Source organism: Pongo pygmaeus, chromosome 9, assembly GCF_028885625.2.
Source record: "Pongo pygmaeus isolate AG05252 chromosome 9, NHGRI_mPonPyg2-v2.0_pri, whole genome shotgun sequence".
Lineage (NCBI taxonomy): Eukaryota > Metazoa > Chordata > Mammalia > Primates > Hominidae > Pongo > Pongo pygmaeus.
In genome coordinates, this window is record NC_072382.2 from 108,965,848 (window position 1) to 109,244,544 (window position 278,697).

Below are 278,697 nucleotides of genomic sequence, written 5' to 3' on the forward strand. Positions count from 1 at the left end.
GAAGTCTTTTGGTTTTTCTAAATATAAGATTATATCATCTGCAAAGAGTGACAATATGACTTTCTTTTTTCCAATTTGGATGTCTTTTACTTCTTTCTCTTGCCTGATTACTCTGGCTAGGACTTCTATTACTTTGTTGAAGAGGAGTGGTGAAAGTAGGCATCCTGTCTTATTCCAGTTCTTAGATAAAAGGCTTTCAACTGTTCCCCATTCAGTATGATGCTAGCTGTGGGTTTGTCAGGTATGGCCTTTGTTTGTTCAAATTTTTAATGAGAATTTTTTCAAGTAGCTAAGACCTTCAAAATTCGAGTTTTTAATGGCTGTATAACATTTCAAATTATGAATGTACCCCAATTAATTTAATCAATTTCTTATTGTTACAAAATTTTTAGGTGTTTTCAACACTAAACATTAATGCATAATGAATATTCTTATATACAATTTTTTTTAACTATATCTGATTAAGATTTTACTTCGCTAGACCCTAAGAAGTCGAAATAGAGAAGCAAAGATTATAAATAATTTTAAGAATTTTGATACCTTATGTCAAAAATGCTTTACAAAAGGTTGTACCAAGTTACACTCCCACCAGAAGCTTGTGTATCATGCACTTTCACAAGCAAGACTGTAATTTTAAAATCTTAAATAAGACAAAAAAGGGATGTCATTGTTTGATGTGTATTTCATAAAATTGTTTTGATGATAATTACACAGAATTAATTTTATATGTATTAGTCATTTTTACTTCTACTGTGAAGTATCTGCCTATTCTTTTTTTTTTTTTTTGAGATGGAGTCTCACTCTGTCACCCAGGCTGGAATGCAGTGGCACGATCTTGGCCCACTGCAAGCTCTACCTCCCAGGTTCACGCCTTTCTTCTGCCTCAGCCTCCCGAGTAGCTGGGACTACAGGCACCCACCACCACGCCTGGCTAATTTTTTTGTATTTTTTAGTAGAGATGGGGTTTCACCGTGCTAGCCAGGATGGTCTCGATCTCCTGAGCTCATGATCCGCCTGCCTTGGCCTCCCAAAGTGCTGGGATTAGAGGCATGAGTCACTGTGCCCGGCCTTTATACATTTTAATGTATGTGTATATGCATATTTATAGATAAATGCATATATGTGAAATTGTGTGTGCATGTATATGAGTTAAAACCACTGTCCTTCCATCACTGTTATATACGGAGGGGGTCTAGGAAAGCCTATCTAGATATAATGTTTTAAATTCAATTGCAATTTATTAGAGTATACAAATGAATATTCAATAATGTGCAAAAAAAAATTTTTTTTAAAGCTTATTTGTACACAGAGCAAGGGTAATTGCATTTGGGAACTTGAATAATTTCTCCAAAGAATTTTTTTTTGTAGGTAAGCAATTAAAAAACATATACATAAAAGATATAACAAGATGCCCGAACAGGAACAGCTCTGGTCTGCAGCTCCCAGCGGGACTGACACAGAAGATGGGTGATTTCTGCATTTCCAACCGAAGTACCTGGTTCATCTCTCTGGGACTGGCTGGACAGTGGGTGCAGCCCAAGGAGGGCAAATTGAAGGAGGGCGGGGTGTTGCCTCACCCGGGAAGTGCAAGGGGTAGGGGGAATTCCCTTTCCTACCCAAGGGAAGCTGTGACAGACTGTACCTGGAAAAACGGGACACTCCAACCCAAATATTGCACTTTTCCCAAGGTCTTAGCAACAGGCAGACAAAGAGATTCTCTCCCGTGCCTGGCTCGGCGGGTCCCATGCCCATGGAGCCTTGCTCACTGCTAGCGCAGCAGTGTGAGATGAACTGTAAAGTGGCAGCCTGGCTGGGGGAGGGGCGTCCGACATTGCTGAGGCTTGAGTAGGTAAACAAAGCAGCCAGTAAGCTCAACTAGGCGGAGCCCACTGCAGCTCAGCAAGGCCTACTGCCTCTAGACTCCACCTCTGTGGGCAGGGCTTAGCTGAACACAAGGCAGCAGACAACTTCTGCAGACTTAAACGTCCCTGGCTGACAGCTCTGAAGAGAGCAGTGGTTCTCCCAACATGGCATCTGAGCTCTAAGAACAGACAGACTGCCTGCTCAAGTGGGTCCCTGACCCCTGTGTAGCCTAACTGGGAGACACCTCCCAGTAGGGGCCAACAGACACCTCATATAGGTGGGTGCCCCTCTGGGACAAAGATTCCAGAGGAAGGATCAAGCAGCAATATGTGCTATTCTGCAATATTTGCTGTTCTGCAGCCTCCGCTGATGATACCCAGGCAAAGAGGGTCTCCAGCAAACTCCAACAGACCTGCAGCTGAGGGACCTGACTGTTCGAAGGAAAACTAACAAACAGAAAGGAATAGCATCAACATCAACAAAAAGGACATCTACACAAAACCCCAACTGTAGGTCACCAACATCAAAGACCACAGGTAGATAAAACCACAAAGATGGGGAGAAACCAGAGCAGAAAAGCTGAAAATTCTAAAAATCAGAATGCCTCTTCTCCTCCAAAGGATCGCAGTTCCTCGCCAGCAACAGAACAAAGCCGGATGGAGAATGACTTTGCTGAGTTGACAGAAGTAGGCTTCAGAAGGTCGGTAATAACAAACTTCTCCAAGCTAAAGGGAATATGTTTGAACCCATCACAAGGATGCTAAAAACCTTGAAAAAATGTTAGACAAATGTCTAACTAGAATAAACAGTGTAGAGAAGAACTTAAATGACCTGATGGAGCTGAAAACCGTGGCATGAGAACTTCGCCCCGCATGCACAAGCTTCAATAGCCAATTCCATCAAGTGGAAAAAGGGTATCAGTGATTGACGATAAAATTAATGAAATAAAGTGAGAAGGCAAGGTTAGAGAAAAAAAGAGTAAAAAGAAATGAACAAAGCCTCCAAGAAACATGGGACTATGTGAAAACACCAAATCTATGTTTGAGTGGCATACCTGAAAGTGATGGGGAGAATGGAACCAAGTTGGAAAACAACTCTTCAGGATATTATCCAGGAGAACTTTCCCAACCTAACAAGGCAGGCCAAAATTCAAACTCAGGAAATATGGAGAACACCACAAAGATACTCCTCGAGAAGAGCAACCCCAAGACACATAATTGTCAGATTCACCACGGTTGAAATGAAGGAAAAAATGTTAAGTGCAGCCAGAAAGAAAGGTCAGGTTACCCACAAAGGGAAGCCCATCAGACTAACAGCAGATCTCTTGTCAGAAACACTACAAACCAGAAGAGAGGGGGGGCCAATATTCAACATTCTTAAAGAAAAGAACTTTCAACCCAGAATTTCATATCCAGCCAAACTAAGCTTCATAGTGAAGGAGAAATAAAATCACTTACAGACAAGCAAATGCTGAGAGATTTTGTCACCACCAGGCCTGCCTTACAAGAGCTCCTGAAGGAAGCACTAAACATGGAAAGAAACAACCAGTACCAGCCACTGCAAAAACACGTCAAATTGTAAACACCATCGATGCTATGAAGAAACTGCATCAATTAATGGGCAAAATAACCAGCTAACATCAAAATGACAAGATTAAATTCACACATGACAATATTAACCTTAAATGTAAATGTGTTAAATACCCCAATTAAAAGACACAGACTGGCAAATTGGATAGAGTCAAGACCCATCAGTGTGCTGTATTCAGGAGACCCATCTCACATGCAGAGACACACATAGGCTCAAAATAAAGGGATGGAGGAAGATCTACCAAGCAAATGCAAAGCAAAAAAAAGCAGGGGTTATAATCCTAGTCTCTGATAAAACAGACTTTAAACCAAGAAAGATCAAAAGAGACAAAGAAGGTCATTACATAATGGTAAAAGGATCAATTCAACAAGAAGAGCTAACTACCATAAATATATATGCACCCAATACAGGAGCACCCAGATTCATAAAGCAAGTCCTTAGAGACCTACAAAGAGACTTAGACTCCCACACAATAATAATGGGAGACTTTAACACCCCACTGTCAATATTAGACAGATCAATGAGACAGAAGGTTAACAAGGATATCTAAGACTTGAACTCAGCTCTGCACCAAGGAGATCTAATAGACATCTACAGAACTCTCCACTCCAAACCAACAGAATATACATTCTTCTCAGCACCACATTGCACTTATTCTAAAATTGACCACATATTTCGAAGTAAAGCACTCCTCAGCAAATATAAAAGAACACAAATCACAACAAACTCTCAGACCACAGTGCAATCAAACTACAACTGAGGATTAAGAAACTCATTCAGGATTGCACAACTACATGGAAACTGAACAACGTGGTCCTGAATGGCTACTGGGTAAATAACGAAATGAAGGCAGAAATAAAGATGTTCTTTGAAACCAATGAGAACAAAGACACAACGTACCAGAATCTCTGCGACACAGCTAAAGCAGTGCTTTGAGGGAAATTTATAGCAATAAATGCCCCTAAGAGAAAGCAGGAAAGATAAAAAATCGACACCCTAATGTCATAATTAAAAGAACTAGAGAAGCAAGAGCAAACATTCAAAAGCTAGCAGAAGGCAGGAAATAACTAAGATCAGAGCAGAACTGAAGGAGATAGAGACAAAAACGGCCCTTCAAAAAATCAATGAATCCAGGAGCTGGTTTTCTGAAAAGCTCAACAAAATTGAAAGACTGCTAGCAAGACTAATAAAGAAGAAAAGAGAGAAGAATCAAATAGACGCAATAAAAAATGATAAACGGGATATCACCACCAATCCCACAGAAATACAAACTACCATCAGAGAATACTATAAATACCTCTACTCAAATAAACTAGAATATCTAGAAGAAATAGATACATTTCTGGACACATACACCCTTCCAAGACTAAACCAGGAAGAAGTTGAATCTCTGAATAGACCAATAACAGGTTCTGAAATTGAGGCAATAATTAACAGCCTACCAACCAAAAGAAGTCCAGGACAGACGGATTCACAGCCAAATTCTACCAGAGGTACAAAGAGGAGCTGGTACCATTCATTCTGAAATTATTCCAACCAATAGAAAAAGAGGAATCCTCCCTAACTCATTTTATGAGGCCAACATCATCCTGATACCAAAGCCTGGCAGAGAAACAAGAAAAAAAGAGAATTTTACACCAATATCCCTAAGAATATCGATGTGAAAATCCTCAATAAAATCCTGGCAAACCAAATCCAGCAGCACATCAAAAAGCTTATCCACCACAATTAGGTCAGGTTCATCCTTGGGATGTAAGGCTGGTTCAACATATGCAAATCAATAAACACAATCCATCAAATAAACAGAACCAACAAAAAAAAACACATGATTATTTCAATAGATGCAGAAAAGACCTTCGACAAAATTCTACAGCCCTTCATGCTAAAAACTCTCAATAAACTAGGTATTGATGAACCGTATCTCAAAATAATAAGAGCTATTTATGACAAACCCACAGCCAATATCATACTGAATGGGCAAAAACTGGAAGCATTCTCTTTGAAAACCAGCACAAGACAAGGATGCCCTCTCTCACCACTCCCATTCAACATAGTATTGGAAGTTCTGGCCAGGGCAATCAGGCAAGAGAAAGAAATATATGTTATTCAGTTAGGAAAAAGAGGAAGTCAAATTGTCTCTGTTTGCAGATGACAGGATTGTATATTTAGAAAATCCCATCATCTCAGCCCCAAATCTCCTTAAGCTGATAAGCAACTTCAGCAAAGTCTCAGGATACAAAATCAATGTGCAAAAATCACAAGCATTCCTATACACCAATAACAGACAAACAGAGTCAAATCATGCGTGAACTCACATTCACAATTAATACAAAGAGAATAATATACCTAGGAATACAACTTACAAGGATGTGAAGGACCTCTTCAAGGAGAACTATGAACAACTGCTCAACAAAATAAAAGAGGACACATTGCATGCTCAAAAAAAAAGAGAAACATTGCATGCTCATAGACAGGAAGGATCAACATCGTGAAAATGGCCATACTGCCCAAGGTAATTTATAGATTCAATGCCATCCCCATCAAGCTACCAATGACTTTCTTCACAGAATTGGAAAAAACTACTTTCAAGTTCATATGGAACCAAAAAAGGGCCCGCATTGCCAAGTCAATCCTAAGTAAAAAAAAAGAAGCTGGAGGCATCATATTACCTGACTTCAAACTATACTACAAGGCTACAGTAACCAAAACAGCATGGTACTGGTACCAAAACAGAGATATAGACCAATGGAACAGAACAGAGACCTCAGAATAATACCACACATCTACAACCATTGGATCTTTGACAAACCTGACAAAAACAAGAAATGGGGAAGGGACTCCCTATTTAATAAATGGTGCTGGGAAAACTGGCTAGCCATATGTAGAAAGCTGAAACTGGATCCCTTCCTTACACCTTACACAAAAATTAATGCAAGATGGATTAAAGACTTAAATGTTAGACCTAAAACCATAAAAACCCTAGAAGAAAACCTTGGCAATACCATTCAGGACATAGGCATGGGCAAGGACTTCATGACTAAAACACCAAAAGCAATAGCAACAAAAGCCAAAATTGACAAATGGGATCTAATTAAACTAAAGAGCTTCTACAAGGCAAAAGAAACTACCAACAGACTGAACAGGCAACCTACAGAATGGGAGAAAATTTTTGCAATCTACCCATGTGACAAAGGGCTAATATCCAGAATCTATGAAGAACTCAAACAAATTTACAAGAAAAAAACAACCCCATCAAAAAGTGGGCAGAGGATATGAACAGACACTTCTCAAAAGAAGGCATCTACGCAGCCAAGAGACACATGAAAAAATGCTCATCATCACTGGTCATTAGAGAAATGCAAATCAAAACCACAATGATATACCATCTCACACCAGTTTGAATGGCGATCATTAAAAAGTCAGGAAACAACAGGTGCTGGAGAGGATGTGGAGAAATAAGAATGCTTTTACACTGTTGGTGGGAGTGTAAATTAGTTCAACCGTTGTGGAAGACAGTGTGGCGATCCCTCAAGGATCTAGAACTAGAAATACCATTTGACCCAGCAATCCCATTACTGGGTATATACCTGAAAGATTATAAATCATGCTACTATAAAGAAACATGCACACGTATGTTTACTGTGGCACTATTCACAATAGCAAAGATTTGGAACCAACCTAAATGTCCATCAATGATAGACTGAACTAAGAAAATATGGCACATATACACCAAGGAATACTATGCAGCCATAAAAAGGATGAATCCATGTCCTTTGCAGGGACATGGATGAAACTGGAAGCTACCATTCTGAGCAAACTATCACAAGCACAGAAAACCAAACACCACATGTTCTCACTCATAGGTGGGAATTGAACAATGAGATCACTTGGACACAGGGCGGGGAACATCACACACCGGGGCCTGTTGGGAGGTGGGGGCTGGGAGAAGGGTAGCATTAGGAGAAATATCTAGTGTAAATGATGAATTGATGGGTGCAGCAAACCAACATGGCACATGTATACCTAGGTATCAAACTTGCGTGTTGTGCACATGTACCCTAAAACTTCAAGTATAATTTTAAAAAAAGAAAAAAGAGATATAACAAAATCAGAGATGGTAGTACCTTCATATTGCATTTTTGTGACACCAGCTTCAATAATGATCAATATACAGCCAATCTTGTTTCATGGAACACCATCTTACTTTCTGAACCTCAGATGATTTTGCAACAAATTCTGGACATCAAATTATTTTATCTGTCAAAGCTTAGTATATATCTCTGAAAGGTAAGGGGTATTTTTTAAAACATAGCCACAAAACCATTATCATGGCTTTAAAAACAACAATTGTAATTTAATATCTTTAAATATAGCATCAGTGTTTGCATTTCCTCCACTGTCTTAATTTTGGAAAAATTTTCTTGAATCAGGACCCAGATAATATTCATATGTTGTGATTAGTTAACAAATGTCAAGTTATTATTTGTATATTCCCTATATAGGTTTTTCTTTCTTTTTTTTTTTTTTTGGCTCCTGTATTGAATAAACTAGGTCATTTGCTCTGTAGAATCTACTCATTACAGATTTTTGATCACATCTCCATGGGACTGGTTGGCAAGTTCCTCCATCTCTTGTTATTTCCTGTAAATTAGTAGTTAGGACTACTGATTGATCAGATTCAGGGTTTCCTTTTGTTTTTGCAAGACTACCTCATAGGTGATGTTTATTTTAATCAGGAACTGTTTACCCTTTGCTTGATCCTATTTTTTATGCTTTCAATCAATGATATTTGTTGAAATCTATCAATTCATCAGGAGTTACAAAATGTCGATATTCTATCATTCCTTGTTTATTTATTAGCTGAAATTCTTCTGTAAATAAAAACTTAAGCTTCATCAACTATTTGACTACTTTGAGATATAATTCACATGAGAACCACTTACTTTTATTTATTTACCAGTTTTCAAAATAATGATTCCATTATTTAGCATCCTCCAAAGGTGATGATAAAGTTATTGTTGGATATTTTTATACCTGTATGAACTCATGGACTTAAACATTCAGTTATGTGTCACTTAATAATGTTCTAAGAAATGTGTCACTAGACAATTTCATCATCATGAGAACTTCATAGAGTGTATTCACACAAACGTAGATGCTATATAGCCTTCTATATATCTACATTATATGGTATGGCCTATTTCTCCTTGGCTACAAATCTGGACAGCATGTTACTGTACTGAATACATTAGTCAACTGTAACACAATGGCAAGTATTTGTGTATCTAATATAGAGAAGGTACAGTAAAAATATGACATAAAACATTAAAAATGGTACACCTGTATAGGGCACTTACCATGAAAGGAGCTTGCAGGACTGGAAGTTGTTCTGGCTGAGTCAATGAGTGAATGGTGAGGGAATGTAAAGGCCTAGGACATTACTGTACACTATGTAGATTTTAACTAGTACATTATATACTTAGGCTATACTAAGTTTATTTAAGAATATTTTTGGCCGGGCATGGTGGCTCACGCCTGTAATCCCAGCACTTTGGGAGGCCAAGGCGGGTGGGTCACAAGGTTGGGAGTTTGAGACAAGCCTGGCCAACATGGTGAAAACCTATCTCTACTAAAAATACAAAAATTAGCCGGGCATGGTAGCACACGCCTGTAATACCAGCTACTGGGGAGACTGAGGCAGAAGAATCACTTGAACCCGGGAGGCAGAGATTGCAATGAGCCGAGATCACACCACTGCACTCCAGCCTGGGCAACAAAGCAAGACTCCATCTCAAAAAAAAAAAAAAAATTCTTCAATAATAAATTAACCAAAACTGACTGTAACTTTTTTACTTTATAAACTTTTTAATCTTTTTAACTTTTTGACTCTTTTATAATAACAGCTTAAAATACAAATGCATTGTACAGCTGTACAAAAATATTTTCTTCCTTTACATCCTTATAAGCTTTTTCTATTTTTAATTTTTTAACTTTTAAGTTTTTACACATTTTTTCTCAAAAAACAAAGACACACACACATTAGTCTAGGCCTACAAAGGATAGGGACTATCAATATCACTGTCTTCCACTTCTACATCTTATCTCACTAGAAGGCCTTAGAGGCGTCATCTTCTACAATAACAATGCCTTCTTCTAGAATACTTCCTGAAGGACCTGCCTGAGGCTGTTTACAGTTAACTTTTTAATATATAAGCAGAAGGAATACACTTTAAAATAACAAATAGAGAAAGAAATAAAGGCTATTCAATTAGGAAAAGAGGAAGTCAAATTGTCCCTGTTTGCAGATGACATGATTGTATATTTAGAAAACCCCATCGTCTCAGCTCCAGATCTCCTTAAGCTGATAAGCAACTTCAGCAAAGTCTCAGGATACAAAATCAATGTACAAAAATCACAAGCATTCTTATACACCAATAACAGACAAACACAGAGCCAAATCATGAGTGAACTCCCATTCACAATTGCTTCAAAGAGAATAAAATACCTAGGAATCCAACTTACAAGGGATGTGAAGGACCTCTTCAAGGAGAACTACAAACCACTGCTCAATGAAATAAAAGAGGATACAAAGAAATGGAAGAACATTCCATGCTCATGGGTAGGAAGAATCAATATCATGAAAATGGCCATACTGCCCAAGGTAATTTATAGATTCAATGCCATCCCCATCAAGCTACCAATGACTTTCTTCACAGAATTGGAAAAAACTACTTTCAAGTTCATATGGAACCAAAAAAGGGCCCGCATTGCCAAGTCAATCCTAAGCCAAAAGAACAAAGCTGGAGGCATCATGCTACCTGACTTCAAACTATACTACAAGGCTACAGTAACCAAAACAGCATGGTACTGGTACCAAAACAGAGATATAGACCAATGGAACAGAACAGAGGCCTCAGAAATAATACCACACATCTACAACCATCTGATCTTTGACAAACCTGACAAAAACAAGAAATGGGGAAAGGATTCCCTATTTAATAAATGATGCTGGGAAAACTGGCTAGCCATATGTAGAAAGCTGAAACTGGATCCCTTCCTTACACCTTACACAAAAATTAATTCAAGATGGATTAAAGACCTAAATGTTAGACCTAAAACCGTAAAAACCCTAGAAGAAAACCTAGGCAATACCATTCAGGACATAGGCATGGGCAAGGACTTCATGTCTAAAACACCAAAAGCAATGGCAACAAAAGCCAAAATTGACAAATGGGATCTAATTAAACTAAAGAGCTTCTGCACAGCAAAAGAAACTACCATCAGAGTGAACAGGCAACCTACAGAATGGGAGAAAATTTTTGCAATCTACTCATCTGACAAAGGGCTAATATCCAGAATCTACAATGAACTCCAACAAATTTACAAGAAAAAAACAACCCCATTAAAAAGTGGGCGAAGGATATGAACAGACACTTCTCAAAAGAAGACATTTATGCAGCCAAAAGACACATGAAAAAATGCTCATCATCACTGGCCATCAGAGAAATGCAAATCAAAACCACAATGAGATATCATCTCACACCAGTTAGAATGGCCAGCATTAAAAAGTCAGGAAACAACAGATGCTGGAGAGGATGTGGAAAAATAGGAACATTTTTACACTGTTGGTGGGACTGTAAACTAGTTCAACCATTGTGGAAGACAGTGTGGTGATTCCTCAAGGATCTAGAACTAGAAATACCATTTGACCCAGCCATCTCATTACTGGGTATATACCCAAAGGATTATAAACCATGCTGCTATAAAGACACATGCACAGGTATGTTTATTGTGGCACTATTCACAATAGCAAAGACTTGGAACCAACCCAAATGTCCATCAATGATAGACTGGATTAAGAAAATGTGGCACATATACACCATGGAATACTATGCAGCCATAAAAAAGGATGAGTTCATGTCCTTTGCAGGGACATGGATGAAGCTGGAAACCATCATTCTCAGCAAACTATCGCAAGGACAAAAAACCAAACACCGCATGTTCTCACTCATAGGTGAGAATTGAACAATGAGATCACTTGGACACAGGAAGAGGAACATCACACACTCTGGGGCCTGTCATGGGGTGGGGGGAGTGGGGAGGGATAACATTAGGAGATATACCTAATGTAAATGACGAGTTAATGGGTGCAGCACACCAACATGGCACATGTATACATATGTAAAAAACCTGTATGTTGTGCACATATACCCTAGAACTTAAAGTATAATAAAAATAAAATTAAAAAAAGAAAATCAAAAAAATAAATAAAATAACAAATAAATGTATAGCATAGTAAATACTAGGCAATAAAAATTTTCAGCTCCATTATAATCTTATGAAACCACCAACCAGTCGTTATGCAGTGCACGATTATATTTGAAGTACTTAACTCCATAGTTGTTATTATTGCTGAAGTTCAAATTGTCCCAGGTTTGTTTAGTTGGAACTTAATCAGGTCAGAGTCTGTGTTCTTTTGATACAACTCTAAGTTTTTAATAGCACCCCTCCTTTCTGATAGGACAAACTGTTTTGGGCTCATCTTGTACATCTCCTGTCCTATGTCTTGCACTGGGTATTTATCCAAAAAGCCATATTATGACTAAATCTAGAATTTAGTCATAATATGGCAAGAGGGCTCATTACTCCTAGGTAGCCATTTTTCTATATCTTTTCAGTGGACAGACTAGGAAGTATATGTATATACATGTACATATTTACTTAATTTGTTATTTCCTGTAAATTAGTAGTAGAGTATTGCTTGATCAGATTCAGGGTTTTGTTTTGTTATTGCAAAACTCCTCACAGATGATTTTTTTACCAGTAACTACATATATACAGTTCCTGTATTTCCTATATACTGTTGATTCTAATTATTTACAGTAGACATGTTCTATAAAGTTACAGAGTACAAATGAATTAGAGAATACTGAAACATTGCTCCTAGGAGAAATGCAGACTTAGGTACCTGTAAGCCTCTGGTTATAATATTTTTTGTCAACCAATCATTATATAACCTGTTGTATGTGTGTTTCTGTATGAAAATACTTTAATACATACTGTTGATTCATTAACATTGAACTTACAGGTAACAATATGACTCACGCTTGAATCAAGCACCGACTGCAGAAAGGACACTTGCTTAAAGTATGAGAGCTTGCTTGGTGCAGTAGCTCACACCTGTAGTCCCAGCACTTTGGGAGGTCAAGGTGGGCAGATCACTTGAGGCCAGGAGTTCGAGACCAGCCTGGACAAGATGGCAAAAACCGTCTCTACTAAAAATACAAAAATTAGCTGGGTGTGGTGGCATGTGCCTGTAGTTCCAGCTACTTGAGAGGCTAAGATTGGAGGATCATTTGAGCCCAGGAGGTTGACGCTGCAGTAAGCAGTGATCACACCACTGTACTCCAACTTGGGTGATGGAATGAAACCCTGTCTCAATCAATCAATATGAGAGCTGGAACAAAAAAGGAAAATGTTGCTTTATCGACCTCAAACTGGGAACCTATGTGTCTGGTGACTCAAATATTTTGCCACTCTGAATACATCCATGGATGACCACAGAAGTGTCATGAATATTGATTTTTTTGAATTACAAATAAATTTTAGCAAGTAAGAGAATTCACAAATACAAATCATAAAGAGAATCAACTGTATATGTATGTAAATATATGTACATATATAGTGATAGTTATAGTGATATAGCTATCATTTTGTATTTTTAAGATAAAAAGCATCAGAAGTTATATTTTAAATTCAGGACAATGGAGTTTTTACTAAATCTTCTGAGTCTTATATCTGCATCTCCTTTCTCCCATGCTGAAAATCTTGGTTCTTAATGACACTAACATAATTCCAAGCCAGGATCCACGACAAACAAAAAACCAATTTGAAACCACAACAGGATCTGAATTATTGACTCTTCCTTTTGCCTCAGGCTCCAATATGACACAGCATGGTACTGCCACTGCTCCTGCCTTTATCTAAAATTTTTATTTTTTTGCATTTTTATTTTTTAAAAAATATTGCATTTTATATATATATATATATATATATATGTATATTTGAGACAGAGTTATACAAGTGAATTAGAGAATACTGAAACATTGCTCCTAGGAGAAATGCATCACATATTAAATAAAGTATCTTTATACAGAAACACATATACAACAGGTTATATAATGATTGGTTGACAAAAAATATAACCAGAGGCTTGCAGGAATCTAATTCTGCATTTCTCCTAGGAGCAATGTTTCAGTATTCTCTAATTCAGTCGTATAACCCTGTCTCAAACATATATATATATTCTTTAATTCACTATATATATATATTTGAGACAAGGTCTCACTCTGTTGCCCAGGTGGGAGTGCAGTGATGCAATCACAGCTCATTATTGTATTTGTTTTGAGTCCCTTATATTTCGTGCCTGAGGCAAATGCCTTCTTCCTTCACTCTAGTCCTGGCCCTGAATAATTCCTCACTTAATTTATTCAGGAAGAACATTCACCAGTCTCAGAAAACAAAAACAAAAAATTCCACAGCTATCAGTGATTATAGGAAACAGTTTAAGGTCTTGTTGTGGTTACTTTTATCTTTTGTATATATCACACCAAGATATACAAATTATTGGGTTTAAAAATAACTTAAAACACCCTGCTTAGCTCAGCGGGGATGGGGGCACTCCTCAGGGCACGTACGGTCTCAGAGCCACTTCTCTCAGGCTTTAGGCCTGACGTTCAATGTGAAAAGCAATGAAAAAGAAAAAAGACAAATAAATAAATAAATAGCTCTGAATGGTTTCTGAATACAGCAGTTAGGTTCATTTTTCATTTTATTCCAATTTTTAGGAAATTCATTTTAAAACTCAAAAGCAAAATAAACAAAGAGAACCGAAATAGTAAATAAGAACATCGATATAACACACTATAAATATATACACTTCGTCTCTCTTTTCCTAGCTTTTTTAAAAGATGTTAATATTATATAAAATAATTATAACAATATTCTGTTGTATTTGTAACATATAGATGTAATATGTGTAACAATAATAGCACAAAAATGGAAAGCAAAAATACAGCCACATAGAATAACATTTCTATATCTCACTAAACATAAGAATAATTCTGAAGTAGACTGTGATACATTAGTATGTGTTTGGGAAGTCCTAGAGCAACCACTAGTAGCATAAATGTTTATAATACAGTGAAAAAGATTACAGAAATTTAAAAATCATACTAGAAATTATTCATTTGTATAAAAGACAGCTGAAAAGAAAGAACAAAAGAAAAATGCATAAGAAATACAGAAAACAGATGAGAAATGGTAGACATAAGTCCAACTATAATAATAGCATTAAATATGAATAAATTAAACAATCCAATCAAAAAGCAGACTGTCAGGCTGGATTTAAAAAATAAATGCCAGCTATGTTCTGTCTGCAGGAGATAAACTTTAGATTCAGATACAATTAGATTGAAAGTAAAAGAGTGACAAAAGATACATCATGCAGAAAAGCAACTATGAGAAAGCTAAAGTGGCTATAGTAATATCAGACAAAGTAGACTTTACAACAAAAATGTTACTAGAGAGTAAGAAATATTTTATAATGATAAAAGGAATAATCCATCAGGAAGATATAACATTTATAAAGATATATGAACTTAATAACTGAGCCACAAAATACATCAAATAAAAACTAATAGAAATGAAAAAGGAAATAGACAACTGGACAATAATAATTGGAGACTCCAATACCACACTTTCAATAATGACCCCATTACCCTACTTTCAGTAAAAAAAACAACACTAGGCAGAATATCAACAAATAAATAGAAGACTTGAACAATGGTATAAATCACCTAGATCTAACAGAAATCTATAGAACACTCTACCCTACAGTAGAAGAATACTCATTTTTCTCAAGTGCTCATGGAACACACTCTAGGATAGAGTATATGCTAGGCCACAAAACAAGCCTTAATAAATACATAGGTATTGAAATTATATAAATTTTGTTTTCCAACCACAATGGAATAAAACTTTAGATCAAAAACAGAAATAAATTTGGAAAGTTCACAAATATGTGGAAGTTAACCATACTCCTAAATTACTAAAGGGTAAAATCACAAGGGAAATTTAAAAATATTTTGAGATGAATGAATGAAGAATAATATACCAAAACTTATGAGATACAGATACAGCAGTGCTTAGAGGGAAATTTATAGTTATAAATACCTATATTAAAAAAGAAGAAAGACTGCAAATCAATAACCTAACCTTCCACCTTAAGACAATGGAAGAGGAGCAAACTAAACCTAAAGCAAGCAGGGGAAGAAATAATAGAAATGAAAGTGGAGATAAATAATATAGAGAATTGAAAAGCAATAAGAAAAACAAAATCGGCCAGGTGCGGTGGTTCACGCCTGTAATCCCAGCACTTTGGGAGGCTGAGGCGGGCAGATCATGAGGTCAGGAGATCGAGACCATCCTGGCTAACATGGTGAAACCCCATCTCTACTAAAAGTACAAAAAAATTAGCCGGGCGTGGTGGTGGGCGCCTGTGGTCCCAGCTACTCGGGAGGCCGAGGCAGGAGAATGGTGTGAACCTGGGAGGCGGAGCTTGCAGCGAGCAGAGATCACGCCACTGCACTCCAGCCTGGGCAACAGAGCGAGACTCCGTCTCAAAATAAATAAATAAATAAATAGAAAAGAAAAAAAAATCAAAAATTGCTTCTTCGAAAAGATATAAAAGTTGATAAGCTTTTAATTAGTCTAACCAAGAAAAAAGAGAGAAGACTCAAATAACCAGGATCAGAAATGAAAGAAGATATGCGAGATAAATGTGAATTGTGGGGAGCTAGGGGGCAGACTGTAGTGGTTGAATAGTACCCCGAATACCCCCAAAAGAAGTCTGTGCCCTAATCCTCAGAACTGTGGATGGCACCTTATTTGGAAGAAAGATCTTTGCAGATGTAATTAAGTGAAGAATCTTGAAATGAGATCAATCTGGAATATTCAGGTATTCCTTAAATCCAGTGGCAAGTGTCCTTAAACAGAAGAGGGGCAGACACAGACAGAGAGAATACGGCTATGTGAAGATGGAGGCAGAGATTAGACTATGTTATCACAAGCCAAGGAAGCCAAGGAATTCTGATAGCAACCACAGGATGGAAGAGGCAAGGAAGAATTCTTCCCTAGACCCTCCAGATGGAGTGTGGCCCTGCTAATTCCTTGATTTAGACCTCTGGCCCCCAGAAATGAGACAATAATGTACTGTTTTATGCCATCAAATTTATAGCATTTTGTTATAGCATCCCTGGGAAATTAATAGAGAAGGAATGTTCCTCAACCTGATAAAAGGTATTTATGAAAACCATAGCTAACATCATACTTAATGGTGAGACACAATGTTTCTCTCTTACAATCAAGAAAAACAGTGTCCAATTTTTCAGTTTCTAGTCAACATTGTACTGTGGGTTCTAGAAAAGGAATTAGGTAAGAAAATTAAATAAAAACAAGTCCATATGGAAAAAGTAAAACAGTCTCTCTTCACAAATGACATGATTGTGTATATGCATCCCCCTAAGGAATCCACAAAATCAAATAATCAAGACTGTGTGGTACTGATATAAGGACAGACATACCACCAATGAAATACAACTGAGAGTCCAGAAACCCATCCTTATACTTACGGTCAATTGATTTTTGGTAAGTTTGCCAAACAAATTCAATGAAAGAAAACAACAGTCTTATCAAAAAATTGTGCCGGGACAACTGGATATCTACAAACAAAAGAAAATAATTGAACCTCTTTCTCATGCCATACACAACAATTAACTCAAAATGGATGACAAACCTAAATGTAGAAATGAAAATTATACAATTCTTAAAATATGGATTAAATCTTCATGACTATGGGGTAGGCAAAGCCTTCCAAGATGTGATATGAAAAGCACAAAGAAGAAACGAAAACATAGATAAACCAGATTTTATCAAAATTAATTAACTTTTATGCTTCAAAGGATGCCATACAGATTTTTTTTAAACCCATAGGATAGGAGAACATGTTTGCAAATCATATATCTGATAAGCAACTTGTATGGAGAATATATAAAGAACTCACAAATCTGTTAAGGATTGAATATTTGTGTACCCTCAAATTCATATATTGAATCTGTAGGCCCCATTGTAATGGTATTTGGTGATGGGACTTTTGGGAGGCAATGAGGGTTACATGAGGTCATGAGAGTATGGCACTCATGATGGGATTAGTGCCCTTATTAGAAGAGACACAAGAGATCTTGCGCTTTCTCTCCCCTCACCATGTGAGGACACAAGGAGAAGGTGGCCATCTACAAGAGGGAAGAGAGACTTCACCAGCAACTGACCATGCTGGTTCCTTGACGAGACTTCTAGCCTCCAGAACAGTGATAACATAAATTTATGTTGTTTAAGCCACCCAGTCTATGGTATTTTGTTAAGGCAGCCTAAGCTAAAGCACAATTCAATAACAAAGACACAGTAATCCAAATTTTTAAGTAGACAAACAAGTTGAATACACATTTCTCCAGAGAAGATATACAAACACCCAATAAGTACAGGAAGCAATGTTCAATATCATTAGCCATTAGGTAAATGCAAATCAAAACCAGAACCAGATACCACTTCACACCCAGAGGATGACTAAAATCAAAAGGATAGATAATAACACGTGTTGGTGAGGATGTAGAGAAATTAGAGGCTTCATAAGTTGATGGTGGGAATGCAAAATGCTCCAGTCATTCGGGAGTCTGGCAGTTCTTCAAATGTTTAAATGTAATGTTACCACACAACCATACCTTTTTATATACCCCAAAGAAATAAAAACATATTTCCAAACAAATATGTATATACAAATGTCAGCATCATGTATAATGCCATAATTATTCATAATAGCCAAAAATTAGGAACAATCTAAAACATCTACCAATTACGAATGGATAAGTAAAATATAGTTCATATATACAATTAAATACTATTCAGCAATAAGAAGTAATGAAATATTGATTCTACAACATGGAGGAACCTTGAAAACATTATGCTGTCAAAGAAGCCAATCATGAAAGGCCCCATACTGTATGAGTCCACTTATTTAAAATGTCCAGAATAGGTAAATCTATAAAAATTGGAGGTAAATTAGTGGCTTCCTACAACTGGAGAAATTGGGGGAAAATGAGAAGTGACTAGTAATGGTTATGGGGTTTCTTTTGGGGTGATGACAATGTTCTAAAATTTTATAATTATGATTATGGTAATAGTTGTACAACCTTGTGAATATATAAAACTCACTGAACTGTACACTGTAAGTTTGTGAAATGTATGGTATGTAAATTATATCTTAATAAAGCTGTTTAAAAAAAAAAAAAAAGAAGGCTGGGTGTGGTGTCTCAAACGCCTGTAATCCCAGCACTTTGGGAAGCCGAGGCAGGCAGATCACAAGGTCAGGAATTCGAGATCAGTCTGGCCAACATAGTGAAACCCATCTCTACTAAAACTACAAAAAATTAGCTGGGTATGGTGGTGTGCACCTGTAGTCCCAGCTACTCGGGAGGCTGAGGCAGGAGAATCGCATGAACCTGGGAGGCAGAGGCTGCAGTGAGTCAAGATTGCGCCACTGCACTCCAGCCTGGGCTACAGTGCGAAACTCTGTCTAAAAAAAAAAGAGTAGTAGAAAACCAGTGAGCATTCTTGCCTTACTCCTGACTTTGGCTGAAAAGCATCTAGTATTTCCCAATAAATGAGATAAAAGTTTTTGGCCTGAAATATATCTACTTTTTAATGTTAATGAGGATATATTCATCAATTCCTCTCCCACTGAACATTCTTTAACATGAATGTGTGCCAAGTTTTGCCATATGCCTTTTCAGGATTTATGGAATGTAATCATATGAGTTTCCCTATTTGTTTCACTGATATGATCAATTACATAGTTTAATTTTCTAATATTGAATCATTCAATATTCCTGGAATACATAAGGAATATATAAGTGTTTGCTATTATTAATCTGTAAGTTCTGGATTGATATTTTAAAAGGTATTGATATGTAGTTTTCTTTTTTGGTGCAATCCTTGTCAAGTTTAAGGATTATAGCACCATCATTTCATAAAACAATTTTGGAAGTTCTCCTTCTTCTTTTACACACTGAAATAATTTAAATGGCACTATGATCATTGGATATTTAAAGGTTTGATAAAATTTTCCCGTGAGATTATATGGACCTAGTAATTTTTGTTCTGTTCATTGTTTTGGTTTTCTTCTTCAAAGTTTAAAAAAAATTATACAATATCTATCTTCCATATCTCTCCCTTTCTCTTGACTCTCTTAAATCTCTTTCATATCTTTTTTATTAAAAAGATTCTTTATATCTTATTATACTTGTATTAAGTGATTGGTATGGTTTGGATATTTCACCCCTCCAAATCTCATGTTGAAATCTGATCCAAATCTCAAGTTGGGGGTGGGGCTTAATGGGAGGTGTCTGGGTCATGGAAACAGATCCCTCATGAATGGATTAATGTCCTCCCTAGGGTGGAGTACGGGGGCACTGAGTGAGATCTGGCTCTATTATGAGTTGGCTGTTAAAAAGAACCTGGCACCTCCCCACTCACCTCTTGCTTCCTTTCTGGTTATGTGCTATCTGTACAGAGCCAGTTTGGCTCCCCTTCACCTTCTTCCATGAACCTCCCTTCTTTAACTTGAAGCCATCACCTGATGCAGATGCTGGCACCATTCTTCTTGTACAGTCTGCAAAACTGTGAGTAAAATAAAACTTTTCTTTATAAACTACCCAGCTTCAGGTATTCCTTTTCAGCAAATAAATGGACTAAGACAGTCATTATCTATTGTGTTTGCATTTTTTTCTAGTTCATTTCTGAAATATTTCTCTCTAAATGTTTCCTGAGTATTGGAAGTTTTTGTTTAAAGTCTTCCTTTTCTTCTCTCACATCATTTATTATTTTTTTCAAGTTCTGATTTACGTTGCTTTTTCCCTCATACCTTCTGTCCTTTTCTTAAATTTCAAAGCTCATTTTAGAATACTGAGTTACAATTTTTATCTGTTTGAGGCCATGTCTGTGAAATCTTATTGTCTGTAGAAACATTTGGCTCCTATTCTGTCTTGTCATATAATAATTTTGTATGGGATTTAATTGATAATGTTCTGTAACGTATTCACTTAAATGAAGCAAGCTTGCCTCTACTTTTAAAGGGAGAGACAGGCCAGAGTAGCTTTTCTTTACTTCAGTCATCAGATACTATCATATCATGATTCTATTACACTCACCCAACATTGGGATTCTGTTTCCAATTTCTGTTCCTCTTCTCACACTACCCCATAATGCTTTACAGTAAGCACCTTTGGCAATTTGAGGGTTCTTCTGTACTCAATGACATCAAAGCCCACTTGTTTCCCTCTACTTTCTTTAGTCAAATGCTGATATCACACAGATCTATAGACGTTGGTGGTTTGTTCCTGCATGCTCGTAACTGGGGGCTGTAGGGTATTGAAGATGTTATCTGTGTGTTTTTGGTTTCACTATTCTGGTTGATCTATTGCTATTTATAGGAGAAATTAGTGAGGTTCAAAAACTATCACTATCACTATCATCATCCCCACACTATTTGCGAACTGTCATTCAGCTATTAAGATCCTAAGAAAAATATGAGGGTAATGAATAGATGAAATTAACTAGCTGACATAAGTATACTGCTTGTATTTAAATTATTGATTATGTTGTAACTTCCAGGAAAGATCTGAGGCTTCTTTGGAAAACAAATGCTTTTATTACACTTAGAAAAGTGCTCCAGAAATATCTTTTTAACCAAATTCAATCAATGGGATGTTATCCCAGTAATGACTAATTTCATACTCTTCATTGTACATTATGTTAATTTTTCAGGAAAAATAGCATAACTTATGAGACCAAAATAAATACAGACAAAAATACAAAAAGGGATTCTGAAAGGTTCTGCCTTAAAAGTAAAACAAAAATTAGCAAAGAAGCACCATTAAGTCAAAAGGACTTCACATGGCTGAGCACGTGGTTTGCACCTGTAATCCCAGCACTTTGGGAGGCTGAGGAGGGCAGATCACTTGAGGCCTGGAGTTCAAGACCAGCCTGGCTAACATGGCAAAACCCCACCTCTATTAAAAATACAAAAATTAGCCGGGAGTGGTGGTACACGCCTGTAGTCCAAGCTACTTGGGAGGCTGAGGCATGAAAATCGCTTGAATCTGGGAGGTGGAGGTTGCAGTGAGCTGAGATCATGCCACTGCACTCTTGCCTGAGTGACAAAGCGAGACTCTACCTCCAAAAAAAAGAAACAAACAAACAAACAAAAAGACTTCACAGAACAAAAACAAGTTTCCAGTGTGTGCAGTGTGTGAAAAAATGGGTATAATTCCTCTTTTACTGTCTTTCTAAACTGAAACATGTTCCAGCAAAATACTACATAATATGGAGCAGCAGCCTAGTGACCTAGTGTTCTAGCTAACATAAGGTAATGTTATTCTAACTTTTCACTTCTCCTTCATACATATCTACATCTATATATAGATATATATATATATCTTTAATGATTTTTTTAAAGTCACCGATAATCCCACTTGAAAAAAGTTCTCTCTCTTTCCATCCACACTGACCTTTATATAATTCATTTTTAAAATTTATTTTTATTTTTATATATTTACTTTTTGGAGACAGGGTCTTGCTTTGGTGCCCAGGCTGGGGTGCAGTGGCACCATCATAGTTCACTGCAGCCTCGAACTCCTGGGCTCAAGCAATCCTCCCGCCTTACTGTCCAGAGTAGCTGGGACTGATGGTGTGTGCCGCCACGTCCAGCTAATTTATTTTTTTTATTTTTTGTAGAGACAGGTCTCATTATACGGCCCAGGCTGGTCTCTAAGTCCTGGCCTCAATCAATCCTTCTGCCTCGGCCTCCCAAAATAATGGGATTACAGACATAAGCCACTGCACCTAGCCTATATAATTTTTCACACAAAACTCAGTGTTCTCTTTTTAAACTTAACACTATGATAACATGCAAAAAACTGTTTTCACAGTTGTCATTTTAATGACAGCATTTATTTTATTAAATTCCTTTAAGGAACAGTAAGTAGTTGTAACAATTGGCAACTCAATGGCCAAATATGAATTCTCAAAGCTATACTATACAAATGAATGAACTGGTATCAAATATGATCTCTACATATCTTACAAATAAAGATAATTCATGTTCAAAGCAGAGAATATAAGCAAATTCAGAAGCAGAGCTCTGTTTACCTTTACATTACAAGGGCTATCCATAGGTTAATCAAGGACCCTGGCTATTAAAAACAAATGGCTGCACTTGAAAGCACAGATTGCTCCTCCTCTGTGTTATGAAGTGTGACGATATGAAACTTAAGCTTACCTGTAAAAACTAAAATACATCTTTATTATAATGGAACTAACTTTAACTTAATTTTTCTATCCAACCACAAAGCCAATGCCACACACCTTAAAGGTTTTTTTAGTTCAGAAACCTCCACTTTTCAAGGTACCAATTTCTATACAGGTTCAGGTGACATCAACTGCAATGAAAATAAAAACAAAAATGTATAATGGCTCTAAAAGTAGAGTATTTTATTTATTGCTCTGATAAAGTCCAAAATATGTTACTGATGGATTGGCAATATTCCTCCACCTGGTGATTCAGGAACCTAGGCTCTTTTCATCTTGCGGCTCTACCATCGTCAAATGTGGCTTCCAAATTCACCATGCATGTTTGCACCATGCCACAGAAGGGGAAAGGGCACGCAGAATTGTGTGCCTTTTCTGAGGTGACAGTCTTCCACTCACATTCCACTAGCTAGAACCCAGTCACTTGGCCATTAAAAGGAAGGCTTAAAATGTCGTAGAACCATCTGTCCTGGAAGAAGAGGAAATTCTAGCCAGTCTAGTCAGTCTTTGCTACACTTTTTCAGCAACTGTTTTTGTTTAATAAACTCTTTAATTCTCTTATTATTCAAATAAGAGAATTTTATTCTTTTAATTGGTCTAGAAAAAATTACATTTTTTCACTAATTAAAGTTGGTCTTTGATCAATACACATGAATGTAAATTTGGTAATGTTCCATTAAAATGCCAGGAACATTATTTTTAATCTTTGCAAACAAGAGAACAAAAAAGCAAAGGAGCTAAAAGGAGCAAGAATGTAAATAATGTGAGATCTAATGCCTTTCAAGCTATAATCCGTTTTTAATTACTTGTACTAATATGTATGGCAAGTTTTACTTCTCAATTTTTTTGTATATAACCAAGAGTTGATGGCAAGTTTTACTTCTCAATTGTGTTTTACATATATGACCAAGAGTTGATTTTATATACTTAAACTCTATACTTACCATGAAACTTCTCAAACTAATCAATCCACACAATACTCCTGAGTTTAGACAATGCACTTAAAATTCTTTGAGACAAAATGGACAAGAAAATAAGGGTTTTATTCAAAGCCACAAAGGGAAGCAGCATGTGATGCCCAGTACTATACTCACAACAAATTTTCCCTCTAGAAAGGAACCAATTGAATTCTTTGTGTTTTATATTGGTAGAAATGCAGTAGAAAATGGAAATTAAATGAAGGAAATATACACAATGTCTTAAAATTAGTATACAAACTTATAAAACTGGAACAGAATCAGTTTTAGGCATGCATGATTTTCTTTCAAACAGTAATATTTTCATGTAAAATTACTGAATAATAAAGTATTCATGTGTGAACAGTCGTTTTCATTTTCTAGTATCCTGCACAAGTATAACTATACATTTTAAAAATCTACATTGAAGTGAACAATCTAGGATGTTTACTAATACAAAGGTGTTAAACTCACATCATAAAATGTCATGTAATAAAACATGTAATAAAACATTCTTCACAGTATTTGTTCTAAAAAGTGGTTACAGCCCATGTCCAAATACCTATAGAGTTAACTGAGTTAACTTTAGAAAACAAAGAGCAGAAATATAAATATACTATGTGTTTTATAATTAATATTAAACTTGATGCTGTTTCATATTTTGATAAGAATACCAGTATGCTAAAGTACATAAGAGAATGAACAATTTTTACTTTAAAAAAATTAAGGTATCCATCTCAATCACACTTGCTTCAAAGGTACAAGAATACCAGCAGAAGTTTCTTTAAGATCATGTGAATGGTTCTCAGGACATTTCTGTGTCCTCTGGCACCTGAAGACATTGCCTGAATTTTATCAAATGTTTCTTGATTTGAGTTTTCCTTTGGTAATTCATCTCTTAGTTCCAATATAACTTCTTTGACTACTTGTTTGTGTTTCTAGATGCAGAATTATTTTGTCAGGGAAAAGTTGATGTGTAACCTGCAGAAACTTCCAGAAGACTCTGATCAATAATACTATTTGAAGTTCTTCCTGATGATGCCAACGGTAGAGTCCTGAATCAGGAGGCAAAAGCAAGCCTTGGAAAGCTATCTTATACTTCAAAATGTCAGTAATGTAAGCCTAGCATATTTCAGGTACCAGTCCTACAAACTTACATGAGGGGAGACATGTAACCAAATTTTAAAACGTGTAATAGGTGCTACATTAGAATGCTGTGCCTAGTACAACTGATGAACAAGGAAGCATCTGACCAATTCTATCCGTCGTGTCAATAATGATTCCATAAAGAAGGTTAACATCAGGGCTGAACAGGGTCTTCAAAATTAGTAGGTATCCCCCAAGTGTATGTTGTGGAATGGAGTGGTCTGAGTAAAAACAGCATGAACAAAGGTAAAGAGGCTTAACTAGCACAACATCTTAGTGGAATTAAAGTAGTTTAGTATGATTTTCATTGAATGGGGGGCTGAGATGGGCATGATATGAAAGAAACAATAGAAAGGCAGGATAAAGTCGTTATGAAAAACATTTCTCTCATGCTATGGAGTTTGGATTTCTTCCTATAGGCAATGAAGAACCACTGAGAAGGAGTGATTGACATGATCTTCCAGAGAAATAATTCTGACAGTCATATGGAAGAAAGAGCAAAACTGAAGGTGATACAATTGTTAGGCTGTTATAGTGGTCCAGAAGAGAGCTAAGGAGGCAGTCTGAAGAGAGGACATACCAAAGAGGATAGCGAGGATGGCAGAGATGTTAAGAAAGTATATGGCTCATATAGATTCTATGGTTTTAGGAATTCATCCATTTCTTCTAGGTTATCCAATTTGTTAGCATGTTCATAGCAATCTCTTATGATCCTTGGTATATCTGTAGTATCATTTGTAATGTCTCTGCTTTATTTTCTAATTTTATTTTAGCCTTCTCTCATTTCTTAGTTTAGATCAAGGTTTGTTGATTTTATCTTAAAAACCAACTGTTAGTTTTGTTGTTCTTTTCTGTTGTTTTTCTAGTTTGTGTTTCACTTATTTCTGCTCTGATCTTATTTCCTTCCTCCTACTAACTTTGGCCTTAATTTATTCTTCTCTTTCTAGTTCCCTAAGATATAAAGTTAGATTGTTCACAGTCTTTCTTTTTTGATATAGGTGTTTATTGCTATTAACCTCCTCTTGGGACTGCTTTGGCTGCTACTCGTAAGTTTTGGCATGTGGTGTTTCCATTTTCATTTGTCTCAAGACAATTTTTAATTTCCCTTTTACTTTCTTCTTTGACCCACTAGTTGTACAGGAGAATTTGGTTTAATTCTACATATTGTGAATTTTCTGACATTTTTCCTATTATTAATTCCTAATTTCATACCACTGTGGTTGAAAAAGATACTGGATATGACTTTAATCTGCTTAAATTTGTTAAGTTTTGTTTTGTGGCTTAACGTATGATCTATTCTGGAGAAAGTTCCGTGTGGGCTTGAAAATAATGTGTATTCTGTTGCTATTGGATGAAATGTTCCGTATATATATCTGTTAGATCCATTTGTCTAAAGTGTGGCTCAATTCCAACATTTCCATATTGATTTTCTGTCTGCATGATCTGTACATTGTTGAAAATGGGTATTGAAGTCCCCTACCATTATTGTATTGCAGTTTATCTCTTCAGATCTTTATATCTTCGCTTTGTATATTTAGGTGCTCTGATGCTGAGTGCATATATAATTGTTATATCCTCTTGAATTGATCCCTTTATCATTATACAATGACCTTTGTCTTCTTGTATACATTACTTAAAATCTATTTTACCTAAGTATAGCTATCCCAGTTCTTTTGGTTTCCATTTGCATGGAATACATTTTCCATTCCTTTACCTCCAATCCATGTCTTTTTTTTTTGAGATGGAGTCTCACTGTTGCCAGGCTGGAGTGCAGTGGCATGATCTCAGCTCACTGCAACCTCCACCTCCCTGCCTCAGCCTCCTGAGTAGCTGGGACTACAGGCACGTGCCACCACACCCAGCTATTTTTTGTATTTTTAGTAGAGACGAGGTTTCACCATGTTGGCCAGGATGGGCTCAATCTCTTGACCTCGTGATCCACCCGCCTCGGCCTTCCAAAGTGCTGAGATTACAGGCATGAGCCACCACACCCGGCCCAATCTATGTCTCTTTAATGAAATGAGCGTCTTGTATTCAGCCTAAAATCAGGTCCTTAAAAAATCCATTCAGTCCTTCAAAAGAATGGTAATGTCTTTAGTTTGGAGAATTTAATCCAATGATATTCAAGGTGATTACTGATAGGTAAGAATTTACTACTGCCATTTTGTTGTTTACCAGTTGTTTTGATAAATCCTTTGTTCCTTTCTCATCTCTTGCTGTTCTCCTTTGTGATTAGATGATTTTTTTTGAGTGACATGCTTTGACTCCTTTTTTTTTTTAATCATTTGTGTATCTACTATAGGTTTTTGCTTTGTGGTTATCATGGGACTTACATAAAATAACAGCAATGACAGGCTATAGTTTAAGCTAATAACTAAACTTAATCCTAAAGAAACACTACCATTTTTGTAGTTTTATGTTTTTGATGTCACAATTTAAATCTCTTTATATTGTATATTACTTAGAAAGTATTGTGGCATTATAAAAGTTTTGTCTTTTAATCTTCTTACTAAAGAGATGTGATTTATACACCACCATTACAATATCTGAGTATTCTGTATTTATCTATGTACTTGCTTTTACCAGTGAGTTTTATACTTTCATATGTTTTCATGTTACTAATTAGTGTTCTTTACTTTCAGCTTGAATAATTCCCTTTAGCATTTATTAGTTTCAGGCAGGTCTAGTGGTAATGAACTCCCTCAGCTTTTGTTTATCTGAGAAAATCTTTCTCTGTCTTTGATTTCTGAAGGACAGCTTTGCCAGGTGAAACATTCTTGGTTGGCAGTGTTTTTTTCCAGCACATTGAATATATCATCCTGCTCTTTCCTTGCCTGTAAGGTCTGTCCTGGGAAATCTGCTGATAGTCTTATTGATATTGTTCTTAATGTAATGTGCTTCTTTGCTCTTGCTGTTTTCAGAATCCTGTCTTTAAGTTTGATTATGTGTCTTCATATAATCTTATTTAGATTGAATCTTATTGGAGACCTCTGACCTTCTCGTAATAGTATTTATATCTTTCCCCAGATTTGGGAGGCCTTCAGCTATTATTTTTTTCAAATCAGGTTTTGAAAAACCCTCATCCTTATTTCTATGATACATTTGTTAGCTCTTCTGATGATGTCTCATAAATCCTGTAGTCTTTCTTCATTCCTTTTCATTCTTTTTTCTCCTTTGACCATATATTTTGAAATAATCTATTGAGTTCACACATATTTTTTTCTCCTGCTTGATTAGTTCTGCTATTCTCTTTTTTGCATTTTTCATTTCATTCATTGTATTCTTTAGCCCCAAAATTTGTTTGGTTCTTTTAATGATTTCAACCTGTTAAATTTATCATTTTGTTGATTGTTTCCCTGATTTCATAGAATTGATTCTCTGTATTTTCCTGAAGTTCACTGAGATTCCTTAAAACAATTACTTTAAATTATCTGTAAGACAGTTTATAGTCTCTATTTGCAGCTTCCAGGAAATTATTGTTCTTTTGGTGGTAATATGTCTCCTTGATTTTTCATGTTTCTTGCTGCCTTGTTGATGTCTGTGCATTTGGTGGGGGTAGTCATCTCTTTCAGATTTTATGCACTGGTTTCAGTGGGGAAAGGCTTTCCCCTGTGGGAGGGTGCTAGGCCCCTGGCTGGGTGAGGTGCAGTGGTTCTGGTTCCAGACAGGACACAGAAGTATAGTCTCCATGGAGTTCTGTCAGCTGAGGTCAGCGTGACAGACTGCAGGGATCCTCAGCAGCCAGTACTGTGAATGTCCACAGCAGTGGTGAGGGCTATTGGGATTGTCAGTGGCAATGGCTGCTAGGTTCTCCCAATCTCTTATTTTCTCACCAATGAATCTTTCGACAATGGGATCTCTTTTGGCACAAGGTCTGGCTTGTGGGCCTGCTCACAGTGGCAGTGGTACAGGTGTCTGATGAGTGGCATGTAAAGCAGCCACGGAGCCAAGTCTTGAAGTATGAGCATGCACAGAGGGACTATGGCTCTGGGATCCAAGGCATTAATGGCATTGGTGCTGGGATGAAGGCTCCCCCACTTCCATGTTGGTGCTTATGAAGTAATGGGTAAGCCAGGGAACCTGGGAAAGGACTACAGGCATGAATAGAGCTACAGTGGCTAAAGGGTTAGGGATGCCAGCTAGCTCTCCATGGCAGCTAAGTTTGTACCCACAGCACAGGCATGCACAGAAAGACCTTGGCTCTGGGACCCACACATGATCTAGCTTGCTATGGTTCTGGTGTATGAGACGTGGGTACACACAGCAAACCCTTCAGAGAAGGGGTCAGGAATGTGGGCACTTGTGGAACAGCCACAGCTCAGAGGTTGGGGGCATGCACAGGGATGGGAAATGTGGCAGCTCCAGTCCCAGAACAGCACAAGAGCAACTGATTCTTAGGGGTTATGGGAGTGTGCATCCACATCTCCCTCTATGGGGTTCCTGGACAGGAATGGCTGTTGGTTACCTCTGTTGCAAAAGATGCCACTGTCCTCTGCAAAGCAGGCTCCTGGGAACCACAGCAGTTCACCTGTACAGCTGATACCAATATCCTCTGCATTTCTTCGTTCCTAACCATCTCCTGGTGCCTCAAGTATGCCAATTTCAACAGCAATCCTTTCTGTGGATATTCTTTTTTTTCCTCCAGTGTGTTGCTGCAGATTCTTAAATAGATCCTTGAGCACTCTCAGGGCTATTCTGGTTTGTGAATGGCTATCTATATTTTTTTATGGGGAAATTAAGGCTTATAGATCTACTACTCTGCCATATTGGTGACATCACTCCCAGGACTTCCTTAAAATGACAGTGAATAGATTCTTAAGGTGGCCTCCATTATGTTCTAACCTTGGTTTTCACATCCTTGTATGATTCCATCCCCTTAAGTGTGAGGAGGACCTGTGACTTGCTTCTAAGCAATGCAACAGTGCCCTCTTATGTGTGGGGGATATGTTCCAAGACCCCTAGTGGATCCCTGAAACCACAGACAGTACTGAACCCAATTGCCTTAATTGGAACACATTTCTGTTCATGTCTTCCACCACAAATTTAATGCTTTTCCTGTCTTAACCAAGCACTTATGCACTGTGACTGTAACTTTTACAGTTTGAGGTGTGACAGCAAAACTAGCACAAATTTATTTTTCCTTCTTCACAATTTCACAGACGATTTGTTCTTATAGATCTCAGCAATCTTGGCATATAATTTATTTTATTTCCTTACTAAGCCAAGAACTTTCACCTTTTCACTTAAAAGGGGCATTTTATAACTTCTCTTTGGCATATCTAAATTGCCAGCTCTTGAGCTTTGGGGCCATTATTAAAATAAGGGTTACTTAAACACAAGCACTGAAATACCACCACAATCAATCTGATAATGAAGACGACTACTGAGTGACTAATGGGCACACAGTGTAGACTACTGGATATATCTTTATTCCTATATATGTTTTTTAGCTTTGTTCTGGAATTCAGTTAAGTGACTTGGAAACGGTTTGATCCTTTTGTCTCTTATATTTAAGATTTGTTTGTCAAGACTACCAGATCAACACTCAGTCTCTGAAAAATGATTCTATATTACTGAGACAATTATTTTGTACTACACACCACCACTATGTGTACTCTATCCAATTCCCAGTCAATCATGACATTTTCCATTCTAGCTTGTGGAAAATGTCACCTCCAACTCTTTTGGCGTAGGTCAATCTTGGCCTAGCCTCAAGTGGTTTCCTCAAGGCATGCACTAATCAGTGCACAGATGCTCAAAGGTGACCCTCTGAATACCTCTAGTGTTTTCTCTCTGTACAGCAATCCTTCCTCTAGTAATCTGTTTTTCTGACTTGGTCTATCTAGGCTCACAGCTCCATTTCCTCAACTTGGATAGTCAACAAGCTGTTTCCCAATCCTGGACTACAGCTTGGAAACTCACTCAAAGTATTAAGAGAGGACAATTGTAGGACTCATCTCATTTGTTTCCCATCTCACAGGGATCACTGTACCTTGTTGTATGATGTCCCATGTCTTGAAATCATTGTTTCATATATAGTTTGTGTGTTGGTTGTTTCAGGCAGCAAGGTAATCGGGCCACTGTCTTGTCTGGAAGCGTAATACTTGAGCTACTTCTTATGAAAAAGAAAGGCTGACTCAGGGTTAAAACAAGAGCACAGAGGACAGAGCAAAGAGCCACAGAATCTTCTCATGAAGCAGGACAGATCACCTAATCAAGAAACTGGCAATATATGCTTAATTTTAAAATTTCTAGTGAACAGTGACTGCTATATTCCTCCTATTTTCTTACTTTTCCATCAATGTGCCTACTGCAGTTAATGTATGTTTCTCTTACAATTGTGTTTGGTGAGTGTTTGTGTGGAGGGGGTACAGATCTTATGTTCACAAATCTTCAGAGTGAGTGGAAGCACACCTGAGTAGTTTCATCTCCATCTGGGTCTGATTCAGATGAGACCTAAACCTCAAGCCTAAGCCTAATGACTGACTGGGATGAAACTTTGAGAGGATCTGAATATATTTTCATGTGGGAGAAATATAAATTTGTGGCCAGAGGGTAAATTGGTGTTCATACTCCTTCTATCAAGAGGTAGAATTATGACCCCACTTCTTGAATATACGTGGGCTCTGTGACAACTATGACATACAGAAAATAATGATGCTGTGCCACTATCTGGGCCCAGGCACCTTCTACCTCTTAGGCCTTGGAACTGCCCTTTGGAATGGTTGTTCTGGGAGAAGCCAGAGCCATACAGCAAGTCCAACTACCATGAAATTGCTATATATGGAGAAAGTCATACTAGCCAGTCTCTAGCTGCTCCAGTCCTTCTAGCCCAGGCACCAGACATGCGAGTGAAGGAACCACATTGAATATTCTAAACCAGCATATACCATATGGAGAACAGAGGACCTAGACATATAGCTTCAGTCATCTCCAGATGGGTTTAAACCACTCTAGCTGAGGCCCCAGACATCATAAAACACAGGCAAATCATCCAGCTGAGCCCTTATCAAATGCCTCACCTATAAAACACTATAATATAGTGTTTTATATTAATATAAATATATTAATATATTTATATATTACATTTATTATATTTACAATATAATAAAATGGCTATTACTATAAGCCACTAAGGCAGAGTTTTTATTCACTAATGTATCCCTTACATGCAGAACAGTGACTGGCATATTAAAGACACTGAAGTATTTGTTCTGAGCCAACTTAAAAATGGTATTTCTAGATCACGTAGCAAGTGAGGGCAGTGGATAAAAAATAAGGTTTGAAAGTAGGCATTTCAACATTTAGAGGTTGAGGAGATGAAGAAGAACCAGCAAAGGAGACTGAGAGAATACAACTAGTAATAAAGAAGAATAAATAAGAAACAGTGTTCTAGAATCAAAGTAAAGAAAGTGTTTCATAAAGGGGAAATGACCAAGTATGTCATGGATATGCTGATAGATAAAGATGAGCACTGAGCTTTAATTCTGGATTTGCTAGTGTGGAAAGTCACCAATGACCTTGACCTGAAGAGTTTAGTAGAATGATGAGGGTGAAGTTGAACTTCATCCTCAATGCACTGAGAACAGAATTAGAATGGAGGAAGAGAAAACAGACTTTAAAAAAATGAGTTTCCTGTCAACTGGAGAAAGGGCTAGAGGGGAGATGCAATGCCAAGATTTGCTGTTGATATATTATACAAATATTTTTGTATGCTAATTAGAATAATCCTGTAAAGAAGAGAAAAAAATAATAATATAGAGAGAAGAGGCAATTTAGTAGTTGAGAAGGGATAAAATCCAGTACATAAATGAGTGGATTGGCCCTAGATAAGAAAAACAAAAAAATTTATCTGAAATTAGGAAGAGAAAAAGTAGAGTTCACAGGTATACATGCAGGTATACTGACAAGATGTGCTACAAATTTCCTTCTATTTGCTTCAAAATCAGTAAAATAGGAAGCACAGTCATAATCTGGGAATGAAGAGAGGGCAGATGTGAAATAGTCCTTTAGCACTGTACTCAAATATACTTGGCACATATCTCACTTGAGAACTTGTCACCTTGTGCTGTAATTATTTATGTACATATCTTTTTCCACTAAATTATAAAATAATTTAAGGTAGAGGAAATACTTTTCATTTTTGCATTGCCAGCACATAACACAGTGCTCTACAAACAAATGTTTGTTAATTTGCTGATTGAATAAATTAGTGTTATTGATTCCTTTAAGATTTGGAAGCAAAGCCAAGAGTTTTAAAATAGCAATCAATAAAATACTGTCAAACATCTACTTGATATATATGCCTAAGTGTATGCTGCAAATATTCAAAAACTGAAAACATTAAACTTCAACTTATTTATGAAATTTAAAAAAAACTACAGACAGAACACATACATTTTGCTTTTTAACATATTAAGGAAGCAATGAGATGCTAACATAAAACATAGAGACATGGATGAAGCTGGAAACCATCACTCTCAGCAAACTATCACAAGAATAATCCAGCGAACTATCACAAGAATAGAAAACCAAACACTGCATGTTCTCACTCATAAGTGGGAGTTGAACAATGAGAACACATGGACACAGGGAGGGGAACATCACACACCGGGGCCTGTCAGGGGGTGGGGGGCCTAGGGGAGGGATAACATTAGGAGAAATACCTAATGTGGATGACGAGTTGATGGGTGCAGCAAACCACCATGTCACGTGCATACCTATATAACAAAACTGCACATTCTGCACATGTACCCCAGAACTTAAAATATAATTTAAAAAAGAGAAAAAACAATATGTAGAGTTATAAGTTACAGTGGAGTACACCTCACACTGAATCTAGGTATCCAACACTTCATACAAAAAGGTTCAGCTTCCAAAAAGCCAATAGCTGAAAAAAAAGTTACTACAACAATAATTTCCATTAAAAAAAAAAGTAGGAGCACTCAAAACATAAAACCCCTACACTTACAAAATATGACTATGGTGTGAGTTGAGAACAAATAAAAATTACGTTCCTTGGATCAAGTAAGGGACAACAGAATGTCCCATACTGTCATCCAGGCATGGTGGCTCACACCTGCAATCCCAGCACTTTGGGAAGCTGAAACAGGAGGATAGCTTGAGACCAGGAGTTCAAGGCTACAGTGAACTATGATTGGGCCACTGCACTCCAGCCTGGGTGACAAAGCCAGACTCTGTCTTAATAAATAAAAACAAAACAAAAAGATAAATAAATAAAAACTCTCATTACTTAAGATTTTATGACAATCAGTACAACTCAAAACCAATGATTTGGCTATAAATTTTAACTTTCATGCAAACCCCAAATAACCCTAAAATACATTATTTGGAAGAATGACTTTTAGAACCACCAAAATCCAAAGATACTATTTAAAAATCCAGAAATAAAAACAAATTTGAATCATACAAATTTTCAGTATCATTTAATTCTTTAATACTTTGGGGACATTTCCTTTTCCTTTAACAAAAAGAATAGAAGTGATACTATATACTGCTAGTAGAAAATTAAGAGCTTTTCTATAAAATCCTATGAAATTAAAATTAAATCAAGTCTTATTTTTAAAAATGCAAAAGAAGCCAGACAATAGACTTAACAACCATGAAGCAGACCCACTTCCCTCTGAACCAAGGATTTCCTACGCTTTCTAGATATCCCTTCAGAAAAGGCCTTCTCTAAATTAACTGAACAATTCGGAATACCAAGAAGTAGGTAGAGAGCAGGAATGTGAGCAGATCATCGAGTATAGGTTTTTACTCCATGGTGACTAAAATGAAGTCCATAGATAGGAGCAGGTGAAGAAGAAAACAACACAATCTCCTGATGTACAGTTGTCACTGACCCAGAGCAGTCTGCTGCTGTGACTCTCTCTGCCTGTGACCTGAGGGTCAGTTGCTTCATTAGATGCAATGGAAATAAAACTGAACGGGATCTGAAGAGAAATTTTAAAATGGAAGGTACACCTCAACAGTTTTTACTTTTGGTGAAGTCATATGGTTTCCACCACTGAGCAAACTGCAGTGCTTTTTTCCTCTGATCCTCAAAGCTTTCTCGGATGCCTTTCCTCCAAAGTCTTGGTTCTATATCCAGCATCCCACCTATGATTTCCTTTTAAAGAAAGAGAAAAGCACAAACACAAGCATGTATAAATAATGAAAACAGAAATGAAACTATTTCTGTTTATTCTGCTATAAAATATAACAAGTAGTTCTCCATGACAATGTTCAAGCATAAATACTCGTTGAAGTTAAAAAAATGTTTTCAATTAATTCTAACTAGGCAAACCGTGTGATTCTAAGAGTCCAAGTTAGCTGCATCTCCTATCAAGCAATTTGTCCATTTTGTTGCTTATTAGCACGTCTACTAGATAGTAAGAAAGGGGAGGGAAAACAAGTGAAATTTAATTAATTTGATCTCTATTAGAGGTTCCGGTAAACAATTCTGCAAAAATGTTAATCAACTTCTAGCAATTATTAACTTTATTGCTCAATTGCAGTTGAATCCCAAGCTAATGTTCTCTCTCTGCTACCAAGTATATTTATAAATTAGTTTCTTCCACTATTAGCAGAAATCTTTTTTCAGGAAACAAAATCCTATTGTAATACTAGTTTAAGTAAACCTATTGATAGAATTAAAAATTATATATCACTTTCATTTAAAAAATCACATTCTCAAGTCCCATAATAAATGGCTTTTTGGTTATCTGCTTATTATTCTTGATTTCCTTCATGATCCTCTTCCTATGCTGTTAGCTACAGAAATAAATCAAATTTAGGCATGTGAGTATCCATGTACAGAAAGACATGGGGGAGCCTCCTAACGCTTAAATGCTGAGAGGGAGGGCAGTATGGTAACAAAGCAAAAAACAAAAAACAAAACAACAACAAAAAACAGACTAAGGATCAAATTCTGCATAGTCGGTCTAGCTCCACTGGACTGTGTGGTGAGATCCTGCACAAACCACATAATCTTTCAGATGCAGGTTCTTCATCTTACTTAGGGACCTACTACGCAGAAGCAAATGCCGTATGTTGTAGGGGATACAGAGATTGTGAAGTGAAGACACACAGTTGTCTTCAGACAGAATAGAATCTGGAGCTGTGGTGGGAGGAATAATAACCCAGCTATGCAGCACACTGTCTCAAAAAGTAGAAGGTAAGTGCCAAAGCAGACCATTTGTGGAGACTCAAAAAAAAAAAAAATCTATTTGTTGGACAGACCAGGAGATGCTTCATGGAAAAGGGAATCTCCTGTCATCAGGGAAGGGAAATAAAGGGGTCAACAGAGATAGGAGAAAAGAGAAATGGGGCAAATTGAGATTTAGTTCAAGAGTTTCTCAGCATTGGTCCAAATAAGCAATGTAGTTTAAAAAACCCTAGCTTATAAAAGTTTACCTAAAACTGTCTATAAAATACCAAGTTTTGTCTTAATCTACCATATAAGCTTGACTCTTGTTCTGTTATCAAAGCAGCTGTTAATGGAAAGACTATCCCCATAATCTCTTCTTGCTCTCTGAACAACTGCTTCAGCAGCAGACTGCAGGGAGGTCTTGAGTCCACAGGCTATTTCTTAAAAAGCAAATTTTGAGGAAAATGGCTCAGTGACACAATGCTGACAGAGAAAATTTACTTTTAACTCCAAAACTGTATCATATAAACCAGAATGCATGAATAATACGTGAAGAGAGGGCAATCTCCCAGTTTAATATATACAACTTTTAAAAAATGGATATTTTACTTCCTTTTTTCTACAACCAAGTTTTTGTTTTGTTTTGTTTTCCTGTTTTTGTTTTTAATAAATCCAGCCATAGAGCTTTTGGTTATAAAGCTCTACTGTATAACAACAGGATTTTTCAGAACAGTGAAAAAACATTTCTTTCTAGTTAAAAAAAATTCTTAACACTTCTCAAACTTGTTTCTGTAATATGTTATAATAGTTCAAAGATGCATGTTACTTTGTTACGCTGGTTAACCCACTAAGGACAAGAGCATTAAAAAGTTTTGAATCCAACCTCTGGAGTTGAGATTCCTCTTGAGATACTTCTACTCATTGCAGAAGACGGTCCTCTGCAGGAGATGAAAGTGGGGAGCAGGGTGGAGAACAGGGAATCCCAAGCAGAGTTCACCAAGGCCCCTCTTTTTTAGAGGGCCTGGCTACATAGGGATAAATATGAATGGAAAGGCCTGATCTACACTAGATTAAAGGCTCACTTCTAGAGCAATCATTGCCCAGACTACTTTTGACTGTTTCAGTTGCTGCATTAACTTTATTCCAGTTCCTGACACTATTCTGTAGACTTTAATTTAAAGATTATACCCCACAGAATATAGGAAGGCAATCTGTGGTAGTGAATCAAAAGATCTGTATCCTAATATTTGCCCAGAAACTATCAGCGTAAAATGAGTCATGTGTTCTTCTTGGACTATGCCTTGCTTAATTATAAATGAAGATGAGAAAATTTGTTCTCTAGTTCAACCATGACTATATATACTCCTAGTCCTGTCACTTATTAGCGCATTACCCTGGGCAAGTTACCTAATCTCTCTGTACCTCAGTTTCTTCATCTGTAAAGTGAAATTTATAATAATATCCACACAATAGGATTATTGTGAGCATTAAATGAATGCTTAGAACAGTAGCTGGCACACTGTAAGCCCTTAATAAGTTTTAACAATTATCATCATTCTCAACACAAGCCTGGCTTCCTCCAAAAACAACCATTATAGCAATTGTTGACACTGTCAAGAAATGTTTGGTTCCAAAGTAACATTCCTGGCTCTGTTATATACATTCCAGGATATTTTTATTAATAGTTGCTAGGTATTCTCTCTCTAAAAACTGGGTGGAGCAGTACTCACCAATTTCTTTGTATACTGTGCCCAAAGTTTTTATTTCCTTTCAAAAGAAAAATGTTACCAAATTGCTAACTCTCGGATTTTATCAAATTTGTGAGCCTACCTTTCCAAAGTAATGAGGGAATCTGTGCTGATCTTCAATGACATGGGCAAACCCTCCGTGAAGGCCAAAATCCACAGAGAAGTAAGGTAACCCTCTGGGTATCTAAATAAACAGACAAATCACAAATGGAATACAGTATGAAACCAGAAAGTTAAGTTTAATCCCTCCCCTCTTCTCTGGAAGGACAGTAATCTTAAGCATTCCTCAAGACAAATGTACAAAATGAATTTCCAATTCTAGAGATATTTAAACAATGACCTAACTTTCTGAGTAAAATATCTCATTTTGGTAGCCTTTCAGCCAGATAGTTCATCATTATCTATGAATTATAATCAAAACCAACTATTTTGCTGTCCTTGGGGAAAACCAAGGGGGAAAATTATACTTTTTAAAAATACAAATGCAGAATAATTTCCCTTAGACTATACAAATAGAGAATAAGTATATGCCTTCTTGTTTTCTACTCACAATGCAGAACGGCAAGAGGGACCTGGCCACATACTTAGAGTTCTCCTTGAATCTTTACAGTTATATATTTATCAAAGATAAATTATATAAAAACAATCATAATTTTTTATGAGCTGGTGAAGTGGATACAGCAACACTTAGTTTACCAGCCTTATTTCAAAATATCTCCAGGATTAAATCCCTACTGTCTTTTTCTCTCCCTTCCTTATTCCTTCCTTCCCTCCCTCTGTCTCTCTACACACACACACACACACACACACACACACACACACACTTTAAACTATTTCATGACTAGGAAAAGCCATAAATTCTTGTTTTCTCTATCAATTAAGTAGATTTTGTGTACTTGCAAGTTTTGCTTCAAAGCCCAAACTTTGCCACTAGAAATTATCCAAGTGGGTCAATTTATAGCAACATTTCTCCTCTCTAATTCCCTCATATAGTCTGTACTTACTTATTTGGGCACTGAATCACATGGTCCTACTTAACTATACAAATTGTGTATTGTGTAAAGGCACAATGTGGAAGGGCACAGTATGGTATAGTGGAGAGTGGTCACCTTGAAATATTACAAGGCAACTAAAATTAGGGCTTATAAAAAGTTTTTCATGTTATTTAAAAAGCACACGTAAAAATCTGTTCACAAAATAGTATATAACATTAAATACAGAGAAATGGGTTACCATTTGTGGCTTTAATTTTTCTATATTTCCACATTTTTAAATATAATAATCATGTTATCACCTTGACTATTAGGAAAAAACAAAGTAAAAGAGACAGACAAGGCTCCAATTGCAACTCTGATTCTTATAAGTGTGTTACCTCAGACAAGTTAATTAACATCTCTGAGTCTCATGAGAAACATGAAGAAATGCCCTAGTCCTCAATTTGCCATGAATATACTGGCTTAGGTGACAAAAGGGACTTTGCAGATATTATTAAGGATCTTGAGATGAGGGGATTTTCCTGGGTTATCCAGATAGGCCCAATGTAATCATAAGGACACTAATAAGAGAGATAGGAAGGTCAGAGTCAGAGAAGGTGGAAGATACTACACTCTTGGCTTTGAAGACGAAGGAAGGGGCCATAAGCCATGAATGCAGGTGGCTTCTAACAGCCAGAAAAGGCAAAGGAATGGATTCTTTCTAGGGCCTCCAGAAGGAATGCAGGCCTGCTGACATCTTGATTTTAGCCAAAAGAAACCCACTTTGTACTTGTGATCACCAGATTTTTAAGATAAATCTATGGTGTTTTAGGCCAATATGTTTGTGGTAATTCTTACAGCAGCAATACGAAACCAATATGTTTGTGGTAATTCTTACAGCAGCAATACGAAACCAATATACATGCCAAGGCTCAACAACCTATGGCATATTTGCCAAGATGGCACAATGAACACACTACTACTTTCACACAAAGGCAACTGCTGTCACAAGCTTCTCTACTCCCTGCAGGCTGCAAAAGGTGCAACCTGCTGCTTGCTAGAAGAGTTGTTAGCAGGCGTTGCAAAGGCTCTAGTACCAAAGTGTATGTACATTTAGCACTTTCTTTTTTGTGCACTGGCCAGTCAGAGGAAATGCATTTGGAACTCTGGCACCACTCTTTAAAGGCACTGACAGAATTAAAGCAAAACTTTTTAATTATGGTAGAAAAATAGAAGTATTTGGATTTTTCACTTTTATTCCAGATGTTACTCCTGACTTCTTATAAGTATCCTTGAGTTTGAAGGCCTCTGGTAAACCCACATTTTCGTGAGAAGTGCTTTCCTTAGTTTACAACATCAATTTCTAAATGTTGTATGTTTTTTCAATTGCTATAGTTATCACAAAATTAAACTTAAAATACCATTTTTTAAAGTTCAGAAAGAATTCTCATGCAATCTCACTAAAACAGCCTTGTGAAAAATGACTGCTTTTCTCGACAGTTACTTATTATCATGCAATTCCTCTGCATTGAACACTCAGATCTGTTTTTCCTGTTTATTTCCATGTACCTCACATTACACTGAAAAGAAAGCAAATGGGCCAAAGAAAATGAACAAAATGGGCAGATAAAGAGAAGCTTACCTTCATACAGCAAAGAAAAACATAAATTTGTAAAAATCAGAACGGATTACATATATGTGAATCTCTATTATAAGCCAAGAATTTACACAGTGAAAAAAAACCACCCCACCCTCAAGGATGCAGGCAAAATATTTCATGAAATTATTAAGGAAGGACATAAAGTTTTTAAAAGAAGTATAATAAGGTTCTTTCAGAAGTAATAATAATGTTAAAATAACTCAGTATTGTTCACTTCATGTTCAAAAATACTTTTATTAATTTTTGAAAAGATAATGGAAAGTTTATTAACCAAAAAGTGACCTCCTTTGGAATTATTCTTATACTTATGTACTCTTCTCATTCTCACTTCCATCCACATAATTATAAAATCTTAAAGCTAAAAGGGGCTGGGTGCAGTGGCTCACACGTGTATTCCCAGCACTTTGGGAGGCGGAGGCAGGCAGATCACGAGGTCACGAATTCGAGACCAGCCTGACCAACATGGTGAAACCCCGTCTCCACAAAATACAGAAATTAGCCAGGCGTGGTGGCGCGCTCCTGTACTCCCAGCTACTCAGGAGGCAGAGGCAGGAGAAACGCTTGAACCTTGGAGGTGGAGTGATCATCACTGGGTGACAGAGCTAGACTCTGTCTAAAAAAAAAGGTAAAAGGGATCTCAAGAGGTCATCTGGCTCATCCTTCATTGACTGTAACCCTCAGCTAGTCTCAGATACAATACTATGTGATGCCTTAATAAAGGCAATTGCTGCTATCTTTGAAATGCTTTAAAATTGAATATACAACTGCCATTTTTACAGTATCTGTGTTTCTTATGTTTCATAATGTTAAGTTAAAATATTAAGACCTCCTGGCTACTTAATTCAGGCACTCATTGAGCTTTTAAAAAAGAAACACATAATAAGGTACTAGATAGTTCACCAGTAAGAAAACGTATACACAGTATAGAAAACGGGGACTAATATATCAAATTTTTTTTCTCCTTTGAAATATTTTCAACTGTCATTAAAATTGTGTTGTGAAAGAATACTTAACAGCATGAGAAATTATAACATGAGAAGTGAAAAACGTAGCATAAAAGATGTATGTACATTAAATGCCTTTTTCTATAGGCACATAAAGGAGAGAAGTAAACAGTACATTTAGAGTTTCTGTTTTGTTCTACTTTGTTTTTTAATATGCTGTCTGGCCCAATTCACCAGCAGACAAGAGAAAATGATTGTAGATAATGTTTTACCTCTAAAATAAAACTATGTATCTTGAATAATGTAATAAAATGGAATCTTTTGACTGGAATATAATAAGTGTAATAAAGAATCCTATTAGTTACGTGACATGTAACAGGAGTCTGGCTTTCCAAAAGAAGAAATGGGAGAGAAGTATTCCAATGACACCTACTAGAATAGGGACTGGCAAACTTTTTCTGAAAAGGACCACATAATAAAATATTTTAGGCTTTGCAGGTCATATGTTCTCTGTAGGGACTACTCAAATCTGCCCTTGTACCATGAAAGCAGCCATAAGCAATACCTAAGCAAATGAGTGCAGCTGTGTTCCAATAAAAGTGCATTTACACAAACAGGCAGAAGACTGGGTTTAGTGTGCAGGGCTTGAGTTGCCAACTCCAGCACTAGACTATAAGCTCCATCAAGTCTGGAATCTTTGTTTTGTTCCACTGTGTACCAAAAGCATCTTGAACAATGCCTGGTAAATATCAGGCACACAATAAATATTTGTAGAATAAACTACTTTTTGAATAGAAAAACAAAAAGGAACCACACTTCTATTAAGTCTCTATTCCATTCCATTTAATTTGTATTTCTAGAAAAGAGAAAAAATCATTACCAGACGTGCTCAACTTACGTGTAACTTGTATGTAAAAGGTGATCTACAAATAAAGATTAAACTATGAGGTATGATTAGGCAAGTCTCCAAAAGAACCCACAATCTAACTCAGCTACTATTTTATAGTTTTATAGGAACGTAATAGTGAACCTTTGTATAAGAAAAAGAAAATGAGTTCCAAATTCAAAATGGAACATCTAGGAAAATTTTTCTCTCAGTGTAATTGCAGAACAATATATTTCAAGAAGGCCCTTCTCACCATTTGTCCCACAGGGGCTGAGAAGCTCGCCACAGCAGTTCTCACAGCAGATTCTAATAGCTGCCATAGCCAATTATAGGGACTACAGTGGCAGAAGGCCAAAGGTCAGGAAGAAACATTCATGTGAACAAATAAAAACCCTCTACAAACAAATAAACATTTTCTAGACCAGGTAGGATAAAAATAACTTCATTTGTGGAACTAGTAACTTCGCCTTCAGTCACTCAACCAAATGGTCCCTTTGTCAACTAAGACATGGAAATTAATAAAGATCCTGAGCACTAGGGTAATTTCTTTTACCAGGAAAAAATTGATACTTACAGACTTTCTGGTATCTTTTGAAGAGAGATCTATCAACTTCTTGTTCATGGACCACTCTTCATCAGATTCCATTATGGCTTTCTAAGAAATATCCATTTGTTAAGTGAAAAAAGAATATGTAAGTAAATAAAAAGAGACAGCTTATAACAAGTAATATAACAAATTAATTATGGGGTATATTATACATAGTAGGCCATTATTCTGAACTGATTAAGGCTTTAATTTTAGCTATTTAAAATATGAACTTCTTAAATTTTTGAAATCCTACCATTAGCCAAAGATAATATTCTTTTACTCATTCTTAACTGTTGTACTAACTTGAGCCCAACTTTACATGGCAATCCTTAATAAGACCAATCAATTTAATATGAAACGTAATTTGTGATCATAAAGTTCCATTTATAGCACTGCATTCATAGAGATTACTAAATAAATTCATTTAGCTTTACTGCTCTTTTTCCAAAAGGCAACAGAGTAATTTACATGCTTTCTGGCAACCCAGGACTTGAACTATTTCTGCTCATATAATGAAGAAGTAAAAATACAGGAAAAAAAATGTGCTCTAGAAAATAAAGCCTGTTTTTTAAAAGTGCAGGAAGCATAAGTCTATTTCAAGCAGATAGTAACTTAACTTTGATTGCATGCAACTCAATGCTTTTATTTACCCCTCACATATTTTATGCTTTTGATCTCAGAATTTATATAACTAAAATTTGTCAATTTGTAATTTAAAAAATAAGAATTTTTTAAAATGCAGGGAGAAAATACATAGAAATGGAGTAAGACTTCCTATGCTAAGCAATGTTACTACTATTTATAGTAAAGAAATATTTAAAAGAAAGAAAAGCCAGAGTGATAAATATAAAATAACCTCATGTTTTTACAGTATTGTTATTAATGAAGCAAATTTTAAAGATAAAATAACATTCAAATAAGTTCTATTTAAATAGAACAGATACAGTGCTGTTACCTATTTAAAAGGTACCAGTTGCTTGGCTTGACACTGTAATATAGCACATTCAATATAAAAGCATCTTCAATGATCACATAAAAGCTTTAGTGTAGGCCAGGTGCAGTGGCTCATGCCTATAATTCCAGCACTTTGGGAGGCTGAGGCGGGCAGATCACGAGGTCAAGAGATCGAGACCATCCTAGCCAACATGGTGAAACCCCATCTCTACTAAAAATACAAAAATTAGCTGGGTGTAGTGGTGCATGCCTGTAGTCCCAACTACTCAGGAGGCTGAGGCAGGAGAATTGCTTGAACACAGGAGGCAGGAGTTGCAGTGAGCCAAGATCAGGCTCTGTCGCCCAGGCTGGAGTGCAGTGGTGCCATCACAGCTTACTGCAACCTCTGCCTCCTGGGTTGAAGTGATTCTCCTGCCTCAGCCTCCTGAGTAGCTGGGACTACAGGCACCCACCACCATGCCCAGTTAATTTTTGTATTTTTAGTGAAGATGGGGTTTTAGCATGTTGGCCAGGCTGGTCTTGAACTCCTGACCTCAGGTGATCTCCCCACCTTGGCCTTCCAAGTGAGGCACTGTGCCCGGCCTATTTCATTTCTTTATATAAATTTTGATATAAGTATATAGGAGAAAAATACGTTAATAAAGACAACAATATTTGTAAAATAGCACTATAGCAAAAAATAAGTGTATATGCAAAGACTACTTATAAATACCTTAAAATAGATGGGAGCCATGTCACCCACTTCCTTGGGAAGAGGAATACATTCATAAACCATGTGATACTGTTTCTTCATGCTCATATTAGTTTCCAAAAAAATGCAGTCTAATCCTTTATCTTCAAACATCTTTACCAGTGATTTTCTGAACATCTAAAAAAAAAAGAACTAGGTAAAGAAAACACTTAAAGGAGACTCAAAATCAGCATTTTCAAGATATTTGAAATATGAAAACTTTAATAAAAAAGTATAAATCCCTTTAAAATGAAAAATAAAATAAATAGTAATATCTGAACTCTGCAATGTTATAGTTACTTTACTTTCTAAATCTACTATATAATTTCATATATTTAAGCAAGACTTCTAAAAACACTGAAACCCACTATGTATATATTAGAAATAGTTTCAGTAAAATGAGAGAAAGAAGTGATAAAAATCAAATGTAGGTGGTAAAATATGCAGAACTGACAGAACAATCATAGGAAAATATCCATAAGCCAAAAGAGATACTCTGAGCAGATGGGCATCCTTAAACTCAGAAGTACATGAGAATTCACTTCCAGTTGTTTTCCTATGCTCATAGCATCTGCATTTGTTGGTTCCCTATGTCTGCTGACCCATCACTAATAACCTTGTATATTCAGGTAGAACTCTATTTTCACATATAATGCAGTCCTATAAAGTATATGAAAGCCAAATACGCTAAAGTTGAAAAGTAATAGGGTTTTCTCTTCCCAAGGAACTAAGTATTATTATACAACTATATACAACTATACACACACATATAATCAGTTGTGGAGGTGTGTGTTTTGTGTGTGTGTGTGTGTGTATTTCACACTCCTAGGCCTAAGGGGCAGCTGTTTGTAGAGGGTGACTGAATGGAGCTGAGTGGTCCAGGATGTCTGCATGCATTCACATGACACCCCCTGTAGTACAGGATGGAGCTAGGGATTGAAAGAAAGGGGAGCAGGCTGAAGGCTGGATGCCAGAGCCCAGCTCTGTCCACATCACCTGTCTTACTGTGAACCCCTCAAGCTGTCCAAGAATTCTGGATGAGCGCGGTGGCTCATGCCTGTAATCCCAGCACTTTGGGAGGCCGAGGTGGGTAGGTCACCTGAGATCAGGAGTTCAAGATCAAGGTGTCTAAGAATTTTAAACTAAAGTTGGCCTTGTAAGAGGTTATGAAAGTATATTTAAGTAGGAAGATAAAATGTATTTTATTTAGATTTGTCAGCTTGATTCATAACTTTTTAATATTTTATTTAAACATTTTGTTGTGAGGTAATTACAGATCACATGTAGTTATAAGAAATAATACAGAGAGATCCATGTACGCTTTACTCAGTTTCCCCAAGGTAACATCTTATAAAACTATACTATAATATCACAACCAGGATATTGACAATGATATAGTCAACATTGAGAGCAATTCCAACACCGTCCATAAAGATCTTTTGTTACCCTTTTACTTTCTCTTCTTTTATTTTTAGAGATGTGGTTATGCTATGTTGCCCAGGCCGAAGTACCAGTGGCTATTCACAGGTGCAATCATAGCACACTACAACCTCGTACTCAGGTTCAAGCAGTCCTCCCTCATTAGCCACCTGAGTAGCTGGGACTAAAAGCGCACACCACCATGGCCAGCTCCTGTTACCCTTTTGCAGTCACAGTCCTTCCACACCCTACCCAGTCCTCATTCCCCTTTCTTCTACCTTCACCCTTATTGTGTTCCTGATTTAATTCTTACATTTCAAGAATGTTACATAAATAGAACCACGTAATCTTTTGAGGTAGGCTTTTTTCTTTGTTTTTCTTCAACTGTTACTTTAAGTTCTAGGATACATGTGCAAGATGTGCATGTTTGTTACATAGGTAAACGTGTGCCATGGTGGTTTGCTGCACAGATCATCCCATTACCTAGGTATTAAGCCTAGCAACCATCAGCTATTCTCCCTGATGCTCTCCCTCCTCCCACCTCCCACCACCGACAGGCTCCAGTGTGTGTTGTTGCCCACCACCATGTGTCCAGGTGTTCTCATCATTTAGCTCCCATTTATAAGAAAGAACATGTGGTGTGTGGTTTTCTGTTCTGGCATTAGCTTGCTGAGGATAATGGCTTCCAACTCCATCCATGTCCCTGCAAAGGACATGATCTCATTCCTTTTTATGGCTGCACAGTATTCCATGGTGTATACGTACCACATTTTTTTATCCAGTCTATCATTGATGGGCATTTCGGTTGATTCTATGTGTTTGCTATTGTGAATAGTGCTGCAATGAACATATGTGTGCATGTATCTTTATAACAGAATGAATTATATTCCTTTGGGTATATACCCAGTAATGCAATTGCTGGGTCAAATGGTATGCCTCTAGGTCTTTGAGGAATTGCCACACTGTTTTCCACAATGGTTAAACAAATTTACACTCCCACAGTGTATAAGCGTTCCTTTTTCTCTACAACCTCACAAGCATCTGTTGTTTTCTGACTTTTTAATAGTAGCCATTAGGCTTTTTTCAATCAGCATATTCTCTGGAGATCCACCCAGGTTGTTTCATGTATCAACAATTCATTCTTTTTCACTGCTGAGAGTATTCCTGATATGGATGTACCCAGTATGTTTAACCATTCACCTTTACAGAATATCTGGGGTGTTTCTAGTTTTCAGTTATTACAAATAAAGCTGCTATGAACATTCGTGCACAGGTTTTTGGGGAAATATAACTCCATTTCTCCGGAATAAATGCCAAGAAGTGCAAGAGTTGAGTCCTATGATCGTTGCATATTTCATATTTTTAAAAACTGCCAAACTGTTTTCCAAAGTGGTCATACTATTTTACATTTCTACCAATAACAGAAGAGCAATTCTGTTTCTCTATATCCTGGCCAGCATCTGGGGTTGTCAATGTGTTTTATTTGACATTTTGATAGGTCTAATTTATCATTGTGATTTTAATTTGCATTTTCCTAACGGCCAATATATTAAACATCATTTTTATATCCTTACTTGCCATCTATTAATATAGATCCTCTTCAGCAAAATGTTTCTTCATGTCGTTTATCCTTTTTTTTTTTTTTTTTTTTTTTTTGAGATGGAGTCTCGCTCTGTCACCCAGGCTGGAGTGCAGTGGTGTGATCTCAACTCACTGCAGACTCTGCCTCCCAGGTTCAGGTGATTCTCCCGCCTTGGCCCCCCCAATAGCTGGGATTACAGATGTGCACTACCACACCCGGCTAATTTTTGTATTTTTAGTAGAGTCGAGGTTTTGCCATGTTGGTCAGGCTGGTCTCAAACTGCTGACCTGAGGTGATCCAACCACCTCAGCCTCCCAAAGTCCTGGGATTACAGGCGTGAGGCACCACGCTCAGCCAATTTTCTAATTGGATTGTTTGTTTTTACTGTTTTGACATTCTAGATATAAAAATATTCTTTATATATTCTAGATACAACAAATCCATTGCCAGGTATGTGGTTTGCAAATATTTTCTCCTAGTCTATAATTTGTCTTTTCATCTTTGTATCAGAGTCTTTTGCAGAACAAAAGTTTTTAATTTGACAAAGCTCAATTTATCAATTTTTGTTTCCATGGATTATACTTTTGGTGTCAAGTCAAAGAACTCTGTGTACCCAAGATCTTGACAATTTTATCTTTTCTCCCAAAAGTTTTATAGTTTTGCACCTTACATTGGAGTGCTGTGCTCCACTTTACAATGGAGGGCTGTGTTCCGTTTTGAGTTAATATTTATATAAGGTATGAGGTTTAAGCTGATACTCAGTTTTTTGCTATGCATGTCCAATTGCTCCAGCACCATTCACTGAAAAAGCTATCCCTTTTCCACCAAATTGCTTTTGCACCTTTGTCAAATTCAGTTGAGAATATTTGGTTGTGTCTATTTCTGGGTTGTCTATTTGGTTTAATTAATCTATATGTCTATCCCTCCACCAATATCACATAGTCTTGATTACTGTAGATACGTAATAATCTTGCTTGTTTTACATCTCCAGTAATCAGGTAAGGCTGATTCTTGCAACTTTATTCTTCTTGTTCAAAATTATTTTCACTATTTTGGTTCCTTTGCCTTTCCATATAAAGTTTAGAATCATTCTATCTATACCTACAAAAAAATCTTGCTGGGATTTTGATAAAAATTGTGTTAAACTAGTATATTAATTTGAGGAAGACTGTCATCTTTACTATGTTGACTCTCCTAATCCATAAACATGGTATATCTACATTTATTTTATTTTTGAAATTTCTCTTATCAGTGTTTTGTAGTTTTTAGCATACAAAATATGGACACGTTTTGTTAGATTTGTACCTTAGTCCATCCTCAGTATTTGTGGATTCCATATTTACAAATTTGTCTTCCAAATCAATTCTCATGGCATTTTTGAGATCTTTCACAGACAACTGCAGAGTGGTGAAAAAGTTGAGTCATCTGACATACACCTTCCCAATCAAAGTTGAACAAAGCAATGGTCTGCCCTGTTTCAGTTCTCAATGTAAACAAGTGTGCTTTTCAGGGTCTATTTAGTGCCACATTTCCACATATTTGTGCTTTTTGTTTTTGATTTCCCTGTTCAAACTGGACTCTAAGCACATTACTGAAGTGCCATCTGGTGTTCCTTAGCACAACACTGTGATGTGATGTGCCTTATGGAGAGAATAAGCTTTAGATAAGCTTCCTTCAGGCAGTCTTTAATCTTTGATTCTGAGAGTTTTTATCATAAATGAGTAGGAATTTCATCAAATGCTTTTTCTTCATTGATTGATATGAACATGGTGGATTATAATGATTTATTATCTAATATTGAACCAGTCTTGCATACTTGGTATAAGCCCCACTTGGACATAGTGTGTTATTGTTTTTATATATTGCCAAACTCTATTTGCTAATATTTTGTTAATAATTTTTACACCTCTATTCACAAAGGATATTGAGTTGTAGTTATTTTATTTAACTGTCTTGTGGTATGAGGATAACACTAACTTATGGTATCAGGATAATACAAACTCCCAATATGAATAACTGGAAAGTGTTCTTTCCTCAAGAGATTATATAAAATTGGTGTCAATTCTTTAAAAGTTTCATAAAATTCTCCAATGAAACCATCTGGTTTTGGAGTTTTAATTTTTTAGAAGTTTTACATTATGAAGTCTACTTCCTTATTAGTTAAAAGATTGTTCAAATTGTCTATTTCATATTGAGTGTGTTGTAACAGTTTGCATTTCAAGGAACTGGTCCATTACATCCATAGTTGTTCATATTATTCCCTTATTATCTTTTTGATGACTGCAAAATCTATATTAATACTGTTTTATTTCTGATATTGGTAACTTGTTTTTTCTCATTTTTTTCCTTTGTTGGTCTTGCTAGAAGTTTATTAATTTATCTTTTTTAAAACCCCAACTCTTGTTTCACTGATTTTCTCTATGATTTTTCTATTTTCAATTTCATTGATTTCTGCTCTTATCTTTATTATTTCTGTCCTTTTGCTTGCTTTGGATGTACTTTGCTCTTCTTTTCCTAGGTTCTTGAGGTGAAGGTTTTTCCTCTTTTCTATTAAGTATTTAGTGCTATAAATTTCTCTCTCGGCACTCCCTTAGCTGTGCCTCATAAATCTTAACATGTAATTTCATTGTAATTCAATTAGATTATTATTTCTTAAATTTCTCCTGAAACTTCTTTTTAAGCTCTATTGAAGTGTATTATTTAATTTCCAAGTATTTGGGAATTTTTCTATTATCTTTCTGTTATTAATTTCTAGTTTGATTCCACTGTAGTCAGAGAATGTACTCTGTATGATTTCAGTTGTTTTAAATTTGTTGAGGTTAGTTTTGTGGCAAGATAGAGCCTATGCTCTGAAAAAAAATGTTTTCTAATATTGTTAAGTGGAGTGTTATACAAATATTGATTAAATCCTGCTGACTGATGGTTATAGTAGGCTGACTAATGGCCCCCAAGATATCCAGGTCCTATTCCCAAGAACCTAACAACATTACCATATACGGCATAAGAGACTTTTCAGATATAATTAAGAATCTTGAGACAGGAAGATTATCCTGGATTGCCTGGGTATATCTTAAATGTAATTAAAAGTTTCCTTATAACAACAGGTGCTGGAGAGGATGTGGAGAAATAGGAACACTTTTACATTGTTGGTGGGACTGTAAACTAGTTCAACCATTGTGGAAGTCAGTGTGGTGATTCCTCAGGGATCTAGAACTAGAAATACCATTTCACCCAGCCATCCCATTACTGGGTATATACCCAAAGGACTATAAATCATGCTGCTATAAAGACACATGCACACGTATGTTTACTGCGGCACTATTCACAATAGCAAAGACTTGGAACCAACCCAAATGTCCAACAACGACAGACTGGATTAAGAAAATGTGGCACATATACACCATGGAATACTATGCAGCCATCAAAAATGATGAGTTCATGTCCTTTGTAGGGACATGGATGAAACTGGAAATCATCATTCTCAGCAAACTATCGCAAGGACAAAAAACCAAACAATGCATGTTCTCACTCATAAGTGGGAATTGAACAACGAGAACACATGGACACAGGAAGGGGAACATCACACTCCGGGGACTGTTGTGGGGTTGGGGGAGGGGGGAGGGATAGCATTAGGAGATATACCTAATGCTAAATGACGAGTTAATGGGTGCAGTACACCAACATGGCACATGTATACATATGTAACTAACCTGCACATTGTGCACATGTACCCTAAAACTTAAAGTATAAAGATAATAAAATAAAAAAAAATAGGTTACAAAACTAACAAAAAAAAAAAAGAAGGCTAACTTGTTAGTTTGCAAATAGAATAAAATCTCAGACCCTTTGCAGTACTGATATTCATATAATTCAAATATGCCTATTCAGGTAGAAATAAAGGGCTTCTTGGTTATTTTATGTTTTACAAAAATAGATGACATTATATTTATCTTTCTCCTCTTGCTTTTCTTCCTCAAAAATGCCTTATAGAAAAGCATCTAAGTCAACTTGCATTAATACAGTTTATTTTTGGTGGCTATATTTTATTCTTTGATGTACATATAATGGAATGTATTTAATCTTCCCTGTATGCCACCATGAGCACTATCACAATAAAATTCATGTACATGTAAAAAAAAAATAAAAAAAGAAAGCATATTGATTTCTGTATTTTAATTTTTATCCTGCTATCTTAACAAATGCTTATTTTTATAATTGGCTTTATCATAGATTCAGTCATATTTATAGAATATAATGTTATGTCATTGGCAAATAAAGATGTTATTATTCTTTTCCAAAAAAAAAGTGTCCTTATAAGAGAGAGGCAGAGCAAGTTGTGACTAAAGAAGAGGAGAAGGCAATATGATGACAGAAGCAGAGACTGAAATGATGTAGCCACAAGCCAAGACATGCTGGCAGCCCCTAGAAACTAGAAGAGGTAAGGAATAGATTCTCTTCCAGAGTCTCCAGAAGGAACTAGTCCAGTAGATACCTTGATTTTAGCCCCATAAGACTCATTTGGAATCTGACCTCCAGAACCATAAGAAAATACACTTCCATAGTTCTAAGGCACCAACTCTGTGGCAATTTGTTACAGCAACAACAGGAAACTAGTGCAATGGTGTTTTTAAGTTCTTTTTATCCTTGATGACTTTCAGTCTGGTTGTTCCACCAGTTGTTAAAATGAGGTGCTGAAGTCTCTAACCATAATCATGAATTTGTCTACTTCTCCTTTCAGTTCATTCAGTTTTTGTTTTACACATTTTGTGCCTCAGTGTTGGTGTACACACATTTAGGACTGCTATGTCTTCTCGGTGGATTGACCCTTTCATCATTATGTAATGTCCCTCTCTTCTTTGGTAATTTCCTCTGCTCTAACGTCTACTTTATCTGGCATAAATGCTTTCTTTTCATTAATGGCTGCATAATATATATTTTTCCATCCTTTTATATTATTCTACTTGTGGTATTATTACATTTGAAGAGTTCTTGCAGACAGCATATAGTTATGAAATCTCCTTTACCAAACTATCTTTTAACTGATATACTGTTTATTGATATAGTAGAGATATTCTATTTTTATTTTTTTTGTTTTCTGTTTGTTCTTTCTATTGTTTTTCTGGATCCTTTCTCTTGCCTTTCGATGGTTACTTGAACATTTTTAGAATTCCATTTTGATTTATTTAGTGTTTTTCAGTCTGTCAATTTGTATAGTTTTTAAAGTGGTTTTAAGAGTTGCTTTAAGGCATTACATATACATACATATATATTTAATCACAGTCTACTAGGGCCATTTTACCAATGCAAATAAAATATAGACACCTTACTTCCCTTTATGTCTCTTTACTCTCCCTCAGTTAGAACATAATTGTCTTAAATACTTTCTCTACATACATTTGGAAACACATCAGACACCAGGTGTGGTGGCTCACGCTTGTAATCCCAGCACTTTGGGAGGCCGAGGCAGGCATATCACCTGAGGTCAGGAGTTCAAGACTAGCCTGGCCAACATGGTGAAACCCCATCTCTACTAAAAATACAAAAATTAGCTGGGTGTGGTGGTGCCTGCTTGTAGTGCCAGCTACTCAGGAAGCTGAGGCACAAGAATCGCTTGAACCCAGGAGGTAGAGGTTGCAGTGAGCCAAAATCATGCCACTGCACTCCAGCCTGGGTGGCAGAGTAAGACTCAATCTCAAAAAAAGTTTCTGGGGCTGCCAGCATTTCTTGGCTAGTGGATGCATCATTTCAGTCTCTGCTTCTGTCATCATATTGGCTTCTCCTCTTCTTTAGTCAAAACTTATTTGCTCCTTCCTGATTTTCCAGGATTTTTTCTTTTATCATTTCCTTTCTGTTTAAAGAACTTCCTTTAGCTATTCTTTTAGGATAGCTCTGCTGATGACAATTTCTCTTTGTTTTCCATTACCTAACAATGTCTTGATTTTCTCCCATATTCCTGAAGGATATTTTCACTAGAAACAGAATTCTTGCTTGACAGTTATTTTCTTTCAGCACTTGAGAAATGTGCTACTTCCTTCTGGTCTCCATGGTTTCTAGTGAGAAATGCGCTGTCATTCAAATTGTACTTTCCTTATAGCACTTGTTGTATTTTCCTAATTGCTTGTTGAAGCATTTTTATGAGGGCTGCTTTAAAATCTTTGTCAGATAATTAGAACATCCATCTTGGTGTTGGTGTCTATTGATTACCTTTTTCAACCTAGTTGAGATTGTCTTTATAATAAATTATTTTCAATTGAAATCTGGATATTTTGAGAATTAAGAGACTGGATCTTGTTTAAATTTTCTGTTTTATATGGCTTTTCCTAATACTGCTCCATCAGAAGAAAGAGAGAGACTACCTCATTACTGCTATATGGGGATAGAAGTTCAGGTTCTCAACTTGGCCTCTGTTGACACTCAAAAATGGGAGAGACTACTCATTACTGCTGGGTAGCAGATGGGAGTTCTAGGTTCCCATTAGGCTTCCACTGATACTATCCTGACTGGAAGGAGGAGGCATGCCTCGTGCCTCCTCCCCACATGGTTTCCACTCATCACTACCTTCACATGCCTAGTGTTACTTGCACAAAAAAAACTAAAAAACAGAATCAAATAGGAAAATACACAAATTTGCTATTATGACAGCTTTTCAGATTGTCTCTATTTTGTTACTTGTTACTATGCTTATAAACTTTTATTTATTAAAAAAACTTTATTGTTACTTACTTCAATATCTAGTCCTACAGTGAGAAGATAACCTTATATACTAGAAAAAAGAAAATCGTTAACAGAGTGGAACTATGTATTTGTAACCCAAACTTTTTCAAAGAAGAAAAGATGTACATAAAAAGCAACAGCAATAACAATAATAAAAGTTTAAATAATCTGAAAATTACCTCACAAACATCCTTACTTCATGTTTGTTCATACTCCCTTTCTGGCTTAATTATTGGATGACTGTTCTAGATTTTATCTGGAGAATAGTGAAGAAGGCAGACTCACAATGTCATGAATTATAAACAAAAACTGAAAAAATACTAAATTAGTGTTGCAAGAATGGTTCTGTATTATAAAATATATAAACCTCATACTAATAGCTCCAAGGAGGATACACACACATTTAAGTACTTCTCCTCTCTCTTTCTCTCTCTCTCTATACACACACATATATATAGAATATTTTAATTTACAAATATGATTTTAATGGAATAATTTGAGTTTGATCAACATCAAGCATGATGTTCTCCATACTCAATAACAAATACGCTATACAAAAATATTCATTTTTTAAAAAGTTATGTAACAACTAAACAATGGGGAAAGTTTTTGTAGTTCCGTATCATAAGATAAACCAAAACTTTTACATTTAAGAGAGATACAGAGTTCCCATGTTATGGAGATGACATGAAATTCCCATATTCCTAGTAAAAAAACACTTCATTCTTTGGGTAACCACTACTTTCCACATTTCTAACCTATCATTATTCATCTAATTGCCCATTCCTCATTTAGTCAATGCATCCAGACTACAATTTCTTATAATCAGTTTAAGGAAACTATACTGCAGAATGTTGCAGGTCCTTTTGTATCAACACAGTATAAAAAAATCAAGTACATATGAATACATAATTTTGACATTAAAATTAAAGTACTCCTTAAAACTATTAACGCTATATAGGACTGATTTTGGAATATTAATGCTATGATTTAGTCATTTTTAAAATATAACATGTTTAAATATAAAGTTATCAAGTTATCCCAAGGTAAATGTTATGCAACAGAACACATTTATCTCTACTCTCTCCAAACACCTCAAAAATGAATTTAAACAATTGTTTAAAAGGCAGAAGCTACTTGAACAAAGGAAATGAGAGAAAACACAATAACAAATCAGATCACTCCGTAAGATCTGACTTAAATGCTAGAAAGCTGGCTCATACCTTGGGGAGGAGAAAGAAGGTTAACAGGGATAGCAAAGAAGAAACCCATGCTACACGGCAGAACCTTCAAAAGGCTCAGGAGTTGGCAGCACCAAGTACTTATGGAAGTGGAGGTGAAGGTGTGGCTAAAAACAGATGACTTAGAGGAAAGCCTATTAAAAAAGCAATCAACATGCCAGATCCCCTCCTCATCATCAGAACACTCCAGGATTATCCTCTGGAAAAGGTAAAACAAGGTAGCTGGGCTAGAAAACCAGACACAGTTAAGAGTTTACAGTCTGAAAACAGGGGTGTTATCAGAAAGGTTACTTAATGTCCGTACGTGTTCAACACTGCCACCTCTAGCCTTCTTCCACCATTCAGCGCCCAGAACACTGGCAAGTGGGCTTAAATTATAGGAGGTTGAAAGAGTCTTTTCTGAAGGTCTGGCTAGCCCCAAGAAAAAGACCTAAAGGTACTAACATTGGTTATTTCCTAAAGAAATGGCCCCACATATCACTCCACATTGAAGTTCACTGTATGTAAGCATCAGTGACCCTCCTTTTTCCCCACCTACAAACTTGGGATATTTTTTAAATGGGCTTACAGTGTTTGCCTACAGCATATGTTCAAGAAAATTTGTAAAAATGATAACAATAAATTTAGAGGGAACCAAGTTTCACTATATATTAAACAAAACCAGCAATTTGGATCTTATTTGAAATCTGTGATTACTCAAGTATGCTATGCTAAAACATCTTTGCATTTTCTATTAAATAGGAAGTCTAAAATTACATTTAAATATTACTAGATACTGGTGATTTTTAAAACCACTTGAAAGAAGTGGCTCCTGCATTGCAACATTTGGCAACAACATTTTGTGCCAAGTCAAATCTTTTTTTAATATATCCAATAAAAGAGTTGAATAATCAAAGATATTCACTAGGGTAGAATTAATTTGGGTTGTACATATTTGAAAGTAAAATAACAACAACAACAGCAACAGCAAACTACTTCTTCAAGCTAGGATTCAAATATTTCATTAGTTCACTAGCCTACAATAATTGATAACTTCTAACAATTATTTTCCTTTCTCACACAAAAGGAGCTGAAACACCATTATTTGCATAAAACAATTTGGCTTTTCCTGTCTTTCGCAGTTTTCCACAATACATTTGGCTTCCAAAATCTGCTAAACTATAATGTAAACTATACTAAAAATACACCATATATTTTGGCAGAATTAATGAATTATTTGATCTCTTCATTTCTTACAGCACCTAAAATATTATATTTGTGTACTCAATATCTGTTAAATTGAATAAAAATCTTCATCCACTTAAACTGTTTTCATTAAGCAGCTTGATTTCTTATAGAAATATAAAACATATACACATTGTATTCCTATAATTACTTAAAATATTTTTGGCACTGCATTTTGCTCTAAATTAAATCAGTTTTATATGTATAAATTTTTAAAAGGCATCCTGGAAATGTTCTAAAATAATTCTAAGAACTGAATTTCCACACTTTCCACATTAAATTACCTACTGGCACTGGCATCCACTACTAGGAAAATCCAAACTTTCACATCAAAAAGACTTATATTCTTACTTTTGCTTGGGTGCAGATGCAATAAAACAATCTACCCTTTGACAGCAAAAACTTTAAAATTACAAGGTATACAAGACTAAATTTCATTAAATGCCATCAAAACATCTCTTCTTTTGACATACTTATCATCATGCTGCAAAGACTAGTCGTCTCTTGTGCAGTGCTAACTTACAATTTTCACGTTTTCTAATTAAGGCTCCCTGTAGCCCCTATTCAGTTCAGTTGTCTGGCATTAGAAAAAAAAAGAGTTTTCTTCCTTTCTTTCCTGGTCATTATTAGGTCTTGAAATGATTCAGCAACAATTTCACCCATGTTGTGCCTTTCACTCTCTTAAAGCATCAGCCACAAAAACAAATCCCTGAATCCAAAAGCTGGGCCAGATTATGAAGGAAAAAGAGCAGAAATTAAAGCTAGTAACAAAATCACCACAAAAACACAGCAGCAGAGAAGGCCAATTCTATCACAGGAAAATACGGCAACGGCTAAATATAAAACCTCTGACTCCTCAAATTTCTTTTCATTATCTGAAAATGTCTTTCCTTTTAGCTGCAATGTATTGGCTTACTGTGGTAAGAATGATTCTTTCATGCTACAAAAGAAGTGTTGAAATCTTAGACTGATTTTTTTAAGTAAAAATAATTATTACTTTGTCACAGTTTATTTTGTAGATAAAAGGTCTCAAAATCTGGAGTACACAAGGAAAATAAAATGATGGAAACATCATGATCCACAGATATATACAACTATGAAAACACATGTGTTTAAGTTTAGAAGCTAAAATCATTAAATGAAGGTATAAAACCTATTGGAATTTACCACAATAATTTACAAAAATTGCTCATGAGTTTTAAAATGATAATGAACATTTATCATGCTGACCTGGATCTCCTCCCAGATGTCTTCATCCAATAAAGTAGCTGCTCTATGGTGCTGCAAAGGGACTATCAGGCAGTGCCCCTCAGTAAGAGACCGTACGTTGGGTAAACATAAATAAACCTATAGGGGAGAAATACAAAAGGTGAAATGTTGTTGCTATTTATATATTTATATGTTAATGCTATTTATTCTCAGTTGTAACAGATGAGCCCCTAGTAGAAAAAAATGATGAATATTTAATGAAGAATACTTACTTAAGAATTGCTTTTATAAATGTTAATATTTTTAAAGATATTTAATATTTTTAAAGGCATCAGGATGGCTTTTAATAAACTGAAAATTTAGAGCACAGATCTCAATTTCCACTATTTTACATCAGACAAGGATTAAGATTAGGCAAAGAAGAGCAGAATGAATGACACAATATCCTTAATCCGAAGGAGCTAGATACTTTGACAACTCTTGAAACAACACAATTTTCACAAAAACAAAAAGACACATGGCCTGGTAATGGTAGTCTAACTGATGCCTGTTTATCAGGCCTTCCATCTCTGATTAGCTGAGAAAAGAGAGTTAACTCAGCTAAGAGGAAGAGGAAATGACCTCGGAATGGCTTTACCGCTCTGTTTATTTACATACATGTATTACCTAAAAACTGGTGCTAATTTTCCATTATATACAAACTGTCTTAAAAAAAAAAAAAAAGGTTAATCGGTATGTATACAGAAAACAAAAGCATTACAAAGGGCTTGATCTTATTCTTATTTCTGTTATATTTTGCTGGGTTTTAGCTAGAAATATTTTGCATGGCAGACATTATTTATTTAATAGAATAACTCAAACGTTTAAAACTTTGCTGACAAACAACAAAGTAGGAGTGGACATGGATATCTACCTAAAATTACAGTAAAATCACAAACATGTTCATGAAAAAAAGAAATAAAGATTAAGGGTCATGGGTATGTCTATAGACAACTTACAAGATTTAGAAAATGAAATATTTAAAGAAACCACTGAATTTTCTACATAATCACTGAGATAAAGAGCCAGGTCCAAGTGTCTATGATAGGTCAAATAAGTTGTAATAAAATTCATTTTTAAAAGCATTATAAACATAAAAATCACCTAAAATTGGTATCAAAATCAGTTTTTCCAAATAGATACATAAAAGAGAAAAGAAAATTCATAAATTAATACCTAAATAAATTAGAACACACAAAAAAGCAATACTTTTTTTATTTGACAGAGAAATCAGAGCTACTGATTAGCTGATCAATAATTACTGAGGGCCAATTACATGCTGGGCAGTGTTCTACATGCTAGGGAATCAACAATGTGCAGGGACACAAATCCCTACCCATAAGGAGCTTATGGGGTGCTACAGATTGAATGTCTGTGTGCCTCCAAAATATACACATTAAATCTTAACGCCCAAGATGATAATATTTGGAGGTAGGGGACTTCAGAAGGTGATTAGATCATGAGGACAGAGCCCTCATGAATGGGATTAATTATCTTATAAAAGAGGCCCCAGGGAATGTTCTTGCCACTTCCACCATGTAAGGACACACCAATAAGATGGCTGTCTGTGAACCAGGATGTGGGACCTCACACTGAATCTGCTGGCACCTTGATCTTGGACTTCCCAGCCTCCAGAACTGGCTTCAATAAATTTCTGTTGCTGATAAGCCACCCAGTCTATGGTATTTTTTATAGTAGCCCGAACTAAGACATCAAAGAAGAAATACAAATAAACAATGTAAATGTAAAGTAAAATGTACAATATATCAGATGATGATAAGGGGTACTAAAAAAATAAAGCAGAAAAAGGTATAGATAGTGTCTAGGGAGAAGTTAGGAAGCCTCCCTTTAAAGTTACCTTCTAGGATAACATTTGAGAAGATATGTGAAGGAAGGAAAGGTAGACACAGGAAGAAACTCCCAGGCAAGGGAAAAGCATGTGAGCAGGATGCATACCAAGTGTGTTCTCCAGATTGTCAGACAGCCAGTATGGCTAAGCTGAGATGATGAGAGGAAGGCTGACAGACAGTGAGGTGACAGGAAGAATTGGGCCTGTAGGCCTCATAGGCGACAATAAGGATTCCAGCTTTGGTCTGAAAGCCAGATCTGACTAATGTTGACTTAAAGTCAAAAAGATCACTTCCTCCTGTATAGAGAAAGGGCAAAGGAAAGAGGCAGAAAGACCCATTAGGAAACGATTACAGGAGTCCAGTAATAAACGATGATGACTTGAGCCAGGGAGGTAGAAATAAAGATTATGAATGTGGTCAGAACAGGAATATACTCTGAAATACAGCCAACAGAATTCAGACATGGACAGTAAGGAGTGAGGGAAAGTAAAGGACTCAGTATGACTTCAAGGTCTAATGCAAGCAACTGGAGGATGAAAGTGACATTTACTAAAAAGAGGAAGACTATGGGAGGGTTCATGTTAGCTAAAGGTAAAGGTGGAGACGGGTATTAGACCTTCACCTAAGTTTCAGATGTTCACTGGGTATCCAAGTGGAAAAGTATGTTGGATACATGAACCTAGAATTCTAGGAGATATTTGGGTTAAAATGTAAATTTGCTAGTGGTCTAAAAACAGTAGTCATGAAATGAACAGAACATTTCAGAGAAAGATATCTCTATTACAGCATTTTAAGAGAGTGTAAGCAAAAATTCTGAAAGTCTTCTGTAGTAGATTGCATAAATGCATCCAGTTATTTACTACTCCATATACTGAAACCCTTCACAATGTTACTCTGCAGCTCCTCCAATCAAGAGGTGGGGTGCAAACTGGCCTTATGACTCATAAGGGCCACAGAATATGGTAGAAATGATGATGGTCAGTTCCAAGACTATGCCTCAAGAGGCCTTGTGTACTTCTGCTAATTCTGTTGGAACAAGCCTAGCTCCCATGTGAAGAAGCCTGTGCTAGCCTATTGGAAGATAACAGATCATACAAAACAGAATGACTTAAATGTTGTCTTAAGCCACTAAATTTTGGTGTAGTTTGTTTATGTATGAATGCTAGTATATCTCCTCTTCCCCCACCTAAAGGCATAAATGGAAGACTAGATAATTCTCAGGTCTGATGTATAAAGTCTTTACACTCCTGAGGTCTGAGATCCAGTAAGGGTAGTACCCACTTAAGACAGCTTGTAGTTCCCAGAATGAACCATGTGGTTGTAAACCTCAGTGTCTTTGCTTGTATTGTCCTGTATTTCCTAAATACTGAAATGTATCCTATTCCACCATTTAAATGTAGCACAAGACATACTTCTTCCAGAAAGCCTTCCTTGATAATTCCACGGGAACTTAAATATTCCGCCTTCGTGTTCCCACAACACTCTTACATTTATATCACTGCATTAAAATTGATCTGGTTATGTTTGCCTGTTCGCCATAAAGCTGTAAGCAACTTGAGGAGGTTTTAGGCATATTTATATTTCTAGTACCTAGTACTAGAGGCTGACAAACACTAGATACTCAGTAAATACCTGGTAAATGAATGAATTACCAAGCAGTTTTTTGTTTCTTTTTCTAAATCAAATTAAAAGTAGATGACTAGAATCAGGCAAAAATATTAAAGAATGAACATAACTCTTATTTAAGTTATAATCATGTTGTTTACATGAAAGTTGGGAAAGGAACGTAGAAAAATAAATATAAGTAATTAGTTAAGATGGATTTTTAAAAATTATTTAATTTTGAATGGGATTTTGACATTTATCTTTTTGTTAAGTATAAAGGAAAAGAGAAGAAAAACAAGATAAGAAAATAAATCAAAAGAAGCCAGAATGGACACTGATGTAACCACCTCAACAACCTAAAGATATCAAAGACTAGGGGTATGTGTATGTATACAATAAACAACATAAATATGTAAGTTTCCCAAACTATTCGTTCCTGAAACTAGCATTCATTCATTCATTCATTCAACTTCTACTTTTCTCACTGACTCCACTCCTGCCTTCTTTCTGCTCCATCAATTCCAAGCTCATTTCCTCCTCAGGGCTTTTCACTGATGGTCCTTCCTGAAACATTATTCATTCCTATCTTCATGTTACTTGTCCTTCCCATTTTATGCATCTTTACTAAAGTTTCTCAGAGAAGCCTTCCAGACTACCTTGTGAAAAAAATACCCCATCACTTTCTCCCATTTCCTCACTTTACTTGCTTTATGACAATTAATTCTTTCAAATCAGGGCAATTATTACTTTATTTACTGCCTTATTTCACTAGGCATAAGGTCTAAAAGTCTATCTGATTCTCAACTTTTCCCCAGTGACTAATTAGGGTATGGCATATATTAGGTATACAAAAATTATTTACTTAAGAATTAAATCAATCAGTATTTATTGAAATGAATTACTATTATGTACTACAACAAGGGCTAGATGCTTTGTATACAATGGAGAGCAAACGTTATCTCTGTCTTCACGGAGCTTAAAAATTATTAGGGGAAAGACCCAATAAACAAGTAAAACAAACAAAATAATAAACTTCTTCAAGTTATTCTATGAAGAAAAAAAAAAGTTCTGTGAGAATGTAAGCAAAGGATAATAAATACTTCTTACCTTAACACCTATTGCAACAATAAGATGCTTGGGAAATTGAGAGCTGTCAAAACAATATAGACATTTTTCCATTTGTGCAGCAAGACTCCGATGCTCAGCAATAGCTTTTTTCCGTTGGTTCTCTTCCTCTTCACCAAGACGTTCTCTCTCAGCTGCTTTGGAGACAAACATGTCATCCAGGGTGTAATAGTCTCCATCTGTTTTTCCCATAAACTGAAAAACCAAAATAACAGTAATAGAGAGTAGAAGGTAGTGATTAAGATTTTACAGTACTGTGGTATCCTAAATCTGTATCTGTAAGTTCTATGATAAAACCAATACATTTAAAAGAAAAGAAAAAACATGATTAATATTTGTTTGATCTTCTAGAGTCAATCTACCATCATCATCACCACAGCTAAAGTTTACTGAATATTTACTATATACAATTCTATATGACTTGTTCATGTTTTATACTCCTAATCAACTAATAGATGAGGAAACTGAATCACAGAGAGGTTAAAACTGTAACTTTAAAAATTCACATATACACTACATAGAACGTGAAACTTTTTTTTTTTTTTTAACCACATCTCCAGGTACCTTCTCCATATCTCTCCCAACATGAACTATGGACAGATTGACGCTTTCAAAATACAAAAACACAAATTTTATTATTTTATGTACCTCCTTAGGTACTTAAAGAGTTCTATACTGTGTACAGAATGAAGTTCAAAGTCCTGAAGTTGAAAGCCAACTAAATCATACATACATAAAGTCATAATGGTTTAAAGCTTAGATTCCACAGTCAAAACGACCATGGTAAAGTACTATCTCCTGTATGTATAACCTTGAACATATGATTTAATTTCTCTGTGCTCTCTCTATGCCTTATTTCCTCATTTTACAATGGTTATAACAATACTGCCTGAGTATCCCTTATCCAAATGCTTGGGACCAGAAGAGTTTTAGATTTCCAATTTTTTCTGATTTTGGAATACTTGCATATATATAATAAGATATCATGGGGATGGGATGCAAGTCTAAAATGAAGTTTATTTATGTTTCCTACGTACCTTAAATGCATAGCCCTAAGGTAACTGTATATAATATTTTTAATAATTTTGTGCATGAAACAAAGTTTATGTATACTGAACTATCAGAAGGCAAAGATGTCATTATCTCAACCACCCATAAAGAATTACAGCACATTTACACTTATTTATACCTGCTGCATTGGCACATGACTGCACAGTTATTCTGTCCTTGGCATCCTTATTTCCTGACAGGCTGTCTCATCAGTTGTAGTAAGTGTCTTCCTGGGTCAACCCATGAAGTTTAATTCTACTCATTTTTCAATACTATGGTAAGAATTAGCTGTCATTTCCATCAAAGAAACTTCCTCCATCTTGCAAGCCCCTCCAATGTGTACTTGTACTGCTGTCAGTCTGAGGATGACTACACTGTATCACACTCATTAACCTGTCTTTTTTTTTTTCCATTACACTGCATTCTACTAAGTGTAATAGAAGTACTAAAGTACTAAGTGTAATGTAAATTACTTAGTGTAATGGAAGTATTAAAGTACTAAGTATTAAAAACAAAACAGGCCAGGCGCGGTGGCTCATGCCTGTAATCCCAGCACTTTGGGCAGCCAAGGCGGGCGGATCACGAGGTCCAGGAGTTCGAGACCAGCCTGACCAACATGGTGAAACCCCGTCTTTACTAAAAATACAAAATTAGCCGGGCGTGGTGGTCCATGCCTATAATCCCAGCTACTCAAGAGGCTAAGACAGGAGAATCGCTTGAACAAGGGAGGTGGAGGTTGCAGTGAGCCAAGATAGCACCACTGCACTCTAGACTGGGCGACAAGAGCGAAAAACTCCGTCTCAAAAAAAAAACAAACAAAAACAACAACAACAGCAAAAAAACAAAACTACATGTTATCATCAAACACAAAGCAATAAAAAGATGCTTGGATGTTAGCATTTTAAATGATTTGAAGATGGAGCAGTTCTATTCATGTCAGACAAAGCAGATTTCATAGCATACAGTATTATGAATGATAAAAGGTCACCTAAAGGAATCATAACATCAAGAGGACACAACATTCTGTAGATTATGTAAGTTGAAGAGAAAAATTTTAAGAGGACATAACAATCCTAAAGTTTATATACCTAATAACAGAGTTTCAAAATGTATAACAAAAAACTTGACAGAACAGCCAAAGAAACAGATAAATCCCAACTGTAATCACAGATTTTAAATACCTCACTCTCTATAATTGGTAGCACAAACAGAAAAGCAATAGCTACGTAGAAGACTTGAACACACTATCAACCAATTTGACTTAATTGACATTAATAGAAATTCCACCCAACAGCGCAAAATATATGTTCTTCTCAAGTGTACATGGAACATCAACCAAGACAGATGACATTCTGGGTCATAACACAAGTCTCAGTAAATTTAAAAGGATTCTAGTAACTTAAAGTATGTTCTCTGAACACAATGGAATTAAAAATCAGTAACAGAAATATTTTTGGAAAACTGCCATGTACTTGGTATTGTGCACTTCTAAATGACCCATGAATCAACAACAACAAAAAAAGACAATGAGAAATGATTTTAAACAGCAATAAAACAAAAATACAACATATCAGAATTTGTGGTATGCTGCTAAAGCATAATTTAGAGGGAAAATTATAGCATTAAACATCTGTATTAAAAGACAAGAAAGGTCTCAAATCGATGCTGCCACCTTAAGAAACTAGAAAAGAAAAAATAAAATCCAATGTAAATAGAAGAAAATTTATTTCACACCATTATTGATAGAATCAGGTAAAAAGATTATTACCAAGGCATTTCTTAGAGCACACTGACTTCCTTGTTTCTACTAGCAATTTATTTTTTTCTTCCACAATATTCTACATATTAGTCCTTGTATACTTCTGACTTTTCCAGGTTTGTCTATTTATGTAAACTGTATTGCCTTACAAATCATTATTTTAAATTTATTTTAACTTTATATCTTCACCTAAACCATAATTCATTAAATTCTAAAAAACATCAGAACTGGTCACTAATCATTTTCATGAAATAGTATCCAACTACATGCTAGATATTAATTCTAATCCAAATATTTCTGCAACACAGAAATTTTTATTTTCACTTGACAGATTAAAAACTGAGGCTAGGCCAGGCGCAGTGGCTCACGCTTGTAATCCCAGCATTTTGGGAGGCGGAGGTGGGCGGATCACCTGAGGCTTTGGGAGTTTGAGACCAACCTGACCAACATGGAGAAACCCTGTCTGTACTAAAAATACAAAAATTAGCCGGGCGTGGTGGCATATGCCTGTAATCCCAGCTACTCGGGAGGCTGAGGCAGGAGAATCACTTGAACCCAGGAGGCAGAGGTTGCTGTGGGCCGAGATCATGCCATTGTATTCCAGCCGGGGCAACAAGAGCGAAAACTGCGTCTCAAACAACAAAACAAAAATAAAAACAAAAAAACGAGGCTAACAGAAACTAAGTAACTTAACCAAAATCACACAGCTATTAAAGGACAGAACCAGGAATCAAAACCGGTTGGTCTGACTACAAAACTGCAGTGTCTGGCATAAGTGAGGCTTTTTCCCTTAAGAAATCAATGTTTGAAACACAGAAAGGGTATACTGTGAATATAGTCTATGAAGCAGAATAAAGAGCTAGAAGAAAACTTATTTCATCTAGAATAAACATACCAAATCAAGTTAAGGTACTTACCAGTGGGAATGCAGATATCTAGTCGGTATTTATCTTATCCAAAATATATTAACAGGAGCACAATACACATTTATACATACATAATTGTGCCTTCATATGATATAGCCCATTGTGTTTTTGGAAAGTTCATAAATGATCACAGAAAATATTCAATTCAAATCAAATGTTTTATATGTGGAAGATGGTATTTCTACTCTTAAATCTAGTTTTCATGGATGTTGCCAAACCTCTGATTTATTTATAGTGTTTGAATTGAAAATGATACAGTCTTGCCAATTAAGTCTGACTGATTCTTCAATACAACTGAAATATGGTCCCTACTGATCCAGGAACAATTAATTGCCTCCTCCTACAGCCTCGAATTATTTGCATTTTTACTCATTATCTTTTCTTTAGGCTTTGATACAAAATATTTTTAATTTATCAATCACATATACCTCTTCTATGACCTCCAGCCTACCGTATTCTCGTTATTTGAGAGTAACAATCAACATTTTTTAACAGACTGGTAGAAGATAGTGGAGAATGTACTACGTGTAAGACGGAAAAAGTGAACAAAACTGCTGGATGAAAGGAGATAAAGAAAAGAGGAGCATGAAAATATGCCTCTTCATCATTTAGACAGAATCCTTTAAAAAGCTGATTATATTATACAAAATCAATTTGGCACACCATAAACACAAACTAAATGACAGCATGTTAGCCATTTCACACTCACTAGGATGGCTACAATCAAATAGACAGATAATAACAAGTGTTGTCAAGGATGTGGTAAAATCAGAACCCTCATACACTGCTGATGGGAATGTAAGATAGTGCAGCTGCTTTGGAAAACAGTCTGGTAGTTCCTCAAACAATTCAACATAGATTAATTAATAAAATATTAAACATATGGCTTACCACAGGGGTGCCCAATGTTTTGGCTTCCCTGGGCCACACTGGAAAAAGAACCATCTTGGGCCCCACATAAAATATACTAACACTACTAATACCTGATGAGCTAAAAAAAAAAATAAAAAATAAAAATCACAAAAAGCTTGTAATATTTGAAGAAAGTTTACAAATTTGTGTTGGGCTGCATTCAAAGTCGTCCTGGGCCACATGTGGCCCACAAGCCATGGGTTGGACAAGGTTGAGTTACCACATGACCAAGAAACTCCACAATGTAGTATTATTTAGCCATAAAAAGGAATGAAGTACTGATACTTGTTACAACATGGATGATCTACAAAAACATTATGCTAAGTGAAAAAAGTCAGTCATTTAAAAAAACACTACTCTATGATTCCATTCATATGAAATGTCAAGAACAGGGAAATCTATAGACAAAATAGATTAGTAGCTGCTTAGGGCTTAAGGAGGAAGAGTTGAGAGGATTAGCTAATTTTAATCTGTATTTTTTCACTGTATTCAACTTTAACCATGAGAGTAACAGCTTTTAGTCAATTCTGTGAGTCTTTCCAGTAAAATATTGAACCCAAGAGTGGCCTTAGGGACCTCTGAACTTGCAGTTGGTGTCAGGAGTAAAGCTGGTCTTGAGGACTCCCCAACATCATATTTGGCTGGATGGTCAGGGACTTAGAACACAATTAGAGAATTGATGACAAGGAGGTCTGGGAAAGAGTTATGCAAACAGATACAGAGTACAAGGATACTTACGTCCCACATGATAATACTTATGCCATTAGCTACTCCTACCATCGTCTCAAAGCTTGTGAACAAAACAGCCATGCACAGTTAAAAGTTACACATGAGCTTACCATCATGAGATTCGACTCATCAAAGCCAACTGGGCTACATCCACTGGTGAATACCCAGTCTGCCAACAACAGAGACCAACACTGAGCCCCTGATATGATAACTCTCCCTCTGGCAGCAAGGTGAATACAACAGACCGCTTCCATCCTGGAAGGGGCAGTGCTTTCTTCTTACTGGAATAGATACTTTGGATATGGATTTGCCTTCCTGGCATGCCATGCTTCTGCCAAAACCCCCATCATTCTGAAGTAGTTGGCTGGACAGAACAGTGAACTGTCCTTTTGAAGACATAATTACAAGTACCAGCCAAGTGACTATCCCTTGTAGGGCTGGGCTATGTCTTCCAGGATATAGTATATGCTCTAAGTCAGCATAAAAACAATGATGATCCACAACTAGGATCCACAGGTCTGGGAATCTTAGGGAAAAAACAGGAGTGACTATTACCCTTTGTGATAAACTAGCAAAATTTTTGCTTCCCATTCCTGTGACTTTAGACTTTACGGGTCCAGAGGTTTTAGTTCGAAAAGGAGAAATACAGGGCCAGGCACAGTGGTTCACACCTGTAATCCCAGCACTTTGGGAGGCCAAGGAAGGAGGCGGGAAGACTCCTTGAACCCAGGAGTTCAAGACCAGCTTGGGCAACATGGCAGAACCCCATCTACATTTTAAAAAGGAAAAAAAAAAAAAAAGGAGGAATACTTCCACCAAGGGACACAACAATGACTCACCGAACTTGAAGTTGAGACTGCTACCTGGCTGCTATGACTCCTCACTCCATTGAATGAAAAGGCATTGTATTGGCTGAAGCAACTGATCCTATCAAGGGCAAACTGGATTGGACTACACAACGGAGGTAAGAGGAAGTATGTCTGGAATGCAGGAGATCCTTGAGGGTGCCTCTTAGTATTCTCCTGTTGCATGCATAGATTGCATAGTGATGAAGTCAGGGCATTTAAAGTATTCATCACTCAAATAATGTACATTGCATCCATTAAGTAATTTCTCATCATCTATCCTCCTCCCACCCCCTTATTCTTCTGAGTCTCTATTTTCTATTATTCCATTCTCTATGTCCATGTGTATACATTATTTAGCTCCCACTTAAAAGTGAGAACATGTGATATTTGTCTTTCTGTGCCTGACTTGTTTCACTTAAGATAATGACTTCCAGATTCATTTATGCTGCAGCAAAGAAAAAAAAAACAAAAACAAAAACATGATTTCATTCTTCCTTATGGCTGAATAGTATTCCATTGTGTATATATACCACACTTTGTTTATCCAATCATCCACTGATAGACACAGGTTGATTACATTATCTTTACTCTTGTGAACACTGCTACAATAGACATACAAGTGCGGGTATTTTCTATAATGATTTATTTCCCTTTGAGTAGATACCTAGTAATGGGATTGCTGAATCAAATGATAGTTCTACTTTTAGTTCTTTGAGAAATCTCCATACCGTTTTCCATAGAGGTTGTACCAATTTACATTCCCCCCAACAGTGTATAAGAGTTCCCTTATCTCCACATCCTCACAAGCATCTGTTATTTTTTAAAATTTTTAATAGTAGCCATTCTTTTTTTTTTTTTTTTCTTATACTTTAAGTTTTAGGGTACATGTGCACAATGTGCAGGTTAGTAATAGTAGCCATTCTGGCTGGGGTAAGATAATATCTCACTGTGGTTTTAATGCCCATTTTTCAGATGATTAGCGATGTTGAACATTTTTTCATTTACCTGTTGACCATTTGTATATCCTCTTTTGAAAGATATCTATTCATATCCTTGTCCACTTTTTAGTGGTACTATTTGTTGTTGTTGCTGAATTGAGTTCCTTGTATATTCTTGGATATTAGACCCTTGACAAATGCATATTTTGCAAATATTTTCTCGCACTGTGCAGGCTGTCTGTTCATGAAGCTTTTTAGTTTAATTAACTGTCATTTGTCTTTGTTTTTATTGCTCAGGCTTTTGAGGTCTTAGTAACGAATTCTTTGCCTAGATCAATGTCCAGAAGAGTTTTCCCTAGGTTTTCTTCTAGAGTTTTTATAGTTTCAAGTCTTACATGTAAGTCTTTAATCCATCTTAAGTTGATTTTTGTGTATGTTCAGAGATATGGGTCCAGTTTCATACTTCTTCTGCATAGGGCAAACCAATTTTCCCAGCACCATTTACTGAAAAGAGTATCTTTTCCCCAGTGTATGTTTTTGTCAACTTTGTCAAAGATCAGTTGATCGTAAATGTGTGGCTTTATTTCTATATTTCCTGTTCTGTTCCATTGATCTGGATGTCTATTGTTTATGTCAGTACCATGCTGTTTTGGTTACTATAGCATTTTCAGTATAATTTGAAGTCAGGTAATCAGATGACTGTAGCTTTGCAGCTTTGGGGTTTTTTTTATTGTTTTTGCTTAGGATTTCTTTCGCTATTAAGGCTCTTTTTTGGTTCCATATGAATTTTAATATTGTTTGTTCTAATTCTGTGAAAAATGCTGTTGGTATGTTGATAGAGATTATAATCAACCTGTAGATTACTCTGGCCAGGATGGCAATTTTAGTGATATTAAGTCTTCTGATCCATGAGCATAGGATGTTTTTCCATTTATTTGTGTTATCTACGACTTCTTTCACAGGTGCTTTATAGTTTTACCTGTAGAGATCTTTCACCTCCTTGGTTAAATATATTCCTAGGTATTATTTTTTATAGCTGTTGTAAATGGGATTACCTTCATGACTTCATTCTCAGCTACACTGTTATGGTGTATAGAAATGCTACTGATTTTTGTAAACTGATTTTGTATCCTGAAACTTTACTGAATTTTTTTAAACAAATGAAACTGCAAATACAGCATACCCAAACCTGTGAGATACAGCAAAAACAATGTTAAGAGAGAATTTTATAGCATTAAATGCCTACATCAACAAAGTAGAAAAATAACAAATGAAAACTAATCTAATGTGACACCTCAAGAAACTAGAGAAGCAAGAAGGAACCAACCTGAAATGAGCAGAAGAAAAGAGAGATCAGGGCAGAATAAATTGAGACCCCCCCCCACTAAAAATACAAAAGATCAATAAAATAAAAAGTTGACTCTGAAAAGATAAACAAAATTGATAAACTGCTAGCTAAATTACCCAAGAGATAAGATCAAATAAACAAAATCAGAAATGTAAAAGCAGACATTACAACTGATATCACAGAAATACAAAAGAGCATCAGAGACTATGATGATCAACTATATGCTCACAAACTAGAAAACCTACAGGAAATGGATAAATTCCTGGAAACATAAAACCTTCCAAGATTAAACGAACCACTGGCCTTTCTTCCCTATCTAACTCTTCCAAATCAGAATTTAAGTATGTAAGCATGCTAAAGATTCTCCTATTTTGAAAATTTGTCTGGCATACACATCCACTTGCCATTACAGTAACTACTAAACTTCATGAATAAATCATATACAGAAGAGAAGAAAGATATAAAGATATAATGATTTTATTGAACAGTGACTGAAAACTGATGATGTGTGAGGTGCCAAATTATGACTGATATTCAGAATACAACCTTGGTTAATGTAAACTGGCAGAATGTGTTTTTCTAATTAGCAAAATTTTCCAAATAGCTAAGGGTTTACCATTTAAGTATAAAAACATTTCTTTTATAGTCATTTTGAAAGGAAATATTCCCAAACAGTGTTATAAGCTTTCCTGCCTTTTAAAATATAATATATGAAACTTTAATCTTTTCCTGATAATACACAATAATTACTGTGATGATAATGTATTTTAATTCAAGAATGGAGCTTCAAAATGCCAGGTGCATTCAAAATCAGAAATGTGAAAGGAGACATCACAACTGATATCACAGAAATACAAAAGAGCATCAGAGACTATGATGATCAACTATATGCTCACAAACTGGAAAACCTAGAGAAAATGGATAAATTCCTAGAAACACAACCTCCCAAGATTGAACCACTGGCCTTTCTTCCCTTTCCAGCAACTCCTCAAAATCAGAATTTAGCATGGCCAGAATGTAACAACAGTTGCTTCTGTGATAACTAGATCAGCAAGAGTTACACGGTTTTTTAGTCATCCATTTTTTTCTTCATTATTTGTGCTCTCTATAAAGTCTGCTGTCAGTTCTTACTGCCATAACCTCCTCGTGGTAGTCTGTTTCTTCAATTATAATTTGATGCTTTTATTATATTTCTTTTCTAAACTGGATAACCAAGTACATTAGAATTATGTATAATATGGATTTCGAGCCAAGATGGCCAAATAGGAACAGCTGTGGTCTACAGCTCCCAGCATGAGCGACGCAGAAGACAGGTGATTTCTGCATTTCCATCTGAGGTACCGGGTTCATCTCACTAGGGAGTGCCAGACAGTGGGCGCAGGACAGTGGGTGCAGCGCACCATGCGTGAGCTGAAGCAGGGTGAGGCATTGCCTCACTAGGGAAGCGCAAGGGGTCAAGGAGTTCCCTTTCCTAGTCAAAGAAAGGGGTGACAGACGGCACCTGGAAAATCAGGTCACTCCCACCCTAATAGGGCGCTTTTCCCACGGGCTTAAAAAATGGCTCACCAGGAGATTATACCCCGCACCTGGCTCGGAGGGTCCTATGCCCACAGAGTCTTGCTGATTGCTAGCACAGCAGTCTGAGATCAAACTGCAAGGCGGCAGCGAGGCTGGGGGGAGGGGTGCCTGCCATTGCGAGGCTCGCTTAGGTAAACAAAGCAGCCAGGAAACTCGAACTGGGTGGAGCCCACCACAGCTCAAGGAGGCCTGCCTGCATCTGTAGGCTCCACCTCTGGGGGCAGGGCACAGACAAACTAAAAGACAGCAGTAACCTCTGCAGACTTAAATGTCCCTATCTGACAGCTTTGAAGAGAGCAGTGGTTCTCCCAGCACGCAGCTGGAGATCTGAGAACGGGCAGACTGTCTCCTCAAGTGGGTCCCTGATCCCTGACCCCTGAGCAGCCTAACTGGGAGGCACCCCCCGGTAGGGGCAGACTGACACATCACATGGCCGGGTACTCCTCTGAGACAAAACTTCCAGAGGAACGATCAGACAGCAGCATTCACGATCAGACAGCAGCATTCGTGGTTCATGAAAATCCGCTGTTCTGCAGCCACCGCTACTGATACCCAGGCAAACAGGGTCTGGAGTGGACCTCTAGCAAACTCCAACAGACCTGCAGCTGAGGGTCCTGTCTGTTAGAAGGAAAACTAACAAACAGAAAGGACAACCACACCAAAAACCCATCTGTACATCACCATCATCAAAGACCAAAAGTAGGTAAAACCACAAAGATGGGGAAAAAACAGAGCAGAAAAACTGGAAACTCTAAAAAGCAGAGCGCCTCTCCTCCTCCAAAGGAATGCAGTTCCTCACCAGCAACGGAACAAAGCTGGATGGAGAATGACTTCGAAGAGTTGAGAGAAGAAGGCTTCAGACAATCAAACTACTCTGAGCTACAGGAGGAAATTCAAACCAAAGGCAAAGAAGTTAAAAACTTTGAAAAAAATTTAGACGAATGTATAACTAGAATAACCAATACTGAGAAGTGCTTAAAGGAGCTGATGGAGCTGAAAGCCAAGGCTCGAGAACTACATTAAGAATGCAGAAGCCTCAGGAGCCGATGTGATCAACTGGCAGAAAGGGTATCAGTGATGATGGAAGATGAAATGAATGAAATGAAGCGAAAAGGGAAGTTTAGAGAAAAAAGAATAAAAAGAAATGAACAAAGCCTCCAAGAAATATGGGACTATGTGAAAAAACCAAATCTACGTCTGATTGGTGTACCTGAAAGTGACGGGGAGAATGGAACCAGTTGGAAAACACTCTGCAGGATATTATCCAGGAGAACATCCCCAATCTAGCAAGGCAGGCCAACATTCAGATTCAGGAAATACAGAGAACACCACAAAGACACTCCTCGAGAAGAGCAACTCCTAGACACATAATTGTCAGATTCACCAAAGTGGAAATGAAGGAAAAAATGTTAAGGGCAGCCAGAGAGAAAGGTCAGGTTACCCACAAAGGGAAGCCCATGAGACTAACAGCGGATCTCTCGGCAGAAACTCTACAAGCCAGAAGAGAGTGGGGGCCGATATTCAACATTCTTAAAGACAAGAATTTTCAACCCAGAATTTCATATCCAGCCAAAATAAGCTTCGTAAGTGAAAGAGAAATAAAATACTTTACAGACAAGCAAATGCTGAGAGATTTTGTCACCACCAGGCCTGCCCTAAAAGAGATCCTGAAGGAAGCACTAAACATGGAAAGGAACAACCGGTACCAGCCACTGCAAAATCATGCCAAATTATAAAGACCATCAAGGCTAGGAAGAAACTGCATCAACTAATGAGCAAAATAACCAGCTAACATCATAATGACAGGATCAAATTCACACATAACACTATTAACTTTAAATGTAAATGGACTAAATGCTCCAATTAAAAGACACAGACTGGAAAATTGGATAAAGACTCAAGACCCATCAGTGTGCTGTATTCAGGAAACCCATCTCACATGCAGAGACACATATAAGTTCAAAATAAAAGGATGGAGGAAGATCTACCAAGCAAATGGAAAACAAAAAAAGGCAAGAGTTGCAATCCTAGTCTCTGATAAAACAGACTTTAAACCAACAAAGATCAAAAGAGATAAAGAAGGCCATTAAGTAACGGTAAAGGGATCAATTCAACAAGAAGAGCTAACTATCCTAAATATATATGCACCCAATACAGGAGCACCCAGATTCATAAAGCAAGTCCTGAGTGACCTACAAAGAGACTTAGCCTCCCACACAATAATAATGGGAGACTTTAACACCCCACTGTCAACATTAGACAGATCAACGAGACAGGAAGTTAACAAGGATACCCAGGAATTGAACTCAGCTCTGCACCAAGCAGACCTAATAGACATCTACAGAACTCTCCACCCCAAATCAACAGAATATACATTTTTTTCAGCACCACACCACACCTATTCCAAAATTGACCACATACTTGGAAGTAAAGCTCTCCTCAGCAAATGTAAAAGAACAGAAATTACAGCAAACTGTCTCTCAGACCACAGTGCAATCAAACTAGAACTCAGGATTAAGAAACTCACTCAAAACCGCTCAACTACATGGAAACTGAACAACCTGCTCCTGAATGACTAATGGGTACATAACGAAATGAAGGCAGAAATAAAGAGGTTCTTTGAAACCAACGAGAAGACACAACATACCAGAATCTCTGGGACACATTCAAACCAGTGTGTAGAGGGAAATTTCTAGCACTAAATGCCCACAAGAGAAAGCAGGAAAGATCCAAAATTGACACCGTAACATCACAATTAAAAGAACTAGAAAAGCAAGAGCAAATACATTCAAAAGCTAGCAGAAGGCAAGAAATAACTAAAATCAGAGGAGAACTGAAGGAAATAGAGACACAAAAAACCCTTCAAAAAATTAATGAATCCAGGAGCTGGTTTTCTGAAAGGATCAACAAAATTGATAGATCGCTAGCAAGACTAATAAAGAAGAAAAGAGAGAAGAATAAAATAGATGCAATAAAAAATGATAAAGGGGAGATCACCACCGATCCCACAGAAATACAAACTACCATCAGAGAATACTACAAACACCTCTATGCAAATAAACTAGAAAATCAAGAAGAAATGGATAAATTCCTCGACACATACACCCTCCCAAGACTAAACCAGGAAGAAGCTGAATCTCTGAACAGACCAATAACAGGAGCTGAAATTGTGGCAATAATCAATAGCTTACCTACCAAAAAGAGTCCAGGATCAGATGGATTCACAGCCGAATTCTACCAGAGGTACAAGGAGGAACTGGCACCATTCCTTCTGAAACGATTCCAATCAATAGAAAAAGAGGGAATCCTCCCTAACTCATTTTATGAGGCCAGCATCATCCTGACACCAAAGCCGCACAGAGACACAACCAAAAAAGAGAATTTTATACCAATATCCTTGATGAACATGGATGCAAAAATCCTCAAAAAAATACTGGCAAACCAAATCCAGCAGTACATCAAAAAGCTTATCCACCATGATCAAGTGGGCTTCATCCCTGGGATGCAAGGCTGCTTCAATATACGCATATCAATAAATGTAATCCAGCATATAAACAGAACCAAAGACAAAAACCACATGATTATCTCAATAGATGCAGAAAAGGCCTTTGACAAAATTCAACAACCTTCATGCTAAAAACTCTCAATAAATTAGGTATTGATGTGATGTATCTCAAAATAATAAGAGCTATCTATGACAAACCCACAGCCAATATCATACTGAATGGGCAAAAACTGGAAGCATTCCCTTTGAAAACTGGCACAAGACAGGGATGCCCTCTCTCACCACTCCTATTCAACATAGTGTTGGAAGTTCTGGCCAGGGCAATTAGGCAGAAGAAGGAAATAAAGGGTATTCAATTAGGAAAAGAGGAAGTCAAATTGTCCCTGTTTGCAGATGACATGATTGTATATCTAGAAAACCCCATTGTCTCAGCCCAAAATCTCCTTAAGCTGATAAGCAACTTCAGCAAAGTCTCAGGATACAAAATCAATGTACAAAAATCACAAGCATTCTTATACACCAATAACAGACAAACAGAGAGCCAAATCATGAGTGAACTCCCATTTAAAATTGCTTCAAAGAGAATAAAATACCTAGGAATCCAACTTACAAGGGACGTGAAAGACCTCTTCAAGGAGAACTAAAAACTACTGCTGAATGAAATAAAAGAGGATACAAATAAATGGAAGAACATTCCATGCTCGTGGGTAGGAAGAATCAATATCGTGAAAATGGCCATACTGCCCAAGGTAATTTATAGATTCAATGCCATCCCCATCAAGCTACCAATGACTTTCTTCACAGAATTGGAAAAAACTACTTTCAAGTTCATATGGAACCAAAAAAGAGCCCGCATCGCCAAGTCAATCCTAAGCCAAAAGAACAAAGCTGGAGGCATCACACTACCTGACTTCAAACTATACTACAAGGCTACAGTAACCAAAACAGCATGGTACTGGTACCAAAACAGAGATATAGATCAATGGAACAGAACAGAGCCCTCAGAAATAATGCCACATATCTACAACTATCTGATGTTTGACAAACCTGACAAAAACAAGCAATGGGGAAAGGATTCCCTATTTAATAAATGGTGCTGGGAAAACTGGCTAGCCATATGTAGAAAGCTGAAACTGGATCCCTTCCTTACACCTTATACAAAAATTAATTCAAGATGGATTAAAGACTTTAACGTTAGACCAAAAACCATAAAAACCCTAGAAGAAAACCTAGGCATTACCATTCAGGATATAGGCATGGGCAAGGACTTCATGTCTAAAACACCAAAAGCAATGGCAACAAAAGCCAAAATTGACAAATGGGATCTTATTAAATTCAAGAGCTTCTGCACAGCAAAAGAAACTACCATCAGAGTGAACAGGCAACCTACAAAATGGGAGAAAATTTTTGCAACCTACTCATCTGACAAAGGGCTAATATCCAGAATCTACAAGGAACTCAAACAAATTTACAAGAAAAAAACAAACAACCCCATCAAAAAGTGGGCGAAGGATATGAACAGACACTTCTCAAAAGAAGACATTTATGCAGCCAAAAAACACATGAAAAAATGCTCACTATCACTGGCCATTAGAGAAATGCAAATCAAAACCACAATGAGATACCATCTCACACCAGTTAGAACGGCAATCATTAAAAAGTCAGGAAACAACAGGTGCTGGAGAGGTTGTGGAGAAATAGGAACACTTTTACACTGTTGGTGGGACTGTAAACTAGTTCAACCATTGTGGAAGTCAGTGTGGCGATTCCTCAGGGATCTAGAACTAGAAATACCATTTGACCCAGTCATCCCATTACTGGGTATATACCCAAAGGACTATAAATCATGCTGCTATAAAGACACAGGCACACGTATGTTTATTGCGGCACCATTCACAATAGCAAAGACTTGGAACCAACCCAAATGTCCAACAATGATAGACTGGATTAAGAAAATGTGGCACATATACACCATGGAATACTATGCAGCCATAAAAAATGATGAGTTCATGTCCTTTGTAGGGACATAGATGAAATTGGAAATCATCATTCTCAGTAAACTATCTCAAGGACAAAAACCAAACACCACATGTTCTCACTCACAGGTGGGAATTGGACAATGAGAACACACGGACACAGGAAGGGGAACATCACACTCTGGGGACTGCTGTGGGGTGGGGGGAGGGGGGAGGGATAGCATTAGGAGATAAACCTAATGCTAAATGACGAGTTAATGGGTACAGCACACCAGCATGGCACATGTATACATATGTAACTAACCTGCACACTGTGCACATGTAGCCTAAAACTTAAAGTATAATAATAATAAAATAAAAATTAAAAAAAAGAATTATGTATAATAGAAAAGTAGAGCTTCAGAGGCACCCCCTCTAGGTAATCAATAAATAGTTGTTACATTTGGAACAAAAATACAAAAGCTAGCCTACAATCCATAAACATTTGACTAGTATCAAGAGAAAAAACACAAAATGCCACATTTCTAAAACCATAAAGACAAACCACGAAAAAAAGACACATAGGCTTGTCTTATTCTCTGGCCCACAATGACATCCTAGCTAGAAGCAAGTTTTTGAATCCTGCCTCTTTTACTACTAATTCTCATTTGTATATTGCATTATTTTGATGTCAAAATATTCACAATAATTTATTACTAGAAGAAAGTAAGGACACTAATTCCATACATTTTCAAAATTAATTTAAGATTTGAAACCCAACCAAAGAAAATGATTCCAACAAGAAATTATTTTTCAAAGTGGAACTAGAGCCAACTGCCAACTTGATAAAGACACAGAAGAGCAAATAATGATGTATTAAGGCAGCATATTTATAAATGTGGTGTTAGTCTTCACCTTATGTATTTACACTATATGAAATATAATATTACCTAGCTGTTTTACAAATAATTAAAACTAACTTTCAAGTGTTAGCTCTTTTTCAGAGATGGGATCTCACTCTGTAGCCCAGGCTGGAGTGCAGTGTTGCGACTGTAATATTAGCTTTTTGACATGATTAGAAATACATCCACGTTTCCATTATTGACATAACTACCAAATAAGCATCCAACAAAGTCAACAGTCCTTTGATACTCAGCCTACTAATGATTAAATAACCATTAAGTTTAAGTTCAGGGAAAAATCTCAAGTAAAATACATCCTACTATAGGAACTCTCAGGTGACTGTATTTCTAAACTCTTAGGTGACAGTATTTCTAAAAGTTGTTCTTCTATTAAATCATGTACCACTGCAATACTAAAAAGTCAGCAGCTAAAGAGATATGCTCAATAAATCATGCTAACTAACCAAGCCTGTTTAAAAAAGAGGGGATGGGAGTAAGACAAGACACACCAATGGAATTCCATTAAATCGTATTAAAATCTTGTGAGTTATCATGACATCAGAACCAAATTCTTTCATTTCCAGATTATTTGAGTCCCTTAAATTGATTTCTTTGTTCCTCACAAAACATTTGAGAATTAAAACTAACATATTAGAGAGAGAAGTTTATGGCACAAGAATGAGTCATTCTTTCATAAGTGATTGTTTCTTCAAGGGAAAAAAAAAAACCATCAGCATGGCCTGGGAAAAGAGAAGAAATCACTGAGGTCAAGTCACAGAATTGAGAAAACCTCATCTTTAACACTGAAAATGGAAGTGGATATTTCAGATGCCATAAATAGCATGAGATCTGACCTGTCAGCAACCAAAATTTAGGACAGTTTTTAATTCTACACTTTCTTACCATCTAAGTAAATAAAAATAAACTTTAATGTTGGCTTTGACAAACAGGTGGCAATGTTTTTCATTAGAATATTTGTATGTCCAAAAGAATCAGGAGCATTGTAATTCCTGTCATCTGTGTTTTGTAATATAGATAATTTAACATTAAACTACTGAGAGACATAAGTACCTTTTATCATTTTAGTCTGTACAATACCTTTAAGAAAACTATTTAACAAAAATTATTCTTTTTTGAGAAAATTGCTATTTCACGATGTTGAGATTTCTAGTTTCTATCTTTTTTTTTTTTTTTTTTGAGACGGAGTCTCGCTCTGTCGTCCAGGCTGGAGTGCAGTGGTGCCATCTCGGCTCACTGCAAGCTCTGCCTCCCGGGTTCACGCCATTCTCCTGCCTCAGCCTCCTGAGTAGCTGGGACTACAGGCACCTGCCACCATGCCGGCTAATTTTTTGTATTTTTAGTAGAGACGGGGTTTCACCACGTTAGCCAGGATGGTATCGACCTCCTGAGCTCGTGATCTGCCCGCCTCGGCCTCCCAAAGAGCTGAGATTACAGGCGTGAGCCACCACGCCCGACCTCTAGTTTCTATCTTTAGTGTTAATGGGTCATGCATATTATGCCAAGATGTATAAAAATCCTAATTCCTACCTGAATTCCTTGATAGAAAAGAGATAAGGATAGGAATTAGAAGCAGGACTCAAGACTATTCTCCCATATGACATTGACTTATGTGTAATTTTATGTATTCAATATTTAAAGTAAGGCATGAATTACAGACTGATTTTTTAAAAGGTGCTATTAAAACATTGCTAGTTTTATTAAGGCAAGCTAATAATATGCTTATGCCATTTGTTAAACATCTGAGGTTGTAGTTATACACTAAAATATACTGAAAGAATATCATTATTTTTGAAATTTAAAAATATTTATATTCAATTCTTGATTCTGTGCACTACAAATTAATCACATGTTCCAGGAAACCTGCCCCAGGATCTGACTGCCCCTGTGACCACAGTTCTAGATGACAAAACCTGAAGATGACAATTTCTCCACAGCTCAGTCATTGCTGTCACCATTTTGACATTCTTAAAAAGTGATCTCTACCCGAAAAAAGTGGAGAAAGCCAACAAAAAAGGACAACAAAAATAAGAAATGAAAGATGGTCCCCCCACCTCCACGTCCAAGACATCATTTTATTCATCATCCTTTTTTTGTGCTTGTTTTTTAAATATTATTGTTACAAAATCAAAATCACAGACATCAATGGGAACAACAGAATATATCTAAATTTTCTAAGCAATTTTGTATTAACAGTGAAAAGGGGGTTCTGGAATTCCATGCACTTGACTTCAAGTCCCAAATATGAGATTCCAGAAAACAAATATTTATTGAATGCTATTATGTGTTAATGACTATACTAGATAGGATATATTGGTGAGCCAATCGTGTGAAACTTACAGAATAGTGGGAAAGACACTAACTAAAGCATTACTCAAAGAACTGTCAAGTTATAGCTGTGATGGCAATTTGAAATGCTAACAAAGGGAGTAAACGAGTCAGAGGTAAAGGCTTCCCTGAAAGAGTTATGATAAAGATGAGATTTGTATGAATCTTCTGTTTAATCAACTAGATAAAAGGGGATAAAAGGTGGCAAAAACAGAAAGTGGAAACAGCAAATGCAGTCTGTGGCAGGAGAAAGCATATTAATTTGAGAAACTGAATGAAAATCAACACGGATGGAGCAGAGGACGCAAAACAAAAGGGTGTGATTCAAGATGAGGCTAAAGAGGTAGTGACCAGGCCATTCGAGGTCTTGTTAGGCCACATTTAAAAATGTGGTCTTTAGCCTAACAGCAACAAAATACCATTCAAAATGTTTTAACCTAGGGACTAAAGGATGAGATGTACATTTTGAACAAAAAAATTATTCTGGTTTCAGTGAGATAAGAGTTAAGAAAGAAGTGGAAGAGGATAAGAAGGAATTCTAGAAAACTAGTTAGAAGGCTATTTCGTAGACCACATAAGAATCAAAGATAGCATGGATAGTGTGATGGCAACAGGAACAAAGAGAAGTAGATTGGGCATCGGAAGACAAGATTGGTGACAGATTGGATGTGGAGAACAAAGGAGAGATCATTCTCCCTCATCTGATGACTACTAGCTTTCTAATCTAGGTTAGAAAGTAGTACTACACAATGATATAGGAAATACTGAAAACAAGCCAGATTCCTTAAAGAGATACGTGATCCTGGGCAAGCTACTGAATATCTCTGAGCATCAGTTTTTATTAAATGGGGTTAATTATACCCTGCTGAGAGACAATTATAAGTATTATGGTATGAAAAGGGTCTGTCACCTAGCAAGTCCTCAAAAATTTGTAGTTATTACTATTTTCTCCCAGATTCTCCCAAGATTGTGTTCACATATGAGGCAATTTTGCTTCCTGGCCCTTATTTGGGACATCTGGCAATATCTGAAGACATTTCTGGCTATCACAACTTAGGGTGAGAGGGGTTGCTATTGGTATTTACTGGCCAGAGGCCAGGGATGCTACTAAACCTTCTATGGTTCACAGACAGTCCTTCTACAACAAAGACTTAGCCAGCCCAAAATATCAATAGTGCTAAGGCTGTGAAGCCATGTTCCAGAGGTATTCTGATTCTGATAACTGCACGTGAAAAGTTATTTTGTATCCACTAATAACAACCATCCACATGAGTTAGGGAGTTAAACTGATTTATTACTGATAACCTGTTCAATCAGTTTCCAAATTCAAGCCTGGTTACAGAAGAAGTTACCAGAAGTGAATTCATAACCTACATTTTAAACATACAAAAATATTAATGTCTTCTAACCATGAAGGCTAATTTGTTTTCCCATTTTGATGTCTGCATAAAGAAAAACCTGAAATACTACAAATTAACTGTCATTTTATTAAGAATCAGATACTCAGCCGGGCACGGTGGCTCACGCCTGTAATCCCAGCACTTTGGGAGGCCGAGGCAGGTAGATCACGAGCTCAGGAGATTGAGACCATCCTGGCTAACACGGTGAAACCCCGTCTCTACTAAAAATACAAAAAAAAATTAGCCGGGCATGGTTGCAGGCGCCTATAGTCCCAGCTACTCAGGAGAGACTGAGGCAGGAGAATGGCCTGAGCTTGCAATGAGCCGAGAGCACGCCACTGCACTCCAACCTGGGCAACAGAGCGAGACTCCGTCTCAAAAAAAAAAAAAAAAAATCAGATACTAAGATCCTCGAATAAAAACTCTATGAAAACTGGAGGCTTTTTTTTTAGTGTCATTATATAGAAAAAAATGGTTTGCAATGAATCTGTTTAATAAGTGCTGCATTATTACACGAGGATTACCAACAATGAGAAATAGACTGCAGTCTAATACTTACAAAACCATTTCAAATCTTATGACAATGTTTATTAAATCAAAATTTTAATCAAAACTGCGAAACTATCCTTCAAGCTCCAAGCCCTTAAATCCATTGGAAATAGATGAATTCACTGATTAAATATAAACTTCACATCATTTTGGACTCTATGGATAGTGAAGCTATTAAACCAGTATGCTCAACTGTCAACAATTTAAACTTTGATTAAAATCTGAGAGAACTGTCCAAAAGACCTCATAAAATCTCACCAGGGTCAAGAACTGGGACCTGATCACAACTGATACCACTTCACACCAAGGATAGCTTTTACAAAAAACAAAATAAAAAAAAATAAGTGTTGGCAAGAATGTGGAGACACTGTTGGAACCTATGTGCATTGCTAGTGTTGTTCAAACTGTGGGAAATAGTTTGGTGGTTCCTCAAAAAGTCAAACATATGGTTACCATATGGTCTAGCAATTCCATGTCTAGATATTAATATATACCCAAACAAATTGAAAGCAGAGACTTACACACCAATGTTAATAAGAGCATTATTCACACAGCCAAAAGATGGAAGCAACCCAAGTGTCCATAAACAAATGAATGGAGTTTTTAAATGTGTTATATATATATATATAATAGAGTTATTCAGCCTTAAAAAGCAATGAAATTCTGAAACATGCTAAATACTTGCAAAACTTGAAAACATGTTAAGCGAAATAAATCAGATGCAAAAGGACAAGTATTATATGATTCACTTACTATTAATTACCTACAACAGGCAAATTCACAGAGACAGAAAGAGGTGACCAGGAGGCTGGGGTAAATGGAAGTGAGCAGGACAGTGGGAAGGAGAACTACTGTTTAATGGGTATAGAGCTTCTGTCTGAGATAATGAAAAAATGTTCTGGAAATGGATAGTGGTGATGGTTGCAAAATATTGTCAATTTATTAATACTTAATGCCACTGAACTGTATACTGTAAATGGTTAAAATGGTAAATTTTATGTTATGTATATTTTGCCATAAAAAACCCAACTAGGACCTGAACAAAAAAACATTAAATAAATTCTTCTCGTGATCCCACCTTCTTCCCACTCCCATCACCCATAGGTGAGGTTCAGAAAAACAAAAATTATTTTGTTCAGCAGCTTGAACTGGATACAAGCTTACATCTTTTGGAAAATGAATAAACTAAGTCAATATTTATCTTATTCAGTTCTACAAAAAGGCAAAAATATCACGTTATTATTTTATGACATCCAAATTTCAAATTTCCTTTAGGGGATATCACAGGAACATATACATGATTTCATACTCTTGGATTTGGCCTCTTCCAAAGATAATTTCACTGTGTATCTATTAAAGTCTATGAGAATGAAAATGACCAAGGGGTTGCTGCAATAAGCTGGCAATTTCAATATTCCTTACCTTATTCTAATCATACATTTAAGAATGGTATATCACTTAATCTCTCAAAATTTGATATTATTAGTTTACTGAGAATAAAAAAGTAGAGGATTTCAAGTGTGTATTATTAGAGAAACATGTAATATGTATCTTAAAGACTACTTCCAGGGAAAATATATTAAGCCTTAAGTGTTACAAACAAGAGAAAATAAATCAGTAAAAATACAAACACTTTATTAGACAATAAAATCATCTTTTTTTATAATTTAAGGTAAAATCCTAATTACTGAGTCTTTTTTTCCTCTCCCTTATCATTCCCCTCTTATACCTGTCATTTTTCCTCCCCTCTGGCCCATGTTTAATGCTCTATTAGTACAAAAAGGATAAAATTACTGCCCACAGTCTCAACAAAATTAATGAGGAAAGATGTATATAGATCTCTTGAAGATGTGCCTGAGTTTACGTTGCCAAGGTAACACTGACGTCTTAAATTTTAAATGGAAGAGTTTATATTTAAAGAATGTTGAAGTCAATAGAATGTATTTTAAGAAAGAGCAAAGCATACACAGCTTATTATTTCCAAATACCAATAAATGATACATGGAAATTGGACAAAGACAATTAAATTTAGGCAACAGTCAACAACTATCCATTAACATGAGTCATTTGAATGACAGTACTGCTTAATGTAGACTGAAAAGTAAAGCTGAAGCTTCTGGTGCTGGCTTTTGCAACTCATTAGCTGTGGGGACTAAGAAAGTTACTTAGCCTTGCATAAGTCATTTAATTCTCTCAAAGTCTCAGTTCCCTCAGCTGTAAAATGTGAAAGGTGAAACAAGATTAGTAAGGTCCCTTTCCAAATCTAAAATTCTTTGGCTCTATGATTTCAAAGGAAGAAATTTCTTTATCCAAAATAAGTTACTATATACCTATTATGTTCTAGAACATAATAAAGTAACGTAACATAGTAAACATACTGGCATATCTATGGTAAAAAAATTAGACCAACACACGCTTCTGTGGTGTTATGATATGCGTTGGTTTTCATTCACAGTTCCTGATTCATAACTCCCATAGCTATTGTTACAGTCTTGTATTATAATGTTGGGTATCTCAAGCCTCAGAGGCAGGCCTCAGGAAACAGAATCTCTCTCCTGCCCTCCTTTCACCTGCCCCAAGGCAGGACTCTAATCTTCTCCTACCTTTTTTATTGTGGGTCTTAAGACCATCCCCAGAGAGGGTCACACCCTATGCAACGGGGGAAGGAATACTGAAGTCATGAAGCCTTCATAAAAACCCAAGAGGACTGGGTTTAGAGAGTTTCTGGATACGTGAAGACATAGAGGTTCCTGGAGGGTGGCACTCCCAGGGATGGCAAGGAAGCATGCTCTGCACCCCCATACCTCGCCCTACGCGTCTCTTCACCTATATCCTTTATGATAACCTTTATAATAAACCAGTAAATGTAATTTAAGTGTTTCCCTGAATTCTGTGAGCTGTTCCAGCAAATTAATCATACCTGAAGTGGGGGGGTCATGTGAACCCCAACTTGAAGCTGGGTGGTCAAAAGTTCTGGAAGCCCGGACTTGTGACTGGTACCAGTCTGGGCATCTGGGGGACAGACTTGGGGACTGAGACCCCAACCTGTGGAATCAGACACTATCTCCAGGTAGACAGTGTTGGAATTGAATTAGAGGACATCTTGCTGGTGTCCACTGCTCGGTGTGTGGAGAAAAAAAACCCACACATTTGGTCACAGAAGTCTTCTGTGCTGATGACTGTGATGTAAGAGTAGAGGAAAAACACATTTTAAAAGAGAGTTTTTCTCTACACATCTTTTTCAGGGTATATTTTATTCCCCTCTTTTCATTAATTATGTAGTACATATTCAAAAAAACTGAAAAATATAGAAAGGATAAAAAACCAAGAATCATAATTCCCCTATACAAACACAATTAAGTTCATATTTGTCATGAGATACCTTTCTTGGTTTTGTTATAAGAAAGATATGCTATTAAAGATTTACTGGTAAAATACAACTGGAAAGAACATAAATATAACCTGAATTTTGGAAATGCAAGAAAAGAATGGGCAATAAAAATTAAATAAACAAATATAAGGTACTAATAAAAAGTAAAATACACATCAACAGCAAAAGGCAATAGGGCAGATCTGAATACTGAGTCCAGGTAGTATCAGATTTCTGTTCAACATGAAATCTTTCCTGTGCCCCTAGTTTAAATTGGGTCACCCAGGTGTTACTTCCAAAAGACTTTTCACTTGTCTGTCACAGTTCTTTGTACATCCAAGATTACTGAACTATTTTTCATAGCTATTTATTTAGTGCTTCCTTTTCCCCACTAGCCTTATAAGCTCCATAAAGTCAAGGATCATTTCTTCTTCATGTGCCAGTGTGTCCCCAGTAGAACACCTCATACACTGAAGGAGTTCAATTAACATTTGTTGACTAAATAAATAAGCAGACTCTTGTTTTATAAATTTATATCACCTATTCCTGACTAGCTACTTTTCCCAAGGCCCAAGATCCATTCTCAGGGAAACTACTAAGTAAGAGAAATACAGGTTGACTATCACTTATCCAAAATGCTTGGAACCAGAAGTGTTACAGATTTTGAATTGTTTTGGATTTTAACATGTTTACATATACATTCCATCTTGGGAATGGGACCTATGTCTAAATTTGAAATTCATTTATGATTCATATATACCTAATACATATAGCCTGAAGGTAATTTTATACAATGTTTTAAATAGTACATGCAACAAAGTTTGTGTATTCTGAACCATCAAAAAGCAAATGTGTCATTATTTTGGTGCCCAACAAATTTTGAATTTCAATGCATTTCAGATTTCTAATTTTTGGATGAGGTATATTCAACCTGTACCCAAATTCAAGTACATTTGCACTGAAGATTTTATATCCTAGTCCAGGGATTGAAAAACTACAACTTCCAGGCCACATCAGGCCATCCATATGTTTTTGTAAATAAAGTTTTTGTTGGAATATAGTCAAACCCATTGTATGGCTGTTTTTGTGCTACAACAGCAGTGCTGGTAATTGCAACAGAAAGCTAAAAATATTTACTGTCTGGCCCTTTACAAGAAAAGTTTGCCAACCTCTGTTTAATGACTTTAAACTAGACTAATGACTTTAAACTAATAATAAAAAGAAACATAGGATAATGAGCTTTTGGAGTCATTCATGAAAATATTTGACATAACTAAACTATATACCAGCAATATTACTATCAAAAATTCAATAACTTAGCTACTTTAGTTCATAAACTTTTAAGAGTGAAAGGATTAAGCACAGTATTCTTTGAAATGGCCAACACTTCAAATACTTTCTTTTTTTTATAGGCTTTTAGTAATGCTTCAAATTTTTAGCAGAGCTGATTTTAATTATTAAACATACAAAACAAATTGCTACTCTGCTGTAATTATTAGGCAGGATGAACTAAAAATCCCAATGCGAAATCAGCATTTCCATAGCAACCTGTACTTCCACTGGCCCCACTGCACATAGGTAGGAACTGGCATTGCTTTGCATATTTAGAAAAAACACCTCCATTAAATAATACAAAAAAAAAATTTTTGCTTGGATAAAAATAACACATTTGTCAAGATATTAACACAACGCTACTATAAATTCAGTAATATATAAATTGATCAATCAAAAATTTTTTTAAAAGTCTAGACTGAATGTGTATCAGCTGCACATTCAATAGTTTATCTGATTTATAGGTTTATTAATGCTACCAGTTCTGGAGGATTCCTGCTGAAATTACCGGGTAATATCTAAATCATATAAAAAACAGAACAAGCATATATTTATAAATAATGTAAAAAATGAATGAAAGGTGACGAAGAAACATCTATTGAGTGCCTACTATCTATCCTAGTTAAGACCTCTCATAAACAGATTTTAACAGGAATGGTTTCATGTAACTATTTAATCCAAAACATGTCATCTTATAAAATTGGGACATTACTTTGTAAGTCAAAACTTTCTATTTCAGCTAATACAGACCAGAAATAGAAATTTTAAGGGCCAAATGTCATTGGTAAATTTTTATAGTATTCTAGCTTCTATAATGTTCTAGCTTAGTAAATGTCAATTAAAAAAATCAAAGATGTAAAATGTTTAGGGAAAGTAATGAAGATGCAATTATTGCCAAATCAGCTAATATTAAATAAGCAATCCTATACAATACAGTAACCCCCTTTATCTGTGGTTTCACTTCCTGTGGCTGCAGTTACCTGCAGTCAACTGTGGTTTGAAAATATTACGTGGAAAATTTCAGAAATAAACAATTCATAAGTTTTAGACTGTATGGCATTCTGAGTAGTGTGATGAAATATGCTGTTCTACTCCATCCCCCCCCAGGGGACATGAATCAGCCCTTTGTCCAGCACAACCATGCTGTGTATGCTACCTGTCTATTTAGTTATTCAGTAGCTATCTCAGTTATGACTGACTGTTGCAGCATAAAAGAGTTTGTGTTCAAGTAAACCTTATTTTACTTAATAACAGCCTGAAATTGCGAGAGTAGCAATGCTGGCATATTGTTACACTTGTATTTTATGATTATTGTGGTTAATCTCTTACTATGTCTATCAATTATACTTTATAAGTTAAAATTTATCATAGGTATGTATGAATAGGAAAAAACATAGCATATATAGGGTTTGGTACCATCCACAGTTTCAGACATCCACCTAAACTCAAGTGATCATCCCACCTCAGCTTCCTGTGTAGCTGAAACTACAGATAAGTACCACCATACCCAGCTGATTTTTTATTTTTTGTAGAGATAGGGGTCTCACTTTGTTGCCCAGACAGGTCTCGAACTCCTGGCCTCAAGTGATCCTCTCACCTTAGCCTCCCAAAGTGCTGGGATTACAGGTGTGAGCCACACCTGTTCATTTTTCTACTACCAAATTTAAGAACCTACCTACATCTATATACTAATACTCTGCCTTTCCTCCTTATATAATTGATGGATGGTAATCAGCTCCTTTCTAAGGTCGATTCTTCTCAAATTCACTCTTGAACCCAACATAATCACGCTTTTTTCCTTATTGAACCAAGAAAAACCCATAGTTAGTAAAGTCACCAGAAACCACTACACTGCCAAATCCAGTGGCCCTTTCCCATCTTCAAAGATTTTCCTCACCTCTTAGAAGCAGCTGACACAGTCATTCACAGCCTCCTCCCTGTCTTCTGAAACACCACACCCTTGGTTTTCCTTCTGCCTCACTGGCTGCACTTCTCAGTTTTATTTGCTGAATCCTTTCTGTCCTCTCCAGGACACAGTCTTCAGACTCTCTTCATTAATAATTTCTTCAATCTCATTGCTTTAATTACTATTTAAATGCTAACACAGGGCTAGGCGCAGTGGCTCATGCCTGTAATCCCAGCACTTTGGGAGTCCGAGACGGGCAGATCACGAGGTCAAGAGACAGAGACCATCCTGGCCAACATGGTGAAACCTCGTCTCTACTAAAAATACAAAAATTAGCTGGGCATGGTGGTGCGTGCCTATAGTCCCAGCTACTCAGGAGGCTAAGGCAGGAGAATCGCTTGAACCCAGAAGGCAGAGGTTGCAATGAGCCGGGATTGAGCCACTGCACTCCAGCCTGGTGACAGAGCGAGACCCCGTCTCAAAAAAAAAAAAAAAAAAAAGCTAACGCATCCAAATCTATATGGGAGAACCAGCATCTACCCAGAACTCCAGGGGCAGTCACCCCACACTACCATGTGACTGGGCATTTCATACTTCACACATCCATAACAGTATTCTTGATTTCCCACTCCCCCAAAATTTGTCCCTCCTGCAATTTTTCCCATTTCAATATATGGCACCAGCAATGCCCCGTATCCTGACACTTTTCACCAGTTTTGCCACTGTAATCCATCCATGGCTCTATCTGAACGAATATAGTACTCTCCTAAGTGATCTCCTGCTTCCACTAATGCCTCTCTACATTGCCTTCTCAAAAGAGCAGCCAGAAAAATTCTGTCAAAATATAAACCAAATCATGAGACAGCCTTGCTAAAAACAAAACAAAACAAAAAAAACCTTCAAATGGCTCCCCATTATTAAAACAAATATGAAAGTTATCCATGGCCTGTAAGACCCTACCTCAGCAGTCCCCAACCTTTTTGGCACCAAGGACCAGTTTTGTGGAAGACAATTTTTCCACAGACAGGGTGGCAGGGCAGTGGTAGGGGTGGGGGTGCTTTCAGGATGAAACTATTACACCTCAGATCAACAGGAATTAGATTCTTGTAAGGGGGTGTGTAACCCAGATCCCTCACATGTCTAATTCACAATAGGGTTCATGCTCCTATGAGAATCTCGTCGCTGATCTGACAGAAGATGGAGATCAGACAATAATGCTGGCTGGCCCGCTCTGCTCACCTCTTGCTGTGCGGCCCAGTTCCAAATAGGCCACAGACCAGTACCCATCCATGGCCCAGGGATATGGGCCCCCTGCCTTACATAATCTGACTTATGTCTCCTACCTCATCTCTACTTCTCTTTCTCTTCCTCCCTCTACTACCAGTCACACTTGTCTTTTTGCAGTCTCTTGATGTTCTTCAAGCTTGTCTCTGCTTTGGATCCTTTGCTGTTTCTTCTACTTGAAATAATCTTCCCTCAGATATTCACAAGAACCTCTCACTCACTTTTTTCAGTCTGATGAAACATCACCTACACAGAAAGACTTTCCCTCAACAACACTCTGTTGAAAATATCATCCCAGCTCCTTCTACTTTGCTTCATTTTCTACAAAACTATTTTCAATTTTATAATATATTGTTATATAGTTTATATATTTGTTCACTTTCTCATCCATTAGAAATATAAGCACCTGAGGGCACAAACTTTGACTTAATTGCTTCTCTGTATCCCTCAACTAAAATGGTATCTGACACTAATTAAGTGTTCAATAATAACTGTTGAACTGACAAATGGCTATACAATTTTTTTTTTTTTTTTTTGAGACGGAGTCTTGCTCTGTCGTCCAGGCTGGAATGCAGTGGCACGATCTCAGGTCACCACAAGCTCCACCTCCTGGGTTCCAGCGATTCTCCTCCCTCAACCTCCCGAGTAGATAGGACTACAGGTGCGTGCCACCATGCCCGGCTAATTTCGTATATTTAGTAGAGACGGGGTTTCACTATGTTGGCCAGGCTGGTCTCGAACTCCTGACCTCATGATCTGCCTGCCTAGGCCCCCCAAATTGCTGGGATTATAGGGTTGAGCCACCACGCCCAGTGCTATTACAATTTTTAAGAGGGATTTTTCTTTAACTTGAATGGTTTATGATTCATAAACTTGAATGGTTTATAAGATTACTAAAACTATTTAATTCAGACTTCATATACAGAGGTACCACTTCTGAAAAGGAAACTCTAATAAAAACATGTCTTCCTTCTTTCTGCACTAAAATTCCAGACCCTAGGAAATTTCTGGCATTTTTTCCAAAATAAACAGAGGTAAAATTATCTTAATGGGCTAAATGTAAGATCTCATGAAACTCTTGGTGATAGGTACAAAAGCCATTTCCATTTAAACTCAATTTTACTTTATTGCCCTCTTCCCCAACACACACATACACATACAGATACCTTGGTTACTTTATCTTAGTTTTCATTAAGTTTAATTTTTTTACCAGGTAACATACTTACATAATTATGTGAATATTAAAAGTTAAAAAATAAAAGACTGTAAGTCTGAAAAGATATACAGTGGAAGGTCTTCCCACCCATGCCTTTATCTCAGTGACTCAGTTCAAACTCCCACTACCAAAAAGTAACCATTGTTATTATAGGGTGGAAGTTGGCCATTTTTTTCTGTAAAAAGCCACACAGAAAATATTTGCAGCTTTATAGACTAACCACTCTCTGTCACAACTACTCAATTCAGCCATTATAGAGTGAAGACAGCCTTAGATAATATGTAAACGCATGTGTATAGCAATACTTCAATAAAACTTTATTTGCAAATATAGACAGTAGGCTGAATTTTTCCCATGGGGGTCACAGTTTGCCAAAACCTGTTACAGAACAGTTTAAATATCAGTGTCTCTTTTATAAAAAATGTTAATGGTAGTGTTTGGAAGAGACTTCAATGGAAGAGACTGCAACAAAGAATGCTATTTGAAACAAAAATCCATCCTACCCATAATGATGTGTTAAAATAATATATATTTTCATATAAATAGATTTAAGATTATTCCCAGATGCCTCTCCATATCCATAATATATTAGTGCAAATATTTTCTTCTACCTCTTCATGGCACAATTATGAAGAACTGGAGGAACGTTAAGACAAGACGGAGTGGTAACCTATCAGCACACTGTCCATCATTAACTCTGGCTTAACTTTTTCTCTTAAATGGTAGAGCAAATGTATAATTAAAATCTCCACAGAATGCATTAAAGAAATAAACCATGGTCTATATTTTAAAACAAACAAAATTTCAAATGTCTGTTTCTCAACTAGATCAATTCCAAAATGCATGTTTCTAATAAGTCTTACAAAGGATTTAATTTAATAAAATGAACCAAGATTAGAGAGAACCAGATCTCTCCAAAAAGCAGATCACCGTTACACCGAATAACCAGCTTCTCAAAATTCAGAGGTATCCTAGGAATATATCTTACCTTAGATGCCATTCTCATAAAGAGCTTGTTTTGATTTTCTGCTGTTCCCATCTTTTCATTTTTGACTAAATCATTTAGGCTTAGATTATCATCATCATGAAAGTATCTGACCCTTTCTTTTTCCTCATGGGTTGAAACCTATGACAAAATGAACATTATTAATTTAATGAAAACATGAATCTCTGAAGTATTTCTTGACGGATTACATAAAAATCTGATGTTAAATGTAAAAATCCCACTATGTAATCACAACCTTTCCTTCCAGTTTATCCCTAGTCTGCCAGTTTCCATGTGAAAAAACTTCCATTAGAAATTACACTCCCTACTTCTGCCTCTTTACTCTCCTCTTCCCCAGGGATGGAAGCATGATATGATCTGCTTTCTGAGTTTTGATGAAAAAGCAAAACTGCTCTACCCCTTCTTCTCTCTTTTCTGCTCTTCTTCTCCTTATAGTTAAAATTCCTTACCACTGTGGTGGGGAGACTGAAGTTATCCAGAAATGGAGTAAGTATATCAAAAACAGAGGTGAAGTATTAGCAAATCCACTACGATGAATTTAATGATTATGTTGCCCCAAAATTCACATGTTGAAATCTCAATATGAAGGTATTAAGATGCAAGGTCTTTGGGAGATAACTGGGCTATGAGCATGAAGTACTCAGAAATGGGATCAGAACCTGTGATGGTTAATACTGAGTGACAACTTGATTGGACTAAAGGATGCAAAGTATTGTTCCTGGGTGTGTCTGTGAGGGTGTTGCTAAAGGAGATTAATATTTGAGTTAGTGGTCTGGGAAAGGCAGACCCACCCTCAGTGTGGGTGGGAACCATCTAATCAGCTGCCAGCACGGCTAGAAGATGTTGAAAGGACTTGACTTGCCGAGTCTTCTGGCCTTCATCTTTCTCCCATACTGGATGCTTCCTGCCCTCAAACATCAGACTCCAAGTTCTTCAGTTTTTGGACTCTTGGACTTATACCAGTGGTTTGCCAGGGATTCTCGGGCCTTCAGCCACAGACCGAAGACTGTGCTGTCAGCTTCCCTACTTTTGAGGTTTTGGGACTTGGACTGGCTTCCTTGCTCCTCAGCTTGCAGATGGCCTGTGCAGGACTTTACCTTGTGATTGTGTGAGCCAACACTCCTTAATAAACTCCCCTTCATATATACATCTATCCTCTTCTGTCCCTCTAGGGAACCCTGACTAATACAGTACCTCTATTAAAAGACATGAGCATTTGCTCTCTCTCTCTCTTTTCTCTGCCATTTGAGGATACAAGAAGACTATCATCTACAAACCCATAAGCACGCCCTCATCAGACAATGAAGCTGCCAGCACCCTAATCTTGGACTTCTCAGTCTCCAGAACTGTGAGGAATAAATTTCTATTGTTTAAGCCATCCAGTCTATGTTACAGTAGCCCAAACTAAGAGACCAACTTCTAATTACTAAACCCTTGTTCTGTAAACAGCTTTATTAAAAGCAAAGCTGATATTCTGGTCTCCATCTAATTCAGTCCCAGATTTTCCTATCAGTTGGTTCCATACCCAGGTGTGGAACAGAAAAATACTGTTTATTTCCTCCCAAATCAAATCTTTCCAATACTGCTCTCACATTCCCTTATCCAAATAAAACCTTGTCTTTAACTTCTTTGAGATCTTTGGAACAGAGGTGCAACTACATTCTCCAACATTACTATTCTTGTTTTTACTAGCTTAAACCTCATATCCCATGACTTCAATCACCCTCTGGCTCCAGACACTTAATTTCTGGCCCTCTTGTCTTTTCATTATACTCAAAGAGCAAACTCTACTCATGAATGAAAGTGTCTACTTTCTTTACTCCTATACCTAGATTGCTCAGTAATATGCAACTCAAAAAGGGCCCTCGATGCCTTCTGACAATGTATTTATGGATCCCTAGTCAGTTCCACCATTTCATATAATTCAAACCTTTACTATTCTCCTCCTGTACCTCCTCTCCAACCACCAAATTCCTCCCATTACATTAGAAGACATATCCTTCCCACTTCTATTTGTTGGATGAATTAATTAGAATCTCTAGCAACACAGGCACTCAACAAGCAAAAAATAAACATTTGACAGAAATATTCTGAATGAACAGTTCTTCTGTATATGCAATTATCACTTGTCTGATCTTCCAAATTTAAAATAAAAAAACTAACTTGAGAAAGCTGAATATGTTGTTTTTGCCATCTCAAGAGCCTCAAGGTAGTACTAAAAACTAATTACTAGAGTTGGAAAATGGAAAAGAAAATTAGTTTTATAAAGGATCATGGCACCTACATAATTAAGCCATTACTGTGTATGGATACTCCATCACCAGGTCTCAAGTTAGCTGTCTAACGCTAGTAACAGCTCTGAGAGACCAAAGTTTTCCCTAAGAGCTATAGCAAGTATGCCAAAAGCAGCTGAAAACAACATCAAAGAAATGTACACTAAAATTAAAATTGCCTTAAACACTCAATGTTAACAACTATTTGAAAAAATACAGTTGGATTATTTCCATTCTGTAAAAGGCAAAGAGATATAACTAAGAATAAAAGTAATAACAACATCATTTACTACCTTCCAATATCGGCATTCAAAAGCCACATTTCAGAAAATATTTTATAATCTGATACAAAGAAAGCCCCAAGGGGCAGAAGGAATTCTGAATTAATAAACAAAGACATATGTTAAACATACCATCTGTCTCTTTCTTCTCCCTCCTTGTGATTCCAGAGATTTTCCGGGTGTGTTCACAGGCCATACTCTTCCAGACTGATCTGTTCTGACAAGGATTACTTCTTGCTGGTCTTCATTCTATAAAAAGATTTAGAGATAACTATTGAAATTATTGTGAAGAATGTTGAATGTTTTTATTTAATAACAAAAAAAGCATTAAAATGATTAACGTTTTCACATAATATTGTGGATTGCCTTAAATCTCCTGGATTTTCATTACTCTCTATACTATAAAATGAACATAATCTTTTGGGGAAAGGGTGAAAAATACCCAATGTTTATTTTAGTATTTTTAAAAAAGCAATCAAGAGAAGAAAATTTCAAATAAAGTTTTCATCTAGACAATATTAAAAGATGACGAAGTATCAATAGTCCATGTGCCCATCACTTATGCAGTAGATGTAATGTTTTTTAAATTTAAAGATCCTATTAAAATCTGATTATAAGAAATAAAACAACTAAAGACAAACTTGTTAAATTAGCAAATATAATGATACTACCCGTAACTTCTATTCTTTCTATTAATAGCCTTCAAATGCTTTTCAGTTTTCTGACTCTTCAGAAGGAATTATATCCCACACACTTTCAAGCCGTATTTTTCTTACAAACTTTTGGCCAAATATAAACCTGGCACAGTACAGAATAAGAGTAAACTTTATTCTCTAATGGGAATGGAATGTTATTGGAAGGATTCTAATAATCAATAAAGAATATTAGAGAATGACAAAGGAAAAGAAATTGTTGTATCAAAAAGACATCTGCACTTGTATGTTTATCCCAGCACTATTCACAATAGCCAAGTCATGGAATCAACTGAAGTGTCCACTAACGGATGATTGAAAAAAGAAAATGTGGTGTATATATGCCATGGAATACTACACAATCACACAAAAAACAGAAATGTCTTTCACAGCAGCACGGATGGTGCTAGAGGCAATTATCCTAAGTGAAATAACTCAGGAAATCAAATACTGCATGTTCTCACTTAAAAGTAGGAACTAAACAACGGGTACACATGGACATAAAGAGGGAAATAACAGACACTGCAGTCTCCAAAAGCAGGGAGGATGGAAAGGGAGTAATGACTGAAAAAATTACCTACTGGGAACAATTTTTATTATTCAGGTGATGGGTAAAAGCCCAAACCTCACCATTATGCAATATATCCCTGTAAAAAACCTGCACATGCAACCCCTGAATCTATTTTTTAAAAATTAAAAACAAAAATAATATTAAGGAACCATCATTAAAAATCCATTTGAAACAAGACCAAGCAAAATATTCACATTTTAGTTTTCTTCTCAATTGGAATCAACTATAGAAAAAATCAATCCCAATTCCATTTAATAGATGTTAGTTCCCCTGCTGAAATGGAAGAAAAATAATATGTACTTATTATTGACCTTATATTCACACACAATACTAAATTGATATAAAAGATTATCATTATTTTTCTTCCTCAATAAATAAACGAACATTAGTGAAGTGCCATCTTTTAAAAGATCTTTCTACTCACTCCCTTACCAGATAGTAAAGAGAGGCAACACATTATAAGCTGGCATCTAACTTTACCACACTGATAAAGCCGGTCTCCCTAAGGACTTTCAAATTACTAAGTCCAATACATAATTATTAAATTGTCATCTTCCCTGATTTGAAAGCATTTGGTTCTGTTTATTACATTCTCTAGCCTGAAATTCTTCTTATTCCAGTTTTAAACACTCTACTCTCTCCTGGTTCTGCCTTTACCTCTCTGACACATTCATTCATTTATTCATTTATTCATCAAATATTTCTGAAATGTCTATTTAATCTTAGGAGTTAAAAGAAATATAACCCCTGCTTTCTATAAGCTTATGGCCTAGTGGGGAAACTACTCCCCACATGAATTATTAATATAAACAAAGTCACCTTCACTTTCTCCTTCATTTCCAGCTACCCCTCAAATGCTGATGATTCCAGGGTTCCTTGGTTTCCAGCCCTTCAGCCTGAAACCTAATCATCACCCATATTGCAAAAAAAAATTCACTGTGTTAAAAACGAACATAATCGTGCTATTCTTTGCTTAAAAATCTGCAGGGACCATTTATCACCAGAAGATCAATAACACTGCAAGTATGGCCCACAGACCATCACAAGTCCAAGAATTACTAGACATTAAATATTTGTTACTAATCCATGATGAGGTAAGTACAGAAACTGAGTGTTTTATAGCAATTGTATAGAATTGATATGGTTTGTCTCCATGTCCCCACCCAAATCTCATCTTATAGCTCCCATAATTTCCACGTGTTGTAGGAGGGACCCGGTGGGAGATGACTGAATCATGAGGGCAGGTCTTTCCTGTGCTGTTCTCGTGATAGTGAATGGATCTCATGAAATCTGATGGTTTTAAAAATGGGAGTTTCTCCACACAAGCTCTCTCTTTCCCTGCTGCCATCCACGTAAGATGTGACTTGCTCCTCCTTGCCTTCAGCCATGATTGTGAGGCTTCCCCAGCCATGTGGAACTGTAAGTCCAATTAAACCTCTTTCTTTTGTAAATTGCCCAGTCTCGGGTATGTCTTTATCAGCAGCATGAAAACAGACAAATACAAGAATCACTTTATGTTGGTTCAACCTAAATAAAAACTTGGGACTTTATTTCATTTATCTTTATTTCATTTTTCTATGATTATTTTTTATTGTATTTTATAAAACTATTAATCCATCATGGTCTGTAAAATTTTAAAATATATATAAACAACCCTGATCCTATACCACAGTCTAAATAGTGAAATAAAGGTAAAGCATTTTCACACAGTATAAGAAGCCTTCAAATTCTGGCCCTAGATTTTTCTAGTTCCTTGTAATTTTTGTAAACGTACTGTAAATTTTATTTCTTCTGCATGGAACAATTATCCCTTCTTGCTCAACTAGGAAATTAAGAATTTAGTCACAGCCAATGCTCTGTTCCCAATAATTTTTGGCATATGGATGTTACTAGACTGTAATATTTTCAGTAACTATTTGTCTACTTATATTTATCTCTTTTTGTAGGACAGAGACTAAGCTATACACTACTTGGTACCTATAGGACCTGTCACAGTGTCAAACAATAATGGGAATTCAATAAATGCTTGATAAATTTTATTAACAAGCTGGCGCCTCAGACAGATTAATTGTATCCCAAAACTAACCCACTTTCCCCTTCAGTGAGCTCTTTCCTCCCTTTGCCAACTTTCTGTTCCTTAGGACTGCCAATACATAAGACCCCAAGTTGCTCCATTTTGGGTACCCAAGACAGAGTGCATCTAACCATCTACATGGTATTAAAATACAAGACAAAAATGAGAAGTTCACTCTACACAGAAAATATGCAAAAACATTTTCATTATCCATGTAATTTTGTAATTTATCTCAAAAGAAACCAGAAACACTTCTTGATATAACTAAAAAGCATTTATAAATCTTTCCATTTTCATAAGAATGCCAAATGCTCCAGCTTTTTAAATTATCTCCAACAATTACAGTTTGCTCGGGAGGACTTTTTATTTTAAAAACATCAAAACTGATAATTTATTAAAGCATTTTATACGGACACTTTAATTAACAAATCCCAAAATGCTCTGGGATCATTTACTCATTAATCCATAAAAGAACCTTCTGGCTGACAAAAATCATGGATTCTTATTTTAAAGGAAGAAAGGAGAAAACAAAACACTTTATATAAAGCTACAAAATCAATTTACTAACATAACCAGAATAAACCTTCCCTGTTGGTACCTATAATATTTGTGAGATATAAATTTCTCCCACAAGTGCGTATCATTTTTATAGTAATAAAAATTGAGGATTCAGGAGACCGTGGCAGACACAAGGCAAGACTAGATTGTAGCTCTGGACAGAGCAGCATGCAGGGGCTTGCATTGTGGATTTTAGCTCCAGATTGACTGTTAAGAACAAACCAGCAATCCCGAGAGGACCCACAGACCCTCTGAAGGAAGCGGACTGCTCCTGCAAGACCTAGGAGACACCCCAAATACTGCGAGTGCCCCAACTGTGGAAGCGGGAACACACTTCCTCCCAAACACATACCTCCACTGGAGAAGCTGAAGGTCTGTTTGCAGGAGAAGTTTTCGACTTTACTTGGAGCTGAGTCAAGTTAGGGGGCCAAGAGAAACACAGGGGTAGAGGAAGGAGCAGAAAGGCCCTGGGATCTTGCTGGGTCCCCAAACAGCCTGTTCCTGCCTGGCACCACAGGGATCCAACAGGAGGGTGGCCAGAGTAGCAGGGGGTAAAACTCCACAGGGAAAAGGAATTATCTAGCTGAACTTTGTAACAATTTGAACAGGGTGAGAAACCTCCTGGCCAGAACTCGAGGGAGGGTGCAAATCCTGCGTACAGACTTCACAGGCAGGGTAAGAACTAAAGCCCTTTTCTCTCGCAGCTGGAAGGCAGATATCCTCGGGTATGTTTTCAAGCCCACCTTGCCCTCAGCCTGGAAACAGACTCCATGCTGTTGGTGGGGGCACAGTGGGAGTGAGACTGGCACTTCAGTTTGCGTGGGAGCTGGGTGAGGCCTGTGACTGCCAGCTTTCCCCCACTTCCCTGACAACCTGCATGACTCAGCAGAGGCAGCCATAATCCTAATAATAGGTAACACAAGTCCAGTGACCTGGGAATCTCATCCCATCCGCCACAGCAGCCCCAGCAAGACGCGCCCACGGAGAGTCTGAGCTCAGGCAGGCCTAGCCCCGCCCCCACCTGATGCTCCTTCCCTATCCACTCTGGTAGTGGAAGACAAAGGGCATATAACCTTGGGAGTTCTAGGGCCTCACCCACCACCAGTCCCTCTCCACCCTACTACAGCTGATGCTCTCTGGAAAGTGCCACCTCCTGGCAGGAAGCCAACCAGCACAAAAATGGAGAATTAAACCACCAAAGCTAAGAACCCTCACGGAGTTCACTGCACCCTCTGTCACATCCACCAGAACAAGCAGCTGGTATCCACAGCTGAGAGACCCATAGACAGTTCACATCACAGGACTCTGTAGAAAACCCCCCGTACCAGCCCATAGCCGGGTAGACTTGCTGGGTGGCTAGACCCAGAAGAGAAACAACAAAAACTGCAGTTGGGTTCACAGGAAGCCACATCCATAGGAAAGGGTGGAGATTATTACATCAAGGGAATATCCCATGGGACAAAAGAATCTGAACAATAGCCTTCAAATAGCCTTCAGCCCTAGACCTTCCCTTTGACACAGCCTACCCAAATGAGAAGGAACCAGAAAACCAACCCTGGTAATATGACAAAACAAGGTTCTTCAACGCCTCCCAAAAATCACACTAGTTCACCAGCAACGGATCCAAACCTAGAAGAAATCCCTGATTTCTAACCTGAAAAAGAATTCAGGAAATTAGTTATTAAGCTAATCAGGGAGGGACCAGAGAAAGGCGAAGCCCAATGCAAGAAAATCTGAAAAATGATACAAGATGTGAAGGAAAAAATATTCAAGAAAATAGATAGCTTAAAGAAAACACAATTAAAGATTCAGGAAACTTTGGACACACTTTTAGAAATGCGAAATGCTGTGGAAAGTCTCAACAACAAAATTGAACAAGTAGAAGAAAGAAATCCAGAGCTTGAAGACAAGGTCTTCAAATTAACCCAATCCAACTAAGACAGACAAAAATATAAGAAAATATGAACAAAGCCTCCAAGAAGTCTGGGATTATGTTAATCAACCAAACCTAAGAATAATCGGTATACCTGAGGAAGAAGAGAATTCTAAAAGTCCGGAAAACATATTGGTGGAATAATCAAGGAAAACTTTCCCAGCCTTGTGAGAGACATAGACAGCCAAATACAAGAAGCACAAAGAATACCTGGGAAATTCATCACAAAAACATCTTTGCCTAGGCACATTATCATCAGGTTATCCCAAGTTAAGATGAAGGAAAGAATCTTAAGAGCTGTGAGACAGAAGCACCATGTAACCTATAAAGGAAAACCCATCAGATCAACAGCAGATTTCTCAGCAGAAACCCTACAAGCTAGAAGGGATTGGGGACCTATCTTCAGCCTCCTCAAACAAAACATTTATCAGCCAAGAATTTTGTATCCAGCAAAACTAAGCATGATATATGACGGAAAGATACAGTCATTTTCAGACAAACAAATGCTGAGAGAATTCGCCATTACCAAACCACCACCTTTTGCATGGTTTTGAAGGTTCCTTTTGCTAAAAGGAGCTCTAAATCTTGAAACAAATCTTTTACATCAAAACAGAACCTCTTTAAAGCATAAATTACACAGGACCTATAAAACAAAAAATACAAGTTAAAAGGCAAAAACAAAAAAAAACAAAAGTACACAGGCAACAAAGAACATGAGAAAAGTAACGGTACCTCACCTTTCAATGCTAACATCGAATGAATGTAAATGGCCTAAATGCTCCACTTAAAAGATACGGAATCACAGAATGGATAAGAACTCACCAACCATGTGCTGCCTTCAGGAAACTCACCTAACACATACGGGCTTACATAAACTTAAAGGGATGGAAAAAGGCATTTCACACAAATGGACACCAAAAGTGAGGAGGAGTAGCTATTCTTATATCAGACAAAACAAACTTTAAAGCAATGGCAGTTAAAAGAGACAAAGAGGGACAGTATATAATGGTAAAAGGCCTTGTCCAACAGGAAAATATCACAATCCTAAACATATATGTGCCTAACACTGGTGCTCCCAAATTTATAAAACAATAGGCCTAAGAAATTAGATAGACAGCAAAAAAGTAAAAGTGGGGGACTTCAATACTCCACTGATAGCCCTAGATAGGTCATCAAGACAGAAAGTCAACAAAGAAACAACGAATTTAAACTATACCTTGGAACAAATGGATTTAACAGATATATACAGGACATTTCATCCAACAACTGCAGAATGCACATTCTATTCAACAGCACATGGAACCTTCTCCAAGATAGACCATTTGATAGGCCATAAAGTGAGCCTAGATAAATTTAAGAAAATTGAAACTATATCAAGCAATCTTTCAGACCACAGTGGAATAAAACTGGAAATCAACTCCAAAAGGAACCTTCAAAACGATGCAAATGTAGGGAAATTAAATAACCTGCTCCTGAATGAGCATTGGGTCAAAAACAAAATCAAGATGGAAATTAAAAAAAATTCTTTGAACTGAAAGACAATAATGACACAACCTATCAAAACCTCTGGGATACAGCAAAGGCAGTGCTAAGAGAAAAGTTCATAGCCCTAAATGCCTATATTAAAAGTCTGAAAGAGCACAAACTGACATTCTAAGGTCACACCTCAAGGAACTAGAGAAAAAAGAACAAACCAAACCCAAACCCAGCAGAAAAAATGAAATAACCAAGATCAGAGCAGAACTAAATGAAACTGAAAAAAACAAACAAACAAACCACAAAAGATAAATTAAACAAAAAGCTGGTTCTTTAAAAAGATAAATAAAATTGATACACTATTAGCAATATTAACCAAGAAGAGAGAAAATCCAAATAACCTTACTAAGAAACAAAAAAAGAGATATTACAACTGACACCACTGAAATACGAAAGATCATTGAAAGCTACTATGAACACTTTTATGTACATAAACTAGAAAACCTAGAAGAGATGGATAAATTCCTGGAAAAATACAACCCTCCTAGCTTAAATCAGGAAGAATTAGACACCCTGAACAGACCAATAACAAGCAGTGAGACTGAAATGGTAATTTAAAAATTAACAACAAAAAAAAGTCCAGGACCAGAAGGATTCACAGATGAATTCTACCAGACATTCAAAGAAGAATTGGTACCAATCCTTTTGACACTATTGCACAAGACAGAGAAAGAAGGAACCCTCCCTAATTCATTCTGTGAAGCCAGCATCACCCTAATACCAAATCCAGAAAAGGACATAACCAAAAAAGAAAACTACAGACTGATATCCTTGATGAACACAGATGTTAAAATCCTTAACAAAATACTAGCTAACTGAATCCAATGACATATCAAAAAGATAATCCACCATGATCAAGTGGGTTTCATACCAAGGATGTACGGATAGTTTAACATACACAAGCCAATAAATGTGATACACCACATAAAGAGAATTAAAAACAAAAATCACATGATCATCTCAATAGATGCAGAAAAAGCATTTGACAAAATCCAGCATCCCTATATTATTAAAACTCTCAGCAAAATCGACATACAAGGGACATACCTTAATGTAATAAAGGCCATCTATGACAAACCCACAAGCAACATAATACTGAATGGCGAAAAGTTGAAAGCATTCCCTCTGAGAACTGGAGCAAGACAAGGATGCCCACTCTCACCACTCCTCTTCAACACAGTACTGGAAGCCCCAGCCAGAGCAATCAGACAAGAGAAAGAAACAAAGGGCATCCAAATTGGTAAAGAGGAAGTCAAACTGTCACTGTTTGCTGACGATATGATTGTTTACCTTGAAAACCCTAAGGACTCCTCCAGAAAGCTTCTAGAACTGATAAAAGAATTCAGCAAAGTTTCTGGATACAAGATTAATGTACACAAATCAGTAGCTCTTCTACACACCAACAGTGAACAAGCAGAGAATCAAATCAAGAACTCAACCCCTGTTATAATAGCTGCAAAAATAAAAATAAAAATACAATACTTAGGAATACACCTAACAAAAGAGTCAAAAGGCCTCTACAAGGAAAACTACAAAATACTGCTGAAAGAAATCACAGACAACACAAATGGAATCACATCCCTTGCTCATGGGTGAGTACAATCAATATTGTGAAAATGACCATACTGCCAAAAGCAATCTACAAATTCAACGCAATCCCCATCAGAATACCACCATCATTCTTCACAGAATTAGAAAAAAACAATTCTAAAATTCATAGAAACTAAAAAATAGCCCACATAGCCAAAGCAAGGCTAAGCAAAAAGAACAAATCTGCAGGCATCACACTACCTGATTTCAAACTATACTATAAGGCCACAGTCACCAAAACAGCATGGTACTGGTATAAAAATAGGCATATGGACCAATGGAACAGAATAGAGAACCCAGAAATAAACTCAAATACTTAAAGCCAACTGAGCTTCGACAAATCAAACAAAAACATAAAGTGGGGAAAGGACGCCCTTTTCAACAAATGGTGCTAGGATAGTTAGCTAGCCACATGTAGGAGAATGAAACTGGATCCTCATCTCTCACTTTACACAAAAATCAACTGAAGACAGATTAAGGACTTAAACCTAAGACCTGAAACTATAAAAATTCTAGAAGATAACACTGGAAGAACCCTTCTAGACATTGGCTTAGGAAAGTATTTCATGACCAAGAACCCAAAAGCAAATGCAATAAAAACAAAGATATAGCTGGGACCTATTAAACTAAAGAGCGAGGGAGGAGCCAAGATGGCCGAATAGGAACAGCTCCGGTCTACAGCTCCCAGCGCGAGCGACGCAGAAGACGGGTGATTTCTGCATTTCCATCTGAGGTACCGTGTTCATCTCACTAGGGAGTGCCAGACAGTGGGCGCAGGTCAGTGGGTGAGCGCACCGTGCGCCAGCCGAAGCAGGGGCGAGGCATTGCCTCACTCGGGAAGCGCAAGGGGTCAGGGAGTTCCCTTTCCAGGGGTGACAAACGGCACCTGGAAAATTGGGCCACTCCCACCCGAATACTGTGCTTTTCCGACGGGCTTAGGAAACGGTGCCCCAGGAGAGTATAGCCCGCACCTGGCTCAGAGGGTCCTACGCCCACGGAGTCTCGCTGATTGCTAGCACAGCAGTCAGAGACCAAACAGCAAGTCGGCAGCGAGGCTGGGGGAGGGGCGCCCGCCATTGCCCAGGCTCGCTTAGGTAAACAAAGCAGCCTGGAAGCTTGAACTGGGTGGAGCCCACCACAGCTCAAGGAGGCCTGCCTGCCTCTGTAGGCTCCACCTCTGGGGGCAGGGCACAGACAAACAAAAAGACAGCAGTAACCTCTGCAGACTTAAATGTCCCTGTCTGACAGCTTTGAGGAGAGCAGTGGTTCTCCCAGCACGCAGCTGGAGATCTGAGAACGGGCTGACTGCCTCCTCAAGTGGGTCCCTGACCCCTGACCCCCGAGCAGCCTAACTGGGAGGCACCCCCCAGCAGGGGCAGACTGACACCTCACACGGCCGGCCAGGTACTCCAACAGACCTGCAGCTGAGGGTCCTGTCTGTTAGAAGGAAAACTAGCAGAAAGGACATCCACACCAAAAACCCATCTGTACATCACCATCATCAAAGACCAAAAGTAGATAAAACCACAAAGATGGGGAAAAAACAGAGCAGAAAAACTGGAAACTCTGAAATGCAGAGCACCTCTCCTCCTCCAAAGGAACGCAGTTCCTCACCAGCAACGGAACAAAGCTGGACGGAGAATGACTTTGACGAGCTGAGAGAAGAAGGCTTCAGACGATCAAATTACTCCGAGCTACGGGAGGATATTCAAACCAAAGGCAAAGAAGTTGAAAACTTTGAAAAAAATTTAGAAGAATGTATAACTAGAATAACCAATACAGAGAAGTGCTTAAAGGAGCTGATGGAGCTGAAAACCAAGGCTCGAGAACTACGTGAAGAATGCAGAAGCCTCAGGAGCCGATGCGATCAAATGGAAGAAAGGGTATCAGCCCTGGAAGATGAAATGAATGAAATGAAGCGAGAAGGGAAGTTTAAAGAAAAAAGAATAAAAAGAAATGAGCAAAGCCTCCAAGAAATGTGGGACTATGTGAAAAGACCAAATCTACGTCTGATTGGTGTACCTGAAAGTGACGGGGAGAATGGAAACAAGTTGGAAAACATTCTGCAGGATATTATCCAGGAGAACTTCCCCAATCTAGCAAGGCAGGCCAACATTCAGATTCAGGAAATACAGAGAACGCCACAGAGATACTCCTCGAGAAGAGCAACTCCAAGACACATAATTGTCAGATTCACCAAAGTTGAAATGAAGGAAAAAATGTTAAGGGCAGCCAGAGAGAAAGGTCGGGTTACCATCAAAGGGAAGCCCATCAGACTAACAGTGGATCTCTCGGCAGAAACCCTACAAGCCAGAAGAGAGTGGGGGCCAATATTCAACATTCTTAAAGAAAAGAATTTTCAACCCAGAATTTCATATCCTGCCAAACTAAGCTTCATAAGTGAAGGAGAAATAAAATACTTTACAGACAAGCAAATGCTAAGAGATTTTGTCACCACCAGGCCTGCCCTAAAAGAGCTCCTGAAGGAAGCGCTAAACATGGAAAGGCACAACCGGTACCAGCCACTGCAAAATCATACCGAATTGTAAAGACCATCGAGACTAGGAAGGGACTGCATCAACTAACGAGCAAAATAACCAGCTAACGTCATAATGACAGGATCAGATTCACACATAACAATATTAACTTTAAATGTAAATGGACTAAATGCTCCAATTAAAAGACACAGACTGGCAAATTGGATAAAGACTCAAGACCCATCAGTGTGCTGTATTCAGGAAACCCATCTCACGTGCAGAGACACACATAGGCTCAAAATAAAAGGATGGAGGAAGATCTACCAAGCAAATGGAAAACAAAAAAAGGCAGGGGTTGCAATCCTAGTCTCTGATAAAACAGACTTTAAACCAACAAAGATCAAAAGAGACAAAGAAGGCCATTACATAATGGTAAAGGGATTAATTCAACAAGAAGAGCTAACTATCCTAAATATATATGCACCCAATACAGGAGCACCCAGATTCATAAAGTCCTGAGTGACCTACAAAGAGACTTAGACTCCCAAACATTAATAATGGGAGACTTTAACACCCCACTGTCAACATTAGACAGATCAACGAGACAGAAAATCAACAAGGATACCCAGGAATTGAACTCAGCTCTGCACCAAGCAGACCTAATAGACATCTACAGAACTCTCCACCCCAAATCAACAGAATATACATTTTTTTCAGCACCACACCACACCTATTCCAAAATTGACCATATACTTGGAAGTAAAGCTCTCCTCAATAAATGTAAAAGAACAGAAATTATAACAAACTATCTCTCAGATCACAGTGCAATCAAGCTAGAACTCAGGATTAAGAATCTCACTCAAAACCGCTCAACTACATGGAAACTGAACAACCTGCTCCTGAATGACTACTGGGTACATAACGAAATGAAGGCAGAAATAAAGATGTTCTTTGAAACCAACGAGAACCAAGACACAACATACCAGAATCTCTGGGATGCATTCAAAGCAGTGTGTAGAGGGAAATTTATAGCACTAAATGCCCACAAGAGAAAGCAGGAAAGATCCAAAATTGACACCCTAACATCACAATTAAAAGAACTAGAAAAGCAAGAGCAAACACATTCAAAAGCTAGCAGAAGGCAAGAAATAACTAAAATCAGAGCAGAACTGAAGGAAATAGAGACACAAAAAACCCTTCAAAAAATAAATGAATCCAGGAGCTGGTTTTTTGAGAGGATCAACAAAATTGATAGACCACTAGCAAGATTAATAAAGAAAAAAAGAGAGAAGAATCAAATAGATGCAATAAAAAATGATAAAGGGGATATCACCACTGATCCCACAGAAATACAAACTACCATCAGAGAATATTACAAACACCTCTACGCAAATAAACTAGAAAATCTAGAAGAAATGGATAAATTCCTCAACACATACACCCTCCCAAGACTAAACCAGGAAGAAGTTGAATCTCTGAATAGACCAATAACAGGATCTGAAATTGTGGCAATAATCAATAGCTTACCAACCAAAAAAAGTCCAGGACCAGATGGGTTCACAGCCGAATTCTACCAGAGGTACAAGGAGGAGCTGGTACCATTCCTTCTGAAACTATTCCAATCAATAGAAAAAGAGGGAATCCTCCCTAACTCATTTTATGAGGCCAGCATCATCCTGATACCAAAGCCTGGCAGAGACACAACAAAAAAAGAGAATTTTAGACCAATATCCTTGATGAACATGGATGCAAAAATCCTCAATAAAATACTGGCAAACAGAATCCAGCAGCACATCAAAAAGCTTATCCACCATGATCAAGTGGGCTTCATCCCTGGGATGCAAGGCTGGTTCAATATACGCAAATCAATAAATGTAATCCAGCATATAAACAGAACCAAAGTCAAAAACCACATGATTATCTCAATAGATGCAGAAAAGGCCTTTGACAAAATTCAACAACCCTTCATGCTAAAAACTCTCAATAAATTAGGAATTGATGGGACGTATCTCAAAATAATAAGAGCTATTTATGACAAACCCACAGCCAATATCATACTGAATGGGCAAAAACTGGAAGCATTCCCTTTGAAAACTGGCACAAGACAGGGATGCCCTCTCTCACCACTTCTATTCAACATAGTGTTGGAAGTTCTGGCCAGGGCAATTAGGCAAGAGAAGGAAATCAAGGGTATTCAATTAGGAAAAGAGGAAGTCAAATTGTCCCTGTTTGCAGATGACATGATAGTATATCTAGAAAACCCCATTGTCTCAGCCCAAAATCTCCTTAAGCTGATAAGCAACTTCAGCAAAGTCTCAGGATACAAAATCAATGTACAAAAATCACAAGCATTCTTATACATCAATAACAGACAAACAGAGAGCCAAATCATGAGTGAACTCCCATTCACAATTGCTTCAAAGAGAATAAAATACCTAGGAATCCAACTTACAAGGGATGTGAAGGACCTCTTCAAGGAGAACTACAAACCACTGCTCAAGGAAATAAAAGAGGATACAAACAAATGGAAGAACATTCCATGCTCATGGGTAGGAAGAATCAATATCATGAAAATGGCCATCCTTCCCAAGGTAATTTACAGATTCAATGCCATCCCCATCAAGTTACCAATGACTTTCTTCACAGAATTGGAAAAAACTACTTTAAAGTTCATATGGAACCAAAAAAGAGCCCGCATCGCCAAGTCAATCCTAAGCCAAAAGAACAAAGCTGGAGGCATCACGCTACCTGACTTCAAACTATACTACAAGGCTACAGTAACCAAAACAGCATGGTACTGGTACCAAAACAGAGATATAGATCAATGGAACAGAACAGAGCCCTCAGAAATAACGCCACATATCTACAACTATCTGATCTTTGACAAACCTGAGAAAAACAAGCAATGGGGAAAGGATTCCCTATTTAATAAATGGTGCTGGGAAAACTGGCTAGCAATATGTAGAAAGCTGAAACTGGATCCCTTCCTTACACCTTATACAAAAATTAATTCAAGATGGATTAAAGACTTAAATGTTAGACCTAAAACCATAAAAACCCTAGAAGAAAACCTAGGCAATACCATTCAGGACATAGGCATGGGCAAGGACTTCATGTCTAAAACTCCAAAAGCAATGGCAACAAAAGCCAAAATTGACAAATGGGATCTAATTAAACTAAAGAGCTTCTGCACAGCAAAGGAAACTACCATCAGAGTGAACAGGCAACCTACAAAATGGGAGAAAATTTTCGCAACCTACTCATCTGACAAAGGGCTAGTATCCAGAATCTACAATGAACTCCAACAAATTTACAAGAAAAAAACAAACAACCCCATCAAAAAGTGGGCAAAGGACATGAACAGACACTTCTCAAAAGAAGACATTTATGCAGCCAAAAAACACATGAAAAAATGCTCACCATCACTGGCCATCAGAGAAATGCAAATCAAAACCACAATGAGATACCATCTCACACCAGTTAGAATGGCAATCATTAAAAAGTCAGGAAACAACAGGTGCTGGAGAGGATGTGGAGAAATAGGAACACTTTTACACTGCTGGTGGGACTGTAAACTAGTTCAACCCTTGTGGAAGTCAGTGTGGCGATTCCTCAGGGATCTAGAACTAGAAATTCCATTTGACCCAGCCATCCCATTACTGGGTATATACCCAGAGGACTATAAATCATGCTGCTATAAAGACACATGCACACGTATGTTTATTGCGGCATTATTCACAATAGCAAAGACTTGGAAGCAACCCAAATGTCCAACAATGATAGACTGGATTAAGAAAATGTGGCACATATACACCATGGAATACTATGCAGCCATAAAAAATGATGAGTTCACGTCCTTTGTAGGGACATGGATGAAATTGGAAATCATCATTCTCAGTAAACTATCGCAAGAACAAAAAACCAAACACCGCATATTCTCACTCATAGGTGGGAATTGAACAATGAGAACACATGGACACAGGAAGGGGAACATCACACTTCGGGGACTGTTGTGGGGTGGGGGGAGGGGGGAGGGATAGCATTGGGAGATATACCTAATGCTAGATGACGAGTTGGTGGGTGCAGCGCACCAGCATGGCACATGTATACATATGTAACTTACCTGCACGTTGTGCACATGTACCATAGAGCCTAAAGTATAATAATAATAATAATAATAAAATAAAAAAATAAATAAATAAATAAATAAATAAATAAAAAAATAAACTAAAGAGCTTTTGCACAGCAAAAGGAACAGTCAGCAGAGTAAACAGACAACCCACAGAGTGGGAGAAAATCTTCATAACCTATACACCTGACAGAGGACTAATAACCAGAATCTACAACGAACTCAAACAAATCAGTAAGAAAAAAAAAAAAACATCAAAAGGTGGGCTAAGGATATGAATAGACAATTCTCAAAAGAAGATATACAAATGGCCAACAAACATATGAAAAAATGCTCAACATCACTAATGATCAGGGGAACACAAATCGAAACCATAATGCAATACCATCTTACTCCTGAAAGAATGAGCATAATCAAAAAATCGAAAAACAGTAGATGTTGGCGTGGATGTGGTGAACAAGGAACACTTCTACACTGCTGGTGGGAATGTAAACTAGTACAGCCACTATGGAAAACAGTGTGGAGATTCCTTAAAGAACTAAAAGTAGAACTGCCATTTGATCCAGCAATCCCACTACTGGGTATCTATCCAAAGGAAAAGAAGTCATTATTTGAAAAAGATACTTGTACATGCATGTTTATTGCAGCACAATTCACAACTGCAAAATCGGAGAACCAACCCAAATGCCCATCAATCAACGAGTGGATAAACAAACTGTGGTGTATATATATACAATAGAATACTACGCAGCCATAAAGAGGAATGAATTTATAGCATCTGCAATGACCTGGATAAGACTGGAGACTATTATTCTAAGTAATGTAACTCAGGAATGGAAAACCAAACATCATATATTTTCACTGATATGTAGGAGCTAAGCTGTGAGAGGATGCAAAGGGATAAGAATGATACAATGCACTTTGGGGACTTTGGGGAAAGAGTGTGAAGCGGGTGAGGGATAAAAGACTACAAATATGGTCCAGTGTATACTGCTCGGGTGATGGGTGCACAAAATCTCACAAATCATCACTAAAGAACTTACTCATGTAACCAAATACCACCAGCATAAAAACAAATTAAAATTTAAAAAAATGTATTTATCTGCAAAAGACACTTCAGAGTATAGTCATTCTAAATTTTCATTTACCCCAACAGATATTTTTTAAAAAAACCAAAAAACATTTTTTTCATTTAAAAAACTATTTAGAACACATAAAACATGGCAACATTTATTCTTTTTTCTCTTCTTCTGGTAGGGGATCTGTCAGTGGCTCTTCCACTGTTGTGCTGTTGCTCTCTGAGCCAGTGTTACTATCACTGGTTCCTTCCTCTGCCATACTGTCAACCCCCTCCTGCCCACTCTCCTTGTCCTCAGTAGTAGACGTGCCTTCTTCACCATTCTGTTGACTCTGTGGTTTCTTCAAGGTGTGTCTCCTCTGTCTCCATTGGAATGTTCTCCTCGTCTTTCTTCTCCTCACCTTTGTTTGGTGCTTGTTCTTCCTCACGAATGATGCTGCTTTGACTGCACTCGGCTTGCTCTGCTGCCTCCTTCTCCCTTTCCTCCTGCTTTTTGCCAGTCTGTTCCTCTGCCTGTGCAATCTCAGCTGCAACTCTCTCCATATCCACTTCTACTGTCAGACCGCACAACCTTTTAAGTTCATTGTTAAGTGAATCTGTGCTTTCTAGGAATTTCCTCTTCTCCTCCTGTATTTGAAGAAGTTCAGCTTCTAGTTTTCGCTGAGGAACCATTAAGGACTGAACCTGTCATTTAAGGACCTGCATTCTAGCTGTTGCGACAACTGACCGAACGTCTGGCACCACACTCTCACTAAGGATTTCACTGAAGAGGTGACGGTTTCTCTGGAAACAGTCAGTGGCTGTATGCTTCACTAAAAACCCATCATCATAATCATCTGGATCTTCAGCAGAGCTGAATGCTCATATACAGTTCTCCTTTCTCCATGTGAGACTGTCTCTGTCGACTTTCTTCCTCTAAAGCAGCTTCTGCACGATTTTTTGCATTTACGTAAGCAAGGTAGGTGGGGGAATTATGATAGGCCTTCATAAATTCATTGTACTCTAACTTTCTGCTTCGTATCCATTTAAATATTCTTGTTTTTCTTCATCAGTGAGATCTCGCCACATGCCACCAATAATCTTGCCAGTCTTCCACAACTTTAGGTCTGGGTTGGAAGCCCTTACTTTGGTCCCAGACCTTTCAGCTGTACCTCATGTAGGGCATCAGCAGCTTATCTGGTGGCTTTGGGGGTTTTGGAATCGTAGCACCAGAGGATGCCGTGAACTGGCTGTTGGTACCAGGGTTCCCTCCCAGCCTGTAATTGTTGTAGGCGAGATGACTGTATGGACTGTATCCCACAAACCTTGGTGTGCTGGGCATTTGTGTTGTAGGAGCTGGGGTGGGAGGTGGGGCATAAGATGGTCTTTCCACAGGCAGAAAAACCGCCTGCAGCTCTGGCTTCGCTTCCCTTTGTCCCACGCTTACCCCAACAGATACTTAAAACTTAACTGTCTTCTCCACCTTTCCAGACCAAAGACCAAGCTGTATACTGCTTTGTATTGATAGGACCTAGCACAGTGTCAAATAGTGGGTACTCAATAAATGCTTGATAAACGAAATGAACAAGCTGGTGCCTCAGACAGATTCATTATACACCCAAAGCTAACCCGCTTTCCCCTCTACTTTCCTCTTCTACCCACTTCTCTACTTTCTGTTCCTTAGGCCTGCCAATACAAATCACACTAAGTTTTGCCACATTGGGTAACCAAGACAGAAATATTGAGGAGATCAGAAACAATGAGTAAGTTCCCAATTTGCCATCACATTAATACAGAATATGAGGCTTAAGAATCTGTATCAGTGTCAACAAACTATGGGTCACAGGCCAACTCCAGTCTTGTGCTTGTCTTTAGTCATCCCATAAGCTGAGGATGCTCTTTACATTGTTAAATGGCTGGGGGAAATCAAAACAATCGTATTTCATGACAAATTAAAATTCTATGCAATTCTAATTTTAGTGACCATAAATAAGGTTTTATTGGAACACAACCACGCTCATTCATTTATGTGTTATCTATGGCTGCCTTCATGATACAACAACAGTTGAATAGTTGTGGCACAGATTGTACAGCACACAAAATCTAAAATATTTACTATTTGGTCTCTACAGAAAAGTCTGCCAATCTTGGTTCTATATTATTATTTAGCTAATAAAACTAATTCAAAATCACTTTATTGATTTTTCCTGCTAGCTAATAACAAGCAAGATTAAAACTTGCAATTGCTTAATAGTATTACACAAGATCCATGCTGGTAACAATGAGGGTAAGAGAATAGGACCTGGTACTCTTATTTTGCTAAAATATCTATGCTTGACTTCCATTTCAGGCCAAGATGAACTAACAAAATAAACAGTATAACCTGCTGCTGTTTAAAAAAACTAGACAACAGGACAAATACATGAAACAACCACTTTTAGGCATTGACCTCGAGAAGAGTATAATCCCTAAAAGAAGGGAAACAAATGAGATGAGCCCTAGGATGGCCACAGCTTTCTACTAAGAGGCAGTTTATAGACTGCAGTACAAAGGAATTTAATCAGACCTCAGCTTCCTTGCTGACTAAATTGGGATATATTTTAACGAGATGTTGGAAGTAAAAAAAAACTAGCAAAGAATATGAAGCAAGCCAAAAAAAAAAAAAAAGAAGATAATGCAAATTAAGAAATTTTATTTATTTACATAAAAGAAAGGCAATTATACGATTTGGCCTAACAGTATCTATTTACTGGATCAAGAAATAATTTAAAAATATAGAAGTAAAGCAAAAGAAACAACTAAGAACCAAAGTGGCTTCCACCAGGATTGGAAGAAGGTCTGGAAAGAGCTCACGACATTGTTATTATTTGGTATAGCAGGCCTAGCACTACTTGTATGTAATACGCTGATTTAAAAGAAAAGGAAAAAGCATATACTGCTTTGATTCAAAGCTACTATTAAAAAGTGTAAATGTTTGAAAGCCTTTTCTAGCACTGGGAAATAAAGCAAAACTCTCCTACTAAATCAGATTTTCCTATCAGTCGTCTACAAACTTCCAGAGTTCATGATGGTAGCCTGCAAGTTTGTTATCACTGAATGCCATAAAGCATGTTTCAACTTTTATCTTTTAAAATTTCCATAATCACTTTTTACTATTCTTAGTATTTTCATGGCTTTTGAATAATTTCTACTTTATCTCTAATTATGTCCACAAGTTGTTCCCTACACACAATACCTGGCCAAGGCAGTGGGTGGACTGAACACCAAGCTACACTCTGATAACTGAGATGTATGCCCTAGCCCAAGGCTACTATTTAATTTGTACAAAAGCATTCACAGGACTGCATCTGCCCAAAGGAGACATCTTTTTCTAACTCCATGAAGGCATCATACAGGCACAATGCAGACCTTTTAAAAATGTTTTTAAATTCTCAATTCTGTCCATACTGTCCCACTTTTATAATACACTATTGTGTTTTCCTTTTTTTTTTTTTTTTTTTTAGATTGGCCTTCTTAGAGGCTACCTATTAACTTTTTTCAAAGAATAAATTCTTGGGTTTCTAAAAAATCATTTCTATTTATTTTTTATTTTCTATTTTAGTATTTTCATTTTTAATCTATCCTTTGTATATAGTATCTACTCTTTGTTATGTTCTCTCTTATCTCTTTTGTGTTACTATTGGCTAATGCCACAGACATTATTATTAATTTTTAATAAATAATAGCTATATTAATTATAACTTAATTTTCTGTTAAAGAACGACACAGATTATTTACTATTTTGAGTGGACAGGAACATAATAAATACTATAAGATTTTTCTATGATTCACTGTGATATAGCAAGTGTTTTTCTTTTCTTTCCTTTTTTTCAGTTTTCTGGAGTTTCACTCAACTGATTTTTTCTCTTCCTCATCAATCTTCATTAAAAACTGTCTACTATAATTATTCTAGTCAGAACCTCTTTGGTACCTGCATATTTACGCACTATGAAATTGAAAACTGTATTTTCAGTTTTTCTAAAAGCACATTAAATTTGATTTCTATCTTCAACAATCTGTTATGCATTCTACAATATGGTTAATTTTAAAATACGTACAAAGATAAAATTTACCTTGGGTTTGTTTTTTTTCCACTTAAAATGTTTTCCCTTTAAACTGCAAATATATAATTATGTGACATCGTCCCTCCATCTAACCCTTCCCCCTACAAAAAAAAAAAAAAATCTGGAAACAGAACATGTATGAATTCATCCCTCCAAGACAAAACCTAAGTCTCAAATGCTACTGAACAGTATAAGGACTCAATATTTTTCATATGCAGTAATATTTCATTTTTCCCTTAAATTTAACAACAGAAAAGGGAATTAAATGCTAATAGTAGAGTTAGTGAGAAAAAAAATAATGAGCATTTGAGAGAATAGAAGCAAACTGGAGAAGGAGAGAGGCTGCTGCTGGGTCATTCTTCCCTCTCTAAGGAAATTAATTAGTTTCAGTATCTGTTACAGAGCCCTGTTCCAAGTTTGAGATAGTCTATGACATAATTCTTCATCCCAAAATTAGATCATTAGTAAATATACAATCATAACTATCCAAAACAACTACTCTACAATTTCTCCAAATTTATTATACCTGAGAAAATACTGTTCATAAAACAATAAAAAAAAATTTTTAACTACCCCAGAAAGCATTGAGAATTAAATACATCCTATAGTCATATGAGTGGGTGTTTCCTATTCCATGACTAAAGCCTACAGGTCAACACTCCCAGCTAGGATAATACCATGCTAAAGATTATTTTTGTAGTAAACAAATAAGGCTTACAGATAGTAGTCATAAATAGAATAGCTTTTCCTTTGGCAAAGTTACAAAATGGTAACAGGATCCCAAAATAATGGCTATAGCCTCAGAACATTCTCTAGATGCCCAGATTGCATTAGGCCCTGTTCAATACCTCCATATTTCTATACTTTTCCTTTGAAGGACCGTCAAAGGACTGTAATTATATATTTATATAATTAATCTTATTTGTATGTTCTCTTTCCTGAAAGAAAGCTTTTATAAGGAGTATATGATGTCTGAATTAAGATCTCAAGGATATACAGAAGGTAACTACATGAAAAATACTCTAGGCAAAGAAAGACTGTAAAGGCACTGAGGCAGGAGGGAAAACAGCTACTTAGGAGGTCAAGACAAGAGATGATGGTCATCTTAGTGTGGTAGATATAAAAAACAAAGAGCAGAGTTAAGAAATATTTAGCAGGTAAAACTGACACCATTTCACAACGAATTTTATGTGAGGTATGAGACTAGAGAACAGACAGATTCTGTATGCTAATACTAGTTTGTATTTATACATCATTTGCTTTAAGTTATTTTTTCTTAAAATATTTGCTCCTATAGTAATACTCTATTTCAAGAAATAAGCCCTCTAGTAATGCCTAAGATGGTATCTCTAATTGCACAGCACAGAAATGAGGGATACTTTAAGGAGGGTTAAAAAATACAAGCTGAACTGTATAGAAAATAGGTACATCCATTGACCTCTTTTACTTGGCTGGGGAAAAAACTAGCTAAATGACTAAAAGGAAATAATATTTTTGCATACCTACTCTGTGTCAAGCAAGACTATACCTCAAGTAAAGTGTGCCTACAGTAACATGGCAAGGTAAACAGAATAAATGCAAAGCTACAATAATGTTTACTTTAGATTTCAAATATTTGACCTAGAAAATTGAGAGTGCAAAGGCCTTCTACAAAGAAGGAACTGCAAAGTATTCATTGAGTAAAAGTCAAACCTCACTGTTTAAATATTAAAAGTAAACCACAAGCAAGTTTTTTATAGTCTTGTAACTTTTTTTCTGTTGTACTGTGCTTAGGGGATCAACTGCAGGGATTGGGATGCTAAAACATTTTTAAAAAAAGACACAGTCTAAGAGTTCACATATTCTGGGAATCACAGCAATGACAAGTGAACTTGTGAACACAGTGAACGATGCACCCAAGAATCAGATCCAAAAGACAGTGTTAAAGCAGTAATTGAATATGGTCAAACTACTACTGGAAATACTTCAAATAACTAGTCAAGTACCTGATTTATATACAAAATCAGATGAATTTATCTGTTTATTTATTAATGTTTCTCTATGGCCCTTAGTTAATTCCTCAATTTCTTTAAAGAAAATGTCCATAAACCCTCTCTACGTACATGCAAAGGGACCAAAATGCATTTCTCCTCTTTATCAGCAGTGTAGATAAAACTTTAAAGCTACTACACCATTAGGCAAACATTATTTCATTCTTTGTTACAAATGTTGAGCTTAATTTCCTGCATTATCTTTTCTTATAAAGTACAAAGCTAAATTCCTTTAAATGTATACATAATGTGACTCCATTGAAGGATTATTAACAGGCACAAGTTATGGAAGGGCAGATTAGGACTAACATATTAAAGAATTAGGATTGGATTTTTCCTGATATAAAACTAGCAATATCCAAAACTCAGTGAGACCTCATCACTCAGTGTTCAAGCATGAGTTAGATGGAGAAGCTATGTGGTTGGCTTAATGTTAAAATAAAGAAGCTGTACTTGTGTGATGGCCAGACTAGATGATGTCAAAAATCATGGATCATTTTTAAGATTTACAATAAAACACTACAGAGAATAAAATAAATTAAAGACATTCATAAAACAAGTATTTCAGTAAGTCTTGGTTGTCTACAAGATGTCAAGTATTATTCTATGTACTAGATATGAACTGAAAGAATAACCCTTGTCCTAAATACTAAACAGTCCACCCTCTAAAGGAGAAGAGGGATAAGGAAACTAATAATTAAAAGTGCTGATGGTTTTTCACTAAAGCCAAAATGATATTCATAGATATGTGAATGAAGATATTTACCTTATTCCTGTAATTTAATACTTCCAACAAATGAGCTAAGCAATGAAAGAATTCTTCCCTGTTCAAGCGTTCTATGCATGGGGTTTTCTTTTCTCTCAAAGAGCAAAATTTCCATCAGATGTATTACACGATTTTCTTCTAGAACGTCATCAAATCTCCATAGTAGTAAACAATTTTGTATTCCACTCTAATTTCTAAAAAAAAAACCACTTTGAAAGGTAATCAAGCCCTGGATCTGATGGAATAAATTACTTTAGGTGCAGTAGAGAATTCTTTCAGAATTTTTGGCAAAGATTTGTTTTATACATACATATACTTAGTAAAGCTTGAACCAGATGTGCAAGTGTGCTTGAACCTTCCCTGCAGAGAAGATGAAAATATGCCTTTCTGGTCAAAGAATCCTTAGGGAAAAAAAAAGCTTTCTATTTGAAGTTTCAAAGGGCTATACAGTTCCCAAAAGAGACTAACAAACAGAAATTACACTTCGTATGATACTTCGAATACTAATCTACTGAGTACTGAAGTCCACTGCTCAAATATAGGAGGAGCTAGAAATTTAAAAAACAATGAGTAATATCAGAGTCATGTGCACAAGGGATGAGATATAGCCTGTCAATTATTCTGTCATATCCTCAAAACCGTAGGAGAAATGTTATTTAACAGAATATCTGCTTCAAATGTTTTCCTTCTGTTCCAAGCCGCAAACCAGCTCAAACATTTCAAGCAAGGTTTCTCTATGTGGCTCCTTTTGCTTGCCTAAGATACTTTGAAAACGGACTTTACATTAAACAACTGCACAGAATAATGGAAAAAGCACTTCACTTTAGGAGGTGTATGAAATAACATCTGGTGGGACATAGCAAACCTTAGTCAAAAAATGAGAAGAAAATGGTCAATTTATTTGATAGGATCAGCAAAGCTTGACTACAAGAAGTAACAGAAAAATCTCAGGCTTAGGTCTATTCTTTTTATAAGAGTGTGGTGTGTGTGTGCGTGCACGTGCGCGCACACACACACACACATATACTATCATAAAACAGCAAGGCATATTCTTATTGGTTAGGGTCCCATACAGTAGTCTCAAATTTCTGACCCATTATTCTGTTAATTCTACAAAGACCTCTCCTGCTATGGAAGGACCCTTAACCTGCCTAAAACAGTTAATTTCCCTTAGATGGTTAAGTAACTTTGCAACTCTGAGATTAAGAAATAAATCAAACTTAACCTTTTATATTGTGTTTAGGTAAAAGTATAGTAATAGCTCTGCAACCTTTTTTGATATAAAATTTATTTCACTTTAACGCAGGAAACACATTTTTAATGGCACTCATGTTCATTTATAATGACTTGTTCATTATAACTTTTTAAGATGTGTGTTTGTCTTTTGAAGGTATTTGAAACCCTTAAGTGAATAAGCTATACAAAACTAATAACAGCTTAAAATTTTATAATTTAATTAAGCTAACCATGAAAATGTTAAAGAATTTTAGTCTGATTATTTCTTAAAATAATTGAGTGATTTGCTAAATTTACCAAGAGCATTTAATGCTTAAGGAAGGGCAGGTTATTTAAGCTAATAAATTTAATAAATATACTAATTAAAATTAAGTATTCCTTCCTATGCTCACATACATTTAATGCCCCTTCAGATATTTTAAAAACCTGATTATCAAAAACACTGGTTTTTCTATTCTAGAATATAAGATAATCAAAGTAAAATAGAAGAGTACTTATGATTCTTATTTTATTTTCTTCATTAGGCCTAATATTTAAAGAGAGGGACAAAGGCAGAGATGGATTGTCAGAAGATCAAAATGGCACAATGGTCTCTTAGTCCTATCGACTGGAAGTCATTCTAGAGGCCTCAGCACTGCTCCCATGAAGCTTGTGCTACCAGGCTGTGGAACAGTCATGTCACTACAGTTGTCTGAAATGAACAGCATTTGATATAAAGAAATTTTTCTTACAAAGATAATTTTTCTACCAACCAAATCAAAGGGAAAAAAATGTGCCTGATTCAAGAATCCCCTGAAGTCCAGCCACAGCTTTAGAACCTTTAATAAAAGTGACAAGTGCCAGGAAAGAAACAGGTATAAATGAGAAGGTGGTAACAAGTGTACACATACATATAATTTAAAAAGATACATGCCATAGAGAATACTTTAAGAATCTTTGAGGTTTCTGACAAACATACTCTTACCACATGAAGCAACTGCATTCCTTTGATATTTACCCAAAGGAGTTTTTTGGGTTTTTTTGTTTTTTGAGACGGAGTCCCACACTGCCGCCCAGGCTGGAGTGCAGTGGCACAATCTCAGCTCATTGCAATCTCCGCCTCCCAGGTTCAAGCAATTCTCCTGCCTCAGCCTCCCCAGTAGTTGGGATTACAGGTGCCCACCACCATGCCCAGCTAATTTTTGTATTCTTAGTAGAGACAGGGTTTTGCCATGTTGGCCAAGCTAGTCTTGAACTCCTGACCTCAAGCGATCTGCCCATCTCAGCCTCCCAAAGTGCTGGGATTACAGGCATGAGCCAGTGCGCCCAGCCTACCCAAAGGAGTTGAAAACTTCTGTCCACACAAAAAACTGCACACAGATGTGTATAGCAGTTTTATTCATAACTGCAAAAACTTGGATGCACCAAGATGTCCTCCAATAGGTGAATGAATAAGTAAAATGTGGCACCTACAGACCATGAAATATTATTCAGCACTAAAAAGAAATGAGCTGTCAAACCATGGAAAGACAGACAGGAATCTTAAATACATATTAGAAGCCAATCTGAAAATGCTACATACTGTATGATTTCAACTACACGACATTCTGGAAAAGGCAAAACTATGGAGACTAAAAAGATCCGAGGTTGCCAGGGCTTTAGGGGTAGGGAGGGATGAACAGGTGGAACACAGAGGTTTTAGTACAGTGAAAATACTCTGTATGATACTACAATAGTGGATACATGCCATTACACATTTATTCAAACCCATAGAATGTACAATACCAAGAGAGGACCTTAATGTGAAGTATAGACTTTGGGTGATACAATGTGTCAATGCAGGTTCATCAACTGTAACAAAGGTACTCCTCGGGTAGGGGCTATTGATAATGGGGAAGGCTGTGCTTATGGAGGGGCAGGAAGTATACGGGAAATCTGTGTACCTTCCTCTCAATTTTGCTGTGAACCTAGCACTGCTCTAAAAAATAAAATCTTAAAAAGAAAAGTCTTTGAGGTTTCAAAAATGGAAAATGTTGCAACTGTATGACAGGATTAGAAAAAGGCCATAATGAAGAAGAGTGATGTCTGGCACAAATAATAAACAGCATAGGTAAATGTGAAAGAGACACTGGTTATGTGTAAGACAGTCTTGGAGGTAGGACTGGAAAACAGGGCCATACTGTGGAAGGCTATGTTGCAGGAAGATCTGGTACTAACAGTTAGCACTAATAAACCACTTCAAGTTTCAGAGTACAAAATTAGTTAACCACAAGGACACTTGAAAACAATAATTTGGCATAAGTGCGTAAGATGGACTTCACAGTACACCTAGTTCTAGCTATTCTCCCAGTCCCTACTTTTTAATCCTACTAGTAATTTCTCACTCTCCATTCTTTAATCTGTGTGAGAAACTATCTAAAAATATTAAGTACCACAACTTAGTGTAAACAGCCATTTTCATAAACACACTCTCTATAATGTTATATAAGTAATGAATGATGTTAGCCTGAAGAAAACTCTAGGGAAGTTGACATTCTCATCTCCTCCCACACTGACAGTAAATTATGTAAATTAATCTTTGAGAACAGACCTTTAAAACTAGTTTTAAACTTCATTATATCCCAAACCTGATTCTCCAAAAGAGCAGCTGACTTTGTCCTTCAGCATCAAAAAGAGGTATCATGTAAAAACAAGTACTTTTGTGGGTTTACATCCTTGCCCTGCACTTATCAGTTGTATACCTGGACAAGTTACTTAACCCTCTGTGCCTCAGTTTCTTGATCTATAAAACTGTAATAATGACATGGACTACCTCAAAGGATATTGTGAAAATTGCATGAGTTATTTTGGGGGAAAGGGGAGGATTTTGTTTTTAGTGTTTTTATGTTTATTTATTTATTTATTCTTTTTTTTAGAGACAGGGTCTCATTCTGTCATCTAGGCTAGAGTACAGTGGTGCAATCATGGCTCACTGCAGCCTGGACCTCCTGGCCTCAAACAATCCTCCACCTCAGCCTCCCAAGTAGCTGGGACTACAGGAGCACACTACCACACCCAGCTAGAGTTACTCGTATACATCTAAATATGTATGTAATGTAATGTAATTACTAAATATGTAATGCAGAAGTTGAACTCAGCTGTTCAACTTCTATCTACATTTATGCCTGTGATTATTTTATGCAGTATCATAGATTTAAATATCACTTCTATGTTAATAACTCCCAAATTTCTATCTCCAGCACAGAGGACTTTTTCCCAACTACCCAATTCTATCTTCTCCCTACTCCTAACCATCCAACTGCCTACTTGACATCTCCACTTATTCCACATCTAACAGGCATCCAAACTCTCAATATATCCAAAGCAGAACCTCTGATTTGCCCTAAAACCTATTCTTCCTCTTTCTTCCACAACTCAAGTAATGGCTATTCTTTCAGCTGCTCAAGCTAAAAACCTTGGAGTCCTCTTTGCCTCCTCTCTTTAGCCCATTACCTACCCCCCGCCTAAACCACCATAAAAATCCTGTCAGTTTTTCTTTCAAAATATATACAGAAAGTATTTATACAAATACAAAATGCAATCACTTCTAACCAGCTCCATAGCTACTATCTATCTTGGTCAACGCCACTATCATTTCTTATCTGCATTATTACAAAAGCCCACCTCTACTTCAGCTTCTGCAAACCGTTCTTAATAGAGAATCCAGAATGGTCCTGTCAAAATATGTTTTCTGCTTGAAACCATGTAATAGTTTCTCACCATCTCAGTCAGAAAAAAAAGCCCACCTCCTTACTATGACTTTCAAAGCTTAACATGATCTGGCCGCCTATAGTCTCTCTAACCTGTATCTCCTACTTCCCTCTCTCATTTATTCCACTCCAGCAACACCGGTCTCGTTGCTATTCTTCCTACACATCAGACATATTTCCATCTTTGGGCCTTTAAATCTCTGTTCCCTATGACTACCGCACTCTTCACTCAAATACACAGAAATTCACTCTTCCACTAACTACAAGTCCTTACATAAAGTCCTTACACTTTTTCAAGAGAATTGGCCTGTGCATGCCAAGCCACCAACCCACCTGTCACTCAAAATTGCCACTACCCTGCCATAGGGTAACTTTCTGATATACCGTATTATTTTTTAATTTGCTTATCATTTTTAAAATTTATTGTTTCCCTCCCTACCCAAATGAAAGTTCCATGCAGGTAGGTGTTTTTATTTGTTTTGTTCACTAACAGATAGATGAATTAATCATAGACCAAAGTAATTTGTTTTATATGAAATGAATAACAATTCAAGTCTCTCATTCTGAAGGAGACAGTTAAGAAGCAGTTTGACTCATACAGAAGCAATCAGTAAGCAGCACAGTCCAGAATAAAAGCAAGACTCCTTGGTCTCAGCCCGAGGCTTTTTTCCACCAGGGCACACTGGTAGAATGTAAGAGAATACATAGAAAACTAAATTTTTTAAAACAAGCATGCATACACATAAACACACAGACACATATACAGACACATTTCACATTAAAATATTACCACTGCCAGCTGGGCATAGTAACTCACATCTGTAATCTCAGCACTTTTAGAGGTCGAGGTGGGTGGATCATTTGAAGTCAGGAGTTTGAGACCAGCCTGGCCAACATGGTGAAACCCATCTCTACTAAAAATACAAAAATTAGCCAGGCATGGTGGCGCACACCTGTAGTACCAGCTACTCAGGAGGCTGAGGCACAAGAATTGCTTGAATGCGGGAGGCAGAGGTTGCAGTGAGCCAAGATCATGCCAGTGCCCTCCAGCCTGGGCGACAGAGCAAGACAGTATCTCAAAAAAATAGATAAAATAAAATAAAAAATAAAATAAAGTATTACCACTGCACAGTAGTAGTGTTATACAAGGTAATTACATTCTCCAGACTTTTATTACTTACCTCTACCCCAGATTTTTTTGGTATCTGTGTTATAGTTTCTTCGAATTTATTTGCCTTTTCAAGTTGAACTTTAAGTTGTTCAGCTAATTCCTTCAAAAAGAAAAACAAGTAAAATATGTGCGATATGTAGTTTAATTCTTTATGACAAAATGTTCAAATTTACACAACAGAAGGAAAAATAGCATAACCAACACTCATGTAGCCATCATCTAATTTCAATTACCAACCCACAGCCTAGTATATTACTTTTTAATGAACTTATCTCAGTTACAAACTTCTTGAATACCTGTGACATGTGTTTATGCTTCAAAGATAAATAATTACAAGGATATATATTTTGGAAGAGATAGATGCAGGAAATACATAACTTTAATGACATTTTAATAATTACTAAATATTATAAAAGTTCAATACTTTCAACTTCGGTTATTGGTAACAAAAAAGCTATCACGAGATTTAAAATGTTACCTTCTTTATTGTTGATAATTTAGATGAAAATTCTGAAGATATTTCATTTTTACTCTAGGAAACTTATAGAAATTTATATAAAACAACTGCCATGTAAAGCAATAAACCATGAAGTAATACATTAAATAAGTAGATTTATGTGACATGCAAAGAATAGCAAGCGCCACCACAGTGTTCTTCTTGAACACAAGAACACATATTTTACCCTTTTACCTAGACGACCTTTCACTATTTTAACTAATTCCTCTGTACTTTCAAAGCTCAAACTTTACTTTCTTGCTATCGTTACTGTTGTTGGCTTATTTCCCTTACCAATTTCTAGGATGAGTGGAAGTTCAGTGTTTCCAAGGATCAGAGTTTCCAAGGATCAGATTCAAAGAGATAGAGCAGCATATGCAAGATATGCCCTTTATTAGACATAACACAGATATATCTTGTTTGGTTACCATTTGTTCTACTACAGTATTGTACTAATAGTTTACCAAAACATAAGACTACTTAAAGATCCCTTATATTTGGGTTTGAGATGAGTGCATACATATGACCATGACTGAATCTATTCTATCAAGATGTGGAATATCTGGCTGTGCTATTCTGCCATGTGCACTTAAATATATACATCTCACTGTATATTATTTTAATATGCATGTGACAATAAGCGAATGGATGAATGGATAAATGCAGCTCTTACCAAATCATCCCTATTTCTTACAATTCTGAGGTAAATTAGTCTTAAATCAAACATTACTACAGGAATTAAATGAGTTAGCCTACACAAAGCATCTAATACAGTATCAGGCACAGCACATTTACTTAAAACTTGAATAAATGACTTAATCCTCCTTTTTAGGTTCCTAAGTAATTTGGAAAAGTAAAAAACATTCTTACAAATATATGACAAAAATGAGGTAGAAAAATTGACATCTTTATCTCCCTTAAATATGCTCAATGAGTTACAAATGCAGGAATAAAGTAAATAGCCAAGTGAAAAAGAAATTTAAAAGCACGAAGTTCCTTAGGATCTTAAATTTCAGAGATCTGACAGAGAAAGTAGATCATTTATTTAGAAGTAGACAGTATTGTTCACAGAAAGGTTCAAGAATTTTTTTTTTTTTTTTTTGAGACACAGTCTCGCTTCGTCACCCAGGCTGGAGTGCTGCAATGGCGTGATCTTGGCTCACTGCAATCTCCGCCTCCCAGGTTCAAGAGATTCTCCTGCCTCAGCTACTCCAGTAGCTGGGATTACAGGTATGCACCACCACACCCAGCTAATTTTTGTATTTTTACTAGAGACAGGGTTTCACCATTTTGGCCAGGCTGGTCTCAAACTCCTGACCTCAAGTGATCTGCCTGCCTTGGCCTCCCAAAGTGCTGGGATTACAGGCATGGTGCCAGGCCTGAGAATTTCTTTAAGGAATCAATAACCAACAGTTATTTTCACAGTGTGCTACATCCACACTGCTAAGGAACTTCTAAAATTACTCATAAGAAGTTAAATATTTAATCATTATTCTCTAAAACAACATCTAAGAGTCTTACCATATTCCCCATCATCTCTGCTTTGATAATCTTGGCTCCCAACTTGTTCTTCTCATCAACACTCAGGATGTGAATGGACTCATGCTCTGGACTGCTATTGGAATAGGACAGATTAACAGCATATGAAATATAGGTGTGATGCAAGCAATAACATCAAGACTCAAATGTTATTTTAACTGACCTCAACAAAGCATTCAGTACCAATAGATCATGATTGTAATACATGTAAATTAAACTCAATGTTTTTCCATAAATTGATAAAGTTCTCTGTTACAATGCCACAACCGCCTACGGCAGTTATAATAACTGATCAAAATCCCAATAACAATGAGATAAACAGTATTTATCAACTCTTCTTATTTAATATCCCCATACTCGTAACTTCAAAAAGGAAACAAAAAACTAGAACCAGGCCATAATTCTATACATCTTTGGAAACTCTTCTCATTTGACGTAAGTTGTTAATAACCTAAGAAACTGTAAAAGGTATATCTAACTGCATTCAAAGAATAAAAGCAATGATCATGTGCTTTTTTGCAAAGTCAGTCCAGAACATAACATATAGTCAAATAATATAAACTAGTTTAAAACTGATATCATGTGCCAAACCTATACTATGGAAGCCTCACACAAAAAGAGAAACCTCCAGCCAAGGTCGGATTTCCCTAGCTTACTGCCTTAAGAAATAATTCAAGGCTACAGTGCAGGACAGTGACCTCAGTCAGTCTGAAGGATTTCTGAGTAAAGGAGACATAGCCAGGAGTCCAAGAATTCCAAGGCAGCTGGAGTTCACAGAACAGAGTACCAAAGAAGAAAAAGCTGCACCATAACAAAATCCCAAAGAACTGCAGAGGGTTCCCCCTGAGTACTCAGCAAGAAACCACCTGCAGTCAGGGAAAAAACTAGCCCAAAGGATTGGAGGTAGAGTACTTGGCATTCCTGGGAACTGCTTATCCAGTCCCACTAGCTAGACTAGGAAATCACGTAATTCAAAAAGCACTAGACACAGTATTAAAGAGTCTTGCTTCATTAGTGGGAAACAGCATGCCCTAGACTAAATGCTGCTCTGGGCCCACCTAAAAAATGTTAAAACAAAAGTTAAAAGGATCAAATGTTTTCCAATTAACCAGAACAATATAAATATTCCAGAACAAAGCTCAGGAACATTTGCAGAAATTCAAAAATGTCTAGCACTCAACAAGGTAGTCTGTAAAACTTAGTATCTAATCAATGATGATCAGACAGGCAAATAAGTAGAAAAACACAACCCATAAATAGAACAAAACGCTATCAGAACTGACACAGATGTAAAAAATAGCAGACAAGGATACTAAAAGTGATTATTATAACTGTGTTCCATATGTTCAAAAAGTCAGACACAACAAAGATATGAAAAAGATCCAAAATAAACTTTTAAGATGAAAACTACAATGTGTGAGATAAAAAATATACTGGGTAAGATTAATGGAAAATTAAGCTGCAGAAGTAGAGTTTGGTGAACTTGAAGCAATATGAAAAATGAAACAGAGAAAAGAATCTGTAAAAATGAAAAGAGCATCAGAGGGCTGTGGGACAAACTTAAGTATCCCACCATACATGTAACTGAAGATAACTATTTTTAAAATATATTTGAGGTTTATAACAAGTATAAGTAAAATGTATGGCAACACTAACAGAAAGGAAAGAAAGGGAGAAATGTAAATAAACAATGATAAAGTTCTTGCACCATTCAGGAATAGCATATCACTTGAAGATAGACTATGATAAGTTAAAGGTATAGTACACCATCAAAGACAAAGCAACCACTATTTTTTAAAAAAAATTATAGCAACCAAGGAAATGAAATGAAATCATAAAAATAATCCAAAACAAGTGAGAAAAAGAGGACGAAGTGAACAAAGAACAGATGGGAAAAACAGAAAACGAATAGCAAAGTTACATACTTGAACCTAATTATATCAATAACATATACATAAATGGTCCAAATACCTAAATTAAAAGGCAGAAATTATCAGATGGATATAAAAGCAAAATTCAACTACAAGAAATGTTCTATAAATACACAGACATATGTATGTTAAACATAAAAGGATGGAAAAAGATATACCATGTTAATGCTAGTCAAAAGAAAGTTGAAGTGGCTACATTAATATCAAACAAACAAGGTTACAAAGGAAAAAAATATTACCAGGGACAAAGAACATTATTTCATATGAAAAAGGAGTCAATCCAGCAAGAGCGTTTGAATACATGAGCAAAAACTGACAGAAGAGAAATAAACAAATCCACAATTACCGCTATAAATTTCAATACCTCTCTCTTAATATTTGATAGGATAAATATAATAGTTCCCCGTTATCTGCAGGAGTTATGTTCCAAGACCCTCAGTGGAAGCCTGAAATCTTGGATAGTACCAAACCCTATCTGTAGTATTTTTTTTCTCTATATACATACCTATGTTAAAGTTTGACTTATAAATAAGGTATAGTAAGACACTAACAACAACAACCAATAACAAAATAGTACAATTACAACAACATACTGTAATATAAGTTATGTGACGGTGGTGTCTCTTGCAAAATACTGTAATATTTTCAGAGCATGGTTGACCATGGGTAACTGAAACCTCAGAAAGCAAAACCATGGATAAAGGGGGACTACTGTAAACAGAATCAGAAAGCATAAGGAAGACCTGAATAATACCATCAACTAACATGCCCAAATGGACATTCATAGAACACACCACCCAACAATAGAAGACACATTCTTTCCAAGTGCATACAAAATATTTCCTGAGATACACCATGTTCTAAGCTATAAAAACAGTCTCAATAAATTTAAAGGAATTCAAGTTATATAAACTATGTTCTTTTATCACAATGAAATTAATTAGAAATCATTAACAAAAGTCTCTGGAAAATCCTCAACTCTAATATTTGGAAACTAAATAGCACAACTGTAAACAACCTATGGGTCAAAAATAAGACCAAAGGAAAATTATGTAACACATGTCCGAACTGGTGGAATGCTGCTAATTCAGGGGGAAATTCATAGCACTAAATATTCATATTAGAAAAGATCTCAAATCAATCACCTCATCTTACACCTTAAGAAAGCAGAAAAAGAGCAAATTAAAACAAAGTAAAAAAAAATTCAAAAAACAATAAAAATCAGAGTAAAATAAATAGAAAATAGAAAAACAATAAATTCAATGAAACCAAAAGCTGATATTTAAGGCAATAAAATTGATAAACCTATAGCCTGACTGATAAAAAAGAGATCTAAATTACTAGTAGAGAGGTAACAGCACTACACGTTGTAAGCACTTTACAAAAAGATATCCAGATGGCAAATAAGGACATGGAGAGATGTTCGGCATCAGTAGTCACTAGCCATTAGGGGCATACAAATTAAAACCACAATGAGCTACCACTACACATACACTAGAAGAGCTAAAATTTAGAAGACTGACCATTCCAAGTTTTTACAAGGATGTGGAGAAACTGCAACTCTTATACACTGTTGGTGATCATGTAAAATGGTACAATCACTTTGGAAAACAGTTTAGCAGTTTCTTAGTATTTAAACATACAGTTACCGTAAGATTTAGCTACTGCTCTCCTAGATATATTTATCCAAGAGAAAGGAAAGCATATGTCAATACAAAGATTTGTACATGAATGTTCAGAATTGTACTTAATTTATAATAGCCAAAACCTGGAAACAATCTCAAATTCACCAACAGGAGAATGGAAAAACAAATTGTGATGTACTCACCAATAGTATATTACCCATCAATAAAAAGGAATGAACTACTGACATATGCAACAACATAAATGAAGCTCACAATAATTACTCTGAGTGAAAGAAGACAGACCAAAAAAAGAGTGCATAATGTATGATCCCATTTACATCAAACTCTAGAAAATGCAAACTACAGTTGACCCTTGAACAACACAGGGGTGAACTGCCCAGGTCCACTTATACACAGATTTTTTTCACCCAAACGTCAATCAAAAATACAGCATTCATGTGATGTAAAAACTACATATACAGAGTAACATTTTCATACATGTGGGTTCCAACTTGAGTATGTGCAACTTTGGAATACTTGAGTGGTCCTAGAACCAACTCCCACGAATTCCATGGGACAACTGTAGTCTATAATGAAAGAAAGCAGATGTGGTTGCCTAGGAGTGGAGAGCAGGGGTGTGGGAAAGCAGGAGAGAGAGATTACGAAAGGGCACAAAGGCTTTCAGGGGGGTGATGGTTTAATGAAAATATATGCATTTCAAAATATACCAAAATGTATACTTTTGTACATTTGCAGTTTATTATATGTCAATTATACCTCAAAGTTTTTTTAACCCTCAAAGGGAGTAATACATTTTAAAACCAGAGTACAACTAATTTGTCATAATCTGAAATATAAAGGATATATCTGATATTATTAGTTTTCCTGAATTCCAGATTCTATAATACTCTATGAAAATTAACCTTAATCATATTTTCTACAAATTTGGTTTTCCAAATCAAAACATGACCTACCAACAATATATGAAAATTATTTTTAAATAATGAATTCCTCTGGGAGGGGAATCTTTTAACAGATAGATAGTATTGGAATTAAAAAAAGAAATCTCTACAGAAAATCTATAATAGCCATTTCTTCCCATATTGTTGAAAGGAAAGGCAATACTCTGGTGTTTAAGAAATCTAAAATATTTGAGGTAAAGCAACACTAGAAAGTAACATATTTTCATTCCCCTCATATTATTTCAGTCATTTTAAAAAACAATTAAAATGAACAGTAGGGACACTGCAGTCATGTAAGCAGGAGAATGTTATTACTTTTTATATGCATCCGTGGGCTGAGTTATTGCTTGTTTTATTAGTTGTACTTTTTTGTACGGAAAATATTTTTCAGTACTTTTTCAAATTAAATGCTAAGGTACATGTCATTTTCATTGTATTGCAAATGTAATTTACTGGAATTTCTGGCAAACTAATCATCTCTCTTTTACTTACTAATCAAAACAACTTTCCTCAATTTGCATTCTTTCCCATTCAACTTTCCAAAATTCCCTGCTTTAAAAACTTATGTTTATGTTTATTATGTGGAATTACAGATATTACATTTTTACATGTATGTACAATGCAAATTAAATAACCACAGTTCATGCCCTTTCTAAAGAGCACCAGTGCAACTATTCCCCTATGAAGTTGCTTTCTCCAGGGTCTGTCTCTCAAATTCTTATTTCCCAAGTGAGAAACTTCTTGGCTTCTTTTCCTTCTGCCATTTGTACCTGACCAGGTTTTTCTTTCCAACTAAAGTTATGTCTAGTTCCTCCATTTCTCATCTCAACATCAGCCAACTAAGAAACCAAAGAACCAAAGAAAGGTTCTTTAGGATAAGGAAGCGATTTATCCAATATTTCTACAATCCTTTCTGTTATTCCAATAGATGCTTACTATAATCCAGATGTAGAACAAGTCCACACATAATCTCCTGTTGAGCACCATACCCAGAAATAAGTCATCTTGCAAGGAACCTTAAGTCTGATAGGATCAGAAGAATTAAAGACCAAGCCATCCATCAATCCATCTCCTTCTCTTGAGGAGAAATGTTTGAGGATTATTAACACAAACTACTACATCAAATGTCAATATGACAATAGATACCTACTAATAGATATGAGCAAAAATAAAAGTATGAATACCTAAAAACAGGGTACTAATCAAATTCTCAGTTTCTAATGTGAGCTTCTCATGAAGAACTAAAAGTTGTTTCTTTATAATACCAATACCAACCATAACTGACTCTCTATATATAGATCAAGGGGATCACCAATATTCTGGGAATCATATGTCAAAAAAACACTGGCATTAAGTCATTAAGAAAGAATTCCTAAAATTTCTCCCTTGTCACCCACAATCTGTAACCACACTTCCCTCTTTTTTTTTTTTTTTAATCTATCTCCACCCAAAGCTAATCCTTCTACTTTTATAACTAAAATGGACCCCACATTCACCCATACTAACTTCAGGGATCTTGCTCAGTTGCCCCATTTATCATCTGCCTGTCTTGCTTCTAAAATGGATACTGACTCTTTTCCATTAAATATAAACATGTTCTAGTATAAATACACTTTCTATCTCTATCATTCCATAACTCTTAATAATTTAGTCTACTAAAATCTGGCTTCTATAACCCCTTTTATAATAAAAAAAAAATCCCGGATTAAGTAGCCAAAGAAGTTTGTTATTATCCATCCAAAGCGCACATCTTTGTCATTTTACTTTCCTCTTCCCCTCACTTCCCAGGATGAAAGTTTAGATATTCAATCAAGGAAGGGCAATGAAGGTAGGCTGAAGTCCATCTAAAGCCCAGGAGTTCCAGAAGATAACTAGAATCTCAATAGATCTTTAAAAGAGGTGATTTCCATTGTCATGAAATGGAATGCTCCACACAATTTTTTTTAGTATTTTCTAACAAGAATTAAATTGTTTATTAGTAGATAAGGATAAATGACAAAAATATACAAGAATTCTGAACATCTTTTATAGTAGTAATTTCAACATTAAGTTACTTGAACACAACGTAACAGTAATAGGTGTCAAGTAAAGACATTTAAATGAAAGTTGTTGAGCACAAAGTAACTGAAGAAAACATTATTCTATTTTATTTTGTGAACACCACAACAAAGACACTGTTCTACAGCAAAAATCAGGGAATGGGCTCTTCCTTTCTTTCCCCAAGTGTTTATAATGATGAGCAAATGCTTTGAAAGAAACATCACCATGACACCTGCAATTATCCTGCAAAAAGAAAAAAAGCCCAAACATGTCTCAATTTCAAGAATTACTGCTATATTTTAGAAGTCCTTTTTATAATTAATTTCTAAAAAGAAAATCCTATTTTCACATTAAAATGTATTCTCTTTGAAACACACACACACACACACACACACACACACAGAGGTTGAAAACCTTTGAGAAATAAGTAACTAAAAGAGCTCTAGCCCAGTAACATTTTTAAAACCTGAAATAGTCATGCATAGCATAACGACATTTCACTCAATGACAGACCACATGACAGTGATCCTGTAAGATTATAATGCTGTATTATTACTGCACCTTTTCTATGTTATGTTTAGATACACAAATACTTATCATTGTGTTACAATTGCCAACAATGCTCAGTACAGTAACATGTTCTACTTTGTAGCCTAGAGGCAACAGGCTGCACCATATAGTGTAGGTATGCACTAAGCTTAAGTACACACTATGCTGTCTACACAATGACATCACCTAATAATTTGCCTAAAGACAATTTCTCAGAATATATCCCCATTGTTAAGCCACATATGATTTTATTATTCTTGTGCTGGCAGTGTTCACAGATCTCCCTTATTTACCAGTTGCTCTCATATTTGCTTCCTTGCTTAAAGATCTCACAACTATACTCAAAGCCTTCAGAATCTAGCATCCTTTGCTTGCCCTTGGGGCTACAGTAACAAACTCTGCAAAGAATGACATCCAAAGGTTAAAATATTATATAAAATGGGTTAGTTTCTGATATTAAATTTGTAAAACCAAAATTAAGGACTTCTCATTAATTTTTTTTCACATTACATACTACTCTAAGTTTTAAATTCCTGGAAATACTTAGTTAATATATTTTCTAACAAAAGAAAAATATACGCAAAAGCACATTTCATTTCTAATAATAAAAAGCTCAAGGTTCTCAACTGCATGGCAGTGGACGTTTTCCTGCTAGTTAACATAATTGCAGGGCCTAAAATGAATAAAGAAAAAGAGTGATAAATTTGAACACATTAAAGAAAGAATGAAAAATGAAAGGAGATTTACAAATGATGAAAAGTCTATTTGCATTACATGACAAATATAAAGAGCTCTCAAAAACAAACAATAACTCAAAAAGAGGGCAAAACATATAACCAGTTAACAAAAAAATACAAATAAACAACACATAAAAGTATGGCAAACTTCACTCATATTTAAAGAAATAAAAATCGAAGAAATAGTCTGTTTCTCAATTATACATATGGCAAAGATTTAAAAAGTTCAATAATACTAACAGCAGGAAGTAGGAGAAAAGTCACTCCAATGCAATATAAAAGTCTAAATTGGTTAATACTGCAAAATATGTAAAAAGTAAAGTGCATGTACTCTTTGACCTGACAGTTCCACTCCTTGGAATTTATTTTACAGCTATATTTAAATAGCATGCAAAGATACACACAAAAAATTAAATGCGGAATTGTTTCTTAGAGCAACAAACTGGAAACAACCTAAAATTCCATCAATAGGAAACCAGTGAAAAATATTAGGTTATTCCTAAGTTTTACAATGGAGTATTAAAGAGCCTTTAAAATAAAAAATGTAGGTACATATGGGCTAAAGTAAAAAGATCTTTAAGATATACTTATTGGGGAAAAAAAACCAAGATTTTGAATGGTATATGCATTGTAGAGCTATTTAACTTACATATATTAAATATATAATATATGTTATGTTTTTATAAAATTTTATACATTAAGTTAAATACATATATTACACATTTTCAAATACACTAAAAAATTTGGAAAGACACTACTAACACTATTAACCCGGCAAATGGGATTAGGGTTGGAAGTGACATGAAAGGGAGATTTACTTTTTCATTTTATACTCATCTATGCTTCATATTCTTGTTTTATACTCTTCTGTCTATATTGTTTAAATTTTATACATATACATTTATTAAGATTACAAATGGCATGTTCTAAAAAATAATACTGGTGTAAATAGCAAGAAAGGTAAAGATATATGAACAATACATACAAAGAAGTAAAAACTAATTCAACTAATTTTTCCAATCATGACCATTCACTTATAAGACAAAGATTATTTGTAACAACTAGGCATTCTTCAAGGTCCTGTCTTGGTCTCCTACTTTACAACCATTCTACATTCTCAGGAATCTTTTTTCTTTTTTTAGATGATTCCTAGATTTTTCTTTCCCTCTCCAGCCAGTCGCAGAATTCACAGAAAGCCTCAAACCCTCTGTACCATCAAATTAACACAGCGAACAAAGAATACTGTCTTCAAAGGAAAAATTACATATATACACACACATATATAGCTTTTAGTGAGTGCTATCTTCAAACCGAAAAATGATATACATACACACACGCATACATACACAGCTTTTAGTGAGTGCCTGTATTATAGTGTATCTATCAGAAGCTTACAACTTAAATAAGACATACAAATATGCAGCAATCAGACAACCAGTTGGAATACTAATTGTGTGGTATTGCTTTACAGACATTTTGCTCAGCTACAGTCACAGAAGAAGGCCTACAGATCATCCAAATGCTAACCCAATCCTAATGATATCAGGAAATAAGAGCCTCATTCCCCTAGCAACTGGAAACTGGAAATAGTCTACCACCCAGGGCACCTGGAGTGAAGACTGGACAATTACATATGCACACAGCCTTAGACACTAATCCCTGCCATGTTTGTTTAGTCAATACAATTGGATTTCTCCTTCCATTTCCTGGGAGGAAAGCCCTGATGTGAACCAGAGTCCATTTGACTGGGGCTTAATCACTCAGTTCAGATTTTGCCAGCTCCCTCCCACCGAAAATTACACACTGAGTTTTATAATCCACTGCTTCAGATGGAGTCATTAACAAAAGTGATTTATCAGACTCACAACCCCAAACCACAGTGCTTTTATCTACTACAACCATGTGTTTCTATTATTTCCTAAAACCTCTTCCTTTAGTGTCCCACTCATTTGGTGCTATTTTTAAACATATTTTAATGATTATTCACGTGTAAGTTGTTACCCTTTGGACATTTTTTTTTCTGGCTATCTCCAACAGGGCCAGCAAATTTCTAAAGCAAAGTTTCTTAGGTTTAGTCGCATTCAACCTGGGTTTCCTCATCTTCTGACCCAGCCCTACATAAATGCAACATATATTTTATATTTAAAACTCTAATATTATCTCTAAAATCTGTCAATTGCCCAAAGTGGATTATTTCTTTCTTTGTGCAGAATAACAACCATAATTCATGTTCCCCTCTGCAAGATCTCTGGCATGTATTTGTCACTTTATATTTGGGCCGTGGCAGCATGTTTTCCTTTTGTCTCCTAGACTTCTTATAGACATGGAGTATTTATGATTATGATTATACTCAACAATAAGATAATTTCCTTAGAAGGTAATGGCATTGGTAACAAAATCTACCAAAATATCTCCTGCAGCACATACATTTAAAACATTAACTCATTCAGTTTTTTAAATTGCAAAGCAGCAACATATTTTGAACAAATATAGCTACTGAATTCTTTCAGCTCTTTAAAAAAAAAAAAAAAACCTATGAAATAAAATGCAATCCATACCACAATACTGCATGTTAAATCTGCATATCTTACCCCTTCTATCAATTTTAAGAAATGTGAGATCATAGTCATAGCTAATAACTGATGTTCTAAAAATACAGTTCTGTTCTTTGAACTCTCTGGATCTTAATATTCACTTATTAGGTTAAAAAATGATAAAATACCCGGCAAATGTAGACTTTGTATCCAGCAGATGTTCTTTTTTTGGAGGGTCATCTCTCAAGACTTCATCTTGTGATTTTTCTCTTGGATCTTCTGGAACGTGTTGGTATTCATCAGTACTGGTTTCCGATGGCTTTTGATTTGAATGTTTCTTGTCTTCTCTCCCATTAGAGCGACTCCATGACGTTAATCTTTCTTCACTGTTCTTGGTGGGTTTTCTAAAACCACTATGCAAAGAGCCCTGAGCTACCAATGCTGAAGATGAACTAGGTGGTTCAAATTTTCTGCCCTTGCTGTGAAATGACAGTTCTTCATCATCAGCGGGTCTTAAGAATTTAGCTCTCAAATTGCCAAAAGAAAACTCTTGATTTTGCCTTGGGTTAGATTCTCTTCTACACGTTTCTAAAGACCCAGGTCTCTTATCTTTTTCATCATCAATAAATTTTTCATTATTGCTATTTTTTGCAGTATCTGTTGTAGCATATCTATCCCTTGAACTGTTACCATATTTTACTAAGTCTGATTTTCTACTTTCTTGACAATTTTGTGCTTTATCTGAATATGTGGGTTTCCTCCACCGTTCCCGTCTATAATCTTCTTTCGTGGATGCAGCTTTTTCAGCATCTTCTAATTTTGACTGAAATATTTCCATTGACTGCAAACGAGAAAAATTAAACAAGATATCTAAAATTAGGAACGGCTCAGTGACTTGCACCCCACATGTCACTGTATGACTCACTGCCAAGTGGCACACTGAAAAGCCCACTAAGGGGGTGAAAGCAGACCCATACAATCATCCTACACTGAAACGAATACTTTTTAAAAACTTGTAAACAATTAAAAATTATTAAATAACAAAAAAGATTCCAAAAGGATAGCCAGTTAAACCAAACACTCTGCACTAACACAAAGTATAACACAGAAAACAGTAGAGACAAACTTTTCAAAAAATACTTAATTCCTACTGGTTGTGAGATTCAAGAGGTTAAATTGCTAAAACAGACTCTCACCAAAAAAAAAAAAAAAACCCAGAATAGTTCAAGAACAAGAAAGACTTGGAAATAAAAAATTATGTGTCCCAAAAAGCTGCTAAGATACACCAAAAGGAAGAAAAGAGAGTGCTGAAAACTAAATTAACCTGGGAATTCTCTATATTTTAGGAAAAGGTAGTAAATAAATGTAAGTTATAAGAAAAAAAGAAAAAGACACATGAACAATTGATTCTAGAAAATCTAATATGCATTTATTAGTACTTCCAGAAAGATGGAGCAAAGATGATGGAAATAGAGCATTAATTTTAAAAATATATAAGAAAATGTCCCCAGCCGATTTATCAGAAGGACTCATCCAATAGCCTTGGGTAGGAGAGAAAGAAAAAAAACACAGAAAAAATCCCTAATACCTGAATCTCAAAAGTCAAGGGAGAAAAAGAAACCTTTACAAGGACTAGATCAGGGAAGGAGTGAATAAGTGTAAGCCTGTATATGGATAGGGGTAGATAAATAACAAATTATCTACAAAGGAAAGACAGACTTACAGCTGTTCATCCATAATAATAAGTAAATAATAGAATGAAGATTAAATTTTGAAAACAAAATTAAGCTATAATTCTATATAGAGAATTCAATTCACAATCAAATTATCCTTCCTTGGTATGGGCCAAAGAAAATCATTTTCAAAAATGCAGGGAATCAGAGGGCATATCACTAGCAATTCTGAGGGAAAAAAATTACTCACGATGATTAAGTCACACCATCAATGAATCTGGGCAAAGATCTCTGAAAAAAACAGATGCTAAAAACTGAATGTCAAATGCAATGGTCAAGTCTAAATAACTGTTCTTGTAATTGCAAACTTTAAAACAATTTTCAAGGAAAAGATGCATCATACATAGAAACAGAAAGTACGAAGGTGATTACTGGAAGGAGAGGGGATGGGAAGATGGAGGTCAAAGAGTCAGAAGTTTCCATTATGTAGGATAACTAAGCCTGGAGATACGATGTACAGTATGAGGACTACAGTTAATAATATCACATTATATACTGAAAATTTGCTAGAGAGTAGATTTTAGGTATTTTTACCACAAAAAAAAAAAGGAGAATAACTATGTAAGATAAATGATACACTAGTTTGCTTAACTCTAGTAATTATTTCCCCACGCATATCAAAACGTCATGGAATACATACCTTAAACATATACAACATAAAAATAAAAAATAAATAAAAATTAAAAAAAAACAAAATAGTACCTTTTACTCAACTTTGAATATAAGGATACTTAAACATGATACTCTTAATCTTAAATGCAAAAGTCATTATTTAAAGACAATACCAGCTTCCAATCCTGTTATCAAAGTTCTAAAATTATAACTATTTCAAGAAGAAAAGAAAGTTTAAATATTAACAGAGAGGAAAAAAGCAAAATAATTATTTGCATATAACTACCTTTCTACATAACCCAAAATTTTTAAAATTAGGATAATAAAAGTTTAAAGAATTGGCCGACCAGCACCAACACCAAGTCAGAAAACATTTTTAAAATTCAATTTATAATTTAAAAAAATAAAAATAACCTCAATGGCATATGCATAATAACTGCACAGAGAAAAATACTGAAGAGCATAAATAAATAGTGTTTTGGGAAGGGATGACTCTATGTTATAAAGATACTAGTTGTCCTTAATTTATCTATACATTTAGTTAAATTTAAATAAAAACTCCAAAAAGAGTCATAAACTTATAACAAATTTTGGAAAAATGTTTATTTCTATTGAGCTTAAACTAAATTTACTAAGAAAAATAAACACATAAGAAAGCAAAGCTAATTTTTTTGGTGGCTAATAAGAGATTTATCAAATAGTGACTACCACATAGTAGGTGTTTATTATTTGCTATCTGCATAATTTACTGAAAACCACAATAATTAGAACAGTATGATACAAATTCCAGGAAAAGATAGAAAAATCAATGAAACAGATCTGAGAGTAAAGGAACAGACCCATGTATATAAGAAAATCTAATGTATAACAAATGTGTCATTTCAAATTAGTGAGAAAAAATAATTCATTCAATATATAGTAAACAACTATGTAAGACTTATGCAAAGTTTGATGCCTATTTCATACCATACACAAGTACATATTCCAGAAAAATTAAAGATAAAACATAGAAAATAAAACTGAACAAGCACTCAAGTAAGTACAGCTGCATATTTTTACGATTGTGGGGTGGGGAAGGCCTGTCAATAAGTTATACCAAGAGCACTAATTCATGAAAAAATAATATGAGGGATTTTGATAGGTAAAAATATTTAAAACTTATCCATAGCAAATTATCAACAAAGGAAAAAACATGAAGCCGAGGGGGAGAAATCTGAACAGATTTATTAAAAAGTCTTAAATCATTATCCCAAAAGAAAAATGGGCAAATAATATCAATAGTCAATTCACTAAAAAATACAATGTTCAAAATAAATGTAAAAAAATTCCAATTCGGCTGGGCGTAGTGGCTCACGTCTGTAATCCCAGCACTGTGGGAGGCCAAGGCGGGCAGATCACGAGGTCAGGAGTTCAAGACCAGCCTGACCAATATGGTGAAACCCTGTCTCTACTAAAAACTAAAAATACAAAAATTAGCCAGGCGTGGTGGTGCGCTCCTGCAGTCCCAGCTACTTGGGAGGATGAGGCAGGAGAATCACTTGAACCGAGGAGGCAGAGGTTGCAGTGAGCCAAGATCGTGCCACCACACTCCAGTCTGGGTGACAGAGGGAGAATCCACCTCAAAAAAAAAAAAAAAAAATTCCAATTCACCAGTAAACAAATGTATAAAAACAAAAGCAAAACTTAAAAACTTTGCCAATCACAAAAGCATAAACTGTAAGACATAATCTTACTGTTGAAAATTATGTGATAAAAGAGATATTTTTAAGTATGATTTGCTCATTCTTTCTGTAGAGAAATCTGGGAATATGTACCTTGCTTTAAATGTCTATATCCTTTAAACAGGCAATTTCACTTTTAGTAATTCACCAACAAGAAAAATATGCAAAATGCATTGGGCATAGACAGTCAGCACAGTGCTATTTAACAAGGGAAAGGGAAAGCATATAAATGTTCATCTACTGACAAATCAATAAATAAAGGAAAAGCCTATAAATATATTTAAAAAATTAAGAGGTCATTAAAATGTATACATTTACTGGCATCCAACTATGTGTACATTATTAAGTTTAAAAAGCCAGGGCATATTCTACGAGTCTACTTTAAAACTCTGGGGGAAAATATCTGGAAAAATATATTCCAGAAATCTTACTACTTTCTAAACCTGCTTTCCCCTGGCAATTGAAGAGAAAAAAAAGAATATCAATAATTACTGCAAAGAAAGATTGTCCAGAACAATGGGGAAACTGGTTCTAAAATATATACTGTTGCACAGTTTCATTGTTTTAAGAGTATATATACACTCTTTTAAAAAATTCCATAAAGTACCCAAACCCTAGAATATACCTAACTCTGGAATATACAAAAATTTCAACACTGGTTACCTCCAGAAGAGTACCATGCAGACTTTCCGGCATTGTTTACATTTTCTCACAATAAGAAAATGTTATTTTTACATTATACACACCCACATTTAAGTTTTATATACTTAAGCTTTACATTCATTATGTCAATAAAAATATGATACATGTTTAATAATAATGAAAAGCAGAAAATTACTTCAGTAGTAAAAGACATGAAATTTAATATTAATTCAATTCTTCATGGCACAAAACCAAGTTAAAGGCACTTAATTTTTCACCTAATTCTAAAAATAAGAGGCATCTCCTTAATACAGATACTCACCCCATATCTTTCGGCTACAATGTCCTCAAAGTTTCTATTTTGTTTCTCAGCTTGTTCCTTCATTCTTAGATAAGACTTCCTTATCCAGCTTAATCCACCATCTTCTACCACTGAAACTAAATTCCAGTATTAAATATTAGTTATACTTTTAATGTGGTTATCATACAATTAATATGTATTGCTTCTATGACTTCTAAAATATAAAAATAAATATTTTTCTTTAAATATATAAGTGCATTTAGAATTCTATATATATATATATATTTGAGTGCCTATATGTAAGTCACAGAGTTTTGCCACTAGAAAGAAGGAACAGAAAAATAAAACTATAACAAAATTGCAATCTAAGAGAATAAGAATAAAAGGACATAATTAATTATAATAAAAATAATGTGACCGCTACTATAAAAAGATATAATGGGTTCTAGAAAGTGGGAGGTCAGGGAAAATTCCACAAACCAGGCTCAAGAAAATGAGTTGGGTTTCTATTTCAAACAGGTAAGGGTAGGGAGGACATTCCAAGAAATAATTAAGGAATAAAAGGACACACAGAGAAAGGAAGGAAAAAAAAGCTACCTCAGCTGCAGAATAAAGAACAAATAAGGAGGCTATGGAAGATAATGCCAAAGTGGATATTAAAACAAATTATCTTACTTTAGTCATAATTACCAACCATGAACATCTGAAAGCCTTCAACAAATTTATTAAGCTGGCTTTATTTTCTTCTTTACACATCACGCTTTGGATATGTGTAAAGAGGAAATCAAATCAATTACTTAAATAAAAATTCTGTTCCTGATTTTCCTTGCCCCAGAACATGACTGCTTTAAGATCGCCCCAGCTCTATAACCAACAAAAATGCACACACATTAACCCCAAGACATATGCAAGAATATTCATAGCAGAACACTGCAATAATCCCAGCCTGGAAACAACCTAGGAAATGTCTACCATCAGTACACAGGACACCTACATTGTGATATATTCCTAAAATATACTATTTAATATTATACAGCAAAAAAAAAAATGAAAAAACTACAACTATATACAACAATATGGATGAATCTCAAAATGTGGGCAAAAGGAGCTGGAAACAAAGGAGGATAAACTGATTTCTGGTGCTAGAAAACAGAATAATGGTGACCCTTCTGGTGACAAGGTAGTGACTAGAAAGGTCGCAAAGGGGGCTTCTGGGATGGTAACAAGATTTTTCAAACTGTGTGCTGAGTACACAAATGTTTTCATTTTACGAAAATGATCAGTCTGCTGCTGTACACTTGTGGTTTGTGTATTTATGTACATATATAATATATATGTAAGCTATTGTAGGAAGGTTTTTATATTCATAGTAAATATTCACTAAATATTTTTGAATATTTTTATATATATGTCACATTTCAATAAAAAGTTTACTTAAAAACAGATTTTTCAAGGCTCAAATTAATTCCATTCCCCCATTCAGATCTCAAAAGTTTATCTTTACTAAGCAATCTCTCCTAATACAACTTTTCTTTATAGGCCTAAAATATTTTGTACTTCAAAACCTAGATCTCTAATGCAATGATTTCACTTTTTATTCAAAAGCTTATTTTACTCTTGCTTTTTTGTTGTTATTTATATAGTTTATGAGTTCAAAATTAACTATGCAACCACTTGAGGAAGTTAGTCTAAATCCGCAATCTACACAGTGATAAGTAAAAGAAATCCACAGTAATAAATACCTGTATGAATGTCTCAGCTACAAAACTGTTTATTCCATAAAATTATCTGTGAAACTGATAAAATGCTGATGGACATAGTAAAAATTTCCTGAACAATCACTAAAATATAATAGCTCAGAAAAAAAAAAATCAGAGAAAAAAGTAAGACTATTCCTCTATGTTAACATTTATGAAGGAAATCCAATGGGAGTAAAAATTTTCAGCCAATTCCTTCACTAGTTAAATCCATACAATTTTAGAAGTATTTATATAATGATTTCACCTTTAGTTGATAATATGTTCTAGCTCAATAGTCCTATTAATCTTATAATTAGAGATGGCAATAATGAAGTCTTTTCGGTAAGAAAAAAATCACCAAATTTAATATTTAAAAAGCGAATAAAAAATACCAACTTGCAGTACCATCCCAAAATTCAATAAAAAAAATTTAATCAATATTTATTATGAATATAAAAACCTTCCTACAATATGAAGTACAAACATGAATGTACAAGGCCAGGTGCAGCGGCTCACACCTGTAATCCCAGCACTTTGGGAGGCTGAGGTGGGAGGATCAGGAGGTCAAGAGATCGAGACCAGCCTGGCCAATATGGTGAAACCCTGTCTCTACTAAAAATACAAAAATTAGCTGGGTGTAGTGGCGTGCACCTGTAGCCCCAGCTACTCGGGAGGCTGAGGCAGGAGAATCGCTTGAACCCAGGAGGCAGAGGTTGCAGTGAGCCGAGATTGCACCACTGCACTCCAGCCTGGTGACAGAGCGAGACTCCACACGCTCCCCGGCCCAGGAAAAAAAAAAAAAAAAAACCACATGAATGTACAATATGAAGTACAAACATGAATGTAGCACGGTTCAGGTCCTCTATGCTGAGAAAAAGATATATCAAAAATAATTATATAAATTCACTGATATGTGGCACTTAACATACACCTAGATTTCAAATCTGTTATTTATAAGTAAAAAATTAAGAAACTTCCATTATATGCTTCCATCGTAACTCAAAGTTACACTGTTATAGACCAAATATTAATACAACCAAATGAATCTGGGCTATATTCCCCAATTCTCTCAGAAAACAGACTAACATAAAAATAGTGATAAACTATCAGGAAACCTAGATTTTAGTCTTGCTGCTACTATTAAATATTTGTAAAATCTTATGTATGTCATTAACTTCTTTGGACCTTTGCTCCTTCATCTCTAAGATAAGGCAGCCGATTTAAACCACCTTTCAAAGTCTTTTCAACTCACGTTCTAGCAGAAAAAGCCAAAAAATAAAGAGGGGGAAGAAATCAATAGGAAGAACAAAATCACATCGAAGGAGTCTGTAAGCAAGAACTCCTACTAACTACATGGTAATAAAAATAGTCTTCCACTAAAGAATCTAGAGTAACTAATGCTGGACTAGGAATCAGAAGACCTGCGTTCTAGTACTACTAACACGACTACAAGGAAAATTACCTGGCCACTCTAAGCCTTGGTTTATTGACCTATAATATTAAAATAACATCTACACTGCTCTCCTTTACATAGTTGCCAAGAAAAAAGCTGATATGTAACTGTGCCATATAAACTCTAAAATTGTACAAATATTCCCATTACTAAAATATGACAAAATAATTTTGTATGGGCTCTGAAAATGATTAACCTACTCTTCCTCTGAATTCTAAGACAAAAAAATCAAGATTAACACATTAATTATTGAAAATATGTCCCTTCAATCATTACAAAAACCTGTTGATAAAACCTTCCCAAAAGATTTAATCATACAAGTATCTGACATTATCATCATTATTGAGCAGTCACCATATTCCAGACACTGCTAAAACATTTTCTAATTTAATCTTCACATTAACTATATAAGATAGGTAATATCATTATTCCCTATTACATATGAATAAATTGGGCTCTAAGAGGCCAGAAAATGTCTCCACAATTATGAAGCTATTAGTGGAAATGCCAACATTCTAATCCCAAGTAGACTGACTTCAAAGTCTAGTCCTTTAACAATAACACTATGTCACCTCTACCTCTTTAATACAGATATTGTAATACTTTTAGATGCCTAACAGTTCCACCCCTACCATTGGTCTAAATAGAATGACAACACTATCTACATATGCAGTAAAACCTGCCAATCATTTTTTAAAACTTAATTTCAACTCTGGGATCTTAGCCTCAGACAGACAGAAGCTTTCTGTCATTTTTTCCCTTTCTGAATAAATGTAAGATGGAAAAGAGAAGTGGTAAAAGCATGACATGAAGGGGAAGGGAGAAGGGCTCTCTAAAAGCTTTATGTAAGGTCATTTTCTCCTAGTATCTTTGATTCTGCTGTTTCAGTCTGCTAAAAGATACCACCTAAAGTAAAACTCCGGATCTTCTCCACTCAGTAAAGAACCTGTCAACTGGCAAGATCCAAAGACTGGGTTTGTCAATTCTAGGTTTTCCTCAAAGAAATTTATTGACCATCCTCTGACATTAGGGATGGCAAAAGCCTAGATCATAAAAACAGCCCTACATAGTAATGATTGAGTGAGCTAACTTATTGCTCCCCAAACTATCTATGAAACAGTATTTCAAAGAGAACCTTGTATGACTATAGTTACTATTACATAACTCAGCAGGGACACTTCTGCCTAAAGTTGAAAGACAAAAAAAGAAACTGTTAACTATTACCAATAACTTTAGTAAAATTGCTAAATTAAGAAGGGACATGTAAGGTGACTCTACTGTCATCTCTACATAAAATACAGAAGAATTTTAACAAATAACCAAAATAAAAATACACTATGTATAAAAAGCAGGAAAACATCCTACTGATAAATCACTAAGGTGAAAAGAGAACATCACAATTTGTAATACTACCATCTGTATAATGGGTTAATTGTAATAAACTTTTGAGGTGTCAACACAAACACTTAATGGGAATATAGGTATTTTTAAAATTGTGTTATAAAGTATGCTTATGTGACATTTAAATATTTTGTCTCCATCTGCTGGAAAATAATAGCACTCTCCTAAGGTCAATACAGATTTTAAGAATTCTAGAAAAGTAGGAAATTCTGAATATATAAACCACATCTTTAGTTTTTATACATTATTTTCATGAAATTTCAGATACTTTTTACATTTTGTTATAGAATGTAACAAACCAAATGCATTATTATGTACTCATAGAATCATACTTTGTATTAATCCAGTTTAAGCAGAAACTCATATATGAGAATATTTTCAAGTATAAAACTATGTATTTAATTAACCTGCTCCCAAATACATCATAATTAAAACAATCTCCCAAAGTACTAATAATTTAAATTAGGCTTCCAAAGACTGCAAATTTTTATCAATGCTTTCTCATATGTAAACTCAGGCCATACACTTATAATACCAAAAGAAATGCCTGAGGCCAGGCACAGTAGCTCACACCTGTAATCCTTGCACTTTGGCAGGACAAGGCAGTTAGGTCAAGGCTTAAGTCCAGGAGTTCAAGACTAGGCTGGGCAACATGGTGAAACCCCATCTCTATAAAAAATTATCTGGGAGTGGTGACATGCACCTGTAATTCCAACTACTTGGGAGGCTGAGGTGGGAGGATCACTTGAGTGGGAGGTGGAGGCTGCAGTGAGCCATGATCACACCACTGCACTCCCTGGGTGATAGAGCGAGACTCTATCTCAAAAACAAAAAAAAGCCTGTGTGTCTATAATCAAAATGTAGAAATACCTTTAGTAATCGATGACACACTACAGTTTTCAGGTGGAAGACCTGTCCCACCATCCTTCCAGTACGGGTTCAATTCTCTTTCCATCAGTTTGGACTAGAACAAATTATTTTCAGAGGTGAAATTTCAAAAAATTAACAAATTATAAAAAATTAACAAATAATACATCTGAGACCCAGTTAATAGTCATAACCCTGGACAAATCATTTAAAACATTCTTAAGATATGCTGTTCTGTAACTTACAGGAAATGTCTAAATTCACATTCATTCAATGTTCTTATTTAATGTCTACTATATCTTAAAACTGTGCTAGTTGCAGAAGATTTCACTGTCAAAAATCCTGGTCAGCCCTTGCCAGCTTTTAGTATAGTATGGAATATAGACAATAAAAACAGACATGTACTTTGAAGACAGAAATATACAGTACTGAGGATGCACAAAGAATTCAAATCCCTCTCACAGTAAAGGATCAAAGACTTCCTAGGGGAAGTAATATGTGCAGTCTAAGGATGAGCAGAAATTAACTGCATTTTCTTTTTTTGTGGGAGAGGGAGCATAAAGATGTTCCAGGTAGGATTAGGCAATAGCTTCTTAGATGTGACACTAAAAGCACAAGCAATAACAATAAATATAAACTGGACTTCAACAAAAAAAAAAAAAAAAGAATAACAGCGTGTTCTTAAAACAAGAGAGAAAGAGAAAGTGCAGCAGTTTCAGGAAACTTAAAAATAATTCTAATTGGCTAAAACTGTGAGTGACTAATGACAAGAGATTATGTTGTAGAATAATCAGGGACTGGGCCACGTGAGCCATTTTGAACTGCTATGAGGGTTTCATTCTGGGGCCAAAAGAGACTCATGAACGTGATCAGCTTCATATCACACAAAGAGCAAACTGGGCTCAGCATGGAGGAAAGTCTGAAGAACAAGATCAGAGGTACAAGTTCAGTCAGAAGGTTGTGGCAGTAATCCAGGCAAGAGATGATAGTAGCCTAATCACAATGCAAGTGTCTCCTGTATTGTAGGCACAATGCCAGGCACTGGGACTGTAATGTGTAAGGCAGCCATGGTCCTTGCCATTAAATAAATTATGGTCTACAGAAGAGGGAAAGACAATCAAGCAATATAAATATAGGTATGTGAGATCAAAGTAAAGGGTGCTAAAGAACTACATACTATTGATACCTAAATTGACCCTGGGAGAGGGGGGTTAGAAAATGCTTTCTACAAGAAGTAATAATGGCAAGAGGATGGCAAGAAATGGAACGAGCTAAATGTTAGGAACTTTAGTTTCCAGGAATACAATATACTACTGAAAATTAAAATGCTGTGTAAAATTTGTTTTTAAAAGGGCTTTTTTTAATGTATCCATGAGCTGACGAAAAAGGACCTTCAAAGGACAAAATTTAAGTTAAAGGTTAACCTAAAGGGATATACAAAACCATAAAGATTTGATTTCTTAGTTAATATCAAAAAAGGTTCTGTCACCTTCCTTGTTAGTTCACCACAAAATCTTTCAATATCTATAGTCAAGGAATTTCTTCCAATGGTCTTAGACTCTCAAAAACGTACACATAAGGTACTCAACAGGACAAAAAAGGCTAGAATTGCATACTGAGGAGGACAATTAACAAGAGGCTACACAAATTACGAGATACTATCTGAAAATGTATAAAAGACAAAGGATTGAAAACATAAATAACTTCTATAAATCAGTTAGAAAAGGACAAACAACCCTGGTAGAAAAGTAAGCAAAAAACATAAATGAGCAGCTCCCAGTACAAGAAATCTGAATGGCCAAAAAACATGAAAAGACCTCTCTGGTAGCAATCAGATAAATGCATACAAAAACAATGAAATACCATTTCTCACCCATGTATTAGGCTGATAAAAAAAAAATATAAAGTTTGACAATTACAGATACTGAGTACTGGAAAAGAAACATCTGCTCCTGGTACAGTATAAATTGGAATTCCAGATTTCCAGGATTGTGTGATGCCCCTAGGAAAGTCACCACCTTCGGCACTTCCTTACTTCTCTGGATTCATGCTTTTGCCTCACTTTTCAGTCTCTACAGCTTTCCTATTGCTTCCTTCCTAGCAAAGTGACAACAATAAAGTATACAATAAGCGTGCGTATTTTACATTTCATCCACCAGAATTTCTAGATGTCTTGAAACGGAAGTATTTTTATGGTGTCTAATTCAGTACATACACTGACACAAAAGTTGAGAGAGTTCACTTTCAATTTAATGATATTAACTTAAACTCAATATTCACTCAACTTTATATATGCCCTAGATTTATAAATCTAGTAAACCTTTAAACTCACTTCCTATAGGAAATTTAGTTTTCTTAAACTGATGTATTTCATAGTTGTTCTCACTAATTGTATTAAATACTATAAAAAATACAATGGTATTTTACAAGTTAAACTGCATTTATATTTATATAAATGTCTTATAAGTTTATTAAAGGTAAATTAGAAAGTTAAATCATTTCAAATATTCTCTTACCTGTTCAAGTGCTTGGGTTTTCTCTTGCTCTATTTTCCTCATAGTTTCCTTTTCAGTTTTGAGTGATGATGATGACACAGTTTTAACAGACATAAAATCAACAGTCATCCACTCATCCCTCTGTTAAAAAAGGCAGCCATTTCAATCTGAACTGATTAGAATTTAATAAACACTTGGTGATAAGAGCAGAGACTTTGGAGGCAATCAAATCTGAAACAAGTCCTACATGGCTATATAACTTGAAGCAAGTTTGTAAATCTCTCTATACTTTAGTCTCTCCTCTATAAAATGGTATAAAATCCCTACCTTTCAGGATTGTTTTAAAGGGTAAACAAGATAACAAATCTAAAGCATCCAGCCCAAAGCCTGGCACACAACAAGCAATCAAACTTAGTTCCTGTTCACCTTTCTTCCTTCACCTGTGGCCAACAGCGGACAAATTACATTCTTCCTGAGGCATATGAACTATAACCCAAAATTTTTGAACTATTCAACTGTTAAGTATTGTTAAGAAAATTAAGGCATGAGGTGAAGGGAAAAAAAACTGTGATGGAACTCTTCTCACTATAGAAGGGTCAGACAGAGATAACAGTATAAGGCTTTAGGGACATAAGGGGAAAGTGCCACTTCTTATCAACAATCAAAAGCATGAAAGCCTCTAAGGAACGAGAATAGAGAGGAACACTCACTTTCTCACAGTAGAAGGGGAAGGGGGTTCTAAACATTCAGCAAACAGCATTACTGCCAAAATTATTCCTAAAGTATATTGTTTTCAAAGTCTAATTGTTCTCCTGAAGAAATTTTAATCATCTTTCATTTTCATATTCATTTATTCTCAAAAGTTGATACTTCTTTCTTTAAAATCAAGTGGTAGGCCAGGTGCAGTGGCTCACATCTCTAATCCTAGCACTTTGGGAGGCTGAGGTGGAAGGACTGCTTGAGCTCAGGAGTTTGAGACCAGTCTAGGCAACATAGGGAGACCCCAACTCTACACAAAATAAAAAAATTAGCCAGGCGTGGTGGCACACAACTGTGGTCCCAGCTACTAGGGAGGTCGAAGTGGGAGGATTACTGGAGCCTGGGAGGTTGAGGCTGCGGAGAGCTCTGATTGTGCGACTGCAGCGCAGGCTGGGCAACAGAGTGAGACCCTGTCTCTAAAATGAAAGGGGAGAGAGAGAGAGAGAGAGAGAGAGAGAAAGGAAGGAAGGAAGGAGGCAGAGGGAGAGGGAGAGAGAGAGGGAGAGAGGGAGGGAGGGAGATAGGGAGGGAGGGAGGGAGGGAGGGAGGGAGGGAGGAAGGAAGGAAGGAAGGAAGGAAGGAAGGAAGGAAGAAAGGAAGGAAGGAAAATCAAGTGGCTTGCTTACCTTGATAATTTGGGTGTCATCTTTTTCTGACTTTTCATCTTTCACTTTCCAGGCTTTTTCCTTGTCAGGAGTCTGGGATGGAACAGCCTCAACCCACTCATCTTCAGAGCTCTAAGAACATTTAGCATATAAGTGAAATTGTCAAATTTGCATACTTTGATATAAAAATTCTGTGCTGTTAAGTGGTAGAAATTGAACATCGTAGAAAAAAATTCTTACACTGTATTTCCCCTTTACAAAGTGGCACTGAAATTTTAAAGAGCTGGGTGTGGTGCCTCACACCTGTAATCTCAGCACTTTGGGAGGCTGAGGCAGGCATATTACTTGAGGTCAGGAGTACAAGACCAGCCTGGCGAACATGGTGAAACCCCGTCTCTACTAAAAACACAAAAAAGTTAGCCAAGCATGGTGGCGCATGCCTGTAATCCCAGCTACTCAGGAGGCTGAGGCAGGAGAATCGCTTGCATCCAGGAGGCGGAGGTTGCAGTGAGCTGAGATCGCACCACTGCACTCCAACCTGGGCCACAGAGACTCCGTCTCAAAAAAAAAAAAAAAAATTGTAAAGAAAAAACACATAAACCCACTAGTTTGAGTTAAGCCCACAAAACACAACCAAATTATTTTTATTTTCTCATCCATTTATTATCAAGCCAAGAGAAAGCAAAAAAACAAAAATGGGAACTGCCAAGTAGAGACCTCACTTCAGCACAGAGCTTCAGTGCCTACCAATGTCAAGTAGTTACTCACATCTCTGCTTCACTAGAACAGGGGAAACACCACCCAGGTAAACGAGTTTGCTGTTTGCCCCTAAGTTTCACATTTTGAGATTTCCCTTGATCTAAAACTGCAGATAACATTATCTTCTTCAACACCCTTCTGAAGCTTTATACCAATTCCCATATTCTCAGCAAATGATGTCTTCTTTTACCTCATCAAGAAAACTGGGACCACCTTATCTTCCTACCAACCGCCCAACACATTTATGGCTGTGCCTATCCTTATTTCCAGTTAACTCCTCCTGTTTAAGGCAGATCTTGCTCTAAAGATTTTGATAACAACTCTTTCTGTTCCTCCAGGACCTTGCTCCATCAATTATCTTCTCCTCTCACGGCATCAACCAAAGATCCCTAATGGCCTAAAAATAATTTCAAGCATTTCCCACCCTTTTATTTTTTTTAAGGAGGGAAGGGAGACCTTCCTTGACCCTATATATTCCTCCTGTAACAGGAATTAATCTTCCAGCTTCCATTCTAAGATGAACTTCTTGAAAGAGTAGTCTACATGCACCGCCTTCACACTCTCACTTTCATACATTTTCTCAAAACTCTATAATACATCTACTGACTGTCCCCATTAATCTACTGAAACTTCTCCAAACTCACCAATGGCTTCCACTGTGCCGAACTCAACAAAACGTTTCAGTCTTCAGCTCTCTAGACCTCTCTGCTCAATACAACTCTGTTGATGACTCACTTTCCTGGCTTCCATGACACCTCTCAGCTCTCCTCCCACTCTGTTTCTTCTCCATTTCCTTCATGAACTCTTCCTCCTTCGCTCAGCCCTTAAATATCTTGTTATTTGGGGTTCCATTCTTTGCCCATGACATTTTTTAATGTCTAAACATTCCCTTTGGGCCATTAAATCCATTCTGATGGCCTGAACTACAATAAATTGTGCTGATATCTTTCAAATTTGTCTAACCAAAGTTTCACTAATTGTCTACTGTAGTTGGATGGCATGCTAAACTCAGTAAGAATAGAAAATAAAGCCATCCTCTTCTACAAAATCTACTCCTCCTTGTATTGTATTGAACTGAGTTATCTGGAACAACCAACCACCCACTTAAACCAAGTCAGAAACTCAGGATGATGTTACCTCACACATTCAAGCCTACCATTTTCATTTTTAAAATATTTATTAAATATACCATACAGTGAATACATGACTACCATACGAGCCTACCTCTATCCCTGGCCACTACTGATTAGTTCAAACATAGGTACCTGACCCATTCACATCAACCTGAGCCATTCCTCAGGAATCTGAAATCAAGTCTAAATGGGCTTACCTAAAACTAAGAAATGGGAAGGCATTGGGAGAGGTCATTTCTGTCATGAGAAATAGAAATCAGCAAAAATTTTTTAAAAACTAGAACTCAGGGTAGGGGAAATGAAAAATGGCAAGAAAATTGCAAAAACCAATCACAATTCTAATTCCAGCTATTCTTGAAGCCTAGCTGCATTCCTACATCTATATGTCTTATGAGAATTTTGTACTCTAATAATAAATCCTCCTTTTTGCAAAATCCAATTTATATTTAGTTTCTGTTACCTGCAACCAAAATTCCCACTAATATTCTCCTCTTTCATCCTTAAAGTAGCACCCCAGGCCAGGCACGGTGGCTCACGCCTGTAATCCCAACACTTTGGGAGGCCGAGGCGGGTGGATCATGAGGTCAGGAGTTCAAGACCAGCCTGGCCAAGATGGTGAAACCCCATCTCTACTAAAAATACAAAAATTAGCCAGGTGTGGTGGCACACGCCTGTAGTCCCACCTACTTGAGAGGCTGAGGAAGGAGAGTATCTTGAACCTGGGAGGCGGAGGTTGCGGTGAGCCAAGATCGTGCCATCGCACTCCAGCCTGGGCAACAAGAGCAAAACTCCGCCTTAAAAAAAAAAAAAAAAAAAAAGTAGTAGCCCTGCATCAGATCTTATCTCTCACCTAGACAATTGATTCCAGGAGACCTAATTAATCTTCTGGATTCATCTTTCCTGCTCCCCTTCTTTCTCCAATCCCTCACCCCAAATACATTTAGAGTAATATAAAGGGAACATCTGACCACCGTACTTCTCTTCTAGGGCTTCCCATCACAAAGACTGCTAGTTATTCCTCTTCTTTCCTACCAGCAGAATCCCATTTTATTTGGAGAAGTAAGGTACTTCCCATGCTAGAAAGTGAAGCTTTATGATCAAGTGTCCAATTAGATGTAAACAAAAGTATTTTATGGGACTTTCTGGAAGTCAAGTTAAGAAAAAAAAGAGCATCTTCCTTCCTGTTATCTGGACTAAGAGGCAATGCTGTAAGGATGATGGAAAAGCAAGACAATAGAAGCCTAGATCCCAGAAGACCATACTAGCCCTAGACTGCCTACCTGACTTATTTCATATCAGAAAAAAATGAATTTCTATCTTGTATAATCAATGGCTATTCTAAGATTTTCTAATAAATGCAGCTGAACCCAATTAGATGATACATTGCCTACTGAATAAAGTCAAAGCTCTTGGTTTACAAGGCCCTATTAATTCTTACAGTTTCATCTCCATTCACCCCCTCCTCTCGTTTTATAATTTAGTACTATACTAATTATAATTATATTTTATATATTATACTATTATATATATTATATATTATATATATCATATATACTATTATAAACACACACTCACACTCATATTATCTCATACTTCCATGTCTCTGTTCTCGCAATTCCTTATGCATGAAATGCCAAGCACACCTTTATTTGCCTAATGCTTACTAATCTATCTAGTCTCAATTCAAGCATCATTTAATCAACAAGTTAGCAAATGAAATCCCTCTTAATACCCTGTACTACCACGGCATCATGTTGGATGGTATGCTAAACTCAGTAACAATAGAAAATAAAGCCAACATCATCTTCTACAAAATCTACTACAAAATCATATTATTAATATTATGTATCTATTTATCCAATTAGGAAATGAGTTCCCCAAAGGTTTAAAAATATATTTTTATATTCCCCATGTCTAGAACAGTGTCTGGCAAAGAATAAGCATTTGATACATGCAAGCTGAAATTAAATGAAATGCCTTTTTCTACTCTTTCAATAGCACTAGTCAGAAACTTTTAAGCAGCAACCTATACTCATTTTCACAATTATGCACTCACTCACCTTACCACTTCAGCAACATTGATGCTCCCCATGCTACGACTTCAGTTCTCTTGCTAATTTTAGTTTCAATCTCCATTTTACCTTGAACTCATTAACCATCAAGCTTAATACGCCTCCTGACCTAACACAGCCTTCAGGGCTCTCCTTCTCTTGTGCAGCCTTCAGAATTAACCACACCTCTAATTCTATCTAGTGGTCAAAACCTAGAAGGTGGAACTAAGACAGAAAAGTGCTACCAGCAAAAATCAAGGGATCTTGAGGACTTCTGCTTCTGTCCTTGACAAAGCAAATGGCATCAAACTAGAAATACATACAAATTGGAATAAAAATGAAACTACAATCTCTACAGCTTTTTGTCTACAGGCACTTTCTAGACTGTGGCATAAAGGGGTAACCCAAGCAGAACATGAAAATCTCACTGAGCAAAGGAAACAGAATTTGAACTTTGTAAAGGCTGAAACAAAAGTACAGATGGGAAGCTACACAGAGAAAGGGTGCCAGAAATCTACTTAAAGGACCCCTGGAGTCTTTAAAGAAAGACCAAGCTGAACATGCTGAGGATGAGAGTCCACAAGGTCAGGCAAAGAAACATTACCATGGAGAAAACAATTACCAAAGAGCTGTAAGCAGAACAATCCCCAGAGCTCACAAAGGGCTGGAAGACATTCTAGTTCCTGCCAACCAGAATAAAGAAACCTCACTGAACATTCATGACAATCGGCAGAGAACCCACAAGGGTCATGCCTTAGTAGAAAGGCTAAACCAGTCCTAGAGTAAAGCTATTCCAGATGCATACGAACAAAACTTAAAAACAAGCCTTGAAAAGGATTAAGCTAATTCACAAGTAATTAACTGTATGCCAAAAGAAAACTCAATACTCTGAATAAGTCAACAAAATCCAGCAGTCACAATATAACTTTCATAGGGTTCAGCATCCAATTAAAAGTTACTAGACATTCAAAGAAGCAAGCAAATGTGACCCATATTCAAGAGAAAAATCATTTAATTGAAACACAACAGGAAAAAACAAGAGAAAATGAAACAGCAAACCAAGACTTTAACATAGCTATCATAAATATGTTCAAGGAAGGGAAAATGTAAAGATAATGAGGAGATAAACTGAAAAACATTAGAAAGATCCAAATGAAACATCTAATGATAAAAAAAAGATACAGTACCTGAAATGAAAATGTCACTGGACACGGATAACAGTAAGCTAGACACAGCAAAAGAAAAGGCCAGTGGGCCAGGCATAGTGGCTCACACCTGTAATCCCAGCACTTTGGGAGGCTGAGGCAGGCAAATCACGAGGTCAGGAGATTGAGACCATCCTGGCCAACACGGTGAAACCCCGTCTCCACTAAAAATACAAAAAATTAGCTGGGCGTGGTGACGAGCACCTGTAATTCCAACTACTCAGGAGGCTGAGGGACGAGAATCACTTCAACCCAGGAGGTGAAGGTTGCAATGAGCTGAGATCATGCCACTGCACTCCCACCTGGCAACAGAGCGAGCCTCCGTCTCAAAAAAAAAAAAAGGCCAGTAAACCTGAAGCTCACGACATAGCAATAAAATATACCCAACCCAAAGCATAGAAAGGAAAAAGGCTGGAAAGAAAGTGAACACAGGCTCATCAACCTGTGAGACATTATTTTAAGGAGACTACCAAAATGAGAGGGAACAGAAAAAAAACACTTCAAAAAAAGCCTGAAAGTTTCATATTTGATGGAAACTGTAAACCCACAAATCAAAGCAGCACAATGAACCTAAGGCAGATGCAACACTCTGAATGTTTGTGTCCCCCACCAAATTCTTATGTTGAGATCCTGACCCCCAAGACAATGATAGCAGGGGGTGAGGCCTTTGGGAGACGACTGGGAATGGGATTAGTGCCCTTATAAAACATAGCCCAAGAGCACTCCCTTCTGCCATATGAGGTTAGAGTGAGAAGACAGCCATCTCTGAGGAACTGAACCCTCACCAGACACAAAATCTACCAGCGCCTCGATCTTAGACTTTCTAGCCTCCCAAACTGTGAGAAATAAGTTTCTGTCATTTATAATCCACCCAGTTTGTTTTGGTATAGCAGCCCAAATGAACTAAGACAGCAGAATAAACACAAAGAAATCGATACCAAGACATATCACAATTGATTCACTGAAAAATAATGACAAAAAAAAAAGCCCTAAAAGCATCCAGAATAAAAAGGCATACTACATACACAGAAAAAAGATTACAATGACTACAGAGTTCTCAATATGTACAATGCAAACCAGAAGACAATGGGATGACATTTTACAGTGCAAAAAAAAAAAAAGAAAACACTGTAACTTAAAATTCTTTATCTAGCCAAGTATCTGAAAAATGAAGATTGCTAGTAGGAACTTCTGAGTTTGTGGTAAAAGAAAAAAAGAATGAAGATGAAATAAAAGAAATTTTCAAACAAAAGCTGAGAGAACACAATGTCTGCAAATCCATATTATAATACATATTAATGGAAGTTCTACAGACAAAAGGAAAATGGTATTAGACAGAAATTCAGACCTACATAAAATAATAAAGAATATCAGAGATGATAAATCTGTGGGTAAATATAAAAGACTTTTTTCACATGTGTAACTTATTTAAAGATAACTGACTAAAGTAAAAATAAAAAGAATGTATGACATTAAAAATTATAAACAATGTGGGTTTATAACATATGTAGAAGTAAAATATATGACAACAATAGCAAAAAATATGGTAGGAGAAAATGGAAGTATATTTTGGTGAAGGTCTAATTATAAAAGTAAAATTATATATTATTTGAAAGTAGAGTATGGTAAGTTAAAATATGCATAAGACTTAAAGCAGTCATTAAAAATAAATAAGGTATACCTAATAAGCCTACAGCAGATGAAATGGGATGCTAAAAAACACTCAATCCAAAAGACAGGAAAAGGAAGGAACAAAGGAAAAAAGAACAAACAAAAAATAGAAAAGGAATAACAACATGGTAGACTTAAACTCATCCATATCAACTATTACATTAAACATAAATAATCCAAACCAGTACTATTCAACACAATTTTTCTATGTACTGTCCAATATAGTAGCCACATAAATTTGGCCGATGTAATTTTAATGAATTTTAACAAAAAATTTAAAAGCCATATACAGCTAACAGATTAGAAAGCACAAAAAACATCTAACTGAAAAGTAAGAGCCGTGAGCCAAGATTGCGCCACTGCACTCCAGCCTGGGTGACAGTGTGAGACCCCATCTCAAGAAAAAAAAAAAAAAGGAAGAGGTCAGATGCAGTGGCTCACATTTGTAATCCCAGCACTTTGGGAGTCCCAGGTGGGAGGATTGCTTAAGGTCAGGACTTTGAGACCAGTCTGGGCAACATGGCAAAACCACATCTCTACAAAATATATATAGATCATAAGCTAGAATACAAAATGTCTCAAAAACTTTTTAAAAACTGAAATTATACAGAGTATAATAAAATAATAATTAAATCCAAAGTCAATAACCAAAAAAACCTAATAAAATCCACAAATACCTGGAAATTTAAAAACTCATATATACATATATATATATATACATATATATATATATATATATCCTGGACGTCGAAGTGCACACCTGTAGTCCCAGCTTTCAGGAGGCTGAGGTGGGAGAGTCACTTGAGCCCGAGGGGTTGAAGCTGCAGTGATCTACTGCACTCTAGCATGGGCAACAAAGCAAGACTCTGTCCATCAATCAATAAATCAATCAATAAAATAAAAAAGAAGAAATTGATAGGCTAGATAAAAAAGCAAGACCCAATTATACACTGCTTACAAGAAATACACTTTCAATATACAAAAAAGATACATTAAAACTAAAAATTTTAAAAAGACGATCAAAACACACAAAAAAAGAAAACTGAAGAGGCTTTATTAATATGAGACACAATAGACTTCAGACAAGAGTATTACCAAAGATAAAGACGAAAACTTCATAACAGTCAGTTCATCAAGGAGCTGTCTATGTACCTAATAAAGCTTCAAAATACGTAAGGCAAAAACTGACAAAACTGAAAGCAGAAATAGGTAAAATCCACAAAACAGTTAAGAGATTTCAATACTATTTTCTCAGTAACTGACTGAACAGGTGAACAGAAAATCATTAACACTAAACTTAATACTATTAATCAACTTTCCCTAATTGACATTTATAAAACACTCTACCTAACAATGGCAGAATACATACTCATTTCAAATACACATGGAATTTTCACCAAGATAGATCATAGGCTAGAAAATAAAATGTCTCAAAAACTTTTTAAAAACTGAAATTATACAGAGTATAATAAAATAATTAAATTCAAAGTCAATAACCCAAAAAAAAACTAGAAAAATCGACAAATATCTGGAAGTTTAAAAACTCTTATATATCCGTGAGTAAGAAAAAGTAAAGTAAAAAATATTTTGAATGGGACAGCAATGAAAATATAACATCAAAGTTATGTAGAGATACAACAGTGCTATGAGAAAATTTCATAAAATAAATACACATTAGAAAATATTTCAAATCAGTGGCGATACACTCAGAAAGTTAGAAAAAGAAGAGCAAATTAAACACAAAATAAGTATTAATATAGTTTAAATCAATGAAATAGAAAACACCCAACCAGAGAAAATTCAAGGAAACTAAAAGGCAATAAAGAAAGATTAAAAAAACTGATAAGCCTCAAGATAGACTGACAGAGGAAACAAATAGAAATTACCAAAATCAGGGATGAAAGAGGGGATGTCACGATGGATTCCATAAACATTAAAAGAACAAAGGAAATATTACAAATAACTTTATGACAATAAATTTGACAATTTCTATGGAATAAATTCCCAGAAAAACCAAAATTACTAAAACTAACTCAAGAATAAATAGAAAATATTTAACACAGCTATTAAAGGAATTAACTCTGTGGTTAAACCCATTCCACAAAGAAACTCCAGGACCAAACCGTTTCACTGGCAAATTTTAACACTTATAGATGCAAAAAAAGCACTTATCGAATTCAATACTCATTCAAGATACAAACTCTCAGAAAACTAGAAATAAAATGTCATTTCCTTAATCTGAAAAGGCATACATGAAAGTCCCACAGCAGACATCATGCTTAAATGTAAAAACCTGAATGCTCTGCACTTAAGATAAGGAACAAGGCAATCATGTCCACTCTCACCACTTCCATTCAAAACTATTTTTAAGTCCTAGCTACTGAAATAAGGCAACAATTAACAAATAAAACAGGCACAGAGATTGAAAAGAAAAAAGTAAAAGTCTTTTTCACACATGACATACCATTTACCTAGAAATCCTAAGAAATCTACTAAAAAAGCTACTAACACTAGTATTAGTAATTTTAACAAGGTGACAAGAGGCAAGGTAAATATATCAAAAGCAGTTTTTTTTTTTCACTTTTTTCTTTTTTTTTCTGATCCTAATGTTTCAAATCACTTCTATAATAATATACTAGCTATAAACACATTCATTTTAAAATTCCATTCACGATAACACTTCCAGAAAACAAAATGGAAAAAAAATATAACAAACAACATGTAAGATCTCCACACTAAAAATTTCAGAACATTGTGAGAAAAATCAAAGACATAAATGGATAGAGAGATGTGCCAAGTGCATAATGGATTGAAAGAATATTTTAACATATCTATCTCCCCAAATTCCTTCCAATAGGGAAAATTCAGACCTTTCAACAAATGATGCTAGAAAAACTGGAAATCCACGTGGGAAAAAAATAAACTGACACTACACAACATAAATAAAAATTATTAATGGATTATAAATAAGCAAAAAAGCCAAAGCTATAAAACTTCTAGGGAAAAAAAATAGGAGGCCAAGCATGGTGGCTCACACCTGTAATCCCAGCACTTTGGAAGGCTGAGGCAGGAGATCACTAGAGCCCAGGAGTTTGAGAACAGCCTCAACAATATAGTAAGACTCCATGTCTACAAAAACAACTTTTCTGTACTACATCTGTAGTCATAGCTAATTGGGCTACTAAGGCAGCAGGATTGCTTGAGCCCAGGAGTTCAAGGCTGCAGTGAGCCATGATGGTGCCACTGCACTCCAGTCTGTGCAACATAGTGAGGCTCTATCTCTAAAAACAAACAAACAAAAGACAAAAAGTTTAATAATAACATAAACATAGGAGAAATCACAATCTTGAGGTGCACAAAAATTAGGATACCAGAAGCACTAAGAAAAAATGATGAAAAACAAAAAAAGAAAATATTTAATAAATCAGATTTCATAAAGGAAGACATAGAATGCCCTATGGGGACTTAAAACGATGCTCTACATCCTTGTTCTTCAGGCAAATACCACACGAGACATTACAAAGTAGAATAGCTAAAAATTACTAAGACTGACCACACCAAGTACTAGCAAGGATGTGGAATTCCTTGGTGACTGCTAGTGCTAAACTGGCCTCAGAGGCCAATGGACGGGTGGTTGGGGGGCAACTGAGGTAGCTAAGGGAGTGCTTGCACCACCTCTCCCCCAATCCAAGGCTGCACAATGTGCAGCTCCAAAAGAGATCCTGTCCTTCTGCTTGAGGAGAGGAGAGAGAAGAGTAAACACAGGACTCCATCTTGCATCTTGGATACCAGCTCAGCCATAGCTGGCAACCACTAAAGAGCCCTTAGGCCCTGAATAACCAGCACCAATAATCAGGTACTACACTGTGGCCTTCACTGTGTATCTGAGACTTGCTGGATTCAGGTGAGACTCAGCACATTCTCAGCTGTGGTGGCTATGGGGAGAGCCTCCTTCTGCTTGAGAAAAGTAAAGGGGGCTCTGTCTACCAGCTCAGCCATAGGGTGGTAGCACACCAAGAGGGACCTTCAGGTCCCCAGCCCCAGGCCTTGGCTCTTGGATGGCATTTCTGGATCTGCCCTAGCCCAGTGGGGGCCCACTGCCCTGAAGGGTGAGTCCCAGGCCAGGCAGATGACTGAAGAGTTCTTGGGCCTTAAGGGAACATCAGTGGTAGCCTGCCAGTACTACCTGTGGGTCTATGGTGGTGGCTACAGGGTGAGGCCCCTCTGCCTGTGAAAAGGGGAGGGAAGAGTAGGAAGGACTGCCATTCACGGTTTGAATGCCAGCTCAGCCACAGTTCAATAGAACACCAGGCACAAGACTAAGGTTTTTGATGCCAGTACCTGGGTCCCTGATGGCACCTCTGGACCCACCTCAGGCCTGGGGGAGCTTGCCACCCTGAAGGGAAAGACACAGGCCTGGCTGGCTTCATCACCTGCTGATTGCAGAGCTCCAGGGCCTTGAGTGAACACAAGCTGTAGCCAGGTAATTGTTACAGCAGGCCTTGGGCAAGATCCAGTGCTGTGCTTAGCAATAATTCCCAAATCATATCCCTATTCTCTTAACCTTTCTCTGAAATTCAAGATCAACATTTCCAATATTTTCTGGACATCTCCAAGCAGATGTCTCCCAGATATCTTCATATCATAACTAGTAATATATTTTTTAAGTTTTCTTGTATTTTAACTTCCCATAAGTTATACATTCAAATAAAATGTTCTGAAATAGCTGCTTTGATTAATTTTAGTACATACTTACTGATGAGCTATCAGATGACTCGTTTTTTTCATATTTCTGTTTCTTGCTCTTCTTTTTCTTTTCTTTCTTTGCTTTTTTTGAATGCTTGTCTTTTTTCTTCTTTTTCTTCACAGAGTGTTCCTACAATCATTTTGAACAGGCAAGAAAAGAATTTAATTTCATCTTAATTTAAAAGGATGTATTTTGAGAGAAAAAAGTAATCCACATTCTAAAAAACTTTCAATCTTTGATGAAATAATACCAAGAATATGTCTAAATAAATAAAATCTTTCAGGAAATCTTAACACACCTTCTATAATATATGCACTATCAATAAATCATATAACTGAGCCTTCTTACCAGAAAAATACTGGGAAAATTTTGGCTTTATTTGTAGATTAATGTGACAAATATAATCAAATAAACACATATATACACAAACATGTATACATATGCATCTATATACACACAAACACACATACATATAATATCCCTATATGGTCTTCCCAAAAATTTATACAAGACTATTAGGCCATAAAAAATATAACAAGATAGCACAAATTAAAATTATAGGAAGAAGCTAGGTGAAGGAGTAAGGATGGGGAAAGGGAAGATGTTGATCAAAGGGTACAAAGTTTTCATGACACTAGAAATAAGTTTTAGTGATCTATTACTGATGACCACAGTTAATAATAATGTATTATCTATTTCAAAGCCATTGAAGAATAGACTTTTAATGTTCTCACCACAAAAAAATAAGTTGATGAGGTGATGGATATGTTCATTAGCTTGACTGAATCTTTCTATAATGTATACATAGATCAAACCATCACATTGTACCCCATAAATTTACACAATTATTTGTCAATTAAAAATAATTTTTAAAAAAATTATAGGAAAACAGGCTTGAGACCTAAAAAAATAAAATAAAATAAATACATAAAGCTTAAAATGCATAAATTTTTAGGCCTATAAGCTTGCTATAGTGGGCCAGAAATTTGAAGCTAAGTCTTCTACTAGCCAACTCAAATAACAAAATTTGAGTCATAATATCCAAAATATTACAATATCTTACTTCTGCCAAAGAGATGAAACTATTCAGCAACACCAACTATGTGATATTCATTCTGTAACTTATGAAAACATTCTATAAAATTATTCCTCCAATATTAACTTGAATAAGTGCAAAAAAGGACAGATATCCTTACATCAAGTAAACCTGTTAGTATTCACCTGTGAGAATTGTTCGATTCGCTCATTCACATCAGGTAGCATCCATGTATCCTCACCCCGAAGTCGCTTAAGTTGTTTACGCCTTTCTTCTTTTTCAAAATTGGCTTTAGCCTACAACCAAAGAAAAAAAAAAGACAAACTGGCAATTGACCCAACTGCGTTTCACAAAAAAAGGAAAACAAAAACCTCTGTCATTTTTATATAAAAATATCCACTCATGAATGAATGTCTATTCCTTGCCAGGAATTTGCTACTCCAGTGTTAAAAAAAAAAAAAAAAAAAAAAAAAAACCTTAAAAAACAAAACAAAGCAAAAATCTCTCCTTCTGCATTTCCAATCTCCAGTGATTTGAGTTACCAATCAGAGAGAATCCAGGGACTGAGTCCAGGCCCTCCCCTCTCTCTAAGCTCCCTACCTCAATATGACTTGGAATCCCTTTTCCCTTCACCATTCCCATGGCTACTGCCTTAGACTTTTGCAACAGTTAGACCTCCACGCCTTCAATATGCAATGCCTGTAGCCCCAATACCCAGCCCCAAAAATGCCTCAGGAAGAATCATCTTTGTAAAAAGAAAAGATCATATTGGTAATTTTTATCCATTCTTCAATGATAGTCAAACAAAGCAAGTTTTTCCTAGGAAATCGTTCCTACCCTCTTTCTTTCCCTTAACTCCAAAGCTGAATTTGGTCCTTTTCAAATTCTATGCATATCTCTACTATAAGATTTATCTCAACTTACGAAGCTTACTCCCTCCAAAAACTGCTGGAAATACCAAACAGAAAAGAATGAATAATATATATATATATATATATATATACACACACACACATTACATATGTTGAAATTAGGAAACAATACCAACATTTCACCTACCCAAGACTAATCGCCCACTCTTCCCCTTTAAAACCTGGCTGTAGTCATTTTCTCTTTAGACGCTCCTCTCCCTCTTCTCTGCTGGCTCCTTCTCATTTGCATTTAAACTTGTTTAAAACTGTTACAACTTAAATAAAAACAAAAACCCTCACTGAATTCTCTGTTGCTCTCCAACTGCAACTTTTCTCTTTCGTTGCCACACTTCTTACATATTGAATAGATTGTCAGATAATTCAGTAGTTTACTTTCTCCATTCTTTGTATGTTACCTCCATGTATCTGAAGTTTAGTGAGAAATACAATGTTTCGCGATCTTTTGTGACGTGCTAAATATACTGAGACTCGTGTTAACTTCTGTTTGGATTGGTAAGAGCTTACAGTAAGTCTGGAATTGATACCAATAGAGACAGGAGAAGGAAATGTCAAACTGAGTCTACTCAAGCGTGACTTGAATGTGTTTCCGAAAAAGGAAAATTTCATTTCAGATACAGCAGTAGCAATGACTGAGGCTGCGAGACATGCTGGCAGAGTCCTTACAAGCCGCAGGGGACCTACAAAGTGTGCAGTCCGAGTGACAGAAATGTAAAGAATGGGTAACTTAAAAGGTAAAGAAACTTGGAGAAAAAGAGACAGATCTGCCTGAAAAGAGAATTAGCAACTGGCACCTGCCAGAACATCTAAAAAACCGGTAGCTACAAAAGGGTTTACCGGCATTGCAACGGGAGAACTCACCCAAATTAAGGTGAGATTCAGTACGGACGAGGTGAGGGAAGGGGTGAGTGGGCTAGCTTACGGGAACCCTCAACTCCCACAACAATAAATAACTACAAAAGCCCCAAAACAGAGGTACCTGGCGCAACACCTCGGCCCTGGCATTCCGGGTCTGTTCTTTCCGCTCTTCGATACTCTTCGCACTTTCAAATCTACCACTAGCAGCCGCCATACTTGTTACCATCGTAAAGCTAAGAAGCCGCAGGAAAATTCTAGTTTACGACGGTCGTAATTTAACAAACAAACCGGCACTTCCGGACCCGAGGGAGGAGCACGGCTCCACCAACAGAGCATGCGCACATCTGAGGTCGCTTAGGGCTCGGATTACTGCAGCCCAGAATTTAAAGACCTGAAGGGTGGTGGAGGGTTTAATTCTTTCGGGCGTTGGGTGCGATTGTGAGCAGGATTAATACCATAATAAATATACATTTATTATGCACTTTGCACTATATTAACAGCTTTCTCACCAATTTCGTCTTAAAATCACCGGAGTAAGTTACAAGCTCTTGGAAGTTAAGTTGGTACCTCTCAAAAGTTTTCTGCCGAAGTACCGTTTGTCGCCAGAGCATCATTTCCCTGTGCTGGAGGAATGGAATAAAGGGAGGCTGCCGGAAAGGTAGTGGAAGCTGGCAGGAAGGACAGAATTGCCTTGAAGATTCAGTGTTTTGTCTTGGTGGATTTTATTTAATATATGAAACACTCATGTGAATTTTGCATTGCACTTCACAATTTACCCGTGCTTAACTTGTTAGAAATTTACATTATATTTTTTCCTCTGATCTCATATTATTTACTCATATTTATCCATCCAAGCATTTTTCATTACAATGGACAGTTATTTATTTCTGCGGGGATTTCTTTGTTTTGTTTTACGAATGTATCGCCCAAACATAAAACTTTTAAGTTCAGAAAAATAAGACATTCTAAGGTGATGAAGTGCTTTGAGAACATAAGACACTAAGCTTACATTTACAAGAAGAAGAAGGCTGGGGAATTAATTATAAACGATATCTTAAAGACGCTAAAAATAAGTAACATAAGCCAGGTTGAGGTAAATACTCTTTCTCTTCAGTTTTCCTAAAATTTAATGTGTGTTTGCAAGAAGCTTTCCAAGAGTTTCTACATTCCCTACCATTCTATGAGTCTGAATCTTAAGCACACAATGCCTACTTGTTTGATATGCAATAGAAAGTATTCATTTTATTTTAAAATGTAATTTACTAATCGACCTTGTAATATTTAATCAACTGACTACATTGACTGATTTTTGTCATAACTAGCATCAACATCTTTTCAGATTCTCTTGGAATTCAGAAAAACATCCATTTCACTGTTTTGCATCAATTCAATAAAAATAAACTGTGATTATATTAGAAACGTGTGTGTTTTAATCAGTTCAGGCTGCTATAACAAAAATATTATACAATGGATGGCTTATAAATAACAAACAAGTATTTCTCACAGTTCTGGAGGCTGGAAAAGATCAAGATGTTGGGCTATTTGCTGTCTAGTGAGGGTGTGTCTTGGTTCCTAGAGGGCAGTATTTTTGCTGTGTCTCATATGGCGGAAAGGGAGAGGGATCTCTCTAGAACTTCTTTTATAGGAATTCATGAGGGTGCTGCCCTCATAACCTAATCACCTCCCAGAGTCCCTACCTCCATATACCAGCACATTAGGGATTAGGTTTCAACGTAAGAATTCTGGGGAAACAAACATTCGGTCTAGAGCAATGTGTAAAGTTATATGAAGAAAACTTTAAAATCTTGCATAAGCTCCCCAAAAAGACTAGAACGAATGGAGAGGTATACTGTGTGCTTAAAGAAGACAACATCATGAAAAAATCATTTATTAATTAATTTGTAAATACCGTGCAATACAAATAAAATTGCCCAAAAAAAAGTTGGGGTTAGAGAGGGGAACTAGATATGTTAAAATAGAAAAGAAAAGAAAGAAAAAGGTTATTTTCGCTAGGTTTGCATTTGGCCACACCTAATGCGAATCCAGTCACATGGCTTAATCAAATAAAGGATTACGTAACAAGGAGCCTAAAAGTACCTGGTCCAGGTTTGGTGCAATTGCTGAAGGAGCCAAATTGTTTATCCTTTTTCGCTTTGTTGCAGTCTGTGACTTTAGTTTTTGTAGTCACAAGCAGGGTATCACATTCTTTCACATCTGTTCACGGCATCTGATAAACACAAGAATAAAGAGAAGGACAAAGGGTAAACGTTGTTAGCTAAGCTGGCCTCATTTTTTATTAGAAGAATGATGGCTTTTCCTAAAGCCTAGTTCAGTTTCTTTCATTTAAATCCTATGATCCAGAAATAGGTCAGATGATCACAATTAACTGCAAAAGTTTCATGAAGATTGCAGGATAGTTGTGTTATAGAACGTCACTCAACTTGGGTTTGTCGGAGGTTCTTTTGTGATTAAATTCAAATTTGGCCACTTAAGCAGGACGATCACAGAAGTGAGGCGGTCTTACTGCATCCTGTTGGGTAGCACATGATTTCCATTTGTTTCATTACAGGTGATGTTAATTCTGATAATTTAAATAAAGTGGCATCTGCGGAGCTTCTCTGCTGTCAAGTACCTCTTTTCCTTCTCTAATAAGTATTTTGTGAAGTGGTTCTTTGAAATTATGTAAATTATGTACCAAATTTTCAAGTTATTTATTTTTATATAATACGGATTCATAATTTCTCAGTGGATTCCTGTTTTTGTTCAGTGGGATAAAAATTAGTTATCAGTATTTATTTTGATCCTCAAATTGGTCCAGGTTAGGCCAGTGAGAGCCCTTTCAAGCTGGTTCCTGTGTCCTTTAGACATGTACCCACATTCTTTATATATATATATATATACTTTAAGTTCTGGGGTACATGTACAGAACATGCAGGTTTGTTACATAGGTATACACGTGCTATGGAGGTATGCTGCACCCATCAACCCGTCACCTACATTAGGTATTTCTCCTAATGCTATCCCTCCCCTAGCCCCCCACCCTCCGACAGGCCCTGGTGTGTGATGTTCCCTCTCTGTGTCCATGTGTTCTCATTGTTCAACTCCCACTTATGAGTACACGTGGTGTTTGGTTTTCTGTTCTTGTGTTAGTTTGCTGAGAATGATGGTTTCCAGCTTCATCCATGTCCCTGCAAAGGACATGAACTCATCCTTTTTATGGCTGCATAGTATTCCATGGTGTATATGTAACACATTTTCTTAATCCAGTCTATCATTGATGGGCATTCGGGTTGGTTCCAAGTCTTTGCTATTGTGAACAGTACAGCAATAAACATACGTGTGCATGTCTTTATAGTAGAATGATTTATAATCCTTTGGGTATATACCCAGTAATGGGATTGCTGGGACAAATGGTATTTCTGGTTCTAGATCCTTGAGGAATCACCACACTGTCTTCCACAATGGTTGAACTAGTTTACACTTCCACCAACAGTGTAAAAGCATTCCTATTTCTCTACATCCTCTCCAGCATCTGTTGTCTCCTGGCTTTTTAATGATCGCCATTCTAATTGGCATGAGATGGTATCTCATTGTGGTTTGATTGGCATTTCTCTAATGACCAGTGAAGATGAGCTTTTTTTCATATGTTTATTGGCTGCATAAATGTCTTCTTTTGAAAAGTGTCTGTTCATACCCTTAGCCCACTTTTTGATGGGGTTGTTTTTTTCTTGTAAATTTGTTGAAGTTCTTTGTAGATTCTGGATATTAGCCCTTTGTCAGATGAATAGACTGCAAAAATTTTCTCCCATTCTGTAGGTTGCCTGTTTACTCTGATGATAGTTTCTTTTGCTGTGCATAAGCTCTTTAGTTTAATTAGATCCCATTTGTCAATTTTGGCTTTTGTTGCCATTGCTTTTGGTGTTTTAGTCATGAAGTGTTTGCCCAAGCCTATGTCCTGAATGGTATTGCCTAGGTTTTCTTCTAGGGTTTTTATGGTTTTAGGTGTTACATTTAAGTCTTTAATCCATCTTGAGTTAATTTTTGTATAAGGTGTAAGGAAGGGGTCCAGTTTCAGTTTTCTGCATATGGCTAGCCAGTTTTCCCAACACCATTTATTAAATAGGGAATCCTTTTCCCATTGCTTGTTTTTGTCAGGTTTGTCAAAGATCAGATGGTTGTGGATGTGTGGTGTTATTTCTTAGGCCTCTGTTCTGTTCCATTGGTCTATATATCTGTTTTGGTACCAGTACCATGTTGTTTTGGTTACTGTAGCCTTGTAGTATAGTTTGAAGTCAGGTAGCATGATGCCTCCAGCTTTGTTCTTTTTGCTTAGCATTGTCTTGGCTATGCGGGCTCTTTTTTTGTTCCATATGAAATTTAAAGTAGTTTTTTCTAGTTCTGTGAAGAAAGTCAGTGGTAACTTCATGGGGATAGCATTGCATCTATAGATTACTTTGGACAGTATGGTCATTTTTACAGTATTGATTCTTCCTATCCATGAGCATGGAATGTTTTTCCATTTGTTTGTGTCCTCTCTTATTTCCTTGAGCAGTGGTTTGTAGTTCTCCTTGAAGAGTTTCTTCACATCTCTTATAGGTTGTATTCCTAGGTATTTTATTCTCTTTGTAGCAATTGTGAATGGGAGTTCACTCATGATTTGGCTCTCTGTTTGTCTGTTATTGGTGTATGGAATGCTTGTGATTTTTGCACATTGATTTTGTATCCCGAGACTTTGCTGAAGTTGCTTATCAGCTTAAGGAGATTTTGGGCTGAGACAATGGGGTTTTCTAAATATACAATCATGTCATATGGAAACAGAGACAATTTGACTTCCTCTCTTGCTATGTGAATACCCTTTACTTCTTTCTCTTGCCTGATTGCCCTGGCCAGAACTTCCAATATTCAATGTTGAATAGGAGTGGTGAGATAGGGCATCCCTGTCTTGTGCTGGTTTTCAAAGGGAATGCCTCCAGTTTTTGCCCATTGAGTATGATATTTGCTGTGGGTTTGTCATAAATAGCTCTTATTATTTTGAGATATGTTCGATCAATACCTAGTTTATTAAGAGTTTTTAGCATGAAGGGGTGTTTAATTTTATTGAAGGCCTTTTCTGCATCTATTGAGATAATCATGTGGATTTTGTCATTGGTTCTTTTTAAGTGATGGTTTACATTTATTGATTTGCATATGTTGAATCAGCCTTGCATCCCAGGGATGAAGCCCACTTGATCATGGTGGATAAGCTTTTTGATGTGCCTCTGGATTCGGTTGGCCAGTATTTTATTGAGGATTTTCACATCGATGTCCATCAGGGATACTGGCCTGAAATTTTTTGTTGTTGTTGTTGTGTCTCTGCCAGGTTTTGGTATCAGGATGATGCCGGCCTCACAAAATGAGTTAAGGAGGAGTCCCTCTTTTTCTATTGATTGAAATAGTTTCAGAAGGAATGGTACCAGCTCCTCTTTGTACCTCTGGTAGAATTCGGCTGTGTATACTTCCGGTCCTGGACTTTTTTTTGTTGGTAGGCTATTAATTACTACCTCAATTTTAGAATTTGTTATTGGTCTATTCAGGGACTCAACTTCTTCCTGGTTTAGAATTGAGAGGGTATATGTGTCCAGGAATTTATCCATTTCTTCTAGATTTTCTAGTTTATTTGCATAAAGGTGTTTATAGTATTCTCTGATGGTAGTTTGTATTTCTATGGGATCAGTGGTGATATCCCCTTTATCAATTTTATTGCACCTATTTGATTCTTCTCTGTTTTCTTCTTTATTAGTCTGGCTAGTGGTCTATTTCGTTGATCTTTTAAAAAAGAACTAGCTCCTGGATTCATTGATTTTTTGAAGGGTTTTTCATGTCTCTATCTCCTTTAGTTCTGCTCTGATCTTAGTTATTTCTTGTCTTCTGCTAGCTTTTGAATTTGTTTGCTGTTGCTTCTCTAGTTCTTTTAATTGTGATGTTAGGGGGTCGATTTTAGATCTTTCCTACTTTCTCTTGTAGTCATTTAGTGCTATAAATTTCCCTCAAACACTGCTTTAGCTGTGTCCCGGAGATTCTGATACGTTGTGTGTTTGTTCTCATTGGCTTCAAAGAACTTATTTATTTCTGCCTAATTTCATTATTTACCCAGTAGTCATTTAGGAGCAGGTTGTTCAATTTCCATGTAGTTGTGCAGTTTTGAGTCAGTTTCTTCATCCTGAGTTCTAATTTGATTGCACTGTGGTCTGAGAGACTGTTATGATTTCCGTTATTTTGCATTTGCTGAGGAGTGTTTTACTTCCAACAACGTGGTCAATTTTAGAATAAGTGTGATGTGGTGCTGAGAAGAATGTATATTCTGTTGATTTGGGGTGGAGAGTTCTGTAGATGTCTATTAGGTCTGCTTGGTCCATAGCTGAGTTCAAGTCCTGGATATCCTTGCTAATTTCCTGTCTCGTTGATCTGTCTAAAATTGACAGTAGGGTGTTAAATTATCCCACTATTATTGTTTGGGAGTCTAAGTATCTTTGTAGGTCTCCAAGAACTTGCTTTATGAACCTGGGTGCTCCTGTATTGGGTGTATATATATTTAGGATAGTTAGCTCTTCTTGTTGCATTGATCCCTTTACCATTATGTAATGCCCTTCTTTGTCTCTTTTAATCTTTGTTGGTTTAAAGACTGTTTTATCGGAGACTAGGATTACAACCCCTGCTTTTTTTTTTTAGTTTACATTTGCTTGGTAAATATTCCTTTATCGCTTTATTTGGAGCCTATGTGTGTCTTTGCACATGAGATGGGTTTCCTGAATACAGCACACTGATGGGTCTTGACTCTTTATCCAATTTGCCAGTCTGTATCTTTTAGTTGGAGCATTTAGCCTGTTTACTTTTAAGGTTAATATTGTTATGTATGAATTTCATCCTGTCATTATGATGCTAGCTGGTTATTTTGCCCATTAGTCAATGCAGTTTCTTCATAGTGTCAATGGTCCTTACAATTTGGTATGTTTTTGCAGTGGCTGGTACCAGTTGTTTCTTTCCATGTTTAGTGCTTCCTTTAGGAGCTCTTGTAAGGCAGGCCTGGTGGCGATAAAATCTCTCAGCATTTGCTTGTCTGTAAAGGATTTTATTTCTCCTTCACTTATGAAGCTTAGTTTGGCTGGATATGAAATATCGGGTTGGAAATTCTTTTCTTTAAGAATGTTGAATATTGGCCCCCACTCTCTTCTGGCTTGTAGGGTTTCTGCAGAGAGATCTGCTGTTAGTCTGATGGGCTTCCCTTTGTGGGTAACCCGACCTTTCTCTCTGGCTGCCTTTAATATTTTTTCCTTCATTTCAATCTGATAATTATGTGAATCTGATGATTGTGAATCTGATGATTATGACTCTGATGATTATGTGTCTTGTGGTTGCTGTTTTAAGGGAGTATCTTTGTGGTGTTCTCTGTATTTCCTGAATTTGAATGTTGGCCTGTCTTGCTAGGTTGGGGAAGTTCTCCTGGATAATGTCCTGAAGAGTGTTTTCCAACTTGGTTTCATTCTCCCTGTCACTTTCGGGTACACCAATCAAATACAGGTTTGGTCTTTTCACATAGTCCCATATTTCTTGGAGGTTTTGTTCGTTCCTTTACATTCTTTTTTCTTTAATCTTGTCTTCATGCTTTATTTCATTAGGTTGCTCTTCAATCTCTGATATCCTTTGTTTTGCTTGATCGATTTGGCTATTGGTACTTGTGCATACATCATGAAGTTCTCATGCTGTGTTTCTCAGCTCCATTAGGTCATTTATGTTCTTTTCTAAACTGGTTATTCTAGTTAGCAGTTCCTGAAACCTTTTATGAAGGTTCTTAGCCTCCTTGCATTGGGTTAGAACATGCTCCTTTAGCTGGGAGGAGTTTGTTATTACCCACCTTCTGAAGCCTACTTCTGTCAATTCATCAAACTCATTCTCTGTTCAGTTTTGTTCCCTTTTTGGGAAGGAATTGTGATCCTTTGGAGGAGAAGAGGCATTCTGGTTTTTGGAACTTTCAGCCTTTTTATGCTGGTTTCTCCCCATCTTCATGGATTTATCTACCTTTGGTCTTTGATATTGGTGACCTTCAGATGGGGTTTCTGAGTGGACGTCCTTTTTGTTAGTGTTGATGCTATTCCTTTCTGTTTGTTAGTTTTCCTTCTAACGGTCAGGCCCCTCTGCTGCAGGTCTGCTAGAGTTTGCTGGAGGTCCACTCCAGACCCTGTTTGCCCGGGTATCACCAGTGGAGGCTGCAGAACAGCAAAGATGGCTGCCTGTTCCTTCCTTTGGAAGCTTTGTCCCAGAGGGCCACCCACCAGATGCCAGCCAGAGCTCTCCTGTATGAGCTCTCTGTCGACTCCTGCTGGGAGGTGTCTCCCAGTCAGGAGGCACGGGGGTCAGGGACCCACTTGAGGAGGCAGTCCAACCCTCAGCAGAGCTCAAACACTGTGCTGGGCGATCTGCTGCTCCCTTTAGAGCTGGCAGGCAGGGACGGATGTTTAAGTCTGCTGAAGCTGTGCCCACAGCCGCCCCTTTCCCCAGGTTCTCTGTCCCAGGGAGATGGGAATTTTATCTATAAGCCCCTGCCTGGGGCTGCTGCCTTTTTTTCAGAGATGCCTTGCCCAGAGAGGAAGAGTCTAGAGAGGCAGTCTGGCTACAGCAGCTTTGCTGAGCTTTGGAGATCTTCACCCAGTTGGAACCTCCCTGTGCTTCGTTTAAACTGCAAGGGGAAAACTGCCTACTCAAGCCTCAGTAATGGTGGACGTCCCTCCCCCGACCAAGCTCAAGTGTCCCACGTCGACTTCAGACTGCTGGGCTGGCAGCAAGCATTTCAAGCCAGTGAATCTTAGCTTGCTGGGTTCCATGGGGGTGGTTTCCACTGAGCTAGACCACTTGGCACCCTGGCTTTAGTCCCCTTTCCAGGGAAGTGAACGGTTCTGTCTTGCTGGCATTCCAGGCACTACTGGGGTATGAAAAAAAACTCCTGCAGCTAGCTCAGTGTCTGCCCAAACAGCCGCCCAGTTTTGTGTTTGAAACCCAGGGCCCTGGTAACATAGGCACTGGAGGGAATCTCCTGGTCTGTGGGTTGTGAAGACTGTGGGAAAAGCGTAGTATCTGGGCTGGATAGCACCGTCCCTCATGACACAGTCTCTCATGGCCTCCCTTGGCTAGGGAAGGGAGTTCACTGACCCCTTGCAATTTCCGAGTAAGGCGACGCCCCACCCTGCTTAGGCTCGCCCTCCGTGGGCTGCACCCATGGTCTAACCAGTCCCAATGAGATAAGCTGGTTACCTCAGTTGAAAATGCAGAAATCACCTGCCTTCTGCATTGATCTCACTGGGAGCTGCAGACTGGAGCTGTCTCTATTTGGCCATCTTGCCAGACTCTCCTATAGTAAGTCTTAAAATTGGGTAATGTGAGTCCTCCAACTTTGTTCTTCTTCGGTTATTGTGCTGGCTATTTGAGGATTTTTTTTCCTTCCATATAAAATTAAGAATCAGTTTGTCAACTGATTCTTACTGTCACATTTTATATAAATAGTTTATATTTTTAGAAAACTAGATTAAGTTTTTCCAAATATGGAAATATGTTGTAATACTAAGTATGCTTATAATATTAAATATAATTCTTCAATCTATGTAAGACTAGAGATTCTGACATGCCCTCCCCTGAAGTGCAAGCATCTGACTATTCCTGACTTAGACCTTCCATACCACAGAGAAACATAATTTTTTTCTATCAGTCTTTTCAAAATAATAGCTCCTGAAGGTAGTTTATTAACCAAAACATATAGGGCTTAATATGTGCCAGGCAGTGTTCTAAGTACTTTATTAAAGTTAATTCATTTAATCCATAAATGATTATCTGTGTCATAATTTCATTTGAATTATATGTGTCACTATTATAATGCCTACTTTTCAGATGCTATAAGTGTTATTATTATAATACCTACTTTTTAGATGAAGAACTGAGGAATGGAGATGTTAAATAATTTGCCAGAGTTCATACCATTAGTAAATTATAGACCCAGGATTTGAGTTAAGTTAGTCTAGCTCTCCTGTATACATACTTAACCACTATTCTGCATTGTTTTTCAATGACAGATGAGAAACTTCAGCCTTAAATGAGTCATTTCTTTCTTGTCAGTGAGTAGAAGTGATTTGATAATAATTTAAACAAAATAAAGCATTAATTTGCTTATTCAAAAAACATCTGAGGGACTCACCATGTACAAGTTATTACCCAGGTTTTTCTTTGCTACTCTTTAATAGATACAGAAATGAGTTAATCAATCTTAATTGTGCCAAATGTGTTTCACATTGTAAAACTTACTTGGAAGACTTGCATTATAAAAAACAAAATTGTGAGCCACAGATAAAGCCTATACAACTTGATGTCTTTGGCTCAAAACTAAAGTGCATAAACATTATTTTATGTTTGTTCTATTTTTATATGACCACACTGAACAGATAATTATGTCTAATCCATGTTTCTTTAAGATCATAACTAATACATGTTTTAGAACTAGGCACTGGGAAGAGAATGAGGCCTCAGATACTGGGGCCAAAAGTGAATCTACTTTTCATGGTATTCCTTGATTTCCTTAGTGTAGGTTCTTTGGTCATGGCATTTATCACAATAAAGAATTTTCGCAACAAAATGACCACAGTGGTACATTTTCCATCTTGAAGACCATAGTCTATAAAATGTTGCTCTCTTGGCACCAGAAAGCTCATATTTTTTCTGAGTAAGATTTGACAGCTGCTGTGTAAATAAAATATAAAGTTTACACAGAGATTTTAAAATTTCATTTCCAGTATTCTGAACTTTAGAAACAAGCTATTTCATTGATGCTACTCATACATATGATCACTCACTCAATCTATATACTTTCAAGACTCGGCTAAAAACCACTTCTTCAGATGAATCTGACTGACTCCATAGGGATGGAATATTTGTTCCCACACCACTTTTTCTTTCCTCTGCTAAATCAATGTATTTAGTGGGGTATAGGCTAAGCTGCTATAACAGAGGAACCCCAAAATACAGCAGGTAAATGAGACAGGTGTGAACACTGTTGGCTAATGGTCCACCCATAAGAGGACAGTCAGAGACAGGTGATGGCACTCCTCCACCATCCAGGGACCCAGATTCCTTGTGGCTCCACCAGCCTCTAGAGTATTTCCTCATATTCAAGTTCAAAGTTGGCCCAGTGCCACCACATCTGTATGTCAGCCCACAGGGAGCGTGAATAAACAGCTAGCAGACAAGCAGTTTCATTAGAGAATGTGATCCCAAAGTTGTACATATCATTTTGTACACATCCCATTGGCTAGAACTTTAGTCCCATGACCACCACTAGTTGCAGGAGAGTCTGGAAAATGTGGTTTCTAGCTGAGCAAACATGTGCTAAGCTAAAACTCAGGAGGTTCTATAAATAAAAAGTAGAAGGTGGAATAGATATTGGGGGATAATTAACCAGCCCTACCATGAACACTTGACACATCATTGTAATTATTTATTTTTTATGTATGTTCTTCCTGGACATATAAACCCTTGATAGGGATCATGTCAAATGTACCTTTATCCCCAGCGCCTAATATGGTGCCGTGGTACATGCTCAATCTTTTCTTGATTGAATTCAGATTTGCTTAATATTTCACTGCAAGAGTACTCCTTTTTCTCATTTTCATGAATTACCTTCACCAATAAGCCTTCCCACACTAATGTTTCTGCCAGTCAGAAATTGACACTCTGGTAGCCACTAACCATATGTGCCTATTTTGATTTTAAATTCAGTTTTTCAGTCATGTTGCTAGATAATATATATTGGAGAACACGGATATAGGATGTTTTCATCATCACAGAAAGTTCTATTGGACAATGCTGGTCTAGGAATTTTTATTAGCACTTTTATACACATTTCCATGGCATATGGCTGTTAATTTTCACACATTGCTATAGTGTGTTGGTTTCTCCATCATCAACTTAAGGTGGAACACAGAAAGGATGATTACATTGGTACTAAGTGGGTGCCTTGATAATTTGACTGTTAGATGTGGAAAGAAAGAACTTTAGAAATAATCTGCTCCAATCCAGTAATTTCAAAGAGGAGGAAACTGAGGTCCAAACAAATGAGTTCCCTTATCCCAGCTCACCCCCAGAGGCTGCTGATTTTTCCTCTTCTGCTTTTCACATTAGAATAAAATACACAGGGGCAAGATAATATAGAAGAGTGCTACCAATGGATAGACCAAATTCATTCATAAATTCAACATTTACTGAGGTCCTTTACATCAAATTATATGATAGGCCCCAAGGCCCTGCCCTCACTAAGCTTAGATTCTAGTGGAAAAAAGGAATCTTCTTCCACCTTTGTTTAACCAGTCACCTATATCTAGAAACTCTAAATATGCATCTTCAACCCATCAGAGGCCAACAATACGTTCCCCTTTATTCCACACGTGTTCTGTCATTTATGCATGCTATTCCCTCAGCCTGGGATGCTCTTTTTAAATTATGTGAATGTCTACACAGTTTCAACAAAATACAATCAGAGAAGTTTTGTTTCTATGCTTGTTTCTCCCTCTCTTTCCTCACTCCTCTATAGGTAACCATTGTTATTAACATTTGGTAATTCTTCTTTGGTTTCTTTTTAAAACTATAAGCACAAAAGGAAGCATGCCAGACATTATTTACCTTATGATACAATAGGAAGTATATAGAATCACTGACAAGGCATTTTTATCAGAAACAAAAACCAGTGAATTCAACACAGCCTTCAGACTTATTTTATTGGAAACATGGGAGCTAGAGAAAAGGTTAAAGGACATTACTAGGAAGAAATTGACCAAATCTATTAAGTTGGGTGCCTCAACTCAGGCAAAGATAAAATGAAAGAACAACAGTAATCTTGAACCCCACCTCTTTCACCTCTTCTCTGTTTTTCTTAATGCGTCACTTATTGCTTGTGAATGAAATAGTTTACTATAGAAAGACATGCGGGGATGATGCGCAATGTTTGCACATGTGGATGGAGAGGGGAGAAAGAGCAGAGGACTCAGATCTTTATTTTATCCTCACCTTGGAAATAGATACATTTATTTATATATTTAAATTATTATTTATTTGTAACTTTTTACAAATCATTTGTAATTATTTGCTAATTTATTTATAATTTTAATTTTATTTTTAAAATGTTTATTTTTATCTTATATGGTAAGTTTTTGTGTTCTTATTAAATTGTTGACTCTAAATTGTTGTTTGTAAAAGTAAAATGTAGATATGCCTAATGGAAAAAAAGATGGCTCTGAAATGTTCTTTTCCAAGGAACAGTATGGCTTTTGGGTTTTGATATGCATTGAAGATATTTAACACAAGCTGATATGTTTGTTTCGCCTCTGTTATCTTGTTTTAGAGACTTTCCAATCTTCTGATTCATCAGAGAGGACTGACAAGGAAAATTGTAGACTGATGATTTTATGGTAATGATATTCTAAGAGTGCCTTACTCTTCCTTTTTGTCCCCCTTGTCCAGGGGGACAATTGAATGATTGGATTCAAATACATTTTTACTCATTTATTCAACAAACATGTATCAGACACAGAATATGTGCCAGACACTGCATAAAAACTTAGTCTCCAAAGATGAAAGCCATTGGCCCCATCTTCAAAAGCTTAGAATCTTGCAAGGAAGGCAAACAAGTAAACCAGAAGTTACCCACCAACTGTATTAGTCTGTTCTCACACTAATAAAGACATACCTGAGACTGGGTAATTTTTAAAAGAAAGAGGTTTAATTGACTCACAGTTCCACCTGGCTGGGGAGGCCTCACAATCATGGTGGGGCAAGGAGGAGCAAAGTCACATCTTACATGCAGGCAGGCAAGAGGGAAAATGAGAACCAAGCAAAATGGGTTCCCCTTATAAAAACCATCAGATCTTGTGAGACCTATTCTCTACCATGAGAACAGTATGGGGGAACCTGCCCCTAAGGTTCAATTATCTCCCACCAGGTCCCTCCCACAACATGTGGGAATTATGGGAGCTATAGTTCAAGATGAGATTTGGGTGGGGACTCAAATCTCTAGTATCTTTGGAGAGTCAGCTTTTATGTAGTGCCCAGCACATATTCTATGTCTGATACATGTTGGTTGAATAAATGAGTAAAAAGTTATTTGAATTCAATCATTCAGTGCCCTGGACAAGGGGGACAAAAAGGAAGAGTAAGGGGACACAGCCAAACGATATCACCAACCTTGTTCTTTACAAAAGCCAACCATGTTCCTGCCTCAGGTCATTTACGCATGCTATTCCCTCAGCCTGGGATGCTCTTTTTAAATTATGTGAATGTCTATACAGTTTCAACAAAATGCAATCAGAGAAGTTTTCTTTCTTATGCTTGTTTCTCCCACTCTTTCCTCACTCCCCTATAGGTAATCATTGTTATTAACCTTTGGTAATTCTTCTTTGGCTTCTTTTTAAAACTATAAGCACAAAAGGAAGCATACCAGACATTAGGTACCTTATGATACAATAGGAAGTATATAGAATCACTGACAAGGTATTTTTATCAAGAACAAAAACCAGTGAATTCAACCCAGCCTTTAGACCCATTTTACTGGAAACATTGGAGCTACAGAAAAAGGTTAAGGGACACTACGAGGAAGCAATTGAAGAAATCCAGAACTCTACTAGACAAATAATACATCCTGAGATCACTCCATAGCAAGATATATATCTCATCCTAATTCCTTTTTATAGCTGCATAGTATCCTGTTACAATAATTTATTTAAATTCATTTATGGCCTATTTTCCCCCACCAAAAAATTAGTTCTATTAAGGTAGAGATTTTAGGCTATTTTTGCTTCAGTGCCTAAAACAGTGCCTACCATAAATATATGTTGATTGAATGAATTTCAAGGCACGCGGTGGCTCTGATACAAAAATTCTTGGGATGATTGCAGGACGGAGGGTGAAGGATACTCTTAGGTCAGGACTAAGTTTCAGGGTTGAAACTTCTGAAAAGATTTCCCATAGGCAGTAATACTAAACTGCATCTTGAAAAACCTCTAACAGGTAGCAGGATAAAGGTGTGGGGGAAGAGGGAAAGGTGCCTTCTGGGCAGACAGCACAGAATGACCAAACGGACAGAGGCACGAGAAAACATTGTACATTCAGGGCATGGGATCAGGTAAATTGACTGCCCCTATTTCTAACAAATTAGCTAGGATGAATTAGAATGTTCTCTTCCTCTGATGTAACAACTTGGGAAGAATCTTGCTTCTTTGAATGTCACTCGACACCTGACTCTATTCCTGGGCTTCTTCCTTGAAAAATCTACAGAGGTTGAGAACTAGTGCTGCTTAAGCCCAGGTACAAGAGGCATCACCCTAAGGAAAAATGCCCCAGCTGTGAAATTATCTCCTGCCAAGGGACCAAAGGAGGTCCTTCTTTGTCTTCTTTACATTCCCAATAAATAGGTCTCTGTGTCAAGAGGCTGGGCATTATAAGTGATTCATTCAGTTAACTGAAATAGTTAAGTAAAGGAAGATTGGAATATGCCATTTCCCTTTCCTTTTTGCCTCGGGCTGACTCAGAGATATCTGGAACATATATATCTGTATTAGTCAGGGTTCCCTAGAGAGATAGAACTAATAGGATAGATGTATACATGAAGGGGAGTTTATTAAGGAGTATTGACTTACACAATCACAAGGTGAAGTCCCACAATAGGCCACCTGGAAGCTGAGGAGCAAGGAAGCCAGAGTCCCAAAACCTCAAAAGTAGGGAAGTCAACAGTGCAGCCTTCAGTCAATGGCCAAAGGCCTGAGAGCCCCTGGCAAACAACTGGTGTAAGGCTGAGTCCAAAAGCTGAAGAACCTGGAGTCTGATGTTCAAGGGCAGGAAGCATCCAGCATGGGAGAAAGACGAAGGCTGGAAGACTCAGCAAGTCTGCTCTTTCCACCTTCTTCTACCTACTTTATTCCAGCCTCATTGGCAGTTGATTAGATGGTGCCCATCCACATTGAAAGTGGGTCTGCCTCTCCCAGTCCACTGACTCAAATGTTAATCTTGTTTGGCAACACCCTCACAGAAACATCCAGGAACAATACTTTGCATCCTTCAATCCAATCAAGTTGACACTTAATATTAACCATCTCAATATCCAAAGGGAGTAGTCTGACAAGTAACTGGATTCATGTGTCTAGGGTAACGATTTGTAAGAAGCCATAAACTTTGCACTTCTCTGGACTTGGAACCTCATCTTTTAAATTCCAGATCAGGTTATAACCGAAAGAAGCAGCGGCCTCTTGGAGACTGTCTGATTTGATTCATTTTATTAGGGAGGCTGCACATCGCACAGCTGGTGCATCTCAGGCAAGGATAAGCAGCCAAGGCAGAGTTGATTAGAGGGGCTGCGGCACTTGCTCATCCAGTACCACAGGCATCCAAGAGAGCATGCCATGAAATATTGTCTAACCACTCTGGTATGGTTTACACAGAGACCTTGTGTCTTTATCTTTAAGAGGCAATTTTATTGTTGAGAAGAAACACCCATGAGCCTTTCTACTGAAAAGAGTCACAGGAAATGAGCACATCAAAAATCTAAAGGCTAGATTTTGATACCTTTTCCTTTCCCTTCCCTGTCCCCCACCCATCATGCAATGTAGAGGAGAGACTATGCTGACATTGATACAGCTAAGGTCAGAGCTACCGGCTGAGCCCTGGCTTACAATGACAAGTTGCCTGTGTCTGCATCATCTTACAGGGTCTTCTCTGCCCTGTCCCCTCACTATTACCACCACCACCACCATGTAAAGATATATGCAGACCTGTGAGGCCTGATTCCAGATTCTGACATTGTTCAGTCCTATTCCTCACTGAAGACAGCTAAGCTTAAGGAACAATGAGCTTTTGGTTTTTGGTTGTTTTTTTTTTAAATTTTTCTTCTTTGTTTCTTTTTTAAAAAATTGTTTAAAATGTATTCTTATAGATCTCTATTCTAATCCTTTTTACTTTTGAAAGAGTCCCAGTTTGGATAAGTCATATGTCCACTCTATTACTAAGCTGACCTTTGTTCCTTTTCAGCATAAGGCTGCCTATCTTTAGGAGAAGGTAGGGTTCAGGGAAAGGCCAAGAGCCTTCTCTCACAATGTGCTGAAGTCAGTAGCACAGATTTAAAAGTCCCTGTTTTCCAGCGACTAGAGTACTACTTTAAGAGGTATTAATAAGTCCATCAAGTAAAGTGAAAGTTTATTAAGAAAGTAGAGGAGTTTAAAAGAATGGCTACTCCATAGACAGAGCAGACCCAAGGGCTGCTGGTTGCACATTTTTATGGTTATTTCTTGATGATATGCTAAACAAGGGGTGGATTATTCATGACTCCCTTTTTTAGACCATATAGGGTAACTTCCTGGTCTTGCCATGGCATTTGTAAACTGTCATGGCACTAATGGGAGTGTAGCAGTGAGGACCACCAGAGGTCACTCTCATTGCCATCTTGGTTTTGGTGTGTTTTGGCTGGCTTCTTTACCGCAAGCTGTTTTATCAGCAAGGTCTTAAGGACTAAGCTCTGATTTTTTTTAAATCTTGCCCAAATTCCTACCTAAGGGGTCTGGGGAGTCATGCCCTACAAACCATAAATTCTCATCAGATGGGTTTTATTTAACCCTGTATATAGTGACTTACTTTCCAATATGACTCTGGCATAACAACGAAGAAAATCAAAGTGTTTTATCCCAAAAGATACTTCCTTACCATACCTTGAAATTCCCCTGCAAAGTCTCTTGTGAGAAAAATCCACATTCTATAGAGAATCCCCTTTCCCCTTTGTTTTCCTTCCTTCCTTTCCAGATCCAGGAGATAATCAACTAAGAGTCAGGCACCCTTTCAGGTCCCCTAAGAAGCATTTTACAACCTGCTGTCTCTCTAAAGTCTGCTATCTGAGAGCTTCCTCTGCACAATAAAACTTGGTCTCTATAACCCTTTATTTTAACCTGAACATTTCCCTTCTATTGATCCTAGGTTTTCAGATAAACTCAACCAATTGTCAACCAGAAAATATTTAAATTCACCTATAGCCTGGAAGCCCCTGCTTTGAGTTGTCCCACCTTTCTGAACCAAACCAATGTATTTCTTAAATGTATTTGACGGATGTCTCATGCCTCCCTAAAATATATAAAACCAGACTGTACCCTGACCACCTTGGGCACGTGTTCCTAGGACCTCCTGAGGGCTGTGTCACGGGCCATGGTCACTCATATTTGGCTCAGAATAAATCTCATTAATTTTACAGAGTTTGGCTCTTTTCATCAACAGTCTTTATGATCTGTGTCTTGTGCTGACCTCCTATCTCATGCTGTGACTAAGAATGCCTTAACCTCCTGGGAATGCAGCCCAATAGGTCTCAGCCTTATTTTACCCAGCCCCTATTCAAGATGGAGTTGCTCTGGTTCAAATGCCTCTGACAAATCTGGCTCAATGGATGCTTTCGTTTCGCATCCCCACTCTGTGTGGTACACCTGCCTGATGAGTCTCTGGGTTTCTGGTTTTCCCTCACTGAGGTAAAACTGGCACTGAATTCTGGAACTGGAACCTAGTCCTGAGCCTCAGCTCAGTCAGAAAAGAACTTTAGGGTCTCCCTTTCCTCTTTCCTGGGGCTGGCTCCTGCTTTTGTGATCTTTCACATTATTTTGAATGGATTGCCCAACCTACACTGTTCAAGTCTGATTCTGACTCCTACCAGATTCTTAGGAATGCCCATTGGCATTTGGATATTGACACCTTCCCTAATCAGAACAGAACTGGTTAAACTTCCTTGATCTTGGTGACTTAAGAGTGTTGTTTCTCCATGGGGGTGGTATTGACCTGTTCTTCCCACTCAGTGGGAACACTGGTGTGCTATGTGGCTCCAGACAATTCATTCCACCCATCTCAGTGATTTGAAACTCCCACTGTTTTGCCAGGTGAAGCTTTCACTGCTCTGGGACCTGGGTTGGCTGAGGCTACAATTAGCAGATTTTTAGTCCTCTAAGCAAGGAAAGTAGGAAATGACAAACCATGAATTTCTAATTTCTCACATTGAAAGTTCATTATGTTTTAAGCACCAATCAACTCTTAATTATCCACGGTAATGGGAGGGGTAATGGCATATTTCTATACAGCATTGTCCTAAATCACATACGCTTTAGAGCATAATCATTTTCCCCGGAAGCACATTTACTTTGCTAGTTATGCTGTGCTTGTAATTTTATCAAAACGAGTCTGCTTTCTCTCAGCACTGTGCCTTATGATTCTAGGAGGAGACATCATGAAGTCCTGTTTGGTGGCAGAGGCCAGTCAGCCTTGGATTTGATATGTAGATTAGATGTTTGCTATAGGAAAACTTCATGCATCTGTTGAGGAGTCCATTGTGACCACCTTAGAAATCATGTAACAAGATCATATGGTGAGATTGGTGGGGGGGAAATTGGGTATAATTTGGAGTGAGGTATTGAACATATGGATAGTTAGGCTCATCAAACACTAATAAGAGAATAATAGGAAGCAATGGAAAAAATGAGAAAATACACTTATTCAATGACAACTCATTGCAATGTTCACATATTTAGGGACCATGGTTGTTTACTTCATAGTGAGAATCATTTTATACTAAAAATAAAAGTTAGAAAAAGGAGGAGAATGAGAAGAGGATAGTAAGAGGGGTGGAGAGAGGAGAAAAGCTCACTTATACTGAGTATATCATCCATGCCAAGAACTGTGCTGAGCAATGTACGTGCACGTGCATTAACTCTCTCAGTCCTTGTAACCACACTAGGAAGATACCATCATCATCCTCGTTTTACAGATGGGCAAGAAAGGCTCAAAGAAGTTAAGTTATATAAGAATCCAAGATAATCTGATTTCAACATCAATATTAGTACCTAGTCTTTATTTTCGACTGCCTTCTACAGTATTTTCTACAAGTTATACAGAACAGTGATGTTATCTATAACTTGAATAGGACAACAACATCCAAGAAGAAAAATCATTTCTTCCAATGAGTGAACCCTTTTAACTTGGATGAAAGATGATTTGGGTGAGAAATGGAAGCTAAGGGTAGATGGTGAATAACATATTTATATTTCTTTCTCCGTGTTAGTCCAGTCCTCAGTACTTACAACCATGTATCAAAGCAGATTAGTTTTTAAAAAGCGTCCCTGCTTGGGACTGAAGTGAGCTACATCTGAGGAAAAATGGTGTTATAGAAAGACAGGGTCTTCAGGCAACCTACAAAATGGGAGAAAATTTTTGCAACCTACTCATCTGACAAAGGGCTAATATCCAGAATCTACAATGAACTCAAATTTACAAGAAAAAAACAAACAACCCCATCAAAAAGTGGGTGAAGGACATGAAGAGACACCTCTCAAAAGAAACATTTATGCAGCCAAAAAACACATGAAAAAATGCTCTCCATCACTGGCCATTAGAGAAATGCAAATCAAAACCACAATGAGATACCATCTCACACCAGTTAGAATGGCAACCATTCAAAAGTCAGGAAACAACAGGTGCTGGAGAGGATAAGGAGAAACAGGAACGCTTTTACACCGTTGGTGGGACTGTAAACTAGTTCAACCATTGTGGAAGTCAGTGTGGCGATTCCTCAGGGATCTAGAACTAGAAATTCCATTCAACCCAGCCATCCCATTACTGGGTATATACCCAAAGGACTATAAATCATGCTGCTATAAAGACACATGCACACGTATGTTTATTGCGGCATTATTCACAATAGCAAAGACTTGGAACCAACCCAAATGTCCAACAATGATAGACTGGATTAAGAAAATGTGGCACATATACACCATGGAATACTATGCAGCCATAAAAAAGGATGAGTTCATGTCCTTTGTAGGGACATGGATGAAATTGGAAACCATCATTCTCAGTAAACTATCGCAAGAACAAAAAACCAAACACTGCATATTCTCACTCATAGGTGGGAATTGAACAATGAGAACACACGGACACAGAAAGGGGATCATCACACTCTGGGGACTGTTGTGGGGTGGCGGGAGGGGGGGAGGGATAGCACTGGGAGATATACCTAATGCCAGATGACGAGTTAGTGGGTGCAGTGCACCAGCATGGCACATGTATACATATGTAACTAACCTGCACATTGTGCACATGTACCCTAAAACCTAAAGTATAATAATAATAAACAAATAAAAAAAAAAGACAGACAGGGTCTTTGGGAGTTAATTTATATTGTATAGTACACAATACAAACTAATGGAAATTATGGAGTTATAAAAGTAGTTGCTCTATAAATGTAACTACTTTTATAAGTCCATAATTTATAGTAGTTTATATTGTGTACTATAAATGAATAGGAGCTATATATCTCACAAAGTAAATATCGTCATTCTGCAGTAAGTATGTAATCTAAAGAGCCAGCTCTCCATGGGACAGGATATTAGTGGTACACATATGATCGGATGCCAGAAAGGTTGTAATGCAGAAGTTTGAGTACTATCACTTCTCTATGGTTTCTTATTTCCTTAATTTCTAGCGTATTTTTCATCATGACCAATCTTCTTAAAGAAAATGCAAAGATCTGAATAATTTTCCTTATTTTCCTTTTACTTAATTTCTTATGGGACTATTTTCCACAGACCACAAAAACCTATACAATTCACAGTGTCCATGTGTCTCTAGAAAATAAGTAGAATAAATTGAGTAAGAGTAATCATATTCATTATTGTGAGACTCTGTGCCTGGACACCTCATCCCGTTTGCTAGGATACAGCACATTTTCCCTTCAAAGTGCCTCAGCTCACATGGAGTAACTAAAAGGCAAAGTGAAAGCTCATGTTGCAGGGAGGATTTGTCTGATAACATCCTCTTGCTTTCATGAACAAGTTTCATTGCTAAAAAAGAATAGCACTTACCAAAGCCGGGGGAACATGAAAAGTACAACATGGCCTGGTGTAGAATGATGTCTTCTCTGTATTTTCATCCCACAAGTCAGATTTCCAGAGCAGTATTTCTGGGATTACGATAGCCTGTTTTATTACACATTTTCCCTAAAGGTTAAAGTTTCCTACACCAGTGCTGTCCAATAGCACTTTAGGCAATGATGTAAATGTTCTATATCTGCACTATCCAATATGGTAGCCACTAGTCACATGTGGCTTTTGAGCACTTGAAATGTAACTAGAACAAGTGAGAAACTGAATTTTTAACTTTAATTTTAATTAATTTAAATTTAAATAGCTACATGTGGCTAGTGGCTACCATACTGGACAATGCCACCCCAGAAGAAAGACGAGCTTAAGAAATTGTCTATGCTAAAGAACTAATACAAAGTCTTCTCCCTGCTTCCATAGCACCATCACTGAAAGCCAATGATAATGCCCCTCATGGTGATCAGAACCAGGGAATGAAAATAGTTTGAGACTTCTTCCTGTCATTCAGTGAACTGTGGGAAACCAACAACTGCGAAGCCCTAGGTATGTTTATGACCCAGGGATACTGTTTCATAAACAAAGGATTGGCTTACATAAAATGGGCCTCCTAAATGTTATTGTATTTACACATTGGGATTACTAACAGTTAGATACTATAAAAGTAAAATACTGAGACAAAATTCCCTTTTTGCACATATCAAAGTTGTATTCAACCCATTAATGAGAGAACCATCCAAAAGACAAGATCTCTAGTTCCTGGAGTATGTGAACAGAGATTTACAGTCTGTTAGCACAGAAATACTGAAATAAGATTCCTAAATTAGATACACGTTGGTTAGTTTCCCACAGGGCAATACAGTTGTAACTTTTGGGGTTATCTTTCCTACCAGACCCACGAAGCAAAAAGAGACAGAGGTGGAAAGGAGGAAATGGTGGTACCTCGAACTCAGGAGAAACTGATCCTGGATTTATCTTTCCCAATATCCAATATCTCCTTCAAATATCTGGACTTCTCTCGAGGACACCAACCATTATCTTTTGCCCTTGCTCTTAGTTGTCAAAGCTTTTTTTTTTTTACAGAATTTTCATAACCACTGCTTTCTTTTCCTTCCCACTGATACCCCTACAAACTTCAGTTTCTTATCATCTCGTTGTGAAAGTCAGTTAAGCAAACAAAACTCTTCTGGAGTGTTTAAGATTCCAGAAAACTTCTCAAATCACTTCTCATATCTACTATAAGTTGTTCATTTAACACCACAAAGACAAATGGAACTCATAAATTGTGAATACCCTGCCTCTTTAAGAAAACTTTAGTATGTTTTTACATTTCTTAAATCAACTAATGCAATCTTAAAATCACCTTTAATTTTCACATTAAACATTATTTTCTGAAGTATAATTATCTGAACAATGTTTAAGAAGGATTTGAAACAATTAAAAGGCACCAAAGGTATTTAATCTATTAGAAGCAAAGAAAGAAAGAAGGAAAAAACAGTAAACTATCACATTGTGGAGGACTAGAATTATCTTCTTAAGAAGTTACAGATCAATTATTATAGTGTAAAGGGCCAATAATACATTCACGGTGACAGCTTTCTTTAACCTTCAATCTAACTGTCAAGCAGTACTGTGCTTTGAAGCTAGCTGTACATCTTCCTTAAGGAAGTTCATTTTTCTGAGCTTAGCTTTTCTTTTTTTTTGAGACAGTCTCGGTCTGTCGCCCAGGCTGGAGTGCAGTGGTGCGATCTCCGCTCACTGCAAGCTCCGCCTCCCGGGTTCACGCTATTCTCCTGCCTCAGCCTCCGGAGTAGCTGGGACTACAGGCGCCCGCCACCACGCCTGGCTAATTTTTTGTATTTTTAGTAGAGACGGGGTTTCACTATGATAGCCAAGATGGTCTCGATTTCCTGACCTCGTGATCCGCCCGTTTCGGCCTCCCAAAGTGCTGGGATTACAGGCGTGAGCCACCACGCCCGGCCTCTGATCTTATTTTTTCTTAAGAGAGGCTTATATGCTTTTCTTTCACATCATTCATGGGCTACTCCGTCAGCCTCCTAAATGGTCTCCTGGAACCCAGTTTTGCCTTCTGTCCTTCCACCCCAAATCATTCTATATAGCACTACCAGATTAATCTGCCTGGATTGCTGATTTAATTTAAATTGGCCTGGGGTGTGGCCCAGACTTCTGTATTTTTGTATTTATTTATTTAGAGACAGAGTTTCACTCTTGTTGCCCAGGCTGGAGTGCAATGGCACGGTCTTGGCTCACTGTAACCTCCACCTCCTGGGTTCAAGTGATTCTCCTGCCTCAGCCTCCCAAGTAGCTGGGATTACGGGCGCCTGCCACCACACCCAGCTAATTTTTGTATTTTTAGGAGAGACGGGGTTTCACCATGTTGGCCAGGCTGGTCTCGAACTCCTGACCTCAAGTGATCCACCCACTTCAGCCTCCCAAAGTGCTTGGGATTACAGGAATGAGCCACCACGCCCGGCCTATTGATTTATTTAGACACAAAATAATTGTACATATTTATGAGGTACAGTGTGATGTTTCAATACATGTGACAGACTGCTCTGTATTTTTAAGAGTCTTCCCAGGTGATCCTAATGTGTAGCAAGATGGAGAACCACTGTTCTAGTCAAACCAGACTTTGCTTTCACCTGTTTGTAATTCCCTCACCATTTATGCCTATTGAAATCCTTAAGCATCCTTCAAAGTCCAGCAAATGCCACCCCTTCTATGAAGTCTTCTCTGATTACTCTAGCTGAATGTTTTCACAGCCTTTTTCTAAATTCCTACATCAATTTGTTTCATACATAATCTCTTATTGTTATAGCAATTAATTATCATTTACTTAGATATTTACAGTGTTCAAAGGTTTTCCATAAATCTATCTTCTAATCTTTATTTTCTGTGCAATGGAGACTTTATCACTCCCAAGTTATAACGAGGAAACTCTGGCTCAAAGAGTGTATGTGAGTTTCTTTTCCAAGCCCACACAGTTAGTAAATTACAATGATGTAGACTGAGCCTAGGTCTCCTGACCTCTGCTAGCTTGTTGTTGGAAATATTTAAAACAAAAACAAATCCCCTTTCACCACCATTAGAGCTCATAAAAATTACCTAGGAAGGCTGTCAAATGCATACACCTGGGTGGCAGCCTCAACGAGTCTTTTAGTTCACTCTAGCCAAACCGGCCTAGATGCCTGATTTTCATCAGGCACTGCCAAGTAATTCTCATGCAGGTGATTTTGAGAAATACTATGCTAGGTGATTACACACCATATGGAGATTGTAGGAAAACCTCCAAAGGGCCATTTTGCCCATGTAAAATGATAATTCAAAAGTAATTAAGAATTAATGGTGGGAAAAACATTTTTCAGCCAGTATAGATCACAGACTTGTGCCCAGGGCACTTTCTTTTTAATTGTGAAAGTTGCTTCTTTAAAACCACATCTGTTGGTTTTCCAGATGAGCAGGTAGCAGGTTGACCAGAAGTATGCTCAGTGGTCACTGCAAACCTCCTACTTCTGAATTGTGGCAGGTGCACTTGCTTTGTGTTTCTCCTCTGGGAAGCAGAGAGGTCACTTGTAGCACTTCTCATTTCAGAAGGCTTTTGGAGGAACTCATTTGGCTCAGAGTTTTCAAACCAAATATGCCTCATAAGAGACTCTGCTGACATTGTGTTCCATTGACGAGGGCAATGATCTAAGGCCACCTGGAAAAAAAACTCTGCCCAGATTAGAGAAGTACCATTTGTTTCCATGGAAAGAGGTTGAAGTACTTTAAATTATTCACAATTTTACAAACTTGACACTGAAGAAGATATCATTATAGTGCCACCCAGGATAAAAACTGCCATTTTCCATTTGGCGTGAATTTTCTTCTGTAGGTCAAATCTGTTCACAATATCCTGGCTTATATGGGGGAACTTTGTGTAGTCCAAGAAGATTATTCAGATGCATTCATTTCTCAAGCAGAATATGTTTAAAAGGCTGTTCTATAACTGGAAGTACATAGATTTTTCATTCCTCGAGGGAATCTTTACTTGCCTATGTCACATTATGTAGAGAGGGCACAGCACTACTTTGAACAAGCCCTTCAGACTAGCTGAACTGAATTTTAAAATAGCGTAGATGCTCTCTATTCTCTTGATCACTACTTAACTTTGGATTCCGAAGAACTTCTGTCTTTTTTCCTCCCATCCTTCAGAATCCTCTGTTCTCTAAGGAAGGTCTGAAGAATCTGGCCAGTAATAATAATAATACCTAGCATAACCCTATAGGATAATTATAGTGGTAAGTTACCTCTTGCTGTGTGTTTCTCTCTGAAAAGTGTTTTCTCCATTCTCAGGATGGTATGCAGGCCTTTTTGTTTCTTGAAAAGGAAAGAAGGAAACTAAACAACTTTTGGTTTTTGGGGGGCTAAAAGGAGGAGTCATCAGTTAGGGAAATCCACGCTACACCTTTCTCACTCTGCTCTGTGCCCTGGGAAGCTGACCTTTACGGACGGCATCAGCTGGGCTCCTTTGTTTCTTGATTTCCTCTCGGGTTCAGCCAGTGAGAGACAGAGGCAGAGGCTGAGAGTAGGAGAAAAAGGAAGTAGGGGTATTTATTCCTGTAGGGCTTCAGGTTAAATTGTCTGTGTTCTGTTATCAAAGGCCACAGCTCTTGTCAAGTAGCTCTTTTTCCTACAGCCATCATCTTATGGTTCCAATAACTATCCACTTCTGCTGGCCTTACCACTTCATGTTTAGAAAGAGTAATGGCTCCCAGCTGTCAATAGTTGTGGGGTACTTCCACTTCCTTCTGAGGGTTTTAATTAACTTTGCCCACACTTCAAAAATTTTTTAAATTTCAATAGCTTTATGTGTACAACTGGTGTTTTGTTACATGGATGAATTGTATAGTGGTGAAGCTTTCAGTGTACTCATCACCCAAATAGTGTTCATTGTACCCAACAGGTAATTTTTCATCCCTCACCCCCAACCTCCTCTTTGAGTTTCTAATGTCTATCATTCCATCCTGTAAGCCCCTGCATACCCATAGCTTAGCTCCTACTTATAAGTGAGAACATAACGGTATTTGTTTTTCTGTTCCTGAGTTACTTCACTTCGGTTAATAGCCTCCAGTTCCACCCAAGTTGCTGCAGAAGACATTATTTTGTTCTTTTTCATAGTTGAGTAATATTCCATGGTGTGGGTGTGGGGGTGTGTGTGTATATGTGACATTTTCTTTATCCACTCATCAATTGATGGGCACTTAGATTGACTCCATATCTTTGCAATTGCGAATTGTGCTGTGATAAGCATATGAGTGCAGGTGTCTGTTTGATATAATGACTTCTTTTCCTTTGGGTAGATACCCAAAAGTAAGATTGTTGGATCAAATGATAGATGTACTTTAAGTTCTTTGAGAAATCTCCATAGAGGGAGTACTACTTACATTCCCACCAACAGTGTGTAAGTGTTCCCTTTCTACTGCATCTACTTGCCCACAATTTTGTAAATATTCCCTTCATTACATTCTCCCCTATTCCCTAATTTGAATATGTCATCTGTGCTATTAGCTGGGACCCTGACTTATGTAGAGGGCAATGCTTAAACAGGCCATGTTAAATGATATTGGACTTCCTGGTAATCTTGATGTATGGAAGCTAGGGGTGACTTTAATTAAATTTGGAAAGTAAAGGGAGTTCACAAATAAGATAATAAATAAGGCAGATCTGATCTAGATTTCTACCCCCAAAATAAATACCTTTTTTTCAAGTGTTCAAACATTCACAAAAACTAAAAATATATTAGGCTGCAAACCAAGTCTCAATAAATTATAAAAAGTAAAAACAACATAGACAACATTCTCTGATTACAAATGCAATAAGATTAGAAACTCATATAAAATAAAAGTTTGCACTATAACTGAAAATTTTCAAGCTCTTACACAGAAGTAATTCTTTGATCAAAAACAAAACAGAGGCCAGGCACAGTGGCTCATATCTGTAATCCCAGCACTTTGGGAAGCCAAAGCAGGAGGATCCCTTGAACCTGGGAGTTCAAGTTCAGCCTGGGCAACATAGCAAGACCCTGACTCTACGAGAAATTTTAAGAATTAGCCAAGCATGGTAGTGCACACCTGTAATACTAGCTATTCTGGAGGCTGAGGCAGGAGGATGGCTTAAGTCCAGGAGATCAAGGCTGCAGTGAGCTATGATCACACTACTGCACCCCAGCCTGGGTGACTGAGTGAGACCCATCTCTAAAACTAAATGGAAGTTGCCAAATTTTTAAAAATCAGTCATGATGAAAACAAAACATTATCAGAAGCTAAAGAAGAACTTAGCGGAAAGCTGAATACTTTTATCTATATAAAGGAAAAATAAAAGTAAATAAATTAAGCTTAAAAAGGAAAGCAGTAGGAAGGATATCAATGAGTTAGAAAATAGAAAAACAGCATTAAGAAATAAATCTAATAGCTAATTTGTTGGGGGAAAGTTAGAAAAACTACCAACTGAATCAAGTGATAATGAAAGAAAGCACAGAAACACAAAATAAGAAATGATAAGAAAAAGTAACAACAGGAAAAGAAACCTAAACTATCCATAGGTCACTTTGCTCAACTCTGTGCAAATAATTATATAAATCTGGGTAAAAGGAATAATATTCAAGATGTAGTGTCTGGCCCCAGAAGAGGCAGAAAGTATATTTCCACAGAAGAAATAGAGAAAGGATCAAAGAGCTAATCCCTACCCAACGGAAAAAAAAAATGGTTTTAATAAAAACAGATTCAAATTGCTTCTTCTTTTTCTTTTTCTTTTTTTTACTTTTTTTTTTTTTTTTGAGATGCAGTCTCACTCTGTTGACCAGGCTGGAGTGCAATGGCACCATCTCAGCTCACTGCAACCTCCGCCTCCTGAATTCAAGTAATTCTCCTGCCTCAGCCTCCCAAGTAGCTTGGATAACAGGCCGACACCACCATGCCTGGCTAATTTTTGTATTTTTAGTAGAGACAGGGTTTCACCATGTTGGCTGGTCTCCAACTCCTGGCCTCCAGTGATTGCCCACCTCGGCCTCCCAAAGCACTGGGATTACAGGTGTGAGCCATTGTGCCTGTCCTCAAATTGCTTCTTGAAAGAATTCTAACAATTCCATTTAAGGAGCAGACCGTTCTAAGGCCAGTTATCTTAGAGCTTAAGGAGTGGAGTGGAGGGAAGTAGATGGGTGGAGAGAAAACTTCCAAATTATTTATAAAGAAAGTATAACATTGACACCAAAACCTCACATGGACTGCAGATAAATCTACAAACACTTCTCATTTATGAATATCTATGCAAAAATCCTGATTAAAATATTAGCCTATTAAAAGAAAAAACACATCACTGCAGGTGGAGCTTACCTGAAAAATTTTTAAATGACTCGATATTAAAATATCTATTAATATAATTTATCAGATTACAGATACAAGGAAAATAATTACACTTATGTCCTTGGGTGCTCAAATAGCATTTAAAAAAATTAATAAGATACTTTTTAAAAAAAAACGCAATAAAATAGAAATAGACTAGATGTTATAACAAAAATTTAGTCATTTCGGCCCCAAAACAAGCAGCATGCTTTCTGAAAATCACTACAATTATTTCCACTTGAGTAGAAATAAGACAAAACTAATCACTGTGTCCACTATTATTTACATTGTCTTGGGAGTACTGGCTAACACAAATAGGCAAGAGAAAGTAGTCATAGAAACTGTAAATGAGGAGTTAAAGCCATCCTATTCGCATGTGATATGACTGGGTGTGTGCAAATATCAAAAGAACTCATTGGAAATTACAATTGGAAGATACACAATTGGTACATAGAAATTAAAGATAGGTTTAGGGTTAGGGTTCACAAAAAGATGAACACATATAAATACACAAAAAAAATGACTAGTTAAAATACATACTATGTCCTTGGATTAGAGGACTCAACATCATAAAAATTTCAATTTTTCCTAAATTAGTATATAATTTACTATAATCCCAATTAAAATACCAACAGGGTTTTTAAATTACATAAGATGATTAAAAAGTTCACATCTTAACCCAAAACAGACAGGAAACTGAGTAAGAGTAATTGGGGGGAAGACAGGGATGTGACTAGGCTTGGCAGATACTATAAATCTTTAACAATTAAAACATTATGGAACTGGTACTTGAGTAGACAGAGAAATAATGAAAGAAATTAGAAAGCACAGAAATATTCCAAATATATATAGAAGATTAATATATGGTAAGTACAGCATTTTCAATCAGTGAGACAAATATGGGCTTTTTGACAAATGGTATTGGGTCAACTGAGTAGCCATCTAAGAGAAATGAATAAATTTGATTGTTACATTATACTATAAACTAAGGCAAATTCCAAATGGCTCAAATATTTAAATATAAAAAATAAAGCCAAAATATTACTAGCATGAGGTGGGAGCATGGGAGAAGACACAAGGCAATTCCTTATTTTCTTAGAGTGGGAAAGATCTAAATTTGATTAAAAATCTAGAAGCTTTAAAGAAAAGATTGACACCAAAGTCACATATGTGGCTAATTATATCATAAGCAAAGAAAAAAGGAAAAAGAAGAAGCTGGAAAAAAAAACATTTGCAAGTCATCTCACAAAAGACTAACCCCTAAAAATCAACAGAGAAAAAGCTTAATCATAGAAAAACAGTCAAAGGTGCAAATTAACAATTCACAGAAGAGGATTTAGAAATAGCTTAATACATGAAAATATGTTCAACCTTACTCATAAGAGAAATGCAGATAAATATACTCTGAGCTGTGATTTTCCACCTTTTAAATTGGCAAAAAAAAAAAAATCCAAAATCTTAATAACAAATTCAGATGGGAAAGTATTTTCATATATTGCTAGCAGGATTATAAATTGTTATTAATGATTTGATGGGCAATATGAAAACAATAAACCAATTTACAAGTGCGCATTTTCTTTGACCCAGCAATCCCATGCATTAGAGTTTTTCCTACAGATATACTATTGATGTGTATACAAAGTTTTAATGTGTATACTTTTTTTGTAATAGCTAAAGATTGGTGTATTTGTTGTCTGTTGCTGCCTAACAAGTTACCTCAAAACTTAGCAGCTTAAAACAATATATATGTATTATCTCAGTCTCTGTGTGTCAAGAATCTGGGCACAAATTAGCTGGTTTCTCTGCTTCACTGTCCCTCACAAGACTGCCGTCAAGGTATCAAATCCAGGTCTGCAGTCTCATCTGAAGCCTCGAATGGGGAAGACTCTGCTCCCAAGCTCATTCAGTGGTTATTGGCAGCATTCATTTCCTCAAGGGCTGTTAGACTAAGGGCCTCAGCGCCTCACTGACTGTTGGCGAGAGGTTGCCTTCAGTTCCTTTCCATGTAGCCTCTCCCAAGTGACAGCTGACACTATCAAACATGCAAGCCAAGAAGGAAATAGAGAGTTTGCTAGCAAGACAGTCAATCTTTTGTAATCTCATCATGGAAATGACATCCCATCACTGTTAATGTATTGTGTTTATCAGAAGCAAGTCTGTAGATCTAGCCCACATTAAAAGGAAAAGAATTACACAAGGGCAGAAATACCAGAAGGCAGAGATTACTGGGAGCCATTTCCTATCACAGTTGGAGACAGCAACATGTTGGAAACTGGGCATATAGGTGATGGGTATTGAAGAGGTAATTCACTTACATGGTTCAAAAGTTATAAAACAATGAAAAGATCTTCAGTGAAAAGCTCTGAAGTTGTAGGCATTAAATATCTTTTTGTATTTTAAAAAGTTTGAACCATGTAAATATATTAATAAAATTTTTAAATTAAAATGCATCTATTTTTGGTGTAGCCTTATTATTCTGCAGGAATTCTCTGACTTTTATTCTCTTCTGGCAAATCTCATTTATTTATTTGGAGCACTTATCAGAATTTGCAAGCATATAATTGTTTGCAATATTAACTTGTTCATTGTTTGTCCCTCTCACAATACTTTAAGCTTCAGGAAGACAAGGGCCAGGTCTGTTTCATTCATCAATGTATTATCCAGTACAGGCACAGTGCCTGGCACACAGTGGGCATTCAGTAATTACTTGTTGAATATTGAACAAACTGATAAATGATGCAAGCAATAAGAGTGAAAATGTATCCTCTTTTAAAATCCAGATGGCATGAGATAGTTGTTGTCCTGTCATTGTACCTCTATCATACCAGATTTTGATGTATTTTACACACCTATGATCTTCTTGGGAGATGATTAAACTTGATATAAGAAATATAATAGATATCAAATGTATTAATATCACCTCCTCAAGTTTTAGCTCTAATCTATTTAATTATGACATTCTTATGACATGTAATTATTGATCCCCTACTAGGTATCATCAGTATTCCTATTCTCAGGAAGCCTAAATTACAAAATAAAGAAGATATTCGTATGCACAAATGAATATAATAAGGTACAAAGGAATAAATAAGAGCATTCTAATAAAATTCTTTGGAAATCAGAAGAGAAAGAAATTGTTTCCATCTGGAAGGAATGAGAAAAGGCTTTATGAAGGGGATAACATTTAAAGTCGGTCTTAAATAGTGGGTAAGACTCGAGGTTGGGAAAATAACAGAAAAGGACATCCTAGGAACAAGGAGAACAAGATTCAGTAAATGATACAGGCAAAGTGTGAGGCATGCATGGGAAGAGGCAAATAATTTTGGATAAGGGAACCCTGGGTGTGAGGTGGGGAGCAGAGAGAATTGAGATTGGAGACATAGAAGATGATAGTTATAAAGTGTTATTTACACTTCGCATTTTATTAGATTTTGATTTCATTACTAAGAATTAGAAGTCACTGACAGTTCAGTTAAGGAGAAGCATCTTCAGATTTTATAAAGCTCATTGGTGCATCAATGTAGAGAAAATCAGAAAGGCGAGCCTTGAGGCAAGGGAAAAATCAATACATGAAATATTTAGGAGTAGGAGATAGCAGGGCAAGACAATCAATTCACACTCCTAAATTTTAAGATATAGACTGTATGCGGTATGGAGTTCAGGGAAGGGAGAAATCAAAATAAGGGCTGGCAAGGCCTGGGAAGACCTTTGATTACCCAGTTATGAGGGCGTGCCTTCTGTGAGTCTTCAAGGAGCTGCCACTGCTGCTGCCTAAATCACAATTCTAGTGTTGTTATAGAGCTATGCTTTGTATTCAAGTACAGATCAGGACTCCAAAACCTGGCTTGTTCCTTGTTACTAAAACGACTAAGTAATTACGTAATTTTAACTCTTCAAATAATACAGTATTTAGTTAGAGTGATCTAAGAAAAAGCAAAATGAATTGAATTTTTTTTTTTTTTTTTTTTTGGAGACAGTCTCGCTCTGGCACCCAGGCTGGAGTGCAGTGGCGCGATCTCAGTTCACTGCAACATCTGCCTCTTGGGTTCAAGTGATTCTCGTGCCTTGGCCTCACAAGTAGCTGGGATTACAGGCATGTGCCACCACGTCCTTCCAGAAATGTATTTTTGTAGTCAATTTAGCTATATGTCAGGTAAGAGAGAATGTGTTAATTTGCTCAAGCAATTAAACCACATCCGAAACAGCAGCTGCAATTGGAGTCACCACCTGGTTAATTTTACAATAACCCACTGTTACTCTCCAATATCCATCTGTTCTCTATACCCACCAAAAAAATGAGTTGCAATGGGATGTGGTGGGAATCACCACCCCTACATCCTTCAAAAAGATGCACCCGTTCCTCTTCAGAGGTGGCCCTAATCTCTACAATCCCTCCGGGAATGTGGTACCGCTTTTGGCTTACTATTTTCATTAGAAAGGCATTCTAGTGGCTTCCTCTTGGCCTTTCCCACAATAACAGCTGACACTCCACAGGTTAGAGAACTAATGCAAGGATTCTGCCAATTGCTGAGTATGTCTATTCTAATTTTCATTTTGGAACTGGGGAGATAACCATGGTACAGTTTTGGGAATACACTGGACCCACTGTTTGAAGGACCTGAGCTAAAACTCCATTGATCACCTGATCTCCATAAGCCCCTACTCTAACTGAAGGGCCACAGTGACATTTTGGGTCTCCTAGAACTTGTTTTGGTTAACAGCCAGTGTCCAGTATTCCTCAAAAGTCTGGTTATTTCCTTCTTTTCCAATGCACAGTCACTCTGGTTGGAAGTCCTAGGTCCCTTTGGGAAAGGTTGGAAGAAAGATTAACAGTATAAATTTTTGGCAGTGTAGCAGGGTCATTCCTCAAGAGGACCAGACTTCCCCTTCTTTCAAAGGGTTCTGGGTCTGTAAACTGGCTCAAGTCTGGGAATTGGTTGGGAAACTATGAAACTATAACTCCATGTTTTGATGGTTCAAGTTAGGCTTGACCTAGAACTCTTCTACTTATACAGATCAAGTAAGAATTTAGTAGATTATCATCTAATTCTCTTCTAGGGACACCATGATCAGCTAGCCAATATCATGGGTCTCTGGGATTCAGACTATTCTGATTTTTTCTTTGACACCACTATCTACTATGGTAACCACACCCACTTTGCCTTTAGTGATTTAAGTGCCACCAATTAGCCCTTGCCATCCAAGGATCCAATTATCCCCATTGCATTTAGGGAAATACTAATAGTTTGTTGGCAACAATTTCCAAGTGTAATTTCACAAAAGAGTGACCACAGAGCTCTTCAGGGATGCTGGAGCATCCTCACAAATTTGAGATCTCCTTGGATATATCATACCTTCAGCCCTATGCCTGCTGTCATCACTGTTTTGTGTGGCACTGAAGTCTCTCTGGCTGCTACTTGGAACCAAAGTAGCCCCTGTTGTTCTGCCTATCATTGTAGGCATTGCTGTTACTGCTCTGGGTATAGTGGTCCTGACCGGAAGATGCTTATATATCATTTCTACCTGGCCAGAAAGCACCATGGTGCCAGTGCTGCAAGCCTGTATGGTGTATGTTCATTTAAACTACTTTTTAGAAGAAATTTAGAACAACAGTGAAATCCTTGTTGTAGCCCAGCATCCATTGCTGTTCTAGTTAGTACAGCCCAAATTTCCTCTGGCAAACTTTCTCACCTTTTTTTTTTTTTTTTTTTGAGACAGAGTTTTCGCTCTTGTTGCCCAGGCTGAAGTACCATGGTGCAATCTCAGCTCATTGCCAACCTCTGCCTCCCAGGTACAAGCGATTCTCCTGCCTCAGCCTCCTGAGTAGCTGGGATTAAAGGCATGTGCCACCACAGCCAGCCAATTTTGTATTTTTAGTAGAGACAGGGTTTCTCCATGTTGGTCAGGCTGGTCTCGAACTCCCAACCTCAGGTGATCCGCCTGCCTTGGCCTCCCAAAGTACTGGGATTACAGGTGTAAGCCACCACGGCTGGCCCTCTCACCACTCTTAATCCCATTATTTGTGTGAGACTAATGCTACCCAAAGACAGACAAGAGGGTCCTGATAGGCTGAAGCCAGGCAAGGTATCCCATTCCCCTGGCCATAGTTAAGTGAAGAGAAGTACACAAAGCCCAGGCCTGAGCCAATCAGCACTCTGTTCCCCTAGCCATGGTGATAGTGCAATAGTACTATAACTTACATAGTTATAATTAATAAGTTAATTAATAATCTACATAAGTTATATAATTGTTACGTAGTTAATAAGTTATAACAAATAACTTAGTTACATAGATAGTCTTACAACTGGTAGTATGGGATTATCTCTGATCTATTATACAATCCAGTTAATCACTGACAATCTATGAAACGGGATTTTAAAAATTATTGGCTTATTGTTTTTTCTGATTGGCCTGAAAGTGTAGGTGTCCATTACTCTCTATTTTACAGGGATACTTATTAGTATGGCTTTTTTTATTTTATTGTCTAAGAGGAAAAAAAGCAGGGAGAAGTTTTCTGTAGGAAAATATTCAGTATCCTGGTTAAGATCTGTTTTATCTTTCCTATCCCTGCCCCAAGGCTAATCATAAATAAAATTTTAAGTGATATACCACATGCTCTTTTCATTGTCTCTTATAGTCTTTTTTCTCCAGTTAGGATCCAAAGGGCTGGGTCATGGACTGATGCAGATAATAATCATGCAGAGATAGCACCTCTGCACACACACATACACACACACACACACCAGCCACATGTTTGAAGGTGTGTATGCTGCACAACTCCAAAGGGCGCCTTTACATCGTAGGCCATCAGTGCCTCTGGTGCCTAGACTTTGGGGCTGCCTTTGAATCTCATGAGCATCAACAAAGGAAGGTCACTCCTGGAGTCATAGTTTGTGATTTTTAACTATGTGTGAAAGGCTGACAGAAATATGGACTCTCTTGCAAGGAAGATGGACACGTGCACCTGCACACAAAATTTGTACACAACTGTGAGTCATTGACAAACCCTCTGAAACACATTCATGGACCAGAGGTTAAGAACACCTTCCTTGACTCGACAAAACTCTCTTAGTTCTTCACGCTGATCCTTTAAAACAGATTTTAAAGGCTTTTAGTTCCATAAGTGCCCTATTATCCTTGCTGGAATCTACAAAAGCCAGAGTGGACATTTTAAAACGTTGTATTAGATGCTAAGTCATTACTTCTTATTAATCAATAACAAACTTCAATCGTTTTTACAAGATTGAAGACAAAGAGACTTTGCACTCTAATAGAACATCTTGAGTCTTTGTTTTCTTTCACACTTGCTTTAGGTGTTTGGGGACCTGTAAGTAGAACCACATCAGAAGGTAAGGCAGCAACAAAGCTCTTAACTCTCTTTCCATCCTCACTTATTCCCCCTTGCTTCTGCAAAGGGTATTTGAAGGTTATGCTCATCTATGCCTAGCTCTTCTAGGGGAAGCATTTTCTTTTTAGTAATTTACTGAAAATAAAGTGCCATCCATCACTTGCCTTTCTATTGCATGCAATGATTTGGAACTGCTGGATGTGTTTGTTTGTCTCGGTCTAATGGCCTCCAAAGGAATTTATGATCACAATCATTGCACTGCATTCTGTTTATTTTCACATACTGGCTGCACATCTAGCTGCTCAGCAGTGCATGGAATAGCTGAACTCAAAGTAACTGCCAGGTTTGTTTGCAGATGTATTACCAGGGAGACTTGCTCAGGGCAGCACCGTGGTAGACCCATGCCTGAAAGTAAAGAGAAGAAAAGGACAAATCAAAATTGCATTTGAACTAAAGGATGGCAGCCCCACAGGACAGACTAAGAGCTGTAAAAAAGTTCCATACTCATGAGTGTGGAGACATCGCTTACACCTTCTATTCCCCAACACCCAACATCCAACTCATCAGAAATTTTGATGGTTCTACTTTCCAATTTCACATCCAAAGCCTACTATTTCTCACTGCCTGACTACTGTCACACTGTTGCAAGCCAATCATGATCTGTCATCTGGTTTATGGATTATGGCAAACGCCTCCTAACTGGCCCCTTTGTTGCTGCCTTGTCCTCTCACTGTCTCATCTCCACACAGCAGCCAGAGTATCCCTTTAAAATGGAACTTGGAGTATGTGACTTATGCACTCAAAACTCCAAACAGCTCGCCATCTCACAATGAAAACCAAAAGCTTTTGGGCAGGTCCTGCCTGGTCTACTTCACCTCCTGAATGACTCCCTGACCTGGTCGCCAATCACTCTCGCTGACTCTGCTCCAGCCACACTGGCCTCCTGTGGTTCTCCATCGCAGCCCTTTCTCTGTGGGCCTTTGCACTGGGCTTTTCCTCTGGCTGGAATGTTCATTTCTCAGATAAGTACATAGTTAACTCCTCCGTCTTCAAGTCTCCACTCAATTGTCTCCTCACAAAAACCATCCTGTGCACTCTTTAAAAAACTGAAACCCATCTGCCATCCCACTTCTTTTCCTGATTAAGGAAAAAAGTCCGTCTTTACAAAATAGTATATTGTTTACCTGTTATTACGGGTATTTCTTGTTGTTTATTCCGCTACATTCCACTATAGCATTCCCTTAAATTCTAATGTAAGTTCCATGGGGGTGAGATCTTGTTGTGTATCCACATATGTATCCATTATTTAGAATAATATGCCTGGCATATGGCAGGCAATCAGTAAATATATGTTAAACAAATTGTATGAATGAATTTATTAATGGATAAATGAATTTATTAATGAATAGTCAATGTCAAATTGACTACACAGACAATTCTTAGAGCATATAAAACATGACCCAGGTCATCATTGCTCCATTATTATTTGTTTCAATATTCTTTAACTTTTTTTTTCCATTTTCCCTCCTCCCCCGTTATTTCTTAGACTTTTGTCTTACCTGATGCTGTTTTTTACCAGATTACCTTCCATACTATAAATAAGGTTTTAAAGTGACATGTGGAGAGCTAATTTTTTTAATTTTTATTTTTAAGTTCTGGGATACCTGTGCCGGATGTGCAGGTTTGTTACATAGGTAAACATGGCCGTGGCGGTTTGCTGCACCTATCAACCCGTCACCTAGGTATTAAGCTAGCATGCATTAGCTATTTTTCCTAATCTTTGTGGACAGCTAATGTTTCTAATCAAATAATCCCTACCCTCAGTTCCCAGATGTTTTCATTCAAATGCTGATAAGCAGTAAAGCGAGGAGTGAAGAATTATGAGATACGTTACATCATGGTCTCTTAACACCCTCTGTTAGAACTTGAGCTACTTTCCCTCATTAACTAAAGAATGATAATTCTTCTAAACTGTAGAGTCATAACTGACAAAAGTTAATCGGAAGTCGAATCTTCCTTTAGGACAGTTCTTTTATGGCAAAATCAAAAGATTTCTACTAAAGAAGACTGGGAGAAGGCCAGCAAAATTTTACATTGGAGATTCCTCTTCAGCTCTGAGGAAAGAAAAACGATAGAGATGGAGCTAGGTAGCGAGAAGCAGATGGAAATGGGTAGAGAGAAGTAATATGTTCTCTTCCTGAGTGGAAAATGTTGGGTAAGTTGCTCTAATACCCTGGCAAGAACAATGGACTTACTGCTTAGTGAATTATTGACTGTCAGTCAAAGTTGCTATTTCAAAGCAGAAAAGCAATGAAGGGAATGATGCAAGGAAAGTGCTCCTCTTTTCTTTTTAAAATGTCACAGAATAGAGAAATATTCAAATTAGCGAAACAACACATTTTAAGAATTTTTATGCTTATGATCAGTCAACATAGCTGACTTGCTTTACCTGTAATCTGAAATTCTCAAACACGATATTCAAACTCATATTTAGGAACCACATAAGATCGTATTTCTTCTCTTTTTCTTTTTTCTTTTCTTTTCTTTTTTAGAAACGGGGTCCCACTCTGTCACCCAGGCTGGAGTGCAATGCAGTAGTGCAAACATTGCTCACTGCAGCCTCGAACTCCAGGGCTCAAGTGACCCTACTGCCTCAGCCTTCCAAGTAGCTGGGAGTACAGGCGTGCACCACCACTCCCAGCTAACGTTTTAATTTTTTGTAGACATGGGGTCTCACTATGTTGCCCAGGCTGGTCTTGAACTCCTGGCCTCAAGCAATCCTCCCTCCTCAGCCTCCCAAATTGTTGGGATTACAGGTGTAAGCCACCTCACCTGGCCCTTATTTCTTTAATATATAAAATGTTTTATTTTCTTCAATAGATGTATTAGAGAAATCTCGTGTACTTAAAATGAGTTGTCATATAAAGTAATCCTACTGCAAATATTTTTCCCCCCAAAAATGTGTTAGTTGAAAAACCTTTTCAACCAAATAATAGTTTTGAAAAGTGGGTATGTATGAATCTAAATTATGCTTTCTTGATTGAATTCATCAGTTACAAAAAGTATAAAATTCCCTCCCTGGTTGACTCAATGAGGCTAGACGTTTATTGATTTTATCAGTCTTCTCCAAGAGTATGCTTTTCGTTTCAATGGTTTTCTCTATTGCTTTTCTGTTTTCTGTTTCATTGATTCCTGTTCTGGGCTTTGTTTCCTTTCTTCTGCTTACTATGCATTTCATTTGCTTTTCTTCTTCTAGTTTATTTGAAAGGAAGTTGAGGCCCTTAGATTTGAGAACTTTCCTCTTTTCTAATACAGGCATTTACTGTTACAAATTTCTCTCATGTACAACTTTAGTGTGATGCGAATTCCCAAGACCATCTCTAGGTTCAATGATTCACCAGGAGGACCCACAGGACTCAGCATATATTCACGCTCCTGTCTACGGTTTATTACAGCCAAAGTGAGAGGTGAAGACGGTTGGGCTTCTGCATCGGGTGCGGACTTGGAAAACTTTTCTGTCTAGCTAAAGGATTGTAAACACACCAATCAGCACTCTGTAAGAACACACCAATCAGCGCTCTGTGTCTAGCTAAAGGTTTGTAAATGCACCAATCAGCACTCTGTAAAAACGGACCAATCAGCACTCTGTAAAATGGACCAATCAGCAGCATGTGGGCGGGGCCAAATAAGGGAATAAAAGCTGGCCACCTGAGCCAGCAGCAGCAACCTGCCTAGGTCCCATTGCATGGAAGCCTTGTTCTTTCGCTCTTCACAATAAATCTTGCTGCTGCTCACTCTTTGGGTCTGCACTACCTTTATGAGCCGTAACACTCACCACGAGGGTCTATGGCTTCATTCCTGAAGTCAGCGAGACCACGAACCCACCGGAAGGAACAAACAACTCCAGACGCACCACCTTTAAGAGCTGTAACACTCACTGCGAAGGTCTGCAGCTTCACTCCTGAAGTCAGCAAGACCACAAAACCACCAGAAGGAAGAAACTCCAGGCACATCTGAACATCTGAAGGAACAAATTCTGGACACACCATCTTTAAGAACTGTAACACTCACCATGAGGGTCCACAGCTTCATTCCTGAAGTCAGCGAGACCAAGAACCCACCGGAAGGAACCAATTCTGGACACAAAAGGATAGCAAAGGGAAAAGGGGCAGAAGTCAAAGTCTGAGGCCGGGTGCAATGGCTCATGCCTGTAATCCCAGCACTTTGGGAGGCTGAGGCAGATGAATCACCTGAGGTCTGGAGTTCCAGACTAGCCTGGCCAACATGGTGAAACCCTGTCTCTACTAAAAATACAAAAATTAGCCTGGTGTGGAGGCGGGCACCTATAATCCCAGCTACTCGGGAGGCTGAGGCAGAAGAATCGCTTGAACCCAGGAGGTGGAGGTTGCAGTGAACCGAGATTGCACCACTGCACTCCAGCATGGGCAACAAGAGTGAGACTCTGTCTCAAAAAAACAAAACAAAACAAACAACAAAAAGAAGGCAAAGTCTGGAGGAAAGGAGGTGCAAGCTCTCAAGAGTCCTCTCCTAGCAGAGTCACACATGACACACATAATACCTCCAGCAGGAATTTAAAAGTGTAGTATGTTGCTAATCAGGGAAGCTAGTTAAGAAACTCAGCACCCACAGTCTTTATTAGGAACTGGCCACATCAGCACTCTCTGCCTGGCACCCAAATTCCAGATTTCCAGAAGGAAAGTGGATGTTCACTATAAACCATATTGTTTGCACAAGCAGTTTAGGTACAGTCAAGCACCCTGATCAGTTAGGTTGGTGGGAACTCTCCCGAAATCCAAGTTCTCAGATGCCAGCCAGAGGCCAACCCTGCTAGCAGGCCTTTCTGAAGACACCAGCCTCAGGCCTGCTGCGATTTCTCTTTTCTGCCCAAAGGGTATCCTGAAAATTTTGGTATGTTGTGCTTTCATTTTAATTGTGTTCAAAATACTTTCTAACTTCTCTTTTGAGCTATTCCTTAACCCATGGGTTATACAAATTCAAAGTACTTGAGGATTTTTCCAGAGATCTTTTTGTATTAATTTTTAACTTAATTCTCTTTTTTTCTCCCTTTTTTTCTTATGACTCAGATCACAGAAAATTTTCTAATTCTATCGTGGTCAGAGAGCAGATTTTATATGACTTGAATCCTTTTAAATGTACTGAGTCTTGTTTTGTTCTGTGAAAGGGCTATATATGCAAAATGGCCCCCAAATGCCGAAGGAGCCAAGAAACCAAAGAAGGAGGCAGACAGATTTAGTTTTTCAAGAAAGGATGTTTTATTGGGGGAATTTACAAACAGAGGCATGGTCTTGGGTAGCCACAAGACAAGCATATATATGCTCCAGCAAGACAATAAAACGCAACCCTCTAGAACAGGCAAGAATGCTATATGCATCATAGCCTATAATTTGTGTGACAGCTTCAAGGTTGATATGTTCTTACACTAGGGACAGTAAATAAAGTATAGTACTGGGGCTACTCATAAGTCAACATGGTGGATTAGCATCCAAGATGAAGTCACTTTTGTCTCCACGTGTTTATGACCCAGAATATGGTTTTCCTCAGTAAATGTCCCTTATGTACTTGAGAATAATGTGTATGCTGCTGTTTTTGGCTGAACATCGTATAAGTGCCAATGAAGTTGGTTGATTATGTTGTTCAAGTCTGCTACATCCTTACTTTCTTTTTTTGTTTTTTTTTTGTGGGCACTCTGTTGCCCAGGCTGGAGTGCAGTGGTGCGATCTCGGCTCACTGCAAGCTCCGCCTCCTGGGTTCACACCATTCTTATGCCTCAGCCTCCCAAGTAGCTGGGACTACAGGCACCCACCACCACGCCTGGCTAATTTTTTTTTTTTTTTTTTTTTTAGTAGAGACAGGGTTTCACCATTTTAGCCAGGGTGGTCTCGATCTCCTGATCTCATGATCCGCCCACCTCATCCTCCCAAAGTGCTGGGATTACAGGTGTGAGCCACCACACCCAGCCTATATCCTTACTTTCTATGTACTTCTATAGACTACTGAAATTTCTAGAAGGAAAGTAGATGTTCACCATATCTACCATGGTTTTGTCATTTATGGATTTGTCTATTTTTCTTGCAGTTATATCAGTTTTTGCTGCATATATTCTGAAACTCTGTTATTAATTGCATAAAATAACAAAGCTAGAAGCCTTATACTACCCAGTTCCAAGACTTATTTTTAAGCTACAGTAACCAAAGCAGTGTGGTACTGGCATTAAAAATATTAATAGATACATAGATAAAAAAATAGAGTCCAGAAATATACCCACATATATATAGTCAACTGATTTTCCACCAAGGTGTCAAAGCAATTCATTGAGGAAAAAATAATATTTTCTAAATGATGCTGGAAAAACTAGATAGCCACATATAGAAAAAAAATGAGCTAATTCCCACCACGCATCACAAACAAAAATTAATTTGAAATGGATTACAGACCTAAATGTAAGGACTAAAACTATAAAACTCAGAGATGAGAATACAAGAGAAAATGTTAGCAATTTGGGTTAGGTGAATATTTTTTAAATAGGACACAAAAAGCTCAATCTATAAAATTTTAAAAATTGATAAACTGGACTTCATCAAAATTTAAAATGTTGGCTCTGCAAAAGGCATTGCTAGAAAAATAAAAAGGCAAGCCACAAACTGGGAGAGAATACTTACAAAATGTATATATAATAAAGCACTTGTATCTGGAATACTTATAACTTAATGACTCATTAAAAAGGAGACAACTCAATTTTTACAAAATGATAAAAGATTTGACCAGGCACTTCACCAAATAAGACAGACAAATGGCAAAATAAGCATACGTAAAAATGCCCCAAATCACTGGTCTTTACAGAAATGCAAAGTAAAAGCATAAAAAGACTAGAATGTCTAAAGACTGATGACATCGAGTGTTGACAAGGATGTAGGGTAATTGAATTCTCAGACATTGCTGATGAGAACGCAAACTGGTAGAGCCACTTAGGAATATCGTTCGGCCATATCTTATAAAGTTAAACATAGACTTACCATATGACCCAGGAAGTCAACTCTGAGGTATTTACCCAAGAGAAATGAAAACCTATGTCCATATAAAAGTGTGTTCTCAAATGTTCATAGCAGTTTTTAAAAAACTATTAGTTCTAAACTGGAAGCAATCCAGACTGGAAAATGGATAAATAAGTTGTGATATATCTTATAATAGAATACTATTCAGCAATAAAAAGGAACAAACTAATGATATATGCAAGAACACGTATGAATCTCAAAAGCATTGTCCAATGTGAAAAAAGCCAGATACAACAGACTACTAAGTATATTCTTCCATTTATATGATATTCTAGAAGAGGCAAAAGTACAGCAATAGAAGGCAGACCAGTCTTTGCCACAGAAGGAGGGGACTGATTGAAAGGGGCAGGAGGAAGCTTTTTGGGGTGATGGAAATGTTCTCCATCTTGGCTGTGGTGATGATTACATAACTATATTTGTCAAAACTCATCAAATTGTACAGTTAAAATTGGTTAATGTTATATGCAAATTACACCTCATAAAAGCTGATATAAAAATATTCTTAAACATTTCAACTGTGTTAATTTAGAACTTTGTTATAAGTTGTTTTAAATTTTGTAACTTCTAATATAGATACAAAAAGTATAAAAATCCTAAGTGTACAACTCAGTGGTGTATCACAAAGCAAACACCCATTTTAAATACAACCCAGGGAAAAAAAGAGAACATTGTAAACATCCAAGAAGACCACTCATTGCCTCTAACCAAAAGCATTACTTAGCCTTGTAGAAATATGCTTTGATATTACTGGTTTTTGAACTTTTACCTAAAGGAAATTGTGTAGTAGAGTTAACCTTATCCAAGAGAGGTTGGGCCTTTGCCCTGGGTTCCTGGGAGTTGATCTCTAGCCCTTGGAATATGCTGCCTGATAAGCAAATCTGTTTACCTGGGGACTCTGGGCCAAGCAGTATCAGCTTGACTTCCAGAGGGACTGAAGACTAAAAGTCAGCCACATGTGTGGTCAACCATGTCTGTGTGACTGAGTCTCAATAAAAACTCTGAACACCCAGGCTTGGGTGAGCTTCCCTGGTGGCAATACTGCACCTGTATTGTCATGCAATGTTGCTGGGAGAAGTCAGTTTTGTCCACAACACCACTGGGAGAGGAAAACTGAAAGCTCCATGCATGGAACCCTCCTGGACTGTGCTCCTGCACCTTTTCCCTTAGCTGATTTTAACTGGCATCCTTTCATTGTAATAAACTATAACCCTGAGTATAACAGTTTCACAGAGTTCTGTGAGCCCTTCTAGCAAATTATCAAACCTGAGGGTTGTCTTAAGAACCCCAAAGTTGCAGTTGGCATCAGAAGTGTGGGTGTTCTTTTGGGGACCCTGAACTTTGTAGTTGGTGTTAGAAGGGTGGTCTTGAGGACTCCTAAACTCTGCAGAAATCATATGGTATTATTTTGTATATGGCTTCTTTTACTCAGCATTGTTTCTGAAATTCATTTATATTACAGCTTGTAAGTATATTCACTTTAATTGCTTATGTAGTAATGTACTGTATGAACTGACTATAATTTACTCACTCTACTGTTGATGGACATTTGGACTTTTTCCAGATTTGTACTATTGCTACTGACAACCTATATAGAGAAAAACAGAGAAATGCATCATCATAGTGGCAGATTTTAAAATATCTGTCTCAACTTATAAGAATGAGCAGACCAAAAAAAGTCAGTAAGAATATAGATTTTTATTATACAATTAACAAATTAGATTTGGCATCACTCAATACCTAAATCTCCTCTGGGAGTAATAATAATGAACATTTCTCAAATGCATACTATATTCTTACACTATTCTATGATGTATACAAGTATACTTTCAGTGAATTTTCATAACAACTCTTCCAATTTTACAGCTAAGAAAACTGAAGCACAGAAAAGTTAAGAAATTTGCCCAAAATCCCACAGCTAATAAATGGCAGATCTAGAATTCAACTCTCAGGAAATCTGATTCTAGAGCCAAGTTCTGAACTCCTACGCTATTTTTCAACATCTTCCATTTTCTCTCCCTTCTTGAGTCAATTTTGGTATTTTTCATCTTCATAGAAAATCATCTATTTCATTTGGATCTTAAAATTTATTGGCATGACTTGACTTCAAACTTTGGTGTAAAGTACCAGAATTTATATCAGAAATAAAACTATTTTTAGCCCTATATTCCTTTTGCTATATCATGAGCCTTATAAATTCATCCCAGAGGGACCAGTACATCAGGATGTTGGACTGAAATTCCATGACAAAAATAATCATCCTCTCAACTAAGACCCATTATTGATCACTATAGGTTTCTGAAAACTTGATGCTTCAAGATTAAGTATCACTAGCATTAATAATAATATATATTAATTATATAGGCAGCTATAATCCACAGAAAGCAATTTTTCTTTAAACCAGTCTTAAGCATTACTACTACAAAAGTAATGCATACTGGGAGTAAAGTATTCAAAAAATTTTTTCTTTGAAAAAAAGCCTTTTCCTTCTATGTGATAATTTGACCTATGGTTGAATTTCTACCTTTGTTCCTCCTGGAAACTTGACCTAAGTGGTAAGTTAACTGGGTTACTATTATGCAATATAGCACAGATTTTAAAAATAACCCCTGATTGAACCTGGATTGGGACAAACTACGAATCAACTAGAAATAACCAATAATGACACCACAGCTTTGGCTCTAAGGGCATAGTTAGGTCTGAGTGACCACATTCTAACTTTTGTCATTTAAACAAAGGAGTTAAAGGAGCACATTTGGGTTGTTTTTAGCACCTTGATCAATGAATTTGGAATACCAATTAACTCTTGATAATAAATTAGTCAGGATTAGCAGTTATTTCAGCCATTTAAAAGTAATCTTTTGCTCCAAGGTGACTCCTCTCTCATTTTATGTTTTTCATGGCATTTATCACTATCTGGCACATAGTATCTATTTATTTATTTGCCTGCTGTCTGTCTCCCCTTCTAGAATGTAAGCACCATAAGGGCAAGAGCTTTGCTCTTTCTTATTCACTGCTTCATTATCAGTACTTAAAATAGTAACTGGTACATGGTCGGGTTCAAAAAATAGTTTTTGAATGAAACTCCTACTAAGTTCTGGGTATTATCTGATTGACTAAATGTTATTGGACACCCGCTATACGTCCAGCCCTGGGCTAGTCAGGCATGGAAACAGAATGGTTATTGTCTATGATTTTACAGAGCTAAAAATCATAGGTAAAACTTCAGACAATTTTCTATTGACCAGGACTATTTTCTGTATTAACATATAATTACTTCCTTAAAATCCTACATGATTTAATACATTTAGTAGCACTTCACTAAAAAACTGTTATCTTCGAAATCCTGGGCTCTTACTCAAGAATTACAAACACTGCACAAACTGCTTCAATCACTTTTAGAAACCACCTCCCCTAGGGAAGTAGGAGGAGCCAACACCACATCTGTGATGTCAGCCAGCAGTAGACATTTGAATGTCTCCTAATGAATCCCTACTTCCAAATTTTTCTCAGCTTTCCTTTGGTACTTTCCCATGTTTTCTCTTTAATTAAAAGGGTAATTAATTTATACTCTCTTTTTTTTTTAAGTGAGCATTCCTTTATATACGATGTGTTCAGGTAAATAATCAGGCCTTTTGAAGAATCACACACCAGTTTCCCTGATCGTAGTAGCTTTGCAGAATTCTGACATCACTCACAGTCCTGCAGGCAGCTTCCAATTCTCCCTCACGGAACACATGGTAGTAACGATGAAACACAGGACTTGGGTCCTGGGATCCTATGGGACCAATTGGCTCAACAGGTTTGCCTTTATCAGAATTTCCCTTAAGGTGCCAGGGAACCAGTACATCTTGAGAATAAAAAGAAGTCCTGTTAACATGAATAGGCAGCTTGGAATTAGAAACTTGCCTTGAATTACATCCTCCTTCCTGAGAGTCATTAATGTGGGGGACAGAAGATGCTGAGTCTCGACTGCCCATGTCAGGCATTTGCTCCACAAGTGACCTCTGCACTGAGGTATCACTGTTCATCTCCTCTTTCTTTCCTTGGCTATTTCTGTTTCCTCTAAGATACTTGGACTTCTGCTTATTATATTCTTGTTCCATTGCCCAGACATAAATGAGTGCCTTCCCACCTGGTCTCAGGAGTCGAACAATTTCTTGGAGAGCTGCCACTCTACGCTCCTAATGAAAAAAAAACAAAACACATGATCAACCTGGAAGAGATAGGAAATCAGAAAATAAAACTGACCATAGGACTGTTTTCAATTAGGATGAACAATAAGAAAATCTAACAAAATGTCTTATGTAAAACAGAAAAGAAGAAGAAAGGGCATTCTGTTCTGTGATTAAGAAAAAAAAGTGTTCAGTAAGGAGGAAGTGGAGAAAAGCAAAATTTATTTCTGTTAATCTTCGCTGTGACTTTTCCTTAATTGTCTGGCTAGGATACATGAAACAACTGATGACTTCTTACAGGGCTATAAGCGGTCATATGAAGCACTTTGACGTTAATGATTTATATAATGCTTTTACAAAGGAATCGTGTCAACTATACTATGGAGACTTCTACTTATAGCCTTGATGAAGTTGTTGGTATTAATTCTCCCACTGAAAACAATCAGAAAGGCTGGGTGAAATACATAAAACAGTTGCTTAAGGCACTGGAGAGTAACACTGCAGGCAGGCCTTGAAGGGCTATAATCCCTGAGAGAAGGGAAGTAAGCCAAGGTGAGCTCTAGATTCATTCCAGCTTTTCCCTGAGATTATCTGCAAATTCATAATGTGGGACAACAGAATATGAGCAGAATGCAGAAGTCTTAGTGGCCTGAACAGATAGGGCTCAGAGCATAGGGAGGTCAAAGCAGCTGAGGGACAGAGTCATGGATAAAGGAGAAGCTGCAGGAAAATTATTCTGAGAATCTATATGCAAACACCCTTTGAAGCATTTGCCAGTTTCTAAGCTGCATGTACACAGGGTGAAATTCCAAGAAACTTAGCAGAGTAGCAGCTGGGAAGTTAAAATGCTAAACAAAAATTTTAGCAGCCAATGTTAGAGAGACAGACATTGGAATTTAAGATCTGCCAAGGTGTAATAGCCTTGGAGTACATTCCAGGCTTTCACTTGAGACCCAGAAGGGCTATATTACAGAAGTAGGAACAAAAATAAAATAGATATAAATCATCCCCAATAAAGCATAAAACCAGTTCTCTGCAGAATGAAAGTGATCTGCTTATACTTCATCTGCTTGTCCTTAGAAAAATTTAACTTCCTTCAGAGAAAAAGTACTCAAATCTTTTAACATAAAATGCCCAGCATACAATGAAAAATTATGAAGTATGCTAAAAATGAGGACCAAAGGACCGAAAAACAGAGAAAAAAAAAGACCATAGAAATAAATCCCCAGATAAAGCCTTTTTAATAACTATGGTTAGTATGTTAAAAAAACCAGAGGAAAAGATCAAGAATTTCAGTAATGATAAAATATATTAAGAAGTCAGAAATTCTAGAAAACAAGATGAATTTAAATTTTTAGCAAATTAGATACATTTACAAAGATAAGTATTAAACTATAGTTCAAGTCAGTATAAATTACCCAGATTGAAGCACAGAGATAAAAAAGGAGGAAAAATACAGAAAACAGTGTCAATTGAGAATTTAATACCTACTAAAAATATAATTTGTAAGATGAAGGCAACATAAAGAGATTTCAGATACACACAAGCTGAGAGAATGTGTCACTAAAGAAAATAGCACAGAGAACTCTTCGAGCAAAAGAAATCTACTTCCTCTGAAACTCTGAAGATGCAGGAAAAAAGGAAGAATACCAGAAAGGGTAAATAAAGTGAAGAAATATAAATGAAGGTTGAGAGCTTAAAACAATAAAACAACAGCATATAATAATAATGCAATAAAGGGCAGAAGGGGTTAAATGTTATTAATGAAGTCTTACATTGTCAGGAAGGGGTACTCATGCCAATTTAAGGTAGACTATAATGTCCGAGATATATGTTGTCATGTCTAGGGTAACCATTTAAAAAACAATAAAAGAATATCTAATCAGCAAGCTAACAAAAGAGGAAAAAATGTAATTATAAACTACATTATGGAAATAAGGCTGGCAATGAAAGAGGACTAAGATACATACAATATTTGATAACAGAAATTAATATTTCCAGTTCCACAGCTCTCTTAGCCTTAGATAATGCCTTCCTTAATTGTCAAAGTAACATAGATTGTATTGTACACCCAAGTAGCCCATTCAAAATGGCCAAAAAGCCCAGGAAATAATCTCAGGTTATATGTTAAAATAGGAGGAAGCATCTTCAGCATGACTGATATATAGAGAAGTGAATTAATAGGAGGAAACTTTGTAAGGATTTTTCCAAGTTGGGTTTAAGGAGCTGGGAAATATCGGGAAATTAAGCTAAAAAATAAGACGAAAGACCATTTTACAAAAATGGTTGAAAAAAATGATTATTAAAATAATAATAACTAATATTTTCTGAGCTCTTATTATGTATAAGACACTATAACAAGTACTTTATGTATTGTCTCATTTATCCTGACAGGCCTATGAGATAGGCTACTGTCATTATTTTATAGTTGAGCACCTAAGTATTCAGAAATCACTAAAGATGTTTGTTCAAGGTCACAAAAGTAAAAAGAATGTCAAATAGTAGAAGCAGTGGCATCAGGGAAGAAGAAACTGGCACCAGAATGTAAACTGGATTAAAATAGAGATATCCTGGGATCAGTTGAAAAGAACACTGTAGTAGTGAAGGGATGTGGCACAGGTCAGTAGACTCTTTTAATTCCCTTACCTCGATGTGTCCAGATACTTGCATGAGATTTTCCACATAAAATCTTATCTTCTACCCTGTATCATCTTTCACAGTGCCATAAAAATGATCTCTATCAGGCATTTATCTCATCAAGGTATTCCCACGTGTTAGACCTTTCAACGACTCTCTAAGTCCAAATCATAACTATGGCATTCAACCAACAACACATAAATCCAACAAATTATAAATAAATAAATAAATAATGCTGCCTTCTCCACTAAACTATGAGCTCTAAGAAGCAGGGACTGAGTCTTCTCCATCTTGTGCCCAGCTATTTGCTTAATAGTAGTGTGTAACTGATTTTCAATGCCTTTTTTTTTTGAGATGGAGTCTCTCTCTGTCACCCAGGCTGGAGTACAGTGGCACGATCTCGGCTCACTGCAACTTCCACCTTCTGGGCTCATGCAATTCTCATGTCTCAGTCTCCTGAGTAGCTAGGATTACAGGTGTGTGCCACCACACCCAGATAACTTTTGTATTTTTAGTAAAAATGGGGTTTTGCTTTGTTGGCCAGGCTGGTCTCAGACTCTTGACCTCAAGTGATCCACTCGCTTTGGTCTTCCAAAGCACTGGGATGACAGGCGTGAGCCACCACAGCTGGCCTCAATGACTTATTTTTATTGCGGTAAAATATATGTAACAAAATTTGCTATTTTAACCATTTTTAAGTGTACAACTGAGTGACATTAAGTACGTTCATACTTAATGGTTGTGCAACCATCACTATTATCCATCTCCAGAATTTTTTTCATCATCCCAAACTGAAACTCTGTATCAATTAAATCATAACAACTCCCATGCCTCCCTCCCACAGCCTCTGGTAACAACTGTTCCACTTTCTGTCTCTATGAATTTAACTATTCTAAGTAGTTCATGTAAGTAGAATGATACAGTATTTGTCCTTTTGCATCTGGCTTATTTCACTTAGCAAAATATCCTCAAGGTTCATCCATGTTGTAGCATGTGTCAGAATTTCCTTCCTATGGCTTAATAATATTCCCTTATAGGTACATACCATATTTTGTTTATCTATTCATCCATTAATGAACATTTGCGTTGTCTGCACCTTTTGGCTGTTGTGAATAATGCTGTTCTGAATGTAGGTGTATAAATATCTGCTCGAGTCTCTGCTTTCAATTCTTTTGGGTATATATCTAGAAGCAGAATTGCTCAATCATGTGGTAATTCTATGTTCAATTTTTTGAGGAACCACTGTACTGTTTTCCACAGTGGTTGATCCATTTTACATTCCTACCAGCAATGCACAAGAGTTTCAATTTCTCCACATCCTTGCCAACACTTGTTATTTTCTATATTTCCAATAATAGCCATCCTAATGTATGTGAAGTGGTATCTCATTATGGTTTTGATTTGCATTCCCTAATGATTAGTGATGCTGAGTATCTTTTCATGTGCTCATTGGCCATTTGTATATCTACTTTGGAAAAATGTCTATTTAAGTCCTTTGTCCGTTTTTAAATTGTTCTGTTATTGTTGTGTTTTTGTTGTTCTTTATATATTGTGGATATTAATTCCTTATCAGATATACAATTTGCAAATATTTTCTCCTATTTTGTGGGCTACCTTTTCACTCTGCAGATAGTGTTGTTTGATGTACAAGTTTTTAATTTTGATGAAGTCTAATTTATCTATTTTTTGTTTTGTTGCCTGTGCTTTTAGTATCATATCCAAGAAATCATTGCCAAATACAACATCATGAAGGTTTTCTCCTGTTTTCTTCTTAGAATTTTATAGTTCTAGCTCTTCTGTATAAGTCTTTGATCCATTTTGAGGTTTTTTTTTTGCATATGGTGTAATGTAAGGATCCAACTTCATTCTTTTCCATGTGGTCAATGAATTATTTTTTAAATAAATGACAATAGATATGTAGAGAAAGTTGGACATGACAGATTTCTAAGATGATCATATAGAACTTCATACAGGGGAGGGTATCCAACATATATTTGCAATTGCAAAAAATGGATACAGATATATTTGTGTACATTATTGTCTTTTATAACTTGAAAATAAGTTATAGTAATAAGTTATAATATAACAACTGAGTTGTAGCTGAAGCAACCAATATGTGCCAAACATTTCTTCCAAATGAAGCGGATTTTTAAATTTACTGGTATAGCTGCTCCTTTCAAGCCTTTCTCTATCTGCAATAATGCCTCTGAAAGCCACTGAAGCCTAGTGGCTTTTGCTGTAAAGAACCTAATATTGTTTGCTGCAGCCCAGCAGAATCTCTTGGTTACTATTAAAAGTAAAAAGACTAATGACACAGACAGTTTTCTGATTTGTTTTGAACTCAGTTAAGGTCATAAGGTCTACTGAAACTGCTGGTGACCCATAAGGTGAGCTATAAAGCTATTGCTTAAATCAAGGGAATGACTGCTGACACCCAAGAAAAATAAGTGGTCTTTTGTTCTTTAAAGAAAGAAAGAAAATATTAAATATTAAATTCATTTATTTTAAAACTAAGAACATACTAAGAGTCAACATACTACTACCAGCTAAAAAAGACAGTTTCGAAAAAAAAGAATAGGAAAGGAAGAAAAACAGAATGGGAAAGAAGTAATACTCACGTGTCAGGGATAAAACTATGGGTTGAGAAAGAAAAGCTGAGAAAGAAATAGAGATGGGACTCGGAGTCTGAGGAGAGAGTATACTCAAGAAGCCCGGAGCTCATGATCTCAAATTCTCTTCCAGCTAAAATTCTGTGACTCTGGGTTTGAAGGAAGGCATTTAGAAGTGAATGAGACTTGGGGTAGGAAAGGGGCGAAAGCATGCAGCAATAGAAGGGTAGAGTCCCATCAGGCCTCTGTTTAAGTAGAAGATACTTAAACAGTTGCCCATCTTCATTCTGCATGCTCTCTTACAAAGAGGGCAAACTGTGACAAGAAAAGAGAATGGAAAGAACTGAAAAGCTAAAACAGGGTCCAAAATCAGCAAAATTCATGAACTCTTCCTGCTGCTTTAGCTATAAGTTCTTAAGAGAAAGAAAGACCATACTTACTGCTGTTGCAAAATGATGAATAACAGCAATGGAGATGCAGGCATCACAAGACCCACTGCGGACTGGTACTGCCAATGCATCACAGACAAAAGCCTGAAATTGCCTCTCTCTACAAATGTCCACAAGGTTTTGGCTACGATCACAACCAATCTGTAACAGAGAAGGAATTCCATAACATTTTGTTTAAATTTCACATGAAATTAAGAACTATGAATTTATTCCATACCATAAAGTCATTAGACAGATACCATATTCATTGTGAAATGGTCTGAGACCATGATATTATCAGTTCTTACAGCCAGTATAAAATCAGAATATATAATTGTACAGGGCAGCATTTATTACCTTAACAGATATCAAACAGAACTCCAATTAGTGAAACAAAAAGACTGGAATAAAAAATGATAGTGGTGGAAATGGGAGGTCCAAATATACAGCTAATTGATGACCATTCAGAATCTGGATGTTTCTATAATATCACACATTTAAAACCGGAAAGTATCCCATAAACATAGACAGTCTTTTGGGGGGAGCTGCAAATAAGATGTTCTAAGATATCTCTCATTACCGTATATACTATATTGTGATGTCCCAGGCAGCAGAAGGATAGGCAATTTTTTTCTGCTTCTTTATACTTTTCAACATGGATTACTTTTACAATCAGAAAATAAAATATCCCTCAAAAAAAACTCAAAATAATTTTTTTTTTGAGATGGAGTTTTGCTCTTGTTGCCCAGGCTGGAGTGCAATGGCGCGATCTCAGCTCATGGCAACCTCCACATCCCGGGTTCAAGCAATTCTCCTGCCTCAGCCTCCCAAGTAGCTAGGATTACAGGCATGAGCCAACATGCCTGGCTAATTTTTTATTTTTATTAGAGATGGGGTTTCTCCGTGTTGGTCAGGCTGGTCTCGAACTCCCATCCTCAGGTGATCTGCCCACCTCAGCCTCCCAAAGTGCTGGGATTACGGGTGTGAGCCAACACGCCCAGACAATTTTTTTTATTTTTTAAAGCTACTCTTTTTCTGCTAAATGCCAAAACTTATCAAGAATAAACTGCTGAATTCAAAATTTATAAAATGACATTTAATTAAGTCTTTTCATATACCCAAACAATCCCATAGGATTGATGGCATGGCGGGCAGCTAGCAATATGCTTTTCTAGCATAACCTTATGCATGCATCTGGTTCTGTGAGAAGTTTTTAGGAGCTGGGATTTCCCATCTTCTTTCTCTCTAGTTTTGTTGTTGTAGTTGTTGTACACAGTTTTGCTGCTTAGTTCTAAGAATATCACATATATATGTAATATACAGACACACACACACACACATTTTGCAATGTGCCCACATAAATTGGGGAATAAATGGGAGGGCTTAAGACTTTTTTAAGGGTTTTTTTGTTTGTTTGTTTGTTTTGGTTTTGAGACAGGGTCTCACTCTATTACCTAAGCTCAAGTGCAGTGGTGCAATCCCAGCCCACGGCAGCCTCCACCTCCCAGGCCCAGGTGAGCCTCTTGCCTCAGCCTTCCAAGCAGCTGGGGGTACAGGTGCATACCACCATGCCCAGCATTTGTTTTATTTTTTGTAGAGATGCGGTTTCACCATGTTGCCTAGGCTGGCCTCAAACTCCTGGGCTCAAGTCATCTGCCCGTCTCGGCCTCCCAAAGTGCTGGGATTACAGGCATGAACCACGGCACCAGGCCACAAGAAATGTTAAGTCACTGATAATTATCCCTGGATAATTTTTTCTTAACTCAAACTCTATAATACAGAAAAGAATTATATAAGCAGATTTAGTCAAACAGAAGTGGCCACCTAAAGTGTATATTTACTCATTTAATTTTTTGATATAATGAGCACTGATCCTAGGGTTCCCTCAGCCCTTCTGAGAATAAAGAATATGAATGCTCATATCAAAACATACTGGGATAACTGGCTAGCCATGTGCAGAAGATTGAAACTGTACACCTTCCTTACATTGTATATAAAAATCAACACAAGACTGATTAAATGTAAAACCTAAGACTACAAAAACTCTGGAAGATAACCTAGGAAATACCATTCTGGACATAGGCTCTGGCAAAGATTTCATGACAAAGACAACAAAAACAACTGCCACAAAAACAAAAATTGACAAATGGGACCTAATTAAACTAAAGAGCTTCTGCATGGCAAAAGAAACTATCAACAGAGTGAACAGACAGCCTACAGAATGGGAGAAAATATTTGCAAACTATGGATCTGACAAAGGTCTAATATGCAGAATCTATAAGGAACTTAAACAAATTAACATGCAAAAACCAATCGGTCCCATTAAGAAGAGGGCAAAAGACATGAACAGATACTTTTCAAAAGACATACACATGGCCAAAAAGCATACAAAAAAAGCTCAACATCAGTAATCATTAGAGAAATGTAAATCAAAACCACAGTGAGATACCATCTCAGACCAGTCAGAATGGCTATTTTTAAAAAGTCAAAAAAAAAAACATGCCGGTGAGGTTGCAGAGAAAAGAGAATTCTTATACACTGCTAGTGGGAATGGGATCACCCACTGTGGAAAGCAGTTTGGCAATTTCTCAAAGAACTTAAAAGAGAATTACCATTCAACCCAGCAATTCCATTATTGGGTATATATCCAAAGGAATATAAATTGTTCTACCACAAAGACATATGCACTCATATGTTCACCGCGGCACTATTCACAATAGTAATGACATGGAATCAACCTAGGTGCCCATCAACAGTAGACTGGGTAAACAAATGTGTTACACACTGTGGAATACTATACAACCATAAAAAAGAATGAGATCATGTCACTTGCTGCATGCAACATGGATGGAGCTGGAGGCCATTACTCTAAGCAAACTGATACAGGTGCCGAAAACCAAATACTGCATGTTTTCACGTATAAGTAAGAGCTAAATACTGAGTACACATGGACACAAAGAAGGGAACAACAGACACTGGGGCCTACTTAAGGGTCAAAGGAGGGAGGTGGGATACGGATAAAAAAAAAACTACCTATCAGGTACTATGCCTACTACCTGGGTGATGAAATAATCTGTACACTGAATCCCTGTGACATACAATTTACCTATATAACAAACCTGCACATGTACCCTTGAACCTAAAATAAAAGTTAAAAAAAAAATTTAATCTGGCCTTTTTTTAGACCAGCAAGCATATATAGATTTCAGGCAGGCTTTTAAAATTTACATGAGTATGCAATGAAGAATGTAATATTGTCTCTGATACTAAGTAGTGACATTCAATTTACCAAAAAAAACAGTATTTTTATTAAAAGTTCCTTAAAGTGCTATGTTATTAATTCCTTAGAGGAAGAAAAAGATCTTAAAATGAAACATTACATTACAGAGTTTATGTTATAAATGCACAATAAAAGAATGGAAATTAAAAAAAATTCTTACTAAGTTAAATCACATTGCCATACTAGTCATACTTAATGAGTTTGCTCAATTTGTAATTGGTATTAAACAGCTTCTATATTTTATCCTGGAGCTGCTTTAATTTTAAAGTGAAATAAAAGATATCAAGCTAGAGGTAAAGTACAGCTATTTATCTTTAATATATTTTAAGATAAAAAGTACTAAGGGCCTATTAATAACAATAGTGACACGATTCCCAATTAATTGCTCCCTTTACCTGTGTAAGATACATGCCTGGATTATTACTTATTATTTATTTTCATCCATATTCTATGCCATCAGCCAACAGTCACAATATCAAGATGACAATACCACTCAAATAATCTGAACATTATATTTTGGTGCTTGCCTCCTTTTTTGTTACATTTAAATTCGGTTCATAGAATTGGAAGTTTCAAGTATGCCCCAACTCTGAAAGATAGCTATACCTTGCTAAAAGTCAACAGAAAGAAATCCAATCTGCCTATTAAAAAAAAATCCTCAGGGATAGGGCTCGATAGTTACTCAAAGGAGGAAAGTTATTACCTGAGAGCCACAGATAAGACAGAACATGGAGAACAACAGCCAAACAAAACAAGAGAAGATTTCCCTCTCCTTGCCAGGCTCTTATAGCTATTTGTACACAGCACTCCTTTTCACCAACAAGAAAGAGCAAGGCCAATTTTAGCAATAAAGCGCCAGATCTGATGTAGATTCCCCACTGACTAACGACCTGACTCATGCCTGGCTCAGTACTTTCATCTTTTACTTTTTTTGCCTGTCTTCCATATACTATAGGCATACAGTCACTATTTTTTCTCCTCTTCTCTCTTTCCATTTTTAAGTTTTTTAAACCAAGAATAGTAAAGTGTTTGAAAAATCACCCTAATAATGTTGCATCATGTCAACAGGACAGAAAATGGCTTGATAAAAAGCCACATATATTCAAGGACTTGCGTAAAGCTACATATTTCTGTGTGCGGGGTGAAGATCAATGACATTAAAACATATACTGGGCTTAAAATGTATACTTTGTTTCTTGGAGACAGGGTCTCACTCTGTCACCCAGGCTGGAGTGCAATGGCACAAACACAGCTCACTGCAGCCTCGGCCTCCTGGACTCAAGTGATCCTCCCACCTCTGCCTCCTGAGTAGCTGGGACTACAGATGCACGCCATCATGCCTGGCTAATTTTTAAATTTCTTTGCAGAGTCAAGGTCTCACCATGCTGCCCAGGCTGGTCTCGAACTTTTGGTCTCAGGCAGTCTTCCCACCTCGGCTTCTCAAAGTGCTATGATTACAAGTATGACCCATGGTGCCCAGCCTATAGTTTTACATAATTTTTAAAAATCTCAACATACATTAAATATGTAATTGTGGAAGTACAAGTAAACATAAAAAAATTCAATCTGATAAGCAAAGGTGCAAACTAAAACAAGGTTCCATTTTTCTTCCATTAAACTATCAAAAATCTTTTAAAACTAAAATATACCATGGCAATGTCAGTATGATAGAACTTCCTCTCATACAAAATACAAATTGGCTCAACCATTTAAAAGAGCAATTAGGCAAACCATTTTTTAAGGAAGAAAATAATGCTTATAATTTTTGACCAATAGTTACCTTTCTAAAAATTTATCCTAAGAAAATAATTCAAAATAGGGAAAACACTAACCAGGCTAATAATAACTGCCTTTTCCTGAATACGCATATAGATTAAGGCAGATTCTTTGTAGCACTGCACTTAAGCCACATAACACACTTGGAGTTAGGTACTATTTTCACCACATTGCAGATGAGAAAACTTCATTTCAAAGAAAATAAGTAATTTGCTCAAAGTTGAAAGTCATTAAATGGTGAAACAAAAATGTAAAGCCTGGTATTTCTCATTCCAAAATCCATGTTCTTCCTTCTTGTCCCATTGACTCTCAATATACATGTTCATTATGGTGTTATTTAGAACACTTCCAAACACAACACAACCAAATTTCCAGTAACTTCTGCCTAATAGGATATTAATAAAGTCCAAGTCTTTTCAATAAATGGTGTTAGGGAAACTGAATATTCACATGCAGAAGAATGAAATTAAATGCTTATCTCATACCGTCTACAAAAATCAACTCAAAATGGATGAAAGGCTTAAATGTAAGACCTGAAATTATGAAACTACTAGAAGAAAACATACAAGAAATGCTCCATGATCTTGGCCTGGGCAATAATTTTTTGGATATGACCCCAAAAACAAAGTTAACTAAAGCAAAAATATACAAATGGGATTAGATCAAACCAAAAAGCTTTAACTTGAGGAAACAATCATCAGAGGGAAGAGACAATCTACAGAATAGGAGAAAATATTTGCAAACTATACATCTGATAAGGAATTAATATCCAAAATATATCAACAGGCTGGGCACAGTGGTTCACACCTGTAATCCCAACACTTTGGGAGACAAACGTGGGTGGATCACTTAAGCCCAGGCCTGGATCACTTGAGACCAGCCTGGGCAACATGGCAAAACCCCATCTTTACAAAAAATACAAAAATTAGCTGGGTGTGGTGGTGCGTGCCTATAGTCCCAGCTACTGGAGGCTGAGGTGGGAGGATCAATTGAGCCCGCAAGGTCAAGGAGGCTGTGAGCTGTAATCATACCACTGCACTCCAGCCTGGGCAACAGAGCAAGACCTTGTCTCAAAAACAAAACAAAGCAAAACAAAAACAAAAATATATAAAGAACTCAAACAACTGTATTGCAAGAAAACAGATAATCTGATTTTAAAATGGGCAAAGGTCCTGAATGTATATTTCTTTAAAAAAGACATACAAATGGCCAAGTACATGAAACAATGCTCCATATCACTAACTATCAGGAAAATGCAAATGAAAACAATGAGATTTTACCTCACACTTGTTAGATCTGGCCATTAGCAAAGAGACAAAAGATAACAAATGGTGTTGAGGATGTGGGGAAAAGGGAATCCTGGCATACTGTTGGTGGGAATGTAAATTAGGACAGCCTCTAGGGAAAACAGTATGGAAGCTTCACAAAAATATTAAAAATAGAACTACCATATGATCCAGCAATCCCACTGCTAGGTATATATCCAAAGAAAATGAAATCAGTAGGTCAAAGAGATATCTGCACTCCCATGTTTATTGCAACATTATATACAATAGCCAAGATATGGAATCAATCTAAACATCCATCAATGGACGAATACAGTAAACATGGTATGTATACACAACGAATGCTATTTGGCTATAACAAAGAAGAAAATCCTGCCATTCATAACAATATAGGTAAACCTGGATGACATTAGGTTAAGCGAAATAAGCCAGACACAGAAGGCAAGTATTGCATGATCTCACTCATACTTGGAATCCAAAAATGCTGACTTCATAGAACTAGAGTAGAACAGTAGCTACCAGGGACTGAGACAGCTGAAGTATGGGAAGCTGGGGAGATGTTGATCAAAAGATACAAAATTTCAGTTAGGAGGAATAAATTCCAGAAATCTACTGTACAACACGGTGACTGTAGTTAACAACATGTATTGTATTCTTGAAAAATGCTAGGAGAATGGATGGTAAATGTTCTCCCCACAAAATGGTAACTTTGTGAGGTAATGCATATGTTAATTTGCTAGATTTTGTCAATCCACAATGTATATATACTTTAAAACATCATATCATATACAATAAATACACATAATTTCATCTGTCCTGTAAAGACATTTTTAATAACTTTAATTTAAAAATAAAAGAGAAAAAATACTGTATTATAAAATTCAGAAACATTTTAAGATTATATATCAGAATATAAAGAAGTGAGATAAATGAGTTATCAAATTATTGCACATTCATTATTATATAAAACATTAATAGGAAAAACATTAGAAGGATATTCATCACAATAAGGTGATTAGATTATGCAAATACCTCTCTTTTCATCAGTTTTCTGAATGATGGTTATTTATGTATGTATGTATGTATTTTTAGACTCAGAGTCTCACTCTGTCACCCAGGCTGAAGTGCAGTGTACGATTATGGTTCACTGCAGCCCTGAACTCCTGGATAGCTGGGACTACAGGTGTTGGGAACAGGCCCCCCAAAATTTGGCCATAAACTGGCCCCAAAACTGGCCATAAACAAAATCTCTGCAGCACCGTGACATGTTCATGATGGCCGTAATGCCCCTGCTGGAAGGCTGTGGGTTTACCGGAATGAGGGCAACAAACACCTGGCCCGCCCAGGGCGGAAAACTGCTTAAAGGCGTTCTTAAACCACAATCAATAGCATGAGCAATCTGTGCATTAAGGGCATGCTCCTGCTGCAGATAACTACCAGACCCACCCCTTTATTTCGGCCCATCCCTTCATTTCCCATAAGGGATACTTTTAGTTAGACCCGTTTCCTATAAGGGACACTTTTAGTTAATCGAATATCTATCGAAACAATGCTAATGACTGGCTTGCTGTTAATAAATATGTGAGTAAATCTCTGTTTGGGGCTCTCAGCTCTGAAGGCTGTGAGACCCCTGATTTCCCACTTCACACCTCTATATTTCTGTGTGTGTCTTTAATTCCTCTAGCACCGCTGGCTTAGGGTCTCTCTGACCGAGCTGGTCTTGGCAACAGGCATGCATCACCATGCCTAGCTACTCTTTTTGTTTTTTAGGAGATGTGATCTTGATATGTTGCCCAGGCTGGTCTTGAACTCCTGGCCTAAGCGATCCTCCCTCATCACTGGGATTATAGGCATAAACCACTGTACCCTGCTGGTTATATTTTTTGTTTTGTTTTGTTTTTTTGAGACGGAGTCTCACTCTTATTGCCCAGGCTAGAGTGCAATGGTGGGATCTTGGCTCACTGCAACCTCCGCCTCCCAGGCTCAAGTGATTCTCCTGCCTCAGCCTCCCATGTAGCTAGGATTACAGGCATGCGTCACCATGCCTGGCTAATTTTGTATTTTTAGTAGAGATGAGGTTTCTCCATGTTGGTCAGGCTGGTCTTGAACTCTCAACCTCAGGTGATCTGTCCACTTCGGCCTCTCAAAGTGCTGAGATTACAGGCATAAGCCACTGTGCCCGGCCTATTATTTTTATTTTTAAAAATATACAACATTTTTAAAACTATTAAGAAAATATGCAATTGTAGGAAAATTAGACTGGTAATATACAGTTTAAAGTGCAGAGAAATAAACAGAGGCAGTAAAGTACATTGAAAAGAGCATACTACAGGTTGAATATCCCTTATTTCCAATGCTTGGGACCAGAAGTGTTTTAGATTTCAGAATTTTTTGGATTTTGGAATAACTGCAGAATACATACTGGTTGAGAGTCCCTAAATCGAAAATCCAAAATCTGAAATCCTCCAATGAACATTTCCTTTGAGCGTCATGTTGCTACTTAAAAAGTTTCAGATTTTGTAGCATTCGAGATTTCAAATGTTCATATTAGGGATGCTCAACCTGTAAACTCCGAATTTGAATTCTGGTTTCAGCAATAACTAGCTGAATAACCTAGGAGAGCTACTTACTACCTCAAAGCCTCTGTTTCCTCATCTAAAAAATAAAGAGAAAAATACCTATTTATCAGGGTTAATACAAGAATCAAATGAAATGATCTATACTAAATATTTAATTAACCATTGAAGTGCTAGGCAAATGTTAGTTATTATAACATAAGGAATAAGGAGTACCCTGGATTCTACATAAAAAGAGAAAGCTAGATCCTAAAGGTAATTTTATCCTGCGGTAAGTCCCACCCATTTTGAGGCTGTCACATTCCTTCAAGGCTGCCAAACACAGCACTGTATATATTTTGGTTTTCATGTAAGAAGCTGAAGGTAAATTCACAGGTTTGCTCCTCACCATTCAATAAACCATTAATTAGTAAGCATCTACCACATGCCAAGTACTGTTTGCCTGATTCAGTAAGCTCCGGGGAACAACAGACAGGAAAGAATTATGTACAGACTGCTGCTGATAAACTGAGTGAGTGTACTTATGATTTTCTAATCCTTCCAAATATATTCCCTCTGGAATCAGCTGCAGATTGTGTTCGTTTCCTGTTTATCAAGAAATCATTCTTCTCAATTGTAACATAATAATGTTATCACTATGACTAAATCAGTGTATTTGATTTCGACCTAGTTTCACTGTCACAAATGATACCTGACTAGATAAAACCATGGATTATCAACAAGAAAGTGCAAAAGCAGAGCCTACTGAGAAACATTTTTGGACGTATCTTTAGATTAAAACACTAGAAAATATCACCTTGTTGTGAACTGTGGTTTGTTGTGATTTTAAGTGACACATCAAAGATCTATTTCCTCTTCAACATGAACAAACTTAACTCACTAAGCCTTATTCTTTATAAATTAAAATTTAATTGTAAACATAGTAACAATATATGAATAGCAATGTCTTGTCTTGATGAAAGGCTATTCTTTTATCCACCTCTTAATGTACAAACTCTACATTTCCTAAGCTGTAATACAACCAGCCCTCCGAATCTATGAGTTGTACATCCAGGGATTCAAGCAACCCCAGGTCAAAATACTAAAAAAATAAAAATTCCATCTTTACTGAATATGTATAGACTTTTTTCTTGTCAGTAGTCCCTAAGCAATACAGTCTAACAACTATTTACATAGCATTTACATTGTATTACATATCATAAGTAATCTATAGATAATTTTAAATATACAGGAGGATATGTATAGGTTATATGCAAATACTACATAATTTTGTATCAGAGACTTGAGCTTCTGCAGATTTTGGTATCCACAGGGTCCTGGAACTAACTCCGCACAGATACCAAGGGACTAATATACTTATTTTGATGTATTCTTTGTACTTCCTCAGTAGAATCCTAGGTGATTGTAACTAGAGGCATTTGAGATGTATGGCCCTACAAAGAACAGCCACTGTTGCTCATGTAGGGGTGATAAAAATATAATCTCTTAGAAGAATGGTATATCACTTTTCTCTTTTAAGCTAAATCTTTTATGATCATTAAATATGCATTTTATTTATTATTTGATTTGGCTTCAATTTTGTATACCAAGGGACAATTGTAGTAACTTTCTTCACGTAGGTGCACAATATCTAGGATGGAGTAAAAATAAAGATGAGAAGTAATCTGACATACTCCAATAACCCAGGAATGTCGGCTGCTCTCCTTCTTTTTACCCTTACTCTCATCCTAAATCCCCTAATCTAGAGAAAGGGAAGCTCCAGTCCTCACAGAGCAATGTTAAAAAATGATTACTTACAACAATACACTAAAAGAAGAACACATCCTACTTCTTAGCACAAAAGAAAAAAAAATGGCTCATAGAAAAAAATAGTAACTGAAAACAGACACTCTGGAATCAGACAGAAATGGGTTCAAATTCTGGGTCTAGCACTGTAACCTTGGTCAAGTTTTTAATCTATTTGAGACTTCCTTTCCTCAACAGTGAGATACCAATAAACAGAAAATTTTTTTCTACTATGAATAAAGTTTGGAGTACAAGACATAGGTTCAAGTTCCAGTTATGTCCCCTAATTATATGACATCAGGAAATTAATATGATCACTGTGAGCCCCAATTTCTTCATTTACAAAAGATGGATGAAAATATCAGCTTTATCTTCTTCATACTTAGGGGGATCCAAGCCAAAAAATGATTTCTATAAAAAACCTTTCTAATCTGTAAAGAGTTTTATAACTATAAGATAGTTTTACTGATAAAATAATATGGTAGAAAGCAAAATCTAAAAGGAGAAAAAAAATTATATAATGATGGTGTGCCCATAAATTCCTAGAGGAATAAGAAAGAATGGGGAAGTGTTCATTAATTTTCAATCTGTTGGTTATAACTTTCTGGCAATGACCTAAAAAAATAGGATTATATCATGAGGAAGAAAGATGATGATAACCACTGCAAATTAAGCAAAAAGAAAGTCAAAAGCAACATTACTTGCCATATATAACTCCTTATTGATGCCAAGATACTTTCCATTACCACATCCAATATCAGCCACAATTGAACCACTTGGCAAAGCCTTCAAAAACTCCACAATGTGCGGCCAAGGGGTATGTCTTGTGCTGCTGAAGTGCCCAGCAATCTCTTCATAAACTTGATGGACGTACTCTTGCTCCAGCCGTGAGGCTTCTTTATCACTCTCTGGAAATGAGGGGGGAGTCTCTTTCCTCTGGCTATCACAGACCAACGGGTAACCTTAATGAAAAACAAAGCAATACACACCTTTCCTTTTTATCAGAATAACTCATAAGGTATCAAGTTTTCTTAAATGAAAAAAAAAATCAATGCAAATTTGGTGGGTAGACAGACTCTGATTTGTCCGTTAAAAGAAAAAGTTCTTCCCTAATAAGTCTACTGAGGACTGCTTGAGTCTGGGGGGGCCAAGGCTGCAGTGAGCCATGATCGTGCTATTGCACTCCAGCACAGGTGACAGAGCAAGACTGTCTTTAAAAAAAAAGACAAAAAAAATACCTAGTGTTGGTGAGGATAAGAAGAGAAGGGAGCTCTTGCACACTGTTGGTGGGAATGTAAATTAGAATGGTCATTACGAAAAACAATACAGAGATTCTTCAAAAACTTAGAAACAGGGGACTACCTGCCTTCGGGCCCCCTCTCACACAGAACCCACTTCAGGTTCAATCCCCTCTTGTATCAAGAGCTGTTCTGTCACTCAATAAAACCCTTCTCTGCCTTGCTCAAAAAAAAAAAAAAAAAATTAAAAATAAGTACTATCTTATAAACCAGTATGGGGTATGTATCCAAAGAAAATGAAATTAGTACGTCAGAAAGACATCTGCACTCACATGTTTACTGCAACACTACTCACAACAGCCAAGACATGGAATCAAAGTGCCTATCAGTGAATGAATGGAAAAAGAAAATATGGTACATATACACAACAGAATACTATTCAGCCACAAGCAGAAGGAAATCTTGCCATTTACAACATGGAGAAACCTAGAGGGTATTATGTTAGGTGAAATAAGCCAGACAGAGAAGGCAAATACTATACAATCTCACTCATATATGGAATCTAAAAAAAGCTGATCTCACAGAATAGAGAGTAGTAGAATGGTGGTTACCAGGGGCTGGGGCAGTTGGGGTGGGAGCCAGGGAGATGCTAATAAAAGGATACAAAATTTCAGTTAGATAGAATAAGTCCCAGGGATCTAGTGTAAAACATGTGACTATAGTTAATAATAATACATTGTATTCCTGAAAATCACTGAGAATAAATTCTTTTTTTTTTTTTTTTTTTTGAGACAGAGTCTCACTCTGTTGGCCAGCCTAGAGTGCAGTGGCATGATATCGGCTCACTGCAACCTCCGCCTCCCGGATTCAAGTGATTCTCCTGCCTCAGCCTCCCGAGTAGCTGGGATTACAGGCGTGTGCCACCATGCCTGGCCAATTTTTGTATTCTTGGTAGAGACAGGTTTCACCATGTTGGCCAGACTGGTCTCGAACTCCTGACCCCAGATCATCTGCCCACCTTGGCCTCCCAAAGTGCTGGGATTACAGGTGTGAGCCACCGCGCCCAGCCGAGAATAAATTTTTAAGTGTTCTCATCACAAAAAAAGTATAAGTATGTGAGGTAATAATACATGTTAATTAGCTCAATTGAGCCATTCCACAATATACACGTATTTTAAAACATCATGTTGTACATGATAAACATTTATAATTTGGGGGGTTTTCTGTGGCTGTTTTTTTGTTTTGAGACAGGGTCTTGCTCTGTCACCCACGCTGCAGTGCAAGTGGCGCAATCATAGCTCACGGCAGCCTCGAACTCCTAGGCTCACACAATCCTCCCGCCTCAGCTTTCCTAGTAAGTAGGACTACAGGCACACACCACCATGCCTGTCTAAATTTTGATTTTATTTTTTTGCAGACAGGGGGTCTTGCTATGTTGTCCAAGCTGATTTTGAACTCCTGGCCTCATGCAATTCTCTTGCCTCAACCTCCCAAAGTGCTGGAATTATAGGCACGAGCCACTGTGCCAGCCACAATTATTATTCATCTTTAAAAAAAAATCTGTAAACTGAATCCCCAATAACAGCTTCTTACATTTAATAAATGCCCATGACAAACATTTGCATAAGAAAACTAGCTTGTCTCTCCAACTACACTTTAAGTTCCTTAAGAACAGGAGCCATGCTTTATTTTTCTATACCATATAACTCACTATCTGCAATGTTCAATATTCATCAAATAATAAATAAACATTTTAAATTTAACTTTTAAAATTCGATATTTTAAGGCTTCAAGGACACTTTTAGTAAAATAAAAAGCTCTTTTAAGCTTCACTAACATCAAGATATAAAATATAGAAATTTCAAGTTTTCTAAAAGGATAACATTTTGTAGATATAGTAAGAGTTTTTAATTAAATATTTTTAAGATCATGACTAAATCCAAAAGCTGTTGGTAGATACCACCCATAATTAAAACCCCTAAGATATAAAAAGGATTTTATTATCACTATCATTACAAAATATTATTTACAAAATGAAAGAGGTGTCTGTTAATTGAGTCAAAGAAATCCAGAACATGATGTACTTGCACAGATGATTCAAAATAGCATCCTCTTGACAAGTTTTTGAGCAGTTTTTATTCCCTTCTGAGTTTTCAAATTGACTAAAACATAAACTATTGCTTATCTCCCTAGAGTTATGTACTATAGAACTATTTGTCATCTCCAACTTCCCTGTTGGATTAATAAGATATAATTTAGAAACTTGACAAACCATTCCCAACAATACCCATTTTTAAGCAAGTAATATTTTATTGCCCTTCAACTGCAGCGCTCTTAACTGTTACTTCAATAAGTAAAATACTTATTGGGCACCCAGCTCAAGTACTAAGTTTGGAAAAAATAAAGATGATAAGATGCAGACCCTGCCTTCAAAGAATGTAAACTCTAATGAGGGTGGTTAAGAAAAGTGCATGAAAGTGCAATACAAGGCAAAATACAGGAAATGCCATTAGAGAGATTCAGAAAAAGCTCTCCTAGGTGTTGATGGGATCTTAAAGGACTTTTACATTAAATTGACTCCATTTTACAGAAGAGATAAGAGTATATACTTACTACATTTACAAGGTGTTTGCCTCACTTTCCTAAATGTAAATGATGTTCGCAGTCCCCTCTTGCTTAAAGTTAAGTCTCCAACATCACTGGTGATAATTCCACTTTTATGACTCTCAGATGCTTGAACAGTATCAAATTTTCTGCATGTGATTCTAAAAACAATGGTCGAAAAAATTTACTTAACATTGTATTAATAAAAATATTTCAGGCCTTTAAAAATGTTAAGTGAATAGAGAAAATCTAGAAGAATTTATTACAAATATCTATTGGATTCTCTGAATTGTTAGACATTGTGGAAAAACAAAGAAATAAAAGTATTTAAGAAAATTATCTTCAAGACAATAATATTAAAAGAATGTCCAACAAATTATTCCATGGGAAAATAAAATAAATATTTAACACCAATTCTAAAAAAACAAAAAAGAACAGATGATGCCAAGAGGAAACAAATAGATGGTAAATTTAAATTCATTATCAGTAATATATTAAATGTAAAAGTATTAAAAACTCCAATTAAAGAACAAAGATTACTGGACTGGATTTTTAAAAATTAAAAACAACTACATGGTAATTACAAGTCCACAGTTTGGGACTATTACAAATAAAGCTTCCGTGAACAGTCTTATACACATCATTTTTGGATATATAGTTTTATTACTCTTGGGTAAATACCTAGAAGTCAAATTGGTGGGTTTTAACAGGTAATAAGGAGTGAAATTGGTGGGTCATAAGGTAAGAAACTTCTAGTTTTCCAAGGTAGTTGTAAAATGTTAACACTCCAACCAGCAATATATGAGAGAGTTCCAGGCTGGTTAACATTCTCACCAACACTTGGTATTTTCTGAATTTTAAATTTTAGCCATTTTAGTGAGTGGCATGTGGTACGAAATTGTGGTTTTAAGTTATTATTTATCTAATGACTAATGATGCTATACATCTTTTCATGTGCTTATTAGACACACATAGATCCTTTTTTGATAAAGGATCTGTCCAACCTTTTGCCCAATTCCTTGTTAGATACAGATAGATAAAGATATAGATGTAAACATAAATAAATAGCAGGTATTTTCTCTCCATGTGTGGCTGCCTTCTCGTTTTCTCAATGGTATCTTTAGATGAGCAGAAGTTTTTAATTTTGATGAGGTCTAATTTATTATTTCTTAATAGCGTGTTATGAAATCTCTCTTTAAAAAAACTTTGGCTACCTCAAGGTCACAAAAATAGTTTCCTATAAAGTTTCTTTTAGACCATTTTATACTTTTTGCTTTCACATTTACATCTATGATCTATCTCAAATTAATTTTTGTGAATGGTATGAGATAGATTCAGGTTCATTTTATTTCCACATGGATATTCAGTTGTTCCAGCACCATCTGATGAAAAATTTCCTTTCCACATTTAATTACATTGGTATCTTTGGCAAAAATCAACTGACCTTGTATGTATGGAGTTATCTCTGGACTGTGTGCTGTCCTCCTGATCTATCTGTCTATCTGTACAACAATACTATTTTGATTATATAGCCATATAGTAAGTCTTAAAAATCAGGCAGAATAAATCCCCTAACATTGTTTCAAGATTGTTTTGACAATCACATTTCCTTATAAATTTTAGAATCGGTTTGTCAATTTTGCCAAAAAAGAAAAGCCTTCTAGAGTTTTGATTGGAATTACACTGTCTCCATAGATTTTGGGGACAACTGATATATTAACCATATTAAGTTTCCTAGGGATAGCAATAATTTTCCTAGAATTTTCAGTCTATGTGTGTTGCATATCTTTTAAAAACTTATTCCTAAGACTCAGATCTTCTTGATTTACTCTAGGCAAGGTTATCTCTCTATGGAAGTGGGCTTCATATTTGCAGGGAATGGGCTAATCCTGAAGGATCTCAGCAAATTATATAAAATTATAATTTTTTACTTAAGTTGTTGATACCTCTTTATTATAATAACAGCCAGGTGATCTAGAAAGAGAGATGTTGACCTAAAATGGATTTGATCCTAAAATGAAAAATATAATGTATTTCAATTCTCAACTTTCATTTTGTCATTGCTGTATTTCACTCCATCTGTTGTAAGAAACAGAATTCTCAGGCTAATTGCTTTTTAAACAACACCGCACTAAATTAATTCTGAGTACTGGAAAGGAAATATTTATGAGTCTTGATGCTATTTTAAATAGCATTTTTATTTCATCTTCTAAAAATTAATTTCTAAATATTGACCTTGTATGCCACTAAATGCACTTATTAGTTCTGGAACTTGTTTGGTAGATTCTCTAGGATTTTCTACATCCACAATAATGCAATCTACAAATAAAGAATTTTACTCCTTCCTTTCAAATATTTATGATTTTTAATTCCGTTTCTTGACTTCTCATACTGGCTAAGATATCCAATACAGCATTAAATAGAAGGAGTATGAGCGGACATCCCTGATTTGCTCAATATCTTTGGAAAAAACGCTCAATAGAATACCATTAAGTATGATGTCAGCTGTGGGTTTTTCATAAATACCCTTCAACGCAATGAAGAAGTTCCCTTCTTGTCCTAGTTTGCTGGGCTTTTATCATGAATGGGTACTAAATTTTGTCAAATATACTTTTTGCGTCAATCAAGATGATTATGCTTTTCCTCCTTTATTCCTTTAACGTGATGAATTACATTGATTTTTGAAATGCTAAACCAACTCTGAAATACTGGTATAAACTCCGCTAGGTTATATTTTCTTTTTATGTATATTGCAGGATTTGACTTTCTAATGTTCTGTTATGGATTTTCTCATCTCTGTTATGAGAGATGTTGGTTTGTAATTTTCTTTTATTTAATGTATTTCACATGTTTTGGTGTCAAGAGTAATTAATGCCAGCCTCATAAAACAAAGCAGAATGGCTTTTTTTTTTTTTATATTATACTTTAAGTTTTAGGGTACATGTGCACAATGTGCAGGTGGCTCTTTTTAAAAAGCTTGTTCTAAAGGCAATTTTGTAGAGGCAAAAAAAAGCAATCATTGCCCAAATTTCCATTACTTTTGTTCTAATAGCTATAAATGATTAAAACTATGGTAGTGAACAAAGTCAAGATATTTTAGAGGAATAAGTATCTTGAAGCTCTTGTTAGCAAGCTAATTCCTCTTTTGAAGAGTAAGTCATTCTCTATTATGGCTCTTTTAAATCAATTACTTCACTTGCCTAAAGTGTAACTTTAGGCAAAGGCCAAGGAGTTCTTAACTGCTTTTCCAACAATCTCAAATGTTTAAGAACAGGTAATCCATATGTTAAAGTAATGATTTATTTAAATATTGCTAAAGATATTTTTCCCCCTGCACTCAAATTATAATCAAATTGGGACAATATTCAATAAGAATATAAAAAGAGTTTTATAGATTTAAATAATAGTTCAATATAATAGAAGAGACATCTCAAGGTAGTAGGAAACAATACAGACTTTAGAAGTTAAGATAAGGAATAAATTATTTAAAGTTTATGTAGTCAGGAAAGCTTGATAAATTATGAAGGAAGTAAAAGAGCTATATGTTAACTGACACAGGGCTAGCAAAGGTGTGAAGGTTAGAAGGCACAGCATAAGAGAAAAGGGAGCAAACAAATTTAGCCATAATATCATTGGTAAGAGCACAGATTCTGAAACCAGACTGCCCGGCTTCTGATCCTGGCTCTGCGACTTACTGCTTTGTGACTTTGTACAAGCTACTTAACTTGTTTATGCTCCAATTTCCTTCAAAAATAAGGACAAAACCATGGAACAAACTTCCCACTATGATTGTGTAAATTAAGTTAATATATGTAAAGTTTTTAGAACAATGCCTGGCACAAGGAAAATGCTCCAGAAATAACTTAAAAGGAGCATTCACATAATCTCACGAAATAATGCTTCCTGGGGCCAGTCAGATGGCATAAATAAATGAAACAGGGGAACTTGTTTAGAAATATATTGTTTATCATAGCATTAATCCTCATTTCAAAAAAGCAGAGTGCTCTGTGCCATTTTTCTTGAAACATACATTCTCATTCAGGCTAGCTTTCCATCTCCTACTTTTTTTTTTTTTTTTTTTTTTTTTTTTGATATGGAGTCTCGCTCTGTCACCCAGGCTGGAGTGCAGTGACGCGATCTTGGCTCACTGCAACCTCCGCCTCCCGGGTTCAAGTGATTCTCCTGCCTCAGCCTGCTGAGTAGCTGGGACTACAGGCACACGCCACTATGCCTGGCTAATTTTTGTACTTTTAGTAGAGACAGGGTTTCACCATACTGGCCAGTCTGGTCTTGGACTCCTGACCTGTGATCCACCCGCCTTGGCCTCCCAAAGTGCTAGGATTACAGGCCTAAGCCACCGCACCTGGCCCTGTCTCCTACTTTTAATACAGACATGAGTTCAAGAAATACTCAATTTTCATGTAACTCTAAGATAAAAACAATAGTACAAGCACAGTGTTAAATGACAACTGATGCTCAGCCTTAGATCAGGGAGTAACAGAAAGGGGTAGGAACTGTAGGGAACTAGAGAAGTAGGCCCCCACCTAAAGAATGCTAGTGACACATAGTTTTAGGTACTGCTGCCAAGCAATACTAAGGTTCAATGTTGTCAGATCTTCTCAATTTTCAAGAGAAGCTGAAAATTCAAATTTTTATGTGAAAACTCCTAATTTTTATATGTAGAAAACTGAAAAAAATAAACTGCCACCATGTGGACAACTATTGCATCAGCCAAATAGAAAATACCTGACTGTTAAGTTTATCCCTATGCTGCCGGTCTTCCACCTTTGATTTAAGGTACGATGGCTAGAATAGTAAATTTGAACTTGAACAAATTAAAGTTAGATTGAGGTATCTGGAATTAAAATTACAGGGCAGTGTTAACTTTTTTCAATCCATGTCCCTCTACAATGCTTTCTAATGCTTTTGTTTCTACAGCATAGAAATCAAAAAGTTTTATCAAGGCTTATTTCCTGTTATTTATACATGTTTTAAGTGTATTAAATATGCTTTTCCCATCTATTCTCTTTTCCACCCAAAGATTCTGATAAACATCTCAATGGTTGGTGTATCATTTGTTATCTCTCTCTCTCTCTTTCTTGCCTCTGGTCTCTTTGCCTCCCTCCCTCCCTCTCTCTCTCCCCCATTTCCCCATCTCTCTCTCTTCCTAACACACACACACACACACACACACACACACACACACACACACACACACAGAGTGACGTTACAGGCAATGTGTATCAATGGCAGCCTTCAAAAATAATACTGAGGGTTTTTTCCCCTAAAAATACTGTAGAGAATTCTGATTCCAGAGCGAGCATTAAAAATAAATATTACCTATAATCTAACTTTCCAGAGACAACTCTATTAACATTTAATAGCACAACATGCTTTCAGTAAGACAATAATGTGATCAAATGTTGTTTTAGGAAAATTAACCTGTACCATTATCAGAATAGATTAAAATATTTTCACAATATATCCATGAAAAGTAATTTCTTATTTTGTATTTGCTGTAGTAATACTATTACTCTTAAGAAGTTTAAATATTAGTGATAGCAAAAATGCTTGAACCCAGAAAAGAAAATGTCATTATTCTCAGAATTCTAAGAAGACCTGAAATTAATGGATCACATCATCACTTCTTTTTCATTTTAAGTGCAAATATTTTAATGGCCATGAAAAAAAAATCACATAAATTTAAGCCCCAGTGCACAAAATCAGGTCATCATTTTTTAATGGCTCACATTTAGGACAGGTTATAAATTCTTTTACATGTTCATTTCCTTGAGTTTTTATAAAAATATGTCAGCTAAAATCTCTAAGCAGAACAGAATTAATAAGTACAGAACTCAGCAGTATTATAAGGGACAATATATGTAAATTGCAGCAGTGTAATGGTCTCTCCTCAAAAGGCTAGAGATGTATCCCTAACAGAAGCACATACTAATTTCTTTAGATTGTGATTAAACCAAACAAACTCAAATTGCAAAACATTCTATAACACGACTGGCCTCCTCAAAAGAGTCAATGTCATTAAGAGCAAAGGAAAGTTGAGAAACTCTTTCAAATAAAAGACTAAACAGAATTGACAAGACTTAAACATAATGTGGGATCATAGACTGAATCCTGGATCAGAAAGAATGCTTAAAGCACTATAACATACAACTAGCAATATTTGAATATGGATTGTATAAGAGTATAATAAGAGTATTTTATCAATGTTAATTTCCTGAATTTGAGCACTGCACTGTGGTTTTATAGAACAGAGCTTGGCCAACTTTTTCTGTAAGGGGCCAGAGAGTGAATATTTTAGGCACTGAGGGCCACATATAGTCTCTGTCAAATATTCTTCATTGTTTTTTGTCTTACAACCTTTAAAAATGTAAAAACCATTCTTAGCTCAAGAGCTGTATAAAAACAGCCTGAGAGCTGAATGTGGCCCACTAGCCACAGCTTGCCAATCCCTGACATACACAATGTCCTTGTTCTTAGGAAATACACAATGAAGCATGGAAGAGTAAGCCATGATGTCTACAACTTACTCTAAAATGATTCAGTAAAAATAATAATGGTAACATATGTGAGAGAGAAATAAAAAATGTCCCAAATATTCAAAATTAGTAAATGCAGGTGAAAGGTGAAGGGAGTTCACTGTACCATGCTTGCAAGTTTGCTATAAATTAAGAATTTTACCCAAGTAAAAAGGTAATGTTTAACAAAAACAAAACTAGATAGATGCCTCTAGGAGTTTTGAACCCAGAAGCCTCAATCTGCAGGCACAGGGCATGGTCCCCATGGCTCAGACACAGAAGAATGAGAAGTCTCATAAAGTAAAAGAATCCTGTCATATTTCAATACATACCCATGGGTCCAAAGGTATCTAGATTCTCCTGTCATCACCAGCAAACTCCGACGAGGCAACATAACTGGCACTGCAATACCATCTGGGTGCTTAAAATCCATGACAATCTTGAAGCAAAGATAAAAGCATAAAGATCAATCCAAAATTTCATATACTCCAAGGATAAGAATGATTAATAGAGTTTGGCTATTTTTCTAGGCTAAAAGAGATTAAAACATAATAATGCTTGCAGAAAAGCATAGCATAGTGGTTCTCAAACTTTACTGTACATGAGAATCAACTAAAAGACAAAAAAAAGGTATTTCATCCACAGAGATTCAGAATCAGCAGGTCTGGAGTAAGGCTCAGAAATCTCCATATCTAATAATCACCCCAAGAAATTATGAAGCAGGTGGTCTCAGGATCACACCATAGAAAACAGCAGAGTAGAGGTCAAACACAGGGACTTTGGAGCTGAAACACTCATATCCTGGCTCTTCCATTTATTAGCCTCGTGACACAGGATAAGCCATTTAACCCCACTCTGCTTCTCAACTCTTACAGTATTTTACATAAATTATATAGACAATTATAAAGACAATCACAATAACTGGCACACAATATAACAAATACACAAAAACTAGCTATTGTTTTTTATTATTCATAGAATATTAATAATTAATAATCTAAGAAGAAATAAATATTAAATGCACCTTTAAAGTAATGTAACATACTGGAATTAGAGGCTGATTAATAAAGAGACAATCAAAAAAAAAAAGGAACATTTTCAGCAACTTTTCCTAAGTTATGCTCAAATATTATTCTGAATAGCAACCTATAATGACAAAACATCCAAGAAAATGCTTGTGCCCTAGGAACCCATCAAAAACCAAAGACTTCAGTCTAAAAATAGCAGCAGCTGACAAATATGAACTTAAAAGGCTTACTACAGGGCTGAAAACTATTCTTTTAAGGGAAGAAATCAATCCATTTGAAAAACAGATGTGACAACCAACTGTAAGTGGGATGAAAAGAATTTAGCATAGTACCTTCCTTAAAGGTAAACCTGCATAGTACCTGGTACAAAGTAAGCATTCAATAAATGTTAGCTACTATTACTATTAATAGTAATATTGGATCAAATGAGATAATACATATGAAAATTCTCTGTAAACTATAAAAAAGTATACAGAGCTAAAGTAGTTTTCTTCCTTTCTAACCTATCCTTCCAATCTAAGTATGGAAAATAAAGTAATGTGATAGAGTTTAATTTCCTAACAGTTATCTGTTCCAAATGTCTACATATAATTTCATATAGTCATACCCTGAAAGCATTCGAAACACCAGAGATTAATTCTGAAGTTTTTAGAGATGAAGTGTATTGATACCTGTAACTTTCTTAAAATGTATACATAAAAGATGGACCAATAAACAGATAAAGGGATGAGAAGATGGTTAGATTATTTGGTAAAGCAAGTATATTAAAATATTAATTGTAGAATCTAGGTAGTAGACATATAAGTATTTACTGTACAATTCTTCAACTTTTCTGTATGAAAATATTCACAATTGGCTGGGCGTGGTGGCTCACGCCTGTAATCCCAGCACTTTGGGAGGCCGAGGTGGGCAGACCACTTGAGGTCAGGAGTTTGAGACCAGCCTGGCCAATATGGAGAAACCCTGCCTCTACTAAAAATACAAAAACATTAGCCTGGCACAGTGGTGGGCACCTGTAATCTCAGCTACAGGAGATGGGATTGTTTGTTTTTTTCTTACTGATTGAAATTCTTAACTTTATCTTTGAACTTGTGTTAAATGAAGTCTGATGTAACAATGGAGCATGGGTTTAATTAAGCAAGGAGATACACGCAATATGCTTGTCCACAGTTCCTTGAGGCCCATTTGGGTAATGTGTCCACAATGTCCCATGAACACAGAAAGTGTGAGAGTTCACCGAGACTCAGAGTACACAGTAAACACTTTATGTCTACCACTGAGTGGGTGGGGGTACACTGACAGCCTAGAGGGTCCTCCAGAACTTGCTTCAAATGTAGAAAGAAGACAATGGTGTTCTAAGAAACATAAGCAATCAAGTGTTAAATTAAATTTAGCCTAAAGTTAGTTGCCTCCTTGTAAGTTCAGCCTAAAGTTTCTTCATACATAGTGAACTGTAATCTAACTGGATGTCTAAACAGACTGCTACCTACTATTTTACCAATCACTGAGTTTCACAAAATAAAGGTGGCCATCTGTTCAAACCATGTCCAAATAAGGCAAACGCCAAGCTATAACTAATCCAGGTGTTTCTGTACCTCACTTCTGTTTTCTATATGTCACTTTACTTTTTCTGTCCATAAATTCTCTCCAACCATTCGGCAGCACTGGAGTCTCTCTGAACCTATTCTGGTTCAGGGCATTGCCTGATTTATGAATCATTCATTGCGTAATTAAACTCAATTAAATTTAACTTGTCTAAAGTTTTTCTTTTAACACAAGGAACCCCACCATCATATCCTTTCTTATTCATGTTACTTCCCTGTGTTAGCCAACCGCTTAACAGTGGAAATGATGATGTAGAAGAATACGGAATGACAGGACAACCTGAAGGCTGAAAGAAAGAGCTCAGAGTAGTGGATTAATGCAATAAGCCAAAAATGAAAGTTGATCACTTATTGTGATATAACAGTATAAACAACGGTCTAAAACCAGAGGAAGCACCAACTCCCCCCAGTCCCATTTTTCTCCACTGAACACTGCATGACTTGAGGGTAAGGTGGATCATCTTGAATGTGGGGATTGTCTCACTGCTGAGGGGACCCCGAATGAAAGGTTCCAGCGGTGTTATAAACCCAGCGGTCAGGGGAAGGGTGAGGGGGAAGGACTAGGAATTGAAAAGTAGCTAGTACTAAGTCAGAGTAAGGAAAATGTCTTTGAGGTTTCCAATTCCCTCCTCCACAAAAAGGCCTCGGCAGAGGTGCCTGAAGAGGACCTCAGCCAAAGACCTCAGATAAAGAGTTCGAGGAATGAAGGTGTCTAGGCTAGGAATGCAAATAGGCATAAGAGCATAACCAGCCAGGGAGGTTTGACCCCTTCATTACAACTCCACTTAGACTGTAATGCACTGGCTGTGCATCAAGTCTACTATGGGGAGGGCAGCTTTCCCCCATGAGGCCACCAGGTAAAGCCTTTGTCATCACCTATGGTGAGGCCTGAAAAATCACATAGGGTTTCAGCCTGGAGCCAGACTCCCGAAAATTCATAATTCCATTTCCTTCCAGTCCTTCTAGAAGATACACAATGTTAGCAGAAGGTGCACACATCAAGAAGTGAAATAAAAATGGTTATTGTTGGGTTAGTTTTGTGCAGTGTTTCCACTATTCTGGTAAAAATGATCACAAATGTACAAGTACAAAATACAAATTGTTTAAGTTTGGTGATTCCCAATAGCAAAGACATGGAATCAATGTAAATGCCCATCAATGACAGACCAGAACAAGAAAATGTGATACTTATACACCATGGAATACTATGCAGCCATAAAAAGGAATGAGATCATGTCCTTTGCAGGGACACAGATAGAGTTGGAAGCCACTATCTTCAGCAAACTAACACAGGAACAGAAAACCAAACACCACATGTTCTCACTTATAAGTGGTACCTGAATGATGAAAACACATGGACACATTGAGGGGAACATCACACTGGGGCCTGTTGGAGGGGGTGGTGGGGGAAGGGAGAGCATCAGGAAGAATAGCTAATAGATGGTGGGCTTAATACCTAGGTGATAGGATGATCTGTGCAGCAAACCACCATGGAACATGTTTACCTATGTAACAAACATGCACATGTACCCCTGAACTTAAAATAAAAGTTGAAGACAAAAAAAAAAAGTTTGGTGATTCCATATGAGTTACATGTTCTTACATTTGCATTTAAAACTAGTGTCACACAATATGAAGACAAATGGTAAAATTCATGCCAATAAATCAAAATTTAGATTTCTTTACACTGATGGCACTAAATAGAAAATAAAAACCACTTTGACAAGATGAGAAAGACCACAGAAGGAAAAGCTTTATACTTTAGTGCCTTTCTGGTCCATTTTCCTATCTTTTGAATAAGGAGTCTACACTTTCATTTGGAATTGGGACCCACAATTTAGATAGCCGGCCTTGGAAGTTCGGCATTTTTTTTTAATGTTGTCAATCTATTTTATGACTACAAGACACAAAAACACAATTTCTTCATATGCTTAAAAAGCCCCCATCTTGATCAGATAAATATTCGCTCCTATTTTATTACAGATTTTCTGTTATTTTTTTAACACATTTTATCCTTTATATCTCTGAAACTTATTTTAGCATACAATTTGACAGTATAGTTTTTTAAATTTAGATATAATTTTACTTATAAAATTAAATGTAGACTTCCTATGAAAATTAAATTTTTCCTACAACATTCCATCGTCAAAATAAAGTATTTTCAGTATCATCATATTTAAAGTATCTGTACTTTAACTAAATGCTTGTTAAAAGACCACAAAATAAAAAGACTTTAAAAAAATGTTCAATCAGTAAAGTTCCCCTGAAACTGCTGAATCATTCTGCCACATGAAAATTTTGCTCCACAGGAGCTTTTTCCAATTATTCTTTTTGTTTTTACCTATTTTCTGAGATGGCAGAGTCAATAAAGATCAAGTGCCCAGCAAGCTCATAGGGCATGTTCAGTCCTAAGCAAACAAAACCCTTAGACATTCTCATCTTATACAACTTTCACACATCCAAAATACAATAGAACAAAAATGCCAGACACAGTTATCAATCTATCAAACCAAGAAAAGTTAACATTCATAACAGAAAAGCACATGAAGGAATAAACAGATCTCCATGTTGGCTAAATAGGATAAAGAAGAATATATTGCTACTGGGAACACTTTTGAGAAAGAAGACAGATTTAATCCTGATCCTTAATGGTTAGAAAGAGGCTGAGACGATTAACCTTTTTAGAGAAATCCCTAAAGAACAGCTGGACAAGTGACAATATGATGTGAAAAACGATGTGTGATTCATAGAGAATGATAAAAGCTAAGAGGGCAGAACTTACTATATTTAACTAGAGAAAATATTTCATAGCTGAAAGTCCACCTGTTTCCCACAGTCCACCAAACAGAAATATTCTACAGTTGTGCTAACAATTTCATTTGACCCAAATGAAGTAAGAGTTTCCTTTTTATTTTAAATAGCAAAGAGGAAATTCCACAAAAGGTGATACCCCCAGAAGTACACTTTGCTAAGCTGAAGAGTAACTGGAAGAAAAGCTTGCTGGTATTTTCCAGGGCAGAGGAATTGACAGTAATTTTGCCCTGGGGACACCTTGGAGACTAATGGCTGATGCTAGTGACCTTTAAACCTTCTACCTATGCCATATGGCCTCCTCCTTTAGAACAGGTCAAAATCAAGGCCCACTGGCTAGGTGCGGTGGTTCACGCCTGTAATCCCAGCACTTTGGGAGGCCGAGGTGGGCAGATTACTTGAGGTCAGGAGTTCAAGACCAGCCTGGCCAACATGGTGAAACCCCATCTCTACTAAAAATACAAAAAATGGCCGGCATGGTGGCAGGCGCCTGTAGTCCCAGCTACTTGGGAGGCTGAGGCAAGAGAATCGCTTGAACCCAGGAAGTGGAAGTTGCAGTGAGCCAAGATCGCACCATTGCACTCCAGCCTGGGCAACAGAGCGAGACTCCACCAAAAAAAAAAAAAAAAAAAAAAAATCAAGGCCCACCACAAACCTGTTTCCCTTCCCTGATTCCTACTGGTAAGGGATGTTTAAAAAACAAAACAATAAAAAGCAAAAACAGAAAACAACCCCCACACACAGGAAACTTAAATCCATTGGCTAAATTTCTTGAAAGTTAGAATCCCCAAATTACAAAGTCTTACGAAGCTCGAAGGAAAAGTGGCAATGTCACCAACACAACCTGTGATCAACATACAGGACCTTCCACTTGAAAGTGACTAAAAGAAAACAAGTTCTATTCCCTTGTTCTGCAGCCAGCAGCAATTTCATAAAGTACAAGCCTCAATAATCTGGTCATGAGAGGAGAAAAACTGCACACATTAGCACAGGATGGTGCCCTATGGCATCAAAGAGTAGGCACTGAAGTGTTACGGGCAGCAGCTAAATACCACTGTGGTCCAAAGGCACTTATTTCTCATTGCTACTGAGAGAAAATGAGAGGCAGAACACTGTTTGATGCTTCCGGTGTAGAAGCTTTCCTAGTTGATCAGGTACCATGCACACATTTAGGGTATACGTCTGGGAATGTGCCTGTAGTACTCCATATGTGAAATAGGCAAAATTAGATCCAGCAAAAATTTAAAAAGAAACCACAAAAAAATCTACTGTATAGCAAAAGTCGGCAAATTCCACCTTTCAAATACAACCCTGACTTCCAAAACTAGGCCTCAGCTGCTGAACAAATAGATTCTGCCCTCTCTTACTCTTCACCCCCAAATACAGATGGCTTTGAACTGTTTTGTCTAGCTAAGCTCAAGTATAATGTAAAATAAAAATAAAAGGCGTCTTTTTGGCTAACAGTCTAGACACACTGTCAAATGGCACAATGGAGAACAAAATATATGTTGCATAACTGGTAAATCAGCTAAAAAAGAAAATGTAAAATTGGAGACACTTTAGCCACCATTGCACATTCAATATTATAAATGCTTAGCTTAAATGCCTAACAGATAATATATTATGTTGATGTGTTTACACTGAGACCACTTGCTTTGAGCTCTCACTTATCATACCATGGCTTCATTTATTTGTTTCATTTGTTTGCAGGAACTATGAAGCGAAATCCACCAACATTCAAAAATGGGCTCACAAACCACTTCGATAAAATTAAGTTTTACTTTACATATGAAAAGGTTATAGAGGTAACAAAATATTTTAGCTTAAAAAATATTTTAAATTGTATCTTTGTTTACTTGTTACAGTCTGTCTAGTACATTATATTCAACAAATATTTTTGAATGAATGAATGAATTCATCATAAATAATGTATTTTTACAAATAGGGTGGTGTATATTTTATATTTGGACAGAAGACTTCCTAAATTCTATTTGTTTATTTTCTGGGCTTTCCTCTTTAAGCAAAGTAAACCATCAGATTCACAAAGAACCAAAATGAGACAGCTAGAGTAACAAGAAAAACAGTCATGGGTATATCTATTCCTGAGGCCCTAGATTGCTCCCCATGAGGAAAAGTTCACTTAATATAGCATCTACCACAGTCTCTAGCACAGAATAGTTAGCTGTTGGTGGTAATGATCATGGCAATGGTAGTGCTGATGGTCAAAGGAGTAGAAGCCATAGTAGCTACTATTCATATTAATAACTGTGTATCAACTCCTGATGACAATTAAAATGCAAGTATTACATGTCAACTTCAATTTAAGACAGAAAGCACCGAAATTGTCTCCATGGTCAATTAAAAGTTACTAATAGGGATAAGCTAAAACCCAAGTCCCCCAACTAGTCCAGTGTTTAATTCAGCCCTGGTACAAACATCCCAGGATCTGAAACCAATATACATAGTCTTTAACTTCTTCAGTTTCTAGTATTTGACTGGAATATTTAATTGAATGATGATTAGAACTACCATTGGGGGCCTATATCAATTTCTATTTATTCTTTGTCTTAAAGAACAAATCTAAAATCCCACTGTCCTTGGAGTTGATACTACACAACTTTAGTATTTCAGCATTTTCTAACTCAATGGTATAAAATCTAGCTAAATAACAAAATCACCTGTGAGCTTTCTATAAATATAGAAAGCCAGCCTCCATATCAGACATTCTGAATCAGAATAAGACACAGTACCTGCTCTGGAAAAAGATAGCCTAGGAGGGGAAACAGAAAAAAATCACAGGGATCTCAAATATTCAAATATCAGAAATAGGCTATAAAACAAAGATGCTTACCATGTTTAAAGATATAAATGCTAAGCTTGAACATTTCAGCAGGGAACAGAAATGATAAAAAAGAGACCCTGTAGATATAAAGAAAAACCAGACATTCTAAAACAGAAAAATGCCATAACTGAAATTAGGATATCAATGAATGAGCTTAACAGCACATTAACACAGCAAAATAAAGAATCAGTGACAGAAGAAACTATTTAGAGTAAAGCATGGAGAGACAAAAGATAGAAAACACAGAAGACAGGATAAGTAAAATAAAAAATGTAGAAAAAAGGTAAATGAAGAAAGAATGGGGCAGGGGCAAAATCTACAGAGGCAATTACTAAGCATTTTCCAAAACTGATGGAAAAACTCAATCTACAGATTCGAGAAACCTGGTAATTCCCGAGCAGAATAAACAAGCCCATCAAAATAAGCAGAATAAGCAGGATCATAAAAATAAAACAAAAGATAAAAGAAAAAATCTTAAAAGAACCTAGAGAAATAAACAAAAGTCACCCTCAAATGTAACAAGAGCAATAACATAAGCCACAAAAAAAGTAGATGAAATCTTTAGTGCATGAGGAAAAATTAGTGCATGAGGAAGCTTGTGGGAAGGATGGATATGTTCATTATCTTGAGTGTGGTGAAGGTTTCATGAGCTTTTATTAAGTACTTGCAGCGCTTGGTACATCAATTACATCTCCACAAAGCAGTTTTTAACAGAAAACATGGGATGCAATAAAGCAGTATTTAAAAGCAAAATTTATAATCATTGAAATACATGTCAAGAATATTTGACACTAGTCAGGTGCAATGGCTCATGCCTGTAATCCCAGCACCTTGGGATGCCAAGGCAGGGCAGACTGCTTGAGCCCAGGAATTGAAGACCAGCTTGGGCAACATGGCAAAACCCCGTCTCTACAAAAGTATAAAAATTAGCTGGGCATGGTAGCTCGTGCCTGCAGTACCTGCTACTAGGATGGCTAAGGTGGGAGGGTTGCTTGAGACTGGGAGGTCGAGGCTACAGTGAGCCATGAGTGTGCCACTGCACTCCAACCTGGGCAACAGAGCAAGACCCTGTCTCAAAAAAAAAAAAAAAAAAAAAAAAAGGAATATTTGCCATGTTCTGAATGTTCTAATGACAGTGGGGTCATTAACCAGAGCAGGAAACCCAGAAAGAGCAAAGATTTTGTTCTGTATGGGAGAATGACAGTGGACGGTGAATGGCTGAAAACAAAGATGATGAGCTTTGATTTTGATAAGTTAAAATCTCTTTTAGAATGTTGGATATAGGCCAAGGCGGGTGGATCACAAGGTCAGGAGTTCAAGACCAGCCTGGCCAAGATGGTGAAACCCTGTCTCTACTAAAAATACAAAAATTAGCCGCGCGTGGTGGTGGGCACCTGTAATCCCAGCTGCTCGGAAGGCTGAGGCACAGAATTGCTTGAACCCGGAGGCGGAGGTTGCAGTGAGCCAAGATCACACCACTGCACTCCAGCCTGGACAACAGAGCGAGACTTCATCTCAAAAAAAAAAAAAAGAGGAATGTTAGATATTCAGGTCTAATATCTGAGGGGAAAAAAATCAAGGTTGAAGGTATTTCTGTATCCCCTAGAATGCACAAGACAATGCTGGTCACATAAGTAAAAGTTCTTTTAACCAACATCCATTTAACCAACCAACATGCTCCATTCCTTCTATAATGCGTACCCATGCCCTGAATATTTGTTGATGACAGACAACTCTCCAATATGTTCATGCACTTCTATTCTCACCAGTAGAGCTATATGCTTAACAAGTCAAATTGTGTATGTTCCCAAATCACTGTGCCAGTTACCCTTATCATTGTAATTATTTTATTATTTAATTTAATATTACATAAATGAATGAAAATTAAGTGAGAAAAGATAGCATTTTTCTATAGAAGCTAAGTTGAATATTGTAGAATGACTCAATAGAGGCAAAAAATAAATATAATGTTCCAATAAATGTGAAAATTTGATTATAAAATATTGGAAACAAAAACATCAAAATGTAAAACCCCACACTCAGATGGTTTCATGTCTTTAAACGTTTGCTTCACTTTAAAGAAATGAAATTGGAGAGACAAAGCAGACTTTGGCCCCACAACAATATTGATGAGTGAATTTATATGTGTTAAAATGTCTGTAGTATGTATGTATCTTTTATTATGACTATTCCCTAATTTAAGTGCAGCCAACTGGTAGTTTCAACTATATCACCTAAGTGGGCTTCTACTGTAGTTTTCTGAACTGCATTGATTTTTCTGAATTTTATTCTAGTTCTAAAATCTAGATGCAGTGATATAATGCTGCTTTCTTGCTACAAAGTAAATGCACATATTTCTAACTGAAAAGATGGAAGAATCGGTACTCCAAAGGCTCCAAATACAGCAGCATGTTCTATTTTATGATGTCATGCCATGAAACAGACTTTGTTAGCAGACTGCTGGCTGAAACAGGTATACTTCTTTGCCATTATCCTTATTGAAGGGGCTTGAATAAAGGAGCTCCTACTCCACAGAAAAAAGATACAGAGTGCCTGTTAAGAACTGTCGGCACTGAGTCTTACTTGACCAATTTATGCAAAAGAGAATGCTGGCTTCCAAGAGATCCTGAAAGATGAGAAAATTACACAAAAATAGAAGAATCTTCAGAACTTAAGTTACTAAGTGCTTAAAAATGAAAAATAGAATTCAATGTATAAAAAATGACATGATCAAACAAGGTAGAGCATTTATTTATTTCTGGCCCACAAACCAGCAGATCTACTTGTCTACTGCAGAAGTTTTGAATGTTAGAGACCCATAGGATAAAAGGAAAAATGAAGATTGGCCCAATGCCACTTTAATTATACTATGATGCAACTAAAGAACCCACATGAGAATTACGCTCTTTTCCCACATCTACATCAATATACATATACAGCCATACAGAAGTCACCATGGCTTTAGATACAAACCACACACACACACACACAAACACACAAAGAAGGAGAAATATACACCCACCAGGATGGTAGATCACTATCTTTTTAATGCTAGGGGCACTACAGAGAGTAAAAAATTCACAAACAACCTATAAAGAACGAGAGAAAGGAGAGAGGAGCTACACAGCAGAGACTATCCATTTTTCAGAACTTCAGGAAATGTAAATATTCCAAGGACTCTCAGATAAGAATAAAGTATGGGGCCTGGAATCAAGATAAAAACTAAAAGAAGAGATTGTTTGGCTTCTGAGGCTATAAACATTGCCTATATAGGCAAATACTGAGGGCTGAATTTGAGGTTGGAGATGAAGCCAGTATGTCTGTGGTCCAGACTGTATTGCTGTTTTAAGTGGTATAAAGAAAATGTCTGGGTGTTTTTTCCAGTTTGTGCTAAAGATCTGAAAATAATGAAATATTTGTCCATTAAAACAATAAACTCTTAGAACAGAAGTACCCTGTGAGTCATTCTGATTGACCAGACTGGGAATACAAAACAAAAAACAACGACTAAAAAAACCCATTCAGCTAGGTATTTCAAGACACTGCATAAATAATTTTTACTCAGTACCCTATGACAGGAGATCAGGCAGGACTCAATAGGTATTTGCTGAAAGCATGAGCCTGGAAAGACAGCAGGAAATATACTGAAAGATGTGGCCCTCTATAGCAAACATTCAGCAGATGGGGTCTTTACTACCCAACTATCCAATTATCCCCACCCACTGAGTTGCAAAAGTCATCATAATAAGAAATATTTACTGATGAAAGGACTTCCATAAAATTAGTACTTGCCCAAATATCTCTCTCTCTTAAATATCAGCAGCTATCTCTGCCCATTATGGTAATCCCTTTGGTCAGTCTTTCAGTGAATGTTGATTATATAAATACTAGCCAGTACAATGCAAATACAAAACTAATTGAAATTGCAATTCTCACAAAAGATGGACTTCCCGAAATTGATAAAAGGGATGTCAGAGGACCATTTAAATCACATGCAAATCCATTAAACATCTGAAAATCTGGCAGAGTCAGGACTTTCACAACAAAGAGAAAAATAAAGCAAATAACACAACAATGATGCCCTCTTTATAATCAAGCTATAAAAGTCAAATAAAGGAATTTTTATCATGCTACCATATTTTATCAGAAAAACAATACCAAAAACAAAGTTCATGTGACTCATTCTTTGTTCTAAAAAATTAGTACATAGTGGTAATATAATCTAAAAATTGTTAAATAAAATTTTTCTTTAAAAACCATCTTCATAAATTTTAGTTTCGTTTTCCCAGATAAGTCCTAATCAAAAGTGTTCTTCCTTATTTATAATAGAAATTAGGTACTGGTTTTAGGGAGATGCACATTAAATAGTTATTTTCATTGTCAGCTGACCAACTCTTACGGTACTTGGCGAATTGAGTATCTGCCCAACAACATTACTAGTTTATTATCATAAAAGGTTATAGCAAGGGTATCTCTCAAAACATGCCTGGCCAGCAAAGGCAGGCTGCAATTTATGGCAGGACAAATTCATCAGTGAAGGATTACCTAAAAACAAAAGCCTAGTAGACTTCACAGGTATATGTTATTGTCATATATCCCGATGCAGCCTACTCCTTGGATATTTCCCTAAGCTCATCCTTAGTTCGGGGAGCACTGAGTATTTGAGATGGAAAGAAACTGGTTGGTTCCTTGATGAAATTACTGACCTGAGCCAACAAGTTAAAACTTTTGGAACCAGCCTTCCTTGAGACATCTTGTTATACAAGATATTAACTTGTTTTGCCTTGTAATCATTTTTATTTGGGTTTTCTGCTATTAATTGCAGCTAAAATCATCCTCACTTATACACATATCATACATATTTTGAAGGTACAAAAGCCTTAAAGAAAATCACAACTTGGTTGTAGAGGGAAAACTAATGTATTTGAAAAAAATCAAGACTATTTTTGCTTAATATAAAATGTACACTATTTTTAGACATACTATAAGAGCTTTAAGAAGAATACGCTCCAGTAGTCATAAAAATAAAGCATTTTAAGTAATAAAGCATTGAAGAATTATATTAAAGTTAAGAATACCTCATGGGAACACCATGAGTTGGAACATTTAAGAGTTGAAAGAGATCTTAGAAATTTCCTGGGAAAGAGAGAAAAGTAAAGAATTAAATATAACGTCAATGACTTTAGCTGAGTCTTTGACGTTATATTTAAGTCAAACAAAACAAAAAAGCATTACAAAAAACCAAAACAATAATGCCACTGACAAAATTATTACAATGAAATGGAAGCTGCCATAGGCATTACAGGAAAGTTCTTAAAACAACTGAGGATGTCAAAGATGAGAAAATAAAGAAATAGGGCCAAAGGTATAATACTCAGATTCTAGGTGTGGAGTAAGGTGCTAGGAGAAATTCGAGTAATTACACAGCATCAATCAATCCATCAATAAAACAGAACAGCACAAGTTGCAAGAGTGGAAAGTCATCTCTCTCGTAACCACTTGAAATCCTACTTCTAGGCCGTGGGAACACGAGCTTCCTCCTGTTACAGAAGTGAAGGCTTTAAGTAAGGAGCTCTAGAACAGATACACCTGAAGGAGCCTTTACACGCATAGATTGCTCTGAATTAGAAAAACATTTTCACATATCTTACCTCATTTCATTTCTATCATAATCCTTCAGCCAGGAAAGAAATATTATTAATCCCATTTTATAGATGAAATAAAGGCCCAAATTGAGTGGACTGTTTTAAATAGTATTATAAGCTGAAACAAACATTATAAACTTAAAATCACAAGGGTTTTAAGAAGAATATGTTCAAGTAATCATAAACTTTTTTTTCAAAATTACAAAGATTCACTTACTCTCAAAGGTATCTTTTAAAAGAAAATCTACTGTTCCTGTCATAACTTCTGCACACTTTCCAGCCATTACAAAGATGGCTTTAACCAAAAGTCATTCAAATTGGCAGCTGAAAATTATATGCCTCCAGAGACACCAAATAGAGATAATGAATGCAGCAGATTTTCAGTTCAACTAAAGAGCAAATTTTCCCTTCTTCATAATTTCTAATTAAAAACTGTGCAATGATCTTCTAGGGCACTGGGGGGGATATTGAGTCCCCATTTCTCATATCTCCCTGGGAAGGGAGGGAAATTCCCTAGGAATAAAAAGTAGAAAGCACACTCCTAGTTTTTTTCCACCCCTTCACTTACAACTCTCCAGAAAACAAGGAATGCCTTTGCTTATTGGTTACTCTGAAGCCAGGCTCACTTGGCTCAGCCCTTTCCTCTAGTTTTCAGAGCCAGCTGGTTCGTAGGAGCTAACACATTTCCTGTTAGAGGAGCTCCTTCATGTCCTGTTACACGAACAGCCTCTGCCTCTATGGGGAAGGTCTCCAGTTGTCCAGCTATGCCAGCGACAAGGTCAGTATGTCTCTGTAATTCAGAGGTGAAGTATTAACAAGTTCACTTGGCCACAGATCTAAAGTAATGTTCTGCCATCAGTTTTCTCACTAGTAAAGTTAACACTCTAATCTCGAATGATCTTTTGTCTCATTTCACAGTTGGTTACACAGTTGGGAGGAAAACGAGAAGATGTCCTTTACTGGTCCCTAAAGCTACAAGCAAGGATGGGGGGTAAAAATAAAAAAGAAACCAGAGAGAGAAGAGTGCTTTTTCCTCCCCAATCTCATTATTTTTTAAAGCACCCGTATTAAGAATCTATACACACAGTTAATAAGATGGTTTTGTCATATCAAACACCACTAATTGTCAAGTGACAGTATCAACATGACTACACAAGCTCGAGAAAGGTTAAGAGGCCAAAACACTGAAGACCTAATGATGGAAACTATACAAATATGGGAAAACGAAAATGAATAGTTTTTGCCTCCAGGAACAAGATCAGAATTTGATACAGCCTCTAGTTAGATTAGATGACCTCTTATTTTAAGGACTCTTCTAGATTTAAAATTCTGATTTTTTTTTTTTTTTTTTTTTGAGTCGGAGTCTCACTCTGTCGCCCAGGCTGGAGTGCAGTGGCGCAATCTCGGCTCACTGCAACCTCCGCCTCCCAGGTTCAAGTGATTCTCCTGCCTCAGCCTCCCAAGTAGCTGGGATTACAGGTGCCCGCCACCATGCCCAGCTGATTTTTTTGTATTTTTAGTAGAGACGGGGTTTCACCGTGTTAGCTAGGATGGTCTCAATCTCCTGACCTCGCGATCCGCCCGCCTCAGCCTCCCAAAGTGCTGGGATTACAGGCATGAGCCACCGCACCCAGCCTAAAATTCTGATTTCTATCCAAAAATCTGCCTGTAGGTTGTGTGGATCACTTCACATGTAATATTTTCTTTTAGTGGCTCAAGCAAAGTGCAACTACAGAAACAAATCAATGAATAAACATGAACCTCTTATTCTTCATCTATAAAAATGAAGATATTACCCTCTACTGCTCAGAGTTTTCGAAGAGATTGAATCAGGTAATATACGGAAAAAGTTCATCAAAATTCAGAACACACATTTTAATTTGTTTCCTTTTTCTATGGCATGAAGCTACTATCTTTTGCCACTAGATGGCAATGCTGCACCAGTAGGTCAAAAATGGGCCACATTGCACCAAGGAAAGTCTAGATCTTATTTAACTGCTAAGTTTCGTGTAAAAAATTAAATTTCAAGTTGTTATCCTGGCATCTGATGAGGTAACAGATAAAATTTTGGATATTTAAAAGAAGAGGACATATAAAAGAAACCAAAGTGCTAATGGTGCCCTTATTTTTCATTTTTAAATCTCAATTAATTTTCATTAAGAATGTGGATAATCTTTGAAAAGGGCATTGTACAAGGTAAGATATATGATGATAGCTAATAAAAATGACCATTTACCTCTGACCCCAAACTGAGAGAAACGATCTCATCCTCAAAAGCAGAATGTGTGTCAATATGAGAGGGAATTCCTGAGATGGAAAAAAGGACAACACGTCACTTCATTTTTTCCTTTAGTAGATTTAAGATGGCTGTAAATACAGCCTTATGCTATTATGGTGAAAACATTGCTTGGTAATCAGGAAGGTACTATAATTTTGGTTAAAAGGAAACATTTAGGGTGAATGTGAATAAAATATATTAAAATAAATATAAACTAAAAATATCTTAACTTCAAGTTAAAGTGCCATTGGGGTTTGATCTAAAATCAAGGCTCAGGAGTCACTGATTAACTAGGACACTTAACCCAATTCCAGCCCAAGAGGAAAATGTGAAAGACAAATACAAAAGTCATCTTTACCCTCAAACACTGGATTCCCAAGTACTTGCAGAACAAAAGCAATAACCAGGTATAAAGACTAGGCATATCAATAATTATGATATGGACTTCTCCACTGATCTATCAATTTACATTAATTCAGTACCTCTTAAGTAAAAGAAATGTTGCTACACGGTGAGGGTATACAAAGCCAGTAAGAGGGTCCCCGTCCTCAAAGAGCTTACAAGCCAGTGGAAAGACAGCTAGGTAAGAAAGGTAAAGAAGAAATGCCCTGGCTGACTAGTTAATCTGGGGTCAAGCTCACTTGGCTCAGCCCTTCCCTCTCATTTTCAGAGCCAGCTGGTTTGTAGGAGCTAATACATGCTCCCTCACGTTTCATCCGATAGGCCTCTGCATCTTTAAGAGTTGCCCCAGCCTCTGTGCTCTACAGGAGCGGCCTCTGCTTCAGCTCCAGTTGTCTTGCTGTGCCAGGGACAAGGTCAGCATCTCTCTCTAATTCAGAGGTGTAGTATTCACAAATCCACTTGGCTACAAATCTAAAGCCATCGGTTTTCATTGTAATAAATGTAGAAAAGAAAACAAAACTCCATAACTCCTGCCGTTAATAAAATCCTTAAAATTAAAGAGATCATAAGTGTGGGGCCCTAATCTTACAAGTGGAAGCTCTCTCTCTCTCCATGCACATGCACACACAGAGAAAAGGACATGTGAGGACATTGAGAGAAGGTGGCTGATGACAAGCCAGGAAGGGAGCCCTCACCAGGAACCCAATCAACCGGCACCTTGATCTTGAACTTCCCAGCCTCTACACTGTGAAAAAATAAATTTCTGTTGTTTAAGCCAAAAAAAGTAAAAAATAAAACCCTTAAGATCATTTGATTACTATAAATGTCAGATGAAGATGTTGCTAACAAGTACAAGAAATCAATAACCTGAAGATTTTTCACCAGAATGTCATCCTGCAATTGTCTCCCATATTCTCGAATATAGAAAGAAGAGAAAGATCATCCAACCAATTAGCCTTCTTCTATCTATAAATTATTTGGTTTCTTCCATTACACGTCTCCTATGTTTTTCAGACCAATGTCTTCCCTCTCTAAAGGAAATGTTGAAAGGGAAACAAACAAAAAAAATCACAAACAGTGATTTGTGTCAGTGTGTTTACACTTTGAAATGCAAGTTCCTCAAGGGAATAAAGTGTAGATTTGCAAAGACTGAAGTCAACACAAGTAACAAACATAAGCAAGGCAATCTGACAGTTAATTTGAGCTTAAAAATAATATATTTGCTCGGCTGGGCGCGGTGGTTCATGCCTGTAATCCCAGCACTTTGGGAGGCTGAGGCAGGCAGATCACCTGAGGTCAGGAGTTTGAGACTAGCCTGGCCAACATGTTGAAACCCCATCTCTACAAAAATACAAAAATTAGCTGGGCATGTTGGTGTGCTCCTGTAATCCCAGCGACTTGGGAAACTGAGGCAGGAGAATCACTTGAACCCGGGAGGCAGAGGTTGCAGTGAGCTGAGACCACGCCATTGCACTCCAGCATGGGACAAGAGCGAAACTCCATCTCAAAAAAAAATAATAATAATAATAATATGTCTCCTCTTAGAGAATTATATCGTCTACTCAGTTCCAAAATGTGACTAAAATTTTTGAACAAGAAATACTCACCTTGCCCAGGTTCATACTGATTTATGGTCATTTGATCAGGTTTATGTTTAATGTAACCTTCCCTCAACCATTTCTCCAAAAAGCTGTCACAAATGTCAGGAAGACCTACAATGAGTAATCATAAAGACAAAACATTAAAATATTTACTTTGCTTGTTTTACTCAAGAATTTTAAAAGTCACTGTGATATAAATCTCTGAGCTTTTAATTTAGCAGTCAGGTCCATTAATATAATAAACCCACAAGCAAAACAAATTAAAAAATAAAAAAAATTTAGGAATCTTTTAAAATTATTTCATTGATTTTTTTTCAGATAAAAAGTTGAAAGAACAATTCTAACAACAATTTTGGTATTTTATAAAATAGCAATAAAATTATAAAAATATACTATATATTGAAATTGTCCACTTTCTTTTTTTATTTTAAATTATACCATTTATTTTAAATTTAATTATTTTAAATTATTTCCCTAAAAAAAAACACACCTTCCAAAGTGGAACTAACTTACTTTTATTGGAGTCATAAATGTTGTTTCATGATGGAAGAAAAGCCTTAAGTAAGACCAAAGTCATTAAAAAAAAATAGATAAATTTAACTCCAACAAAGAATTATACCAATTATATCAAAGGATTAAAAGCCAGAATATACAGTAAATTCTTAATCAATTAGACATTTCATTGGAAAAAAACTGGCAAAGAATATAAAAAGGAATTCACAGGAAAGGAAATACAAATGACCAACCTTACCAGTAATCAAGAAATTATAAATTTAAAAGCTTTACAACACCACGTGTTGTTGGGGCAGGGGGAAGTGGGTACACATTTGGAGAGAATATGCTGGTATGGCGTTTTAGGAGGCAATTTGCCAGTATCAATTAAAAATTTTTTTTTTTTTTTGACGGAGTCTCACTCTGTCACCCAGGCTGGAGTGCAGTGGCACGATCTCTGCTCACTGCAAGCTCCACCTCCCAGGTTCACGCCATTCTCCTGCCTCAGCCTCCCGAGTAGCTGGGACTCAGGCGCCGCTACCACACCCGGCTAATTTTTTGATCGATTAACATTTTTTAGTGAACATAAACTTCAACATGACAATTCTACTTCTTAGTAGTCTCACTTGAGAAACTCTTGCACAGTGCACAAAGAGGCATGTACAAAGATATTCACAGCAGCATTACTTATGAAAGCTAAAAACCAGAAACAACCTAAATGTCTAGCAATAGGGAACTATTTGATTAAGCTATTATGGATCATTTAGTAAAATGAAAGTGTCTATAAGATTTCCAAGACATAGTGGAGGGAAAAGAACAAGTTGGGTTGATATATGTAATACATGGAACATACAATATATGCAATACCATACAATACTACATATGTTAACAACTGGGTGCTTTTATTGGTGTATGTATTTTAATGTAAACTCATTTTTTTAAAGGATTGGAAAAGTATATACTAAACTGTTAGTAGTAGGTACTTCTGAGAAGCAGCATGGGAATAAGGATAATAATGATGAACTTCAGCTCTATCCAGTTTGAAATTTTTTTTACAACAAACCTATACAATTTATCTAATGTGTTTTAAATCAACTATTTGAAAAGTTTATCTACAAATGACAAATGGAACATCATCCCCCAACTATAATATTCTACTAATATATTAAATTTTTTGAGCCAGAATGTATCATGTATTAGCAATTACTTACCCCCAGGTAATGGCTTATCTTTATCTACATTGTTGTTCTCATAGTGGAACTCATAACCAAAATGCTTTACTCTTCTGTGTTTTAAGGATTTTTGAGCTGTGTGAAGAGGACAAAGTAAACAATTAAGAAGGAAAAGAATTACATTCCTTTGCATATTTCAGTCAACTTTTTAAGTAAGGATTAGTTTAGTAATGGCAACTTCTGTTAATTGGTAAATTACAGTCTTTAACAAAATTAACCATTTTGCCTTACATTTGTTGTTATTTCAAGTCTAAAATTGTAATAAACTCTTCAGGAGTTTCACCCAATCAGTATGAAAACTAAACGTGTACGCTACCATTCACAACATTACCAATGAGCTGGAAAGAGTCAGAAAAACTCCAATTTGCAAATATCTCCAGGAAGCTCTCACTATATTATAATAGTGTGGTACTGAACCGCTAATTCCTCAAGGGAAACTTGCCTTAGGGTGGGAAGGAATGAATAAATAAGTGAAAAGGCTTATAAAAGCTATATAAATGTTATGTAATAAATATTAACCAGCTTGGAGTTTAAATTTGTTAGCTATATAAATGTTATTTATTATTAATATTCCTAAGAATTGTTGGTATGACTTGCCTAACCTTGGATCCAGGCTAGTTTCAGTAATTTTGAGGAAATATTAATAAACCATGAAAGACAGAGGAAAAGAAGAAGAGTTTTGCAGAAACTTTAAAATATCAGATTTTGAAAGTTTTACTTACAGTTTTGATTGCTTGTATCTTCTGTCCAATCAACACTTTCCAAAAGCATTTTCTCCTCCTCAGAAGAAATTATTTCTTCTACTACCATGAGTCCTGGTGGTAAGGCTTGAGGCCTCAACTCCTTCCATTGTGCTACGGAAAACCAAATTAAAATAGTCACATGCAAAACTTAAAGTTCCTATATACAAATAATTCTGCCCAATAACTCTTTATCAGTTTACAAAACTTCAAATCCTCATTTTCGGAAATAAGATTGCTGAAAGGCACCAATGTATTAAAAGTGCAGAAACAAAGACCAAGATCAAAATGATGGTACACTTTATCCACTGCAATTACCAACAGCAAACAGAACAGTATTTATTTAAGTATCCGGTGTGAACATGATGAAGTCACTTTTAAAATCTCACAGGGTTTCTCATAATATCCACAGTATGCACCTCCATTAAAAAGTCAGATAGTCTAAATAATGAATACAAGAATTTAAATACTCATTTTTGCTCTTAGGTTCTTGATAGAAAATATAATAGAAAAATGTAAAATAAAATGCAACTTTCTAAAGAAATACAAAATATCATTTATGAAGAATTATTTAGCAGAATTTAAAATAATTTAAGTTCCTGTGTCCTTCAAAGTTTCAGATAGGTATAGCTCTAGAAGGAAAAGAAAAAAGAATCTGCTATTAAACAAAGGGAATAGTGTATTCACATTTATTGTTAGAGATCTGATCATTCATGTTATACACATGATTTCTGAAGCTTTTCTGCCGGACAGTTTTCTGCCAGGCAGATTAAATCTTTGAATTATTTAATTCACAAAAATAGCAACTATTTACTAGATCCTATTAATAACATTTCAGAAACATGAATAGTAAATCATTTGCTAAATACATACCACTGCCTACTATGTGCCAGACATTATATTATGTATTCAAATTACATAAGGAAAACTTTGGAAAGAATTCCTTAAAGACAAGTAATTTACAGTGCAAGTAATTTGGATTTAGTTTCCGAAATATGTTTTTTTAAAAAGAATTAAAAATATCTCTTCTATTTGTTATTCAGTGCTGCCTGGTAGCAGATATCTAAACAAGCATTAAACTATTTGTGACGGCCGGGCGCGGTGGCTCACGCTTATAATCCCAGCACTTTGGAAGGCCGAGGCGGGCGGATCACGAGGTCAGGAGATTGAGACCATCCTGGCTAACACTGTAAAACCCCGTCTCTACTAAAAATACAAAAAAATTAGCCGGGTGTGGTGGCGGGCACCTGTAGTCCCAGCTTCTCGGGAGGCTGAGGTAGGAGAACAGTGTGAACCCGGGAGGTGGAGCTTGCAGTGAGCTGAGATCACGCCACTGTACTCCAGCCTGGGTGAAAGAGTGGGACTCTGTCTCAAAAAAAAAAAAAAAAAAAAAAACTATTTGTGACATACTTCTGTTCTCAATTAAAAATTACTTTCAAGGTTATAAATGTGATTGCCAAAGCCTTAAAAGTACATATGGATCTAATGAAGAATTTCAAATAAAGAGCACTCCAAAACTTACTTTGTGCAATTTCTTACTGAGTATATTCACCATGGAGGACGGGGGTAAACCCAATGACTATTTTGTGATTAAAACTTACTCCTCAGCCATTCAGTTTTCAAAAACTGACCAGAAACATGTAAAACATGAGGATAATCTAGTTTCCAAAATATGTAAAGCTTAAGTCAGATTTAAAATTAAATGCATATGAGCACTGAGAAATATAGTTTCTAAAATATATCTTTAAAAGAGTCTGTAAAAGTTTTCCTTTGAGTCTTATTTTACAAAAACATAAATTTGAGCAGATTATAGTCACCTACCCACTCCTAGGATATCTAAAACAGGGCTCTTTTATTGCCTAAATAGGTGGCAAATGAATATATGATTAGATGTTTAAATCTAAGTTCATCTCAATACATCTCATTACCATGGGGCAGAAGTAATAATTCCTGTACAATTCTGTAAATCAGTATATAAAGCTATACTTATTTAATTAAATCATTCAGTTCCTCAATCAGACTATCCAGTGGCTATTGAACTGGACAGCACAGACAGGAACATTTCTACCATCACAGGAAGTTCTACTGGACAGTACCACCATAAAGTTTTAGGAATCAGCCGGGCGCGGTGGCTCACGCCTGTAATCCCAGCACTTTGGGAGGCCGAGGTGGGCGGATTACGAGGTCAGGAGTTCGAGGCCAGACTGGCCAACACGGTGAAACCCTGTCTCTACTAAAAATACAAAAATTAGCCGGGCATGGTGGCACATGCCTGTAATCCCAGCTACTTGGGAGGCTGAGAATTGCTTGAACCCGGGAGGTGGAGGTTGCAGTGAGCTGAGATTGCACCATTGCACTCCAGCCTGGGCAACAAGAGCAAAACTCCATCTCAAAAAAAATAAATAAATAAATATAAATAAAGTTTTAGGAATCTTTGGTAGCTACAGGTGTTCCGCTATAAATATGAAGATTGGTACATGATCATTTGGATCACAATTCATTCTTAAATGATTAATTCAAAGCTCCTGGGTAGATATGTGAAATAAACTGGTAATCCACACCCTCATTATTAAATTTTGAAAAACACAATTAGGCAGGAGAGTTCCAAAATAAGCCATGTGCCTAATAAATATATTGTTGATTGGTGGGACCAGCTTTTTAAAGGCAGGTTGTATCTTATTCACCTCTGTACTGTCAACTACTTGTCCCATGCCTGGCACAAATAGGTGCTTAAAGAATGTTTGTTAAAGTAAAAGGAGCTGCTAACCTGCATCCTCATTTTGTTTCACAATAACTGAACCTCCCAACTTAAGTCTATGAAAAGAAAACACACAGAAGAATCATTTTTTAAAAGATAATTGTATGATAATACCTTTTTCCACAAAATTCAAATACAGAATGATCTTTTGTCCTAAATCATCCACTACTTCTTTTCCATTGAGGGTAACATAGGCTCTCTTAGATTCTTCTGTAGTTCTGTATCTTGCAAATGAGTAGGGCTTGTTAGGTGGCATTAAGAGAGCATCCACCAGTCCACATTTCTCTAAAACCGGGAGCAGCTGGTTCCGACTCATACCATTACCCAAACCACCATTGGCAACAACCAGGCTCTTAAAAAACAAACAAACAAACAAAAAGAAAGTAACATGAGCAACTGATACCAACCCACTTGTTTTAAAATAAGATTTTTTTTAAAATAAGATTTCTACAAAGATGTAATTAAGAAAAAAAAAGCATTTCCTTGTAGTGGTTGTTTGGTTTGCTAATTTCATACAAAGTATGTAAACCAATTTACTAAAAATTTGGGGAATAAAAAGGACTCCTATATTGTAAATTGTATTGTTTAAATAGCCAATTTCACAAAATATTCATTTCTAAATGACCATAAATGCAAATTAAAACATGACTATTATTCAGAAATATAAATTTAACATAATGAAAGAGGTGGAGAGGAGAAAGCACAGTTACATAATACTTGCTTTTTTGCAAGACTGTTCTATAAGCTTTTATCTACTTAATCCTCATTAACATAATCTTCACAACATATTGAATTTATTTGGGTAATATCGGCCCCATTTCATAGAAGATCTGACAAATTAGGTTAAGGTGGTGATTAGGGGTGGGTTTAAATCTATTTCTGTCTGTTTCCAGGATCCACACTTTTAATATAACCATTATATAATGTTTACTAAAAATTAAAAGTAAAGGTACTATTACCTCAAAGAAAAACCAATTATAGCTTCTATTGAACATAATTAGGAAAAAATTTTCCTCTAAGGAAATTCACACTAATTTCACAATGAAAACTTTTTCCTTTGTAAGTTTCACGATTACTTCCTGCTGTTTGCATAGTCCTGCACTAAACTTTATTCAAGGAAATTTTGCAGGGATGAAAGAGGAGTCTCTTATTTTTATTCTGATGTTCATGGCCTAGCACCCATATAGTCTCTATACTTAACCATTCTATACAATGTAAAGATTTTTAATTTATGTTCTATGACTTCTAAAAACATTTCAATATAACAAAAGAAAGCCATGGATGGCCTACTCTCATCAATTTCTTCATTTATACCAGGTGTTGGTGAAGTTTTTCTGAGAAGAGGTAGATAGTAAATATTTTAGGCTTGGCAGGCCATAAAAATTTCTGTCAGATAGTCTTAGTATTATTTTTTAACACTTTAAGAATGTAAATCTCATTATTTTGGTCACAACCCTGATTTGGTCTAAGGACAGTAGTTTGCCAACCCTTAATTTATACTAAGGTCAGTGATAGTACATAGTGTCTTGGTTTATTACACAAAATAAGAATACCTAGAACTTTGTTTGAAAAGGATATAAAAGAATTATTATGAAACTGGACAATAAGGAAAGTAAAACTGTTTTGTCATGGGACAGCCAGTACTTTGTATGTATGCATACACATACCTAATAAACAAGCCCACTAATACAATACTATATGATAGGAAGTAAAATGAAGTCTCAGATGGCTTGCCCTGGACCTCACTTAATGAGGTTTATTAATTAAAATACCAAAATAACTTGGTTATATGTGGCCATAGTTGCAAAAACATTTCCATATTCCTAAATCTATGGAAGAGCAAAGGTTTCATTGGTGTTGAGGGTCCACTACTCCATCTAGGAATGGAAGATGATAAAGTATGACTTCAGGAATACTAGAAGTCCTCAAAGATGCCGTCTGAGTGTTTTGTGGGCAACTCTAAAGGTAAACCACACAAAAACAAGTGCAATAGAAGAGGAGAGGAACTTATTTTCCATTAAATGTGAGATACATATAATTAAATGTCATAACTAAATGTAGCATAATTAATGCAATAATTAAATGGAACTACTATTTTATTTATAATTGTTCATCTAAGCAATTTTCTAAATAAGAAGGAGTATGGTACGAAGTAGAGAATGTGAATTTTTTTTAAGTTATCTTTGGTCCTGACAATTTGAGGATCACTGCTCTAGAAAAATCTATAATGCCGTAAATTTGTACAAAGGAGCCTAAAATTATAATACATCTGATATGGTTTGGTGGTGTCCCCACCCAAATCTCATCTTGAATTTTAGCTCCCATAATTCCCACATTTTGTGGGACGGACCCAGTGGGAAATAATTGAATCATGGGGGCCATTTCCCTTATAACGTTCTCGTGGTAGTGAATAAGTCTCATGAGATCTGATGGTTTTATAAGGGGTTTCCCCTTTCGCTTGGCTCTCATTCTCTCTTGCCTGCTGCCATGTAAGCCAGGCCTTTCCCCTTCTGCCATGATTGTGAGGCCTCCCCGGCCACGTGGAACTGTGGGTCCATTATACTGCTTTCTCTTTAAAAAATTACCCAGTCTTGGGTATGTCTTTATCAGCAGCATGAGAACAGACTAATACAATACCATTAAAACAACATTTGCTCTCCCCTGGAAAGATAAAATATAATTAGAGGTCCATCTACAATTTTATTCTTTTCCTTTAAGAATATGGAGAAAAAAGAAAGCCTAAATAAAATGCTACTTTGGAAGCCATGAAGGACATCAAAGCTTCTAGAGATCCTAAAGAAAAGGCAGACCCAACCAGAAACAAGCTTCAGAGGGGTTAAAGAAATGGAGCCTATTTTTTTTTTCTGGCTACTTCTCTTCATGAACCCTATAAGGAAAGGAACACAAGTCACTCCTGGAAAGAGATGAGAGCAGTGTATGTCAGTTTAATCTTCTGAATGTCTCACAGCCTCAGTGGCTCTTGACTGAAACAGTAAAGTGTATGCAAACATATTAATTCTAATCTATTATCTATTTCATCCTTGCTATAGGAATATGGCTTAAATTCTCTGAAGACATTAATATTTAACTCCAAGTATGGGCCTTTTACCTCCTAAATTCAAATGTGCCTCAACAGACTGCTCATTCTTAAGCTATGATGTTGTACAGAAAACAGCATAGTAAGCATTAAGGCAAGAGTATTGGTCTGAGAGTCGAGAGGCCTAAGTTTTAATCCCTGCTCCACCTTCTCAATTGTATGTCTGCCCCTCAATTAAATGATATCTAAAGCTTACTTTCTACTTTTATTCTATAACTTTATAAGCCAAAAAGATAAGAACTCCTTATATTCACGTAGTAGTTTAATGTCCAGTAAGTACAATTAGATTCTCTAGAATCTAACAATCTAATGGGGTTAAAAAGGTATGCAATACTATGCCCTGCTTAAAAATGAAGAAAGCTGAGGTTAGAGGATACTACTACTCATGTCCAGAAAAGCTAAGAGTTAAACTGAGTTCTCCTAATTCATAACCCAGGAAATCTCACGATCCTCACATTTATCATCTCATTTAATTATTGTCCACAGATAATGAAAAAACTTTGTTAATAAGGTCTAATAAAATAAAAATGTTTAATAGCACATAATCAAAATACTTTATAAAACAGGTAAGGTTGGGAAGAGAAGAACGAGGGCTGTAGTAGGATTTGGAAGATCTAGCTTTAAGTTTCTATTAGCTACTTACTAGCTTATATCAATGGAGACATATCATAACCTCTCAGAACTTTAGTTTTCTCACCTATCTCATAAGGACTTCTAGGGAATTAAATATAATACTGAATATAAGTATGCTTAGGAAACTGAGAAACTTGCACAGTATTATTATTAATATATAACTACAACCTCTTCTAGTTCAAACAACAAAATAAATAGAAATGCAAACTATAGGCTATGGACCAAAATAGAAAGTTAGCAGTTCATATCATATGTACCTCTTATATGGATGTAACACATGACTGAACAATTACAGCCTTAGGCAATTATTAGCAAATATTAATATAATACATTAACATGTCAATACATTTACATTCAAATAATAATTATAGTTTTAGGTCACCTGAGTGGCATAGGATACTGTCTCAATGCCTTCATGTCTCAGCAAAGTATGCTTGGCTTTAATCTGTTTCCTTAAGAACTTCTTCTCAGTTTTACTGAGTTTGTAATTACTTTGATGGTTGCTGTCCATAGCAAACTGTAAAAAAAAAGACAGTAAAAAATGTCAACCTTAAGAGTCCTGAAGGAACAATTATAATGATGTTATTCATACATTGTATAGTTTATCAATATTTCTCTGTGACAATTTTTAAAAAATGCTTCATTTACCTTGTACCAACTAAGAGAAGTGAAAACAGATACATAAAAAATGAACGAATATCTAAGAACATCTAATAGCATAGCTCTGATGGTATGCTCCAATGTGGTAGCTCCATTAAGTGTGCTATTTTACTCACAGGTGATGAATCCTTTACTTATGAAGTCCTAAGTAAAATGTGCCATACACAAATTTCACAACTATAACGTAAACCAAGGCAAGGAGCAGGCAAGGGAGCGGTGGGGGGAGAAATAACACAAAAAAAATTAGCAGAATATACAGTATGATTCCATTTACATAAAGGTCAAAATTAAAAAGTAAGCCATATATTATTTAGAAATACATACATAGCAGTGCCAAAAAAAAAGCAAGGAAATTATAAACACAAAATTCAGGAGACAGCTATTTCTGTGGGTGAGAGGAAAGGAAATTAACATGAAAGTGACACATAGGAGCATCAAAGGTATTTCTTCAGCTACATGGTAGGTGTAGGTGTTTGTTTTACTATTTTAAAAACCGTATGTGTCATATATTTTATATCTGTAATTTTTTAAATAACAGAATCCCAAAGAGGTCTCTATAATCACACCATCCAAATCAGCACCCAATATCATGCTTTATCACACTTTATCACAGTAGTCTTTTATTTTGTTCACAAAATGTAACATAATTTGTGATGATTCATCTGTTAGTTTAACTCCTCCATCATGATATAAATCCCAAGAGAGCAGGAATGCCAGCATATAGTAGTTGCTCAATAAATATTTGATGGTAGGGCTAAATGAATAATAAATGAGTGAATACACACAGTCTCAGCACCCTGCAGCATGCAACCATAATAAAGTACACAGTTTATGCTTTCAACAAGTTTGTAACTTAGTTGTGGAAAACACACACTAAACAATAAGACTATGACACATCTTTATATAATTTAATGCTGATGGTACAGTCTTTAGGTATGACATGAATTAGAGACAAAAATAAGATGGATGTGGGCTGGGAGCAGTGACTCACACCTGTAATCTTTGGGAGGCCAAGGCAGGCAGATCGCTTGAGGTCAGGAGTTCAAGACCAGCCTGGTCAACATGATGAAACTCTGTCTCTACTAAAAGTACAAAAAATTAGCCAGGTGTGGTGGTGGGCACCTGTAGTCCCAACTACTTGGGAGGCTGAGGCAGGAGAATCGTTTGAACCCGGGAGGCAGAGGTTGCAGTGAGCCAAGATCATGCTACTACACTCTAGCCTGGCAACAGAGTGAAATTCCATCTCAAAAAAAAAAAAAAAAAAAAAAAGATGTATGTAAACTGGAAAAGTTGGGAAGGCCCCAAAACAGGAGATTTGTGCCATGTACTGAAGGATAAGAATACTATAGAATCAAATAAAAAGGAAGGTATTCAGTGAGGCAGTAAAGAGCAGAAGCTAAAACCAAAATGGACATGTTTGGCCAAGACACCAAGATGTAGGCATAATTTTTTTAGACCAGTCCCACTCTCTGCGGACTTTAAAGTCTTCAAAGTCAACCAAATAAGTAAATTTGGGGGTTAAATAAAATCTTATTTATCTTATTTCACATAAAATCATAAACAGTCAAAATTCTAATTACTAATCTTTAGTATAGAAGACAAATGCCAAGTCTCTTAAAATGCCAGCAGTCCAGCTTCCTAGTACAGGGGGTACATACTAGGAGGTAAGGCCAGTGAGGCAGGCAGGTTAGCTGGCAGCATAGCAGAGAGATGAGAGGTAAAAAAACAAAATAATCCAGCTTGTTAATTAGAAATGCTGGCCTGATCTAGGCTGGGGGCAAAAGAAAGAAGGGAAATAGAGGGAGAGGAGAAAGAAGAAGGGTGAGTGAAAAGTTCAGGCAGAATTGAGAGGCCTCGATGACTACCCAGACATGAGGGAGACAGGAATCAAAGATTACTTGTTAACCAGTTAGAGGCTGAGTGACTAAGAGATGAGTGCTACCACTTCAAAACTGGAAAGTCAGGAGGAGGTTCAGGAAGAGCTGCTCAGTATAGGAGGTAATGAGTCATATTTAGGATATAATATGTTTAAGGTATTGTGAGATACAGAGTTGCAATGTGTGGCTGGCAAGTGACAATATAAAGTGGCTCCTAGGAAACGAACTGAGGTTAAAAAGGTTTAGGAGTCGGTCATCATTAAGGCAGGAAGGGGATAAGTGAATGGACATGTCTAACATTGCATTAATTATAATTATTTGTTTTAGCATCTGTCCCCTTCCACTGAACTGTGTGAGCTTTCTGAAGGCAAGGATTAAATCATACTTTTCTTAGTTACCACGGAGCCTCATTCAGCGCTATGAGGTAATATAATACAGTGTTTAGGAGTCCATGTTCCAGGTTCAAATATCAGCTCAACCACTGATTATTAGCTGTATAATCCTAGATGAGTTGGTTATATATCTCTGTGTTCCAGTTTCTTTATCTAGGAATAGGGATAAAAATAATAGTGCCTATCCCATAGCTTTTTTAGAATTAAATTTATTTATTATTATTTATTTATTACTGTTGATTTTCAGAAGCAGCAGATCAAAATGGCTTAACAAAACAAAGAATATCTGAGGGCCTTCAAAGGAGCTATTCTAGAGCCATTCCATTTCAAGATCTTCATCTATGGAACAGCAACTTTGCAGTATGTCATGGAGAACAAGGGATGACTGCACTACAGAATTCTTTTTAATATTTCACATGAGCAAACACTGCAAAGAAGGAATGAGAAAGAAACGATGCTAAATATATCTTTTTAAAATGTCTGCCACTAAGAGTCCAGCACCAGCAGGTGGAGCCTCATAACCACATTTTTGTCATCCCCTTTCCTTTTTCTCTCCCTCAGTCATGCAATATTATTGCACGTGAAGAAAGACACTAAATGGCTTTGAGGCTCAGTTTTCCTCCATTCCAGTGGCTAGGCAATGTGCTGGCCCAGCATATCTGAGTCATCTCAACAAGGATAGGCTGACACCAGCTGCTGAGGTCTGGAGGTGCCCCTTTCTGACAAAGCCACTTCCCTGGCCAGAGTTTCCACTAATGCACAGATACTTGGATGCTCCTTGTGACATTATTGGAGTGAAGTCACTATTAACTATGATACTAGCCATGCTGAGTCCGGTCCAGCCAGCTCCAGCCTAAGCATACTCTCTGTGGGATAATGAAAGTTTGGAGATTATGCATGCTCTGCTACTTGCTTGTTAGTAAGTTTAAAGCCAATATATCCTACTAGATACTGCCCTACGTGGTAATAGTAGTATGTACATCACGCCCTCCTTGAATAATAGAGAGCCTATTATGAAACAAGCAGTATAGACAAATGTTCCTATACTTATATGTTAAAAAAAATGCAAAAACCGCGATTACTTTTGCACAACCTAATAATTAATAGCAAAGATTAGAAAGAATCTAACTTCCTATCAAACGAGGCCCAATTTTAAAGTACAGCACCGGTATACAGAGTTTACATATAAATCTTTAGAACACATAAGAAATTGGTGATATGGGTTGCCTCCAGGGAAGGAAAATGGATCGATGAGTAAAGAAATGAAAGGGAGCTTTCTTCTTTCATGACTTTCGAAGTTAGTAGCTATTTAAACTGCATTACCTATTTAAAAAGAAAATAAAGATTTAAAATTTTTAGAAAAAAATTCACCCCATCACTTGTCACGGCACCGTTTTAACTCTTTGAATAACACTTACTACATATTTTCTTACACTCTCATTAATTTGTTTACTGTCTTTCCCCATAACTTAATAAAGTACACTCACTCCATGAAGTAGAGATTTTGTCTCTATTGTTCACCCTGTAGCACCCAGCACTTAAATAGGATTTAGCACCTAGCAGCCACTCAATAACCATTTGTCGAATAAACTTAAATCGACTTTGCTGTCTTAGCTCCTAAATCTCCCCTCCTCCAGAATTCTGAGTTTGGTGGCCTTCTTCAACGTTTTCATTAACACCTAGCATGGACCTCTATCTCTGGAGTTCTCACATTGTATTATAATTGCCTATTTGTGTTAGGCTTCGGCCAGAAAACTGTCATCTATTTAAGGGCACAGACTTGGTGTCTGACATACAACTGACAATAAATATTCGATGAAATCAATCAAAATAACAGGCTGAAGCTACCAGAGGCCCAGGAGTCACAGGGATTGCTCAAATAAGAAGAGCACAGGAAGACTCAGCTGCGCAAGGGATCAGATCATCAGCACTGCCTTTGCATCACTAGATTGTCACCGGTCAGAAAAGCCCTAGAAGCGCCAAGCTAACACGCCCCATGTTGCAACCGTCCTCTCCAACCCCAAAGAAAACAAGATTGACACAGGCACCACGTGAGCACCCGAACTAAACACAAACACGTGCACCCTAAACACTGACAGAACCACCCAACGCAGACACCCTACTGCCCACACTGCACCAAGGGCGCCTCTGGGATCCATTCCCTTTCCCTAGGTTCTCAGCCGTAGCTGGCAAGGCGGATAGAGAAGACCGGAAGAGGCTGAAAAGAGGAAGCGGTGATTTGCAGCCCGTATGCCCGCCAGTAAGAAGTGCCACACACCTCCGCTTCGGCTCAGGCCGGATTCTCACCATGCGGGTGCCTTCTTCTTTGCCAGCCTCTCCACTCTAGCACCAGAACGCCGCAGCGGATACTCGCACGCCACCTCCCCTGGGCGCGGCCATGTTGGAGAAAACTGAACTACATTTCCCATGAGCCCGCGGGACAACGAACAGAGCTCCCACAGTCCTCTTCGCCTCCCAGAGCCCGGGAGTGACCCTTTCTCGACCAAGTGTCTTTGTAAAGTGCTGTCTGTTACACTGAAAATTCACTTGTCTTTTTAGGGGGAGTAGTAATAATTGGTAGTGCAGCTATATTTTTATCTGTTGTTCTCCAAATGGACAAGGTCAAACAGGTTTGGGCCCTTCGGTCTTTCAATAATGTCCCCTGGCACCTTGGATTCTTCGTGCATATTTCCTCCTGAATCGTATTAGAGGTGAGAAAGGAAAATAAATCTTGGTGCCACAAAGTCACTAAGCTAAAAGGAAAAGTCAAGCTAGGAACTGCTTGGGCAAACCTGCCTCCCATTCTATTCAAAGTCATCCTTCTGAGTCATCCCTCTGCTCACTGAGATAAATGCATATCTGATTGCCTCCTTTGGAAAGGCCCATCAGAAACTCAAAAGAATGCAACCATTTGTCTCTCAGCTGTAATACGTATGACCTGGAAGCCCCCTCCTCACTTTGAGTTGGCCCGCCTCTGCTTTGATTTGTCCCTCCTTTCTGGACCAAACCAATGTTCATCTTACATATATTGATTGATGCCTCATGTCTCCCTAAAATGTATAAAACCAAGCTGTGCTCCGTCCACCTTGGACACATATCATCTGGACCTCCTGAGGCTGTGTCACGAGCGGGCGTCCTTAACTTTGCAAAATAAATTTCCTAAATTGACTGAGACCTGTCTCAGATATTCAGGGTTCACAGAGTTATGGGAGAGGATCCTGGGGTCTGAAGGATGACATTGCATGGGCAGGAGGGAAGGAAGTGAATATGCATGAATGTGCCAGGGGGAATGGTGAGTACCACAGAGTAATAGAAAGATGTGTGGAAGAATGATGAAGGAAGCAAGACAGAATTCTGTAGGCCTACAGAGTGGGAGTTGTGGGGAGGAAGGTTAGAGAAATGAAATGATATGACCAGAGCTTCTTGTGGTAAGTGGGAGGAGAGACTAGAAGATGACTGTTGAAGTGAAAAGTAACGAAATATTAACAAGCCCAGTAGTGGCAGAGGGAAAGAAAAAAGAGTTGGTAACAGATCATAAGTAAAAGACAAAGGAGAGGGTGATGATTAGCAGTTGTTCCTGCTCTGTTATTTGTTATATAAATGTACCATAGTCATTCTACCTGCATTGGTTTATGAGCTATGTGAGTGCAGGGAGGGAAAGGTGTAGGGGAAGAGGAATCACCTTCCCATGTTGTTGATACAATGCCCCCTATCTGCAGGGCACCACAGTGGACTAACAATAAAATAGCTGGCTGGCCAGGAAAAGTGGCAGTGAAAAAAGAGTGCTGTTGAGTGGCGGAATGATTTGTGTGAAGAACAGGTTACAAAGATGAAAGAACAGAAAAGGCAGATAGGCAAGCATTGCAATAGTCTAGGGAAGAAAGGGTGAGACCAAAACTTAATAGTAAAAATGAGGAGGCAAGTGCAAGCTGGAGAGGTCAAATCCACCAGACATTGCAAGCTACGTGAGTATAAGAGGACACACAGGAAATCTCCCCATTGCAATTCTGCTTCTGCACTACTGGATGCTTTCAAAAACACATCCCCATAGAGCTTTCTGCAATGATGGAAATATTTTATAGTTTGAGCTGTCCAACATAATAGACATTAGTTAACGTGTGGTTTTTGAGCATTTCAAATGTGGCTAGTACGACTAAGGAAACGAATCTTGAATGTTTAAATTTTAATTTCAATTAAAATTAAGTAGCCACAAGTGGCTGGTGTCTACCAAACTGGATAACAGTGTAAAATATCCTCTTATCTCTTACTGGTCAAATTCAATTACTTCATCTCAGTATTTGTCCTGCTTTAAGGTGTTGAAGCTTTTAAAACTTTTTTTCTACACCTCTCTTTTAATTCTCTTTATACAATCTGATCACTTACTTTCAGAATTTCCCACTAGCTTCTCTCGCTCTGTCCGTAATTAAATATAGGCAATCCCTCAGATTTTGTGCTTGACTCTTTTCTGTTATTCCAGTCTCTTCCTGTCTGCCCTCCCCAGAGTTATGAAGAGATTTGTGAATCATTCCCTAATCTTTATCTTCAGCCCTGGCTTCTGTTAAAAGAAAAACTTTAGCCAAATTAAATTTAAAGGAGTTTAATTGAGCAATGAACTTTTGATTCGTAAATTGGGCAGCCCCCAGAATCACAGCAGATTTGGAGAGACTCCAGCACAGCCATGTGGTGGAAGAAGATTTATAGACAAAAAAAGAAAAAAAGGAAATGATATACAGAAATCGGAAGTGAGGTACAGAAACAGCTGTTATTGGTTACAGGTTGGCGTTTGCCTTATTTGAACACTGTTCAAACAGTTGGCTACATTTGATTGGCCAAAACTCAGTGATTGGCACAGGTGTGGGCTATGGTCGGTTTACTCCTCCACTTGTTCACGATTTACAGAAAAACCTTTAGGCTGAACTTAAATATGTAAGGAGGCAGCTTTAGGCTAAACTTGATTAACACTTCCCTTTAGAAACCAGAGTGGTTTCTAAAGAATATGGGGGCATTGGAGTATGACCTGAAATCAAAACTACAAAACAGCATTTATTTTGTTGAGATTTACTTGATAATTAATAAAACACCAAACAGAGATTAGCTGTTAAGTGATTATTCATTTATCTTCTGCTCCTGAGTTACAAGCCCACATTTCCCATTACCTGCTGTCCATCCCTGTCTCAATATCTCTAGAAAAAGGTGAATACATATACAATTTTGTGTGCCATCCTTTGTATACAGACCCTTATCTTTTCTTGGAATATTGCATAGACCATTTCTTCTAAGGAAGATGATTCCCCAAAAGATTTTCAGGTACACTGAGACCTTGTTTTATTTATTATGTAACCACAATGTCTTCCATAGTCTTGTAATACTAGAAATTTAATAAATGTTGAGCTGAAAGGAATTTTTATTTGAAGATATAATTCATATTCACCTGTGCCAAACACTTTACATGGTGATCTATAATAATTTTTCAAAAGTATGAAATGCTGACCTGTTTCCTTAGTAAAACCTTAGTCTCAACTTCATGAGAGGTGAGTCCTCTTTGTGACTAGTACTGGGGTCAGCAAGATTTTACTATAAAGGACCAGATAATAAATATTTTCAGCTTTGTGGCCAAATATTCTTTGTTTTTATTTTTTTATTTTTATTTTTTGGGATGGAGTCGCACTCTGTCGCCCAGGCTGGAGTGCAGTGGCACAATCTCAGCTCACTCCAACCTCCGCCCCCTGGATTCAAGCGATTCTCCTGCCTCAGCCTCCTGAGTAGATGGGATTACAAGCACGTGCCACCATGCCCAGCTAATTTTTTGTTTTTTGTTTTTTGTTGTTTTTTTTTTTTTTTGAGACGGAGTCTCTCTCTGTCGCCCAGGCTGGAGTGCAGTGGCACGATCTTGGCTCACTGCAAACTCCGTCTCCCGGGTTCACGCCATTCTCCTTCCTCGACCTCCAGAGTAGCTGGGACTACAGGTGCCCGCCACCACGCCCAGCTGATTTTTTGTATTTTTAATAGAGACAGGGTTTCACCATGTTGGCCAGACTGGTCTTGAACTCCTACCTCAAGTGATCCACCCACCTTGGCCTTCCAAAGTGTTGAGATTACAGGCGTGAGCCACCGTAGCCAGCCTGTTTTTATTTTTTAACAATCCTTTAAAAACCCTTTAAAAAAAGAAACTTTCTCAGCTCCCGCTGCTTATGCTGGCAGGATTTGGCCAGTGGGCTATAGTTTTTCACCCTCTCGACCCTCCCTGAATTGAGAGCACCATCTCAAAGTAAAGGTAAGATCAGCCCTCCAATTAAGACATTTATTATGAATTATAATAGAATATAAATGAAATATAAGTGAACTTAATCAGATTAACCAACACTGCATTTTAAAGCACTGAAAAATAAAGTTCCAGAAATTAAGGCTAGGAGTAACATACTGAAAGGGGATAACTTCCCTTGTCCCCCTCGCAGGGCGCGCAGTAGGGGAGTGATTCGCTTCTTCGGTGCCCTGCTGCTCCAATCTCTAGGGGAGCATGCAGACGGGCAGGCTGTGGGGCTCTGACCCCATGGCAGTGTCTAGGGGCGAATGTTTACATCTACTGAAGCTCCAGTGGGCGTGTGTTACAAGGTGTTCTTATAGCTTAGCTGGCCATTAGGTGGCTTGTGTTAGTCAGCTCAATTAGACCCCCTTCCTTATCACGTGGATGAAGGGCTTTCTGTATCCCAGGGTTTCTTGCCTTGGTGTACCAGAAGAATCAGATCACACTGGGCTTGGAGAATGAGTGCAAGGTTTTATTGAGTGGAAGTAGCTCTCAGCAGATGGGGGAGCCAGAGGGAGATTGTTTTCCCCTGGAGTTGGGCGCTCAGTGGCTCAGGCTCTCCTCCAACCGCCGAGGCCAAACTCTGCGTAGTTCTGCCCGTTGAAGGCCTGCTGACCTGCCTGTGTCTGCTGCCTGTGTCTGTTGGTGTGCCCTTCCGCCGGTGTGCTCCCCTGGACGTCCTCTGGACGTCCAGCCGCTTGTGTGTCTG

The 278,697-nt window shown here is 36.8% G+C and overlaps 2 protein-coding genes and 1 pseudogene across 8 annotated transcripts; all 3 read right to left on the reverse strand.

The window, feature by feature from the left end:
- Window positions 1-34,467: 34,467 nt before the first annotated feature.
- On the reverse strand, window positions 34,468-167,226 carry CWF19L2 (CWF19 like cell cycle control factor 2). Of its 5 annotated transcripts, none has more exons than XM_063671393.1 (19): window positions 166,992-167,143; window positions 165,269-165,379; window positions 164,053-164,176; window positions 155,061-155,167; window positions 152,503-152,613; window positions 151,139-151,258; window positions 148,626-148,719; window positions 143,184-143,299; window positions 138,342-138,994; window positions 127,758-127,848; window positions 125,751-125,840; window positions 96,222-96,338; window positions 93,518-93,655; window positions 62,659-62,871; window positions 58,079-58,195; window positions 44,651-44,806; window positions 42,970-43,050; window positions 38,014-38,115; window positions 34,468-35,163 (listed from the first exon to the last, which is right to left on the reverse strand). In XM_063671393.1, the coding sequence occupies exons 1-19, from the start codon at window positions 167,094-167,096 to the stop codon at window positions 35,020-35,022; spliced, it is 2,790 nt and encodes a 929-aa protein (XP_063527463.1). In that variant the 5' UTR covers window positions 167,097-167,143; the 3' UTR covers window positions 34,468-35,019. The 5 variants fall into 5 exon arrangements, with proteins under 5 accessions (XP_063527463.1, XP_063527462.1, XP_054294786.2 ...); XM_063671392.1 differs by having other exon boundaries at window positions 127,758-127,851; XM_054438811.2 differs by lacking the exon at window positions 155,061-155,167 and having other exon boundaries at window positions 127,758-127,851; window positions 164,057-164,176; window positions 166,992-167,226.
- On the reverse strand, window positions 112,878-114,171 carry LOC129007663 (SWI/SNF-related matrix-associated actin-dependent regulator of chromatin subfamily E member 1-like; annotated as a pseudogene).
- A 45,115-nt stretch (window positions 167,227-212,341) lies between the features above and the next one.
- On the reverse strand, window positions 212,342-274,097 carry ALKBH8 (alkB homolog 8, tRNA methyltransferase). 3 transcript variants are annotated; one of them, XM_054440414.2, is made up of 12 exons: window positions 273,992-274,097; window positions 269,138-269,272; window positions 265,140-265,377; window positions 262,250-262,381; window positions 261,507-261,602; window positions 259,810-259,914; window positions 257,759-257,829; window positions 241,925-242,031; window positions 235,066-235,217; window positions 231,920-232,176; window positions 220,524-220,673; window positions 212,342-214,846 (listed from the first exon to the last, which is right to left on the reverse strand). In XM_054440414.2, exons 1-12 carry the CDS (start codon window positions 273,992-273,994, stop codon window positions 214,289-214,291), a joined length of 2,004 nt encoding a protein of 667 aa, XP_054296389.2. In that variant the 5' UTR covers window positions 273,995-274,097; the 3' UTR covers window positions 212,342-214,288. The 3 variants fall into 3 exon arrangements, with proteins under 3 accessions (XP_054296389.2, XP_054296390.2, XP_054296392.2); XM_054440415.2 differs by having other exon boundaries at window positions 273,963-274,086; XM_054440417.2 differs by lacking the exon at window positions 273,992-274,097 and adding an exon at window positions 270,409-270,492.
- Between the last annotated feature and the right edge of the window lie 4,600 nt (window positions 274,098-278,697).

Bases quoted from the DNA above. Each gene is read 5' to 3' on its own strand.
- ALKBH8 (XM_054440414.2), bottom strand. The intron at 242,032-257,758 runs GTAAATGGTCAT...CTTTGCTTCAAG, and splicing joins CTCTCAGTTTGGGGTCAGAG to ATTGTCATGGATTTTAAGCA. The intron at 214,847-220,523 runs GTAAGTATGGTC...TTTTTTCATTAG, and splicing joins TTCATCATTTTGCAACAGCA to GAGCGTAGAGTGGCAGCTCT.
- CWF19L2 (XM_063671392.1), bottom strand. From the start codon at position 167,096: ATGGTAACAAGTATGGCGGCTGCTAGTGGTAGATTTGAAAGTGCGAAG. The intron at 151,259-152,502 runs GTAAGCAAGCCA...CTTTTTTAACAG, and splicing joins ATGACACCCAAATTATCAAG to AGGGATGAGTGGATGACTGT. The intron at 127,852-138,341 runs GTATTTTATCAT...CTATTCCAATAG, and splicing joins ACAAAGTCTACATTTGCCGG to CAGTCCAGAGCATGAGTCCA.